The 288,358-nt window shown below is 36.4% G+C and overlaps 2 protein-coding genes across 7 annotated transcripts; both read right to left on the bottom strand.

Annotated features, from left to right (window-relative positions):
- Positions 1–11,702: 11,702 nt before the first annotated feature.
- Positions 11,703–21,527, bottom strand: LOC131053528 (disease resistance protein RUN1-like). The gene is made up of 5 exons (XM_059222001.1): positions 20,977–21,527; positions 19,333–19,805; positions 15,826–15,967; positions 12,135–12,282; positions 11,703–12,002 (listed from the first exon to the last, which is right to left on the bottom strand). The coding sequence occupies exons 1-5, from the start codon at positions 21,525–21,527 to the stop codon at positions 11,703–11,705; spliced, it is 1,614 nt and encodes a 537-aa protein (XP_059077984.1).
- A 38,924-nt stretch (positions 21,528–60,451) lies between these two features.
- LOC131053529 (endoribonuclease Dicer homolog 3a) lies at positions 60,452–243,430 on the bottom strand. 6 transcript variants are annotated; one of them, XM_057988141.2, is made up of 27 exons: positions 243,034–243,428; positions 242,563–242,876; positions 202,071–202,251; positions 201,864–201,977; positions 201,114–201,248; positions 200,895–200,964; positions 200,353–200,417; positions 200,142–200,273; positions 199,863–200,015; positions 198,495–198,633; positions 198,026–198,116; positions 197,753–197,942; positions 197,480–197,640; positions 185,792–186,016; positions 185,389–185,660; positions 184,295–184,572; positions 183,685–184,163; positions 183,496–183,596; positions 168,634–168,839; positions 168,278–168,487; positions 157,227–157,703; positions 150,782–151,063; positions 150,170–150,499; positions 149,267–149,449; positions 148,828–149,059; positions 61,187–61,313; positions 60,452–61,093 (listed from the first exon to the last, which is right to left on the bottom strand). In XM_057988141.2, exons 2-27 carry the CDS (start codon positions 242,766–242,768, stop codon positions 60,940–60,942), a joined length of 5,193 nt encoding a protein of 1,730 aa, XP_057844124.2. In that variant the 5' UTR covers positions 242,769–242,876; positions 243,034–243,428; the 3' UTR covers positions 60,452–60,939. The 6 variants fall into 6 exon arrangements, 3 of the variants coding, with proteins under 3 accessions (XP_057844124.2, XP_057844125.2, XP_057844127.2); XM_057988142.2 differs by having other exon boundaries at positions 243,187–243,428; XR_009107716.2 differs by lacking the exon at positions 60,452–61,093 and adding exons at positions 112,501–113,562; positions 113,695–113,846 and having other exon boundaries at positions 242,563–243,430.
- Between the last annotated feature and the right edge of the window lie 44,928 nt (positions 243,431–288,358).

Here is a 288,358-nt window from a genome sequence, read left to right as displayed (position 1 = left end):
CAAAACAATGCTGAAAGATTTCGATACAGAGAAACAAAGGATTGTACTCACAAATCAACCAAATATTTGATAGCTTAACATAATTTTCTTGTCAAAGAAAACGTCACTTTTGTCTTTGTTTTGGTAAGGAAGGATGCATCCTTGTTTAAAGACAGTTTTGGATTGTTGATGTTGATTGTTTTGGTCGATTGATAAGTGGTCATCATGTGAGTATTATGTCAATGTTTGTTTTGTATCTACTCGGATGAATATGTACAATGTGTTGCCATGTTTTTGTGTGATTTTCAGTGGTTTTCTGATGTTTTTGGATTTTGAATTGTTTTTGAATGTTTTTGGAGTTTTGCGAGATATTTTCCAATGTTTTTGGTATTTTGTTGAGACATTTTCCAATGTTTTTGGTATTTTTGATGATTGCTTGAATGAAGAATTTAATGAATCATAAGACAATGTAGAATCCACTTCCATCAATAGGTTAAGGGCATTGCCCCCAGTTTAGACATGACTATAAAAAAGCGGGATGCAAGACGCATGAAGTACTTTCTTGGATTACAGATCAAATAACAAGCCATGGTTAGATGGATAGATGTGCGTATGTATGAATGTGATCGCAACGATCCTGAAAGATACTGGAGCCATTGCCTTTACGAGTGGCGCCTGTTTGCCAGGTTTTCACCATCGTACTTACCCAAGGTGCCACCAAAGTGGTTGTTCACCGTTTGGATGCATGATTTTTCTTTACTTTTTTGAAATGTTTTTGTATTTTCTTCAAGACATTTTTCTGAATGTTTGTGGTATTTTCTGATATGCAGGGGAGCCTGATGCTCTGTACAGCTTATGTGTAAAACTGTTTGAGGTGCATGTTGTTGATTGGATCTGCGAGCGGTTCTCCTTCTGATGTAGCCAACTGATATGCCCCGGACCCAAATACAGCAGTGACAACATATGGGCCCAACCAGTTTGATTCAAACTTGCCTTGATGTTCTCTGTTTGGTTGGTTGCGAGGATTCTCTCGTAGAACAAGATCACCTACCTCAAATGTACGAGATCTAACCCGGTGATTGTAGCTTCTGCTCATGCGCTGCTGATAGGCTTTGAGGTGATTGTATGCAGCTTGTCGCTTCTCATCAAGTAACTCTAAGTCTTGAAGACGAGATACTCTGTATGCTTCATCATCGATGAGGTTGTGCAAGGAAACCCATAAGGATGGTATCTCGACCTCAATAGGTAAGATAGCTTCTTCTCCCTTGTTCCTCTCCTCTCCAAGTTCCAAAATAGTGTAGCTCTCAGCAGCTTTTTGCACTATGGATGCTTATGGAGGATTGAGATTGAATATTAAGCTTCAAATATGAAATGAAAAGCTAAATACTATGCTAGTGATGCTAAAATGATTGATTTTACCAAAAGACAAGATGTTAGATTGTTTTTTGCTAAAATGCTCTCTAAAAATGCCTATAGGTTAAATGCATACAAGTTTTCAGGATCTGGATTATGAAGGAATGGGCTCTATTTATAGGAAAAATGGAGCAATGGATGGCTAGGATTGAAGGGTTTAATCAAGGGTCAAGCTTGAAAGTTGGGGATCCATGTGCACAATTGGCACCAATGAAATGGTGACAAGTGTCAACATAGGGTTGGGTTGAAAGAAGAGGTTGGAGGCATTAAAGGCCTGAGAAGACCTCATGGTTATCTAAAGGCTAAGGGTCAAGTCTAAGTTAGGTTTACCCACTGGATTAGGAGTTAATTCAAGGATAAACCTTTGTGCAAATGATTAAGAGATAATCATGGTCAAAGCATTAAAGGCTTGATGAGACCTTTGGGTTGGATAGAGGTTGAGTCAAAACAAATGTTTTAACCATGTGAGAGGGTTGAATTAACCATTAATGGTTATTGGAGACTTTGGGGATTAAGTGGTTGAAGGTTGGAAGCCTTCAATGGTTTTCAAAGACTTTAAGGGTTTTGGTGGTTGAAGGTTGAAAGCCTTTAATGGTTATCAAAGACTTTTAGGCTTTGAGAAGTGACTCCATTTTGCTTAGGAATGTGACAAAGTTTAGAAGATGGTTTAGGCTAATTAGAAGTGATTAGAAGAATCTAGAAGGGGTTTAGGCATGCAAGTGGATTTGGTGGGTGAGGGAAAATAGGATTTTATTTAAAATAAAAATTCATTTATTTCAATTAATGTGTGCAAGTTGCATTTGTAGGAAAATGCAAGTGGGGGGGTTTTAAAATGATTTTAAATAAATGTTAATTTATTTAAAAGAGGAAAAGGGGATTTTAATTAAATAAATTGATTTTATTTATTTAATTAATTGGAATTTGATTTTAATAAATTAATTAAAATAAATTGAATAATTTATTTAATTAATAGAAGAATGTTTTTAGAAATGAATTAATTAAATATTAATTTAATTAATTGATGGCTAGTGGATTTTTAATCAAATAAATAGCGAATATTTATTTAATTAAGCTGGACAGACTTGTGTGACTACAATTACCTTATTCATTTGATAGGTCTTTGAATTATGTTTCCAATGCTTGTAAAAGTTTGAAATTTCGATAAGAAATGCAAAAGTCATCCCATTTTACTAAAGTATATATTTCATGTTTAGAAAAATGGATATCCATTATGAAAAACATGACATCACAATGATTATGTCACAAAATGGATATTCGTTATTAACGAATATCCATTTTGGTTTGGTATTACCAAACCAAATTCAAATTTTGACCAACCCATACAAAAAGTCAAAGTGGAATTTGGCATCTTCGGCAAAGTTTAAAATGTATTTTTTCCCCATTGCTACTTTTTGGCTTCTTATGATCTTGCACATACCCATGATATACTATACAATGACAAATATTCATTTTGAGCATATATTGTTTTACAATGATCAATGAGCATTAATTTCAATATATCTTAGTAACAATAATATCATAGTTCTAGAGTTATTATTATAGTTAGTGTTTTGATTAATAAAAGTGGGATAGGACCATACCATTACATATTCACAAAGCGACACCTAGGTTGAATGGGAGATGCACAACCATCGAAAAGACCCCCCACTAACCCATTAAAAAAAACTAGCAGGGATACTCAAAAACTAACAAAGAAACTAAAAAACCAACAGGAACAGAACTAGAAAAACAAAACAACCAAAAAGCAAAAAACCAACAACACCACCCATGAAAGGCATGAAGAGATGGCAAACTACATGAAGGAATTTTTATCCTACCAATCCTGGCATAAACTTAGGAATTTATCAAAAAAGACACCTTTTTGGAAGACCCAAACCCAGAGCCAAAGGATACAAGTGCAAAATCCAGGGTGGCTTTATCCGAGGATTCTGTGGGGCCTGAATTCATGATCATAGCCGCAATCCTCTTACACTTCTTCTCCCTTTTTCTTTTAATTTTAGCTTGTATGGTTTGGATAGCCTGTAGAGAATTATTATGCATGTTGGATGCATTCTTACAGGCTAAATTGGCCTCCTCAATTTTCATTTTAATGGCTTCCTAGGAGTGCCTAATTTCTTCCACCTGCAATTTTGTCTGAGTAATCTCAAGCTTAGCTTCCAAGTAATTGATCCTCTCATTCAACTTGTCCCAATTATTCATTAGGCTAATAAAATAATTAGCAGCCCTCCAAACTCTATCCTCATCCACACCCTCAATATAGGTATTTCCCCTAGCTTCAGACTTAGTGGTCGCTTCTAACCTGTTGATTTTCTTTATTGCCACATTCATCTACCCACAGAGCCATTTGAGAAAATTGTCCTACCTTTGCACATCATTGTGAATGTCCTTCACAATCTTGGTGAGGACCGTAATCGAGCTTGGGTCTTATTATTTGCAGAAAGGGAAAGGTTTGTGGGAGAAGGGGTAGGGTTAGCATCACCATTAACATTCTTGGTCCGGGACCAATCCAAGCCTTAAGTTTTAGAGGAGTTTGATTTGTCAAAGGAAATGAAGTCAGAGTCTGAATCCTCAATAATTTTGACCTTCTTATGCTCCTCAACCTGGGAATCCTTAATAAGGTCTTTTTTAGAGGTAGCGATGGCTTTGAATTTGGCCATGCATGCAAGGTTTTTTCTATTGGCCAATTTAGGGCCCGAGTGAGACACTTCAACATATTTGGACGAGGTGACAATGAGGTCGACATACAAGTTGGAGTCATAGGTGGACCCAATTTCAATAGTGGGGATCCCACCGGAGGGGGTTTGGTCCAAATAAAAATAATACAACCTACAGATAAAACCCTGATGAAGGGGGCTTTACCTTTGGCAACAACCATAAAAATAGATTGAGTCAAGGAAGATAAAACCCGGTAAGGAAAGTTCATTCTTACCCCATGGTGTAGGTGGTTCAACATAAGGAAGAGTTGAAGGTGAATTTTTCTCTTTCTGCCATCGAGAGTGAAGTATTTCATGAAGAGAAGGGCAGTCTCCTTCCAAATACTCAAGATATCCTCTCCATTGTAGCCGCTTTGGAGTTTAGAGACCCCTTCACCAAGATCAAAGAAATGGTTGAAATATTCCTTATAATTCCCCTTAGGTTTTTTGGGGATGGTGACGCCATCCAGGGACAACCCAGTCACTTTGGCAATGGTCTCCTTAGAGACCACAAAGTAATACTCCTTAACTTCACAATGTCATTATCCCAACCTTGATCAAATGTGTAGATAATTTGGGGTCATTGTCAATCATACCCTCGACATAACTAGAGTCCAAGTTTCCTCAAATCACCTTGTTCCATAGCTCACCATTATTTTTGAGCTCAGAGAATTCATCTAGTTCAATAAGGTTCAAATATCCTCCCATCTTCGAAAACCCAGAGGCCAAAATGAGAAAGCGACAAGTCTGAAAGCAATAGTGATGAGTACCAATAGAAATAAAATCTCGCTGCCTTATCTAGATTAGAAAAGAAAGGGAAATAGTAGAAAATACTAAAAGGTAATCTTGAGATTATACATCATTAATGGGAATGTCATTCAAGATCATGGCATGGGCCATAATTCGTACTTCATGCATTTGGAACCAAACTTTCAGATTATTAACCATTGCACTAAGCCTGGCCAACTTGTCTATCACCCTATTTCCCTTGCATAACACATGGCAAAATCTAACCTCATCAAAATTAAGGCGGAGGGTGCAATACTTGTGAATGAGAGGGGCCCAGTCTTCCAATCTGACCTAGCTACCTCATTTAGCTTCATGATTGTGTTACAAGAGTCACCTTCAACAATAAGTTTTCTAAGGCTCACCTCCCTAGCCACACCAAGCTGGTGGAAAACAATGGTCACTTCAACCATGCTGGAAGTTTGTACACCAAGGTTTGTTGCATAAGCAAGGATCAGGCGATCACGTGGTACTACTTACTAAGTTGCCATTAGTTTTATGTCCAAATTCATTCTATATATACTCTAGTCGGTTACTACTACCGAAACATTCAATCAGTAAGCAAAGAGCAGTCAGTTATAGAAGAAAGTAGTCACAGAGCCTAGTATACACCGAGCTATCTACCGAGTAACACTCTATGTCTACCGAGCAGCAAAAATGATACACCGAGTGAAACGTGTTACCAGATTCATTGAACCTAGACACACATGGGAAACGTGTTACAAGATTGAGGAGCAGGGAATCATTATCACTTAGGAAATTGCACCTTAAAGATTTTGTATGATTTTGAGGTCATCTATCTAATGAAATATTTTGTATGGTTATTTCGATAAATCATGTTTGTAAGATCAAAGCAATGAACCAGATCACCGACATAAGAGATCTATTTATACAGCATGAATTGGGATTAGATAAAAAGATAAGGGATACATGAAGCAAGACATGTGTGATAGATAAGGAAGCACTGAGTATTATGATTGTTAGAGACATAGAGGTCACCGAGAACAATTTTAGAGAACAGTCAAGGAACAGAGTAAACAAAAGGGTTTACCGAGTTACTCTATGGATTACCGAGGTATGCTATAAGCAAGGTAATCTCATTTTGAGCACATAGAATCTGCTATAACATTTCAGATGTAAAGTTGCAGATATTTGTAAATATTTTATTGTAATATTTTGAGTTGTAAGAGAAACATTTAACCGGGTAAAAGACTCTAACAAAGTCTATAAATTGTAAATCCTTTAACCAAGTGCAGCATTTAGAATAAGTGTTGTAAAATCCTTAGCAAGGTAGATCTAACGATCTTGATACTCCTAACAAGGTAATCTATAAGAAATAGCTAAACATGTAGCTCTAATCGAGCACTCTTTATTATTGCAGTAGTGGAGTTGTGGGTGCCATCCCCACCACAGTTTTTCTCTCTAACCAAGAGTTTATGCGTAACCAAAATATATGTGTTATGGAGTGAATCATGTATGATTGTTATTTATTGTATTAGCTTTATGTTATGTTACAACAATTTTTGGTTTATGTTTAATAGTAAAGTTATTGTTGAAGAAAAGATTTGAAGTACTGATTCACCCCTCCCCTCTCAGTACATTAGCTTTCCATATTGGGCCTAACAGTGGATCCCTAATCACGCCACCCCCTCCCACTTGAACCAAGTTATTATTATAGTTAGTGTTAGTGTTAGAGTTACAATTTTAAAGCTAGTTTTAGTTATAGGGTGAGAGCTAGAAGTAGGGTTAGGTTAGGTTTAGCAATAATAATTTTATTTATAACTAATTTATTTATTTTCAATTAGGATTAGGATTAGAGTTACAATTACTCTTAGTTTCAGTTATAGGGTTAAAGTAGGATTGGAAGCAGGTTTAGGGTTAGGATTAGTTTCTCGTATTTCATATGATACAATGTTATAGTTAAATTTTTCACGGACTAACTTATATATAAATAAATGGTATATTCTAACTTTTAATCCAATTAATTCAAAAACTTTTAATTCAATTAATACATAAATTTAGTTTGATGATATAACTTTAATTTTTTTTAATAAGTTAAGTTTAATAATTTAACTTTTTCTTTTTTTATAACTTTCATTTTGATAATTCTATTTTTTTAAACATAGGATTTTTTCAAATTTATTGTAAATTTTTTTTTAATGAATACCATTAAATATTAATATTGAATTTTATAGTTTGAAAACAATAAATTATGAAATAAACATGTAAATGAAATGAAATTGATTAGAAATAGAATGATACAAAACAAGTAAAGATTACTACATAATCAAATAAGGTATATAAATTTAATATTGATCACATGATATATAGAATGTTTATGGAAATATATTATATCAATGCTTTCTAGAACTTTCAATCTATTTTCTTTAACTTTTCATTTTGCAAGTTGTTTTCCCTTTCTCATGTTATCATAGAGCTCATTGGTGAAAGGTGGCATTGTTCTTAGTCTTTCAAAAGACTTTACACTAGTTATAGCAACAAATGTCATTCATATTCTTTTCGTTGGTCCTATATGAATTGTGGCTTTTCCAAGTGTCAAACCTTATGATTTGTGTATTGTCAATGCCCAAGCCAATATTAATGGTATTTAGACTATAGAACCTCTTTGTCTTACACTAATAGAAATAGTTTATGGATTTTGATCCTCAAATGGAAATAGAAAGTAACTATCAAAACTAACCATTAAATATGTTGGTGGTTTTTGTGGCATACTTACAAGTTTGTATACAATATTTTGAATATATCTAAAGCATTGAATCTACAAGAATCATTTTTACAATACTATGTACAAAAGCTTGTTTGAGAAAATTTAATTTTTTCTTGCTATGATTCTAAACATTATAATTTATGGATAACAAATGAAAACTATTGTCTAAAACTTTGTTGATTATTGTAGCGATGTTAGCGTTTGTTCTTGACATTAGTAGCTTCTAGTCATCAATTGTATGCTATGCTTATCTAAGGTTTGTCAATAGTTGATGAAATTGCTTTTGTTGTCTATGCCTTGAGCCTTCTCCATCCCGTTTAAATACTTTTCCTAAGAAACCAAAATTTTGAAGTCTTGCTGCAATATCTTCCTTCATCTATTGCCATCATATGCTAGTTTGTCTTAAACTAGAGGTAGTTGACCTAGATCTCCAACTAAAATAATATAAATTCTTGGTAATAATAGATAAAAAAATTCAATATTATATTTAATGCAAATATAGAAATCTAATACATATATATTGTATTTATTATTAATATATAAATTTCTTATTATAATTGAAATTATGCATATGCCTGCAAATTTTGTAGATTAGCGTTTTCTAGGAATGCTTGATGGAGTCGAGAATCTATGTTCTCTAGCAATTTCTCTGCAATAAAGCCCATTTCATCTATCAATAAAACAATGATAATTAATTATCAATTTGAATATTTCATTACACATGTCTAGAAAACACTCATTAATGAGTAGAAAGTTTAATGATGCTAAAAAAATTCTAATTTATGAAAATGTGGTGTATATCTATCTAGGTCACTTTCATAATTGTAAGATATATCACATTTATGTAGATCCATCATGTAAAAATATAGGTCAAACTCTTAGATACTAAGTCAATGACTTATTAAAATTTTTAAAGACAATAAAAAAACATGAAAATATGCTCCAAATAAAATTTAAATAAGAAATTAGTACTTTAAATCAATACACAATATTCATTACATTGAGAGGCATATTCGACTTAGAGACAAATGTAAGATTCTTTGTCAATAAAAACAAAATTCATTTAAGTTGACATGCATTTGGCCGTCAATCAATCTTTCAATTAAAAAAAAAAAACATTATCTATATTATTTAAATTATTTAGAATGTAGAAATATGGGCATGTTTCTATTTAGAATATTTAATATCGTATTAGATTTGATTCATTTCTAATTTCTACTACATAAAATAGAATTTGGATTTGATTTGTTTTTAATTTATAATTTAAATAATTTAGTCTTAGTATTAATTATCAAACAAAAGCAATATTTTTTTATTAGTTGTTGTATTTTTATTATTAAATTTAAATTTTTGTCTTCATTTTTTTTAGATAAAGTTTAAGTTTCCATTATCAATGAGATAAAGTTTCCATCCTCCATTGAATAAAATTTCCTTCCTCCACGAGATAAGATTATACAATAAATAGTATCAATAGTTGCATGTCTATTTGCATTTGAAATATATTGTGAAGAAAATAAATTTATATGGCATTTGTAGTTTTTTATTAATTGGTTGTCTTGTTTTGTTTGTGTTTTTTTTTGTATAATTCACATCTTATTGAAATAGTTTTGACAACATTAAAGGAATCTCAGGTTGATTTGAGGTAAGGTTATATGTTTTGTTATTTTTTGTTTATTGTATCTGATTGTTTTTCTATATAATTTTTTAATAAAATTTTGACAACATAAAATTAAAGAAAATGTCCACTCTTATAGCTTTTAGATCAATCCTAATGATTAACATTAAGACTTTTTTTTTTGTATTATTATCTGCCCAAATATGCATTTTACCAAATTTGTGATTTACTTTTCTTCTCTATTTTTGTCGTGCATGTTTCATTGTCTTCTATGCATTATTTTTATCCTCTATTTTTTCTCTTTCACTTGAAAATTTTCTTGGGAATCCTCATGATTTTAATCTTCTATGTTTTATCGATTTTTCACTATTCCCTTTCCAGTACACCTTCCCTCATTCACTTGAATCTGAAAAGCAATTTGTATTACCCACAAGATTTATTTATATTTATTTAGGGTATCTAAACATGTAGGCATTTAGCTTGAATTATATTATCGATCACATACATGTAGGAATTCATTCAAAAAATTCATTTTTTAAATAATTTTTTTTTTTTAAACAAAAAGTGGCAAGCACTTAATATATTAATATTTATAAAACCTAGTTTGAGAGCTCATCAAAGAAAGAACTAGGAAGATAACTTTGAATCCTAGCTCGAATACAAATGCAAAAATCCAAACCTATGCTATAAAGGGTCTAGTCACCCAATTTTACAAAATAAGCTTCATCAAAATATACATTTTTCTGGGAAGCCTATAGATACAATGTATAATTTGATATAATATATTAAAATATCAAAAATATCAAAAAATAAGCCAAAATTAGCATGCCATTTTGGCTGATATTGAATTCCCTTTTACATCGAATCAAGGAAATATTCTTGGTACCAAAAAACAAAAAAACAAAAATTGTCTTTTTACTCTTCCATGGCGGAATTATCTAGGGTTTGATTTTCAAGGGCATTGAGGGTTGAAGTGTCATCCTCCCATCGCATCGGCTCTGCTTCCTCTTGTGGGCGACGAATGACCTCCCATATATTTATCTTCGTGGGTTGTCGAGACCTTGCTTCCCTCCTTGAAGTCGATGCAATATTCTCCCACTCCTCTGATTTTTTAAATAAATTAATCTGTGTTTATTCAAAACAATTCTAAATTTTATTTTTTTTCATTATTTTGCAAAATAATAGAATGTCAAACTTCTTATCAATAGAAGAATATTCATATAATTTGACTCTAAACTAATTTGTAAATAAAAAAATTATTATTTTAATTTTAATTTTAATTTTAATGAGTAGGATTTTTCTCAAAAAAAAATACTGTAAAATTGAAAATAGAAAATACAATCTATAACTAAGGAATGCAACAATAAGGAATGTTTTTTGATATGTCAACAAGTTTATAATCTAAATATTAATATTATTTTAAAATTTCATTTTTTTTTTAATGACTAGAGTAATTATCCAACGTTCTCGTCTAAAACGATTGAATATGTTTCTATTTTTCATCAATAAATCTATTTAATATGAAGTTTAATAAAAATTTATTTCTCTATAAATAAATTTAATAAATATTTTTAAAATGTAATTTGGATGAAATGCCACAATCCAATTTCAAAAATATTTCAAAAATATTTAAATGATTCTTACTTTTAAAATGTTTTATATCAATTTATAAACATATTTTTAATTTAATATTAATTCAAAGTATTCTTACATGATAAAATATAAATGATTTTTAGCCAAATTTTATAATTTTTAAAAGTAATCTTATTTTTAATAGTTTTTTAATTCTTATTCAATCAAATAAATAATGATATCTATTTTAATAGGTGGTAGAAATTTGAATTGATTTTTAATAGTAAATCCATTATTTCTGAAATAGGAATTAAAAATAAAACATTATCAAATGTAAGAAACTTCAAATGTTAGATTAAATTTTAATATAATATTAATTTAAATTTATTTTACATGATAAAATATAAATGATTTTTATTTTTTACAAATTTAAATTTTTTTAAGAGTAAGATTAAATTAAATATTTTTTAACAATAAATTAGAAACATACTTTTATTTGATCAATCATGTTTTATTCAATTTATTCAATCAAATAAATAATGATATCTATTTTAATAGGTTGTAGAAATTTGAATTGATTTTATATCCATTAAATCTATTATTTCTAAAATAAAGATTAAGATTATTGTTCATGGTGATGCAAATTAATTTTTATATAAATTTAAAAATTACAATATTAAATAAGCACTATTACTTATATGTATATATTTGAATGATTATTAATTATATTTTTTTTTTATATTAGAAATCAAGAGTTCAAATAGGAGATGAAGAGTTTATACAAAATTAGAGGGCAGAGGGTCGGGTCTTGGCCGCTAAACTGGTAACCCAGGGAGAGAGCTAAATACAATTATCTACTAATCATAACAAAAATATAAAAAAAAGGGACTCTGCACTATTGGAGAACCTCATTCTGGTCCTCCAGCCAAGTGGTCCAGCCTTGAACTCCTTCCATCCAAACCACCTTCTTTCTGGCTAGGATCTGGGAGCGCATCTCTATCCTGTTGAAGGGAGGGGGCCTGCTGTCCTGGAGATCCTTTATCAACTTTTTTACTGCCTTGTCAAAGGAGGTCTGATTCTGTGCAATCCTGGCCCACTCGTGCCCATCTTGCATCTCATAGACAAACATGGTAGCTCTGCCATCTTTGAGGAATCGCAGGAGCTTGTTTCTCTCGATGTTCATCAGAAAACAGACCTGCACAGCAATTTTCTAATGTGTGAGTTTTTTTAAAAACCTAATACATTCCCTTGTAATACCTTGGAACTTCTCCTCATTCCTAAGTTTCCAAATAAACCAAAGAATGTAAGAAGATAGAATTTGCCAAACAAGGTTAGTATCCTTCCTCAATCCTTGAATAAAACCAGTAACTATATCAAGAGTGTAAACATATTCTGTAATAGATATTCCAAACAGCAGCCAAATTTCTCTAGCAAACGGGTAGTCAAAGAAGATGTGGTGCGCGGTCTCAGGCTTTCTGCAGACAGAACAAGGATCATATGCAGCCGATTTATTCCTCACAGGTAGTCTATCCAATATAAGCATCCATATGAAGCATTTGATCTTAGGGGGGATGGGGGACCACTAGAGCTTCTCAAAGGTTTTCTGCCAAGTTTGGGGGGTATGGTTAGTATACCACAAAGTGTTGATATGCTCGATCACCGAGGTGTCACTATTGAGTAGGGTATAGATAGACTTGGCTTTGATCTTGGGGAGGGCAGAGCCATTTTTCCAAAGGAATGTAAGGTACCTATGGGCATCAACTTGGGTGTTCTTAGGGAGATTAAGGGGAGTGCAAGCATTTTTTATCATGTTGTAGGTCTTCTTATGCGAAGCAGGGAGATCATATTTAGTGCTAAGAGTCTCCCAGTTGATAAGGTCATCATGTTCTAAAATGTCCATAATATACTTGATTCCTTTACTATTCCAGTGCTTAGCAGAACAACCTTGGGTCAAAGCCAGGGGTTTGGAGTTATGAAGAAGGTTCCACCATATTGACCTTTCACCGTGGAGGGTATTGTCACAGTTGAAGCTTGAGTTGATGATAAGACCACGCACATGCTCCCAGGCTTTCCAGATGGATTTAAACACCCAGGTGCCTTGGACAGACACAGGGAAACTGCTTGCAATTAGATCACTGAATGGGAGGGCTTTCCAGGTTTTGGCAGTTTTGGGAACACCATTTTGTATGTTGTTTCTTATGAGGATTTTCCAAGGTTCTTGACCTTCCAATGAGTGAAAAATCCATTTGGCTGCGAGGGAGATACCTTGCATCCTAATATCCTTGAGGCTCAGCCCACCAAGTTTTTTGTCTAAGTGGCACCAGGTCCATTTGACCGCGTGAGATTTCCTTTTACCCTTGCCATCAAACCATAGGAATCGTTTGATAGCTTTTTGGATTTCAAAGATTTGGTAGTTGCCGAACATCCACACTGAGGAATAGTAGATGTTGTAGGAAGATAGGATTTTTTGGAAGACTTGGATCTTGCCAGCAAGGGAGAGGACCCTATTGTCCCATTTGTTGAGCTTACTGTCTATTCTCCCCTTGACCCAACCCCACATGTCTTTAAGAGAGGGAGAAACAAAAAAGGGGATACCAAGGTAACAGACTAATTTATTTGGTCCTCCCCAAGCATATCCAAACTGGTGAAGCCAGTCCGGAGGTTTGTTTTTATAAAAAAAAATTAAATTTATTTATATTTAAAAAAAAATGTCTATTTCAAATAACTTTTTAAATTTTTTATTGATAAAGTTATATATATATATATATATATATATATATATATATATATATATATATATATATATATATATATATATATATATATATATATATATAAAATCAATTTTTTTGTTATTTTTGAAAATAGGTAATAAAATTGTATAAGGATTTGTTTCTCATTCAAATTATATAAAATAAAATTTAAAAAAAAAACTAAACTATTTCATTACAATCATTATATAACAAATATTTCTATTAAAAAAAATAAACCCTTTTAAATAGTGAAGGAATTTGTTTTATGAAAATTGCAATTTTTCCTTATTAATATTACTTCTAACAAGAAGTAAAAGTTTTCCTTATTAATATTACTTTTAACTAGAAGTGAAAGTATACATTGCATAATTTGTGAGTTTTTTTATATCTAATTTGAGGAATTTATTTTATGAAAATTGCAAGTTTTCCTTATTAATATTACTTTTAACTAGAAGTGAAAGTTTTTTTTATTAATATCACTTTTAACTAGAAGTGAAAGTATACATTGCATAATTTGCAAGTGTTTTTTTTTATATCTAATTTGCCAAGGTGTGGGGAACCCAAATATGAAGTCATATTTCTTTTTAAGAATACAAAAACTAAATTTTAAAATATAAATAAAGGACAGTGAAATTCAATAATTTGTGAAATATTTGATTATAGTTGTCTAGGTCATTTGAATCATATTTATATCTTTGTGACAATAGGTTTTTTTTAATCTAAAATATTTAAATAAGAATGTAGCTTATTTGGAAAGGATTATTGTTTTTTAGGAGTGTTATATTTTTCAAATTGTTGTAGGATAATTTTTTTGTGATTGTGGTGGCCTTTGTTTAATACTGCACTCTAGAAGAAAATGTCAATCAAACTTTTTATAAGCTAAGGGATAAAGGGGACAAATTTAGAAATATGTATTTGAGGGTAAAGTTCATCTCTAAGTTATTTCTTTTGAAAAATGAAATGGAGAGGATAATTGTAAATGAACAATAAAAATAAAATCAGAATCTGGTCGACATTAGTAAAGATGCCATGAACAACAGTATTGAGGGGCTTGAAAAGATTAATGCCATGGTTGCTAATTATAGATCCTATCATAGTGAATCGGTGAAAGATCTTGGAGGAGATGATATGGCTACTGGAGACAGCAAAACTACTAGACCCAGTTCCAGAACCAGGAGCAAAAGCAACAACAAGGGTACCTCCATATTCATCATGGAGGAGCTGGAGGAAATCAATAGGATTTCCTTTGTTCTCGTGACTGCTCGGGGTGCTCCCCTGTTTTGATGTTGTTTCTTGTCGGTTTGGCTGATGACCGGCTATTGTAAAACTTTTGGTTTCAGGTCCATGTAAAACCCATTTATCATTATCAAAAACAATAAAAATAAAATCTCTAACTCATATTCAATATTGCAATTGGTAATATAATTTACTAGAATTGTCAATTTTCAAATCTATGATATTACTTTAATATAGAGCCTTGACCACTTTAATCATATAGATTCATCTAGTATATTTTTTTCTTATTTCATAGATGAGAATTGAAGAAAACAAATCATGACCAACAAATTTTTAATTGTGAAAGAGTATATATGCTTACTACCTTGTTGTTTCAGTATCTAAAATTAGAGTTAGGGTTGAATTGGGATTAGGATTAAAGTTAGGCTAGGGTTTAAACAAGGTTAGCATTAGGGTTTTATTAGGGTTATATTCAATGTTAGAATAGGGTTTAAATTAGAATTAGAGATAGGATTGGGATTATGGTTAAATCGGGGTAAGGTTTCAATAAAGGTTATGGCTAAGATTAAGGTTACTGTTCAATTTGAGTTGTAGCTTAATAAGTGTTGAAGTTAGGGTTTATTTAATTTAGGAATTTAACCTTCAATGAATGTTTTTTTTTTTTTATCGATTAATGGGTCTCTCGCTTTTGACTGAAACTTTGATCCGTAAGATCACATTGGGAACCTCATCTCCGTGGGGCTACAATTTTTTGTTGAGGCATTAATGCTTCCTGGATTTGGCTCTTGCAGAGATATCCATGTATTCCTTATGCCTCCCTTGCTCGTGCAACCCTTATCTCTCCAATATCTCCTTGTCTCTCCACTGCATCGAGCATGACTCCTTATCTCTCCAAATCGCTCGTCCCCCTTATCTCTTCACATCTCCATATTCACCCACCAAAATCCACCGTACGTTGTTCAGGAGAGTAGAGGAAACCATTTGATTGGGTATTACCACCCCTGTAATGAATCTCCACGACTGAGCTACCTACCAGCCGTGTATGGGCCTGTCGAACTATCCACTAGCATTGGTATTAACACCAACGTACCTTGCAATGCCAACAAGGTCAAGAATTGGCTTGCATTCACCAACCACCATCCATCACGCATGCGCCAGAGCGGGGAAAGACCTGCAAGGATTCAAACACACAACACTCTGTATCAACGCGAATTGCAATTGTCGCTGCACTTTGGGGTTGACCTTTCAATGAATGTTATTGATAGAGTTTAATTATGGTTAGGGTTTAATTAGTGTTAGAGTTAGGCTATAATTAAATTAAATTTAAATTTAGTTAAGGTTCAAATAGTTCAATTAGGGTTAGGCTTTAGTTAGGGTTTTAAGAGAAATATTCAAGTTAGGCTTAGAGCTTAATTATGATTATGGCTTGAATATTATTAGGGTTGATATTAGACTAGTAAGATTAGGGTTAGTGTAGTGTTAGATTAGGGTTCAATGAAAGTTAGAGTTAGGGTTCAATTAGGGTTGCGATAAAATTATGGTTATAAGAAAAGTATTTGAGTTAGGCTTAAATTACGGTTAGGGTTTATATAGGGTGAAGGTTAGAGATTAATTATGGTTAGGATTAAAGTTAGATTAGGGTTTATATAGGGTGAAGGTTAGAGATTAATTATGGTTAGGATTAAAGTTAGATTAGGGTTTAAACAAGTTTAGCATCACAGGTAAATTAGGGTTAGATTCAATGTTAATTTATTAACTATTTCACATCAATCTCATTACAATCAACTCTTTACTATTATTTTTTAATATTAAGCATTTTTAAATTTGATATCTCTGGGTGTACTTTACTTAATTTTTTAAAATATAGGTATGCTAGTTTAGAAAAGGTTAAGTCAACCAATGTTTTAATTTTAATTTTAATAGATTTAAAAATCTTTCAATTAATTTTATGATTAATTTGAAACATGTATGTATGTATGTATGTATGTAAATTTTAAATAAAACTAAAAAAATATAACTAGCATACTTATATTATAAAATTTAAAAATATTTACATTTAGCATAGATTAATTAATTTCATATGATTAATACTTATTAGAATTTACTATTATTTTAGAATATGAAATGATTTGCATTCAAAAAACAATAGAAGTTTTGTAAATTTAAAAACATAATATTTTAAATTAGAAGTTTCTTTTAAATCTTTGTTTTTGCATTTAATAAATAATAATAATAATAGGAAGTTGTTTTTTAATTTAGATTTTAGTTTTTAACTTATTTTTAAATTATCCATTGTCTAATCATTAAAATGGTATGGATAAGAAAGTTGGTGGATGTCATTATGATGTAATAAGTACATTATATATTTTTTATTTTTTAAAAATAAAACATATGAACAATATAATTTATAATTATCCAAACTTTAAAATTTATATTTAAAAAATACCATAAATCATATAGTTAGGTCAAATGATATTTAATAATTTTATAAAATTTTAAAATCTTTCAAAAGATCAAATAATTAATTTTAAAACGTAACTTTTTAAATTAAATATTTATAACACAAAAATTATTATTTTTAATTTAAAATTTTATTGCACACTTTCTATATTTTATATTTCTTCCAGTTTTCTTGAAATTCCACTTGTAATTAATATAATCTCCTATCCTTCAAACTTAAAGAGATATTAAAAAAATATCGTAAATCATATTGTGTGCGTAAATTGTAATTCTTGCAATGAAGGCATTACTTTGTGTTTGTACAAATAGAGAAAAATGTAAATTGGCATGCTCTATCATCATGATAAATAATTTAAAACTAGCAAAGAGGTGGTGCAGTTTCCTCTTGGAATGCATTGCACGTCTAATACAAAAAATTGAGTCTTTCAAGAAATTATATTTAATACTACCTTCACATTTAAATAATGAAAAAGTATTTAATACCGAAATAAAAAGATTAAGAATCTTTCCATTTTCTCATTACATTCTCTTAATACTACATGTATTTGAGAGGTTGCCAATGCTATCAGGGAGTTTAGTTAAATGCCAACAGTGGCTCAAGTCTAAGTATTGCAATTGTGACAGGTTGCCAATGCTATCAGGGAGATTATTTAAACTTTCACACCATGTCAAATCCAAGTGTTGCAATTGTGACAGGTTGCCAATGCTATCCGGAAGCTTATTTAAATGTCTAAGTTGCCTCAAATCCAAGTATTGTAGCCGTGAAAGGTTTACAATGCTATCAGGGAGCTTATCAAACCCACACTGTCCCAAGTCCAAGTGTTGTAGTTGTGATAGGTTTCCAATGCTATCAGGGAGCTTATATAACCTTTCACACCCTCCCAAGTTCAAGTATTGGAGTTGTGACAAGCTGCCAATGCTATCAGGAAGCTTATTTAATCTTTCACACCCTCCCAAGTTCAATTTTTGCAGCTGTGATAGGTTGCCAATGCTATCAAGGAGGTTACTTAATTTTCTACAAAACCTCAAGTCCAAGTGGTGCAGCCGTGATAGATTGCCAATGCTATCAGGGAGATTATTTAAACTTTCGCACCATGTCAAGTCCAAGTGTTGTAGTTGGGACAAGTTGCCAATCCTATTAGGGAGCTTATTTAACATTGTTAAATCACCCAAGTACAAATGTTGTGTTGTGATAGGTTGCCAATGCTATTAGGGAGTTTATGTAAACTCCAACACTTTCTCAAGTCCAAGTACTGCAAATGTTGTACATCAGGAAGTGAAAATATTAGAGACATAAAATAGATGGTGCTATTTGTTAGTTGCATAATCTTCAATTGCTTAATGTTACCCTCAAAGATAGAGTGATCTATCTTCCTTAGTGCTTTGTATGTCTCCCTTATTGTTGTAAGGATCTTATTTATTGCAAAGGTGCAATTTTCCATCCTTAACCAAATCAAATTTGGATGAATCATGGCTTGTGTGTCTTCAATCTGCACATTTTGCAAACACGTGTTGTGGGAAGCCTTTCGTAGTCTGGTACCTTGTTTTTCTTCTTCTGCAATGGCCCGCCCCAAATCTTGCAAATGATCATGCATATCAAATGCACCTTCATCATCAATATTTATTAGCAACTTCATTGAAAGATTAGATATAGTAGTCTCTACCTTGGTGTACAAGGACTTCTAGAAGACAATGGGTAAGCTTTTGTGTTCTCCAATGAAGAAGCAAGCGATGTCAACAAATATTTCCTTTTGATCATCACTAAGAGCACTATAACTGATATAGAGTCTTTTGTGAATTTCTGGGTTGAGAGTAATATTTTTAAGAGCTTCCATCCAGCAACCTATGTCATCTTGCTTACCATACAAGAAGGATCCAATCACTTCCAATGAAAGAGGATGCCCCCTACAAACTTGCACTATATTTTTTGATATATTTTCGTAATTGGAGAATGCCAACTAAATAACTCAAGGCTTTCATTTATCGACAACCCACTCATCTCATGGATGGATTGGGATGGCATAGGGGCAACAATGAGAATTTGTTTGTTTCTTGTAGTTATGACAACTCTGCTACCAGGGGCCAACCAATCCCCAACCAAAGCATTCAACTGTTCAATAGAATCCAGATCATCTAGAATTAGCAGCACACGTTTTCCTCCCAAACGATCTCTGAACAAAGATATACCCTGATCAGCATTGTTCCAAGCTACATCATTTTTGGTTAAATCCTTGAGAATTTTTTTCTGCAATTTTCTAAGGCCTGTGGCATTTGTAGCAGTGGTACGTACATCAGGTACAAAGGAAGCAGCTTCAAATTCAGAATAAATTTGATTGTAGAGGGCCTTGGCAACTGTGGTCTTGCCAATACCACCAATACCCCATATTCCAATTTTAACCACCTCGTCCACTAAATTCAGATTTAATTTGCAAATGAGAAGATTCTTGACACTGTCCAATCCCACTGGATGCTTGGCAACTTGTAACGGTACTCTGTCCAATGTCTTCATTAGGTCATTCACCACTGTCTTTATCAATTGTGCTTCAAAGCTGCAATAGATTTAATTTTTAAAATTAAAAAAAAATATAATTTCTACATATTTAAAACTATTAGATTTGTCAATTAATTATAAATAAAATTTATTTAATTCAAATATAATTTATTTTAAATAAATTTTAAAATTATTTATGATGCAATATTCAAAATAATGTAAATCATTTAAAACGAAAAATAATTTATTATTAATGATATTTAAAAATTTAAACTATTTATAGATTTAAACTATTTTATATTTATAATATAAAATAAATTTTAGAAAATATTTAATTTAGAAGAAAATATATTTCTAAACTTTTTAGAATAGATTAACCTATACTGGTGAAAGAAAAAATCTATTAATTTGAAATAAAATTATATGATTATAATTTAAAAAATTAATCAAACAAAGAAAATAAAAATAAACATTAATAGCTATGAAAATAGTAGATTATAATTTTTAACTCCCGGCTCTACTGGCGTATGGGGCAAGAAAGATGACTCTAGTGGAGTAATCTTGTATCCCCGCCTTTTTTTGTGAATATGTACTTTAATATTATTTTCTAATAAAAAAGACTTATTCATAAAAATAAATAAAAAATTAAGTTTGCATTAGAAAGGCTTGTTGAGAGGTGAGAAGGTGAAAAGGTGAAGGGCGAAGATTGCATGGATGAGAGTTTGTGTTTGAATGGGAAAACGCATGAAAGAAATGGAGAAGTGTAAAATATAATTCATATCTAAAAATATAACTCATATTTGAAATATCTTTGTTATCCAATTGGACACTTTACAGCTGACAGATTTGTTGCAGAGAGAGAGAAATGAGTGGCATCGATCCAAGGAATAGACTAGAAGAAAGTAGAACGTGAAAAGCATTGACAAAGAGAATATGAATCGATGTAAATTAATTGCAATAGAGGCATCGGCACATAAAAAGGAGAGGGCATTTGACAGTCTAGAATGGGCCAAGGCGAAGTGTGTGGTAGCTGCTAAGAGGAGAGGTCAGGGTGGCGGCCCAGGAAGAATGAAATAAGAACCAGGCAAATAAGAACCATTCATCATCCGTTGCCTACAACTAAAACGCACAGCAAAATAGACAGAGAACAAAAATACAGTCAACGATCATAGAAACAACAGGAAATCTAATCCAAAAATAAACGCAAAGTAGGGCAGCTCTTTACTTACCCTTGAGTTATATCCGTAGACCAGCCTGAGCGAGAACAGATCTGATGAATGGCATTCTCCCACCCTTCTATCTCTTCTACTGGGTAACGATCTGAATGTCCATAATGCTTCATAAATGCTTGCCTGTAGGGACTTGTCTTGTTTAGAGGATATCTAACATGAGTTGGATCCACGTGATAAAAGAGAGGGATAATCAAGCCAGGGGTTCTCAACATTTCATAGGCCTCCTTGAGACACCAAGCAGAGTCTGCATAGCCTACAGAAAATATAGGAATGCGTATGGCACTGCTCCCTATTGCTCTTTCCAGACTCTCCCCAATGATTTCTCCCTTTTCCAGCTTCTCGCTGTCTAAGAACACATTGAGTCCTGCTGTGGAGAGAGCTTGGAAGAGATGATCAACCAGAGTATTTCTGACATCTGGTCCCCTGAAACTCAGAAACACATGATACCTCTTATTACTATGTAGGGCAAGTTTAGGTGTGGGAGGTTCGTATCTGACAAAGGCAGGCGTTGAAGTAGAAGAAGAAGAAGCAGCAGAAGTAGATGCCATGAAATCGGATTGAAGTGAAGACAGAGAGAGAAAGAATATAAGATAAAGATGAATGAAAAATACACTTGTTGAGCAAGTGAGGAGGTGAAGCGCAAAGCTTATAAAAGAGGAGAAACGTGGGTCCATTTGAAGGAGTCTGAGCAGATGTGGACGGCAGAAGGAGTGGAGAAGAGCGAAACTGACCTTCCTTCCTCGGACATCTCACCTACTCCCTCCTTCGTCAATCTTTACGCGACAGTGAGGGGTTCTACGAAAGTTTTAGGTTAAATATTTTATTTTATTTAAAATTTGTCTTCCTATTGTTAAAAATCACGGAAGGCGGGCTTATTATTATTAAAATGTAAATAGCACTTAAAAAAGGGTAAGTGTTGACAAATTCAACGAGAAGTGTAGAACTTTGTAAAAGATTCCTTTTACACTCCACGTGCTTCTCCCCTTCTTTTTATCCACATCCTTAAGGAAACGCTATATTATTATATTTTGTCATTTATTATTAGTAACTTGGAAATCACGGAAGGTGGGCTTATTATTATTATTATTATTATATTTTGTCATTTTGTCATTTTATTATTAGATTCCTATTGTTAAAAATCACGGAAGGCGGGCTTATTATTATTAAAATGTAAATAGCACTTAAAAAAGGGTAAGTGTTTACAAATTCAACGAGAAGCGTAGAACTTTGTAAAAGATTCCTTTTACACTCCACGTGCTTCTCCCCTTCTTTGTAAAAGATTCCTTTTACACTCCACGTGCTTCTCCCCTTCTTTTTATGGCACTGGCTACGCAGCGGACAAAATGGCCCGCCCCATGCCATGCCTTCTCCATGCCCCCCATGCCATGTAATGTGATGTGGTGGCTCTTTCTTTCACGCACATCACATCAGTACCTAGAGTCGGTTTGTCCCTACAGTCCGTTCAGCATCTCTTTCCCGTAAAACAAATTAAATGGTTTGTTTTTGTTTTTTGGAAAAAAAAAATTCAAATCATTTTCATTCTAACTTGTATCTTTTACAGTGAAATTATAAATAATGTAAGTAATAATATAATACAAGTAATTTAAATATATGTATAATTTTTTTTAATAATAATTTAAAAGATAAATCATAAAATTATTTAATAAAGAAAAAAAAATTCTGTTTAAGAAAAAAAAATTAGATTGAAATTAAAAATTTTACTTTAATTTGTTTTTAATAAATTAATGATGTTAACAAATTTAAATATAAATTTATTAATTTTTTGAATTAATAAAATATATTAAATATTAACTTATTATCTTAAAATATATTAAATATTAACTTATTAGAATGCTATTATTTTTTAAAAAAATTTAAAAATTATTTTAACTTGTCATAAATTTATTTTAATTTGTGGTAACTTATAATCTTAAAATATATTAAATATAAAATTATAATAATTAAATTATAAAAAATTATTATAAATTAAAATAAATGATTGTTATCATTTTTTTTTATCCTTTATTAATTATTCTTTATCATTATAATTTTATTGAAAAAATTATGAATACAATACAAATAAATGATTTTTATCCTTTTTTTATATAATTCTATATTAATTTTTTTTAATAAAGATTATATTCTTTATTAATTATTTTTTATTAATGAGGAAGATTCATTTAGGGTTTGGAATGAGTCTTATTAATCTTTGGAGATCCTAAAATAGTAGAAATATAATTGATAGCTACATAATTATCAATAACGCTAAATCCTAAGCTTAATCATAAAACTAACCCTAACCCTAATCATCTAAGCCTAACCTCAACCATAATCTAAATCCTAACCCTAACCATAACCATATTTCTAATCATAATCCCAAGTAACCCTAACCCTAACTCTAACCATGTTGTATAACCTTATGATAGTTATGATGTAAATCGTAACCTTAACCTCCTAACCCTAACCATAAGACTAGCACTAAAATTATACAAATTATTAAGTATTTTGATTATTATAGTTTTTATTTTTACTATCATCGTTTGGGTGAGATATGTTCCCTCCTTTTGAAGTTGATAATTAAAAAATTCAACATTAATTTGTGGCTTTTAATTCCAAGCATCAAATAGATGGAGAAAGCCATTCCCCTCCACCGCTACCACTCCTCTTGCCTTCATCTGCTTCATAGAGGTTTTGTGCTCCATTTATTAAAGTAGCACACAATTTACTGAGATGATGTTGGGATGGACAATTCTGGAGCTACACTGGAAATTAGGGAAAAATTACATGAAAGAGGCTGAACTTTGAATAATTCCATTAACTCTTTTGTGACTAAGAAACCTACCAATAAAATGAAATGGGGAGAGGTGATAACCATTTTAAATAGATACAAATATAAATCAATCATGGTAACATTGTAATACATGTTGTCATTATATAATATAACAAAAGGAAATACAACCACATCATTCAATTAAATTTGATTTAAATTGATTGAATTACTTTAATTAGGTTGATTAGTTTTAACTACTTTAAGAGTTTTATAAACCAAATGTATAAATACTACATGTGGATCAATAAGATCAAATTGTTTCCTAAATCTGGTTTTTCCTTTTCAAGTAATGGTTTATAAAAGAACTATTTTGGTGCCAAATCCATCTGTGGGTATTATCATCATTTTTAATTAAAAACTAGATTGAACCATATTCTTAAATAAACACTAAACCTAAAAAAGTCTATCTTAAATAAACACTAAACCACATTTAATTGAAATAACCCCTATCCTAATTAAACAATAAAAATATATTCAACCAAACCATAATATAATACTAAAACAGTAACCTTCAACAAAATGAAAACAAAACAAAATTAAAACCTAACACTCAACCCACACTAAAACAAATCAAACCCTAACCCTAACACTTATCAAATGTAAAGCCTAACCCTAAACCAAATTAAAACAAAAGCATAAACCAAACCAAACCTTCATTTTAAGACTCACAAACCTGTCTCTTAATGAAATTCAACCATAACCCTACTTTTAAACACAATTGCACCCTAAACCTAATATTACAAACAAAAAAAACTAAACCTAAAATTGAAGATTAACTATATACCAAATAGATAACACCTTAACACTTACCCTAAAAGTATTCTAAATTGATGCTTAATCTCCACCCTTACCAAATTTAACTCTAACCTAACATTGTACAAAATTGAATCTCAACCTTACACATAATAAAACATGAAACCAAATTGAACCCTAACCCTACATCAAAGTGAACATATCTAAGCTAGGTAATGTATTATTGATGCATTGCATAACATTAGTCATGATTGATGGATGATGTAGCTTGCTTGACTATCTTCATAAACTATAGTCATTATGCAAGAACCCCTCAAGAGAACATATCTTAAATTGAATCATAAATAGATACAAATATAAATCAATCATGGTAACATTGTAATACATGTTGTCATTATATAATATAACAAAAGGAAATACAACCAAATCATTCAATTTAATACTTTAGTATTTTCTTGATTAAAGAACACAAATAGAAACAAATATTTAGTTAATGTAATAAAATCATAATGCATGTTGTTGTCATTATATAATACATCACATGGTAATAAATCCACATCATTTAGCTTAATACTTTAGTATTCTCTTCATTAAAAAATACTTCAATTGATAAGTTTTTAATAAATACCCTTTTCAATTGTTAAAATATCAATACCATATATTTGATTAATATACATCATACAACATGTACCATCAACATGACCAAAGTATAAGAAATATGCTTTCAAATGTAAAACATCATCATGTAGTTAAGTTATAAAGAAAAATATGTTGGAACATAAAACATCAACATGCCCATGCAACTAAAATAATGAGGAATAATAAAATATTAAGTGAAAATAAAATGTATGATTACTATTATTATAACTAATACCACATAAAAATATCATCATAAATAATAATGGTTATGATTTAATCGGGATTAATTATTTTGACCCTAATCATAAAAATAAACAGAATTGAACTTTGACCATAAACCAAATCAAACCCTAATACTTATAAATTCTAAATTTTAAATTCTACCAAAATTTAACTAGAACACTAAAAAAAACTACACGATTTAGTGAACATAAATCCTAAACCAAATTATACCCTAACCCTACACCACAACATAAATATTTAACCAAATTGTACCCTAACACAAAATGAACTCTAACCCTAAATGAAATCGAATATCATCCATTAAACTAATTAAATATTAAACCTAACTAAATCTTAATTGCAAACCTAAACCAAATTGTACCCTAACCCATCATAATTGAATCGTAAACTAAATTGAACGATAACCCTAAACCAAACATGTTGTGCCTAAACCTAATGTTAAATCATATTAAACCCTAATTATGAATGTAATTCAACCCTAACATTAAAACTTGACATAATTGAAACCTATTTCTAGTACTAGAAACCGAATTGAATGTAACCCTAAACTTAATTAAATAATAAGACTTGGGTTGGACCCAAACATTAAATCAAATTGAAACCTGCCCCTTACAAAACCCTTATGCAAATTAAACTCTAACCCTTATTAAACAATAACCCAAATTGAACTCCAATTAAATTTAACTAAACAATAAACCATATTGAACACTAAATAACACAAAACCTTAAAAATTTAACCCTAACCCCATACTATATTGAAGTTAAATCCTAAACCAAATTTGACCCTATCCCCAACATTAAACCAAATTGATTGCTACCGATTCAACCCTAACATATAATTTAATTGAAAATAAAATAAAAATTCAACCATAACCTTAAACCTAAATAAATTATGAAGCAAATTGAACCTTGACTATAAACCAAATTGAATCTTAACCTTAATGATAAATCAAATCAAATGCTAACCGTAAACCATATTGTATTCTAACTTTTACACTAAACCTAATAAAACAAATCACAAATTGAATAAATCAAGTGTATCTTCTCTAAGGTTGCCAACACTAAACCAAACTAAACCTTGACCATAAAATTAAACAAAATTGATGGTTAACCATAAACTAATTTAAATCCTAACATTAATCTCAATTAAAAATTAAACCAATTTCAATGCGAATCCAAATTCAAATCAAACATTCACCTTAATAGTTATCCTATCCAAATCCAACACTAAACCATATTGAACCCTCAAATATAAATCTCAAAAATATCAATTAAAACATGCTACTAATATTCATATAGTTCCTTTATTTATTAATATATTTCTCTTATGTGTTTGGGGTCACATGCTACTAATATTCATATAGTTCCTTTATTTATTAATATATTTCTCTTATATGTTTGGGGTGGCATTGGTACTAGCATATATATATCTTTTGTTAGGGTCACATGCTACTAATATTCATATAGTTCCTTTATTTATTAATATATTTCTCTTATATGTTTGGGGTGGCATTGGTACTAGCATATATATATATATATATATATATATATATATATATATATATATATATATATATATATATATATATATATATATATATATATATATATATATATATATATATATATATATATATCTTTTGTTAGCATATATATCTTATTCAAGGCGTTTAATTTTTTTCATTCAACTTTGATATAAAAAAAATATTAAATTGAAAAAATTCAACACCTTGATTTATCTCAGCGTAATTCATATATCTTAAAACAAAAGATATATATGCTAGTTATATTATATTGATAATAAAAAGTACTAATCTTGTAAAAACTATAATAATAAAAATAATTAATAAAGAATAATATAAAAAAAAATAACAATCATTTATTTTAATTTATAATAATTTGTATAATTTTAATTGTTAAAATTTTATATTTAATATATTTTAAGATAATAAGTCACAATAAGTTAAAAATAAATTTATGACAAGTTAAAATAATTTTATTATTTCAAAAAAATAATAAATTTAAATTTAAATGTTTTAACATCTTTAATAAACTAAAGTAAATAAATAATTTTATTGTAAAAGATACAAGTTAGAATGAAAATGATTTGTTAAAAAAAAAATTCAAAAACAAAAAAAAAAGCATTTAATTTGTTTTACAAGAAAGAGAGGCTGAACGGAGTGCAGGAACAAACTGACTGCAGGTACTGATGTGATGTGCGCGAAAGAAAGAGCGGGGCATCGAGAAGGCAATGGCTATGCAGCGGACAAAACGGCCCGCCTCATGCCATGCCTTCCCTTCATCCCATACTATCCCATATCGGTCCTGCTGCACGGACGTACAGCCTCAGTTGGAACGCTTTCCAAGGCACCTTGCTATGAGTGAATCAGACGGGATATTTAATTTATATTAATATGTTTCTTAATTTTTTACATACATATAAATAGGTAAATAATAGTTTATTTTTAACTGAAACATTTTTAACTAAGTTATACATATTTAAGTTAAAAAATATTATCAAACAAGTTAAAAAATATCAAAAAAATTTATTAAAAGTAAAAATAAAAATAACTAAGTTACTTAGTTAAAAATATTAACTTACAAATATTTTTGATATATTAATAATTTTTTTAATATATATGTTAAATTTAGCTACACAGATTTTTACTTAATTATAACTTTTTTACTTTTATTTTTAAATTAAATTTATTATTTAAAAATAAATATATAATTAAAAAATTAAACTATTATTTACCTAATGCATTTGAAAAAGTTAAAAAATAATACTATTAAAATTTACATATATGTTAAAATCACATAATTATATATTATAATACAATTATATTAAAATAAATAAAAATAAAAAATTTAAATATATAACTTATTATTAAAATAAAACATTAAAAGAAAAAATAAATAAAACATACAAAACATAAACAATAAAAATAAAATTTTAAAAGAAGTTAAACTAGTAAAACTTAAAACAATATAAATTAAAACATTAAAGATTAATAATAAAAATTAAAAAATGCAAACATATAACTATTTATTTATAAATTAAATATATATTTAATTATTAATTTATTATTTTATTATTATAATTAAAAACATAATAAACAAAAATTATAAAGAAATATATTAATATAAATTATTTTAGTTGAAAAAAAGAACGAATAAAGAAACATATTAATATAAATTAAATATCCGGTCTGATTCACTCCAGAGCAAGGTACCTTGGAAAGCGTTCCAACTGAACCGATATGGGATGGTATGGGATGAAGGGAAGGCATGGCATGAGGCGGGTCGTTTTGTCCGCTACATAGCCATTGCCCATGGAGAAGGCATGGCATTAAATGTCAAGTCAATGTTTGATTTTTCCAAGAAACTTTAAACTAGTATATTTATATTAAAAAAATATATGTAAAATATGTTCGGAGATATCTTATAGAAGAGAATAATCTGTAATAAAAAATGTTCTTCTAAAATACTAAACATCAAGAATACAAATCCATTAAAGTCTTGCATGCAAAAAACTATGAATCTAGCTCGAGACAAGTGGCGAGGGTTCTATTTTCTTTGGAGTAATAAAATAACATCTCCACAAAAACTGAAACATGACATATTTCATTCATTTACCTGTTATTTGCATGTCAAATTGTTTCTAAAATGGATTTTTGTTTACGGACATTTTGATGCCATTGTAGATGCCTCTCGACATAATAATCTCAAATTTATTAAAAATTTAATCTATTAATTATCGATTGATTATTATTTATAATTATGTATATAATTGTTATATTCTTCTTTGATTTTAAGAGGAAACATTACTTATGACATAAAAAAATATTCTATATTGTAAAGGTTATATAATAAAGCTATATACTAATCATAAAACATATATTTTGTTAATATGGTCTTAATTATGTTCACAATTATATTCCACATGAACCTACTTCAAGAAGTTTTAGGTTCCCAACACATCTCGGCAAGGCAGAGATGGCAGTGCGGCTAAAGTCACTCTCACATGATCAAGCAAATGCTCTGGAATACTAGGATTCCGAGAGAGAAATAGTGTGCGGAGTGAACGCTGATAATGTTGAGACATTTTTGGGAGTCCATTTGTAACAAGGAATCTTTTTGTCTTCTACATATTCTTTAAGGGGAAGTATGGGGTCCTTCGAAAGAAAGAATCTTTTGGTTAGTTATTTTGTTTTATTTAAAATGTCTTCCTATTATTAATAATCATAGAAGAAGATAAGCTTCTTATTATTAAAATGTAAATAGCACCTTAAAAAATGGTGACAAATTCAACAATAATTGTAGAACTTGTAAAAGATTCTTTTTAAATTTAGACCACATACTTCTTCCCATCTTTGTCTCCACGTCTTTTTTCATTTTATAAGGAAATGCTTGTGGTTTGAATAGAGAAAAAATTTGCCATTATCATCATTATATAATTACTAATTTTATCACTTTATTATTAGTAATTGTACAAGACTTAGGTTTATTTATTTTTAAATGTAAAAAGTCAATAATTGATTTTATCAAGAAACTTTCAATAATCTTAAATTTTTTGAAATTTAATCTATTAATTGTAGATTGATTACTATTTAAAATTATGTCTATAATTGCTATATTCTTCTTTGATTTTAAAAAGGAAACATTAGTTATGGTACATAAAAAAATACTCAATATTGTAAAGGTTATATATAATAAAATTATATACTAATCACAAAACATTTATTTTGTTAACTTGGTCTCAAATTAATTTTTATATATACTATAATTATTTGTTTAGCATCTACTTGTTTTTTAATATGGGAAAACAAGTTTTGATGGGCCCCTGAAGCCCATTACAACCAGAAGATCAAAAGATTTACATTAAAGCACAAAAAAACAAAAAGACAGCAAACTAAGGAAAGATAGTTGACGAACAAAACGCCAGCAAACAAGAGACAACAGATCAAAGACCAAAAAAGACCGTCAGAATCCCAGGATTAGGTTAATTTCTAAAGCATTTCTGCCGCTTCCAACTCTAGTTGTTCCATGTTGTCAGTTGCCCGCCTTATATCCTCGATTTCCTTGTTGTGGCTTTGCATCTTTTTAGTGCTCGCTCTCATTCTTCTCCCAAGCCCTATATCCTTATCATCTAGGGTGTCATCCTTAACATCAATAATGTCCCCCGTTGCCTTATCCCCTTGGTAGTTCTCCATCTTGCTGATGAGGGATTTCATGTTGGCTAAGGCAGCCTTAAGAATCTTATGGATTTTCTCACCTATTTTTTTGAGCGTGTTCTTAACTCCATCAAGTCTCTTTTCAGTGGCACTTGCTCTGTTTTCTGGGCTAAGAAAGTTGTTGCGATTAGCGTTGATAATCTCCTCTATGTTACCAATAGCTTTGGTGAGCTCACTAAGACAATCAGGGAGGGAATTGAACTTTCCCAAGCCTAAAGCTTGTAAGGTCTCGATTTTCCCTACTTCCCGGGCCTGCTTGGTTTTAATGCTTGCAATCTCCTTATGCATCCAAAGGAGCACCTGTTTGAAGCTATCCATGCCATTATTGATGCAAAGATCAATATCCAGGTGATACTCTTCCTAGTTCTTATCACCAATGGTATCAAGATTAACTTCCAGACCAACCTCCCTGACATCAAAGCTCTGAGCTTCTTTCGTGGCTGTATCCTCCCCCATCAGGCCCTTATCCTTTGACTCAGTCATGAGAGGCGATCGGTCCTTAGTGCCCACCTCCTTATTTTTAGGAGTCTTCTTTAGTATCTACTTGTTGGTCGTTGCCTCTTCTTTATATTCTCTTTGCCTCTTCTTTCATATTTTTTATTTGAAGAAGTTACATAACTTCATTTGACCTCATGATAATAGTGGTAACATCTTGCACATTCTATTATTGTTCTAAAGTAGTACTTAGTAACACAATAGTGAAGCCTATCCAACCCTCCACAAAAACCAATAATGGAGTACGAAAGGAGTGAAGGAAGTGCAGTGTTAGGGTTTCTGTAGGAGGAGGCGTTGATGGAGGCGAAGACTACCTAGATGGCGATGAGGATGGTTGGAGGGGGCTTTTCATTGGCCCTAGTTCCTTGTCCTGGCCAGTGGGCTAGGATTTTTTTGGATCAGTGTGGTGTTTTGTGTGTAGGGGTGTGTATGGGGCGGCGACATCTTCTCGTACTGCTCTCCCTTGTGGCTTGTTATATAATTTTTTTCTGTCAATGCCCTCTTCATGTGTTGCGGATGATGATCTTACGGATGGTTTGCAAGTTTATGAGGGTTGTTATGCAGCTGCCACTATGGGTTTTGGCATGCGGTTTGAGCCTGTGGTGGTTTTGTTCTACTCAACTTTGGGTTTCATGGGTGTCGTTGTTGTTGTCAGCTTCTTCATAGCCTTCTCGTCCTTTGTGGCTTGTGTGGCTTTCTTTGGTAGTGTGGGAGGCTATGGGTTTCTGGCTTTTGTGCCTCCCATCCTTTTTCGTGGTGGCTTCGACAATTTCATTAACAATGGGCACCTTCATATTAAATCTTTGTGGGTGTTGATGAGCGGAAGGTGGAGTTGTTTTGGAGCTCTCTCGCCCTCTCAGGCTTTGCCTGTGTGCTTTCATGCCTATCTTGAGTTGTTTTTTGTGGTGTCATTTCTGTGGGATTTTTTAGTTGTTCATTTCTTTGGTTGCCTTGTTGTTGGTGTTCCCATGTTTGCCTCATTATTACTAGCCTTGTCACCTCTTTTTCAATATCCTTGATTATTTTTAGTTCTTCCTATAGAGATGGCCCTATCTTCTTTTGAGGTGGAGATGGACGATATTGGAGATAACCTTTCTCCTATTGAGGTGGAGACTGATGTTGCAGTTGATGCTAGGAGGTGTTGGTGGGAGGCCAATGCCTTATTTTGTAGTTGGCTTGGTATTGAGGTTGGCTCTATTGTCGTTTTCTCTCCTTTAGTCCCTATTGAGGTGGTGATCTTGGAGGGTCCTATGTTCTCAGTGCTAGTCTTCTTCAAAGTTAAGGTTGTGGGAGTCTTTCTAAATCCCATGTGGGTTTCTTCTGCTCCTCTTGCCCGTTCTCATGGATCTCTTTTTGAGGTGTTTTTCTCTCCTATGGAGGTGGAGTGGCTACATGGGTTTTGGGGTGAGGGTCTTTTCAAGTTGTTGTTGTTTGTGTTGATGGTTGAGGGAGCTTGTCAAAACCCTCATGGATTTATTTGCACGAGGTTTTGGGTGCCTTGTCAAAACCCTATATCCCATATGGTGCCTTTAGGACGTGATGTTATTGTCTGGGCCTTGACTAGTTGTGGGAGCCTTGTAAAACCCTTTCTTTCAAGTTGTGGGAGCCTTGTAAAACCCACTCTGAGGTTGAGGGAGCTCGAAAAAACCCTATTTCTCTTGTTCCTCTTAGGGACAAGCTGGATACTGGTAGTTTTCAAGGGCCTAACTTGGCCAGTAATTGTTTTTGGTTAGGTTTAGGCTTTGTTTATTATGACCTAGAGATGTTGTTACAGGTTATGGGAGCCTGGGAAAACCCTTCTTGTTGGTTGAGGGTTCCTGATAAACCCTCGTTCTCTTTCTTATGAGGTCTTTTGTTTATTGACTTAGAACATTTGGCTCAACCAACCTGGCTTGTAATGTTTTACACTTGATGCTTGGTTGGTGTTTGGTTGGTTGTGGCTGTTGTGTTTTTTTTGTTTATGTTTTTGGTAGCCTTTTAGTTTTGGGATTTGGACGTCCATAAGTCCAGAAGGTTTTAGGTCCTTTCTAAAACCTATGGTTCACTGCCATGTAATATTGTCTATTTTTTGATGGCAGCTCTCAGATTGTAAGGGTTTCAGGGCCCCTTCAAAACCTACTTTATCCTAATAAAAAAAATAATAGTGAAGCCTAATGTTGCAAATTAAGTTGTATAAATGTGTCATAAATGTCTCTATCTCTCTAACTCTTAAAATTTTAAATTTACATTTGGTTGATTCTTGCCTACTTTACTAGTATTTGTGGGATGACCAAACAGGTGTATTTACTTGATTTATTGTTCTTCTTGTATTTAAAGGTTTTTAAATCTATACTCAAATCACGCATCCTCACATACATAAGCATCATTAAAATAGTTGTTTCATTTAAGGAAGGTGCATCTTGAGAACACTTCAATTAGAACATCTACAAGAAATCTAACTCCACATGATCATATAAGAGCACTTATAGATATTATTTGATGTCTTTGATCCTTAGCATGACCATACGACTAGTATTTTCTTAAGGTTGGCCTAAGAGAAATTATGTCCCCTAGTAATCTATAGCTCTCTAAAGGTGTTTTCAATTTCTACCAAATTTAAATTAAAGAAAAATCAACAAATTGATGAACCAAATGGAAAAGGATTCTAGGCTTAGATCCACACATCAAAAGACATATATGTAGGAATGAAATAGTTGCATGGACTCAACCTTTCTAGAGAGAAAAAACCTACATGAAATTAAGTCATTACATGAATAAAAGGCCCTACTTATAGTCCCAAGGAAATCTGGATTCTAAAGTTACATTAGAGTAATTCAAAGCTTCCATTAAATTCATTTGTCTCCATACTTCCCATTCACAATTTTATACTCAACATAGTGGTCCTCAACCATCCCTTATTACTCTTCCATCTTTCATGCCAGATGTAATAATTAATAAAATAGATTAAGTAGAGAAAAAAATAGATGTAAGACCTAATGAAATAGATAACAAGAATTTAAAGATATCAAACATACACCATTAGATTATGATATTTTTGTGCATCTACAATCTATGGGCTTTGTGACACCTTTTTTTCTAATGTATGATAAAATCAATGGCCATAACCAAAATTTAAGTTTTCTTGGAGCTCAACTTGCATAGATGTTTTATGAACATAGACTATTGGCTAATATATTTTCAATGACTTAAAAATATTATGCTATCAACTAATCCTTTTCACTTCCTTTAGGATCCATTCACACCAAAGATTACTTTAGTGGCGAATATTCGCCAATGCCGAATTTTTCACGTCAGCGACCTAGGAAATGGCGAATATTTTGTACCAACTGGGGGTGGCCATGTCACCAGAACATTATCAATTTTCGTCAAAGTCACGGCCCGATCGCCATATGTTTTATGCAATTAAATATTTTTATGCGATGATTTCGCCAATACAATATACGGTGGACACGCGGTAAATTTAATTTTTTTCGCCTACACTCTCCAAGGTTGCCTTAATAGACGATTGTAATTCGCCTATAGGCATGTGAAGATTTGTTAGCCAGGAGGACCCAATTCACTCGACATTTTGCCGACACGTGTCTCCATTCACCCCAACTTTTGCCAGCTATATTGTATTTGCCAATTATTTGGACGACCTATAATCACCTCGAAAATTACATAAGTTGTATTTGGACGACCTATAATCACCTCGAAAATTACATAAGTCGTGTTATAATTACGCGGGATTCACCCAATATTTGTATACCATATAAAATTCCCACAGAATTCACCATATAAGGATTGGTATAAATACATGCAAAGATCAGATCTATCTCAACACAATCTGGTGGGTTCTAGGCTTTGAATTCTGATCAATAGCGAAGTTTCAGACCAAGGAAAATCATTGTTGTTGACTGCTAATGACCTAAAGGTGAGCGATCATATTTTTGAAGTGTTATAATATTATTCTAAATTTATCTATATTTGTTTGCATTATTGAGTTCATTTTTATTCAGTGGTGACCCGTCAGTGCCAAGTAGTTAGGACTCAAGGGGGACATTCAGACCTCAGACATCTAAATTGTAGGTCGTAGGGCCAATGAAACATATATTATACATTATAGTCTATTATTGCTTCTTCAACAAATTGATATTTTTTTGGCAGTCTTTATTTCGTTGGAGATGTCGAACAGGAAGAGGGGTAGGAAACCTGAATGTGGGGAAGGCCATGAGAGGCCAACAAAAAGCGGAACGTTGTCTTCCTTACATGGTGACAGACTTTTAGTGGACTTGTCATGCCTCTTCCTTGTCATCATTATGGAGGGTTTATATTCTTGGTGATAATCTTCCTTAGTTTCACTTTGGAATGAGCTAGATACACAGTATTTGTTCCTCTTAACTACCTAGATGTAGTAGTTAACACTTAACATATAGACACTCTTTTTTTCAGTACTTTAATAAGGTGACCTACTTAGCATATAGACACTCTTTTTTTCAGTTTTGTGGAGGCGACCAATCCTTAGTTGATCAGTTCTTCAAACTATTAGCACCTATATTGTCAAATACTAGTACTCTCGCATGGTTAAGTAGTGTCATTAGGTCCACTCACATGTAGATTGATGTTCCATCTGTGTCTTTGACATATAGACATTTTTTGTTTGTTTGTCATATGATCATTGTTCGAATAGTATCGTTGGGTGCACTCATATAAATTGTTGTCTTCTTAATCTCGATCATCATCCTGATTTTAAAGGATTAGGTTCTTTATTAAGTTACATTATATCACTCTTTTCTTGATAGTTGTCTACAACTACTTCATTGTTCAAAGGATTTTTTTCATGTTCCTATTATTTTTGGGACATTATTTTGGAGGCTTCTTATTCCTTCATTCTTTTTTCTCTCTATTGGAGAGGAGTTTTATCCCTTTGAGATTTTCTCCTTTACTCTTCTTATGACAAATTTTCCCTTTTTTTTACATGGGTACCTCGTTAGGCCTTTAGTTGTTGGGACCCATTCTTTGCATTTCATGCATTTAGATGATTTTAACATCTCCCTAAATTTCACTTAAGTGGGGTGTTAGTGCATTCTATATTTTATAACATATGCCTTTTTATCTTTAATTCACTTAGTTGAGCTAATCTTTAGTTCTTTGAGATAATTTTAGTTTCCTATTTTTTTAGATTATGTTTCTCTTGCACTTTCTATAAAGAAAGTCTTTTCACATTGTTTCATTCATTCTATAATATTTTCTTTTGATGAATATATAAAATATTTTCTTGTATTGCTCTTGTTTGTTGAAGGTGTTTATATTTTGTTGTTTGATCTTGTAGGGGCTTGTGTTGCACAATTCAATACTTGTTCTCTAAATTGATTAATCCTTTAATAATTTTAAATTCAAAAACATCTTTATTTATGGTTTACTTAAACCAATTATAGGCAATGTGTACCTAAATTATATATTTATATCTTTGATGGACCATTCTACAAATATGAAAATAATAGAATGATCCAAGTTGTTATTAACACACATATTTTATGATTTATTTTTAAAAAATTAGCATCATAAATTGTATCCCTATAAAATTTTGTCCTTGAATAGCCCTCACCTTGGTGTTTTGGCCTCCGGTGCTCAATCTTTTCTTTGATGTTGCTCCTACCATCTTTAAATTTGCATTTTCAACTCTTGATCCAACCTCACAGGTCCAATTTTGAGTCCTGATTGACAAGACTAGGATGCCCTAGGCACCCTAGTCCTCCCAATTAGAACCCAAATTAAGACCTTACAATGGTCATTTGATGGGGGTGAAAAATAAGAACTTATATCCATGGATTATGGTTGTGAGCAGGTTGAGGATGTGGTTACATCCATCACAGTTATAGGTGCAGTTGATACAAATGGGATGAGTGCATTGGTAAAGTGTTATAGAGAAGAACATGTTGCACTTAGTTCTCCTAAGGTTAGTCCCATGTCAGGTGATGCAGAGAAGGATGTTGATAGCTTGTGAGATGAGGTGATTGATTCTACAGAGAGTTGTGTGACTGAACACAACATTGCTCCATCTTTCTCACGAGAAATATGCAGGGAGTCATCCAGTATGGAGACCAGTTCTTGTGTGGATTTGTTTCCCTCTCCTAGAAGCAAATTAGAGGTTACATTCCATCCAGCTAATCATGATCGACAGTTTGTTGAGCCACATAATTGGAGAGATCAGTTGAAGGTTACAGGAGAAGGTTGATTCAACCTTATCTCACTTTGATTGCACTGATAAATTTATTGAGTACCAACTTTCGAGAGAAGAGTTTTAGGAGAGACGCTATGGGATCTCGGATGGTAAGTTCATATTTGTGATTTGCGCTTTATCAAGCGTTCTTTGGAGGCGTTGAAATCAGAATACCTCCACTTGCTTCATGATAGGAATTTTTCTATTAGGTTGCTAGAGTGCCTACCCAATTAGCCATTCGGGATCGAAGATATGAGCTATCTTTTGATTCTAGTGATGAGAGTAGTGACAGTGATGAGGAGTGTGTTGACTAGAACTATAACGGTCAGCCATTGATGGAGGTTGGTGCATTTTACCTTGAGTGCATAGTGAAGAGTGGTCATCACTTCTCTTTTAGTCCACATATAGAGGATTCGTTGATGCACCGGTGTGGATCGGATCAGGGCTTATACCATCCACTATGGGATGGAGATTTGCCATCTTTAGAAGATGGGACTAGAGGCTGCAAGTACCCGAATCAGTTGATTGTAGGAAATTATTTGCAAGGACAACAATCAGTTATCCATCATAATGATATGTATCCGACAGGGTTTGTTACTTCTATGTCACAGAGATTTCATATTGTTATAGGGTGATTATGGTGTCAGTGGGCATGATGGTTTGGTTAGTTATCACATACATGGGAGTTTCAAAGAGGTTGTAGAGAGATATTGTGTTGCGGATATTTCCAGATGTTCTTATTTCTGCATGACAGATGGATGTGAGTCCAAATTGTATTGTGACCTAGGTGGTGACAGGTTTGGCACTATGTATTAGATAGGTTCCATTGGATTGCTTCACCTCTCTTGGCATGATGAAGTTGAAAACAAAAGAGTGCAACGTGAGTTTGAGGATATCAAACATGGCAGACTTTCATTCTGGATTTGAAATCTAGGAATATGTTGTTGGATGCTCTACAGTGTACTGGGGAATCGGATTCCAATCAGAGTTTGTTGATGAGTATTGTTATGTGTACATGATGTGGATGTGTATAGTTTCAGTTTTGGTTCACATGTATACGAGTGGTTTCCAATGCACATCTCTTGTGCACATAAGTTGAATAGTTTGTATGCCATATATCGTTGTCCAGTGGTGGTTGCTAGTGCTACAGGAGTTAGCTAGAGTTGTGCACTAGACATTTCATAATTCATCTTTGGGGCCTTCTGAGGAGTGGAGTTTCTTTGCAATGGAGATTGCTTGGGGACAAGCAATTTTAGGGAGGGCAAATTGTAATGTCCCCATTTACGTTAAATTCAAAGGATTAGCCTATTAGTTGACCCTCATAGGCTAGTGTTGTGGATTAGAGGGTCCAATTTGGGCATTATGGAGCTCTTCAAGTGGCATTTGTAAGTGTTTATCTCTCCAGATCCTTCATATTTTCTGAAACATTGACATTCAGAGGTTTCTAGGTCCGTTTAGAGGGACTTACTAACTATAGTAAGTCAGGGGATGTTAAAGAGGGACCCTTACTCTTTTTAGTAAGGCAGTTGGATGCACAGTGGATACAATGGTTAACTCTTAGGTTCAGATGGAAACAAGAAATAATGATTATTTCTACAATTATGTTATTTTAATTATTAATAAAGTAATATTTAATTACTAATTAATTATAAAGTGCAATTATAATGTTATATTTCCACTTTATGTGAATGGGGCCACTTAATGACTAAAAAGTCTTTTACTAAAGTGCATCACAATGATATAATATAACTTTATGGTTAAAGTGGTCATTTAAATGACTTAAGTGAAATTATAAAAGCTTTTAATTATTTTTAATGAGTTTAAAGGCCTCAAGAGAAATTGACCTAATTGGAGATGAATATAAAAGGCACCAAAAGAAATGAAAGAGGTATCATTAGATCATTTTATACTTGTGTGTTTGGAGAGCTCCTCTCTTAGAGAAGGAAACCAAGGGTTTGTGCACTTCTTTGATCATTGAGAATGAAAAATCTCATTGATTTGCATACCTGAGGTTGTGAAAGATCTTCCGAGGGCTTTCCTTTTAGATTGGCTTCATCTAGGAGTCAACGTAATGCTTCATTGAAAGATTAAGAAAGGCTTTTAGAGAATACTTATTAGTAGATCAGAAGTTGAAGATTATTGTTGAAAGAATATTTGATTGTTAGTTGTGTGCCAATATTCTTCAGCATGTGGGGTTCCATTGTTGATTCCAAAGGTCGTACAGTGTCAAAGGAGTTAGTCGTATGAATTTATGGGCAGGAATGCCTAGGTTTAGAGTGTTATTAGTTCATCCCTTAGAGTGGCTAGACCTCCATTATCATCTTAATGCATTGATAGTGTGGAGAACTCAACAATAAAAGCGTAGCATCTATGAATAAGAGTTTACCATTGCTACACTAATCTCTAGAATTGTTGATGTTGATTCTTTCATATCAGATTTTCATGCATTTGACTTCAGCCATTCGACTATGAAGATTAAAGAATTTTTCAATCTTTGTTTGTAGAGCTGAAGTAGATATATTGAAATATTGCATGTTACTGTAATCTAAAACAAAGTGTATCAAACCAAATATAGTGGCAAAAAAATTCATTTAAAGGTTTGAATGTTCATTATTTGTTTATGCAAGTTATCAGATATCATTTCTATGTATTGGTATATGTTTGGAATTGAAAATCATTCAAATACAAACAAAACAAACACATATACACTCAAAAATCAAAACTTAGGCATTGCATGCCAACCATTTGACGAAATGTCAAAAGGACAAAACTAAGTCTTTGGAGCAGAACTAGTAAGAGTTCCTACAAAGACACACCATAATGCTCGCATGCCTATGCTAGACAAGTAGGAATACCTACCACACTGGGCTCACAGTGCAAGCACTAATACAATAGAGGGGCAGATAGATAGAGCTCCAAGCTTATAAAGATATTTCCCTTCGATCTCGCTCAAGGAGGTGCCCAACCAAGAGATTCCTATCTCAACCCAAATAAGTACATTATGAGTAACTTTAGGATATGATCCGCATCCCCTACACCTATGTAGTGGTGAGTGAATTCTTTTATCTAGGCTGATAAAAGCGACTAAGGGTGTCCTCTATATACTCAAGGTACACGAGGAACATCCATGAACACCACTTTGTCACAAGCGTGGGCTAAAAAGGTAAGTTAAGCCCTTGGTATCAACTCTGCATCTCTATCTTGGTATCACCCAAGCTTCAGGATTTTGCTAGACACAACATGAGATGGATTGGGCTACAACTTTCATTGTCACCCCTTTCTATACCTCATCAGTTCGCGTGATTAAGGTTGTCCTTTGTGGTGATCATATCCCCAAACAGGCCTCCTAACAAAACAATAAAAGGGAGCTAGTTTATGTTTCTTTTGCACCCAAGGTTCACGAAGGTGGGAGGAGAGGATACACACACTCAAACTCAAATGACAAAAAGTATGCAAGCGCACCAAAGACAAAAGACAATTGATCTTTCCCTTAAGAAATTAAATTGTTCATAGATTAGTGATAAAATGATTGTCTTTAACTGCGGTGCTACAAGAAGATGCGTTAGTAGTTTATGATTTTGTCTTTGGGAATCAATTACAAGCTACACAAAAAATGGATTAGATGCCAAAAAAAATCTCAAAAAGATAGTAGTTGGTTAACCCAAAGGGGGGTTGGAGCACTCAACCGAATCATTAGGGGGATGCGTGGGGGGGGACGGTTTGATCCCTTGCTGGCAGCGGTTTCGGGGTACAACTCCCAAAGAAATGTTTTATCAAATCATACGAAAAATGATTTAAAATAAAATTTATACCTGGATTTGAGCCTGCTAGATGATAGTGCAAATTTGTTGATTCTCAGCAAATCCACTAAAGCACAGAGTTTGTTCATTAATGCACATAGCTCTTTTGTTGATCTATAACGTATCCGCTCGTTCACAGTGCGAATTTTCCAGAGTGCGGAGTGGATCTACTAAACCGTCTAAAGTGATGAATTTTAGCAAATCCAATGGATCTTGAAGTTCTAGCAAGTTAGCAAATCCGTTAAGTTTTCAGCAAATCCATTGAACTTTCAGCAAATCCGCTGGATCTTAAATTTTTAGTAATTTTAGCAAATCTACCGATTTTTTAGCAAATTCATTAGTTTGTCAACAAATCCGCTAATCTAAAAACAAATCTGCTAGCTATTGGTGACTGGTTAGTTGGAAGTTGATCAGAGTGATTTCACCGATTGGAAGGGTGTGAATCCGTCGATTAACAGAGCGTTTCCACCAACCTACAGAGTGTATCCGCCAAATTAATAATCTATCATTTGTGAGTTGTGGTCAATGAATCCACAAACCTGGGAGCAAATCCGTCGATGTGAGGGAAAGTCCACTAATTTGCGACCTACAAGGTAGGAAAAAATAAAAAACAACAAAAAAAATATTAAAAGTGACCTGTGAAGTGGGTCCTACCAAGCGTTCCAAAATGTGTGCAACAAAAAGTGATCTCAATGGAATGCACATAACATGAAAAACATTCAAAATCAAAAATCAATATAGCATCATGATAGGACAAAAGAAGACAAAACAAAAACAATATGGAAACCAAATGTAGCACAAAGTAGTCTCCTTGTTGCAACAATTTGTCCTTCCATATAGGATTTGATTCAAGATTCTAAATTTTTTCTACTGTCAGATGACAATAGTCAAGTCTTGGATGTCCTCTTCAGTTCTGCAATCAATCCATACAACTTCAATTCAGTGGACATGGGTACATCTCTTCTTGATCTTATTCTTCATGCCCCTGTAGTCAAAATGCTTTCTAGCCTTGAGGAATCTCATGGTCACTCTCCTCATCTCCTCCTCTATGGTGTGAGCCTTGTAGATAGAATTGATGGAGTATCTTCCTATGGTAATGGAGAACTTGAGACCTATCTTATGAGCTCCAGATTGATGGTCATGGAATGATAACATTTGTGGAGCCATCTCCATAAGGATGATCTTATCTGACAGATACCTTGGAAGCATGAAGCGTTCTCCATCAAAGCATCCAATCCTGATATGTGTAAATGTAGAAAACTGCAAGAAAATACAACCATATTCACTTACAACTTTCCAGGCCTCATTTGCTACTCTCTTGTTTTGATGATCTTTATCAAACAAGCACATGTAATGGGCAAATAAAGTGTCATTAACCCTCTTGAAATGATATAAATTCTCCTTGAGAGTTAACTGAGTCAAGTACTTATAAATAGGAACTTGGCTCTTGTCACTTGCGGTAGATAAACCTTGAAAATGCCTCATTGAGGCAGCTGTATAGACAAGATATGAAGTCATATAGAATTTTAAGGTGGTGGGCACCTTGGTCAACTGCTCACACAAAGCATCTGCAACCTACTTGCCTCAGTAGATCTACTTCTTATTTTGTCTGATAATGTGAATGCACTGATACATCCACTTGTAGTAAGTGTTGGAAGTTGGGAGGCCTTTTACTCTATTGAGAAGAGTAATTAGATTGTTGACCTCCTCAATGAAATCACTGTGAGGAAGAGTTTGCAGCCACCTTGCAATTGTAGGCCTAGGATTCTTTAGCCAATTCTCATTGATATTCCTTGTACACTTGTTTGAGTTATTTTCAAAGTAGGTAACAACTGATTGCATGTCAATATTGGCATATTGATCTATTGGTGGACACTTGAAAATTGTGACAAAGAAGTCCTCGTCAAGTTTGATGAGCATCTTCTTTCCATCTGCATCCTTCACTGATCTGGTTGTAGGTTCATACCCGTTAGCTAATGCTAACACAAATTTTGGATTTTGAGTTGACATGGGAAAGACCACCACCAGATGAATTCCACTGTTGATGGTAGGATCCATCTTGTAGGACACTAGTGGCTCTCTGACTCTTTTCAAGAATTCCTCAAGATCTACATGGCCAATCTATATATCTCTGATATTATCAATATTGGATGATACAGATGAAGGGAGAAAGACTAGATGAATCTCTTTCTTTTTGAACTTCATTGTTCTCTTACTAGGCAAGGGCTCTGTCAATTGCAATAAGTGCACTGCAACATGAAAAAAAATATCACCATATTGAGATAATTAGCCTCCATAGGAATCTCATTTGATAGAACAAAAGCCATCGATTAATCACAAATTGGCTAAAAATCACCAATTTGCAAGTGTGTGAATTAGGTGCAAATCGGACTCACAAGTCCAATTTGTACTTAATATAAGTGAAAAAACAACAATAAGTGCATATCAAACTTGTGGGTCCGATTTGCACTTAAGAGCAAGACAAAAATCAAACTAGGTGTATATTAGGTTTATATCCCCGATATACACTGCATCTCATTAGAAACCAAAACATTAACTAAGTGTATATCAAACTTGTATGTCCGATTTGTACTACTCAAAGAGTTAATTTACATAAGGTGTGGATCAAGGTTATATCCTTGATTTACACCTTAAGGGATCGAATTGGTGTAAGTCGAGGATACAACCCCGACCTACACCTAAAGAATGGCACTTAGTAAAAAGTAGGCAATATAAAAGGTGGTGTCGAGTAGGATTATAAACATGATCGACATTGTAGTGAAGAAAGACAAAAGAAATGGTGAGTGGCGGGTTTGTAACCTCGCCACACACCATTGAGAAAGGCTTTGGCGTATGGTGGGGATACACCCCGCCACACACCAAGAAATGTGCAAAGTGTAAAGTGTTGAAAATGATGTGGGTTGGGTTTGAACTTGACACACATTGAAGCCATTTTCTTTGTTGTGTGTTGGGTTCAAAACCCGACTTCACACCATACAAAGCCACGACAAAAGAACTGGAAAGAAACAATGATGTGGGTTGGGTTTGAAGGACCGACACACATCAAAGTTGAGGCTTTAGTGAGTGTCATCTCTCAAACCCGACCTCACACCATAATTAGGGTTTCAATGCAAACGATAAAACAATAATACAAGTTTTAATATTAACAATATTCATCAAAGTAAAACTTCAATGTATATTGTTAATGTTAAAATTTTGACGGAGATAAATCTTGTAATAAATACGAGGATAAGGAAAAATTATACATACCACAAGTTGAGAAAATTTGACTTCAAAAGAAATTCCAATGCCTTATGAATCTCCTTATAAATAATTAAAACAAATAAGGGCACAAATTAGTAATATATGAAGAAGAAACTCGATATGAATTGAACTCTCGAAATATTAAATGCCAATATGTGATTAATAATGTACAACAAAAAAATACTTAAAAGTGCATTTTCGGGTTTAGAACCTGATTTTACACATAAAGGCTCAAAATGGTGTAGAGTCGGATTTAAACCCTAACTTTGCACCAAACAAGAAAAACTCACTCTTAAGTTAAAATTTGAATTTTAACTAAGAAGATGCGATTTTAAAGATTGAACACAAAGTGTTCAATGATGAGCGAAGTGACAAAAATGTTTCAAACTCACAATTTAGAGAAATAATTAGGACAAATTTAAGAAAAAACCATAGGGGTTATCTTGTTTTCACACAAAACAAAAACAAGGATAACAAGTGTAATAAATATTAATTGTCCATAATAGGATTTAATTCCATAAATCCATTATTAATATCTAATTCCATATCAATATCGTTTTGGGCTAATCAATTGTATTAGGGTTCCATTAGGAATATCTTTCAAACTACAATCTTAAGGACAATTGTCTGTGTAGTCAAGAGCATGGGCAAATATCCCATCCATCCATCTTGGGGTCAAATAATTGATAAGACTCTCAAGCCTAGGGGAACTCAACACCCTTGGCCTATAATCATAGTGGTTCCGTCCATCTCAGGGTGGTGTACTTGACAATACTCTCAGCCCTAGGGGTACTCAATGTCCCTTGGCCCATGAGTATGATAGGAGTAAGATCCCCTCCATCCCCCAATCCACCTTGGAGCTTTTCTTCCTTGTCCAAACCTAGGTGCAATTAACACCCTTGGCCTAAGAGTACGGCTCCAACACTCTTGAAGTGGCATACTTGATGGGACCTCGATCCCATGGGCACTCAGTGCCCCTAGCCAATAAGTATTTAACATTAATCTCAGGGTGGCATACTTGGATCTCATGGACTCAAAAGGCTAGCTATCCTTCCTATTTGCAAAACATTAATATAAATTCAAAATATATTGCTAAATGAAAATATGCTTTAATAAGGGATAATGAGTGCCTCTTGTATTCTTTGAATTCACTTGCTAGGCGAACTAAATAAATATATGTTAGGGCTAAAGATAATTTATAAATATGGTGGTCTAATGTATATGACCCTTTTGGATAATATTTCAATATCTAAATCAATAAATTTTGTTGCAATTATGAGTAACAATAATGTGTGTGTGTGTGTGTGTACTTTTCTTTGTTTTTATTTTGAATATATATGAATTTCTAAATTGATAAATTTTGTTGGAATTCTGAGTAATGATAATATATCTTTCAGATTTTCTTTGCTTTTATTCTGAATATATTTCATTTTTTGTTTTCTGATTTCACTTTATTTCTTCTCCCAAAGGAATGACTCTCATTCTATATCTTTATTTTGTTGGAGAGAGACACATACATTGCTTAATCATCATCTCTCTTGCAAGGGACACCTCAATTCTTAACTCAATTGTTGTCCTTTGGAATGTTAACGTCGCCTCATAAAAAGAATAACAACTCAAATATTAGTATCAGTCAACCTCTTATTTCCAATGTGTCTATTAACCTTGGGTCGGCCTTATTAATTCTATTTTTGTTAATTGAATGCATTCAATCCTAGGTCGGCCTTAAAAACATTGGTATTAATTAAATTTAAAATATTACATTTTTTAAATGAGGTCATCCTTTGTTTAATTTGTCATCATTCATTTTCAATATAAATATAAGTTATGATTTAAAAGGTTTGCTATTGGTTGGGACATCATTTGTAAAATATTGATTTCAACATATGCATGACAATCTACCCTTCCCAAGATTGCTTGTCCACAAGCAATTTTAAATTGGGATGATCAAAAATTTTGGCTCCTACCTAAGTGGCATCTTCCATAGGCAAGTTTTTCCATTTAATCAAATACTCAGGAATAAGCTTGTTCCTTAACTTCTTTTCTCATATAAAAATGATGGCCTCAAGTTCCAAAATTAATTTTCCTTTGTCATGAAGTGGGGGTATTGTCGTTCATTACCTAAAATGTCGAACTAACACCTTCTTGAGGTCAAAAACATGGAAGACAATATGAATTCTATTGCTCATTGGTAACTCCAATTCTTAAGCTACTTCACTAATTCGTTGTACAATCTTACATGGGCCATAGAATCATAGCTTGATTTTTTCAACACCACCTCCCTTGGTAAATGATTGTTTATAGGGTTGTAATCTTAAGAAGAATAAGTCTCCTATTTCAAAAGTTCATTCAAATATTCAATGATCAACATACATTTTTTGTTGATTTTGTGCATGATGCAAGTTATCTTTAAGTATGTTTAGGATATCAATACTTTGTTCCATCAAGCATATAGATCTTGAGACTTGACTTTTGGTAGGAATTAGATCTCCAAATGGTGTTGTCGCATACAAGCATATGATGCTTTGAAAGGACTCATCCCTATTGACATGTGATTAGTCGTATTGTAACAATGCTCCCAAAGACATAGTCATTTGATCCACATGGTTTTCTAACCCCTGTGACATAGTTTCTTAAATATCCCTCAAACCATCTATTGACAACCTCAATTTGTCCATCGATTTGTGGGTGGTAGCTTGTACTTGGGATTTTTAGTTCTAGCTAGCTTGAAGAGTTCTTGCCAAAATAAACTAAGGAATATGTTTTCTCTATCATTGACAATGTTCTTGGGTAAACCATGTAGTTTGAAAATTTCTTTAAAGAAGATATTTACCACCTGCCAGGGTGCTTTATATTTGGTAGATATTGCAATAAGGTGGGCATACTTAGTTAGTCAATCCACTACTACATATATACAATCTTTTCCTTGTACCTTAAGGAGTCCTGTAATGAAATTCATCAAAATACTCTCCCATTTTTATATTAGGAATGGGTAAGTGTTGAATTAATTCAATCAGTAAGGATTGATCTACATTATTCTTTTGACACACCATACATTCCTTAATGTGTTTCAATAAATCTCCTTTGAGACCTTTCCAAGAGAATATCCCCTTATTTTTTTTGTAAGTTTTATAGTATCCTTGATATAGAGGTTTATCATGTTATTCTCTCATGATTTTTTTCCTTTGTTTTTTTTTATCTCGAAGTGATATATATTCTATCCTTATAGAGGATGAGCTCCTCTTCCACTTTGTATCTTTCATCTTGTGTTTTTCCTTCTAATATGTCACTTGCCAATGTTCTTTTGACATAGTCTGTAGAGTTATTCATCATAAAGTATAGATGGGGTCTTCGAGATAGTGCATCGGCCACAACATTTAACTTTCACATTCACATATTCAATGCCAAAGTCATACGCTTGCAACCCCCCTAAACTATGTTACAAATTTGCCTAAATAGGTCAACCATAATTGAGATGTACACTCTAGGCATAAACCCTAAACCCTAATCTAGTTGGGGTTAGCTACAAGGATGCTCATAAGGAAGATCAAATTAGAGATTAGTTCTTAGCGTGTATATTTTTTGTCATCTAAAATGAATGATGGGTTGAAATAAATGCTCCTGCAGTCGAGAAGGAAGATAGCCCACGTAGGCTAGATGACTCTAGGATTTAGGATGGTTTCTTCTATCGGAGAAAGAGTCATCTACAAATCATAAAGAGGTTTGGGATGCCTGATGTTGCATGTGCATGGTTGAATGGTGAGTAATGGTATCACTTGGCACATCGGGTTTGGAGAGAAAGTTTTTGATTAAGTAAAAACAAGTTTTAAAGGGACTAGAAACCCTATACAAGATAGGTTTTAGAAGGACCTGCAACCTGAACCGAAAGATAAACTTGAAAGACCACTCAAAGAAATAGAACACAAAAGAGATTTGGCCCAGCCAATCAAAAGAAGGGGAACAACATTAACCCCCACCCAAAACCAACAGGCTGCAAAAACAACAGCCCTAACCCAACCAGGAAAGATCAAGAATTTGACCTACCCTTATGGGATCGAAGGGTCATATCAAAAGAGGACTGGGACAATTTAGATTTTTTACTTTTAATAGTAATCCATCCCTCCTCAACCCTAGCAGTAGCCTTTTGCCAAGAGGATGGGTCCAGAATAGGTTTGGAGAGAAAGTTGTTGGAGTAGTTGAGCATTGAATTTTGACCTCGTGTAGAGTCCACCATCATAGTCATTGCAATTTGGATACAAGCAGTGAATTTTAAATGTTGGTCATCGATGCCCTGAGGATAGCGAATGATTGGAAAGAGGAGATGCTTTGATCATCATCATAGTATATCTTTAAAACATAGTCGTTGATCACTTCATCAATGGTGTCTCGCTATCCTACAAGGTAGACCAAGACCCACCATAAAGGCCCAAGGGGGTGCAAGATCAAACACACAAGGAACCAACTGGTCAAGAATGTTGACCATCCCTGCAAACCCACAACCATCAACTGATCGAAGAAAAAGCCATTGCAAGGATGTGAAGAACAAGAAGATAACCATTGGCTGCCATCTTGTAACTGTTAGCCGAAAGGAATGGTAGCCCCTATGGATATGTGGAGCAATAAGGCATGAAGCAAAGAAGGTTGAGCAACAGACACATGGAGGGCTCCTTGCCCTCCTGTAGGCGTTAACACAAAAGGAGAAAGGTTCTCGGAGGGACACGGGGTAAGAAGGAAGACTTAAGGTGAAAACACGTGTTTTCAGCAAGGAGAAAACACGTGTTTTCAGCAAGGAGAAAACACGTGTTTTCAGCAAGGAGAAAACACGTGTTTTCAGCAAGGAGAAAACACGTGTTTTCAACAAAGAGAAAACTCGTGTTTTCAACAAGGTGAAAACACATGTTTTCAGCAAGGAGAAAACTCGTGTTTTTAGCAAGGAGAAAACTTGTGTTTTCAGCAAAGAGAAAACTCGTGTTTTCAACAAGGTGAAAACATGTGTTTTCAGCAAGGAGAAAACTCGTGTTTTCAACAAGGAGAAAACACGTTTGTTTTGGTAAAGAAAAAACATGATATTGTCGGTAAAAACATATACATTGCCAGTTAAAGGGGTAAAAAACACGTGTTGTTCTCAGCAAGGAGAAAACACGAGTTTTCAACAAGGAGAAAACATGTTTGTTTTGGTAAAGAAAAAACATGATATTGTCGGTAAAAACATACACATTGCCAGTTAAAGGGGTAAAAAACACATGTTGTCAACAAGAAGAGAAAACACATGTTTTTTATTAAAGTGAAAACACATAACAATAGAAAACATAGGCCCAAATACAAAGCTAAGGGTTTAGGATTTAAGTCTTTTAGCAACTAGACTTAGCCTTTGCAGAGTTTCACCTATTAGGTTTTCTTTGGTCGATTACCATTGATAGGTGGACATGTGGGCATAAAATGTTAACAGTTTGTTTTGTTGTTAAATATTGTTTTCAACACGAGAAGGTGGCATTGCTTTAGCCTTTTAGGTGTGCAAGTAAAGAATTGTCCGTTAGACCATGTAAAGGGAAATATATAGATGTTGAGCATAGTGATGATTGTATGAAGACATAACATTTCATTCTACAACAATAGAGACTGCCAGATAGTTGGAATGAACACAAATAGAGACTACTGACATGGAAATTTTTTTAATCAAGACAATATTATCACGACATTATGTAAACAATGGAACTAAAATAAAATGACAGTGGCATGAATTTTTAGTGAAAAGACAAAGCAGTTGAAGCTTGCTCTCATTGTGAGGCATCCAATTTGTAAAGGCGCATGGTTTTTTTTTTATCATTCTATTGTTTCATGATATGTGGTATGTTAGGAACAAAGGGATTTTTTTGTTTTTTATTATTTTAGTAGTAATCTAATATTGAGAAGTGGGAAAAAATAATAAAAGAGGTATATACATAAGGTGTAGTTTTATTTTGGAGTTATCGTATTGTATGCATTTGAGTGATAAGGAAATGAGGGTGTGTTTTAATTTTATTTTTGGAGGCATAAGGTTGAATAGTGGGTCCATCATTGGTTAAAATCAACATTGTCATAGTTACACATATATCAAACATTGCTTGTACATTTTGAGGTATCATTGCATTCCGTGATCATTAATCTCTAATCAAGTTTTTGGAGTAGTCTCTTGCAACTAATAAATAGTAAACACCATGGAATGGAATTTGTTATCATGTCATCTTATACTTGTGCTTTCGAGGCCATCTTTTCTACACTTAACCAGGTCTTCAAAGTCTTACATGCATAATCAAATGGATAGTTTGTAAAGGGTCCAATTGGAGGTTGGAGGCATCTAAGGATGGAGGTTTTTTGTCATCTCTAGCTATCTTCTCACTTAGGGATGATTCATTACATAAGAAGTACCACATTTGTGTCCCTGAAGAAAAGAGGGAGCTTGGCATTATGTGTCCCTTCAAGGAGCAAAGGGGGCCAAGATTTCTTGTGGATGCACTCGGTGTATTCATGTTTTGCTGATGATTTGTACAACCCTTGAGGAGGCATTAGACACACTCAAAGGAGATGTGGACTTTCAGAGGAAAGGTGTTTCATGTGTAGACATTTGGTTGGTGATTTGTATAGCAGAGAAGGGATTGTTTACACATTATTAGAGGAGTCATTAGACATACTGAGAGGAGATGTGGACTTTCAAAGGAAAGGTGTCTCATGTGAAGCACTAGTGGAGGCATTAAACACACTCAAAGGAGATGTGGAATTTCAAAAGAAATGTATCTCATTGTGCATGGAGGGTGGGAACACTTTTATGTTCTCTCATGTTGTGCAGATGGTTGCAACTTTGATAATCAAGAGATCCACTGATGCAATCAATCTAGTGTCATCTGGGCGAGCGAGGAGGAATGAGGAAGACGCTTCATCAAAGTCTCAAGAAAGGTTGTGTTCAACCCTTGTAACGTTTCAATCTTCTTCAAGTTAATGTAATAAGGGGGAGAATACATTGGAGTATTACATTAGCAGTTAGATTTAGTTTTATTTTAGATTAATAAACTTTTATAGTTACAATTTGGTTTTGTAACTGTTAATCAGTTTATAATTGTATCATCTTTTTAAGGCTATGTTTTGAATCAATTGAAAATTGAAAATATTTTCTATTTCTCTTTCAATATTTTGATAGATTAATGTGGCTTAGTAGGGCCAAACCCGCATATAAAGAGAAAAATATTACATCTTTAATTCCAAAATTTTGCATCATATTCTACTAGGTATAGTATTAGAGAGTCTTATTTACATAGACACCCAACATATAATCAACCATACTGCCGAAACTCCTAGTAGCTTCCTATACTACTCGTTAATATTATATATTGGATATTACAACATAACAAAAATAAAGATACGTGTTGATCCCCAATAAGGTTTTCATTAAGAACAAGACAGTCGGGAAGTTTCACAGGTGTGGGTTAGGACGCAACCTGGGGAACAACCTCTGATATTTTAGAAGTTGGCTCTTCGATTTTTGAAGGGGGAAAAGGGAAGGAAGAAATCAAAACCCGATTCAAAGTATTCTAAAAAAGGAAACTTCATTGAACACAGATTTCCTTAAACACTTCAAACATTCCATGAAACAATGTTAGAGAGTCTACTTATTTTATCAATCAGGTACAGTATATTATTTCTCCATCATCTTAGAAAGAGAACAAGGTACACAAAGAGACAAAGGCATAAAGGCCAAGTAAAATCATTAATAGAATTATCTTTCTTGTGAATATGACATAATCTATATCCTTTCTTTATGAAATATGAAAGAGTAAATGCTTAACCTGATCCAAATTTCATTAAGGAAAACTAGAGAAACACGAATAAGACAATAACCATATATTTGCCATAGGCACAATGCATTATATGTGATAACATAAAAACAAAAAGGGCATAGTTTGTCATTCATTAAATAGTGCAAAGGCTCCAAATGCAAATCACAATTTATTCAAAGAACTAGAAATGAACAACTATTTCAAAGACATCTTGAAGCGTCTTAAGACTCTAGATTCTTGGAAGCTTGGACTTCTAAAAGAAGAATAGACCTCATAATAGCGACTGAAGATAAGCGATCAAAAAAGGACCACCCATACAAATCATTCTCCCACTTTTATAACTATTTTCGAAAAAGATGTCGTTGCTCAGCGACAAAACTAGCAGAGGTGAGGCACAAGTATTGCTAACAATTTATGCGCTGGAAAGCTTTGAGTTGTTGATCCCCCCTTAATCTCCAGCATGGAAATCATATGTGCCTTTAATTAATAATTGAGAGAATAATTGCTTCCAATATCCTCATGATTACTTGTTTTTAAGTGCGTCAAAAGTTTCCTTAATTCATGCATGTACACTTTTCTTCCACCTTATCTTCGTCATTCAATTGGCATGGCGATTGTAACCTAACGGCCAAGGATTATCTTTGCTTGTGCAAGAGAAGTCATTGGGATACATGTCCTGCAATTGGGGCCTTGGGTGGTCTTTTCGGTTCTTTGGAGGAGCCTTTCTGTGGGGAAGAAACGTGGAGAGCTAACAGAGCTTCTTGAAAAGAATTCTGCGAGGTGACTTTAGAATCTCGTAGTGACGACGGGTGGCGGGTGGAAGATCCTTCCAGAGAGATGTACTTAGTCTTTGTCTGCGAGCAGGTGCCACCATCTCTTTCTAACTCCTTTCTTTGAAATTTTGGGAAACCGACTGTTATAGAAAAGTCTACAGTTCTTGGTGGTCCCAGACGGGATCCCACGAACTTTGGTTCTGCAAACCAAGCGTGCTCATCCATTAAACCTCCTAAGAATCCATGTTGAGTATCTTTGATCAAATTTCATCGATGGACCTAATAGGAAGACTTCTAGGAAATTTGATTCACTTGCTCTTGATCGTTGCCAATAATCAAACTTTTTGCAGCTAAGAAAGCTGAAACATAAGGAAACCATCAAAACACAAACTAAAAGAAAGACTAAACCTTTCATTAAATACTAAGTTGTTCATCTCTAAGGGCTCATAATTTGGATCATTGTCAACATTCTTCTTCTTTTGTACCTTAGGTTTTGTCTCCTTCTTCTTCTTTGTAGGGGTCTCTCCTGGAGAGACCTAAGTCTTTTTCCTTTTGGATAGAGGTACAATGTCCTCCTCTTCCTCTTCTTCTATATGTACCTTACTCATTTTAGACCTTGTTGACATACAAAATTGTTCTTTCTAGACCTCTTCATCAGAAACACTGCTCTCTACTTCTTCCACTTCAAGTTTTGGATCTCCATTTTCTCTTGCATCTTTCTACTTTTTCCTTGTCACCTTCATCTCACTTGTCACAAACTGCATAGGGGTTTTATAAGAACCTAACTTCATCGTAGGAGAGGTGGACACATACATTTTCCTTCTTTGTCCTTGTCTTGATGACCCCTCAATAGGAGACACACCAAAGGTCTTTGAAATAGAGTGCATACCAATGTCCTTGTATAGTTTGCATTCTTTTGTCATGTCTCTTATCAACCTTCTCCTATCTCAAATTTTCTTCAATTTCCTCCACAATGCCAAAATGAGGCTCATTAGGATCCTTCTCTAACTAATGATAGTAGCGATCATTGCCTCAACTTCTTCTTCATATACTTCATATGAGAGCTTCAAAATCCATGCAATTTTAGGTTCTACTACCTCAATATAACAATTATCTCTACTTACTAGAAATGTAAATGTATCTTTATATTTTCATATCACATCTAGGGGAAATCTATCTCTTTCCTGTATTGTGTCTTGTAAGTCCTTAAACCATTCAGAGTATGAAGTGTTACGTCTCTTATTATACGTTCTACTTTCTTGGACCATTTTTGATAAACTTCTTGATCAAATAGAGAAACTCTTAATTCTCCTTCAAGACCTACAATTGCATAAGTAGCCCATTCATGTTGTTCCATAGCATCCAAATCTTCAAATTCAAACATCGTGTTCAAATCCCAGATCTACCTCAATTGTTAGATTGTTTATTTAGGAACCTTTCTTTGATACCAATTGTTGAACTTTTGGATGCAAAGAGAAAGGTGAATCAACATAAATTAATACTTAATCAATTTAATAATTTAACTTTACCATTCATTCTAATTACCATATATGCAGAAGTAAATAATTGAAAAATAAGAGAGAAATCACACATGAACACCAAGATTTTATGTGGAAAACCCAATGAGGAAAAAACCATGGTGAGAACTATACCACTATATGAAAACAAGCTACAAAGTTTTAGGCTCAATACCAAGGAAGATCACTGCTCTTGATTTTAACTTGCAAGACCAAGGTGCACAACCTTAGGCCAAGATACAATGGACTTGCAAGCACTAAAGATCACTTCTTTAGGACAAAATACAATGGATCTGAATACAATGAATCAATATTGTTGAACTGTGGAGAAACACATCATTTGAAATGCTAATTATAGTTCACTGTTAGTACACATCTGAAACTAACTTCATTACTACTCAACTGCACTTGCGAACCTTCACACTTAAAAGATACACATAATAAAATTCACATCTCAATTATACAATATCTCACTTCCTTCAAATGTATTTCATCTTTATGTACCATTCACAACCAGAGAAACATCAATAAGGTTGACCTAAATAAATGTAATGTGTAGGATATAAACAATTGGCCCAAAAATAATCTTCAAGACAATGCAAAAGGAAGAATGAAATGTGTGAAGGATCACACCATGTTGGCTCACCTTTCTATCCATCCCATAACAACTCCACATGCTACTACATAGACCAAAATTGCACGAGTCAGCTCCACAGGATAGAACCATTAAAGCAAACCAACCAAACTTACCCAAAACATGATGTAGACCACAAAGATTGTGGAAGCACAAAATAGCATCACTTGACATTAACATAGCTAAATCATTGATTCACACCACCAAAACAACTAAAGGTAGAGAAATACAACACATTCTTGCAAACTATCACACTGTCACTATACAAGTCGATACTCAGACCATCATAAATTTAACTATGGATCAAATGAGAACATAAATATTGAGATATATCAAACATTTTCATCCACCAACATTATACTACAACCGCAAGAAATGATGAAGCAATGCACCCCAATGCAGACCATAAAACTATGCCCAATTTGATAGACTATTCACCAAAATAGTCACCTTTAGCCATCTTCAACTATGAACCATTGAATACACCTCCAAAGTTCCAGAAAAAGCCACAACAACAATAATATATACTATCTAAAGCAACTACAATCAATCTCCACACATTTTCATGAGCTCATACCTGATCCTTTGATATTGTATTACTATGGAATACAACCGCTCAACCTTCTAGACGAAAGTTATCATCAATGAGAACAAGTTTGACATTAATGAAAACACAAACTCATATTTATAACAACCAGTGCTAAGGGTGTACACGTTTAGCCTCAAAAGATCCAAACCAATCTAAGCTAGCCACTACCTACTACTTTGACATAATTGAGAGTTTTTTTTGTAACACTATGCAACTACTATGTATGGGGGTTGTCAAATGATTCTACCATATTGTTGCATCATTAATAAATTTGATGAAGAAATAAGTTTTTGAATGCATTTTGTTGCTAAAGGAACTTTTGAAAAACTCAAACAAGTAATAATTTTATAATCAATAATTTCTCTACTTGATTTCTCTCTAGTATTTGTGGTAGAGTTTGATGCCTTGAGAAAGGGTATACAAGTTGATCTTAAGTAGAAATAGACACCCAATAGAATTTAAGAGTAGGAAATTAAATGAATGAGAGAATATTTACTCCATCTATGATAAATAAATGTATCTATTATGCACACGTTGGAGAAATTTACGTAATACTTAGTTTGTGAAAAAAATATAATAAAGACCGACCACAATAATATAAGATTCTTATCAAACCATCATAATTTAAATTATCACAAAAAAATGGGTCAACAAGATACACACATGTGATTTTGATATATAATATGTGAAAGGAAAGAAAAACATGGTGATTGGTGCTCTTTCTAGGAAGCCTAATCTTTTCTCCCTTTCCACCATTGTTACTGATTAGAAGGGTTATATTTTATTTGAATATTATTAAAATGCTTTTGCTACTAATATCCTTAAGAGAGCGAACTAGAAGATTATAGATTCAAGGTGGTGGATGGATTCATCCTTATAAGGATTGGATCTTCTTAACACTTAAGTTGAAGGTGAAGGCAAAGTATTAAGAACAATTCATGATACACCATTAATAGGACATCCAAGGTACCTCAAAACATATACACATATTTGAGAAATATTTTCATGGAAGGGCATCAAAGAGGCCACTCTCAATTATGTTAGGAAATGCAATACATGCTAGCAAAAGAAAGGGGGACCTATTTTTCCAGTAGGTCTTCTCCAATCCTTCCCCATTCCAAATCAGAAATGGATGATGTATCCATGGATTTCATAATAGGACTCCTAAAAGTGCATCAAGTTTGATTTATATATATGTTCTTGTAGATAAATTTCCTAAATACACTTATTTCTTTTCCTTATTATTAGACTTCAAATCTCCCCAGATAGTAGTCTTTTTCAAAGAGGCATTTCAATTATAGGGAATTCCAATGAACGCAATTAGCAAAAAGGATAATGGGTTTTTGAGTGAATTTTGGTTGTAATCATTCCACTTGGCAAGAATAGAGCTCACCCCCAGCATAGGTTATCAACCTCAAACCAATGGGAAAAATAAAATAATAAATATATGAATAGAAAGATAGTTGAAAAATTACGTTTTCAACCAACAATCCACATGGACCAAGTGGCTACACTTGGGGGAGTATTAGTATAATAAATCTTATCATATGACCATTGACATGTCTCATTTTAAGGCCTTGTATGGATATGATACCCTTACTTTCATTCATCTAAAAGTCATGGATAGTAGGGTGCCAACGACTAGTGATTTGATAAATCAAACCTAAGAGATCTTAAGAGAACTCAAAGATAATCTATAGTATACTTAGCAATGATAAAAAAATTTATAGACCAACATCATATGAAAATATCTTTTGAGGTCAAGAACATGGTCAACTTAAGATTGTAGCATTATAGACACTCTTCCCTTAAGAGGAATGACATTAAAAAACTCAAGTTGAGATTCTATATAACTTACACATTGGTAGAATGATAGGAGAGGTGGCTTACACATTATAATTTTTAGAGAATAGTAAAATCTAGAATTTTTTTAATGTCTCTTGTTTGAAGGGAGATCCTAGTTAGCAAATTATGTCTTCAATAAACCTACCACCCTTAGATGATGAGGGTGACCTAATTTTTATGCCTAAATAAGTAGCAGACACTAGGCTGAAACATTTGAGAGGTGAAATAATTAGTTTATTAAAAGAACTTACCTATAGAAGACATCATGTGGAAAGGACTAGACATTTTGGAGCACCCCAATTTGTGTTGCTTGAGGACAAACAATCTTGAGGAGGGTAGACTTGTAATGTCCCCTCTTCAATAAATTCATGTGGCAAAATCTAATATTCATTCCTTTCCTTTTTAATGACCCAAATATGATTGATTTGAATCCATTGATTTCATTTTCATTATGTATAAAGGGTTTTGTCTTTAAGTCTCTATGTGTGAGTTTTTTGTTAAGGTTTCGAATTTGGCTCTCCTAGCATACCTCCCAATTGAATCATATTCCTTTCCCTCTTGTTATTGGAGGTTGGACTTCCTCTTACCATTATGCCTTCTCCCTAAACTCCGATCTCCACCTTGAGGTATGGGTCATACAATATATCCCTTTGAACCCCATGACTTTTCTAATGTTGATCATTTTAATCTCACCTACCACATTGCACAACTTGACCACCATTAATGACTCCTTTTTATTGCTACTCTTGGAAGGGTGGTTTTCTTACCTAAAAAACCTTGATAATATTTTTGAATATAGATTTTATTGTACTTATATTACCTTGGGTAATAAACCACCATGTGTCATTAGATTTAGTGGTTGGGTTCATGATCTTTGGATCCTCATGACTTATTAGTCGTTATTTGGGTGATAACCTATTTTGATTGCGAATCATCTTGCCATTTTTGGTTGGATGTGTGGTGATAGATTCATTTGACTATTTTACATCAAAAACCCAATCATACATCACTTATACAATATGTTAAGTAGAGTGTTAGACTAGGGATGGAACACTTTAGTTCTCTAACAAACCAAAGAATGTAAAACCTCTAGTTTCATTAGTCAAAGGAAGAAAACCCTTTGATTTGACAAAGACAACTTTAGGGGAGTTTGAGAGAACATTGCATGGCACTATACTAGATAGGATGCTAGAACAACTATAAGACTTTGTAAGGATTCAAAATATCTTATTTGTGTCGTAGTTGTTGTTTCAACTATTATATTCAATGCTATTGTAGCTCTATAACTACAATAGTCACAAGTGTTATCATTGTAAAGTCCATTATTAATTGCAAGCTTTGCAAATGTTTCTTTTCTTAATCTATGTAAACTAGATTATTAATATTTTATGAATATGTGAAGAAACCAAGTTTTTTCATATTGGGTGCAATACTAAAGTTGAAGATAACTAATTTGACTTAAATATTAGGATTTTAAAGGAATTTTTTGGTCTTCCAAATTAGGTTAAAAATAATCACAACCTTAAATATTATTAACCTATAAGAACCCTAAGTATATTACATCTTTGACAATTAAATTAAATCCGTATTGTCACAAATAAAAATACATAAAAAACAAATAATGTACCATCACACAATGAATTACATGACAAAAACCCTCTTGGAAGAAAAACCGTACACTGCAAAGCAACTCAATGTATCATTCAATAATCAAATGTTACAATACACTTTTAGAATCTAAGCAATTAGAATGTATCATCAAGAATAAAAATCACTATAAAAAATTTCATCTCCAACACCTAAATAGGATTTGGTATACATCAAATCATCAAATAATAATTAGGAAATCATGACCTTAAACCACCCAAATGTGGTGCTCAAATCCCTAAAAAAAATCTAATGCCCAAATCGCAAGATGAGTCCACATGTAACAAAAAAAAAAAAGAAAGAAAGAAGTAAAATAAAAAATTCCTTTCATTTGACATAAGTTCTTCACAATCCACCAACTTGGAAACTCAAATTTGACTCCATTATATCCATTTTAAGATGCCTTATGATTCATTTGACAAACTTCATAAATTAGTCAATAAGTACAACTCCTCCCTACAACTTTTTTATGTCACATGTTTGTTAACATTTCTAACATGGAAGGTCCAATTTTGGAGGCAATAATTTTTTTTTGAGAAGCAAATTGGACAACCTATAATTATGTACAACTCATAAATTGAGTTTTTTTTTTTTATAATTTATTTTTATATTCTTTACATTAGGACTAAGGTTGAGACACCTTTCCAAATAAAATGACTCAAAAAAACACTTGTAGAACATACACCAAAACAAGTGTAGAATCATAAGGTAGATATTGCAAAATTGACAATTTCTATCTTTATAAAAGACATGAATTTAGTATATCTAAAATATAATATCTACAGATAGAATTCAAGTTCAATACATACTATCATAGATATGAAATGACATATCTAAAGATACTTTTTATATAAGATTATGAGATGATAATCCAATTTCAAGGTGAGTAGTAGTATCTTGGGGCTTATCTTTCAATTTGACATACTAGTTACTAAATTTAAAAAAATGCATTTTAATTAATGTGTAATGGTCTAATTAAATTAAAAAGATCCAATTTAAATAAGTGAAGTAAATTTAGATCATGAAGATAAGATCATCAACATGTTTCTATTGTATAGAACAAAACTACATTTATATATATATGATAAATCTAGAAAATTGAATTGAATAAAAAATGATAAATTTATTTAATTTTATCAATTTAAAAAAATTAAATATTTAAATATCATAATTTTAAAACAAAATCAAAATCAAAATAGATATAAAGCTATAAGATTAAACAATATATAATTTTCTTTTTTATAATTATAAAATATAAATCTAATTACAAAACTAAGGTTAAAAGCTAAAGGTTACATATGAACTAAGTAATAAAATAAAAAACCCCTCACTTTCCTCAACCCCTTCCCCACCCTCATGAACATTGAATATTTCATGAGTAAATAAATACAAATTTTGAAGGAAAGTTGGCAACGTCCCAACCTATACTCCAAGTTAGTGAGCCTCACAGGGAGTGAACTATGAAAGTGACCTTGGGCAATACCATTTCTCTTTTTGAAGCCCAATTATAAAAGTTTGAATGTTAATGAAACATATTTCTATTGCATACTTCAGAATTTACATACATGCATGATGATGCTGTTAGGGACAACTCAAACCATTGAGCTTGGTGGTGTTACTGAAACTTGCTTTCATTTAGTTTAGTAAGGATTGACAGCTTTGACGACTTGCGCTGTTGTGAGGTTTAGCGTTTTAAAGAGCAGAAGCCTTGTTTTTTGAGCTCCGACAGCATTAGCATGGCTGCTGCATCCATCGCACTTTTCTTGTCACTTTTCATCTCACCGTCGACACTCAATTCTCCTTTTTCAGGAATGTGGACTACAACTCTGAATGAAAATCTGCAAAATTCACAAGTGGGCATTATATTATATTATGTTAGATGGTTACTTTCAAGGAGAGCAGATGATGAAAAGAAAAGAGCAAGACCAGACCTGGTTGCGTGAGGCCTGCCTGCACCTTCTAACAAGTGAAATTCAGGTCCACACCACTTCAATTTTTTGCAAGCATCGTACAAGTTGTTGCGTGGACCTCCCCTTTGCATGCACAGTTTAACACACACTGCAAGGACACAGACCATTAAAAATAGTATTAAGAATTCTTTAATATTTCATCTGAGATAAGTTTGCTATGAAAAGAAAAATTGTTTCACTTCCAGAATCTGCAATGCATTAGAATAATCGTAAAATTTCACTCACTCTCTGGTAATAAAACCAGTAGAGACTTTGAGTAAACGGAATGAGCTCAAGTGGTGAAGTGGTAAACCATGGGGGACTTCATACAGCCTAGGGTTGAATTAGGGTACATAGATCAATAAAATTTCGAAACTGGATAAAATATTGATTCTCCAATGGACAAGGCATGGGGCAAGATGAGTTTTACCAGCATTACTCTGCATAGGAAATTTACTCCAAAAGTAATCGGAAAACTGTCTAACTTGAGTTTTCCTTCAAAATATTTCACTTTTTACATCATTTTTCCTTAATCTTGAACCTTAGCATGTGTATGTTAACTGAGGGCTAAAATGGCTTTACGAGCACTAAGATATAAACTAAATACAATATTATAAAACTTGGATCTGCACACAGCATTCCAACCTTTCAGTTTCAATGAAAAGGTGAACAGGAGCATCAAAATGCCTTTGTTATGAAATAAATGCATCAATGGCAACATCTTTGTTTTTTACTTTGATAAAAGAATATATTTTATTTATAGATGGAAATAATTAGAAGGCGAGGGTTATGGTGCCTGTAGACAAAATCAGGCCAGTTTTGAGAAGTCAAGATGAGCATTCACAGGGTGATTGGCAGAAAAATATTGCTCAAAATCATAAAAGAAGTAAGAATCTATGAGAATCTATGATGACAGCCAGCCATAAGAAGCAAAAGGCTACTGAAAAGATACATGTTTAGACATGTTATAAAGAAGAAAGCGTTTAAACATAGTGATTGAACTATGAACATATCATAAAGATCCATATTTAGACATATCATACACAAGTGTTTCCAGTGTCAAGATTTAGAAAGCACTTATTTTTTTTTTGGAGAAATGAACCATAATGATGTTTTGGGCCCCACTTTCTCTCCTCTTGCAAGGTGTGGATCTGAAAAGGGTTGATAAACAATCGTGCTTGAATAGGGAACTGCTGCCGGTTGGCTCTACGTAATTATGGATTGATGGAACGTTCTCCTCTTTTAAGGAATGCTCTTCCTAATCCTTGATGATTTTCATATTTCTGTGACTTATATTCTCCAAAAGAAGCAAGGAGTTGATCACCTGCAGAGTATGTTTGTGATTTTGTCGTGATTTTCTATGATTGCATTCAGCTTGTCTATGAAACTATTTATAGTCTAAATGCACTCTTGTTGTTTTGCATTACGTGAAGATGTTCTGAAAGATGCATGCCTAGGATAATAACATTGTAATATTAGTATATCTTTCATGTTGTAATTGCTGCATGCAACATTGTAAATATAAATAAATTGGAGCTTGCCTGTAGACAATCAAACAAAACGTTTTCACAATAGGTGATAGGTCCCTTAGGTGCTTGAATTTGATAGGACAAAGTTAGAGCACATGAGGAATCTTTGGAATGTGGGAAAAGCCTCAGGGAACGTGAAGCATTACATGGAGTGTTTGGTGGACTCGTGTCTCTTGGGTTCACGGTTTAATGTAACACCACTTGATGTTTTTATGCAACACATAACCGTGCAATATATGCAATAGTAGCATGTTTGACTGCTTGGTTTATCGTGTTATATTAGAGAAAGAATAGTAGAACAATTCTCATTGTATTGTGCTTATACAATGAGTGGTTGTATTATTGACAAGAGGCGCATGTTGTCAAAGGAAGACAAACAAGAGACAATTTCTCTTTGTATCATAAAGGTTCATTTAACCCATTGAGTGGTGCTCTTCTTGCTAGGTTTTTTCTTAAAAGGGTTTTCTAGGGTATATTTGGTGTTTCTATGTGTGTATGTTTTGAATTGTCAATTTGTTGCACCAGTTTTGGAATTTGCAACTTATTCAACATAGCGTTTCTCTTAAGATTATCACTAATTTCCTAACATTTGCTTTAGAGCCATGGTTGTTATGATATACCCCTCCAAATGAAGATGCATCACCCCAGCCGTGGAAAGTATATGAAGGGGAAAATCGATTGAGAAGTTAATCGAAGGAAGACAAATAAAATCAGACATTGACAGCCGATTCAGCATACAGTAATATTAATATCCCTGCGATTGGTATGGGAATGATAAAAGTTAATAATATAATAATGTCTATCTAAATTACTCTTGACTTAATATAAGCTAGCTACCACTAAATGTTCATATGTTTTCTCACATATATTAAATGGGAATAATAATGCATAATCTCTATATGTGTTCATATAATCTCTTACATATTAGATGAAGGAAATAATGATTTCTATGTGTATGATTAATGCTATCAATTGGGATTAAGGAATAAGGGGATACTAGGAGGGGAAACAGCGATGAGGTCCTCTCCTAAGTATGCCACCTCATGGTGCTGACTGAATGGTCCCATGAGGCCAAGGGGGCAAAAGGAGTGTTGCCCTCGGGTTTAGGAGGGAAGGATTCTCAGGACACCCTACTGTAATCGTCCTGACTTCCCTATCATGATTGACCATGGGATTAAGGAATTCAGATCATATGGTGGAAGATAGAGGTAGGATGGTGAGGGGAAGGGCTATAAGATTCCTCACTAGGTACACCACCTCATATGGATGGCAAGGGCAACATGAGGCCAAGAGGGATTGAATATCTGCTCTTGGGCCTAGGGTAGAGGAACATTCAAGCACCCTAACATACCTCTTTATCCTAGCCTTCCTATGGTTGAACTCCATCAATGAGTTATATTTGTTTTATGATCAAGTTAATGTTCCTAAGCCCTAGTAACAAGATCTATGTTTTGCTTATTATTTCTAACAAAGATTTGTTTATGCTTTCAATGATTATCCAACATGTTTGCAAGGCCTCAACCAGGGCAATCTAAGTTCGTATGTAATATCACTAACACTATTCCATTCCCTACTTCCTTGGGAATTTAATTTTAGGGCAAAACTAGGGCATTTATGAAAAGGGACATTACATGGAGTCATTCTCTTGGATTTATAATTTCATGTAATACCACTTGGTGTTCTAATTCAACACATACCATTGTCATAGATGCAATAGGAGCAGGTTTGGGAGTTTAGTTTGAATTTTTTATCAAAGGAACACTAGAAAAGGAATTCTCATTGTATTGTGTGTATAGAGTGAGTGAGGTTATTCTTTGATAGGAGGTGCATGTTGGTGGAGGGCACAAAAGAATTTTTCATTGTATTGCTAATGGTTTAATTAAAGCATTGTGTGATGCTTTTCTTGCTAGGTTTTTCTCAAAAGATTTTTTAAAGATATAAAGGAACAATAGCAAAGGAATTCTCATTGTATTGTGTGTATAGAGAAAAGAAACGAGACTCGGACTCGGCAAGGCCGAATCGGACCCGGCAAGGCCGAATCGGACTCGGACTCGGGACTCGGAGTCAGACTCGGCTTCAGACTCAGCTGGACTCGGGAAAGTGAAAAACCCAAGAAATTTAGAGATTTTTAAAGATTTAAAACTTGTTTCAGGCACCCTTTATTGAATACACCTTAAAGACACAATAACATCATCAAACTCGGCTCATTTGATTACATACACAAGTATACATCAATCACATAAGCATAAACGCAAATTGTAGTTGAAGGAAATAACAAACATAGATATATAAATATTGTCAAATGTATACAATATTACAAAACTCGTGGAATAAAAAATCCATGTCATCATATGATCATCATCAAATGTTTCACACAAATACCAAAGGTAAATACAACTACAAGCCTATGGCTCAGAGGAGCTTGCATGGCAACACCCTCCGGCCTCGACCCCCTGCGAAGGCGTCTAAGGTAGGTCTTGGATGATTCGACAGCCATAGCCGCTCCCCGTGACACCATGCCATGCTCACCAACATCAAGAGCATCCGTGTCACTATCTGCCTCTGAATCTCCTGTCTGTGCTCGTGCTCTCCACTCCTCTGCCATGGCTACAGTCTCAGCCTCTATATCTACCTGGTCGATCCAATCAGTGTCAGATTTGGAGGTTAAATTTTCCCTACTTCTATCGACGCAATTTCCCCCCATATTTTTTGATGGGGGTTTGGGGGCAGCGCCCCCAAGGTGGGGTCAAGGGGCAGCCAAAAAAACTTATTATTTAATAAAGGCGTTGGGTGTTATTTTTCTATTGGTTGACATGTTGTAACCCTAATTTTTCTCATTCTTAGGCGGAGGTTGTAGTGAACAAAGACGAGACCATTCATTTTAAAAAAACTTTTTAAAATGTTTTTTTTTTGTCATTTTACTTAACCCAGGCAATAGCCGAGTTTGGGGTTCGGGACTCGCTGAGTTTGAGCCAAACTCGCCAAGCTCGCCAGACTCGGACGAGTCCGAGTCCCAGAGACTCGGCGAGCATGACTCGAACTCGGACTCGCCGAGTTTAGGCGATTCATGGCAATTCTCGTTTCTTTGGTTTTATAGAGTGAATGGGGTTATCTAGATCAGAGGTGCATGTTGTTGGAGGGCACATAAGAATTTTTCATTGTATTGCAAATGGTTTAATTAATGCATTGAGTAATGCTTTTTTGCTAGGTTTTTGTAATGTCCCCACTTTGAAATACAAGTTAATGGTAAAAATAATAATAAAATTTAAAATTAAAATATACGAGTATAATTAAATATTTTTAAATTTTAATTAAGTTAATGAATGGTCAAAAGGCATGAAATGAAAGTTGTGACTCCCTCAAACATGAGATATAAAAGGGAGAAGAGAATCTCATTTGAGGGGGATAAATTGAAAATCAGAAGTGCAGATCAGCTTTAAATAAGAAGAGCAGATCTGATTGTGAAAGGTTGTGTCCCTTTCAAAGGGCAGAAATAATAAAGAGTCGCACTCTTTCAAAGGGTGCTAAGGGTGTGTCTCTTGCCAAAGGGCATATATGATGAAGAGGTGTGACCTCTCCCCCACATTGAGTGATATAAAGGAAAGGAATCAAAAGCCTCCAGTGAGATGACCAACGATCAGACCAGATCAGCACTGTTATTAAGTTACAGGCATAAATTAGCCATGGGGAATTGGTTCATTTATAATAAATAATATTTGGTTATAGAATAAGCAGATCAACAGAATCATCAACCAGCAAGTGGGGTTAAATTCTCAGCCATAGAGCGATTAAATCATCAATGAAGATGTCTATATTGAATGATCAATGGAATGAAAAGCAAGAGATCAGATCAGACATACAGATCTGCAATCAGTAATCAGCAGACAGATAATCATAGAAGGGAAACAATTCAATTAGCATCACTGCTCATAAAGAGCAGATTAGTCATAAGATATAAAGCAGATCAGGTAATCATTCCAGATTAAGCATTGAAAGAGACAAGCAAGTCAATCAATCCAAACAGAATATATGATTTCATAATTAATCAAGGTAAAGTCAGTAGACTTTGACAGGTGCTTGGGTAAGATTTAGGGCAATCACAAAAGGGGACATGTTGTGACCATTTCACACATCGCCCCATTAGAATGGGGACCCCCTCTTTTTCGCTTTTGTTTTGCCTGTTCTTCTCTCTGCTTTTAGGGTTTTGAGTGAGTGAGTGGTCTGTCTGGGCTAAGACTAAGCCTTAGGGGTTCCTTCTGACATAATTCAAGCTGAGTCCAGTCAAATTTTGAAAGTTGTTAAGTGTCCTCCCTAGGATTGAGATTGTCGAAGTAAGGTGTGCCTGTTAGGAGAGTTAGATAGGTCTCAGGTTAGGTCTAATCAAGGTTTTTTTTGGGAAAAAATCCAAATTTTTGGCTAAGTGTTAGCATTTTGAAGGTGAAATTGTGTGTTCTTGCCTAGGTAAATTTTGATCAAATTTTGGAGGTAAGATGATGCCTGAAACAGAGAATTCGCTCCTGTCCCTCTTCAAAGGTCCAGGGCGAAATTCATTCTAAGTGCAATTTCTTGTTTTGAGAAGGCTTACTAATTGGTTCCTGGCCTTGAAGATGACCTAACTCTGCCTTGTGAAATGATTGGAGACTTAAATTTTGAATATTTTAGCCATAAAGGGTGAAATCGCTCCTGACCCTCTCTCAGGGTCCAGGGCGAAAATGTTATTTAAAGCATATTTGTCATTGACTTTTCTATTTTGCTTTATGCAGGGTCTCCAGGAGAGATGATCGGACGTGACTTGATACTTTTGAAGATTTTGAAGGCATGAAAATGGTGAATTTTGAGGGATAAGGGAAAAATCGCGCCTGTCCCTTACTCAGGGTCCAGGGCGAAATCTTGATTTCCCTCATCTGGCAGTGAAAAAGGACCAAGTGTTGGATATGATTGGAAAACAAGTGACTTTCTCCACCCGCCTAAAGGAGTTTTAGCTCGAGATGATGAAGGATTTTGTTTGAATCATCAAAATCGCTCCTGTCCCTCACCAAGGGTCCAGGGTGAAAAGACTTAGTGGAGTCATTCCTGACCTTGTTTGGTCAAATTGAGATATCAAAGGCATGGTGGAGGGTGAAATGAACGTGATAGAGCATCCAGACTTGATTAAAGACAATGAAATGATGGAGTTTTGCCTAGAAGGGTAATTTCGCTCCTGTCCCTCTCCAAGGGTCCAGGGCGAAATTCTTTATATACACATTTTTAGACCTTCTTTGGACTGGAACTCTTATTCATGGCGTGTAACAAGATGAAATCTTCCCTAGCAAAGAAATTTTGTGATGAGAGATGAAGCATTTTGGCCTAGAGGGCAAAGTTCGCTCCTGTCCCTCACTGAAGGTCGGGAGCTTGATTTTCAAATTTGCACTGTTCTTGCAGGATCAAAGTGATTTTATGATTGGAAGAGATCAAGGAAAGCATGTTTTGTCCATTGAATATAATTTGAGTAGTCAGCAAAGGAGGAAATCAACCCAAATGACAAAAGGCGCTCCTGTCCCTTGCTGAAGGTCCAGAGCGATTTTCTAAAAAGTGCAATTTTCTTAGGACAAGGCAAGTTTTGTGATTGAAATGAATGGAAGAAGGCGTGTATTGCCCATTGAAGATAGTTTGGAGGGCTAGCAAAGGACGGATAAACTTGAATTTGCAAAATCGCTCTTGTCCCTCTCTGAGGGACCAGGGCGAAAAACCTAGTATCCAGCCCTTCTCTCCAAGTTTGGACAAATCTAAGCCAAGGCGCAAGTTTGAAATGATGTTTGAAATGCCTTGAGGTGGAATTGAGAGGCAATGATTACAAGTTTTGATGACAATAAGGAAAATCGCTCCTGTCCCTCTCCAAGGGTCCAGGGCGAAATTTCCAAATGTGCCCATTTACCTTGCATTTCGAGATAACCTTTTGTTTATAACACTCAAAGGGGAGTGGAGGATGATGTTCTACGCCTTGAGGGTAATTTGAAGTTGAAGTGATCAAGAATTTGTACAAAGAACTCAAAAGCGCTCCTGTCCCTCACTGAAGGACCATGGCGATTTTTACAAAACCAATAACTTCCCTCTAAGATTACGCTAAGGCAAGGTTGTGCAAGGATGGAAAAGGTCTTCTAAAGCATGGTGAACAAAGACTTGACTTTTAAACTTGATAATCCTAGGTTAAAATACAAAAATCGCCCCTGTCCTTCACTGGAGGCCCAGGGCGAAAATCTTTGAAACACCTATTTTGCCTTGAAAAAAGCAAATTAAACATGTATGGAGCGAATGAAAGAGATCATTGCTTACCCCACAACGAGAATCAACAAATAAAAGGTTGAAGGATTGAGACCAAAAGTGAAAAGGCGCTCCTGTCCCTCTCCAAGGGTCCAGGGCGAAAAGGGGTCCTGATGCACTTCCCTCCTAGAGATCAAGTGAAATTAAACTCAAGACTCCAATTAAAAATGCCGTTTTAATGCCTAGATAAAGTTTTGAGCGAGGAAAAATGAGGAATGCAAGGCCTAAATTGAAAGTTCGCTCCTGTCCCTCTCCAAGGGTCCAGGGTGAAGTTAGTGGCATTCTTCATTTTTTTTACCACATTTGAGCGTTAACATCCTCCAAATTGCATTAAATGCCAAAATTGCTAACTTCAAAATATTTGAAAAAATTAAATTAAATTGGCATTTAATAAAAGGCGCATTGGTATTTAATAAATTAATTTTGAGCCTTAGAAAATCGAATTTTTATTATAAAGGCATTTAAAATTAATTTTTGTGAAATTAAAATTAAAAATGGAGCGCGTGAGGGCTTATTTTTATTTATTTTATCAAGTCGGCCTCTCCTTTTTGCAAACTTTTTTTTTTTTTTTAGGCCTATTTTGACAAGTCGGCCTAGGGGGAGCAAAATGGTGAGCGCCCTATATAATAGGGGTGTTTTGATCAAGTTTAATCAATCATTCACTCATTACTTCAAGTGCGAATTTGGAGAGCAAGAAGGAAGTGCGAAATCTGGTCTATTTGGAGCGAATTTATCTCAAGTGTTGGAGGCTAGAAGGTGGTGGAGTTGATTCTTGTGAAGACTAAAGGAGGCGCATTTTGCTGAAGGGAGAACTTTGATCTACATTTTGCCTAGCGAATTCTCCTATTTTTGCATCATTTCTTAGAATTAGTACTCAAGTGGAGGTATGGCGAGATCATCCTAGTCCCAATGTTGAAGATTTGAATTTTGTGCTTTGTTTTGAAAATTCTAAGTTTGATGTAGTTAATTAGGAAATGATAACTCAAGATTTATCATGAAGTTTCCTAATTAATATCTTTTATATTCCTTGCTACTCTTCAAGATATATTACTCATTATGAAATGTTGTGTAGGTGTCAAGATGGCGACTCCAAAGGCAGGAACATCTACTAGTCATCTAGCTCTCATGAAGGAAGATCAGAGGAACGAAGAATTAGAGACCAGGATCGTGTCCAAGTGGAGCAATATTGGAGATATCAACTTGGGAAACTTCAGTGTGAAGAAGTTTCGAGAGGTCCCCTACATTGGCAAGCCATCACCTGTCGCAAAGAGAATAATTGAAAGTGGCATCATCAAGGTGGCCGGTTTCCCTCCAGCAGTCTAGTGTCATGAGTTGATGATCGAGTGTGCCCGCCATTATGACTCACAATCAAGATCAATCATATCCAAGGAAGGGAACACTTTGGCTTACCTTTCAGAGGAGGCTATAAGTGAAGCTCTCCATCATCCAGAGCATAAAGATATGATTTACAAAAGCCTAGAAGGAGCCAGGTCAATGTATGAAGATGATCCCGACACTTGCTTGAGTATCATCAATAAGAATTGGTTGCTCAAAAGTCGTCCCCGCTTGAGCAAGATTCCCAACACACCACATAGGATCGACTTCCAGGAGGAGTACAGAGATTTGATAACTTTGCTCAATCGAGTTACAGGGGCTCCTCAAGCCTTCTACTTTGAAGAAGTGGATGTTCTACTTCATACAAGTGATAGTTCAAGGGAAAGGAACGATTCATTGGGCTAGAATTATTAGCCATTGCCTGGATGTACAGTTAAGAAGACTAAAGCCTACCAAGTCGTTTCACATGAGCTCATACGTCATATATGCCTTGATCAGGAGTTTCGAATATGCGGGGCTACCTCACAGAGGAGTGATCGGAAGAGGACCCGGAGAAGTGAGAGTTTGTGACTCTTATGTTCATTTGCATCATCCTCCTAGAGGTGACTACAAGTTCGTCAATGACACCTTCACGATGAACATCGCTAGGATATTGCAAGGTGGGATTCACAATCGACTATCTCTGGATGCACAAGAGCTTGTAAAGAGGTATGGTGCTTGGTTCATCCAGTTTCAAAAGTTTACATATATTAGAGTTCATGGGTGTCCTTCACCTCCCTACATGTTGCCAAGGTATCCGACAGACAGGATAGTACTACTTGAGGTAACCAGACAGTTTACAGCTTATGCAAAGGCATTCAGACACAAGCATGGAAATGGAATTCCCGTGCCCATCATATTGGGGAATTCAGTTGTGGTATGGCCTAATACTCAAGCCTTGGATGATGCAGAGAGGGAATTGGCCTTATATTCATTCACGTTCTTTGCCTCGAGGGAGAATTTTGATCCTCATGGTTATATGGAAGAGACAGCTGGTAGGAAGTACAAGCACGAATTTCAGGTAGAGGACTTTTGGATGAATCTCTCAAGTGATTTAGAAGTGAAAAGAAAGATGCATTCCAGATTACCTTTAGATTTCATTAGGAAATGCAAAGTTTACAGAGTGGCCGATCAAGCTCAGGACAGTGGCAGACATCTCCAGTCATCCTATGACAGAGAAGACAAAGCAATGAAGATAGATTGGAACGAGCCTGAGATTTCGGACTTGAGAGCTTTGATGGCTCCAGTTTTGTCATGTACTCGCAGATGGGTGGATGTACAACATCAAAAGTTAAGAGAACAGAACATACCAATGACTTTTACTTTGGAGGAAAGACCAGAAGAAGGAGGAGCAAGCGCAAGTGAAGGCAATTCTCATCCTAGAGGCACGAAGAGGAAAGAAAGACCTGAGAAAAGGGAACCCTCCAAGAAGAAGCAAGAGGCCAATCGAGATTGCTCATCAGGCACATCTTCTCGACATGAAAAAAGGACAAGTCAAGTTGAAGGACAAGAGAAGACGGTGCTTGAGGTTGATGAATCTATGGAGTCGATGGTACAGAATGATAAACCTGAAAAGGGGCAGGCAACTCAGCATTCATCAAGTCAATCTCCCCAAGTCGATGAGCTACATGAAGAGAAGAATGATGATGAAGTGACATCTCCTCTCCGAGAAGATGAACCATTGCCTAAGGAAATACAAGTTAGAGAGACGAGATCCGCCATTCCAGATTGGTTGAAGGAGAGACTGACAAGGGTGATTGTGATTGAAGATGAAGATGATGTAATTGACTTAGAGAGCCTTATAGGAAATTCTCAAGAGGGAACAGAGAAGAAGAAGGCCACCAAGATGTCCAAGATGATCACAGATGAGGCAAGATCTAGGAAGTTGCAGATAGCTACACCAGTAGTGGACAAGTATGAAGGTGAAATTCTTGCAGAAGAGTATGATGTAGAAACATTCGAGCTTGGTCCACTCACTGCTGAGCAGGCATTGGATGAGGCAACCGATTCATTTGAAGCACTTAAAGACAAGCTTAAGGAAGAAATGGAAAAGAATAGAAAGCTTGAGAGAGAGAGAGGTGCTTGGAGAGGCTACTTTAGCCATCTCAATCAGCCCTTGGGACATCAGGATCCAACAGTGTCTCCTGTGCAAGCACTTCCCCTTGAATCAGTTGGCGAGGTAGAAAGAGTCAAGAGCTTGGTTCAGCTTATGAGCTCTTGGATTGACAAATCCCACACAGTAGCTATTGAATTTACAACAAAAATGATGCAGACAATCCACCGAGCTATCCAGGTCCTTGAGATTGTCCACAACCTAATGATAACGGTAGCCGCTTTCGCTCACACTAGAGATGTCATCATTCCTGTTCTGCAAGTAATCAGGCAAACACCAAGGAAGATCCTAGCACAAGAAAAGATAATGGATGGAGGAGCTCATAATTTACTTCAGTGGTCAACTCTACTCCAGATGAAAGAGGTTCTTTTCGAGGACATCAACACCAAATGCAATCAAGTTGAGGGCGTCATCCATCAAATTCAGGATAAGGTGTTTGAAGTGTTATGTACCATTCTCGGCAGGAGGATCAAAGTTGAGACAGATGTGGACCTTCAAGAGTTGGAAGAGAGAGTCAAGGTCATCTTTTGCAAAGATGAGAATGTCATCACAGATGGGCAACGGGATCTAATGTTCACTACTATGCTCCTGATTGAGAAGATCAAAGAACTCGAACCTAGATGGGAAGCTGCTCTTCTCAAGGCCTTTGATCAGGTTATCCACTTGGAGGAGCGAATGAGGAATCTTCCCAAGATTCCTATTGTTGAGATTGAAGGAATTGTGTCTAGATTCGTTGCATATGCTAAGAAAGAACATTGGAAGGGGAATAAGGTTCTAGAAGAGAGGTTGTTATAAAATGATGTGGCATCTTATTTATCATTGGTCTATGTTCCCTCGATTTTTGTGCCAATTAAATATTTGGCTATGCATTTAATAATGTTCAACTAAAAAGGGAACTTTTTGTAACAAACCCTAATTAGGGTTTAGGGGTCGAAATCTCAGCCGTTGATCTTCTTTTGATCTGGGCCGTTCATTGTAATTGAGGATGCTATATATACCCTCACTCATTTTCATTTTGTCAATTAGAAATTAGATGATTAGAGAGTAGATATTAAGGAGATAGATAGTTAGAGCTTTTGGAGAGAAGAAAGTTATTTTGTAGCAAGATTGAGTATTGAAGAAAGAATTTCAAACAATTGTTGTCTATTTTGGCTTTGAGGTCAATAAAATATTGAAGTTATGGTGTTTTATTGCAATTCTTGTGGCTATCTTCATGGTTGTTTACTTTCTTGAATCATTCTCAGTCGAAGTAGTATTTAAGTTTGAAGGACTAAGTGTTGGGCTTGATCTTTGGTGAGATTCACGTTCCAAACCACTAGCTTCTTATTGATTGTAAGGACGCCTTGTGTGGTCAACTGGAGATATTTGGATTGCTTGAACCTTCAATCATTATTGAACTATTGATATGTATCTTTATGGTAGTATCTATAATTCTTGATGATTTGAAAAATCACTAATCACCTTAGAAGATCGCATCAATTTCAGTAGAGTTGTAATTCCTTGGCAATATTGAAATTGGTAGAATCTTACCAAGTCTAGCCTACATTGAGTCATTCTTAGGATTAGATTAGAATTCATCTCTTGCAAACCCTATCTTTTGATCTTTTTTGAGAACCTGTTAGCTTTAGGAAAATTCTGTTCTTGCAGCTCGAAAACGTAAGGCCCCTTGAAGAAACAACATTTACAACGACCACTGGTGCTTATCCACACGTAGAGATCCTACAACGAAGAACCTTGAAGTCACCCTGATTGCTCCTTTCTCGCGATATCTTCAACATTCAAAGGCTTTACTCAAGAGAGGATAAGGTACCCTTGGGTATTTTATTCTGTGTTTGATAGTGTACAAAATACACGTCAACAGGACATTACAGTTTTTCCCAAAAGATTTTTTAAAGATATATCTAGTGTTTCTATGTTTTGATTTGTCATCCTGTAACATTAGTTTTGAATTTTGTAGCCTATTCAACATGGTCCTTCTATTGAGTTTATAGGTAACTTACTAATATAATAAAGTGTGGGAGATCTGTTTCGAATTTTACAGCCCTAATTCAACACGGTGGTTCTCTTGAGATCATTGATATCTTACTAATAAAAGAAACTGGGGGAGATTTGTTTCCATGAATGGATTGTGGATTTAGGAATCTATTAGATTCTTGCATTGGGCCTCAATGGGTTTGGATGCCTCTTGAAAAATAGCAAGTGAAATTGAATCTTTGTTTTGGTAATCTCAAGATCTATGGTTTCCAAGTCCAAGAGGGTGACCATTGTTGTACAGGTAACCATATCAAACTCAACTTTTGTGCTACCTTTTGTCTAGTTTGCCATCAATGGATCATCATTTGTGTGGTAACACAATTTGATTGTGGTCTTCACAGTCAGTGTCATGTTCTTCAACTAACGACTTATACAGGGTGATGACAATTGCTACAAGCCTAATTGGAAATAAACAATGATGAAATGTCAGGGGTAGCAAAAAAGCAAGGAATGAAGCCACAAGCAAGAGCAGATCAGTTGATAAATGGTTATAAGTGATGAAAACTCTGATTGGCACATGAAAAATGGTGATGTTGCCGTCTTTCTCCACTTCAATTTCTGCCATTGAAAGAAGATGTTTAAGTCATGAATGTTTCTAATGAAGTACTCTTCCCCTTTCACTTAACCACTTGGACATTCTGCTCAAATCAGAAAAATAGTGACAGCAATGTCAATCCCTGCACAAAGTTCTGCTAGGGATAGAGAAATATGAACAAATGAGCTAAAATTTCACCTAAATATCAAGAGGAAAATTGCACACTTTTCCAATGGCCTAGCCACTTAACATTTTCACTTGTCAGTCTGAAAATTGGCCATCAATGGTTTGTTTTGCAGAAAACTCGCCTAGGTAGCAGTCATAGCCTAGGCACAATTATCAGACCACAAAACCATGTTAGATCTCCAGTTTACTCTTAAATATATGGTTGAGACAGCATATTACTGTGTCTAGGTAAAGATGGCACACTTGAATGGTCGAACCATCTAAAAGTTCTGCAAAACATAAACAAAGCGGCTCAAATGTGAGAGGTATGTGCCTGAGCTTTTATGGCCATTTTGTTAGGATTTTAAATCATCTAAAACGTGCCTTACGTGATTAGATTCTCTACCCAAGTCATAAATGGCATAAGTTGGTGAAAATTCTGCCTAGATTAACCTTGGCGCAACTATCAGTGTTTTCTGCATGCAGTGAATGAAAATTGGCTTAAGTCAAATAAAATTCTGCCTGAGTTTTCAATGATAAATGAGAGTGCACTTTGTGAGTGGCTTTGCCACATTTCATCTTCGTTGTTTATCATGGAAAGTGGTTTAAGTTATGAACTATTGCACAAAGACCATGGTTCACATATTGGATGTGAGTATCACAGAGTTTTCGGTCTTCTACAGTATCAAGAATGGGATATCAGTAGCCTAGAATTTTATTCATCAGCATTCAGAACAGCAGAAACAGTGTTGCAATCACCTGTACTAGTAATTCTTCATGACTACCTATTTTCATACATATAGCAGCAAATTGATTGTCTGAAAGTTGAGTTTGCAGGACAGTTTCAGCATAAATACCCTAATATCCGGGTTGGCTGATGTCAAACATTGTTTTCTAAAGCTTTTGTCAGTTTGTGATGCGGAGTGGATGTTTGGGACTAGGGTTTGTCCATGGAAAAAAGGCATATGCAGCTATCTAGGGGTCTCAACTGTCCTCTTCAGCCTTATCAAAACCATAAGCTTTGGTTTTTTAGTTTAGTGATTAAAACAAATAGTTAGGGTTTCAAATTCAACTGTTTAACATGTCATCATGTTGGGCTTTTGGAATTCTTCAGAAGATCTAGTGATTTTCAAATCAAAAGTTTTTTTAGAATTTTAGAGGACCTTAATGTGCAAATTATTATTTTCAGCAGCAACTAAACCTAGCAGCAGTTATTTCTGATATTAAATTTCTAGGCAAAGATGGGGGCCTATTTTTAGGCCACTTTAGTTAATTGTATTTTATTAGTTGTTTCAAGATAGATTTGCTTTAAGCTCCTTCAGTTTTTTTGTAGTGTGTGTATATGTTTGCTTTAAAATACTCTTTTAGGACATAATTATTTAATTATTATTTTCAAATCCTAAAAGCTATTCTTGGCACATACCAAATAAGGTTTGGAATTCTTTACTGCCTTGACCAAGGTATAAGCTTGTTTCTCCATAGCATCATTTTTTAGTTAAATGGCTTGGAGAGATTTACCAAAAAAAGAAATAGGTTGTCTAAACCATCCTGGTTCTTTTGCAATAGGACATATATAACAAATCCTAAAAGCTATTCATCGTAACCTATAAATAAGTGCCTTGGGCAAACGACATTTCAAATGATATTTGAAGTTTATGCTGCAAAAACTATTCTTTAGTTTATTTATTGTTTTACTATGATTATAGTTTCATGAATAGAATTGAAGATAGATTCTACTAATTCAAGCTTTATATAGATAATATTTGTCTACCTAGGTTGCAACTTTGCATATAACTTACCTTCAAACTTTTAGAATTGTATGTTATTCAAGTTGATATTTTTTCAAATATTGTTTGCAGCAGAATACTGGTCTTTGTTTCAGCTAGTAAGAAGTTGTGTTTGGCGTTGTTTAGATAGTTTCTTTCCATCTCACATGCAACATATGATTTTTAGGAGTCTAATGTATGTAATTAAGGTGAAAACATAGATAGTTATTCATTTACGCAAAAATCCCTTAGTGGATCATGTATAGTGTTCATATTTGTATTTTTTTTGTCTATAATTTTTAGTCTAGGGCCAATGCAGTTTAGTTGGCTCATAAGGCCCTTCCACTCGTAATGTGGACAGAAGTTTTACCTCACACTATTTTGTTTTGTATCGTCTTGAAAAATATAAATCAAAATGTTAACAATATTTTATGATTAGTAGGCAAAGAGATACAAAAAGCTAAGGTTATAGTGAGAAGATTACTTTCATCACCTCCAACTGAAGTCATTTCATCTTGGCCCATAAGGTCTATATTGAATTGTGGAGGAAAACATGTCTTCCTAATCTTGCCTTTCAGACTATTGATCAAGCACTTTCAAGCAAAGGAAGTTCTCCACCAGCAATTCTTTGACTCTTTAAAATATTTTCAGCATTAGACAAAATACCTGTTCAAGCAATTGGTAAAATCATCTGTAATAACAATACAATATTTTGCCTCTGCCTCCATTGCCATGGGGAGCTAATGTTGATTCCTTGGCTCTTGTAGAGCTCAATAACTTCTCACAAGGCTCAAGATTTTCTTTTCCTAAGTTTCATGGTGATGGTACTCAAAATCTTGATGAGCATGTTATGCCTTCACCATAATGTACAGTTTCTGGGAGCGGTGCATGAAGATGTTGTAGTCACACTTTAGTTGAGACCTTGGTTAGAAGTGCATCAGACTGGTTCCACCATCTTGCAGCATGATCAATCACCAGGTGGGAAATCACGTGTCAAAAGTTCTTGGCATAGTTCAAAACTTCAAACCAGTGGAGGAAACTCATACCCTCTTTTTCCAACTATCAAATGCAAAGAATAAGGGCAATGAGACAATAAGAGAATTTGTCATACAATTCAACCGTCTTGTTGGAAGAATTGACTCTACTTTGAATCCTTCACCAAAGATCCTTTTAAGTTATTTTGTCAATGCACTTCATAAAAAACCACATTCATAATTAATGAGGTGGAAGAGGCACAAAAACAAGCATTTGCAATAAACAATAATATAATTACAGTTAGTTAAATCAGAAAAAGACTCAGTTAGACCAATGTTTCCAAGTTTTGCTAATTCTCTCTTACAAAAAGCGGTGATTAATGTGACAAATCTGAAGAGGTAGTTTCAATAAAATGATCCAACTCAATAGCACCAAGGGCTTTCTTTTAAAACTGTTGGCCCTTCCAATATAAATGATTGATTTAGATTACTTCCTGTACTTGAAAGGCTTGGATTAGAGGAATCTCAAGTACGAAACTAGAAACAACACACAACTAGGTACTATATCTCAAGTACGAAACTAGAAACACTAGGGAGCTGCACTCCGAAGCTTCAAAGTTCAAACGCCGATCCGGCAACATAACGATGCAAATTTTCAAGATGCCAAAATGAGAGCCCAAGGCACATATTTATAACTCCAAGCTTCCCCAAATTCAAAAGCAAAATGGCGCCCTAATTCAACTCAATTTCCCCTTCATTTCATTTCAAGTCTTCCAACATGGCGCCCACTTCCCTCTTCCTAGGCAAGTGCGAACTTTTGCCTTATGGTGGCGTTTTTTGCAATATAAAAAACATTAAACAAGAGATGTTTAATCCTCCTAAATGGCCACCAACAATTTCACCTTTTGACTTAGGAAAATAACACATGGATATCAATTAATTATTTTTCCCTAAGTCATCCTCAACATTTAATCAGTAAATGCAAATATTTAAATATTAAACCTTTGACAAGGAAATAATATTTAATTAAATTACTTATTACTCCCATACTGATCATTAACAAAAACCAGGATGAAGCGGAGTAAAGAAGACCATAGAACTACTGCAGGATCAGGACCCTGTCCACTGCCAAAAATAGAAATACTCCATACTGCCACTTACTAAAAATAGTAAGTCATGAATTACTACTCCGAAAAGCATGATCTTCGCACCCAATAACAGAGCATGGAAAGCTCAATAAGACAACATCATCCAAACAACCAACCCCTAACTTACTAAAAATAGTAAGTTCTCACTTCACCAACGTTTGCAACCCGAATTCTTCATTCCACATAGCCTACGGGTCTCAGGAATAGGCCAATGGACCACTGAAAGCACATCATCGAGAAGGGGGCATTACATACATCACTATTTATGGTGTAAAGACTTTTCTTCTTTTGAAAGTTCCTTCTTCTAGATTTATAAAACTTTTTATCTTTATCCTTGACACTTTCCTCATCATTATCTTCCTCCTCCTCATAAGGGCACCTAGTAGCAAAATGTCCTATTTTTCTGACAAAGTTTGCTTCAGCAGTGTTAGGATCATCTTCATCAACACTTTTTGCTACTTATTTCCCTTTCTTAACAATGTTGAAGGCAACTTCTCTCTTGGATGTTTCAGCACTTACAATCCTCATCTCATAAGCTGACAAGGAACCAAATAGATCATCCATAGAGAAGGTTTTCAAGTCCTTAGCTTCCTCAATGGCAAAGACTTTTGTGTCATACTTTGCTGTTAGTGATCTCAACACCTTCTTGACTATAGCTTCATCTATAACATCCTCTCGAAGCCCTCTTACAACATTTACTATTTCATCCACCCTTTGTAGATAATCAACAATCTTTTCTTCTTCTTTCATCTTAAAAAATTCAAACTAAGCTCGAAGATTTTGCTGTTTAGCCTCCTTCACCTTCACATCTCCTTCATAGATTCTTTGCAACTTGTTCCATGTTTCTGTTGTAAACGTACAATACATAACTTTGACAAACTCTATATCAATTAGACCACTCAAGATGGCATGCTTGGCGTCAGCATTATACTCATATTCCTTTTTAGCATCACTGTTAGTATGAGGAGTTTGGGGAGCGGATAACTATTTTTAATTGACATCCAGACATCATAACCTAAGGAGGACAAATAGGTTTCCATTCTTCTGCTCTAAAAGGCATAGTTAGTGCCATAAAACATTGTTACTCTAACAGAGGAGGACTCATTCCTAGCCATTGTGTTCACAAACCAAAATCTACCCAAGTTGGAGAAAGCTTATCTGACAGGGAACCTGGGGCTTGGATACTAATTGAAGAAACACAAATAGACCATTGAGAGGGGGGAGTGAATCAATGGTAATTAAAAATATTTCTTTTTTTAATCAATCAAACAGAAATAACTGAAATGCATAGAGATCAAAACACATGCACAAGGAAAACATACACATATAACACCAGGTATACAAGGAAAACCATGGTGGGGAAAAAGCTCAGTGAGAAATGCTGCTAGAGATTATTGCTTTAATCCAACCTCACAAATAGAAACACTTTGGTTACAACTTTTATGGGAACCAACCCAAAGGAGCACCAACCCCTGATCTAAGCTCCCACTCAGATGAATTACAATGAATTTTAATTACAATTGAAGCACCTTGTTACAAATGAAATTTTGTAACTCTGATACATTCTGAACCTCTGCCTCTGCTGCTTTCTCTGTCTGCTACTCTTCCTTTTTGTCCTCTGATAATCTTCTTAACCTCTTCTTTGTTATATTCTATTCTGGCTCTCTGTTCTCTTCCCCACTCTCTTCTCGCTGCTGATTCACTCTATGTGCTTTCCTCCTTTGTTATGCACACACACTTAGTGCTCTGCACTTTCTCTCAGATATGTGTCCAAGACTCTGTGCAATCTCTACTCTCTATTCTTTTCTTTTATTCAGCACACTGCAAAAAATGGATTACCAAATCATCTTTTGATAGTCTCTTACTTTGGCAGAAGCAACTTCACGCCATACATCAATTAGTTTCTCACTTCTCGGGAATACACACAGATTTGATCTTCTACACCTTCTTTTTGATATACTTCAAATACTTTGTGCAGTCTCACACTTCTCTCTATACCCTCAATTAGTCAATATGAATGATGGTCTTCTTCTTCAAGCAATCTCCTGCCAACCATCTCGAATTACTCTCTCGATGTTGCAAAAAGATTTGATCTTCCATCTACATGCTTTATGCTTTAGGTCGCCCTTAAAGCTGATCTCATTTCTACCCTTGTCCACCACAGGCTCAGCTAAATGTAATGTTCTGGATTCGGACTCATCCCTTGTGATTTTGGAAAACTTCCAGGCAGCCTTCTTTTTCGTTGGTTTGTCCATTCTTCTCAGAAGTTCTTTCAACTCTTGTGCTGGATCCACTTCCACTTTTGGCCCTCTTCTCAATCTATCTTTCAACCAATCTGGAGCGGCTGTTGACTAATCCTGAACCTCGATGTCTACATGCTCCTATGAAACTTCCTCCATGTCCCCAAGAAGTGTTACAATGAAACTATCCTGACGCTGCTCTTCTGGATTAGGGGGGAGTTCCTGTCTTTGAATTTCTGGCTAAACTGGCCTATGAGAAGCACTCATGCTAAGTATATCTTGTGCCTAAACATGATCTACAAAATTGTCCTGAGGCTGACCTCTTGGAACTTCTTGTGCAAACATCTCTACCTCCTGCACACTAGAGGAACTGGTTGGTGAATGAGCTTCTTCTACCCTTGGCCTTTTCTGCTAAGGCTCCTTTGGTTGAACTTCCGGTTGAACATCTAGATGGACTTCCTACTGAACATCTAGATGGACATCTTGCTAAACATCCAGCTGGACTTCCTTCCTCTTCCTTGTTCGTGATTTTTTTGGAACATTCCCCTGCTTGGCACCTTTCGGCTAGATTTCTCCTTCTTCCATGAGGGCTTGTGATGATACTTCAGTGCAATCGCTATGGGAATCCATATTTTTCGTCAATTGGTAAGTTAGGCGAACATTTGCATCCTTCAATGCCCTAATGTGCTAACCCACCCAGTGCTGAGTGAATTTCATAACTGTCCTGACTAGAATTTCCAAGTCATCAATTTCTAGTTCTGACCAATCTAGAGCTTGGATAGGTGTATCTTTCAACTTTTCAAACTCCGGCTGCATCACATCTTTATCTTCCTTTACCTGATCTGGCACTTGAATAAATTCACCCATTCTGATTAAGTCAAGGGGCAATCTAGAATGCATAAGCTTCTTGACTTCAAAATCATCCTTGGCGTTGGCCCAAAAATCCTCCAGGTGAAATTTGTGTTTGAACTTTATTCCAGTGACCATTCTGATTTTGTTACATGGATCAAAGTATGATCTAGTCGTGTGGAATGCTAGCTCGTCAATGGATTTTTTTGCCGCTGCCAAGTTTGGGCACAATTCCACATAGTCGCCAAGGACAATAGGGAATTCAATAGACAACTTCTTTTTCTAAATCTAGTCATAGGCTGTCAATTCCTGATGAGTTCCAACAACACGAGTTTGTTCGATGGTTACTTGGGTAGCTTATGCAGCTGGAAGGAAAATCCCAGAGTCCAGATATATGTGAACTTCAGAAACTGAATGTACACTGCTCCGAATTTTTGTATCAATGCTCTAGCCTTTGGTGTCACTCTCGTGTGGAGTTCTCCTTACAATAACCTAGTTTAAATACATCGTGAAAGTGTCATTCACAAATTTGAAAGAATCAATACTATGTAGGTGCAACTAGGGATAACGCTTGTGGACCTTCGGTTGTGCTGGCCCACATCCCATGGGCCCTTTTCCTGGTAAGCCGTCAAATATGCCCATCCTTGCCAGTGAGTAAATCACATATGCGCTCATGTAGAAAGATTGGGAACACATCTCCTTCAGATTTTTTAACTGCACATAATGGCTGATCAATCTCGCCCAATCCATTATCCCATTGGTGTTCATGACTTCACCAATGAAGAACATCCAGGTTTAAAAAGTAAAAGCATGCTGGCACCCCATAATCCTGTTCAGCATCATCACCAGATCTGTGTACTCTTGCTTGAAGTCAAGACTAGTCACTTGTTTAGGCATTTTGGAATATATGAGGTCTTGGCTTTTGCATCTAGGTTTTGTTGATCTTCTCAATGCATCTATCAGGACCCGCATCATATACTGTTGTCGCTCTATCCTTAGTCTTGTAAGTCATGGAATGATAGGATGGAATTCCAAAGGTCTCCCTGATAGCTTCTACAGTCAAGTTGGCAAGAAGCTTTCTATCAGATGTCAGAATGATGTCAGAATTGCCCTTCCTTTTGGATTATAATGTTTTGCACATTCTAAAATCAATTTTGGACATTGAACGGCTGGAGGGAAACTGGTTGCCGAGATAATTCCACTTTTAACAATTTTGGCAACGGTGGGAGATGGATCACGTCCAGCTGTTCCAAACATTCTGAGTCAGAAAGCACCCAGCTGGAAAGTTCCCAGATTGGTATCACTGATTTCTCTCCACTTAGAAAAAATCTTGGATTCTAGAAGGAATCCCTTTGCCTCGTTCTTAAACTGTGCTTGCTGGGAAGTAGCTGCAGCCTTGTTGGATTCTGCCATTTCTCTGTGATCAAGAATTTCTTGAAAAGAAATAAAATTCTTTGCCTTTGAGTCTTTGCCACTTCTCTCCAACTTCAACTTTCTCCAAAATCGCACGAGAGAAATGAATTGTGTTCCATCATTTATATATAATTCCTTACCAAGCTGCCAATTTGGCGAGAGACTAATCTTCTCAAGTTGCATTAAGAATGTATCATAGTTTCCTTAATAGCTCGCCATGCAAATGGGTCATGCAATTAATGTTGATTTCCAAAATGGAATTTTCCATGATTTCCTTACGTTATGTGTCATAATTTGGAATATTCCTTTGCATGTTGTCAACTCGCCGATTGCAAGAAGCTTTCCATTTTGAATTTTCAAAGGAGATTTTGAAAGATTTTTCTTTCCTTAATGAATTCTGCCGATTTATCCACTTGGAAAGATTTCGTGATCAATTGGATTTTTGGAGAGGAAATTTTAGCTCAGAAGAATTTTTTCTTGTGCCTTTTCAGTCCATCTTGTCTCGAGGAAGCTTTTTCGTCAATTTGTCACATTTCCTATTTTTTAGGAATTTTCCCGAATTTGCGTTTCGGAGCGCAGGAGAGAGAAAACTCTCTAACTTGACCAATTTTGTCATTGCCTCGAAATTTCTTCAATTTTGAGCGAATTTCCATGCCTGAGAAGGATTTTTGATTCTCTTTCTTGAGGGGATTTTCCTTTCTCATTCTTATCCTTGACTTCTTCCTTGTCCGAAATTCCTTATCTAAACATGGGCGTGGATTTCAAGTCATGGATGAATTCATGTTCGGAAGGAAATCCTTCCTTACCTTCCCCTAGTGCTCATCTTCCAACTTGGGTGCCAAAATGCTAGTGTGGAGGAAGTTTGGTCCAGAAGGAAAAATTCTCTAGACCCCTATTCTAGCACTCACTTGCATGTTTGGGTGCTATTTCCATGTGTTGAAGGAATGTTGACCTTGTTGACTTTTTTTGCATACCCCCTATGTAGCGCTCATCTTCCAACTTGGCTGCCAAAATGCTAGTGTGGAGGAATTTTGGTCATGGAGGAGACCCCAATCCAGTGCCCATCACCCTCCTTGAGTGCTAAAAACACATGGAGAAGGAATTTTGGGTGTGGAGGGAAATTTCTCCACAACCCAATTCTGGCACTCTATCTCTACCTTGGGTGCCATTTCCACTGTATGGGGGAATTTTGGAAAATACTCGCTTTTCCTTCCTAACCTTCATTCAGCCCCCTCTTCCAGATATGCATTATTTCATTTCCTTAGGAATTTCTTCTATAACTTAACCATTTTTCGATCATTTTCCAGATTTGGGATGTCACATTTGGATTTGTTAAATTTAGTGATCAGATTAGATAAACAATAATTCACACAATTGAGGCAAAAAACCTAGCAACGAAGTTCCTTATTATATTTAATATTTATTAATATGCAAGATGTATTTACAATAGATTAGCTTCACTCCTTGAAGCAGAATACAATCCAATTTGCAAACCATGAACTGTGTAGAATGTATACGATCTGCTGTATATATGTAATACAATATGCTCACTGTATATGATGCAATCTGCTGTAGACTCCTAAGACACAGATACAATCTGCTGTAGATGGATATGTCACTGCTGATGGATGATTGACTTGCTGATGAATACTATTTGCTTGTGATCCGAACTGCTAGAGGATAGTAATAATTCAATAGCCAAAGGAGATGGAGTTCTTCGATCTATATACTCCACGATGAGATCAAGAAACACGACTTATGCCAAAAGTCGGCTTCTAACCTATCAACACGACTCATTTAATAGTCATCGGTTACATTATATTTGACCCGACTTTTCACTAAACATGGCGGGATTACATTTAATTATAATAACAAATACAAAGTCGGCAAGAGTGAATCAATACACATATAAATCGATCTCCTGAAATGTCTAAGGCCGAAAGGCCAATTAGACATTTAGATTTGCACTGTCGGTTTAGGGAAGAATGCTGATCGACGCTATAAACATCAACAGGATTGAGGTGATTTTGTCTCCCTTGTAAGATTTTTCAATGCCTTTCCACTTCTGGAATGAATGCCATACTTAGCCATTTCTTGACCTGCTTTTCCAACCTTTCCGGATATAGACAAATCTGCAGGGATACTCAGTCTTCAGTGTCAGGACCCCTGCCTGTGAAGAACTTGCCAAAAATGAACTTACTAAAAATATTAAGTATTTCAAAATGTCAAAATTAGGGCAAAACAAGACAAGAAGACACTTACTAAATATAGAAACTGCTCTAAATTATAAGTTTGATTTTTAGCAAAATAAAGACAATCCGAGAGGCAATGAAATCCCTAAAAAATAGGAACTTTCTAAAAATAGAAAGTTAATCAAAATTTGCTCAAATTTCACTGGCGGTTTCCTTGAAGGGCTGTTATCCCAACGCAATGTTCAATTTTTCCAAAGCCCTAAGGAAAAGTCCCCAAATCTAAGTCTGAAGGACAAAACCCTAAAATGGACCAAAAGAGTTCCAGACTTAGCCAAATTTGCTCAAAGGACTTGTAGACTTGATCAAATTCACCCCAAAACACCTGCGAATTGAGGAGACCAAAGGGACTGCCGCACAAAGACCCAACAAACCAAATCCAAAAGACCAAAAGGACCTAAAAGGTAGGGGGTCCCCATTTGGAATGGGGTGATGTGTGATTAGGTCACAATACCACCCCCTTATGTCAGGACTCAAAGCCCACTAAAAGTCTAATATTAGAATAGTGTCTATGTTTTGGAAGAGGGCCTACGTAATATGTTTTGAAAGAGTGGCTTACTTAATAACAAACACAAACAATTGCTATGTGGTGTCATTATTAAGACAAACGAAAGTCTAAGATCAGAACTTAGTGTTATGTTCCCAAAAGGTGCTAATGGTAAAAGGGTGTGCCCCATGCCAAAGGGCATACATGATGAAGAGGTGTTCCTCTTCCTCACATTGAGAGATACAAAGAAGGCAGATCAAAGCATCCAGGAGGATCATCATCGATCAGATCAGATCAGATCAGAACTATTATTAAGTTACAGGCAGTAGCATCTTGTCCTTGGTGGCATGCAAGGGGAACATTAATTCCCATTGTCAAATGAGAGAAAGATAAGTTCTACCCTCCGAACTATTCTCGAATTTTATAATGAAATATATTTAATTATAATAAAATTGTATTTATTAATATATTATAACTCTAATTTAAAGTTAGAATTGTTGTCTCAGGATTATATAATGGTCTTAATTTAATTATTTCCTCAAGTCCAGAAATTAGCTTACGGGAATTAAATAGGCTAATCAGTCACCTCCAATTACTACTCAGAAGGGGGCATTACAATACTCAAGTAATGGTATGAGTGTTCTCGAATGCCATGTTTTTACTACATTCTATTTTGGTTTTTATTGGCACTGGTTTTACGTAACATTTATGATGAATAGTTGCCACATGCACCCCATTTTATTCACTGATATGCACTTAGTATTTCGGAACTACACTGCTTTAGGGTGACTCTGGTTCACAGCAACCACTAACAGTGAGTTCTTTTCCATGTAGGCATATAACTTACAACTCTCTCATATGTCAGAAGGACTTGCAAAACTGTCCACTCATTGGGGTCAAATTTGGTATTTTAAGGTCTGGCCAAGGTTCATAACAAGGTTCTCACTTCTCATTGCATAAGTTTTTGCTTCTAAAAGGATGGTGCGAGAACCAGCTGTTTATTCATTTGCTGTTCAACATAGGAAACAACACAAAATATCTTTGTTGAATATTCATATGCCAAGTCTTTTTGAGAATATTTATCTAAATGGTTTCACGTTGTTGATCATTGTTTTCAGGCTTTTAGTAATCAATTTTAAATTATTTTCTCCACTCAGGACCTTATTTTCTGCCCATCCATTTATGATGATGCTATTCGGCATCTGAAGCAACACATGTTTATTAGTGTTATGAAGCTTCTATGGTCCATGTGATCAGAATGCTGCTTCTTAAAAGACCTGTGTATGATAAACTTTAGGATCAGTGATTCGAATCAGTCATATGATTCATCATCAAGATCAATAGTGGATTGTATTACAGACCTAAGTCCTTTTATAAATGTATTGTGCTTCTCTAAAGCATTGACCAGCTGTTGAGAAATGCTAGCCATTGAGGAAAGCTAGCCAGTCTAAGTTGAAAATAAATTAATTCTGAACTAGGCAGATCAAAACGAGAAGCGCTTTACATTTCAATATTATTAAATGAAATAAAGTTCACATCAATTTTATTGGTTAAATTAAATTATTTTATTATTTAATTTTGACAGTAAGCATGTTATTCAATTTAACTTAAGCAATTAATTAATTGACTAGGTATTTAAACTATGATTAGTAATTTATCCTAAGTTTATTAATTATTGGCCTCCAAGAATAATTTTGTTTATACTCTCATCCTGTTTCAAATTGTTGAAATGCTTGTCTATTTCGATTGCTTCTCTTTGACTTATTTTAAAATACCGATCCTTTCCAGCAAAGATTTGTCCCTTTGGAATGCAAATATGATGCTTGGTTCTATATGAATGCTACATACAAACTAATTTTTACAGTATTGTTGTGGATGTCTATTTTGTTCTTTATTCCTAGTAGGTCTATGCATTTCCTCTACATAGGCCCTCCCACAGGTGCATTGAATCCAATAAACACTGTTGTTTTGTTTTGGATCATGATAGTTGCCCTTAGTGGTTTAGAAATTGGCATCTTATTAAGTGGAATGAAAGAGATTTTGATGTTACCATATCCTAGGATTCTAGCAATCTTGTTAGAAACACCCTCGATATAAGAAAGGAAAGCCAAAGGTAGTTCATTCTTATTCTCATTCCTTTAATGGGGTGGAAGCGATTTTTTGATGAAAGGTTGCATTTATTTATTTATTATTATAGATATTTTTCTTGGAAACAGTAGTTGAGTAACATAATTCCTCTCCTAAGTGATCTAGATTGGGTATATTAAAATCTTTACTGGCTAAAGGAACTTATCAAACAACTGATGAAACTTACATTGGGAAATCAAACACTGTTGAAATACACAAATTTCTGTGATGAGAAATTGTAAATCTGTCCAAACTCTATTGGCCGCAAAGTGTTTGATGAAATGCCTGATTAGCATAGAATGTTAAAAAAAAAGCGAAAAAACAAAAATTGGTTTCAACTTGGGGTGGAATCTTACACAAATAATTGTGCCATGTTGAACCATGCAGATCTGGTTCCTACATTTTTGATAAAAGTTATGTTCTTGTTGAATTGAGCATCCACCAAAGTGCTTGAAAACGTGATGTGTAAAGAAGCATGGACTAGAAGGAAGCCATCCATTTCAAATTTAAGTGTATTAGGATGTACAGCCTTCATGCAAATCCCTAAATCTCAAAGGGAAAATGTTGGAAGAGAAGTCTTTGAAATGCATTTTTTTCTGAGACATTAGATTTCAACAGTCCATTATGATAGTAGTTGTGATTCTGGATTCAACTGTGTGAGCTATTTTTGGCATCAACATTTTGGATCACACTCCATGATCCATCATCAAGATGAGAGAGCTGTAAAAAAGATAGAAGATAGATTGCAGACTAAGGCAAGGCAATATAAAGGAAGGGGGGTGTGGAAAGGGGGGCATGAAGTACAAGGAATGAGAGGAATGAAAGAAGGAAATAAAGGGGAGAAAATATAAATGATAATAATACAAAAATAAGAATAAAATAATAATAATAAAAAGGAAAGACATAAAAGAGACCAAAAAAGAGATAAAGAATAGTAAATTCATCACCAAAAACTAAACTCAAAAAATACAAAGAAGGAGAAACAAAGACAGAGGAAAGCAAAAATAAGAAGAATAAGATACGAGAAAACATGAACACACACAATGAGAAAACAACATAAATTGATTGTGTATCAACTTTGGGATCCTACGATGAAGAGATTGTGTATCAATAGGGATGTACTTTTTGACGAGAAGGAAGGATGCAACACATCTTCCTTGCCATTGCTTGTAGCCACCAAACATGCAAAATTATTAGGATTGAAAGTGAATACCTTAAAGATACTCACCATGTAGCAAAATTACATAAAAAAGCACCAGAAAAGGATTTGTTTCCAACGGATAAATTTCAATATATATCTCTACCTCAGTCCTCATCTCCTATTCACAAATACTGAAGTGTTAGTATACCACAATGAAGGATGCAAAGCTAGATGCACTTGCAAATATGTTTAACGTTGGGCAAGAAACACATGTCTTATGAGAAAACAAATTTGACTCTTCTATGCATAGTCATTTAGAATTCCAAACCAAAAACTGCAGCAAACTCTTGCATCACCACCTTGGAAAAATGCCATAGATGCAAAATATCAAGCATTGCTAAGGAACACCAATTGGGAACTTGGTCATCCTCCAAGAAAGAAGGCTATTGGATGCAAATGGATCATCATGATCAAGTACAAGGTAGATGGTAAGGTTGACAAGTACAAAGCCGGATTGTTGCTAAGAGCTATACACATAAGAAAGGCATCGATTATGAAGAAATCCTTGTCCCTTTTATAAAGATCAAGACTTTAAAAAATGGTTTTGGCAATGACAATGTAGATCAATTGGCTAGTTTAGCAAACAGATGTTAGAAGTGTCTTCCTCAATGAAGATCTCAAAGAATAAGTCTATATGACTCAACTTGAGGGGTATACTACAGCCAAAAAACAACAAAAACTGCGAAAACTTGTAATTTTTTTTATGGTTTGAAGCAACCTCCTAAACCCTGGTACACCAAGACGGATGAGCATCTCCTAAAAAAAAGGACTCATTGGGAATCCCTACGATCCAATCTCTACATCAAATAGCAAGGGGGGGAGATCGTGATTTTGATAGTTTATGTCAATGATCTAGTCATCATTGAAAATTCTTAGTGGATGACTGAAGCAACAAAGAATGATTTCAAATGATTATTTGGCATGAAAGACCTCAGGCCCTTGCATTATTGTCCTGGACTATTCAATTATATCTGAAATCCATCCCTTTACTTCTCTGAAAGTGATTCTCATTTCTTCATAGTCTTTAATAGACTCCCGCAGAAGAGCAAAGGGTGGAGCAACTGCTACCTCTTCCCGAGCAATGGGATTCATCAAGTGCTGAACATATCATTTCCACTACTCATTTTAAGCCTTCAACTTTTTCTTTTTCTAAATTTCTTTATTCAGCCTTTCCTTGAGAGTTTTGTAGAAATCATCAAACTCATGCACCTCCTGAACTTTAGTAGTCCGACACAAACTTATGGTGGTCACTTCATATTCCTCAGAAGTAATATCCTTGTGAGCTTTGACAACTTTTGGGACTGCTACCTGGACGAACCTGAATCCTGCACTATTCCTTTGAATCAAGGAAAATTTCTTGGCTGGCTTCTTTTCTGGTGCAGGAGCACCCTTCAAAGGGCTCCCACCATTTGTTTTTGATTGTGTTTTTGCTTCTCAATGAAGCCATTGTATATAGAATAAGAGCCATGTGCTCATTGGTCCTAGTTAGGGTCCTAGTTGAGGTCCTAGGGTCATGAGTCAAAAGTTGAGTTTTTTTGGAAATAGAGGGTATGTGTGCCTTTGAGGTGTTTAGGGGTCCTTCTTAGCATGTTGGTGTCCTTAGGTTAGCTCAATATGGGTCTAGGAGTCAAGAAAAGCAACATTGAGAAAGTTGCTCAAAAGTTGCAAAAGTTGCATGACAACTTTTAAAAGTTGTCAAGCAACTTTTCCAAACTTTTCCACCATGAGGTCAAAATCTTTAATGTGACGTGGACAACCCTAATATGGGCACGCAGACCGAGGCAAAGGTGCTATAAGTAATTGCAAACCCTAAGTTAATGGGTTGGATGTCAGATATTGTACGGCCAAAGCAAGGTGACTTGACTGTGACTGCAATTTTGTTGCCAGTCGGCACAGATGGAGTAAAGAAAGACCATTAATGGATTGATTTGCGAACAAAACTGTGTGGAGTGTCTTCTATGGTGTAAATACTTTCATTTTGAGCATATAGATTAGGTTTTTGTTTGGCAAGTGTGGTGTGTTTGTAAATCTTTTGTAAATTGCTTCTCACTGTCTAGTTTTGGACTGGTTTGAATAAATGGGTTCATAATTCCATTTCCCATTGTGGAATCACCATGAAACCATGGGGAATGAGAGTACTGACTCTATACTATAGTTCAATGCAAGTAGGGCCCTTGAAAATGCAAGGAGGCCATTTGAAGACCCACTCCTAGGCGAGACTGGACAATGCTCGGCTAGGAAGGGTTAAGTTGCAGAGGTCTTGGAGAGCAAGGAAGGTCAGAGGAGGAGGCACCCTTTGGAGGAGTTGTAGAGGGGTGAGTGGAGTACCATTGGTGTGAAGGAGGAGCTTCCACCAATCCAGACAAGGTGGTAGGAGCACCAAACCTACACTGTGACCCTGGCAAGCCTAAAAACCCTCCTAAAAACCCTTAAAAACCTTAAAATCCACCTAGGGCAATGTACGGACACTTGGAGGCCTAAAACCTGAAAAATCCTTGAGTCCTTGCCAAATGAATAGCAGGTCTTTTGGGAAGTTTCACAAGCAAGTGCATCGTTTGTGAGAGGGAGCCCTAAAGGACCGGGTAGGAGGCCTAATTGGTCATTATCCTTGTAGCACTATTTTGTAGGCAAAACACAAAATAGTGAAATCGGTAAGGGGTTGGAAGCTTGAAACCTCTTGGGGGCACATGAATGGGTGGAAAAACCATGAATTAGACCTGACGTAACCTTGCTAAGACCTAGGAAGGTGTGGAACAAGCCTAACCCTTATTGGCCTAAGTAAGGGTTTCTTGAATCTCATGAGTAGGTGAGGCCTTAGGAGTAGTTTTTCAACTTGTTGGTGGGTGGATTGGGCAAGGTCAGGGGATTCCACAAGCAGGGGAAGTCCTAGAGACCCTAGGGTGTGGTTAGAACACTTGGAGATCCAAGGAAAGGATCCAAGAGCATAGACTAGGCTAGTCTATCCCAAACCCCATCCCATCAGATTGGTATCAGAGCAAGTAAAAGGTTTGGTGGACCGTGTATGTCTTTGTATTCTGGTAAATCAGTAGGGGAAAGCACAATGGTCACTAATGCAGAGCTGGCTAGGGAGGTAGAAGAGCAGAAGGAGAAGAATAGACTCCTTGAAGAAGCTATGAGCAAGATAAGGGATAAGCTGCAGGAAGTGGTGGATTAGAGGACACAAGGACCTTGGGGTGAAGACACCAAAGATAAAGGCAAGAAAACCATTGACATAGATGACATTATACCTGAACCAGATCCCTTGTTTAATGAAGAACCATTTGTAAAGGCTATTAAGGCTTTGAACACCAAAGCTTTTGAAGGATTGCCACATTTCAGTGGAAGGATGGACATTGACACTGTCATGGAATGGATTGAGGGCATGGAAAACCACTTTGAGTGTGAGGGAGTGACAGAGGCTCAAAAGGTTAAGGTTGCCAAATCAAGATTAAGGGGAGCAACTTTAACTTGGTGGAAGTACCTGCAAGAAGAGAGAGTTAGCATGGGGAAGGTACCTATTGCCAATTGGAAGGCCATGGTGAGTAAGATCAAGGAGAACTACTTACCAGAGGATTATGAAGTTCAACTTCATAAGAAGAGATAGGGATTGAAACAAAAAGACCTTGATGTGACCTCCTACACCGAAGAATTTCAAAAACTGTCTTAGATCCAAAGTCCAAGAAGATGAATCTATCAAGGTGGCTAGGTATCTAAGCGGCCTAAAGTGGAACATTCAAGAGGAGATAAGCCTATGGACTCCTACTACTGTTCAAAAATGTCATCAGCTTGCTGTCAAGGTGGAAGAGAGGAACAAAAGGAAAGGAGACTCTAATACCAGGGGTAGAGGCAGAGGTAGAGAACAAATGAATCACCAAGGTGGTTACCAAAGCAAGGCAAATGAGCAGAGGAACCAAGGAGAAGCCAAGTTGACTAAACATGGCAGTGAAACCAATCTTAGAGGGGGCCATTCTAGAGGAAGAGGTGCACAAGGTGGTCCAAGTAGGGGTAGAGGTACCGGTAGGGGTAACTCCTACTTTGCAACTATGAAGTGTTACAACTGTGGACAATTGGGACACCCGGCATATAGATGCCCTGACAAGCCTACATCATCAAACAGTGGAAAGAGGGTTGCTTATGCACATGAAGACTCTTCAAGCAGCAAGACCCCTGAGGTGGACCATATTGAATCAGAGATTGGAGAAAATTTGATGTTCAATAGGGTCTTGATAAGACAACCAGTCAAGAATGAACCTAAGCATAGGAGAGCATTGTTTAGGGTGAGATGCAAGATCCTTGGTAAAGTTTTCAAGGTGATAGTTGATTCAGGGTCAACTGATAACATAATATCAGAGGAGGCAACCAAGAAGTTGAAACTCACAAGGATACCCCACACTAACCCATACAAGGTGACATGGTTGAATCATGAGCAGAGTGTGCTAGTCAATGAACAGACTTGGGTAGAGTTTTCTATTGGAGGATACAAGGATAAGATCCTTTGTGATGTGTTACCCATGGATGCCTGTCACCTATTTCTAGGTAGACCCTAGCAATTTGATAGGAAGGTGATCTATGATGGAGAGGAGAACTCCATTTCCTTCAAGAAGGACAGCAAGACCTTTAAGATTCAGTCTTTGACAGAGAATGAAGAGGGAACTTCAAGAACACCTAGTGTCTTATTGGCTACTGGTAAAGAGTTCTTACACTTGCTACTTGAGGAGGAGATAGTGAAGTGTGCCATCTTTGTGAAGCCAAAGGAGGTGGAAGACAAGTTGCAGGTAGAGGTACCCAAGGAGGTGAAGCAAATGTTGCAAGAGTATAAGGACATAGTGAGTGATGGAGCACCTGCAACACTCCCACCAAGAAGGTCTATAAGCCATTGAATAGACTTTGTTCCCGGAGCATCCCTACCAAACAAAGCTGCATATAAGCTCACACCTGACCAAAACAAGGAGGTAGCAAGGCAAGTACAGGAGTTATTGGAACAAGGATTGATTAAGAAGAGCATTAGCCCATGTGCAGTCTCGGTAGTGCTTGCATCAAAGAAGGGAGGCAAGTGGAGACTTTGCACTGACTCAAGGGCAATCAATAGGATCACCATAAGGTATAGGTTTCCTATTCCTAGAATAGAGGATTTGATGGGCTGTTTAGGAGGTGCTATGTATTTTACCAAATTGGGCCTTAAAAGTGGCTATCACCAGATTAGAATCAAGGAGGGAGATGAGTGGAAGACTGCTTTCAAGACCACAGAAGGATTGTATGAATGGCTTGTGATGCCATTTGGACTCACCAATGCCCCAAGCACCTTCATGAGGTTGATGAATGAGGTGTTAAAGGATTTCACAGGGAGGTTTGTGGTGGTGTACCTAGATGACATACTCATCTATAGCAGAACCAAAGAGGAGCACCTTGAGCATTTGAGGTTAGTTTTAGAGAGGTTGCATGAGGAGAAGTTGTGCATCAACCTAGAGAAGTGTGACTTCTTGAAGCAAGAGCTGGTCTACTTAGGATTTGTGGTGTCTAAGGGAACCTTGAAGATGGATCCAAGCAAAGTGGAGGCAATCTTGAATTGGCTTGCACCTAGAACAGGGACTGAAGTTAGGAGTTTCCATGGTTTAGCCCAATTCTATAGAAAGTTTGTGAGGAACTTCAGTGGCATATGTGCACCAGTCCTTGACACCATAAAAGGAGGTCTTAAAACTAAGTTTAAATGGACTGAGCAGGCTGACAAAGCATTTCAATTGTTGAAGCAAGAAGTAGCCACAAAACCTATCCTTCTCCTACCTACTTTTGATAAGTTATTCACATTGGAGTGTGATGCAAGTGGAATTGTAGTAGGGGGTGTATTGAGTCAAGAGGGAAGACCTGTGGCATTTTTCAGTGAGAAGCTTAATGAAGCAAAGAAGAAGTACTCAGCCTATGACCTAGAGTTGTATGCATTAGTGCAGTCTCTAAAGAAATGGAGGAATTACCTACTTCCAAGGGAATTTGTGGTGTTCACAGACAACCAGGCATTGATTTATATTAACACTCAAGAGAAGCTTAGCAATAGGCATTTGAAATGGATGGAATACCTCCAATCCTTCACCTTCACCATCAAGCATAAAAAGGGGCAACTCAACAAGGTGGCAGATGCCTTAAGTAGGAAGTTGTTGACAGTTCAAGAACTATAGTTGCAGAGCATAGGAATAGAAGGTTTCAAGGACCTCTATGAAGGAGATGAAGACTTCTCATCAGCTTACAAGGTTTGCAAGGAATTTGAGAACCATTTCCATGGTGAGTATGCAGATTACACTCTCCAAAATGGTCTCTTGTTCAAAGGTAATCAGTTGTGTGTGCCAAGAGGATCCATGAGGGAAAACCTCATCCAAGAGAAACACAATGGTAGTTTAAGTGGATACTTTGGAGTCAACAAAACCTTGGATTTAGTACAGAGGTACTACTATTGGCCAAAGTTGCCAAGAGATGTGAAGAGGTATGTGGAGCAATGTGGTGTGTGTCAAAGAGCAAAATGAGGATCAAGCAAAGCTGGTCTCTATCAACCATTACCGGTCCCTAATAGGCCTTGGGAATGTATAAGCATGGACTTTGTAGTAGGACTTCCCAAGACAAAGACAGGTATGGACAGCATCTATGTGGTAGTAGATAGATTTTCCAAGATTAGCCATTTCATTCCATGTAAGACTACACATGATGCTAGCTATGTTGCACATCTCTTCTTTAAGGAGATTGTTAGGATTCATGGACTCCCTTTAAGCATTGTTTCAGACAGGGACAACAAGTTCATGGGCCATTTTTGGCAAACATTATGGAGGAGACTTGGAACTAATCTCTCATTTAGCTCAGCTTACCATCCACAAACCGATGGTCAAACTGAAGTCATCAATAGGGTGTGCAATTTGTTGAGGTGTTTAACTAAGGAGTATGGACAGACATGGGATCTAATCATTCCTCAAGCAGAGTATGCATATAATGACAATGTGAATAGGACCACTGGAAGAAGTCCTTTTGAGGTTGTCTATGGTAGACATCCAAGAGGAGTGTGTGAACTCAGGGAACTTAGTTCCATGGAGATGAAGAGTGGGCAAGCAGAGGACTTCACTCAAACCATCAAGGAAGTTCAAGAGCAAGTCAAGAAAGCCATCCTTGAATCCACTCAAAAACTGAAGGTCAAAATGGATGAGAAAAGGAGAGAGGTTTAGTTCAAGGTGGGTGACTATGTGATGGTCCATTTGAGCAAAGCTAGGATGCAAAGTGGTAAGCCTACCAAACTGCAAATGAAGAGGGTAGGACCTTGTAGAATTCTGGCAAAATATGGTGAGAACGCTTATAAGGTTGAACTTCCTTCAGACTTAACCATTTCACCAGTCTTCAATGTTGCTGATTTGATCATGTATAAGGGTGAGATAGCAGGGCAGATTGAGAAACAAGCCAAGGTTCTACAAGACTTGGATGTGAATGCCTTACCTCAAGTGAAGCAGCCTATAGCAGAGGAGATCTTGGAGTCAAGGGTGAAGAAGTCTACTAGACACCAGGTCTACATGGAGCACTTAGTGAAGTGGGCAGATCAACCTGTGTCTGAAGCTACTTGGGTGGAGGAGAGCAAGTTCAAGAAGCTTGGCATTGATCCGACTCTTCTCACTCCCTTAATTCCTTAGCTTGTTGCAGAGGGGGAGTATGGTGTAGGAGCACCCTTCAAAGGGCCCCCACCATTTGTTTTTGATTGTGTTTTTGCTTCTCAATGAAGCCATTGTATATAGAATAAGAGCCATGTGCTCATTGGTCCTAGTTGAGGTCCTAGGGTCATGAGTCAAAAGTTGAGTTTTTTTGGAAATAGAGGGTATGTGTGCCTTTGAGGTGTTTAGGGGTCCTTCTTAGCATGTTGGTGTCCTTAGGTTAGCCCAATATGGGTCTAGGAGTCAAGAAAAGCAACATTGAGAAAGTTGCTCAAAAGTTGCATGACAACTTTTAAAAGTTGTCAAGCAACTTTTCCAAACTTTTCCACCATGAGGTCAAAATCTTTAATGTGGCGTGGACAACCCTAATATGGGCACATAGACCGAGGCAAAGGTGCTATAAGTAATTGCAAACCCTAAGTTAATGGGTTGGATGTCAGATATTGTACGGCCAAAGCAAGGTGACTTGACTGTGACTGCAATTTTGTTGCCAGTCAGCACAGATGGAGTAAAGAAAGACCATTAATGGATTGATTTGCAAACAAAACTGTGTGGAGTGTCTTCTATGGTGTAAATACTTTCATTTTGAGCATATAGATTAGGTTTTTGTTTGGCAAGTGTCGTGTGTTTGTAAATCTTTTGTAAATTGCTTCTCACTATCCAGTTTTGGACTGGTTTGAATAAATGGGTTCATAACTCCATTCCCCATTGTGGAATCACCATGAAACCATGGGGAATGAGAGTACTGACCCTGTATTATAGTTCAATGCAAGCAGGGCCCTTGCAAATGCAAGGAGGCCATTTGAAGACCCACTCCTAGGCGAGACTGGACAGTGCCCGACTAGGAAGGGTTAAGTTGCAGAGGTCTTGGAGAGCAAGGAAGGTCAGAGGAGGAGGCACCCTTTGGAGGAGTTGTAGAGGGGTGAGTGGAGTACCATTGGTGTGAAGGAGGAGCTTCCACCAATCCAGACAAGGTGGCAGGAGCACCAAACCTACACTATGACCCTGGCAGGCCTAAAAACCCTTAAAAACCTTAAAATCCACCTAGGGCAATGTACGGACACTTGGAGGCCTAAAACCTGAAAAATCCTTGATTCCTTGCCAAATGAATAGCAGGTCTTTTGGGAAGTTTCACAAGCAAGTGCATCGTTTGTGAAAGGGAGCCCTAAAGGACCGAGTAGGAGGCCTAATTGGTCATTATCCTTGTAGCCCTATTTTGTAGGCAAAACACAAAATAGTGAAATCGGTAAGGGGTTGGAAGCTTGAAACCTCTTGGGGGCACATGAATGGGTGGAAAAACCATGAATTAGACCTGACGTAACCTTGCTAAGACCTAGGAAGGTGTGGAACAAGCCTAACCCTTATTGGCCTAAGTAAGGGTTTCTTGAATCTCATGAGTAGGTGAGGCCTTACGAGTAGTTTTTCAACTTGTTGGTGGGTGGATTGGGCAAGGTTAGGGGATTCCACAAGCAGGGGAAGTCCGAGAGACCCTAGGGTGTGGTTAGAACACTTGGTGATCCAAGGAAAGGATCCAAGAGCATAGACTAGGCTAGTCTATCCCAAACCCCATCCCATCATTTTCCTTTGTCTTTTTTAATTCAACCAAGAGTGCTTATGTATTATCTTCTTGATGCACCTCTACAGGTACTTTGGCCTTCATTCTATCTCTCAACCAATCAAGAATGGTTGATTGTTCCATGCCATTGTCATCAAAAACATCTTCTATCCCCTTAAGTGCTAAGATTATGCCATCCAAGAATCCCCCTTCAGGTTCAGTGTTCCCTGATTCTACAACTTTAGGGTGAATGGATTCTAACTTTAGGCTCATTTGTTGAAAGTCCAACTGGAGCCGTTGATGAAGCACTGATAGTCGAGTGAGCTTGATTAGACTTTTGCCGCTTGCTTACATCTTCTTCACCAACAACTTTCTTTCCTCTCGCTTTTGCTGAATTCCCAGTTGGTTCCTTTCTTTTCCTTGAACCTACACTTTCAGGGCCCCTTGGATTACTAGACATTTCACTGTGATTCAAAGACAAGGATTCATTAGTACCCATAAGATCATAAGTGAAGGAGACATTCTTTTCCTTGAGCTCTTTTGTCTTTTGAGCTGCCCACCACTTTGAATATTCAATCATAGGCCTCATCAAATCACCTAAGTTAGCCCTCTCAGAATCGGTCCAATCAACTAAGGCAAGAGGCTCATCCTTCAAGTTAGCATAGTGCGGCTTCTCATACTCATCATCTTCTTCAACCTAATCAGCTACTCGGAAAACTTCGGATGATCTAATCAAGCTAAACGGAATTTTGGACCATGGTCTCTTCCTCACTTCAAAATTATCTGCAGCATTAGCGCAATAGTCTTCAAGATCTGGCCGATGCTCAAATTTTATTCCATTCACCATTCCCATTCGGTGGAAGGGATCGAAATAAGTCCTTGACTCATATTGTAGGAATGGATACCACTGATTCTCTTTGTTCGCATGTGTCGTATCTTGAGCAAATGGACAAGACTCCAACACTTTCCCAATAGTGAGGGGAAAAGATGCTCCCGTTTTATGTTTAGCCCTTTGAACACTCATGAAAGTCTCAAGTTGCCTTACCACTTCCAGCAGAATCATCCTATTCGTAGGATACATAGGGAGTTTGTATGGAGCACCTGCGAATCCCTGGATTGGTAAGTATGTAAATCTAGGATATTGGATATTGGATATACCAATATCCGAATCTATTGATCAAGTCCTTTGAATTCCTGAGAAAGTCTCTAATGTATGCCTCCCTAGAGGGTCCTAGTGATGTGCATGAGGAAGGCATCATTGACCCTTTTGAAGTGGTATTTCTCCTCTAGGTGCAATTGTAGGTAGCAGTCGTAAACACTGAACTGATTTTCCTTGTTTCCCACCATTCCTCTGCAAACCAGGTCTCTATACCTGTAAGTTTTGGCTAATAAATAGGTCCTTGTCTTTTCCAAGTTTTTAAGTTGATCATCAAGGTTATCGCTGATGATCTTGGCCCAATTAATCATTTTAACACCTGCTGTGATTTCATTGATGAAATAATACATCCATGATTCAAATGGTGCACCCTGCTGGCTGCCCATAATTCGATTCAGCAATACAATAAGATTACCATAATCCTCCTTGAAGTATGGTCTGAGGAGCCTCTTAGGCATCTTTCCTACACTTTGCCTCAGTTTTTCTAACCACAAATGGTTGATATTGGCTTCATATTCCTCAGTGTTATCCTCGTACATCTTGGTTGCTTCATCTCTGGTTTTGTAGACGGAGTTGTGGTATTTAAGAATACCAAAGGCTTCTCTTATTGCAACTTCTCCTAAGTTGCTCAACACTCTCCCATATGGAGCTATAATTTCTCTCTTCGAGGAATTGTAGTGTTTGAAGCATTTAACAACTAGCTCGTTGCATTGAATTATTGGAAGAAATCCAACTGCCTGCACTATCTTGTTTCTCATCATTCTTCAAGCAATTGGAGTTGGTAGCTTCCCGTCTAGATCGTGCATCCTCTTTTTGAAATCCTTGAGGTTGATATGCCCAAGGTTGGTGTCTCCAACCTTCTTCCATTTCGAGCTCATCTTGGATTCTGGTGGAGAATCTTTGTCCACCTGAAATTTCATCTAGGCTCTCTTTGAGTCTCCGGCTTTTGTGGTCATCCAAAACCTGCAAAATTAAAGGGATTAAGATAGAATTTTCATTTTGGGTGTGAATTTTGAGGTTTTGATGGTTAAGTGAACTTTGATTTCAAAATTCTCCAACACATAGAGTTTTAGATAGGTTGCCAACACTTGGGAATTTAGAAAATTTTAGGAAAATTTCGAAACTTAGATTGATTTGAAGACTTTTGGGACTGAATTTGATCAAAATCAGACTTGAAAATAAATAACCAAGTCCCAAATTCTGCTAAATAGACACCAAAATCAGACTTAAATGACAGAACACGATGGAAAAAAGGAAGAAGTTGTGATAATTAAATTCATTCTCCTTGACAATTCCACCAAAACTTGAAAAACCAGGTTGAAAACCTCAAGAATCTGCCTTGGAAAACCTTGTCACCTTCAATAGTTAGCCAATAGAGAGGGAGAACAAGTGTTTAGTCTGAAAATCTTCACTTATTCCTGCAAGTGCCTTAGAAAATTCTCGAATCTTCTCTAAAAGACTAGAAATATTCTTCTCCTTAATTGCTTTGCTCTCCAAGTTCGAACTTTTGAAATGAATGAACAATTCATCAAGTATAAACTCCCAAAGCAAGTTTGAATTCTGCATTTAGAAACACAGTTCATCCATCCTAAATCGAACTTGATTTGTTTCCAATTTGATCCCATTCATCGAACTTGGACACATAGTGAATGATGTTGATTTGATTCTCTTGAGAAAGTTTCCAATTTCAATTTCAGTCGAACTCAGTCCTCCAAAACAACTTCTAACCTCATTTTGAGTTCAATTTGGTCTTTGAGAAAGTTTCTATTTTGATTTTGAGTTGAGTTTAATCACTTGAGAAAGTTCTGATTTTGGTTTCGAGTTCAATTTCAGTCCTTCGAGAAAGTTTCTATTTTCGTTTTGAGTACATGAATTGAACTCATTCCTTATTTCTCTTCCAGATTTTTGAAACTTACTAAAATCAATTTCCTTTGTCTTCCAAATCTGAAAACTTTCTATCTTGATAGCTGGGCGGACTTCATCATTTATCTTCCTCACTGCTGGTGGACTTCATAAAAAGCATTCTCAATGCTAAATCGGATTTCCTCATTTCTTATCGGATTTCCTCTTTTGTTTTCCTTAGCTGTTGATCAGGTTTGTAAGGCAAGGCGGACTTTAGGAGATCTTTTCTCAAGGCAAGATGGACTTTGACCCAATCATGATGGCGGACTTGAGGAAATATTTCCCTTTTTAACTTAAACTCCACCAATTCTTGTCTTTGCCAAGACGGACTTGGAGAGTTTTCTTCCTTTGTCAAGTCAGACTTCAAGACTTATTTTCTTAGTTGAAGGGTGGACTTCATCAAAACTTTTCCCTTCATCACTTCTTTTCACCCATCCAAGGCGGACTTGGAAGACTATTTTCCTTGTCATGGAGTGGACTTCAAGAAAACTATTCTCCTCATCACATGTCGGACTTCACAACTTTCTTTCCTAGCCAAGGTGGGGTTTAGGAAAGATATTCCTCACTTGCTAATCACATTCTCAAGGCAGGGCGGACTTCAACAAACTCTTTCCTCCTCCAGGCAAACTTGATCACTTTCTTTCCTAACATGCTGAAATTAGGATTTTCAAAAACCACTATGATCAAACTTTATGAAATTTTGCCCTCCATTCTTATCTCCACAATTTTAGGAAGTTGATGCCCTTTCGAATCAAACAAGGTTTTTTTTTCTTCTTGAATTTTGAACAAGTTTTCAATCATTTCACCAAAATTTCGAACTAAAAGTGCAAACCCTAGATCCCCTTTCGAAAAATAGAAAAAGCAAGATTCCCTAAAAAATAGGAAAAACTCTCTAAAAATAGCCATTTCGGGGATTGTGCTCAAAGTGCCAAAAACGAAACTTCCTAAAAAATTGGAAAAAGCAAAACTTTCCAAAAATAGAAAGTTGTCCAAAATGATCCAAATCAATTGCATTCTTCGTTCTTCAGCCCCTTTAGACACATTGATGGCATCAAGACGCTGTTTTGACCATGATTTCCTTAATTGACTTGAAAACAATAAACTTGGGTGCCATGAAGTTGCAATGCTCCAACAAAACCCTAGAAAGCAAAAACAAGGAGGGTCCCCATTTGTAATGGGGAGATGTGTGAAATAGGTCACAATAGGACCCAACCTCATATCTTGGGGGAATTAAAAAGCAAACCATTGTCTCTCACTTTTCCATAAAATAAAATATCACTCGATAGATGGAGTCATCTATGAATCAATATGATTATATCACATCTTGATAGGAATGTGTATACCTGAGACAACCTACCATTATGTTTTTCAACAATGCAAGAGTGTTGAAGCTTGCTTGTAATCTGGTTTTCATGAGTGCACTAAACATGTTAAGGTTCAATGCCACTACATGTATGAGCATGTTCAATCGCAAAATATTTAGCTCCAATATATTTTTACTCAAAAGCAACATACCAATATCTTTGCTAAATCTTTTACAGCAATGAATTTCAAAGCTTTATGAATTTCCTTGACTTGCCCTTTTGAGAAAATATGTAATATTTAGAGGATTGTTAGAATATTATAATGTATTTAATAATTTGTTACATCATTGTATACATGTTAACATAATGTAGTTTGGTAGTTGGTAAAGTATGCCTAGCCTAGTTAGTGTAGCATCATAAATTGTAACTAGTACAATTCACACCTCATATTTGTGATCCTACATTAGTGTGTCCTATCTCCATTCCCCCTAGGTTTGTTTTGGCCCCTTTTACTCCAAACCTGATGTCACTTGCATACATGGTTGAGTGGACTCCATCCCATGGCAGTGTCCCCCTTATTTATTGGCCAATTGTCCTATTTCTAGAGAAGGGTGTTGTGGCGCCCTTTTCTAGACTAGGGTACCATGGCGCCCTAGTCCCCCTTAATCAGGACCCATTTTAAATATGGGTTGACACTACCCCTCCTTGATGGATTTTGGTCCCCATGCCTCAATGTGACCATTGGAGGTCAGCCCGATCAGTAATTTACCTAGGGAACCCTATATAGGGACATCCTATCAATCCATTTTAAATCTATGACTCCATCCACTATCATACCCTATCATTCGTGCATCCATCAAACATTCATCATCAAGCATTTTTAGGCATTCAAGACAACATCATCCTTCAAGCATTATGGAGGTTACATCAATCTTCATGCAAGCATGTGTGTTTGATTAGGTCTTTCATGTTCATGTGGGTGTCATGCTATTACATTCAACATTTGTCATCATATCTAAAGAGCATTGCACAATCAATCTTCTCATCAACCATTGTAGATCTGAGGTATATCTCCTAGCATTTACTTCAATATTTACATTATTCAATTCAATGTTAATTCCTAAACCGGGGTTTGACCTAAGGCAAATCCTATCCACAACCTTTTTCCTCTCTTTCTACATGCAAGGAATTGACTCAAGATCTATAATCAAAGATTCTGACAAAGTTGATGATGAACTGGTTTAGTTTTTGATGGAGCGAAAAGCGAAGGGCTAGGGCGCCCTACCTACCTAGTCTCGGAAATTTTGCCCAAGCTTTTGATAGTAAATCCAGTGCATCTGCCTGATCCGAAACATATCCTACTTGTCTGCACTAGAATTAAAGGACTAGGGTGACCAATCTACCCGGTCCCAAAATATCAACTCGAACGTTCAGGAATAGGTTATGATTCTCTTCTTTTCCTTAGATCCCTGTCTATGGTTCTACTTGATACCTATAGCAGTTTGTTATTGCTGTTTCATTTCAACTATCCATTGCTTCATCCTATACCCTACAATTCAAAATCCAATTTCAACTAAAAGGGGGTGGCAAACAAAAGAAGTGAATCTAATAAGAATTTCAGCCCTTTTCCTAATGGAATTGTGGCTAGATCTATTTGATTCACCTCTCTTTTAATGTATTGGTTCCTTAGGTAAGATTAGTGGTTTTATTATCTTAATTGATGAAACTCTAATGTTCCTCACCAGTATAGTTAGTTATTCCTTTAACTAACTTTCCTTTGTATATATTGCATTCTAACTTCAATTATTAAGTTGCTCATTGTTTTCTAATAGCATTTCATAGACCACATCAAGTGCTATCAAAGTGAGGTGTTGCTTGTTGGGTTGATTCTTTGTGAGGTTCTACAAGTTTTGTTGTAGGTGTGAGAAGTCCTATAACTAGAGATATATACAAGAAGAATACAATGCAAAGAGGGAGACCATTATCATAGCTAGATTGCATGAAATGGAGACAACACAAACAACACGTGTTGAGGATGTCAATGATGATGGAGTAGAAAATCAAGAACTCAAGGTAGCAAAAATAATGGATAAATTAGAGAGGGATGAACTAGTTATTCATAAATTGTTAATGGGTAGAACAAGCAAAGAGGAGGATTCAAAAAAGACTCCAAAACGAGAGTGATTGGAAGTCACAAAGCATAGTGATGGAAGAAATGATGAAGAAGATGGTGTCTTGAATGGATGCCATAGAAGGAATATTAGTTAGAAAAAGAGATCCTTGAAAAGGGGAAAGTCACACAAAGATTGGAGAGAGGAAAAGGTGAGTCTACTAATATGTCCTAGTACTTCCATTTAGAGAAATTCCTAAAGGATTCTTGTAATGGATATTGGATTTAGAGTTTTTTTTTGAAGAGAATATTGCAAACCTTGGAAGGGTAGAGGTTGCACACACTAAAATGTGTGGTAGTTTAACACTATATTGGAGGGTTCTTCGAGGGAGGAAACTAGAATTGTAATATCCCCAAATTAGAACCTAAAAAGATATACGGTTTGACAAGTTTTAATTAAAGATTGAAACTTATCAATCTGAGCCTCCACCGTTTATTAGCAAAGAGAGGAAAGCACGTCCATGACAGAGTCACTAATTTGCATTGCGTACCATTATGAGGAATGGACCAAGAAGTAATAGGGTCGTTACATGGAAAAAATGATGTGAGGTTAGACATCAATAATTAGTTATCGCTAATAACTTGTCAAGACCAATATAAGTCAGCGACTACGATTAGATGGAAGCATTTGGCTAATCACCCAACTATCGACAAGGAAGGATTGGTATTATCATGACATTGATTAGACTAAATCGATAATTAGTGACGACACAAGGGTAATAACTAATAATTCCTTTAAGAGGAGCAAGCGAAAACAAATGATTAATATATGCAGTTAGTTTCATAAGTAAAAGGCACCATCGTAGGAAGAAAGAATCAAATGATTCAAAGATACAAGGGCATCCCCATCATATAAGAAGACAATCCAGATCATTCAAGGGGGGATTATTATGACAACTATGTGAAAGCAAGTAACTCCGAATAAAGCAATCACTAAGGGTAGAAATTAGGGGAAGTATTGCAGCCACAGACCTTATCTCAGGATGCAATCAAGGTCTCTGAGTTGTAAGCCAACAGACCTATAATCCAGTGATGGGTTCTTGGCCATCAAACTATTAAGGGTAGTGATTATCATAAGGCAATCTCCCTATCTAGGAGGGATTGTTTATTTATATTACTATTCATCATTATGGGAACAGAATACATAGATTGGGAATAGACAGCAATAAAGAAGTGATTGGATACTAATGCAACGATGGAGCCTATGCAAGTGATCGTTAAGGAAGGACATTATGACAAGCAATGATAATGAAGACTCAACGAAAATAATACAATTGAATGATGCTAGCTGATTCATTGAAGAAAGTAATTGACTTAAGAGCAGTGATCAAGAAGGATTAGATAAAACAATACAAATCTGGAATTAGTAAACAACACTATCAGGGAAAAAGGAACAATCAGGTTTGAGTATGAATATACCACAGTAGAAATTAGTTTATTATATTTATCAAGCAGATCAATCAATCAAGGAAAAACAATTCGATATAGCAATCAGTACTTAGAAACAGCACATAAGTGCAGAAGATATCAGCAATCAGAGAATGAAGGAGATCAAGTAATCAAACCATCAAGCAGTCTCAAGAAACAACGATCCTTATAAAAAGAGCAGCAATTCGGATCATATATAAGGATCTGTCAAGACAAGTAAATGTTAAGGAAGAATTTTGAAATCAGTAACGACACAGCAGAACACCAAGAAAAGTTTTCTTTTCAGAATTATTCATAGAATTATCAAGTTGAATATTATTTCATTTTTGGGAAATTTATATTTATGATATATTGCAGTTATCACTCTGAGTGGAATTACTGTTTAGGGCAAAAATGTGAAATGATCTAAAATGGGGACATTACAAGAACAATGGAAAGAGAAAGTGAAGAAATGGTAACATATGGTTTCCAAATTGTTGAAAATTATGCATCTAAGAATGCACACAAAGTGGTGGAAGAAATTTCAATTTAAGAAAAAAGAGAAGATTGCCTTCAAATGTAATAAAAGGTTATAGATTCAATCTAGCAACCCTTAGAAAGAGAGATAGGCCATTTGCAGCTCATAGAAGGTAAATTCTCCTTGAAAGAGAATAAAAGGGAATAAAATCCATTGTTTGAATTCCGGCAACCAAAGTGGAGGAAAATCAAACAGGTGAAGTTGTGACCCATATTTCATTTGACATTGTTTATGTTTAGGGATTGAAGAAAATTAAAGCAAGAGAAGTCTGCATTAAGAGGATGATGATAAAGAGAAGGGAAAACATCCAAAATAGGTGATCAAAGAACTTGAGGAAGCGTAGAGAAGATGACCTCCATGCAGCTGGCTATGGCTAGAGAAGGAAGTGGTACGATGCTTCTCTATTATCAGAGATAGGTAGAGAATGAAGAGAATAGGAAAGAGAAACTGTCGATGCTTAGTTTTGTCTAAGAGGGCATGTGATGAGTAGTCTTGTAGTAGCAAAAAAAAAGAATGTGGATCTAAAAAGTCACATAGGTGAAGGTTAGAAAGAAGAGACAAGTGTGCAATATTTTTGTGCACAAGATTATAGATGTAGAAGCAACCCATAATAGATTATTGTAAAGGCTTATAAGAGTCTCTAGAAGGAAGAGAGAGGAAACAATAAGTTTGGAGCTGCAAAGTAGTGTTGTAGTATATGCAACAAAATAGAAAGTAGATTTGAGAAGCCACACATGTGAGGGTTAGAAAGAAGGGATGAGTGTGCAAGTTTTTTGTGGACAAAAATGTAGATGTAGAAGTAGAAGCAATCCACAATAGCTTATTGTTAAGACTTACAAGAGTCTTTAGAATGGAGAGAGAAAAAGGTTTAGAGGAAATCCTTCCAAGTTGCCAAATGGTAAATCCATTACTCATTAAGTAGCACCCTCATTAATAAGACTAAATGGCATTTGTTTGAATGCAAAAGTACCCCATGGAGTAGAGAATGTTGTTTTATATTGATCTTTAGCTACAAATGCAATCTGATCATATCATAAAGATCCACCGATAATCATAAAATTTATGATCCTGTAACTACTAAAGAGTATGGTCTATAATGTGTGGGGGATAATGCTACTTCAGGGAAGATTAATTTGGATTTTCAAAATCCATATATCTCTTGACTTCATTCTTTTTATGAATAAGAACTATGTTAGACACCCATTCAGAATGGTGTATTCGGAATATCTTGCTGCTAACATCTTTGGAATTTCTAAAAAGATAGCTCTATGTATCCATGGATTGTAATGACATTGCTTCTATTTGAAAGGCTTGACTTTATTTTGGAGAGGAATTGTATGATTCAACTCCTTTGGCGTGAAGATTTTTCAAATCTTCATTGGATGATACACATCTTTGCATTGTTGAAAAAGTGTTATGATTTTTTTGTTTTTTAAGAACAAAAATTTCCCAAATTAACAATCTTAGTTTTTTCAACAATACCAATAATGACTTGCTCATATTCAATTGATGTCTTTGATTGACAACTAAATTTGATCTTGAACATATCAATCAGGTTTTTCAAAAATATTCTTCATCAATCATGTTTTTCAAAAATATTCTTCAAGGACACTAAGCCTTTTGGAATTTCGTTTCCTTTCAATTGAATCATTTGAAACTCACCATTTACTTTAGCTTCACCTTCTATCTAAACTTTTGTCATTTACTCATGATAAGAACTTCCTTCAACAAGAAAATTGCTAAAGTAATCATTAAATTCTAGAAATTTAATAATCTGTAATCACACCACACCCATTTTTTTATTTTTCAATATAGAAAATGCAAATACAAGTCCGTGCACTTTCCGATCACCAAGTTCCTAGTGCAGGCAAGGTGAGAGTGTACAATGTTTTTTGGACAACACACACTATCTAGATGAATCCATTGCTGATATGTATAGATAGCAAGATAAAGCATGCAAGTGGTAAAGCCAACCCCAATCAGCACCTCTTTAGTGGGCAACTATTCATACAAAGCATAGATCCATTGGCAGATTACAACAAAATCTAATCAAGCTGAAATGATCGATTACTTGTAGATCTAATCAATGCCAAAATGGGCTTAAAATGCAGAGGGGTATATTGGTAAGCCGACTAAGACATTTTAATGATAAGTACATTAACCGATAGTATACCATCCGGTTTTACAATATCTTAAGCATGAAATGCACAACTCTCTGGTGATGCTACCATCTAGAGTTACAATAATATGAGCATGTAATGCACTAAGTACAATTGAGAATGATATTGATAAGAATTACAATATCTTGAGCATGATATTAAGATGTGATCACTGAAAGGGGGGGTGTCCTTAGCTTGTAACTTGTGTGACTCTTCATCCTATTTTGTTCCTTAACCATTTTAATGTTTTTCCTAACTAATCATCTTATTATAGATGAAACTGTCACTGCTAAATGGGGTGAAGGGTCAATAAAATGATGAGCCTTATTGCCTTCAGTCTGCAGAAATCTGACTGCCGTTGTCAAGCAATCGCCCGTGAAATTGTGAGCTCTTACTTTGTAAGGAAATTTCATCCTTGTGATCTAAGGTTTCTTTCACTACTTGGATCAAGCCATGACATGCACTATCAAATAGGGCTGAACGATAACATGGAATGCTGATTGTAGACCTCCAAATTCATTGAACATTACTCAGAACTATCATGTCAGATTGTTTGGGTCTGAAAAATGCCTTCCATCCACCATACTTAATACCCCAAACAACTCCATAACCAGCATTTAACTGTACAATAACAACACTGCTGTATGGCCCAATATGCAAAGAAAAATCACTCTGAAATGACTTTGATCATTGCCACGACAAACAATATCGCATGAAATAAAGAAATGCAATTCTCTCAAAGCTCCTAAAATCACTCATAAATTTAAGCAAGAATTGGGACAACAAACACCAAATAAACTTGCATACCAAAATCTCTCAAAGCACATAAAAAATCTCCATTATCAACAATAAATTGGAAAAGACAGCGTTCAACACTAGGTGATTTCTACATGAAATCACTCAACCAACTAGCAGGGTTTTCACCTTTGAAATTGGATTCACCAAAGAGTTTTCGTCCTTAGGAAAACAGGGAGAACTCATGTTCTTTCACCAAAGCAAATGAAATAAATAAGCAATAACCTTTCTTTTGAATACCCAATCTCCTTTTATAACCTTTTCAGAGCTATTTTGGAAAAAGCATTTCTAAAATGTGCTCTTTATTGCTTTTTCAAAAAATATTTTTTTGCTCTCTTCAAAACTTTTTTACTTTTTGGAGAAAATAATATAAAGTGTCCTTATCCCACTTTTCAACCTTAAGCCTAGCAACACTTTATCTTCACACTTAAAACACCTTTTTAAATAATTAAATACAAGTTGTTATTTCATTTTACTTTTCTGACAACTTTAGTATTTAATCCTTTAATAATTTTATTATTTCCTGCACAATGACCAAAGTTACAAAAAATAATAAAATAGTCCAAAATATGAATTCTAACCACACCACCAGTACCTTAAATGCATAGGATATCAATCTATATGAAAGTTGGCACTCTCCCAAAATGACAGACTTCTCAAAGAAGTGTAAAGTGCTTGTTGAATATTGGATTTGCACACGGAAAGTATCATTGTACTCATCTTGGCTCTAGGAAAGCTTTGCCATTGTTAGAATAACTTTCCAATAAAGATGATAGTCTCTAAGAAAGTTGGGAGTTTCCAAGGATGTTAGAATGGATCACAAAAAGGGACATTACATAATATGAAGATCATCATTAAAAACTTGCCAATTTATAAATTGCTTAGCATTGTTGAACAAAGATTGAGTTAGTTGTGAATGCACTTTGTCAAAGTTTAAAATCTGACACAAACAAAAAGGCAAACACAGCAAGAGCATCAATTCTACTACTATTTTTACATTGAAATATTCAATAGTAAAGGAATCAGACCATTCTATCCCATTCCAAAATTGATTTCGGTAATATTGAAGATGATCTCTCTTGACTTGGAATTGCTCCTTTATTTGTTTTGACTTTTAACAATTTGATCTTCATGTCATGAGAATTTTAAGGGCCTAACAAAAGCACCTCATACTCTGCAATGTTATTAAAATCAAGTTGCGAAGGGTAAGAAAAAGCGTACAACTTACCTCTAGGTGAAATTAACACTATTGCTTGAGAATCTATTGTGGAGAAACTTCCACCAAACTACATAGTCCATAAACTTGATTTTCTTGATTTGATTCGGAACAAACTATAGCTTTCTCATCGATTTCTTTATCAACAATCATCATATAGGCACTAGGACACATTTCTTGGTATAACGTTTTGGCTTTAGGATCCTATGATTTCACAGCTATGAAGTGAGATATTTGTGTTGGATCTAGCTTGATTTTCCATCATTGATAGGAATGGTCACCAAAGACCAACCTAGTTGAATTTCTCCACCTAGATCCTTGCAAAAACTATGGCTGAGCAACATTCAATAACTAATTAGAACATCTACTACCAATATAGTCATCATGATGCACTTATCTGGGTATGCAACATGAGTCACTAAAGCATATTTCAATTGAACGACCAACAATGCTGATTTTTATTCAAGAGGATAACACTTTTAAAAACTTTTTGTACAATATAATTGTGAGATGCTACCCCTGTTTTTTCCACTGATTTTTTGCACCTTCACTCAATTTTGGTTTCCAGTCATTTTAACAAATAGTTTGCTGGTATGTAGGAATGATGAGATTTATGAGTTTTGGATCTATATAGTTGCAAGAGCTTCAACGACCTCATTCAACATTCACCATTAGAGTAGAAATTCATACATACAATGATAAAAGCGAATTGCATTTTCAGGCAATATTTTTACTGTTGTACAGAAATAATTATTTCAGATTGCATTGGTTCATACAACCTTTGGCATTCATCAACAACTTATAGATTGTTGCATCCATAAATAACATTCTCAGAGGTTTTCTTTCTAACACATGGCATCATATGCTTCGTTGCTGCTAAAGACAATTTCAATAGAGGAAATAACTAGCAATCTGACCTGATACAGAGGTACAACAGACTGAATCTTGATACACCTCAGCACTTCACTAGCAACCTCCACATCTTCAAATAAGAGATTATTTCTTTCTCTGGGCTGGACGATGCCTTCAACAGGCTAGATAGTTTCGCAGGGTGTATAGCTAAAACCAGCTGTAGGTTGAAGAAACAAGTTGGTTCCCTTGAATTCAGACCTCATCACATGGATTCATTCGCCAAAATTGGTAGTCATGGATAGTTGATTCATAGACGCCTTTTCAAACAGTTACACCACTCTCACCTCAATCTGCAAACTGGTCTCTCTTTCAATAGCAATGATTGTCAACACCTGTATTTATCATTACCAAGGATGTTGCCCTTATGCAAAGCCCAAAATGCCAGTACTTCAGCTGCTAATATCCACACCTCTCTGCAGAAGGTTATTGGCCATTGAATGCTTTATCTAGTACTTCCTTTCGACTGAATTAGCCTGGTATCTTATTCGTCAATCCTTTCAAGCCCGCAAGGTCTTCAGTTTTAATGCCCAATTACTATGCCCAGCTCCATGTTCAGCAATAGGAAAAGATCACGACAAAGAACCAAAGAAGCTGCTACGTCAGTCTAAGGGTGTAAAACTGCCTTCATTCAGTGAAGTGAGGCGATGTATTCCTTGAAATTCAGATACCAACTAAGCCACGATTCCCTCCCTTCCCTTTCATTGGTTTGTCTACTGAAAGCAACAATTTTTAATCAATTTTCAAGGCCATTTCCGACCTTTGTGATGCTTTCATGGATTTTTTTTGTCTTTTATGCTGTAATGGATTCAAGGCCCCACTAAGGCAGTGATTTTCAAGAGTAATTTTAACATACCAACACCCTCATCGAACTACAAGGAAATTACTGACCAGAAATACGCAGTTAACATCCATAAAGCCATGCCTTAGCATTCAAACTATCACCAATCATTACAAAACTATAATCTCAATGAAATACAGGGACCCTGAGCAAGTTATTCAATTGGCCATAAATCTGGAAACTCTCCATCCAATCCAATACTCTGATTTTCTGAATATCTCTGTAAAAACTTCAAACAACTGAACTTCATTAAAACATAGATACAAACGCATGCTTGCAAATCAATCGTATTTGCAAATTCTTATGCCCAATCTAAGATCCTAAACTAGTCCCACTGCATCAGCAAGGGTGGATCTCTCACCACCATATTCAGTCTTCTTCGAGAAGGTTTCCGTCCTTAAAAAGGTTAAAAAAAATCTCAAAATCCCAAGGGTTTCTCTAGAGACATAACATAATCCGCATAACACCAAATGAGCCACTCAACTCCCTTTTATACCTTTTTCCTGCCAACTTCTGGAAAACACCATTTGAAAAACATTTTATTAATTTAAACTCCATTTTAGCTCCAAAAATGAACTTTTCATTAAAATAATAAAAAAATGACATGAAAGGTCCTTGTTATATGCATCCAAGATGTAAAAAATTTTGCCTTGTTTTTCATGAGCTATAACACTAAGGTGCTTGTAAAATATTCTAATATAATTAAAGCATCCTTAGTAAAATAAAATAAAATAAGAAATTAATACATCCATTTTGTGAAAATTACTGGAATGCATTAGAATCGAAATCTAATTGCACTGGAGTGATCTTGATGACGAATAATGATAAACAAAGCCAATCGGGCAACTAACTATAAATAGACAACTTGTCCAAGATTCTTGGAGAACACATTAGAAGTTGAAATTCACTTCTGAAAGATGCATGAGTCCTCCAAGCCACTTGATCTCACTAGAATTGTCAAATCTCTTAGGGCAAGACAAACACCACCGAGAAAGTCAGGACCAACTACATTGCAAGAGAACCCTAAAATGGGGACATTACAATAATCCCAATGTGTTCGTTACTTGAAGATGCATGCCATTATCTAAAGCTCCTAATCAATGATACAACTACTCAATTTATAGTCCACTTTACAATGATTTATAGAATGGCTTTGTTTTTATTCTTTTTGTCGATACCAAAGATTCAAGAAGAATGTGTTGTACGGAAGTGGTATCTTTTCTTACGTACTTAACAATCCTACCAGTTTGATTAAAATGCTTCTAGAATACTCAAGTTGGAAATTTTGGACTTTCGTTTTTATCATGTAAGCCATAATGTTGAAATTAGCCAAAGGCGGACCTTGAGTGATTGATACTAACTTGATGATTTCATGATGAACAACTTTAAAAGTGGAAGTTGAAGAACCATTTGCAACTTTTTGTTTACTTTTCATTCTCTTGTTTTTTTTCTTTTTTCCCCTAATGTGTTGTGCACGAGTGAAGAACATCCATAGAATAACTATCAAGATTGATAGCAAGTGAATGTCCATCAAAGTCGTTCATTACTTCATATATGGGTTCATATTTAGTGAATCTCATTGTAGAGTAGTAGCCATCAAGGGTTTCGGTTTGAATTTGAACAACACTTGAATTTGTAGATCTAGAATTTGCAAATCACGTGATTTGATTTAATCTTTTCCTTTACGGACACATGTTACCATTATGTACATTTGCATGGTTGGAAGTTGTTCCTTGTTGGAGGAAGTGGATATTGTTGTATGAGCTGATCTTTTTGTGGCATTTGCCTCCTCATAATTGTAACATCATTTACCATCTTCAGCAATAATGGATCAACTAAACTCTTCACAAGCCTAGTTGAATATTTCTACATTTTCTCAATGGTAACCATTTTATCCTTTAACTCAATTGTGTGTTATTGAGCATCTTCTAATTTAGTCTCGTGTCCTTTTTTGAGGAAAGCAAATTTGGATGGCAGACATTTCTCTCATATGCTCATTATCTTCCATTTAGAATTTGAGAGTTAGGGAAACAAGATATGGCTATCTTTAATTGACTTAAGTCTTGCAAGAAACTTCTCACTCATAGCCTCCCAACTAGTAATACAATAAGGTTCAAGGTGGCAAACCACCACATTTCCCACCATCTCCACAAATGCATCGCAACATCTTCATGTGCTATTCTTACAATCATGCACATTGTTGTGAAAGTTTCTATAAGCTCATCTGGGTGTTGATTTTTTACCATGAAACTTCAAAAAATGTTTCCTTGATATTAGAGGAAGATCATGTGTAATGTTCCCATTTTAGGGTTCTCTAGCATTATAGTTGGCTTTGACGTTCTTAGTGGGGGTTTGTCTTGTCCGAGGGTTTATTTGTTGTTACCAGCGAGCTCAATTAGTTTTGAAGAAACTTATGCCACTTCCCAAAGTAATTTTCAGCTTTCAGTGTGTCTTCCAAGAATTTTGGAGGGAGTGTCTATTTATAGTAAGTTACCCGGTTGGCATCGTTTCTCATTTTTCATCATCGAGATCACTCTAGTATAGACAGATTTCAATGTTAATGCTTTCTAGTAGATTTCACAAAATGGGTGCATTAATGGCTTTTTTTTAATTATTTTACTAATGATGCTTAAATTTTATTTAAATATTTTAAAAGCACGTTAATGTTTTAGCTTGTTGGAATCAAGATGAAAAGTTTTAAATTGCGGATGTTTAAAACAGGAAACCTTGGGTATTTAAATTATCATTATTTTATTAAAAACATTTTTCAAAGCTAAAATGGAGGTTTAATTAAAAAGGTAAATTTTAAATTGTGCTTTTCGGAAGGTTTGGTGGGAAATGTATAAAATGCATTTTAGGGGCCCATTTGACATTATCCGGATTATGCTATTTGTCTCTGGTGAAACCTTTGCGGATAGACAACATTGAACCAAGTTTGCCTTAGCCTTTTTAAAGACGAAAACCTCCTTGAAATAGATTGGTGACGGTGGTGAAAGGTCCATCTTGGTCAATGTGGTGAGATTCAATCAGAATCTTAGCTTGAGTGGTAAGAGATTTGCATGTGCTGTTAGTGCTGAAATTTACGAGTTTCCATAGGGGTCTGCATTTGTGCATAAAGGAGGTTTCAAGTTTGCATTTGTTTTTTAAGGTTGAAGTTATTGAATTTAGTTAAGTCTTTTTTAAAGACAAATTTCAGAGTTTGGTGTGAAGGATTTCATGTAGTTTGAGGTGTGAGGTTTTTCCTGGTATTATTGAAGCAATAGAATGGATATATTCCAAACTGCAAAAAAGAGAGGTCAATTCAACTATGGATTAAACACCTTCTGTCCAATTTTTTCTTATACGTTAAATATCATGGCCATATGCATGCGAGAACAATAAAGTAAATTAGCCATCATGGACTTTGTGACATAGGTGGCACAGGTAATACAAGCCAGGTTGTGTGCTTAATATTAAACAGGTCATGGAAATTATTTAATTCCCAACCCAGGCATAAATAATGTTAAGTTAGTTTTGGGAAAAAGGAAATACAAGTGTGATTAATACCAAGGATGACTGAACGTTGAGCTTTTTTTGGAGTGATTAAGTTGCTTTCTGAACACATTGATATTGTTGGACAGATTTTATATCATGTTGGGCGATTTTGTTCTATATGGAGGTTCTTGGATAGTTATTTGCCAGTCGACCTTTAGGAAAGTGGTTGCTTGATGTGCAGGGTCATTTGGACTGTTTTCTGAGTATTTGGGAAGCCTGGGATTGCCTCTTGGAGTTGGTCTGTCATTATTTACCACGATCCTTTATATGCATTGACGTGAATGGTGAGAAAGCTGAAACATCTCTATCACAGACCACAGTTGAATTGCTGGGCACTTCAAGTGATTTATTGTATCAAATAGAGTATAATCTTTCAACAAAGACAATGAATTGCTGTTCTGAAAGCTCCAGTTAATGAAGCCTATCATTGTTGTGCATTCCTGAGCTCTGATATGTGAATTTCCATACTGTAATTTGTATTTAAAGTCATTAAATCTGCATATTCAAACTTGCCTATGTATGTGAGAGTTCTATTACACTATAAAATGTCAGACCCTTCTATATATTAAGTCCTGTATATTTCTGCTACTGTAATTGCAATCTTTTAATTAAATTTCATATTATGTTATGTTCCAAATAGCTCAGTCTTTATTTATTTAAAAATGGATGTCCAACTGTGATAGTGAATGTGAATACAGATTTTGCAATGAACACACTATAGACTGGCAAATCAGAAAACATAAACCTATCACGCAAACTGTTTAACAAAATTAACAGCACCAGGGTAGTTGTAGAGGTGAAAATTTTTGTTCAGAACAGGGGTGGCCTCTTATATCATGATTTCTTACAAGAGCAAGAGGATCAATAGTATTTCCCCATGTTATTGGTGTTAAGATTTGGTGATCGGATTATAATTGCAAAATTATTAGCCAATAAATTGGATTCTTCCTTACAGGATAGTATAAATACGTTCAGACTATAAATTCAATCTGCCCTATCAATGATGATCTGATGATAGACGGAGGAATCACGGCACAAAAGAGAAATTCAAACTGATTGGACATAGTGTAATGCAGAATAGAAGATGAAGGAAACTCTACAGAACAAAGAACCCGATTTACTATAGATGCTGATCGAATCTGATATGTAGAATGTAGGACTGTGTTTTATGATGCTATCTTATCCTTCTTATCAATCTGCAGAAAGAGGGAGAGGTCGATCTTAAAATACTTAACGTGATCCCCGTTCCAAACAACACATCTCTATTCAACTAGCATGTATCCCCCCCTTGAATTGGTTATGCATAAATACGTCTAAATACTGCAGTTAGTTAATATGTTTTTACATAGAATCGATTCATATATTAATTATTATGTAGCATCGATTCATATATGAATCGGTTCATGTACATTAAGCATTTCATAGAATTGAATTTAAATATATATATATTAGTTGACAACGAATATTAATATCATTTCATCATAGCAATATATTAATTAATTTGTGAACTAAGTTGTCTAATTCTGATTAGACAACTTAGTTGACTCAGTCAGATTAGAAGATTACTTACCGACGGTAATCTTCAACACTCCCTCTTAGCTAGGGAGGAAACTTACTCAAGATCTAAGTCACATAGGTATCACCTCACTGTGATAGCAAATAGCATGGCAAATCCATAGACATCACCTCATGTGATGTCCACCATTATGGCTTATCCACGGATATCACCTCACGTGATATCCACCATAAGTATCTCCTCAAGTAATATCCACCATTATGGCTTATCCATAGATATCACCTCACATGATATCTGCCATTATGGCATATCCATAGATATCACCTCATGAGATATCAATCATTATGGCATATACAACCATTAATGTGAGATAATCACCTTACAATAATGCTGAGATGTGCAAGTGTTCATCATTGTGAGATCGTCACCTCACAATGATATTCACCATGGCTCATCCAAACGGTAAACACACAAGTACAAGAAAATCATCACGGACTCTCTCATGTGATGTTGTCGTGGCGTCACACACATGACATCCACCATGAACCATATCAGAGGGTGGAGATAAGGGTTTTCACCTCAAGTCTCTCTCAAGGAGAAATGCATTAACAAGAGTTTATACATTAAACATCTATTCTCAATTAGAAGAATACATTAGTATAATATATAACTAAATCAATGATGCTGAGACTCAATTTCAGCTATGGCTTCATTCTCCATCGTACCAAGCTTACCTTGAAAGTACACAAACTTTATTCTGAAGAGAGGCTTGGTGAGAATGTTTGTCGTCTGCTCATTAGTACTAATGTGTCTTAACTGAATAGCATACCTTTTCACCATGTCTCTAACTTGATCTCCACATGCTTTGACCTTTCATGAAATACAAGGTTGGAGTCTGCATCACTCTTGGTGTATTCCAAGCTCGCCAAGTATTTATCTATCCAGGAGTATCATGACCTAGGAGTCAACATAAAGGCCTTCCACCCTACATACATAGGTCTCCATCCTATGAATCATAGGCATTTAACTGATCACTAGAGAAACCATCTTGACATGGTCCACTCCCTCTGAACCAATATGACCAAGATCCTTAGATATCAATCGAAGCACATCCTCTTAGCTGCTCCCTCTCTCACGGAAGCATCCCCTACTCACATGGTCCCAATCATGGAAGATATCTTGCTTCAGGAGACTCTCATCATCTGGTATGATCCTCATATGGCTAGATCCAAAGCCACCATGGATCTACTGTCATAAGATCAAGCCCTAGACAGGAATATGACCATCTTGAGATTTAGAACAAAATCTCCTTGCAGTGCGCTCATCGCACTGGAAGAACCTTCTTGTCTCAACTTGCTTCATAACCCTAGATGCTATAATCACCTGCACAAATGTCTCTATGGCTTTTACAAGTGAATTACACTTTTGCAAGTAAATATTAGTTTGGGAAATGCAAAATATCAGAATCTCCACTAAAGTCCTTTGCATATTCTTCTTGAATTTCAATCTCTTCATCACAAATAGAACTTCAAAACTCTATAACCTGAAAAGCAACAGGCTGTGATTCTAAAGATGTCCTGTATGTAAGAGACAAGTTTCTCATACTAGATTGAAGAAATTTCAAAAACAAGATATCCAAATGTAGCTTGTCATAAGCGGACATCTGCTGACAATGTTGTTTCACAAATAACACGTATAATGTAATTGCATGAATTAATAACTACATATGAAATTCATGAACATTATTCAACCATAAAACTTATCTCTTTCAAATCAGAATATGAATCCATCTGCATCCTTTTGTGGAATAGTCTCACCAACATCCACAATGGAAGCTTGAGGCATAGTCCTGGTTGGACATTTCATTGCATAGTGACCATATTTGTCACATCTAAAGCATTGGATTTCTGAAATATCCTTCTTTCTTTTGAAGTGTCCTTTCTTACCTTTCTTATTTAAGGAGTGAGAGGCAAGGACATGAATATCTTCATTTGTAGAACTTTGATCAATGCCTCTTGTGACCAATCTTGACTCTTCTTGAATGCACTCTATCTTCAATCGATCAAACTTAGGAAGTTTTGATCTTGTGCTTATCCCTTGAATAAATGACTCCCAAGATGAAGGGAGACCATTGAGTGCTAACATGGTTAACTCTTTGCCCTCTATAGTGTGTCCAATAGTAGAGAGTTGATCTCTCAATTCAGTAATCCTCATGAAGTATGAGGTAATGGATTCTTCTTTCGTCATTTTGATGTGGTGAAGTTGTTGCTTTAATGCAAGGGCTCGGCTAGTGTTGTTTATCTCATACATCTCCTCTAATGCTTTGAACATGCCATATGCTATCTCCAACTTGGAGATAATTGGCATGATGTGATCTTTCACCGAGTCAACCAACATCTTCATTGCTTTATGGTTCTTTCTCTTCCATTGAGGCTTCGTATCCTCTTCGGTTGGTTCTAGTATGGATTTCTTCACAAATTCATCTAATTCATTTTCCCCCAAGGCAAGCATAATTCTAAACTTCTAGGATACGAAGTTTGATGCTCCTTCAAGTCTGTCTTAAACTCTAATTCCATTCACTATCTTGATGTTGATAGAAGTAGATGAACTTGAAGACAATAATAGAAGATAATCTTGCTTTATATGAATCTGATCTAATCTTTGCTCAATCCTGCTTTGATACCATGTTAAGATTTGGTGATAAGATTATAATTGCAAAATTATTAGCCAATAAATTGGAGTCTTCCTTACAGGATAGTATCAATACGTTCAGACTATAAATTCAATCTGCCCTATCAATGATGATCTGATGATAGACAGAGGAATCACAGCACAAAAGAGAAATTCAAACTGATTGTAGATAGTGTAATGCAGAATGGAAGATGAAGAAAACTCTGCAGAACGAAGAACCCGATTTACTATAGATGCTGATCAAATCTGATAGGTAGAATGTAGGACTGTGTTTTATGATGCTATCTTATCCTTCTTATCAATTTGCAGAAAGAGGGTGAGATCGATCTTAAAATACTTAACGTGATGCCTGTTCCAAACAACACATCTCTATTCAACCAGCACGTCTCCCCCCCTTGAATCTGTTATGCATAAATACATCTAAATACTGCAGTTAGTTAATATGTTTTTACATAGAATTGATTCATGTATTTAATCGATTCATATATTAATTATTATGTACCATCAATTCATATATGAATCGGTTCATGTACATTAAGCATTTCATAGAATCAATTGACAACGAATATTAATATCATTTCATCATAACAATATATTAATTAATTGGTGAACTAAGTTGTCTGATTCTGATTAGACAACTTAGTTGACTCAGTCAGATTAGAAGATTACTTACCGACGCTAATCTTCAACAATTGGTGGAACACATCTTTTATTGTTATCATCCATCATTTAAAGTGGCTCTGTTTCTAAAACTGAGAAATTTTTTACAAGCATGGGAACTCTTCTTGACAAAGAAGCCTCACTAGCATATAGAGGATAAAGTACCTGTAAAATAGGATCCATGATACCTCTCATAGATCCAGTATACACTTTAAAAGCCATAATGGGAGATAAGATTGGTCTTCCTGCTATGAGATCTACTTTCTATTCTTCTTTGTCAAATATTGTAGCCACCGCTCTCCAAAGAGTAGGATATTCCTTTTTTATCAAAAATGAAACATCTTAGACTGTCCAATATATCTTCTTAGTCTTATTGAATCCAATTCAAATTAGGCTACAAAACAAATGCACTAGGATGTAAAATTGTCATTTGTCATAAAATAAAGCTTTGCTGAAACGCTTTGCCTTAAACCCCACAACAAGCACCAAAAATCATTAGCATTTTAATTCACACCTTTTGATGTGATGTAAAATAGAACAATGTGTACACTAAATTGTCGTTCAAGGATGAAAAAGTGAACATCAAGGCCCGGAGAGGGGGAGCGGCTTTGCAACTTTTAAAACAAAGGCCAGCTTGCGCGTGCAAGCAATTGCTTCGTGTGAGCAAAGGACGGACGACCTCTTTGGAGGGTGTTGTGACCTTTTTCACACATCGCCCCATTGCAAATGGGGACCCTCTCTTTTCTTGCTTTCTAGGGTTTTGTTAGTGTCCTGTGACTTTTTGTTGCAGTTTCACCAAGCCTTGTCCAGTTCAGAGCATTTCAGGGCCTGACGATTGAAAGTTAGTTTTTGCAAGTTATTTGATTCCAAAGTGTGAACACCACCAAAGTGCTTAGAGAGGCCAAAGGACGAAGATCGCAATTGATTTGGACGAATTTGGACAACTTTCTATTTTTAGAAAGTTTGCTTTTTTGCTTTTTCCTATTTTTACGGAAGTTTCGTTTTTGGCATTTTTAGCCTGATGCCCGGTATGGCTATTTTTAGAAAGTTTTTCCTATTTTTTAGGGATGTTTGCTTTTTGCTTTTTCGGGATGCAAACCTAGGGTTTACACTTGTGCCACTGACTAGCTTCGACCGGAACTTGAAAATTCCAAGTTTTGACCTAAAAAAGCTGAATCCCTAGATTTTAGGCTTTTTGCTTTTTCAGGATGCAAACCTAGGGTTTGCACTGATACCACTGACCAGCTTCAACTGGAACTTGAAAATTCCAAGTTTTGATCTAAAAAAGCTAAATCCCTAGATTTTAGGCTTTTTGCTTTTTCGGGATGCAAACCTAGGGTTTACACTTGCACCACTGACCAGCTTCGACCGGAACTCGAAAATTCCAAGTTTTGACCTAAAAAAGCTAAATCCCTAGATTTTAGACTTTTTGCTTTTTCGGGATGCAAACCTAGGGTTTACACTTGTACCACTGACCTGCTTCGACCGCGATCCAAAATTTTCAAGTTTTGACCCAAAAAGCTAAGTTCCTATATTTTAGGGGGTCATGGCACCTTCAAAGGATAATCAGCTCGAAAAATCATCCTGATCTTCAAATGATAGAAATTTGGCTAAGTCTGGAATGTCATCCTGATCCTGAAATTTGACTAAGTCTGGAAAATTGGAGAATCCTCCAAAACTAGATTTTGCATTATAAGTCCTAGAGACCTGAAACCACTCTCAAACATCCTGACAATATATATGAAATATATACTTTTCTTATACTTAAATGTTATATTTCATATATAGTCCGCCCTCTTGAGAGCCTCCAAAAGAGCAAAGGTCTGGAAGTCCGCCCATGTTGGAGATGTCTAAAAGTCCGCCATGTTGGGAGGTAGACCAAAAGTCCGCCATGTTGAGAGGTGTCCAAAGTCCGCCATGCATGTTGGAGAGGCTATGAAGAGGGAGCATAGAACTCCGCCCTCAAGGAGACCTTCCTAATGTCCGCCTTGAGAGGCTTCAAAACTCCTCCATGTCTTGTGGACTCTACAAAGTCCGCCCAAACTTGTTGGTGAAGATGGTAAGGACATCAAAACTCCGCCCAAGCATGTCAATTGGTGGTCATGCCTCTTAAACTCCGCCCTATGCCTTGTGGAGTGAGAAAAGAAGATGTGGGAGCACTCTCCAAAGTCCGCCCAACCTAAAGAGGCCAAGGTGGCCAACATTCTAAAGTCCGCCATAGGCTAGGAGGGTTATGTAGGAGCTATGCTTAAAGTCCGCCCAAGGTGGAGAGCCTTCTAAAGTCCGCCCAAGGCTAGAGAGGTCATGTGGGAGCACTCACCAAAGTCTGCCAAGGCTAGAGAGGTCATGGGGGAGCTAACACCAAAGTCCACCCAAGGGGAGGTTGCTTGAAGTCCGCTTAGGGGATGGGTTTGAAGTCTGCCAAGGTGGGAGCCTAGCCTAAAGTCCGCCAAGGTGGAGAGCCCTCCAAAGTCCGCCAAGGTTGGGAGGCTAAGGAGGAGGAGTGATAGAAGTCCGCCCAAGTTGGGGACACCACCAAAGTCTGCCCAAGATGGGAGCCGCCACCAAAGTCCGCCCAAGATGGAGGTCATGTAGGAGCTCTCTCCCAAGTCCGCCAAAGTAAGAGAGCAAGGTAGGAGGTGCCAAATTTAAAGTCCGCCAAGGGTAAAGAGAGCTATGAGGAGGGACCTTTAAAGTCCGCCCCATGCCTTAGCCAAAATTCCGCCTTGATGGAGAGCCATGAGGAGAGACCTTCAAAGTCCGCCCCATGCCTTAGCCAAAATTTCACCATGTAGGAGCAAAGGCTAAAGTCCGCCCCATGCCTTAGCCAAAAATTTCGCCTTGAAGAGAGCCATGAGGAAAGGTCTCCAAAGTCCGCCATACCTTGGAGAAGATGGAGATGAACTTCCAAAAAGTCCACCTACACATAAAAGTCAAACAGAATCAACGAAAATACAAAATGATGTCATGAAAATCCTTCAAGATTTCGAACTTAAATCCAAAATAGAAAGTTTTCAAAAGGAGTATTAGAAGATTAATAAATATTTCAAACTTATAGCCAAATTGGAAACTTTTGGAATATATTTTCTTCGAATTTGGAAACATGACAACACTTTCCTAAAGAATGAAGTTAAAATTGGAAACATGAGTTGGAAGATTTTAAAGGTTTTCTGATTGAGGATTTAACTTTATTTACAAATACTTAGTTGTAAACTTCATTTCTACACCAAGAAGTTTGAGTTACTAACGAGAGCTTAGTAAAGTATTTTCGGTTTGAAGATCATTTGGAGAAAGTTTTGAACAGTGTTGGAGGTTGGATAAACTTTTTTGACAAAAGTCTCATAGATTTCTTTGAGAAAGACAACTAGCATAAGGAAGAGTTATTGAATCGTTCTTGAATTTCCTGAGTGTTCTTGAGAAAATCCAGCCTTACTTCCATCCATTCGAAGGTGAAATGGAATTCATGACGCAGATTTATGAATTTTCTAAGTATTTTTCAGAGTTTAAGAAATGATTTTTAGTAAACTTATTCGAATTTCTAGAGAATGAAAATCATTTTTTTGAGGGGGCTAAGTATAAGAAATTTTCGGAGTTATAACACTTGGTGTTGATTCACGATCACAACCACCCTTGAAGACTGAAGGGTTTTGAGGATGAAATTTCAGTTTTATGGCTAAGTATGAAAATGAAGTGAAATTTTCCAAACACTTAGCCGTTCGTAGCCTCGATTTTCTTTAATCCAAGATAGATTTCTAACTTATTTTCCTTTGGTTTTACAGGTCGCAAGAGGAAATAGAAGCAGGATCATCATAGAGATCGCAGTTGGAGTTCACAAGCAAGGTTCATCCGGGCGTGAAGATAGCCAAAATTTGGCTAAGTATGGGAAATGTTGAAGGCATGTCAGCTTGATCGCAGTTGGAGTTCACAGGCAAGGTTCATCCGAGCGTGAAGATAGCCAAAATTTGGCTAAGTATGGGAAATGTTGAAGGCATGTCAGGGTATCGAGAAGAAAGACATGATCACAGCGAATGCTTGGACAACTTGATCGCATCATTTCATATTTGCAAGGGGTTACCCAGAGCTTTTTAACCCTCCTCCCACGCAACATAAATTGGCAGTTGAAGGCAAGATCGTCACAGAAAACACAAATGGAGTTTCGAGCCAAATTCGGAATTGAAGACAGGACCACGAGCAAGGTTCGTCCGAATATAGAGAGGGCCAAAATTTGGCTAAGTATGAGAAAAACTTCACGAGGGGATTTGTTCTCCAAATTCAAGGCACTTGAAAGAATCTCAAGGCATCAAGAAAGAAAAGTTCTCAGACTTGGTGAAAATATGGAAAAGTTAGATAAACTTCCAACTTCTTGAAGAATTTCATCTCCTGAAGGAATTAAAAAAAAAAAAAGAGAGACAAGCTCCCAAGCAAAATCAAATGGCGACAAGAAGGAATCAAATTTCCATACTTAGACGATTTCTTGACACAAATTGGAGAATTCAAGAAAGACATCCAACACGTTGAGGTGGCACCTCGTCATTTTCCAACCAATCAGATCGCTCCAAGTCAACATGTCCAGGTTCGATGAACCTGACTTATCTAGAAGCTTCTAGAAGGGCACACTTCACAATGCAACAACCTTCTATTTTCATTGATGGTTCATATTTAGCAAGAAGGACAAGTGTCCCAAATGTAATTGGTCGAGGGTAGTTAGTTTTGGGAAACCCTAATTAGGGTTTATAGCTTTCAATCTGGGCCCTTGATCACTGTTTGATCTCAGTCGTTCATTTATTCTTGAAAACTATATAAGGCTACCTCCTCTCATTTGGAGAGTGTGAGGTTTTTGATGTATTGTTGCTTAAGGTCATTTCCAGATAATATATTGCATGTGCGCTGCTTTGTAATCTCTATTATTTGAATGATTTGCATGGTTTCAATTGCCTCAACACTTAGTTAAAATTAACTTAGATTTGCTTTCATTGTTGTTAATTCGAATGAAGGATTTGATAAGTGTCAATTGATGGTGTATCTCTCCTCATACTTTTGGTGTATGGATGATTTCCATCTCACCGTGCAAAGTTAGTCTGAGTCCATCCCCTGTGCATTCCAACATCTCGATCATAAGCACAACCCATTGAAGATTGCACTGGCCTTGTGTAGTTGTCCCTAGTGTGGCGAAGCAAGGTTTGGTTTCTCGAGAGCACCCAGTTGATACCGTCTCCAGAATTCGTAGAATTGGATTAGCCTTCCTGAACTCTATCCCTTTTTCCCTTTCTTTTGAAAGTCTAAATCCTCGAAAATTTCCAAAAAAAAGAAGAGCCTAAATTGCTAAATCCATCTAAGTCCAGCAGTTCAAAAATACTTGTCAAACGTAAGTCCCCCCTTGAAAATTTCAGCATACACTACCCAAGAAGCTATTCCACTAAAGTCGCTTGTTCGCACATATAGACCTTGGAATCAGTAGTGATTTTTCAGGAGAGGATAGAATACCTTCGGGTATCCCATCCTAATGTTTGGTAGATGATAAAACAGACACCAACAGAGGGCAGGTCACTTCATCCCTACATTTAATGCAGGCAGTGAAGGTGGTTGCTGTATGGGTTTAAAAATTTCAAACAATGGACTCGGGGATGCAAGAGGGGAGAGCGGTAGCAGTGCTGAATCTTTTAAACAGGCAGTGGAAGCGACAACTATCCCCAAAGGTGCTGATTTCCTCGCTGTCCAAGCGCCGCTCGAGGGCATTGAAGATGACGGAGGTGGAAGAGGTAACTCTGCCCTTATTATCATGCCTAATGATCGAATGGTCAATCTTATCGACTGTGAGAAGTCTAGATTGAGGAATACTGCTATTTTTCTTGCAGCTTTAAACACAGATAAGTTACCATCTAGGAATTATATGAACAATTGGCTCCAAAAAAAAATGGGGAAAGAAGTTAGGGTTTAGTTTTTCATTTTGTAAAATGATACAAAAAAGGTTTTTCATTATTTTTTTCAAAAAATCTAACAATCAGAAAGAAGTCGTCAAGAGGCAATTTTGGTCTATAGGAACCGTCTGCTTTAGGGCCATTAGTTGGGATCTTGAAGCAAGTGCAGAAGAAATTTTAGCTTTATCATGCCCTAGATGGATTTCTATTAAGAGCATTCCGCCATACCTTTGAATTGTTATTCCCAAAGAGGTGGAATCACTCGGGAATGTAATTCATGTGGATGAAACTGCTTCACTTCTTCCTCATATGGATGCTAGGATGCTGGTGTCATTTAACCTCGGTAAGAATTTATCGAATGAAATCAGAATTGAGTTGTCTGATGAAACTATTTGCTGCCCTACTGAGTTTTTTGGGGGAATCAATGCTTGTTTCTTGTGTAGAAAAGAGGAGCATGTTAGGAGAAAATGCCCTCTGATTAGGAGAAATGGGAATGGAAATAATTATTGTTGATTTTAGTAATCAGATTAAAAGTAAATAACAGAAACTGAAAATGCAACACATTATGGCACAAAAACAGCACAAGAACAACACAACAGTACCTTGGGAAAACCTCCCTCCTGGAGGAAAAACCTAGCAACAAGATTCAACTCTGGTTATATTAATATCAAAAGATGTTCAAGTACAAATTCCCACCTAGGGTATAAACAAACTGACTTATCTGAATCTTGGATTCGGATCAGAACATGACTGAACCTCAATCACATATAGGGCAGATCTTTAACAAACTTGAAGCACAATAGTCCAAAAATACTTCGCTCTATATATTTGCCCTCCTTAAATGAATTCACTCAGCAAGTTGACTCAATATAGCTCAGACTGTGATTGCAGACCTTCAATCATGATCACTGACCTTCAGACTGTGTTCGCTGATCTCCAGAATGTGTTCATTGACTTCTTGAAGAATCGCTGATAATTTAGTAGGAAATTTTTTGTTTTGCAGACATACATTGCTTGTATTGGATCATAGTTTGTCTTCAAATCACCTTGTAGATATAGGTGACACATGCCTTCAATAACCCTAAGTCGGCTTGCATATATTATGCCAAGAGTTTTTACACATAACAATTATATAGGTCAAGGTCTAATTACAAGCTACATATTTGATAGGTCTTGCCCCATAATAATTACATAATACATAAGTTGAACGCCCAAATCGGGCCTGCCCTATTATTATAAGTTACAATGGGGCCCAACCCAATTACATGAATAACTTAAACTAGAATCTGATTCTAGCTACATATTTCAACAATTATAAACCTAACCCTATTAATGTTGCCAAATTGGCTATGCCGCCTAATCTTGACTCTAACCCTAATTCTTTACCTATGAATATTGTTTATTCTAAGACTTTGTTGAAAGACAATATTCCTGCACCCTGTTCTGATAAGATTATTGATTCCTTTGCTGCTATGATTAACCCTAATTTACCTTCTTCTGACTCTGAGATTCTGCCTGTAAAATCAAAGATTGATCAATCTGCTTTACGTGGATTGAGTGATGGCCTTCAGATTTCAGTTGTGACTCCTCCAATCTCTCATTTTGATGATTGTATGGATGCTGGCAGTACCTTGAGTAACAAACTTGATGCTTTGTGTGAAGAGATAAGGAAGGTCAACCATTCGGTTGCTTCTCAGCCCCCTCCCATCTCTATGGAATGCTATGAGCGTTCTTCTGAGAAAGACATGGGTACTAAGCACAGAACCCTAAACACACTTCAGATCATTTTAGAGAAATTTAAGAAGTTGATACTAGGCTTAGGGTTCAAAATGCCCTTAATTCTAATAAGGAGACTAGAAACATATGTGATTCTGGTAATCAAGAGGATCTGGCCAATACTCTCTCAGACTCCCATAACAATGCTAGGGTCACTACCCTTGAGAGGGCTTCTCCAGTCTCTAGTAGAAAGTTGATAGAGTCTGATAGGGTGGAAATTGGATTGGTCGCCAGTGTAGACAGTGATAAATTTTTTTGTAATCCTGCTGATGATCGAGGCAAGATTTGTGAGAATTTTAGTTTTTGTTGCTAGGATTGCTTGGCTAGCAATAGGCCAACTTGTACCCCCCCTTTCGAACTTGGGCAGAGGTTCACTAGAGTTTTGGAGACACCCTTAGAGAGCAAAGATCCCTCCTCTAGTACTAAAGTATGTGAGAGTATGGATATGGAAGGTGGTGCTAGGTTTGAGGATGGGGAGGATAAGGACATCACTTAGGCCATTATCCCTTTCAAAGGAGCTCCCAATAAGGATATTGTAGATGAAACCATGAAGGAATACGAGAAAAAGAAGGCTCTTAGAGAGAAATCTTTAGAACTCCTAAAAAGAAAAAAGTCAAGAAGGGCACTTCTATGCTTGGATCGAAACAGACCTTTGACTTTAAGAGAAAAAGAGGGAGGCTTGGTGGAATCCTTGCCTCAACTCACGAGGGGGAAGCTCATAAAGGTTTCTTGCCTAAATGCTTTGATAGCTTTAGGACACCTATGGAAATTGCCCCATAATTTTTGATGGAAGTAAATCTCACATTGTGGAATGTAAGGGGACTTGAATCCCCAGATAGAAAATATGTCGTGAAAAGATTCTTAAATATGAACAAGAATATTGACATATTGCTTCTTCAAGAATTAAAAGTTGTGGACTACTGGCTGGATGTTAGTTTGAAGTGCATATGGAAGGATGCAAATTACTATACCATTAAACATGAAAGAGGCAAAGGGGGGGCAGCTATTCTTTAGAGTAATGTATGGAGTAAATATGTTTCTAGATGGGGTTACTCACCTTGCAATAGGTTGGTGTGGGTAGTACTGAATTAGAAAGATATGGAATTTGGTATTTGCTCCATATATGCCTCAAATGTTTATAAGGAAAGGATCAAGCTATGGAAATGGATGTATCAACTTGATGAGATTCCATGGATTCTGGGAGATTTCAACATGGTGGAATACCCTTTTGATAAAATGGAGATAATAAGTTTGAATGGAAAGGGGATGAAAGATTTTTCTGGTCTAGAATGATAAATAAATTCAGCCTTATGGATCCTTTGGCAGGCAGAAAGGCAGATTCACGAGCTATCTGGTTCACATGGTGCATTTTTCAACAAGGTCAGAAAAGGATTTATAGCAGATCGAACAAATTTTATTTTAATAAAAACTTTTTCACGAACAAAATTGATTCCGATGGAAATAGTGTAAGGGTGACCCCTTACACGCTATCTAATCATCACCCTAGCAATATTGTGATTTCACATGGCGGACTACAACATATGTCTCATAATAGAAAAGATGCTTTTGCCCTTAACATAAGCCTGTTAAAGGAGAGTGAGATGAAGCAGGCTATCACTATTATTAGATAGTTTAATCTTCAAATCACAAAGCATGATAGTGCAATTGATAGGTGGACCCAAAATGTTGGTAGTTGGAAAAACCTTTTCTAGACAGTAGGGAAAAAAAGAGCCAAGGATTATAGAAAGGAGGAAACGGATGCTCATCTCACACTCTTGAAAGCTGAAGAAGATTCTCAAAATAACCCCTTTGGATAAACTGAGTTGAGCACTCTACATTTGGCAAAGGATAATCTCAGAAGGATTCAAAATGTTAGCATACAGGGTGCCAATATTAGAGCCAGAGTGAATTGGATGGATCACGAGGACAAGAGTTCCAAATACTTCTTCCATCGTTTGAAACATAAGGGTTCCCAGACTCGGACTCGTCTCTGACTCGGCAAGGATGACTAGGCTCGGACTCGGCAATGACTCAGCAACGACTCGGCAAAATAAGAAAACCCTTGAAATTTAGAGATTTTTAACAATTTAAAACTTGTTTCATACACCCATTATTGAATTAAGCTTAAAGACACTATAACATCATCAAATTGGAGCTAATTTGATCACATACATAAACATACATCCATCACATGCGTAGAAATGTAAATTGTAGCTGAAGGAATTAGAAAACATAGATATATAGAGTTATAAATGTTGTCCAATGTATATAAAATCCATGACTTCAAATGTTCCCAAACATATATGTAACTGTAAAGTGTAAACAAAAACAAGTCTATGGCTCAGGCTTTGGCTCGGCCTCGTCTATCTGCCTCCTAGAAAGGCGTCTAAGGTAGGTCCTAGATGACTGAGTAGCCATAGTCTCTGCCTGTGATGTGCCAGTCTAAGTAGCCATAGGTGTTGTGCCTGATCGTGCTCTATTCTCCTCCTCTGCCATAGCCACAGCGTCAGCCTCTCTGTTTGCCTGGTCAACCCACTCAAGGTCCACATCAATGAAGACTGGATCGGTGGACTCAGTGAACCAATTGGACTCGAGGTCCATGACACTGTCCTTATCAGGATAATCATTTCCAGGTGTAATAAGTTAATAACTATTCATAACATCCTTATATGCTTGCAGCAGAATGAGTAGTGACACTACTATTCATAACTGCAATTTATTAACTTTGCATAGGTGCACATATTTATCTTCACATTAAATTTGTATCTTAAAGAAACTGCTAAAAAGCATAAGAAAAGCAGGCAAAGATATGTCCATGACACTGTCCTTATCAGCATAATCATTTTCAGGTGTAATAAGTTAATAACTATTCATAACATCCTTATATGCTTGCAGCAGAATGAGTAGTGACACTACATTCCTCAAAGGAAGCAAAGCCTAGGAGTACACCCAGTAGATGCTAAGTCCTTATTCTTTTGACTGAAAATTTGCATACATTACTTCAGCACTCTCAGCAATAAGAGTTGATTCATTACTTTGACCAGCTGTCCACACACCTATTTTCTTATTCAGGGGGCGAGTCACGACCCTTGGACTCGGCGAGTCAGGGAGTGACTCGTTGACTCGGCGAGTCAAGCGAGTCACGCCCCCTGACCCATCCGAGCCCGGGTCAGGGTCACCATGACCCGGCAGGGGTCACCCGACCCGCTGACTTGCATGACTCGCGTGACTCCAGAGATAGCATTGTCAATATCTAAGAGGATGGAGTTACTATCTCAGATCAAGAGGAAATCCTGAAGACATTTGCACATTACTATTCAGAATTTGTTCACATCAGAAGATGATGGGCTTAGTAAAGAAAGAGCTAGGGCCATTAGAGGTATTGTTCCAAGAAAAATCAGTGAGGAGGATGCAAAAATGCTTAATAGGAGATAGATCCCTAAGGAAGGGCATAGATCTATTATTAATTCCTAAGGAAGGGGATAGATCTCTTATTAAAAACTAGCGCCCTGTTGCTTTACTCAATGTGTCTTATAATTTTTTTTCCAAAGCATTGGCAAGAAGGCTGGTAAATATACTCCCTAAGGTGATTAATCCTACTCAAACAGGCTTTGTTAAGGGCAGATACATCTTAGAAAATCATCTCACATGTTGGGAAGCGATGAATTGGGTGCAAAAATCAAATCAAAAGGCCATTATGCTGCTGTTAGATTTTGAGAAGCCTGTGACAAAATAGAGTGGAGTTTGTCAACATGATGTTAGAGAGCTTGGGTTTCCCTGAGCATTTCTGCAAAATGGTTAATACCCTTATGACAGATGCTAAAGCATGTGTTGAAATTAATGGGGTGCAATCAAAAAGCTTTGGTCTTTCAAGTTCCAGCAGACAAGGTTGTCCGTTGGCACCAGCTATCTTTGTAATTGCTACTGATGCCCTTTACTACCTTTTAAGGGATTCCTGTATTACCCCTTCTATCAAAGGCATTTCTCTCCCCAATGGGGAGGACCTCTCCAATATTCAATTTGTTGATGATACAGCCATCCTAGTAGATCTGAACGAGAAGAATATTGATGTTCTTATGTCTAAATTGGAGTTATTTTGTATGGCCTCAGGTATTAAAGTTTCTCTCCCTAAATCTATTATGCTGGGATGAGATTCACAACCCCCTACATGGCGTCAGAAACATTCTTTGATGTGGGGTGGACCAAGTCATTTGGATAGATATCTAGGAGTGCCTTTTTCTATTAGCCCAAACCTAAAGGCAATGTGGGAATGGATTAAAGGAAAGATTGATAAGAAACTCAAAATGTTGAATAGACATTATTTATCTCTTGCTGAGAGATTACAAGTTTGTAGAAGATACTTTCCTCATATAATATATATTTTACCTCGTCTTGGCTCTTAAACAATTATCAATTTTGACATATTCAGAAACAGATCAGAGAGTTTCTTTGGTCAGATGGGAAAGGGGGTAAAAAGAGGCATGCAGTTAAATGGAAATGGTGCAGTATGAGAAAGAGTAATGGAGGTCTAGGACTTAATGATTTAAGATGGCAGGGCATCTCTTTGGCAACTAAGTGGATAGTTAAGGCCTTGCAAGGGGATGAACCTTGGAAAGTTCTTGTTAGATATAATCTTTCCCAATCTGTCCCCAAAAAAACCCCTTCTTGGAAAGGGCTATCACTCAGTGATGTTATTACTGGGTCATTTGATATCAAACTGACCGGTTCTATTGTATTTAAATCAATATGGAAAGCCTAGGAGATTGTGAGAAAATTCATCTCCCATAATGGCATTATATGGGAAAATAATGAGATATGTGGGGAACGAGCTATTTGATGGAATTTGAAATATAATGGGAAGCCTTTGGCCTTGCTCCAAGGATGCTCAGCCAAGCTATGGGCCCTAAAGGGGCTGGGGAAATTCTCAAATATAATCAAATAAGGATCTTTATTGAGCTAGAATGATATTGTGCAGAATTTAGATATTCCTATCACCCAAAGTATAACCTATTTTGTGCTTAGAATGGCATGTGCCCGCCTTGCTCTGTCCAAAACCTGTGTGGATAACAACTGCAGATATGTTTCCTTCAAATGGAATGATGGATCTTTGTTACTGAACACCAAAGCGCCAAATCTATCTATAAACTACTTGCTGATAATGAAGATGTATTCTCCCATGTTAACACTTGTTGGAGCTTGAGTCTTATAGCACCCCAATGGCATAGAGTATTTGATTCCCTTTGGGGAAGACCTGTTGAACCAAAGAAGCTTTTCTTATGGCACCTTATCCTTCAGAAGCTTTCAACTAAAAGACCCAATGGTGAACTCAACATTTGTTCATTCCGCCGCCTTCCTAAAATTGTTCCCCATATCTTCTTTGATTTCCTTTTTGCCAGGGAGGTTTGGAGTTTATTTGGCATTTGTATGGGCAGAAATATTGCTGTTATTCATGTTATTACTGGTCATATTCAAAGCCTCCAGAAAAATTGTAATATTTTTTGGTCTGTCTTTTCTGCTGAAATACTATGGCTTATATGGAAATTTAGGAATGATAATGTGTTCAGTGGTAGGGATAGATCTCTTACTGAGTCTTTGAGGAGACTCATTTTTCACACCGTTGATTTGCAGGTCACAATAACTATGAAGCTTGCGAGAAGAGATTTGAGAAGCTATTACAAGATGGTACTGTAAATGATAATGTGTTTAGTGGTAGGGATAGATCTCTTACTGAGTCTTTGAGGAGACTCATTTTTCACACCGTTGATTTGCAGGTCACAATAACTATGAAGCTTGCAAGAAGGAAATTTGAGAAGCTATTACAAGATGGTACTGCAAGGGTTTTCACAAGGGAGATATCTCATGGCTTCTCATGGACCAGACAGACCGAAGATAGATCCATGTTTGAAGTAGTATTGACTAATTTCATGAGAGAGTTAAACGTGCAGAGGAGGAAAGCTACTCAGGAGCAGACCTTACCTATTGCTGAACCTATCATGCACCCATACGTTGACCCCATAATGTGGGATAAAATTCTACTATGAAGTGATGGACCATATGGATGGACGACATGGGTAGAGAAAATAGGAGATTCCAGTGCTCCAGATGGAGAAATCTTGTTTGGTTAATCCGTTATCTTGCTCTTAATGTTTTGTATAGTTTATTCCCTGTTCATGTTCTTCAGTGAACATATATTGTAAATAACTTTTTATCCTCTGTCGAGTGTGTGCTCTTTGGGATAGTATACTGTTATGTTTTGTACTGTGGGATAGTAGACTGATCATAATGACTTTTTGATTATATGCTCATTTTGTACTGTGGTTGTATTATATTTAATAGAAAAAATAGTCCTTCAAATTATTTGGGGAAGCTCCTTTAACCTAGAATCTAAGGATTTTACAATGTAGTACAAACTACAAACAAACTTACCTATTTTTTTATTTTTCAATCTAGAGCACAAAGCAATTTCATCACATTTGTATTAAATAAGTTTCCACGTATAAATGCTATCTACTTCAGAAACTAATCTAACACAACTAAAAGACATTTATGATTTTCAATTAAATGTAAAGATCGAAAATCACAAAAGGATTAATATAGGATTCATTAAACAAACACATTGATCATGATTTGAATACGAAGGCTTATGTACAAAGCTACAACACTTCTTCCAATAATTTTGACAATGGAAAGTTCGTTAAATTATTGAAAACACATAACTCACAACACAAACAACTACAAAGACAATAACTTTGTGAATGACAATTTCAACAATAATAGCAAACTCAGGATATAGTCTCTTCTTCAAAAGGTGACAAGCTCTTAATAATAGCATGGGCTAAAAATAGACTTTTTTGGAAGGTGATTTTGTAGATGACTCTTGAAATTTTCATGGTGGATTCTCTATTTTGAGAAAGTGTAGCAAACTCTCAGAGGTTTTGAAACTTTAGTGATTTGAATTGATCCTTGACTGAAAATTACCATTTGAAATATCCTCTTTCATACTCAAACCTTCTGTTTACAGATATGCTTCCTTGAAGATTTGTAAATCCTCTTTGTACTACTTCTACCTCAACAGATCTAATTTTGTGAAGATTTCAAAGGAGCTGTTATTTATGATTTTCCTCAAAATGTACATTGTCTTTCCTTGTTTATCTTTTTCTTTAACTAACTGCCATTTTCCTTGTATGATTCCTTTTGGTAACTAAATTGCCATCTCAGTGTTGCCTCCTTCGATCTTTAACTAGGAATTCAAGTTTCCTTAGGTGAGACTTATATGAGTTGGATGCACATTATAAAAGAAACAAAGCTGCATAAAATATGCCCTTCATTCAGATCTTTGGCATAGGTACAATCTTTAGACTTTGATCTCATTTCTTATAAAGTACATCATATGCTAAAAAGTGTGCTGCTTCTCTATGTTTTTTAAAATTACTTTTTACTTTTTTTGACGAATGATCTACAATGATTTGATAATTTGAGAATCTGGACTTTGACATGACACTCTATGACATAACTGGAAATGCCCATTTCTAAATTTAACTTTGACACAAACAATTGATTTTTGACAGAAAATAAGTTTCAAGTAACACAATCAAATTTCAAATTGGGCACAACACACTTCAATGAAACTTGTTCTAACAAAGTTTGGTGAACCCTTTGAGGTTGTAAAACTTTAACAGTTATACGCTATGAACCAAAAAAATCTTCTATTAACCTATAATGATCCTTGATTGACAATTATGATTTTTTAAATATCTTGCTTTAGTGATCTATCTTCACTTAAAACATTTTGTTTACAAATATGCTTCCTTGAAGATTTGTAAATCCTTTTTGAACTTCTTCTACTTTGAAGAATCTATTTTTGTGAAGATTTCAAATAAGCTATTAAATATGATTTTCTTCAAAAATCTACATTGTTTCTCCTGATTTATCTCTTTCTAGAGTTGATCAACAATAACCATGGATGATTCGTTTCGGTAACAAAATTGCCATCTCACAAACTGATCTGTGCACTGCCTCCCTTAAACTTTGACAAGGTATTCAAGTTTCCTTAGCTACAACTTACATGAGTTGGCTGCAAATTTTTAATTGTATATGATATGCATTTGGTCAAGAGTTTGGACTTGTGTTAAATTTTGTAATGTCGATCGTACTATTTCGTGCTTCCGATATATATAAATTTGATTATATATACTATTATGTTAACGTTAGCTAATGATAAATAAAACCAAAGTTAACTTATCGCGTTTGACCTACGGTTACACCGTTTATGGTATCGGGTGGTAAAGCGATTCTCAAACAAGTCGCACTCCTTCCGATCGGGTAAGTAAACGGTGACTAGTTTATATACTGTGGTGAGAGGTATGTAGGGAAGAGATGTGTCTTCGCATGTGGGAAGACATATCTCTTCACTACGTAACCCCTCATCCACTTATATAGCATGCTTACATTGAGGAGGATGTAAACACTGAAATTAATAAGTGTGGTGCATCTTTAAAACACGCTATAGTAGATAAAATACAACTTTCAAATCATATCTCCATCTCTTTTATTTTGATCACAAAATTTTGAAAGAACTTAACATGGTATCAGAGCAAAGTTAAGGAAGATCATATTAAAATTCTGTAATGATCTCATAAACTTTCACCAGGCTCTTACTAAGATCACATTCCCATAATCCTAATGGCAACTGGAGTTAGGTTTGAAGATAGATTAGATGGAGCATCAAATTTTGTATCTTGGAAATTCAGGATCATGCTTGTTTTGAAAGAAAATAAAATTGATTCCCATGTCAAAAGTGAAATCCCTGAACCCTCTGATGATACAGAGAAAATTCAGTGGAGCAAGGATAGTGAGAATGCCCTTAAGATAATTGTGGATTCAGTAAGAGACCACATTGTACCAGTTATTTCTAAATATGAGACGGCCTTTCAGATGTTCAAAGCACTAGCTGACATTTATGAAATCAACAACACTAGCAGGGCTCTCACCCTAAAGAATCAACTACACCATATAAAGATGAATAAAGGAGAAACAATTACATCCTATTTCTTGAGGATCACTGAGCTTAGGGATCAACTATCCACTATTGGACATCTAGTAGACAACAAAGAACTTGCTATGATGGCCCTAAATGGATGTCCTACCTCATGGGAATCGTTCATTCAAGGAATCAATGCTTGTTCTAAATTTCCTAAGTTTGATAGATTGAAAACTGATTGCATTCAAGGGGAATCTCGGCTTGTCACAAGAGGAATAAAACAAAACAATGGTAATGAAGACATTCAAGTTCTAAACTCTAATTCCCACAAGAAAGGAAAGAAGAACTTTAAGAGAAAGAGGGACAACAGCTCAAATGGGAAGAGGTCTTCAAAGAAGAAGAGAGACATTTCTGAAGTACAATGTTTCGGATGTGACCAATATGGGCACTATGCAATGAAGTGTCCAGACAGGATCAAACAACAAGCTTCAATGGCAGAAATTAAGAAAGGGAGTATTTCCGAGAAGCTAGTCTTCTACTCAGCCCTCTCTAGTCAAGTCACCTCCAGTTTCAACACATGGGTGATTGATAGCGGAGCATCTCAACACATCACTGGATTTCGTGAGCACCTAGATACACTAGTGGAAAGTTCAAATGAAGAAGTGACAATTGGTGATGACTCAAATTATCCAATTATGGGAATAGGAACCTGCAATATCAACCTAAAGTCAGGCATATCCCTACAGCTGACTGGAGTTCTATTTGTACTTGGTATAAAGAGAAACCTTGTCCCAATTTCTGCACTTGAAGATAAGGGTTATAGATTAACCTTTATGGAAGGAAAGGTACTTGCTTGGCCAAAGAACTCCACAATCAAGAAAGCCCACACCATTGGAGTAAGACAAGGGAGCCTCTACAGACTTTGCACCACTCCACCTCTAGCCTTGATTCATGAAACTCCAGATTTGAATGAACTTTGGCATAGAAGATTAGGGCACCTTCATTTCCATGCCCTACCTAAGATAGAGAAGATGGTGATGGGCTTACCCAAGCTAAGCCAAAAATCTGAAGGAGCCTGCAAAGGGTGTGCCTTGGGAAAGAATACTAAAGGGTCTTTTAATTCTAGCAACAGTAAATCCAAAAATGTATTAGAATTAGTTCATTCTAATTTATGAGGACCCATGTCTGTACCCTCATTAGGGGGATTTTTATATTATGTAATATTTGTAGATGATTATTCCAGGAAGACCTGGATATATTTTTTGAAGTACAAAGAGTCTGAAGAAATCCTTTCTAAATTTAAGGAATTCAAAGCTCTTGCAGAAAATATGACAGGTAAGAAAATCATAACCTTAAGAACAGACAATGGGGGGGAATACACTTCTGATATGTTTAAAGATTATTGTATAAATGTTGGGATTAAGAGGGAGTTAACTGTACCTTATAACCCACAACAAAATGGGGTAGCTGAAAGAAAGAATAGGACTATAGTAGAAGCTGCTAGGGCTATGTTGTTTGACCAAAATATAGAAACCTCATTTTGGGCTGAAGCATCTAGGACAGCCGTGTACATTCAAATAGATGTCCTCATTCTCTTCTTGACAATAAAACCCCTGAAGAAGCCTTTACTGGCAACAAACCTGACATAAGTCATTTCCGGATCTTTGGGTGTCTAGTCTATATTCATGTCCCCAAAGAAAAGAGGTCAAATTTAGAACCTTCTGGAAAGAAAGGAGTATTTGTTGGGTAAAGTGAAACCTCTAAAGCCTACAAAATATACATACTTGGTCAAAGACAAATTGAACTAAGCAGAGATGTCATCTTTGAGGAAGACATAGCATTCAGGAGGTCCAAAAGCTCTAATGAATTAGAACACCAAGATCCTCCTACAAGCTTGGATGAGGATTCCACCCCTGAGATTCAGAGGGAGACCCCTGAAGATGCTGAGCATGAAGTTCAAGGCTTACCTTTAGAAGAAAATTATACCAAAACTAGGAAGAGACCACTTTGGCCTAAAAAGATGCTTCAAGAAGCTGAAAATTATGCTGCTCCAAAGGGGACCTTCAGAGAAAGTAAGAGACCTAACCTATTTTCCAGTTATACTGCCTTGATGAGTGAGATCATTGATGTAGAACCTTCCTGTGTTGGAGATGCGCCCAAGCATCAAGTTTGGAGAGATGCTATGTCAGAAGAGTATCAGTCAATTCTGAAAAATGATGTCTGGGATATTGTGCCTAGGCCTAAAGGCAAATCTATGGTATTGTTGTGACGTTTTCACACATCGCCCCATTGCAAATGGGGACCCCTGCTTTTTTTGCTTTTTAGGGTTTGATTTTTTAGGTCTTTTAGGGTTTTGTCCGTTAGCCTTTGCATTTTGAGTGTCGCCAAGGGGATTACCTGGATAGCAGGTTCTGCTTGAGTTAGGTCAAGTTGGTGAGTGATGAAGTCTGAGAGTCCTGATCCTGAAAATTGACTAAGTCTGAAGTCCTGATCCTGAAATTTGGCTAAGTCTGGAATGTCCTGATCCTGAAATTTGACTAAGTCTGGAAACTGAAAAACCTCCAAAAATTAGATTTTGCAATATAACTCTTGGAGGTCTGAAACCACTCTCAAACATCCTGAAAGTATATATGGAATATAACTTAAAGTATACTTATACTTAAATGTTATATTCCATAAAAATTATCCTGATAGAGAGTTCAAAAAGTCAAATTTCGCTCCTATCCTTCACTGAGGATCCAGAGCGAAAAGCGCTCCTGTCCCTCTCCAAGGGACCAAGGCGAAGCGCTCTTGTCCCTCACCCAGGGTCCAGGGCGAAAAAACCTATTTGAGTCATTCCTGACCTTGTTTGGTCAAATTGGGACATCAAAGGCATGGCAGAGGACGAAATGAACGTGATAGAACATTCAGACTTGATTAAAAACAATGAAATGATGGAGTTTTTGCCTAGAAGGGAAAAAGTGCTCCTGTTCCTCACTGAAGGACCAGAGCGATTTTCTTTATGTGCACAATTTTAGACCTTTTTTGGACATTAACTCTTATTCGTAGCATGAAGTAAGATGAAATCTTCCCTAGCAAAGGAGTTTCGAGATGAAAAGTGAGACAATTTGGCTTAGAGGGCAAAAAGTGCTCCTATCCCTCACAGAAGGACCAAAGCTTGAATTTCAAATTCGCACTGCCTTTGAAAGATTAAAGTGATTTTATAATTTGAAGAGGTTAAGGGAAGCATGTTTTGTCCATTGAATATAATTTAAGCGGTTCACAAAGGAGTAAATCAACCCAATTGACAAAAAGTGCTCTTGTCCCTCACTGAAGGACCATGGCGCTTTTTCAAGTTTCTCCTCTTTGTTTGATATTTTATGGCAAAACTTGACTTGGATGGGAAGGACGAATGATGTTTTATGCCTTAGACGCAATTGAGAGGTTTAAAGAACAAAGAAGTATGCCAAGATGCAAAAAGTGCTCCCGTCCCTCTCCAAGGGTCCAGAGCGATTTTCCAAAAAGTATGAATTTCTTGCAAAGCCAAGGCAAGTTTGTGATTGAAATGAATGGAAGAGGACATGATTAGCCCATTGAAGATAATTTGGGAAGCTAGCAAAGGACGGATAAGCTTGAAGTTGAAAAAGTGCTCCCGTCCCTCACCCAGGGACCAGGGCGAAAAACATGTTATCTAGCCTTTCTCGCCAATTTTGGACAAATTGAGGCCAAGGCGCAAGTTTGAAAAAGTATTTAAAAGGCTTCGAGGTGGAATTGAGATGCAAGACTTGCAAATTTTGACGACGATTTGCAAAAAGTGCTCCCGTCCCTCACCAAGGGACCAGGGCGCAATTTCCAAATATGACCATTTACCTTGCATTTTGAAATGATATTTTTATTACCAAGGCTCAAGATGGAGTGAAATGTGATATTCTACGCCTTGAGGGTAATTTGAAGTTGATGTGATCAAGAATTCATGCAATGGACTCAAAAGTGCTCCTTTCCCTCACTGAAGGACCAAGGCGCTTTTTATGAAACAACAAATTCCCTCCGAGATTATGCTAAGGCAAAGTTGTGTGAGATGGGAAGGATCTTCTAAAGCATGGTGAACAAAGATTTGACTTCAAAACTTGAGAATCCTAGCCTAAAATACAAAAAGTGCTCCTGTCCCTCACCAAGGGACTAGGGCGAAAATCCTTGGAACACTCCTTTTGCCTTGCAAAAACGAGTTAAGCATGCATGGAACAAGTGAAAGAGATCATTGCTTACTACACAACGATAATCGACAAATGAAAGATGAAGGATTGAGGACAAAAGTGAAAAAGTGCTCCTGTCCCTCTCCAAGGGACCAGAGCGAAGTTAATGGCATTCATTATTTTTTACCATATTTGGGCGTTAATATCCTCCAAATCGCATTAGATGCCAAATTGCTAACTTTGGAATATTTGAAAAAATTAATTAAATTGGCATTTAATAAATTAATTTTGGGCCTCAAAAAATCGAATTTCTATTATAAAGGCATTTAAAATTAATTTTTGTGAAATAAAAAATTAAAAGTTGAGCGCACAAGGCATTATTTTGCCTTTATTTGACAAGTCGGCCTACTCCTTTTGAGTTTTTATTTATTATTTCACCTTTTATTTGCTAGGTCGGCCTCATGGGTAAGTGGAAGGTGAGCGCTCTATATATTGGAGGTGTTTTTTCACAATTCAAATCATTCAATCATCCTTTCAAGATCGAATTTGGAGAGCTAATTGAAGGTGCGAAATCTAGCTGGAGTGGAGTAAATTTCTACTAAGTGTGGAGATTAAGGAGGGCGAAATTGATTTTGAAGGCTATTGGAGAGGCGAATTTCTTGCTAGATGGGAGGATAATTTCCAAATGTTTTGAAGGTATTTGAAGGCGAATTTCCAGATTTTTTGAAGGCTAAAGGAGGCATAATTCATCCAAGGGAGGACTATAATCTAAACTTGTCCATCAAAATCCGGTCTTCTCTCATCATTTTTTTCAAGTTTTGTACTTAAGCACTCAAAGGAAGAGGTATGAAGAATCATTTTTGAAGTTCTTATTCAAGACTTATTGTGATCCCATTGCAATTTTGTAAAATCTAAGTCTTGAAAATCCAATTTCCATTCATTATTAATTTGAAAATGTGTAATTGTTGATTTAGCATGACTTTTTTCAAATTAATATCTTAAGTTTTACCTTTGAAAGGTCTTAAATTTCATGCTTTGAGGTTTGATGCTCAAAAGACTAACTTTAATATTTTGTGTAGGCATCAAATGGAGATCCTGGAGTTGTAAAATCAAGCCAGATCAAGGACGGTCTCCTCCAAGAAGATCAAGCAAGGACAAGGGCGACCTCCTCCAGTCTAGCATCGACAGGGACGACCTTCTTTGATCAAACATCAACAAGGGCGACCTCTTCCAATCCAACATTCCAAGGCGAGGTACATCAATCATCCTGCACATCAAGGACACAAGAAGTCAGAGCAAAGGGTTCGTTGAAGAAGCAGATAGTTCCAGAAGAATTAATTAAGGCTAACTTCTCAACGTTACCAAATTGAATATCAACCAAGTGTCAAATGAGGTGGCATCCCAGTCATCACTCCTCCAGTCAGTGTGGTCCACCTCAGCATGTCCAGATTCAATGTACCTAACTCATGGAAGGTGGCACAAACTCCGATGTACCTACCCCGACTATCCATTGGTCGATTTTTCCAGAGAGGACATGTGTCCAAGCAATACAATTATTTCATTGGTCGAGAATTAAATGTTATGTAATGGTTGTAACAAACCCTAATTAGGGTTTTCATTGTAAAATCTTGGCCATTGATCTCGAATTGATCTCAGCCATCGAATTGTATTATGGGCACTATATAAACCCCGACTCTTCATTTTGTAAAGGCAATAAATTAGAGTAAGTTGGAAGCAATACTTAGAGAGTTAGAAAGGAGTTAGTGAATAGAGAGTAGTTAGAAGGTGATTAGCAGTTGATAGAATAGCAATTAGAGTAGAGTAGAAAGAGAAGGCAAAGATTGTTGCCAAGAGGTTGTTGTAAAAGACTTGTAACTTCATTGAAGAAATGGTGAAATTTATGGGTCGATTCGACAATTTGCATGGTCTTTATACTTCTCATATTTGATTTCGTGTTATTAGATGAGTGGAAGAAATGTGCTTGATTGATGGTGGAATTCGTATATCCATACTACTAGCAGTTTGTTGATTGCAGACTTGCCTTGTGTAGTCAACTGGAATCATTCAGCTTAAGCTTAACTTCAATTGTCGCTTCTTCATTGATATGCATCAACCTGATGGTGTCTATGCCTGCAGTGCTGATTTGAACATCATAAAGCTTTCCTTCGAAGATCGCACTAACCTTGTGGAGATGGTCCTGGGATGTCAAAACAAGACTTAGTTAGAATTTCATCAAAGATCATTCATTGCTCTTACATTCTTAGTGTTAAGATTAGATCCTTTCCTCGCCCTTGTCTTTTTTCCTTTTTTTTCCCAAATCTAAGGTAGTAAAATCCCGTGTTCCAGCAATAATCAAAGCAAATCAGAAGTTCGGTCATTGAGTGTAAGTCCCCTTGTGATTCTAGCAAATCACATCATACCACAGAGAGCTTATCCACACGTAGAGATCCTACAACGAAGAACCTTGGAGTCATCCTGATTGATCCTTTTCCACGATATCTTCAGCAATCAGAGGCTTTACTCAAGAGAGGATAAGGTACCTTTGGGTATTTTATTCTGTGTTTGATAATGTACAAAATACACCTCAACAGGTATCTTCTAAATGGCTCTTCAAAATCAAACATGCAGCAGATGGCAGCATTGAGAAGCACAAAGCAAGGTTTGTTGCCAGAGGTTTCTCATAGAAAGAAGGTATTGACTATGAAGAGACATTGCTCCTGTTGCCAGATACACTTCTGTCCGAGTAGTTTTGTCTATCGCAACATCTAAAGGATGGAAAGTCCATCAAATGGATGTTAAGACTGCTTTTCTAAATGGTAAGATTGGAGAAGAAGTTTATTTGGAGCAACTTGAAGGTTTTGTGATTCATAAGGCTGAATCACATGTCTGCAGATTAAAGAAAGCTCTATATGGACTGAAACAGGCCCCCAGAGCATGGTATGAAAGAATTGATCACTATCTCTTGGAATTAGGGTTTTCCAAGAATGAAGCAGATCCAAATCTCTACTACAAGGTAATCAATGGTGAATTATTAATTCTTATTCTTTATGTTGATGATCTACTAATCATAGGAGAGGATAATTGTATTTCTTGATATAAGAAAGAATTAGCCTCTGAGTTTGATATGAAAGATTTAGGAATTCTTCACTACTTCCTTGGATTGGAAGTTTGGCAGCAGGCAAATGGTATAATCCTTAATCAAAGAAAATACACCTTTGATATACTCAAGAGATTTGGAATGATGGATTGTAGATCCATGACCACACCTATGGAGACAAATCTACACAAACTAAAGGAAGTAGCTGCAGAATCAGAATTTGCAGATCCTACCCTCTACAGATAGATTATTGGATCTCTGATGTATTTGGTAAACACAAGACCTGATATATGTTATGTTGTTAATGCACTAAGTCAGTTTATGTGTGAACCTAGGGAAATACATCTTGTTGCTGCAAAACATATTCTGAGATATCTTCGAGGAACTATTGGTTTTGGTCTGAAGTATAAACATGTAGACCTTGACCTACATGGATTCACTGATTCTGATTGGGTTGGAAGCGTAGTTGACAGGAAAAGCACATCAAGATGTTGTTTCAGTTTAGGATCAGGAATGATCTCATGGATATGTAGAAAACAGTCTTTAGTTGCTCAGAGTTCTACAGAAGTTGAATACATTGCAGCCTCCATGGGAGCAAGAGAAGCCGTATGGCTCCAGAAACTGCTTGTAGGACTGTTTGGTCAGCCCTTAAATCCTGCTGTCATCTACTGTGACAATCAGAGTTGCATCAAGCTTTCAATGGATCCAGTATTTCATGACGGTTCTAAACACATTGAGATTCCTTATCACTATGTTCGAGATATGGTGGAAAGGAATGTGATCCGACTGAATTATATCGGTATAGGTGATCAGATTGCAGATATTCTTACCAAGCCTCTCTCCAGGATTAAGATTGAACATTTTAGAGATAAACTTGGTATGGTTGAAAATGTTATTTAATTTTGAGATAGAGTCTCATTTATTCTGATATACTAAAATATTTAAAGATGTTTAGTGTGTAAACTCTTTTATTTGTCATGTGTGTGACTCCATGACTGCATGGGCCTTCTGTGAACATTATTGAAGGGTGACAGACTTTTCAATAATGAACACTTGTTTCAAATTGATATTGTAAGGTGACGATTTTACAATTATCAATTTAACTATCTTGATGGATATCATGTGACTTGATATCTGTGGACATGTCATGATAGTATATATATCTCTGAGACATTATGGTAGATATCTGTTGGTTGATATCATTAAATAAACCATAATTACGATAGAGATCTTCATGGTGAATATTATGAACATAATATTCGTGGACATGCTATGAAATCATTATCAGTATGGTAGGCATCATGTGACTTGATGCCAGTGCACATACCTTACTTGATAACTATGAGTTATGGTGGGTATCATGAGACTTGATATTCATTGTAGAACCATATCTCTGAATATCACTATGGTGTGATATCTCCTCTCTTCACAATCAATGGATGAATTGTGATGTTTTCTCTAACATGAAATGTGTCCTCCCTAGTTAAGAGGGAGTGTTAAATTTTGTAACGTCGGTCGTACTATTTCGTGCTTCCGACATATATATATATATATATATATATATATTAATTTGATTACATATACTAATATGTTAACGTTAACTAATGATAAATAAAACCAAAGTTAACTTATCGCGTTTGACCTACGGTTACACCGTTCATGGTATCGGGTGGTAAAGCGATTCTCAAACAAGTCGCACTCCTTCCAATCGGGTAAGTAAACGGTGACTAGTTTATATACTGTGGTGAGAGGTACGTAGGGAAGAGATGTGTCTTTGCACGTGGGAAGACATATCTCTTTACTACATAACCCCTCATCCACTTATATAGCATGCTTACATTGAGAAGGACGTAAACACCGAAATTAATAAGTGTGGTGCATCTTTAAAACACGCTATAGCAGATAGAATACAACTTTCAGATCATATCTCTATCTCTTCTATTTTGATCACAAAATTTTGAAAGAACTTAACAACTTGGGTGCAATCTTTAGACTTTGATCACAATTCTTAGAAGTATGATGTACTTCTAAAAATATGCCACTTATCTTTGTTTTCTTTTGATTTTTATTTATATTTAATATTTTTACATGGACAATCTACAATAGTTGGATATTTCAAAATTATGGGCTTTGACACAACCTATAACTCAACTATTAACTACTATTTCTGACTTCAACTTTGACATAAGTAAGATTTTTGATGGTAAATGAGTTTCATATAGCATAGTTAAGTTTCAGATTGGGTACAACACGTTTTGGTAGAAAACTAGTGAACATCAAAGTGACTTCGGCAACATTTAACAGATCTTTGGCATCAAGTTGGAAATCAAAGTTGGCAGTGATGACTCATGAAGGCATTGACTCAAAGGGCTACCTAGCATTGACATTTGTATAAATCATCTCATTATATGTCTTTAACTTGACATTATAGATCATGAGATTTTTGTTGTATGTCTTTTTGTTGGCATTCACAACACTTGGTATCAAAAAAAGTAGGGCATTTAGGGCAAAAGAGCATAATGTTGGCAGTTTTATTCATTTGACAGTCAATTTCCTTCACCTATGGATCATGCATTTTGTTTCCTATTTTGGGCAGCACCAGGGCATCAACATGTTATCGTTTGACACTTATTTATTATTTTCCATGATTTTTCACCTTCTACCCCTCTATAATCATGTAGACAATGTTTTGCTCATTATTTTTTCCTAGTGGCCATGCAAGTCAATCTTTGCTCAAGGAAAATCAAAAGCATTTTCCAACAAGAAAGTAAAAGAAAATGGTTGGACAATTATTAGGCAAGTCCAAGGGGAAAAAAAAATGCCAATCTTCTTATGCAAAATAGCAAATGAAAGAGACAAGGGAAAATAGAGTAGGCTCCAAAAGAGGCACTCAAGTCATTCTTCCAATAGAGGGAAGTCAAGCTTGTCAAAACTTCAGAGCCAAAAATGCATAAAAGAAGAACATTTCAGGGGTTTTATCACATTACACATTCTCTTACCTCCCTTAACATTAAAAATCTCTCTGTTATATTGATTGGAAATATAGATTCTGCCTAGGTCATCAGTGTCATTTCATACACCTCTGATGAAAACAAATATATAAAAATACAAGAGTCCAAAATAATAGGATTTTACTTTCAGGACACCAACCTCTTGCATAGAAATCAACTGCATCATTGCACACTATATCCTCCTTTTTATCATGAAAAGGGTCTTGAGATGTTTTAGATTTCACTGAAGCCATACTAGTCCTTGCTTTCTTCTCTGGAATTTCATGATTTTGACTTGATTCTGATTTTCTTTTACATGCATCAGCAATCTTTGATTGACTAACAGCTTTTTTAGTAATTTTCTCTCTTGTCCACCCAGCCTCTTCTACAGCCTGTAAATTTTTTGAAAGTGAAAATTGTGATTATAAATGTCTGTTTGTTTAACACATTAAACAGATATAGCTAAGAAAAGCCATCATGGAATATGAAAGCTAACATAATATAAACCGCTGATAATAAATGAAAATGATACATGAGAACAATGTCAAGATATCCCCCTTTTCACTGCCATTAGGATATTAAGGTGTCAAGAAATTTACTGGATTTATAATAATTTTTGATTTCTTCCTTGCCAACTCTATACTTTCACTCGCATCTGATTCTTTGTTGCAGGTTGTAGCAATATCTTTGAGACTACTGATTTCTTCCACACTTTGTTTAGTTCCTCTAATGTTAGTATCAGAAGCCACATTACTACACCGAGGATGGTGAATTCCATGTTTCTGTGCATAGATTCAACATGATTGTGTCAGAAAAAATTTGAATTCCATAGATATGTGAGATGCATAAAACAATTTGATTTGAAATGCATATGTTTATTAAGTAAAGAAAGGTTGAGACGAGTCTTCCCAAAAACATCTAATGTCAAACTGAGTTAAGATGAGAGTGCAGAAGAATACGCATTATATGGCAAGATCCAAATATTGCATTGTTAAGTTTTTTAATTATTGTGGGATTTGATATATGCATGTTTTAAGTCAACTCATGAGGAACTTCATAAGTAGTCATTACTCTTACTTTTTCCTCATACTTTTGTAATAATTACAACGTAAAGGACTCTTCCTAGCATCCAAGTACTTCTTGTTCACATTCACAAGCATTTGTAATTAGAATGTTTAATTGTCATGGGGTTTGACTTGTGTGTGTTTTATCTCTAGATGACCTCTAAGAATAGTCATTAATTTATTAATTTAATGACATGTTTCATTATATATATTGGCAATAACTACATGGCAGAAGAACCCACTTAGCATAAAAGCACCTCTAAGCATTTATTAGTAGATGGGGGATGAAAAGAGATTATAGTCCATTGCTTTGGGCCTTTTTCCTTCTAGACCCTTTTCCCATTGGCAAGCTTTTTGGGGAGCAAAGTTATGCACATTGTATTGTTTTCATATAGAAAGACGAAGAAACAAAGTTATGCATAGAAAATGTGCACCAACCTTAAGTTGCATTAATATCTGTTGGGCTGCTTCTTCCTTTGCAGACTTTTTACTTATATTACATCCTTTTCCAACAAGAGCATTATCCTCAAGAACAACTTCAAGAATCGCAAGATATAGTTCACCCTCCTGTGCACTTTTTTTCCAGACAATGCGGTAGCCCTCTAGATGGCACAGTTCAGAAACCTCTCTTATAGGATGCAAATGCAGTGTCTCTGGTGTTACTATAGGAGATAACAAAGGTTTCATTATTTTCCATACATGTTCCACATCAAATCTGCTATCCACCAGTATTGCTCCTGCAATGCTTTCTACTATATCTCCTAGCACCTGTATTTGTTGCAAATTGCATTTGAAACAAAAAATATTTACCTATTCTTTCTCATACAGAAGAGAGAGTTGGATAGAAAATAATTTCAGGTTTTAAATGTTTACTGATTATACAATAAAGATAACATAGTAATTAATTGCGATGACCAACTGCAAAGCAGTTGGACATCAACCTTTGTCGTCCATAAATGAGAAATAAAAAACAAGCAGCATCCCCTTCTATAAGGCAATAAAAAATCTACCAAACTCTACATGGCATAAATATTCCAATTTATTACTTACCTTTGGAGCTTTCACTCCACAAGGTGAAGTGGGACAACCTTTTGCCCCCATACAATTTTGCGCAGCCCTTACAAATCTGGTGATTTGCCCCAGAAGCACGGCTGAACCATGGCGAAGATACTGATGTAAATTATATTTGACAGCTACATATGCAAAACTTTCATTATTGACAGCTGCAGAACGCAAATCCGTCAAAACACCTGGTGTAAGATCAGGGTGTTCTCTAAATAGATGCCTTGTGATAAGAAAATCTAATACAGAGTCTCCAAGAAATTCCAGTCTCTGTCAAGATATACATAGTACCAATAGAAACAAGTTTGTTAGAAAACCTTCATTAAAGAGTAAGGAGCATTCTCTCATACCACAATGCTATCAATTTCTTAAGAGAAGTTAATACGGATATCAGTTCACCTAGAACTACTTGGATGTCAAATTATTTTCCAGATGAACGAATCTTTATTAAAAAATGTATGGATATGCTTAAAAAAGGATGTGTACTGAAATAAGAAAGAGTTCAACCTCCACTGTGATTGGGGACCCAAAACACCCAAACCAAAAAGACAATCAGAACTATGCTGAACAGTTAGCTGTATAAAATTATAAGATTTGCTTATGCCAGTTGAGTAGCTCTTACTAGAGCCATGTCAGTATCGAAGCATATACCTTAATTAAAAAAGTAATTCATGCATCTTTTAAAGATCCCTTAATTGTATTTGCTGAATGCCAATCTAAACTGACAGTAATGGATTTTGAATATTTCTATTGTTTTGTCATTTTAAAGCACAATCATGTTTTTTGGGAGCAGCAGAAAAAATATTAATATACCTCATTTCAGGCTGAGAAACACAAGTGAAGGATTGGGAACTATACAATACAAGTCTACAACTATAATCATCTATTTTCCATTTGAAACATTATCCACTAGGCCACTTTAAACTCCCCCAATGAACAAAGATTGATAGATGTAGCACATAACAATATTTAGCTGTTCCAAATCAATGAGACCTTTAATGCCGCTTGACATTTGGGTAATCTCAACATCCATTTATGTTCTGCATACTTGCTTAATATACTTTATCATAAAAATATGCAATTTACCATGTTACCACATTGCATAATCGACTTGTACATCTTTTAAATGATTATAGAAAATTCCATAATTTCATTTTGTAAATTCATTGCAATGTGGATTTCCATGATTAAAGAAACCGCATTATTTGACTGTTCACATCTTGCTCTTGTGCTCAAAAATTTGACAATACATTTCTAGTACAAAATTTAAAGACGGGAAATTTTTTCTTAGTAACCTATCTCAAGATTGTTGTAAGAACTACTATATGTTTCAACATGAACAAAATTCAATGCCGTATGTAAACCTTCTAACATGCACTGCAATTAGAATAAAGAAAGGATCCTGTTCATTTTCTTCAACTGGTTGATAATTATTTACATTTTAAAAACTCGTCATGATATAGCTTGTCATAAGTTGGAGGACCTCATTAAAATTTAAATAGAGAATGAATTAGAAAACCTACTCCTAGAGCTTAGGCATAAAAAAATTAAAGGTTCTTTCACAAAAAAATCAAATGATTTGTATGGAATTGTTCAGTAAAACCAAGGTTCTCTCTCAAATTATCTATTCACTTTTTTAAAAAAAGGTTTCTATTATGAGAGCGCTACAACATGTCATTGCCTATTCAGCATTGTATAGTTAGGTGGGAGGTGAAAAGTAAATATACTATTTTATTTAGAACAAAGCATAGACTAATAAATTTTCATTTGCAAATAAATTATTCATTTTTTGTGGCCATAAAAGTATATTACAAATCCACCAAATTTTCAATATATTATATATCTATCGTCTCTCAGCCCCACTTAAACCATTCATCTAACTTCTTGTAACCCTAAACTAGCTTTTTATATGGAACATTTGTTGATGAGTTCATTAATCAGCCCACCTGTCTTTAGAATCATTGGACTCATAGTTTGAGGATTCCCCCTAGCCAGTTATGGGTGTATTTTGATGAACTTCATGTTGAGAATATCATCATATTTACAAAGTGAAAGACTATGCTGCTTTTGTTTTCTTCCAGAGGTGGAATTCAAGGAGCATTTTATTTTTCAGTGCCCAATCTACTATGAATCTCTTGGGAGGTACTATTGTATATACAAAGATTTTAGTGGCTTCTTTACCACTTTCTTCAACTACTTTGATTAGAGATGCTTGGCCCTTTTCTTCACAAGATCTCCAAGTTCAAGCATGAGTCTCTCTGTGGTGACCATAGACATATGAGATTGATTACTTCTTTCTTTCAATCCATCACCACTCTTGGAGGTGTTGAGCACTATCTATGCAATTTTGATTCAGTTATGAAATCTCTTCATATAATTGAATAGAGAAATATGAATGGAAAAAATAATCACCCAATTGGCTGCTCTAGAGGGCAACCTTGAAAAAGAGACACAAAATCAAAATTGCACCAACCAACAAGAAGAGCATATGAACTTTTAGCAAGAATAACTGAACAAAGAGAAGTTGAATCTAGAAGTGCACCCCGAAAACAATGCCAGCGTGGATTCCAAGAAGTCCATGGTGACTATGTAAGAAGTAAAGGTGGAGGACAACCTGGCTATAGATATAAGTTTGGGGTGCATACCCACCAAGGCAATAGACACAACAAAGGCATTTGACAAAATCAGCAAACTCTTCCCATTCAAATTACAAGTCAAAAGGACAACAGTCAATACACTTGTAGACCCCAGTTCTCAATATAGTTCAATTTGATCAGATACCATCAAGAAGCTTGAGTTACAAACATATTATCTATTAGAATATTAGTTTAACATTATAAGAAAGCTTAGGTGTAAACTTGGCTATAATAAGTACTTGTTGTTAGTTTGATGTAACTTCTATCAACTTTTAGCATATGATCAATAATATAATCTGATGCTCTCAACCAAAGAAAGCATGCCTTTTGTTTCAATCCCATTCTTCAGGTTTTACCAACATTGATATCAAAGCTAAGTTTAATTTTAAAGGAAGAAATCGAGCACAAAAAATCATTGAAAACACAAGTTGTGGCATTTGTAGTATTTGATCATGCAAAGTCGGTTGCAAAGCTCACAAGTGAAATGGCCTATTTATATTGTGATGATTCTTTCAGTTCATGAGAAGTTTTAGAAAAAGTAAGATCATGGGTTGTAGGAATTCTAAACATGAGTTTTCAATCGTCTGATTTTAGATGTTATTACCCCTAGTTTTGAACTTTCAATCATCTTTGTCAAAAACCGACTCTTGGCTTAACCGCTTTACCAATATTCACAATTTGTCGGCTAAGTCGCGGAGTTCAGAGTCTAATTTTCATGGTCTTGAAGTGGTGAAAATCGTCGATTTCCCAAATTTCCATTTTGGAAATAGCATCGTTGGTCATAAATGGTGTCGAGGTCTTTAAAGTCGAACGGTCGAAGCATTCCCGAACCCTGGCATTGGTTCTAAATTTCTAAAAAGCCCTGGCTAGCCAACTATCCTCAAAAGCTCGCTTCTTTGTGCTAGTTGCCTTGAGACAGTTCTAAAATTTGCCAATCACCCGACCACATTAAACATGTCTTGTCACCCAAGTTGACATCGCCTTGGTTGGTAATTCTTTGATCTTCGTGCAAAAGATTAAGAACCCTTGTAGCCACCTGACCACATGGAGTTTTCTGTTTTTTGAGATGTAATTTGCTTAAAGATAATGGGAAGTACATCTCCTTAATGACGGATTAGGTGGCTAAAGCATGTAAAGTTGTTGACGCGATTTTTGAAAAACAATGATATTATTTCTCGTTGCTGAAATTTAATGAGATGATGGCCCTGTACATAAGTGAAAGGAGGCAATTTCAGAATTCATCCTTTCTTTAGGGATTAGCCAAGAAAACGGTAAGTTGGCAGATTGGCATGTTTGTTGGGGAAGTAGGAATTCTAAAATTTCAATTACTTCCGTTTCAAGATCTCTTGAGCCAACATTCGATATGGATTATTACCCGCCTTAAAATAGTATGGTGCTTCCCCATGAAGATCAACTTCCCATAGCCCAACCTAATTTGAATTGGATTCAACGAGAGTAGGAAGACATCGTTGCTCAATTGAACTGAGTTACATGGAGGGAAAATGCCAATTATGCTGAATACAAAAGGATAACTTGCTTTTTAGAAAGAGAGGAGAGGCAAGAAGAAGTTCACACCGAGCTTTTGCAAAGAGAATTTGTTGCACCCAAAAATCCTGCACCTAAGGCGAATTAACCTAGTGCATATCCAAGTCGATGCGGTACAAGATGGTTCTCTAGGAGGTGGTGTTGCTCCCGTACTCCAACCCGACCCAATATTGATTGAAGACCCATAGGAGGATATCCTTTTTGGATTGGCTACTCTGGCTTGGAAATATAACAAGAACTATGCAGAATATTTGAGGGTTATCTTTTTGTTGGAGGAAGAAAAAGAAAAGGCTGAAATGCATGATGCCCAACTACAATTAGCAATCTTGGCGGAAAGGAACCCAATGCCTCCCGTTAATTGATAATTTTTGCTCTCTAGACTCATGGCTAGTTTAAGGTGATAAAGTCAAGCTCTTGTAGGCCTTTTCTGTTTTTATTGAGTAATTGTTTGATTCTTTTCTTGAAGCGGTAGCTTTCAAAGACCATTATTTATTAAAAAGCGGTTATGAATTGTGGTCTATTTATGTCAGACAGAAACTGGAGACAAATATAGTTTTTCTTTTGTTCACCTTCAAGCCTTTCTTTTGATAGATATTTGTAAAAGAGAAATCTGAATGCAATTTCATGGATCATGAAATTCGAGTTATGGTTGACTAGTTGTGTTATTCTTCTTATGTTGAAATACTGTGCACTTGGGTTATCTTTATTTTATCTATTGGATGGAAATAGAAATTTGCATGTATTCATTTCTATGAAAATTTAGCTTTGAATGAATGAAGCAGTGATGTCTTATCTTTACAAATCTTAATATTTTAGGGTAGAATCTTTGTATTCTATTTGATTATGTTTCTATCAAATCCCCTTTTTCATCCTTAGAGCTTTCTGGTAAAAAGCACATCTCAGAAAAAGAATTAAATTACATTACAAGGAGCTGTACCTCTAAAATTTAGAGGAAAATTTCTAGTTCAATAGTGATTTCTCCAACTGTTAGTTCTTGTTTGTCTCTCATTTTGGGGAATTGAGTCATCCTTGAGTTATCTTAGAGAGACAAATCTGTCAACCAACAAAAGTAAAATGTTAAGTATTGCACATTGCAACATTGAGGTTAGATGATGATACTATGGCCCACAATTATTGGGTGATCCATATTAATGTATAAATTGTCACCTTTCCTAAAAATAAATCCATGTTATTTGGATAGATATTGTGTTCCATAACATATCTGTAAGTCAATAGTTACAGTCCATAGTAGTGTGTGATTTCTAGATATGGAACCAACCAAATTTCCATTTGGTTGGTTAGAGAGCTAACCATTATTGATTATTCCCTAATAGATTGTAGTTAAACTAAATGAATCGGTTCATACTAGTGGTAAAATATTAAAAAGGAGTAAATTGTATTCGTGAAATTTATTTGTACTAATTTCTATGCTATATTATTTGTGGCTGGCTGATGGATACAAAGTTGGTTTGAATCCTAAAACAATTGATGCCTCATGGCAATCAACATCAAAAACGGCCACCTGCAAGACATGGTTTGGTGATGATTTCCACTCAACCTAGGGTATTATTTTTAATTCACACGAGATTTTGTGCAAGTATTGTAGATGTTGGGTGTTTTGTCAATGGGAGCACATAATGGTGTGATGATGCATAATATGGCATTACTCCATACGCCTTCCATCACCTTCAACCAATCTGCCAAGGTAGTTACTGTTTAATTCATTTTACCAAAGGAAATTGTCATGCCCATCTAGAGTAGGGATAGAAGAGAGGAAGGTTTCCTTCCATATGTAAGTTAATGATTTAAACATGTTTAAACCCTGGGCAATAAAAACCACAAGGAAATGGAACGGATCCCCATTGAAGCAGTATGTTATAACAACTCTGACGTTTACTTTAGTATAAAATATTTCAAACATTATTATCAATAGTATCATAATTGAAAGGATAATTTTATCCTACTTGAATGAATAAATCTTTAATCACATGCTTATTGAGAATGAAATGGCATAATGGTTTACAATATTTAATAGGAGAATGAAATGTTTTTGATGTATATTCCACTCTAGGTAGCTTTTCCACATAGTCAAAAGGATATTTTAAAGCTTGTATAAAGAAAGAGCTACATTGATAGCCAAAGTCACCCATGGAAATCTCATTGAGATGATTGATGCTTTGCTCTAAAAACCAGCATTATGTTCAAATAATTACAGAATTCTTAAATACCGTATTTTGCATAACTTGAATTACCTGGTAACAGCATCCTCCTTCAGAATCTTCTTGTGAAGCATGGGTTATAGCCTCTACTAATAAAGCTTTGTTATGGAAAACATATCCCAATTGGGATTCAAGCATGTGTATATTTATGCTACTTAGAATACTGGGATGGACAGATGAATGCTCAAATGCCATAGTGACTAACCCAGATTCATATGCTACAGGTATGTTCAACCAGCTCATGAACTCAAGAGCAGCAGAAAGACCACCTCCAACTAAATATGATCCAATCAGTGCCTCAACAGAGTCTGCAATTGTCTTTGAGCACATCCACCTATGGCCTTTGTCACAAGTTTTTCCCACTTTGACAACTTTGTCCTCCATGTCAACAATACCCTTTACAGATTCTTCAATCATTTTTCCATCACAGAAACAGGAAACAATCCTTTTGCAGTGTGTACCAGGAGCCACCCACCGGCTAGGACTGAATGGTTCATCTCTAATATATCCCTGTACATACAGTGAAAATAAACGACTAACATTATGCGACCTGAAAGAAGGAAAGGGCTTCCAAAGCATACTTAGTATTACTTGCTAATAGCTTCAGCAATAATAAACAAATGAAACCGATCTGCAATGGTGATTTGAATTATAACAAACATTGTCAATTGTAATAGACCAAAGTACAATTAAAACAGGCCAACAATAAATAGTAAGAATAATGGTTTAAGTAAATACAACAAAGCCAGTCCGATATATAGATTCCAGACATAACAGCAGGCATAAATCATTTGTTGCTTATATAAAGGGCATAATCTAAGTAGTGAATTTATAACAAAATGGACGAAAGCAAAATTATCCATAGAGGAAACTGCCACAGTAGATAACTGATGCAAATGAAAGTGAATCCTTACAACCACAATTTTGGTAACAAATATAATATTTTTAAAGAATATGGTGTTAAATAGATAATCCTTCATCCTGTCATCCAAGATAATTTTATATGGGAATGGCTCACATGAAATCCAGGAAATTTTAAATAGAATTGGATATTTATCTTATCGGCATTTCTTATTTACTAGATCTCTCAGATGAATGGTCGTACCCAAGTGAAATTTAATGTTGATATAATACATTAGATAGCAATGCTATCGATTGTTCAACTAATATGCAGGATGGGAAAACTCTGTTGAGGATGTTCTGATGGCAGGAACAGCAGCTTTTGAATGAAGCTACTTTGCAAGCGATATTGTATGTAAACCAATAGTGGCCCATTGAAGAATATGTGAATGCAAATAAATCCTAATTTCTCATAGCAAAGATTGTATTTACTGTTCTATCCTTGCATATAATACTTTTAACTCAAAATATCTTCCTGCACCATTTGTTAGATGTATGCTGCGTTGAAATCTTTGAGGAAGGCTATCACTTACAGCTTGAATAAATCTGTGATAGCCAGAAAAAAAGGAGCATACCTTAAATTCTGAACAACTGCAAGCATGCATCCAGAAAAAAATTGTTGTTATTCATGATATAAAAACTAGAAGAGGAAAAGATAAACCTCTAAAATCGATTTTAAGTTCTTAATAAACATGATATAAACTGATTCATTTCATTTTGATTTAAATGTAAATTGTGATAGGCAAGGAATGATGCATGTCAATACTTGCGAATCTTGACATATTTTGAGCATGAAGGGTAGGATCGCAAACAGCCAAAGATTTATTTGCACTCAATTTCCCTTTATGGTTCTTATCACATTAGAAGAATGTTGTACCCATACCAAAATGAAACTATTTACCCTTGTCACTAGTACTGTGTTATACCACTTTGGTCATTTAAAATCCCATCAATGTTGTTCTTGTGATCCAGATGTGCTTAAAGTCCAATAAATGCTGTGAAATTCTTTCATTATCATTCAAACATAGGTACAAATCAAGAATGAAGGAATGCAAAGGATTTTTTGGCCTGAAAAGAAAGACAATAATACAGCGCCAAAATCTCCCGTAGGAGAGTCAAAATTCTCAAAAATCAAGTTTGCCTGATTTTGATTAAAATTTATGAATGAAATGGGTGTTTTGGTTGTGGGTTTTGGAAAAAAACAGCTGGATTCAAAATGCTAAAAAATGCCTAACTAGTGGATCAAGTCAAGTGGAAGAACAAAGTAAAGAAGAAAAATAAAAAAGGTAATATTATTGAAAAACCACATAAAGTGCCAGTTTTGATGAAGTGTCAAAAATGCCAAAATGGTCCTCCAGACACATCAAAATCGCTTCAGTGACTTTTTAAAGTGAAAGTAGCAAAAGTGTTAAAAGTAGTCATCCAAACCTGACAAGATGACTTAAGTAATGTTTTATAAGTGGAACTGATAAAAATCATCATTTAAAAAATTAAAACCTGAAGATTAAAAAAGGTCAAATGAAAGAACATTTAAAATTTTAAAAGGATTTTAAAAATGTGAAAATTTTAATAATTGAAAAGAATATAAGTAGTTTCTTTTGGCCCTAGGCAAGGCCTAGGGTGCACCAAGCACACCAAAAGGCCCACTTGGCATAAATGCCAAATGATGCATTTGGTGGAGGCCTAAATTTTTATTTTTTCAAAGTAAAATATAAAACATAATAAATCCCTTTGTTCCTCAAAATTGCCATGCAGTGTGCACCAAAAAGGAGGAAGATTTTTACAAAGAGCTGGATTTGTTGACCATTTCTATCATTCATAGCTGGAGATTTCAGAAGCTTTTATTTGTAATAATCCAACAATCAGAGAACTATTAATGCTATCAAATTTCCACAATCCATGCAAATACTCTGCTGTTTCTCGATTTGATTGTGTGACCTTTTTAATCAGAGAACTTCATTGAAAGGAGATTAATGGTGAATTTTACTGTTGTTTTCAAACTTGGTACAAAAGAAAAGCTGGATAATGTGCTAAGGTATTTGTATTCGGCATATTTTAAAATTCTTTATTTCCTTTTCAGTGCACTTATCTTTAGATTGATATTCTTGTTTCTTCATGGTATGGGAAGCTTTGAAAGAAAGACTTTTGGGCAAATTCTATCATATGGATAGGGTTTCTAAAGGTTGCAATCACCTCCAAACTAGGGTACTGTTGATGTGTCTGAAATCGCATCACTATGTTTCCATCTGGCCAATGTAGAATAGAATACTAAGCATCCTATCCTCTCTTGAGATAAGGAAATCCCTAATGCTGTTTTTTATTTGATCAAAGGGGATTACCTCAATGTTTCTTTTGTCAGGTCTTGACTGCAGGATAACTTAGTGGTTTGATGTGTTTTGCTAGAACACAAAGGGGACTTACGGTTAGGTGAACATCTTTCGGGTGAGTTCCCTAAAATTCTAACAGTCTTGTTATTGGTTGATTTCAGCTGGATTGATACTAACTCAGCTGGACTGTGGTTTCTTCTTGGTAAAAAAAAAGAGGAAAAAGAGGGATAGGGAAAAGAGATACAAAAAATCTGATTACTTAACTAAGATAACATGTTCAAGAAAAACAGACAGACACCTCCAAATAACCAGATTTTAACATTATCAACTATTTAAGCACAATGTTTGTAAGAACCTAGCGCGATCTTCAAGGAAAACTAGATTTTCATGCTATTAAACATAAATTCAGAATTTTAACATTCATTCACTAACTGTTTAATAACCGAACTGAGCATATGAGAGGGTTCAGATTAACCATGCAAAGGGAATGACAATCAGCCAGTCCTTAATGATATGAACAACAAGGATTCTATCAGATGTTTATCCTAAAAATGCTATTGAAAAATAAAAGACATAACAGAATAATTTAAATGATGAAGAAGGGGACCATGCACTCACAAAGAAATGAAAACAATCTTAATTTTCCATTAATCCTGTGTAAATTTCGCCAAAGCTTTAGCAACAATCCTTGAACTTCTTACAAAAATAAGGGAAAACCAGTCCCTTTAAATAGATTTCCAGAAATAGATAAATGCCCAAGATCTAAACTAAACAAGTGGCCCAAATTCATCTGTACAAAAAGGTACCCATACCCATAAATAGAAGGTAAATATCAGCAACCACCCAAAGGGGAGCAATAACTACCTCAAAAAAAGGTAATTAAAAACTATCCATAACAATTCAAAAAGTGCATATGCACAGAGTTTAAAGTTTACAGTTGACTTGGCAGTCAAACATGAACTTTTGGCCAAAAAGTGCTTTTTCAAATTTAAAAAAAAAATGCATTTTAAGAAAGCACTTTTTCTTTTCCTGCTGCAGACTCCTTTGTGATAAACTCAGCCTCGCCGCGCAGGTACTCTCCCCAGATATCCCTATCGGTTGCACGCTCTACCCGAACGTTTAGACATAAATTGAATAGTTCGTTTGTCAGTGGCATAGGAGGATTAAACATTTTGTAATGAATACCCTGTAGGAGGCTATCTAAATTCTCCAGTTCCTCCCTCCAGTATGACTTGTGATTTTCAAAGCATGATATGTCTCCTTGCAGCCCACCAGCAAAATCTAGATCCTCCATGGAGTAAGTGACCCTGGGCTTAAGCCTGTCCTCCCACTGTGGTTGTACCTCATTATCTTCCATACTATTTTTCCAACCGGGAACCATTGATTTGAGGATCCTTTCACCAAGATCCTTCACATTTGATAAAGTGTCAATGCACTTATCCTACATTTTATTGATATTATCCTTCATGTCGTTCTTCATGTTGAGGGTCCAATACCATTCCTTGAAGGTATTGACATCATAAGGATTTAGGATAGTACCAATAGTGGGGATTTGAGAGCAAGTCCAAAATAGAGCCCTAATGAGGGGCAATGCCCTGGCAATCGCCTCATGAGTGTTATAGCACTCCTTCCTTAACTTACACATTTTGATAATAGTGGATTCCCTATGGAGGGCCATTTCGCACAAATCCTTGAAGATTTGCTCTCCTCTTTCCTTAATGCTTTGAATCCATTCCCTGACAGCCATGGCGGTATCTCGTACTCCTTCAAACTCTGTGGTGGTCCTTTGCGCCAATGTTGTTGGGGGAACATGGGATTCGGGGGCATTATGTAATGGTCTCAGTAGGTGATCAATGTACCCCGCGGCCTGCTCAGCACGAACTCGATACATGTCTTTCTCAGCAGTTATCTCTTCTTCGAGTTGCCTGAGCATGTTTTGCACGAAGTCCTTGAACTCCTCCCTTTCTTGTTCCTTGGTGGCTCGTCCGATTGGGATGGTTGTGATGCTATAATCAGCCAGTGTAACTTGATCTGCTGGCTTATCGACAGGTGGGGTGGCGATATGGAGGGTACGGTTTCTTTGGTCATCTTTGGTTATTTAGGAATAGGCCTTAGGCTTCTTCTTCCCCTTGGACTTGGCTTCGCCTATGCGAGAGAAAATGTCCTCCAAGTCGATGGGTGGCTTGGTGGCTGCCTTTCGCTGAGCTCGAGCAACTAACCAATCTTGAGGTATGGCTGCCCTGATGCTATGGTTAAATTCCCACTCTTTTCTTTAATGTTTTCAGCTGGCTCATTGCATATTTGTAGCTGCTCTGTTACAGGAGGAGTCGAGGAAGTGTCAAGTCCTTTGCTTGCAACTGAATTCTCTCCTACTTCGTTGAACAATTGTCTGGTATCTTCATGTGATGGTTGTTCTTCAATTCTATCAGGCTCGCGGGTCTCATCTATCCTTTGCTCTCCTTCAACAGTGGAATCATCCTTGGTGGTACTGTGCAACTGCAATTCATGGCGGATCCCTTGGGTAGGTTCATGCACCTCAAGCCCCTATGTGGATGGAATTTCTCCTTCCTCAACTAGATTCTCAGGTTCGACAGACTCAATGACCCTCACCTCTGTATTTAGCCTGTCTTGTGCAGGAGGATCATCAGCTCCGAATGCATCAACATCGCTTTGGGAAGGCGGAGCAGGTATATAGTCAAGTTCAATTACATCATCAGATGAACTAGGGTCTTTTGATGATGAAGTGACCTCTGGTCTTCTAATAGGGATCTTCTCCCTTCTTGTCCTTTTAGATGTCCGAGTCCCTCTGCTGGCTTTAGCTTTCTTCCTTTTTTCGGGCTTTTCAACCTCTTCCTTAGGTACACTAGAGGTTCCCTCATCTTTAGAGGACTGAGAATCAAGGCTACCCATCATGTGGTAGGTGAACTGGACTCCCTCATGAATCAGCCGTTCAATCTGTTGGTGTAACCACTGATCAGTGTACCTCCCTGGGGCTGCCATGACTGCCTCAAAATCAGTGATTGGATCCTGTGACCAATCGATGCCTGGCAAGAGATGCCTCACTGCCTCAAATTCTCGGACTTGTAAGCAATTTCCAGAATCCGTTAATTGATCCGGGACTCGACGGTATTCATAGAGTCACATTTGCTGCACACTTAGCCTTGAATATTCGCGTCGTTGGACTTCATAGTCATCAGAGCAATTCTTCCAATAATCTTCAACTGACTCCTTTGCTCTGTAGCACCTGTCGTAGGCTCTCTTCGCCAGATTGTCATGATCGAAACATTTCCTTGGGAAATGTTCCCGTAAGCCAAAGGAGGCTAACTCAGCAAGGAATTCCTCTGCATGGGCTGGATTCTTCAAATGGACATCGAGGTTACCTATAATCATAGGGAAGGTGAATCCGGACTGCTTCTTGTCTTTGAGTAAACTGTTCACAGGACGTGCCTGCCTTGCAACTTGTAGAAGAACTATTTTCTCGGTTGGATATCGTGGAAGTCGGAAAGGAGCGCCTTCAAAGCCAGCTATTCAGATGTAGGAGAAACTTGGGAACTGAATGAACCGGGCGCCATACCTCTGTACCAAAATGGTAGCTTGCTTTGAGAGCCTTATGTGTAGTCCCCTTGCATCAGCCTGACCAGGCGCATTGTGAAGGTGTCGTTGACACGCTCATACTGACCAATTGCATAAGCGGGGCTGTTCTTTTCCCTTTGAGCTATGTCCTGATAATGTAATTGTGGATAGCAATCATACACCTCCACCGGATTGGGCCCGTTCCCAATTTCACCCTTCATGATTAAACCTAGTAGTGGCTGGTTTCGGGCGAACATATAGACTAGATAGGATGTCATGGTAAAGTACTTTTTCTCCTCAAGTTCGACCAACTGGGTATGGATGTTGTCACTTATGATTTGGGCCTAGTCGAACTTGGATTTCCCAGCGAAGACCTGCTCTGTAAAGTAAAACATCCACTCTTCAAAGTAGTTAGATTGGGGGAGTCCCATAACCCTGCTGAGCAATGTGACCATATCTCCATGCTCATTGTGAAAGTCGCTTCTGGGGGTGTTTTTCCCAATTCTGATGCTGGGAGGTCTTCTCTCCTTATACCACTCCTCATTTACTAATGTCCTGCATTTGGCAGGGTTCATATCATATGCCACTTGCGCTTCATCTATAGTTGTTGCTATGGGGTTGTTCGGGAAGGGGATGTCAAATGTGTCGCCAATGGCCTCAGGAGTGAAGTCAGCTAGGACCATATTCTCAAGGAGCGCCAATGACTAAAGTCCTGCAGTTGGCAGGGTTCATATCATATGCCACTTGCGCTTCATCTATAGTTGTTGCTATGGGGTTGTTCGGGAAGGGGATGTCAAATGTGTCGCCAATGGCCTTAGGAGTGAAGTCAGCTAGGACCATTTTCTCAAGGAGCACCAATCTGGTGTTTGGTTGGTAATGGCGGGCAGCCTCTACTACCAACTCATAATTTTGCACTGACGGGGGAAATCCTGCTGCCTGGGCGATGCCACTTTCCATCATCCGCCTAGGCCTGCCATAGGCGTTAGGGGAGAATACTCTATCTCTGAAATCTTGAATATCAATGTGGCCTAGGTCAGTATCACCTATATTTTCCCATATGCTTTGAACCTTTAATTCCTTCAGTCCTCCTCTCTGATATTGATATTTCATCTTTTCGACTCTGCAAGGGATGTCTGATTTGGATGCTCGGGACGTTTCAACTGCACCAGGTGTCTTTGAGGACTCTACCGTAGATTTAGGCATCTATCGTGCACAGCCGGATGCGGATTACGAGACGAGATAAAGGAAACAAAAAGGTTTAGATAAAAGGGATACGTTAGCACACAAGGATTAATTGAAAACAGAATTTTGAAGAAAGCACGATACTTCAGCTAAAGAGCTTGATTGATTTAGACATGAACATTACTAAGCTCTTTGATTACAAATTTACTTATTCGGCTGCGGTTCAAGGACTTAGGCGATTTCGACTGCTGAATTTGCACTTAGACATTTTAAGATCAATTTTCAAAAACGGATGAGGTTAAATATTCTGTAAGTCCAAAAATGCATTTCTAGTTAACTCTTAGGAACAGACTCTGATTTTAACTGCATTGCCTGATGCCTTTCAAACGGGAAAAGATGCGGTTTAATGACAATCATTTAATCAATTTTGCACAAACACATCTATCCAATTTTGCATATATTTTAAACAATTCTAAGAGAGACAAAGCAAACTTACCTGGCGAAATAAATGGTGTCTATCTGCACAATCTGGCCTGCAGAAATGGTTTCCTTTGAAATTTGAAAATGCCCCTCTTATGCCCTATGCTTTTGAAAAGACAAATGCACAACTTGCAAACTTGGAATGGGAGGGTTTCTGCAATTTCAAATTTTAACGGTTAACTCCCTATGTTTCTTATTTCGCGCCTAAGTTTGGAAAAGAATGTAGTTTTGAGGACTTGGATTTAGCGACCTTTACCTTGGACAGGACTTTAGTGTTTCACTTCTGCTGCAAGCTCTTACTTTGCAATTTTAGTGGTAAACTTCGGGGTTACTGCAATGTTTTTCAAACTTTAACCTCTGCGTTTTCTCTTCTATGGTGTCAAAGATGGGTTTATAGCTCTCTCCTTAAACTTCGAACTTCTGTGTGATTTTACCTTTGGCGTCTTGGGCGTTTTGTTCTTCAACAAACTATTTAACCTCCATTTTATCTATAGCGTTGAAAATGGGTTTAAGATCTTTGAAAACCTTCAAACTCAGCGATTTTGCCAAACTTCGAGATTTTGGAGGGATTGCAATGTTTTAAAATCGCGATTTTCTTCTCACGCGAACTTCGGTGATTTAGACTAGTTTGCAAACTTTTTAACCTTGGCATTTTAACCTCCATAGTGCGATTTTTGGCGTTTGGGTTGCTTTTTTTAACTTTGTCAAAAATCGCGATTTCCTCTTTATTGTTGAAACTTCGGCATTTTAGAACATTCTGCAAGTTTTTTTTTAAAACATTATGACTTTTGCCTTATATAGCGAACTTCAGAGTTTTGACATGGTTTGAAAACTTTTTTTTTTAAAAACTCTTGCAATTACCCTCTATAATGTGATTTTCGGCGATTGGAGGCTCCTTTTTTAACTTTGGCGAAATAGACCATTTGAAAACTCTTTAAAATATTTCGCACTTTTACGCTTTATGCAGCGAACTTCGGATTTTTTGTGGTTTTCACAAACTTTCAACATTTTAGCACTTTACTAGCCTTTTGAAAACTTCAAATTTCAATGCTCACGCCCTTTATGGCGAATTTTGGGATTTTGGGAGGTTTTGAAAAGTAAAAGGAACTTTGACATTTTTCCTCCTTATGGCATTTCGGGATTTTGGGAGATTTTGCCAACTTTTGAAAATTCCTTGCAATTTTCTCTTGGCTGGCGAAAATCGGGGATTTCACCCATTTTGCAAACTTTTTAAAACTCTTGTAATTTTCCCCCTTAGTGCGAATTTTGGGATCTTGGGAGGTTTTGTCAACTTTTGACACTTTAACAATTTTTTCTCCCTTCTATATCCCTTTTGCGAAAATCGGCATTTTGGTTCCTTTGCGACCTTTAGACGCCTTATCATTTTGGGAATTTTGCAAGCTTTTGCCATTTCTTACCTAACTCAAGTGATTTTACAAGTTTAAATGATCTCTTGGAATTTTAACGCTGGAACGTTAAACTCACCTTGCGGATTCCCAGGCTTCTGCTCATGACATCATCATCTCCTGGACTGATTACGGGCCTGCTCAAAAGGACGTGAGACACCCTACGCAGAACTCAACAGGGCAAAGGCAAAAAGACCAAAAAAAAAGGGGGGGACCCTGTTGGCGACAGGGAGCGTGTGCAATGCACAATAGGTACCTAGGGTTTAGAACTTTAGAGCATAAATCATCACTCCAAGTCCAAAGAGAAATACCTAGGTTTTTGCAACATTTTCATACAAACTATTACCTTCATTTTGTCATGACTTTCACATCTGATCTCGATTTTTCATCCTATTTGAAGCACCAAAAAGATATCTTTGCATGCTACATGATGAAATAGTATTGGTTTTTGTTCCATTGTACAAAGAAGGGAAGGGATTAAGAGAGTCAGAAGTCAAAAATATAATTCATCATTTCAGAGAGTATGGATTGTAGAAAGGAAGTGATCAGAAAAAATCCACTTCACCATCAGAGCAACCAGTGCAGTCCTCTTGGGGATTGCCATTCTTGGAAACTATGGAGACTACTAATTTTAGATCATCTGCATTTCTTATTTACAAGATCTCTAAGATGAACTTATGATTCAAAAATTTTACACAACCTGATGGTTATATAATGTCATAATGTCGTAATTAGCACTGCTGTTGTTTGTTCAACTATTAAACTGACAGTGAAATAGTGGCGAAGATGTTCTGGCAGAGGTGTGATTGAGGCTATATGCAGGTGAGATTAGATGTAACCAATAACATACAAACATGAGAAAATCCTAATTCTTATAGCAATGATTGAATATGCTATCCTTGCACATGGTACTTTTAATTCATAAAAGACCTTTTTATGTCTTTCTTAGATGTAATTTGCTCAGAAATCTTCAAGGATGGGTAACACTTACAGCTTGAAAAAGTCTGACAGTGAAAGGTAGCATTGTTCAAATTCTAAGAAATTGCATTTATACATCCAAAAAAACAGTTCTAAATCATGATATTAAAATGTAGAAGAGAATGAGATAAGCCTTCTAAATCCATTTTGAGTTCATAAGAAACACAATTTATCTTAGTTCAGTTAATTTAAATTTATATGAAAGCTGTGATAGGCAAGGAATGATAAATATCAATACCGGCAAATTGCGTCTTAAAGCTAGATCATGAAGAGTGGCATTGCAAACTGCCAAAGATCTGTGTGCACTTAATTGTCCTTCATGCTTTTTATCATATTTCAAGAAAAGATGACAGCTAACAGCATATTTTAGAACTGAATCTCCCAGTAGCTCCAAACGCTCAAATGAGAAGCTTTCCATGCACCTCATAGTTGTTAATGCTTGCATAATCTATCATATCCCACACAGGTACAAAAGTAAAATTAGAATCAAGTTTTTTTGGCAGGTTATCTTAAGCTCTTATGGTAAAAGCATAAAAGGAAATGTCCATGCCTAAACAAAAGCTATGAGCCATCAATTAAAAAATTTAAACTTACAAGTGTTGCAGAAATAAAAGGGCAATTTGAGAACTTCTGGATTTCTTCTCGTAGTTGACTTGCCAACATCAAATTACTCATGCGATGCATTACAGAAGGAATTAAGTATAGTGATCTAATAACAGAGCTTGGCACACCTAGATTTAGGCATAATTCTGCCGGAAGCTCTATATAATTAGGTTTCAATTTCAAATCAAGTTCTTTACCTGGCACATCACAAGAAGATATTTTACTCATTTAAAAATATATGGATGCTAATTGACAGTGCAATGATATTATAAAATATTTTCATTTTTCGATTACATCAGCATATAACCTTTGATCCATTTCCATCTTAGATGTTTTATTATGCAAAAGAAGTATAATGAAACTATTAAGGGTACAAAAGAAAGAAACAATCATGAATTTGGATTGTGAGTTTTATACCATGTATATGAAAATTTGGTAGCTACAACTTCCTATATGTATTTTATTTCAATTCAGACATATCCAACAAGTTTCATGACAATCCCTGTTCAACTAATAGCTCATAAGCTGAGGTTTACTAAACAAGATAGACTATTGTGAGAAAACAGATGAGAAATTCTAAACTAGATTTGGCAAACCTTTTACATTTGAGAAATGGTAGAAAAAATCAATAACCGTATTATTCATGATGAAAATGCACTAAGCTTGTAGCAGTTGAGCCTAAACAACCCTACCGACATAACTTTTGCTATTTATTATTTGGAAAGAAAAAAACTTACCTAGTTTGCTCAAAATTATTTATGATGAAAATGCACTAAGCTTGTAGCATTTGAGCCTAGACCACCCTAATAACATAATTTTTTCTATTTATCATTTGGAAAGATAGAGACTTAGCTATTTCGCTCAAAAATATGTCTATGAACTTTTCTTCTCATACCAAGTCTTTGATGATTTGAATGTGTTCATGTATATCTAAGTTTAGACCAATAAGGAGACTTTGGAGTTATTGCATCTACAAACTTTAATGGATCACTGGGGCAACTGCATTTGCACTACATCCTTCGCCACCACACAACCAGTCCCCTTGCTAGGACCAACAACATGGTCACTATGGTTCCTCCTAATGCACTCCCAAAGCTACATTAGGTTGTCCTTAATAGGTGGTCACCTCCTCGTGTAAGGTAGCTCTCAAATTTCCTTACTTGAATCTCACTATTTCTCCTCAATGAGGAGATAATCAACCAATAGATATACCTAATGCTTAGTTGCAGGAGAGTGGATTAAATGCTCTCATTCGATGGGAGTCAATTGACAATGGAGAAAACTTGCCTGATGGAGGTTGTGGTGACCCTAATGATCATGATGCTCCTACTCCAGATTTTATAACTTTGCATTTAAATCTTTAATTTCATGCTGTTTTGGCATTGTAACTTTGTGATCAATTGTTTCCTTCTAAAGGCCAATGTTCTGTCATGCTGTTGTTTCCTTTTTAGGACCGCTTGTATATTTGACTCTTGTTGCACGGCTTTAGGACATGATCCCATTCCATCTACCATTTTTTGCAAATAGGCTGTATTTATTTTTATTAAGTAATATATAGACCTATTTTGTATTTAAAAAAAAAAGATTTGCAACCCTCCCATCGTCCATTCAAGGTTGGGCATATCTAAGTAGGTATCCAGGCATTGACATACATAAGAAGTAATGGTGGGAAGGAGAAGATCATATATATTAGATATGAGGCTAGAATCAAAATTGTGTAAATGTGGAAATTAGTGAAGGAAAGAAAACACAATATACAAGTTTTGAAAGATCTCACTTTATAGCAGATTTATTGATAGCTTCTAAAGCAGTTAGATGATTATATCTGAAATTATTATCTAAGGTAGATTATAAAGCAGGCTATTTTCTTGTTCCAAATGTTAGGACTAATGTTTATTTCAATATCACGTAAAAATATAATGTACTCTAATTGTGTTCTGAAAACTATCAATTTCATTTTTCAGGCTTATTAATGACTTGTGATGTATACTGATTAACATGAGGTTGAAAGAGGTACAAATAAAAGGGAATCAATCAGTTATCCTCCCATATTGTGCTGTCATTCCTTCAACCAGAAGAAGCACACAACACCCAAATTTTAAATATATTCCTCTGAGAAAATGTAAGTTGCCCAAATCTTAGCACTTCCAAATTAGTATAAAAAAATGTTTTGGCAAGTCATGGATAAGTTGCAACAATATTCTGCTACCTCAGTCAGGAGAGAGAGTTGAGCAGCCTAGCTACCTCAGTCAGGAGAGAGAGTGGAGCAGCCTAGGTACCTTGGATCCAAAGGCATTGATAGCGTGTCTGGGTTTGACAAATCTCATCATTGCCAAGTCCACAATCAGGGTAAGCAGAAGTCCCACCAGCTTTCTGCTGCAGGTAACGATCATACCTCACTACAGTTTCTAGCTACTATTCTGTTTGATTTAGTTCCAGGACTAAATACCAAACAAATCAGAACTCTCAATATTTGCCACAAAACCTTGACACCTTGTCTTGCTTTGCAGAATTTCTTTCCACTTCCACGAGGCAAATTTCAAGCTTGTTATGCTTCTGAAAAAAAACTTGCATTGCCTCTCCACTGGCCCTATCTGATATGTCCAATCCACACATCAACATATCTTTGTAATTTGAAGTCTCAAGAAATGTCCTCCACACCCTCTCTAAGATTGTTTAGTGTCAACAACTGGCCTATAACTCGGTATAGAAAACACTTCTCTTAGAAAAGACCTTACTCCAGCCTACCTGCTCAGACAAATTGAGAAATAGTATCATACCATAGAGATCTGAGGTTCTGTTTTACAACCTACAAAAGATCAAGCTATTCCTCATAACCTTTGAGGGTAAACTGTCAAAGCTTACAACACAAACCCTCATAAGGTGAACCGTGAGTTTGGAAGGTTTGAATTAAACAATAACCACTGATGCTCACTTTTTCGCTTAAACATAACATCATCATGGTCTCCAAGTCCACATCATTTAAAAATTTGCCTGACTTCTTGGGTGGTCTTTCACAAAGTGGTCCATTTTTTATTCTATCCTATCACTTTCTCCTGCTATAGTGGCAATTGCATCTCTAAGTTTTGAAATGCTCTGTAGTAAATCTAACATCTTCACTAGTGTAGTAGATTGTAATAACTATGGTGCAAAAATTGTCTTGCTCTAGCCTATAGATTGAAAGACTTGCATGTTCATTAAAGCAATAATATCTTGATGTCATGGCATGCTCCACTTCTACTTGTGCATCAACAAATCTCTCTTTTGGTGCAAAGGTCTAGGTACGTAGGCCTTCTTTGCTTGGGCTTGAGTAATAGATAATACTTCATTATTGATGCTCACTTTTTGCTTCAAACATCAAACATCATCATGGTCTCCAAATCCACACCAGTTAAATATTAGTTCTATTCTACCTTGATTTCTTGGGTGACCCTTCACAAAGTGGCACTGTGATTTATATGAAGAAGACATCCACATGAAACCATTGAAGGATCAGAATTGAAGACATCTCCATGATCAGGTTAATGATCAGAATTGAAGGCATCTCCATGATCAGGTTAATGATCAGAATTGAAGGCATCTCCATGATCAGATTAATGATCAGAATTGAAGATGAACTTCATATAAAAGATGTGGGTATGCAGTGATCATATGCAGCGATGCCATATAATAGAGACATTATGGACTAATAAAGAGTTACCTCTCTTAGTGAAGAAATATACTGAAGAAGTATAAGAGGTAATAAGTGAAAGGTGTATGTGAATGTAAGCAGTATATAAAGGCATATCATATATCAGCAGACGTGTGTAAGGTAAATATAATCAGTATAAGAATGGAAATTAGTAACTGTGTATATGTTCCCTGAAGATAATCAGTCTCTATACCGTGAAGATAATCAGTCCCTATACCAGATTAAAAGAAAGTTTTATATATGAGAAATTTATTAGAAGGAAGAGTATGAAGAATTGCTGCAGATTTAAGAAGACACAGTAATCAGCTTTGACAGATTTCTTAGTATATGGCAGCAGATATATATATATATATATGTGTGTGTGTGTGTGTGTGTGTATATCTGTGTGAGTGTGTGTGATGTCCCCTTCTAGTTGACATCCGTCAACTGAGGAGTAGATTAGCCTATCACTGACCCTCGTAGGCTGATGAGGTTGGTTAGAGGATGCTCCAGAGTAATTCATCATCTTCAGAGAGAGCACTCCAGGGCTGGTTTTCGTTTGAGGTCTTCAGGACTCCGTTTGAAATACTTTCTATTTTTAGTAGTCCTGCTATTTATAGCCAGTGGGTTGGGCAGGGGCAGAGTATGGTTTGGCAATCTCCAGTTCAGACGACAGGCAATTCTGATGAATACTTAGAGAGCTATTAATATTTAATTATTTTAATTAAATATTAAATGGCGAACTTTAAAGTTTTAATGTTTTAAAAGTCACTTTAAGTTATAACTTAAGCGAGGGTCTATTTCTCATCAGATGAGGCCAGTTTTTTATATTAAATGGAAAGTGATTTATTTTTGACACTTCAAGAGTCAAAAAATAAATAATAAAAGTTAAAACTTCATTAAAGGCCAAATCGCACCTTTCTTGGGAATCGCTCCAAACCCTAAGTAAAGAAGATTTTAGGTCTTTTCATTATGCTAAGTTTTGATATTTTGGATTGGAGCTTTGAGAGGAATTTTTGGCCAAGGGTTTCAACAGAGAATTCTTCTACAGTGATTGGAGGTATCGGTGCAAGAAAACGTGGGATTCTTGTACAACAGCATCAGAGGCTGTCAAAAATTAGTTGATCTTGCTTATTCAGTTGGTTTCATTCAGGGACCAAGTTTGTGCTAATTAATCAGAGAGGCACCGTCAATCTTCAGTGTTTTGTTGCAGCAGCAAGAGGGAAAACAAAGATACACAAAGGGGATATTATTTGGTGGTTGTACGACTGCTTGGGACTTGCGCCAATGACCTGAAGGAGGCTGCGATCTGCATGCTAGAGGGTTGCAAAAATATATAAAAATAAGCAGAAGGTGCGCCTAGCCTGGAATCTTCCATTAAGCTATTATGCAAGCTGTTTGGGCCAGTCTGGAATAAATTACAACATGCTATCATAATGGACTATGTATGACCAGCAAGAAGGAAATAAGGGTTTCCAGAATTTCTTGGTATTTATCAGTTTCCTCTCTAGTATTGTTTGTTTATATATTAAGGATAAATAAAGGTTGAATAAATGTAATAAGGGTTTGATCAGTTTACTATCGAATTATAATTGATTTCTAGCAATACCCCATAGTTGCTTTTTGAGCTTGTAATAGTCAAAGTTATAATTGTTGTTCAAAAATTTGCAAAGAATAAACTTAAAATGCAACAGGTTCAACTAAACTTCAGTTGTTAGAGTTGAGGGCCTTTTGAGATTCTTACAGTGGTATCAGAGCTAAATCCTACCATCCTAAGGGTTTAGCAGTTACATGCAGTCACAGGAAACGGGTTCACAAAGGTATTACACACACAGAAGAGCCCTCCTTGAATGAGAACAAGGCATTAACAGGCAATCAGATACTATGAGTGACAGGCATGCAGGTAGTCCACCCAGAGGCCACAGAGCTGAGGATGAGGAGACAAGAGAATTTTTTAGGACTATGGCTACGGGGCAGCAGTAGGTTTCTTGGGCTTTACAAGCACTCACCACCGTGATGGAGCGTATGAATCCTCCAAACCGACCCAATCAGGACCCAGAGGATAACAGGAGTGTAGCCAATACTCCTAGACCTCACAGGGCAGCTACATGCATAGTTGACAAGTCTTCAAGGCCTAATTTCTTGGTAGAAGAACCTGAGGATGTTACTAGAGCTGAGGCAGAGCCTGTCTTTGTTGATAATGTTATGATGGTACATGATGAGTGGAGTCTTCTTTCACCTGATGTTAGGCAGAATCTGAATTTTGATCAATTCATGAGGCAAAAACGGGAGGTAGAGAGAAACAAGCAAGAGAGGAGGCCTTGTTTCCAACATAGAGATCTTGAGTTTGCCACAAGCAAGCTCACTCTACCTTGTTATGATGGCAGCGGTGCAGTTACAGCTAGGTCCTGGATCTATAAACTGGATACATACTTCACACTGAGACCCATGATTGAAAGGGATGCAATTAAGTTTGCAACCTTACACTTGGACGGTACTGCACATGAGTGGTGGCATAATGGACTCATCACTCTCCAACATGATGAGATTACCACCTACCAGGAGTTTGCTGATTTGTTAGTAGAGAGGTTTGATAAGAAAGATCCTGAGTCTTACTTCTGGGAGTTAGCACAACTGAAACAACAGGGAACTTGGAGGCATATGTTTCAAAGTTTTTGAAACTGTCATGCATGGTAAATAACATGTCAAATCAGCGGTTAGTAGTTTTGTTTATAGAGGGACTCATGGAGCCTTTGAGAGGTTGGGTAAAGGCATTTGATCCCCCAACACTTCTACTTGCCATTAAAAAGGCACGGAGTATGGATGTGACAACCACTCAGAATAAATTTGGGTCAAAAGGATCCCGATCAACATCTTTCAAAGATAATAGGAATTTCAGGAAAGGGATAGAAAAATCAGACTTTAGAAATGATTGCAAACCAAAACCAGCAGCCCCTCCCTTAGATCGTGAGACACTTAACGATTTAAGGCAGAAGAAACTCTGTTTTTATTGCAAAGGTTCATATGATGCCAACCATGACTGTCCTTTGAGGCCTAAGGGCAGGGCAAACAGAGTAATGTGGGCATATTATGAAGATTCAGAATCTGATCATGAAGGTCAGCTTGCGAGGCTGAAAATGACACACAGGCTCCTCCAAGACTTGACAAGATGGATGCAGAAGGTGATGAACACCCTAAGGAGGCACTTCTCACGAGTATTCAGCAGGAAGGGTCATTCAAAATGAGAGGAGTACTTGCTGGTCAGAAAGTTATTACTCTGCTGGATACCAGAGCCACACATAACTTTATTGATGCTAGGTTAGTGGAGAAGAGAGGAATCCAAACAAAGGAGTTTAAAGGCATCCGTGTGAGGGTGGCAGATGTTTACACTTTAAAGTGTAATAGGATGATTACACAACTCCCATTACGTGTAAACAATTATGAGTTCAAGATTGATTTCTATGTGGTTCAGATGGGAGATACAAATTTGGTCCTTGGTATGAAGTGGTTGCATGAACTAGGGAAGTTTACACTTGGCTTGCAGAAGATGGAGATGTCTTTCACCGTTGATGAAAAGACACATGTGCTGAAAGCAATTAAGGACAGCAATTTCAGAATGATTACACTCAGGCGGATGGAGAGGCTTGTACGCCATGATCAGAGTGAGTGGGCAGCAAAGTGTATGATCATGGCCATACAACAGGATGCTCAGAAAGTTGAATATCATCCTAACATTCAGATACTAAGAACCAAACATAACAAGGTTTTCAGTGACATACCATCAGGGAGGCCACCAGATAGGGGTTTTGAGAACATCATTGAGCTAGAGGAGGGTGTGAAGCCAGTAATGATTACTCCATATAGACATCCGAAGCGCTTGAAAGATGAAATAGAGAAAACCATACAGGAGCTTCTGGCCATGGGACATATTCGGCCTAGTAAGTCCCCCTTTGCTTCTTCAGTTGTTTTGGTGAAGAAGAAGGATGGCACATTGTGGATGTGTATTGATTACAGAGTCCTTAATAAGCGGACGATCAAAAATAGATATCCCATTCCGCGTATTGATGAGCTCATAGATAAATTACATGGGGCCTGTTATTTTTCAATGATTGATTTGAGATTAGGCTATCACCAGATTAGTGTCCGTGAGCAGGATATTGAGAAGACTGCTTTTTGTTGTCATTATGGACATTTTGAGTTTGTGGTTATGCCATTTGGGCTAACCAATGCTCCTGCTACTTTCCAGCCCACAATGAACAAAGTCTTCAGACATCAGTTGAGGAAATCAGTATTGGTGTTCTTTGATGATATACTGGTTTATAGTTGTACTTGGGAGGATCACCTCAGTCACTTAGATACAGTTTTGAGCATTCTGAGTAGGGAGTCCTTGTATGCCAAGGAATCCAAATGTGACCTTGGAATGACTGAGTTATTGTACTTGGGCCAAATTATCAGTGCAGAGGGAGTGCGGATGGATCTCGAGAAGATCTGTGCTATTGTAGATTGGCCTACTCCAGTGAACCTTACTCAGTTGCGTGGTTTCTTGGGTCTATGTGGTTTCTACTGCCGTTTTGTTAACGGTTATTCACGCCATGCGGCACCTTTGCCAGACTTGATGAAAAAGGGTACCTTCTTATGGACTCCTGAGGCCCAGGAATGTTTTGAGAGGTTCAAGGAGCTCATGACTTCATGTCCAGTACTTGCTGCACCTGACTTCTCAAAGTCATTTGAGTTACAATGTGATGCCTCTGGTAAGGGCATTGGGGCGGTGCTTATGCAAGATAAGCACCCTATTGCTTATGAGAGTAGGAAACTCCGTGGGCTTGAGAGAATTTACAGCATTTATGATAAGGAAATGTTGGTCATAATGCATGCACTAGCCAAGTTTAGACAGTACTTAGTGGGCAGCAAGTTTTGTATTAAGACTGACCACAATAGTTTGAGACATTTCCTTGGGCAGCGTGACTTAAATGACAGGTAACAAAAGTGGGTCAGCAAACTTCAGGCTTACAACTTTGATATTTCCTATATCAAAGGCACACAAAATGTAGTTGCAGATGCCTTGTCACATCGTCCCCACCTAAATTCAATGGTCCAGATAGCAGAGGATTGGCAACATATTATAGTGGCCGAGTATGCCAAAGATAGCTGGGCTGCAGGTGTGATGGAGGGGTCAATAGTGGACAGCAGGTATACAGTTGTAAATGAATTGATCATTTACAAGGGGAGAGTGTACTTGATCCCAGGGTCGGAGTTGAAGAGTAGGGTACTGCGGTTTTGTCATGATGAACCGATAGCAGGACATCCCGGTTTTTTTAAAACCTACAGATAGGTTCGTGAGCGCTTCACGTGGAAAGGGCTCAAGGCGGATGTTCTACAGTATGTTAGAGAGTGCCCTATTTGTCAGCAGAATAAACAGAGCATACATACCCTTCTGGTTTACTTCAGCCACTTCCAATTCCTAACAGGAAGTGGGAATGGTTGTCTATGGATTTCATCACAGGGTTACCAAGAGCACAGGGACGTGATTGCATATTTGTGGTTGTGGATCGTTTGCAAGTATGCTCACTTCTATCCGATCACCACCACTTATTCAGCTATTCAGGTAGCAGAGTTGTTCTTCAGAGAGGTATTCAGATTACATGGCTTGCCTCGGACTATTGTCAGTGATAGGGACACTCGGTTTTTGAGCCACTTTTGGCAGGAGCTTTTCAGACTCTATGGAACTGAGCTTACACCAAGCACCAGTTACCACCCTTAGACTGATGGCCAGACTGAGATAGTTAACAAATGGGTGGAGGGACACCTCAGGAACTATATTTCAGGGCAGCAAAAGGCGTGGGTGAAGTGGATTTACCTCTGTGAGTACTGTTACAATACCACTCACCACATGTCCATTCAGATGACACCATTTACAACACTGAACGGGTATGAGCCTCCTAGTTTCATTGACTTATTGCTGAGTGACAGTAGGGTGCCTAGTATGGGAGACATGATACAGGAGAGTCGGGACATTGTGAAGACTCTTAAGGAAAATATAGCCAAGGCACAAAATCAGCAAAAACAATATGCTGATCAGAAGAGGACAAAGAGGTTATTTGAGGTAGGGGGCATGGTGTATTTGATGTTCCAGCCTTATCGACAGTTTACTCTCAGGAGGAGTGGAGCAGAGAAGCTCAAGCCACAATATTATGGCCCTTTTAGAGTAACGAGGCGTATAGGTGAGGTGGCTTATGAGTTGGATTTACCGGCAGATAGCAGAGTACACAATGTGTTTCATGTGTCACATCTCAAAAAGGCGTTGGGACACCGTATTGTTCCTTCCACGGTCTTACCACCCCTGGATGATGAGGGGAAGTTAATACTTGTACCTGAGGCTATCATTGAGTTCAGGGAGAGGAATTTCAGGAGACGTACTATCACAGAGTACCTGGTGAAATGGACGGATTTGCCAGTAGAGGATGCTACTTGGGAGAGCTAGGAGATTTTACAGCATCCGGAGTTGAGATTTCTTGAGGACAAGCAATTTCAGGAGGGGCGGACTGTGATGTCCCCTTCTAGTTGACATCCGTCAGCTGAGTAGATTAGCCTACCACTGACCCTCGTAAGCTGATGAGGTTGGTTAGAGGGTCCTCCAGAGTGATTCGTCATCTTCAGAGCGAGCACTCCAGGACTGGTTTTCGTTTGAGGTCTCTAGGACTCCGTTTGAGATACTTTCTATTTTTAGCAGTCCTGCTATTTATAGCCAGTGGGTTGGGCAGGGGCAGAGTATGGTTTGGCAGTCTCCAGTTCAGACGGCAGGCAATTCTGATGAATACTTAGAGAGATATTAATATTTAATTATTTTAATTAAATATTAAATGGCGAACTTTAAAGTTTTAATGTTTTAAAAGTCACTTTAAGTTATAACTTAAGCGAGGGTCTATTTCTCATCAGATGGGGCCAGTTTTTTATATTAAATGGAAAGTGATTTATTTTTGACACTTCAATAGTCAAAAAATAAATAATAAAAGTTAAAACTTCATTAAAGGCCAAATCGCACCTTTCTTGGGAATCACGCCAAACCCTAAGTGGAGAAGATTAAAGAAGATTTTAGGTCTTCTTTTCATTATGCTAAGTTTTGATATTTTGGATTGGAGCTCTGAGAGGAGTTTTTGGCCAAGGGTCCCTCGAGAGATGTGCAGACGTCTCCACGTCCTAGCGACGCTGGTCTTCTTTTCATTATGCTAAGTTTTGATATTTTGGATTTATGTGAAGTGGGTTGGTGCTCATAGATTCTGATTTGGGAGTTGGTGCTTCCAGTGGGTTGGTGCTCACAAATTTCAGAAGTGGGAGTTGGTGCTTCCAGTGGGTAGGTGCTCACAAAATCAGATTTGGGAGTTGGTGCTTCCAGTGGGTTGGGGCTCACAAATAGTGTTAGGGGTTGGTGCCTCTAGTAGGTTAATGCCTACAATTATTGTAAAAGAAGAAATATATAAAAGCATTGATTTACCGTGGTTTTCTCCCATAAGGGTTTCCACCTATATATCTTGTGTTCTACTTGTTATCAATGTTGGCATGCAATGAATATGTTTATGAGATAAGTTATATACTTATTATTGAAGTTGAAGAAGTTTAATTTGGTAAAATATTGTTGTTATACTGATTCACCCCTCCCTCTCAGTATAACCATGTGCTCTACAGTGGCCTCATTCATTGCATTTCGATATTGTATAGTAGGGCTAACTCTCTAGAGTCACATCAGATTTGACTCCTACCTCTCTCTCTACTATTATTAATTCTATTGTTATTATATCTTTGATTTTGATATCCGTCTAGAGATGTGTTCTTATTATCTTGCGGCTTCTATGGAGTACTTGGTGGAGTGGACTACTCTCCTTATGTAAAGAGTAATTGTGTGTTCTTATTTTTCAAATTGTAGAGATAATCTTTAGCTAAGTGACCCACTACTTGGCATGCATCTCAAAATAGCTTTTTCAAACAATTAGTTTTGATGTGGCCTAATTTACAATTAGCTTTTTAATCTTCCTTCATGTTCTTAGGCTCTTTCAGCATTCTTAACATGTCTCTCTAAAGAGCCTATATTTGCTTTGATTCATTAATCAGAATCATCTTCACTTTTCTTTTAACAACTAGGTATCTTCTTCTCACTCACTATGTCCATGGCCCCATTGTATGCATCTTTGCATAATAAGGGAGGCATCATCTTAATCTTCTTCTAAAGTGAGGATATCAACCGTTAAATAAACCATCACCCCTATAGTCCATCTACCGATTCTTTATCTAATCTAATCAATAACTTCTTGAGACTCAATGGTAGGCTCAAACATTCTTGTGCTTACTTTGGTCTATGCTACATTACCTTCTCGATATCAAGAATGTCTATGTAATGGTCTATTACTACACACAATGTGGTTCAAAAACATCCAACCATTATCTTTGTCCATTAGCCCATCTCCCATCCATATGGCAATAATAGGTCTACAATGCCCTATGGAATCTTCAAATCCATCTCAACTAAATTATGGTAGTTTCTACCTCTCAACATATAGATTTGCTATGAGGCTCACCATTCCTTGATGTGGTTATAGCATTTAAAAGCTTCTCCTCAAGAAGTTTGGTCAAGACAATCCTTTTCTCCTTGGGAATTTCTAGGCATGTCCATACCCTCACCTCTTTTGTAGACCTCAATAATCCAAACACCACTAGTTTCGTCTTCAAGCTCTATTTTTATGTCTCCAACTCTCAATCTCAATGTCCTACGCTTACATTCATCTTCGATGCCTTTGAGATTTGTCTTGTATGATATGTTTAACTCTCATGAAATTCAATCGATTCCTCCAACCAAACTTGATCTACTAGATTGATGCATACTCCTTCAAGTAACAGAACTTAATCTACTAGATCAATGTGCGCCTCTTTAAGGGAAGATGTATAGCTATCTCAACCCACTCCTATGTATGGTTGTTAATAGTGGGATGAATGTTTTGACATCCTCATTCTAACTCATCTTCTACTTGGAGTCAAACTTTTGCTTTGAATTTGCACTAATGAAGTCTCTTTGGCTACTTCTCATAATCATATCTTTCATTCTCTTTACTCCGCAAACCATAGTTTGCAAACACTGTGAGTACTCACTAAGTTGCCCAGTACTCTTTGTTTTTGCCCCGCGAGTTTTTACAATTTTAACTTGTGAGTTTTTATAGACACAGGAAAAACAAGGATAAAAATTCCAATGCAGGTAAGACACATTTTTCACATGTTTTTTTGGCTGTAAAACCATGCATTTTTCTCTTTTGAGATGTCAATTTTTATTTTAATAGATTTTGTAATTGAATTTTGCAAAAAAAATATATGTTTCTTTAAGAAATTTTAATTTTCAGTAGTCTCGAAGTTGCTGAGTTTTTGTTGAGTTAAATTTTTTGGGTTTGTCGAGTACTCTCCAAGTTTGAGTCTGCAAACTATGCCACAAACCTTAGAGATTGTTTGATCTCTTGGTTCTAACTACATTGTATTCACTTTCCATCTTTGTTGGAGTCTAAGGGTATTAAATCTTAAATCTGACTCAACTTGTTTAAGATGATGGTGCCCATTTAACTCTATTTGATAAGGTTAGTAGTTGCATAACTAATAAAAATAACCACGCATACTAGATGGAATAACAATAGTATATCTTTATTCATGTTAAGTTCTTACATAGTAGGCCATGGATGATTAGCCAACGATCAAAATACTTTCCCTAGATACAAGGAACCTATTGAAAAATACTTGAGAATTGCCTAGAAAAACACAACTATCTACAAGTTGACAAGCATATAATATATAGTCAAAAACAAAAAAATTAACAAAACATACAAAATCATCTTATGCTAACTAAATGAGCCAAATGTACAAACTTTGCGTTTTGAGAACAATTAGAGTATGTTTTAGTGCACACACTTCAAAAATGATGGTAGGTTGTCAAAGCTACATTTGAATGAGCTTATGGTTGTACATTAAAAAATGCTCTTTCACCATAAGAGTATTTTAGCTATATAGATGAAGACGTAACCCCCATGGTGTTGGAGTATGATCCCACATCTAAGTGAATCATTGAGGGTACCCCCATTTTTATGGACCACGCATGGATCAATCACATTGATCATGAGATATAGCTTGTCATGATGGGGGAGGAGGAGGTATAAGTCTATGTAACTGCAAAAAATTAGTTGTCCAAGATACTTCCACTACCTCTTCTATAGATGGAATGGATGTAGCTCCTTTGATGTGTACAAAGAGGGGCAGGGTCTAATGGCTTAGATCCAATGTTGGGAGTGGTTCTTCCCAACCTTAATTGATTTTTCTATGTATATTTTTTGGCAGTCAGGCAAAGACTTAGATTAGTCATCGCATTTTGTGTGTTAGTTTGTACTTTGAAGTTTGTATATTGAGCTAATAAATAAAATAAATATTATACTCCAAATGCTTGTTGTATATCATTGGATCAATTGATTGTCAAAATTTGTATAGATTTCAGTATCTTTTACTTATTGTTCACATAAATGATAAATTACAGCATCTTTTCACTGTTTTTTCTAGTAATTTTTTTAATAGCTGTCTTCCTGGCATCACCAAAATCTGGAATTTTTTTGCTTTCCTTGAAACCTTATCCTCCTTATGCCTAAAACTCCAAGAAACACCACTTTGATCAAATAATATTACTGCGTAAGCAATTCAATGCATTTGGATGAGGTAGTTAAATGGAATGATGAATGAAACGCAAATCAATGATGTGCGAAACAATTAGTGAGTCAACAAAAATGTGATTAAGAAACAAGATGCTCAACAGTTTAGAGGAAGATAAAGATGAATGCAGGCAACTGAAGCCTATAGATAGGGTGGATGAAATTATGATGAGTTCCTAAAAATCTTTATATAAAGCTCTCACATTTGTTCTTACAACAACATCTATGAAAAAAATAACTTTTCATTCTAATATTTAGTTCAAAAGCCACAAACTTAGTGCTAATTGTGGATAGAAAATATTAAACTAAATGCCATACCAAATGGCCAATTCTCATGCTCAAAGTTGAAGAACAATTCACAGAGTTCCTTGAGTTAGATGTCTGTTTTATCATTGCCTACGTTTTCCAGTAATCATTTCAAAAGAGAATTTGATAATATGAAAAAATAGACTAACAAACCTTTAAATTTTTCACCATATCGAGTGAGAAGATTATGAGGTCGATGAGTTTGTTTAACCTGCAGAAGTGGCTGTTTCAAGAAATTGAGCTTCTTGCCATACCTGCAAAATTCCCAGTGTTATATCGACTCATCTTAAGCTTGAAAGTAACTAAAGTGGAAAGCAATAAAAAACAAGTTAAGAGTTTTACTTTTTTTCAAAGTAGTCACTATAGCTGCCATATTTTGTTGCATCAGGAAATGGGCTCTCAGCAGTCTTATCATGAAGGATATCAGTAATGCAGTAAATCTTCCCAGTATGAAGAGTGACTATTGCTTTCTCTAACAAATCTGAAGATACTAAAGGACCACTTGCTAGATGAATATTTTTCATGTTAGTTTCACCTACATGCAATCTTCTTGTATTAGCTCTGACAGATCTAGCAACATCAGCACATTGACGGATGCAATTCCAATCAATGTTGACTCCACTTTGAGAAACATAACTTTTCTCAAGTTCCAATGGCAAAATAAAATACATGTTTGAAGATACCCATATCCCTTCCAGTATCTTATTTTCTAATATATTCCTCTTTGCAATAACCAGTTCATTTGTTTCCCTAGTTCGTAGGACCAGTTTGTTGAATACTCCATTGAAAAGTATTTCATGATAAGCCTTAGCATCCATGATCTGTTGTTGGAAAGAAAAAGATTACATGTCAACTATTTACTGCAACAATGACATACAATTAAAATACAAAACCATTAGCATATAATCATGCACAATTAATGGGATTGTCTTCCTCATATAGTTCTGCTTACCTGAACTGAGTCCAAATACAATGTTCCACAAGGTATGAATCTCGATCTGACAACTCTCCCTGCAGTCAAATGAAGATCAATCTCTGCATTTGCAACATCGTTATCTAATACTGCTTCAAGCAATAGAGCAAAGTTTGAATATGCTCCCTTGTCATCGCCTTGTGAAGTGAAAACTATCTTGTAGACTTGCAATTTTACTCCATTGTGATTTTCACCCCAATATCCAGATAAAGCTTCTGGTTTTGATGTTATATGTAATTCCTTCCTCTTTGTTGTTCCTTGAGTGGAAATACCACATACAGCCAGTTAAAACAATAAGTATTGGAGTAATTGTGGCATAATCATACTATTCTCGATAATTTTACTTTCATAGAACCATTCCAAGTTATAATGCTAAAATTAGGTTATGGCAAAAATAAAACTGAACTTGGAACAGTTCAAAACTAAATCTCTCCATGCCTCTTATGTATTTTAGTATATTTATTTATTATTATTAAAGAACAATTGCAATCAGGTTTTCAAAACTAGCTTCAAACAACACCTCTCTTAAATTCACCCCGAGCAAGGATATTTCCAACAAGTATAACATTATAGACCACAAAGGCCCTTATTATACAAGAGAGGTGACAAAGGTCATTTATGGACTCGGCACAAAGGATGAAGAGCTTGAAGGAGAGGAACTTGATCAATGAAGGGCTCAACCATAAACTTAATACAACTAGAGAAATTGAGATCAAAACTCTTGATTGGAGTATAAAAGAACCTCATAAAACTAATTTTGACTAGATGCTTATTGGATAAAATAATAAAGAAAATGCCAATTATATTATAAACCTAATTATAGAGATCACAAATATACCATTTTTTCCAAAATTTTTACATAGCGGCATAGAGGATAGCATAAACACAATATGATAAATATACTTTGAGAATAATAAATAAAAAACTTGACAAACTGTCCTTAATATCAATCCTCCTATTTGATGAGCACAAATAATTGCAAATAGAACCATGAGCCTCTCAAAGAATATAAAAAACTTCAATGGGCAGAAATAACAGTATTAGGTGGAACAAAATCTGTGTACATTTCCTACCTGCACCTCTAGAACATTTGATCTTTAAGTTTACAATTTCCTCCTCAGGTCCAGTTTCAATGACAGGAATAAGATGCTCATCAAGGGCACCAACTTCGTGCAACCTTTTGCATGCCTCTAAGCATGCAAATTGCTTTGCTTTCTGTTTGACACTTGGATGACTCACAACCTCATGGAATGGAGCACTTGGTGGCAATCTCAAAATACAAATATGCAAATTATCCTTCCCCTCAAGAGCCCTAAAGATAAATTCTGGTCGAGGTGAATAATACCTGTCTTCTGACAGAATATTAGCACACATCCAAATACTTTTAAGGATGAAACATAATAAGCAATCAATACATTCCAGAAACAATGCTTACCCAACTCAGAGTCAAGAAAAACAAAACAATAAAGCACTTACTTGTCACTAGGCAACTTTGCACAGTATTTGTAGATTAAATCAATACTAGAGTCACAGTTAACCGTAGCTCCAGTTGATGAAACATTATAAGGAATCATCTTTTCATCATCAGCAATACCAAACTTTGGGGTATAGCAAATATTGTTTCTATTCAAAGATGTATCTCTCATTGATTCTTCACTCCTTATAATATCAAACAACAAATTTAATTGTGTTTCATTGTTCCTGCAAAATTGTAAGTTTACCAATCAGCATCATTATAGTAATTAGATTATCATTTATATGTCGACCAGCTAGCAGAGGATATAGATGCTATCATTGCCATATGAAAAAAAACCTATATGAGATAATGTTTCCTATTTTCCTGGATCATAGGTTGATATAAAAAATATTCACAAATAACAAAGAAACTGAAATATTAACCAATTCTTGAATCTTGTAAAATCACTTGCACTGAAGCAAGATTAAAAGTTATTATTAAAATATAATCAAAGAACAAAAATATCAGCCCTTAAATACAAATGCATCCATTAAAAAGGAATTCTTACAATTAGCAGACATTATTTATCATGGATCAAATCACAGTATTGAGAATCATTGGGTCCTTGCATTGACTCATGAGTCCAAGTCTAAGGTGACCACAGCAAGGCCCAGGGTCTCAACTTGTGGACCCACTAGATACAGGACCTAGACTCATGGTTCTCTACAGACCAGCAAAGACTTGGAAAGAAGGAATTTTTTTCTAAATCACTATAAAAACACATCAATGAAGACCTAAAAGGGCACCAAAGACTTAATCACTCTTCTGTTTTGACCTTACTTTTATTTGATCATTTGCTTTCAAACTATTTTCACTCTACTTAGTTTTCCTTTTTTCTTTATTATTTTGCAAGGAGCTCATAGGATTGGATTAAGAATTAATTTGTGCATAAAAGTAGCTAATATAAGGCCTTGGATCTGAGTTACACATTCCCAACTTCTATATTCAAGCATCAAGTCAAGCTAACTTGAAAATCTTCATTTTTTCTCATTCTTCTTTATGTTTGTAAGTTGTAACAGTTTTATAGTACAAATTTCAGGCATTTAGTTTGATACATTTTAACTTTAGAATTTTTTTAAAAAAAAGAAAAAGAAAAAAGAAATTAAAGGTAAAAAGTACAAGTTTAAACCATAGCATTTTTCTTTCCCTTGTATTTTTGTTTTTATCTTTTTTATTCATTTTAAAAAAAAATCTTGCATTTTAGTTAGCTTGGTTGCTTGCATCTTTTAACCAACTATTACATTTTTTATCTCCATGATGTTTTACAATTTTCAGTATGTTTCAACAACAAAGGAAAGACCTTGGTTGGAGTTTCTAAGAGGAAGCATTAATTGCCTCAAATACCATCTTGCCTACATATTTTGATATGATATTTCAATATGCTCAAATGAGAAAGAAAGAACAGATTAAGGCAAAACAAACAAGTAGTTGTATTTTCCATTCCGCTGTCTAGAAGTGGAAATGGATCGAGTTCTACCACAATTTACATACAGTTTATAATTTCAGGAGTTGGGTTGTACCATGCAATACTCCAAATTCCAACTATCATTGGAAACAAAACAGCCACAAAAGGGCAAGGAATGCAATTGTTGAATTTTGGTATTTTTGTGACATTCCCCTCAATGCAACAAGCTAGCCTTTTAAGCTTTGTAATTTTTTCTCTCTTTTTTATTATTATTTTCGTAGTTTTGTTGAGAGTTCATGTTTTTCAATTTGTTTTTTTATTTTAATTTTTTTAGAATGTTTAATGTCCCCTTATTGGCAAGGAATGGTGATGGAAAAATGGTTGATGTACAGGCAATTATTGAGGAGAATCAGGTTATCTAGATGAAGGGTTGAACTAACATCTCCAATAAATGGATTGGTTGAAAAATAAGAACACTACTGTTTTTAGTTTCTTTTTCATGTTGCACAATCTTCTTGAAGACAAATTATAATAATTTAGTATTAGTCACCAATAATTCAGCAAATTATGTTGTTGCGGGTAGATAACTAATGGATAAATGCCCGAACATTCTTTTCTTAGGGCATTGCGTTGATCTAATATTGTAGGACATTGGAAAACAAGAATGTAACAAGTTAATTGTGCACCATGAAAGAAACATTGGCATGCACATTTAAAACCATCAGTGAGTACTTTCTTTAGATAACATGGAGCTGGGCCAACTTGGTGTCACTTCATTTGCAACCTCATTCATCAACTTGCAATATTTGATACAACCAAAAGCTTCTTTGAAATGAATGTTTGTTAGTGACAAGTGGAGGGAATCTTCCTATGTAGAGACAATTGTTTGTATCAATATGGTGGATTACATATTTGATGAGGCCTATTTTTGGAATACTACTAAGGGAGATTGTAGATATAAATATTTAAATATTTTCTTTTGTCTTCTTTTAGTGTCTACAAATTGTGCTTTTACTTGTTTACAAATTAAGACAAATAAAAACGCTGACATTTTTTTGTGACTCAACTAAGGAATGACAACTGAAGACAAATATAATGTAGTTTATACTTGATTGCAAAGGTAAGTAGGGTTTGATCATTCTCCTTGAAAAGAAAATTCCTCTTCTACCATTACACCAAAACTTGAAGAAATATTTTTAGCTTCAAAAGCTGTGTTACCAATTCGTGTTAGGAATATTATTAGCTTCAAAAGCTATGTTACCCCTGACCACGCCATTCTCTGAACCCATTGAGATTACTTTAGATGAGTGGCGATCGAATTGAACCCTAGCATTGGTGTCGTTTTTTTCTACTTAAAGCTTCACATGTTGTAATAACACTAACATCAAAGGTTGGAGTATCTCGTAGGATCCTTGCAAGCCCACTAAATCTGTATTTCCCATGAGCAAAGTGGATTCGGTGGTGTCTACAGTGAACGATGGAAAGAGAAAGTTGAAGTTTATTGTGTATGGGCAAATGGGAGTTGGGTTAATATAATTGAATTATGTTATTAGTAATTTCAAATTTTTGTTGTCTAGTTATCATTATTTTTCAAAGTATATTATTAGTTCTTGTATAGATAATGTGTGTCATAGTTTAATAGTCAAGTTTTAGTTGTATTAATTTAAACTGAGGTCAAAATGTCAAAAAGATATAAAAATAAAATTACTTCAAACTGGAGTGCACAATCGATGGTACCTGACACTCCTTGTAAGAAATTTGCATCAAGGGGGGGAGGATATATTCTTTCCTCACAACTAATGAAATGAGTCTAAAAGAAAAATTTGCTAATTAGCAATTTTACTAGAGGATGGAGTCACAAGAGGTTGGAGGACATTCAACGACCTCTCATCAACCACTAGCAATGGGGCCGTGAAATTGCATTAGTGACAAAACTATTTGTGCCAAAATGACTAAAGCCAAGATCAGTTTCTTGGTGGCAATGGCAACCATCTCATATCATTTGTGATTAGAGTGGCAATGATCTATAATGGTGGTTGCATACGTGACAACAAGGGCTTGTTGTTCAAGCTTTTTATGTTGTGGTTGGATGTGCATGTCCCCAATGACACTTCTTGGTTTTTTGTGAATGGACGTGTTTGTCCCCATTCACGATATGGTGTAAGTGTTTGTCCCCAGTCACAAGAGTTGATAATTATGATTGGATGTGTTTGTCCCCAATAATAATTGTTGTGAGCAAATGTGTGTGTCCTTGTTCATAACCTTGATGTTGGATAGATGTGTACTTGATGTAAAACCTTAGATAGATGTGTTACTCCCTATCCTTGGTTCTTGTTGTCACAAAAGTTTGCACCCTTGCTAAGCTATCAACCTAAGAATCTTGTGAAACATGGAAACAACCCTGAAGTGTGGGACCTTGTGCAAGGGGTTGAACCTCCAGAGTAGGGCAACTTCCTTCTCAATTCAGCTGCAAGTGTTGAACCAGCTCAACACTCCAAATTCTACTTCTAAACCTATTCTAACAGTTCATAGGAGAAAAGGGAAGAAGAAAATGCAGAAAATGGAAGGAGGTGATGCACCAAGAAAAGAGATGCCTCTCTCCCCGCCCCAAGATGACACCAAGAATCAATTGAAATACCCTTGGAGATGCACAAACTTCAATTGCATGAATGACTCCAAATGCATGTATGGAGGTTAGGTTTTTCTAAATGTCAAAAGGAAAGAAAGTTCCCACAAGTCGCACTCAAAAACAAGTTCACATAGCATATATGTGAGAGAAAAGCAACAAAACATACACTTATAATAAAGGTAAGAAAGCATACACAACATGCATAAGAAACGATCAGAGAAGTGAAAGAGAAAAAAGTAGCTCAAGCTAGTAGGGAGAGAACCCTCTACAATGAAGCTTAACAATCTATTTATTGCAAACTGGTTGTAGAGAAGAAACCAACAATCAAATAGGGGAGACCCTGACTATGGTGTGTATAGGAGAATGTTAGTTTGGGGAGACCAACAATACAAGCAGTCATCCCTGATGATGAAGCCTCCACCCGAGGGACTTGGGTTCCCTCTAGAGGCGCCATCGAAATTGAGTTTGAGTTGTCCTCTTTGGGGTAATATCCACCTCATCTCTGATCTTCTTTCTCTATTATGATCCAGTACAATTTTTGAAACTTGGAGATACAGCCCACTCATTTGGACATTTGATCATCCCATGTTGTGAAAATTATGTTCATTTTGGATGCCACATAGGTGTTTAGCTATTTGCTGACTAAGAATTCCACCTTCTAGATTATACTATCCGTTCTATGTTCCTTATTGTTAAAGATGCGATTACTTCTTTCTTTCCACAACGTCCAAACAATTGTCCCCAATAACAATATTAATAGTATTTCTTATCTCAATTAAACTTCAAATTAAATGTGCACAACAGATTTTAAATGATGAATTTATGTGTTGCCAACTTGCCACAACCAATCGAAAAAAATACAAAAAGATTGCATAGTCATTGGATTTCGTAGAAATAATATTAAATTAATTTTCTTGATCTCAAGATAATTTTTTGGAGACCAAATAGAAATCAAAATAATATTCAACATAGATATTGACCAACCTTGAGGTTGTACAGCCCCTTGAGATGGTATGGATGACCATGAAAGGGTATAGCAGTTTGGTATTGTGGTATGACAGCCTTTTTGAATTGTTGCACTATAGATTTTCCTATTGTGCTAGCTCAAAATATCCTTTTGCGATTGCGCTATTACAAGAAAAGGTCTTGTTGATGCGGTGAAAGTCATACTTCAACTATTTCCAGTCAACACAGAATAGAATGTTGAGTATCCTATACTCTCTTGAATAAGGATATCCCTAATGTTGTTATGAATGATCAAAGGGGGCAACCTAAAGGTTCCAAATGTCAGGTCTTGACTACAGGATAACTCAACGGTTGATGTGTTTTGCTGGTAACACAAGGGGCTTACGTTTACAACAAGCTGGCCTACATCCAACGATGTTGCGATTCTCAAAACTGGTAAAATAAATGCAAAAGGAATAGGGTTTAGAGGACCTAAGGACAATGGTAGTAATGGCTAGTGCTGCAGGTATACAGATTTCCATAAACTAATCCTTGTTTTGCTAGAGACACCCTCACAAATCAACAAGAACAGTGCAAGCCCCAAAGGATAAATGGATTTTCAAACTATGGGGATTCATCCAGGCACCCAATTCTGGAGCAGCTTGAGGCAAACACCTATACTTGAACCAAGCACAGTAGTAAGGTTCAAACTAACCATACACGGTGACCTACAATCAACAGGCCCCCAACGGTATGAACCAGAAACCTCATCAAATACCCCCCACACTTCACTAGTAAAACCATTGAACTTTAACTAGTTAATCAGATGAGAAGAAACCATGCAAATAGAAGAAAACAAAAATAAACAAACACCATATTTCAATGTTCATATATTTGCTTCAACTACCATTACAACAATTCCTGCTCAGCAGTCCTATTCTACCTATAGCTATTTCTAATCCGCAAATTGCATCTAACTATTCTAACCTCTAACTCCTAAAAATTCTATCTAGAAACTCTAGAATCTAACTCTTACAATGAGAGAGGCCTGCCTTTTATAGATTTTACAATTCAGATCAAGGACCAAGATTGACTACATCCAATGGCTACAATCTGCCTTCTAGAAGCTTGGCAGCTTTAACCCATGCCTAGTAACTTCCAATAGCTTCCTAACTACCTTCTCAACCATTTTCTCAGCTACTTACAATTGTTCTACATCAATTTGGTCAATCAGGTAGCTGAGAATAACTGACTTGTGTACCCCCTTGTTTTCACTCACCAAACCTTGGCGCTTGGTATTTTATTGGCCCTTTAGGGAAATTTCCAGCCTTTTGAGGGTGAATTGACTTCTTTTTTAGTAAAGCCTAAACTTTATTATTTCACTCTTAGACTTCTATCGGCAAATAGAGGGGGGGGGGGGGGGGGGAATTCAGTGATTTTAAGATCATTTGCCAAAAAAGAAAATGCTCGATACTTTGCATTAATTCACTAATGACGCCTCAATCTTCATTTGCTTCATGGTGCCTCGGTTTAATATGTTATTGGCCCCCATTAAGCGACATATAAAAAAAAAGAAAGCTCGATTTTGTTTTGAATTTTAATATGCGTGGGGCTTTTACTGGCATTTTAAGGACAAAATACACGATGTTCTTTTTGTTTTCGACCTTTCATAGCCTAATACTTTCGTTAGGTATTTTTCTGGCTCGAAAGGTGTTTGGGAGAAAACGAATTCATATCACAACCCTCAACATTGGCCAATATCGCACTTTTCAAATTCGGGTTTCGGCTCTATTATCTCTGTGCAAATTTTAGGGCTTTTGTCAGCTTTAACAGGCATGATTCAAGGCGATTTCAAAGTCGGGGAAAATAAAATATTATCGATGCCTTAAGGAAAAATGTGTGAACTCCTCGTTTTTCACCATGAAGGGGTTTATTTCAACCTTTGAAGGCATTTGGAAGACACTTTTCTATTCTACAAAGCTCTTGTATTTTATTTTGAAACCCCGAATTTTGTATTTGCTTGGCCTAGTGAATTCGATTTGGCCTCTCTCAAGATTTTTTCAGGCTTGGGAGGCTTTATGTGAAGATCACGACCTTGCACATAGAGGATGTAACATAAAAAGTTCGAACTCCTCTCCTTATTCACGCAAGCATTTTTCGGCGATCACACAGGCGTGGGGGAAAAACTATTCGACCCCTAAGTGATTTAAAATGTGAGACACTATCATGGTTGCCTTCAGCATTTTGCTTGGGTGGTTTTCGACACTTTTGACGGGATTTGAATGCAACGAAAACGTTTTGAAGGATTGACCTTAGGGATTTCATTGGCATTCTACAGAGGCGAAAGCACTTGCACAGGTCCTTTTAGCCAAACTTTGAACTGTTATCTTTGTTTTCAATTTTCTCGACTATGTATGTAGCTCGTGGTTTATTTTGAAAATGGCAAGTTGTGGCCTTGGACACGACCCTAGACTTTGTCATTGAATGGGCACTCCACATTTTGGGAACTTGTAATATCCCCGCAATTTTTTCCAATTTATTTCCAGCTACAATCACAACAAGAACTCATTAAGGTTAGGAAATCAAGATACAATAATGCTGAAATTGTAACCCTTCCACTTTCTAATCACCAAGTGCCCAATATGGGAAGGTGAGAGCATACGGTGCTGAGGGGATCGTTAGCTTCAAATAACTAGAAATATTACAATACTTGGGCGGCAAGCTAGCCCCTTCCACTTATACAACAGGTGGCAGAAAACTAAAGAAATCACCTGGCGATAAACCAGCCAAGGACAAGCCAAGAAACTGAAATAACAATCACTCAATCGCTTATCCAGCAGGAGGACTGGGAATGAATTAACAATCAACTCTACCGCTTATGCAGCGGGAGGAGAGTAATACAAAATAAGATATAGGCAGCAAGCCAGCCTCTTCCACTTGTTCAGTGGGAAATGAAGAGCAATTCCAAATATAACTTGCTGATAGTACTACTATTCAGCATTACAATAATTATCATGTCTGCAACAAAGATAAATCACTGAACACGGCTACACATATTACTCATTCGGCTCCACAAGATACAAGGGACTCTCCACACAAGAAAAACACTCCAAACTCAAAAAACTCTAAATTTGATAAACTCGCAGCACGCTAAAAACACACAAATCAACAACACCATATCCCACTAAAACACTCACAACTCTCTCAAATCTTAACCGAATGACATGAGACTGAAAGCAGATGACTCCTAGGAGGTAGGCGATCAATCCTAGAACAACAAACTACAGAAAAATGCCCCAAATACATTATGCACGCATCCCAAAGCACTCAGCCACATGGTACGGCTAGCTAAGGGGGCGATTTGCTAAATTAAAATTCAAGACGCCAATTTAAGCTCTATAAACTCTCAAAATGTATCGCCTAAACCAAACAAAGAGATAGAGGAAATACCTAGAACGAGGAGAATAACACACTGAGACTTACGAACAAAAAAGCACTTCAGCGCACCACATGAATAGCAACCTGGACACTCTAAACACTTCCAAAATTTTGAAAACAATACAGAAATCTGCAACATTATCTTCAATCCACTCCTCTAAGATGAAGAGCAGGCTCTGGCTCAGCTAGTTGTTGTATCGCAAGCAAGAAATCAAGCATTGGCTAGGAGTTAAGCGTTCCCCGAAGCTTCACTATGCATTTTGACAGTTCAAGATCCCAAATGAGAAGGCCAACACTCTATTTATAGATTTTGGAGGCTCAAATTCAAATTCAAATTCCACTCACATGGCGCCCAAATTCAATAGCACTTCATTTCACCTCCTTAGCATAATTCACCCAACTCACATCCACCCTTAATCGCCATTTTTGATAAATATAATGCTTATAAAATAACATTGATGAAATTGCACTTTGGCATCTCAATATGAAGGTGGAATATTTTGCCAAATTGACTTAGGATAAAAATAACATTTCCCTTCTCTAAGTTGTCCAAGATCATAGCAGGGTCATCTTATTAGAATTGCCTATAATGTGAATAGTGAGTGCTCAACAATGACTTTTAAATAATAGTATAACTTAGGCAATCTTACTTAGAAAATCATCCACTTGCCTTAAGTTATATTTTAATTAAAAAACACCATGTTGACCCCTTGAAGTCATAATACAAATTACGCCTAGGCCACGGGGAATAATAAAGTATTAAAAAATGCTTCTTCCAAATACTGAATAATGCCAAAATGAGCTAAGGCCAAGGTACTAAACTGCATTGCAAAAATTAGTCATCTGAGTTCGAACACAGGATCTCGCCAAAAATAATATTGCCAGAAATAGCCACTAAGCTGAGTTGCAAAACCCTTGCCATAAATAGCATTGCTAAAAATAGTACTTACTATAAATAGCATACTGCTAAAAACTGCTAAAAATAGTAAGTGTTTTCAAAGTGATTTTAACCCCAATCTGAGTAGTTGTCGTACTTACTAAATATAGTAAGTCCAAAAAAGGTCTTCAAATTGATTTGCATGTTATACCATTGCGAAGCTCTTAGAAAACCCCAAAAAACCTAGAGAAATTAGCTACTTCCGCCACCAATTACTAAAAATAGTAAGTCGGTCAAACTCAATTGCTTGCTATGCATGTAACCTCATTGCGAATCTTTCTGAAAACCCAGAAGGAATCCAGAATCAGAACTATAAAATTCCAACATGCAAGCCACCAAAATTGCCAAAGCATCCTCCTAGAAAATAGGAAACCCTAATTTCTACCTCTGATTGACCAATGGGTCTTGGAATTGGCCAACAGTCCCCAAAACCAACTAGAGCGGAAAAGGGGACATTACAAAGCTCTTCGGTAAAAAAAAGGCTTGCGATCTAACCTATAGAGCTTTCTCTCTCTATTTTCAGGCAGAATGAAGGCACGAGGGTCCCCTATGAAGCAGGGGTGTATGTGCGAAATGCACAGCAGGTCCTAAAAGTCTTTAAACATTTAAATCAGGTAGCATCAAGTTTGAACAAACTTAAATTCTTCCAAATTGCCATATCAACTTGATTGCCTCCACAACATCGTGTGGAACACCTTAAAGGTGTTGTAGTTCATATAGATAGAGTCTAGGAAAGGCCTTTGACCCTCTTCAACAAGTATGGTACCCTAGGTGCCTCTAGATGGTACGCTAGGTTATTAATAGATAAATATATTTGATTAATTCACCATTGCACACTGCACTTTTTTTCTCATTTGCACCATTCACACACACACCGCTAATTCACAAAATTATTATTGGTCTGCAATTTTAAATAATTTGTACTTGGAAATTTGGCAGACCTATAAATTTGTCTTCTAGAAAGAAAAGAATTATTCAAACAAATTTCAGCATAATCTCATTCAATCTTCAATATTTTTGCACACCTGCGAACCCTTGTATGAATTCACCAAGGATTGATTGAGTTTTCATCCACATAACCAATATTCACCTTAGGGTTTTTGTCCTAGGTTGAATGGTTGAACAAGAGCTCAAACTCCTAAAGAGGGTTTTACCAAATAAATAACCAAGAATTATCAAATGAGTTTCACAATCCTCATTTTAAAACCCTTCTGGAACTTTCTGTAATTTTGATTATAAAATCACTTTTTAAATATTAAATTTTTTTTAGTGTTTTATTTTAATTTATTTTTGTCCTCGGGTAAAGTCACTTTATTAAAATTAAAATACTCAACTTATAACATAATTAAATATAAGTTGCCAGAAAACATTAATTTGGACAACTTAATATAATTAATTAAATTATTTCTTCTCCACAAATCTAGGCCAAAAATGGGGACATCACACAACATTATTCTAATGGTGCCATGTTATATTGTAGCTGTTATAATGTTCTCTCTCTCTCTCTCTCTCTCTCTCTCTCTCTCTCTCTCTCTCTCTCTCTCTTACAGACATACATATCATATATATGAGTCCCCTTACTGTTCCCAAAAAATGGCCCTTGGACTGCTGTCCTGCTCTCCCTCTCCTGGAAGCATTGTGGAACATAGTGTATCTATTATGAACTTTGGTCTGATATAAGATGCATTCTTTAAAAAAAGAACATGCAATACTGGCTTATATGTAATATGAATGTACAATATTGGCTTGGATATAGTATGAATGTACAATACTGGCTTGCATAGTCAGTCATGACAGAGTGCATTGCAACAGTAAGTTGTAATCTTGGAGACCCTATCAAGACATTTAGCAAAGGCTTGAATATGGTCATACATAACATAGTGCATTGTAAAGGTAATGTTTAATCTTAGAGAGTCGACCCTCCAAAAACTTACAAGTTTTAATTGTAATTTTTAACAACAAAATTTAATATCTTGGACCCATTGAAATAAAACATAAAATTATAAGACAATAAACTTAATTGAAACATGCAAGAGAAGGATCATTAGACAAAGACATAACACAAAATACCACAAAATTGCCATGTGAGTAAATCTGTGATTGCAATACAAGCACTAATCAAAATCAGTGAACTGCAGCTGTGAATAATTAATTTAAATGAAGCAAGGCAATGAGAACACAAAAATGGAAAAATTGAACAAACCCTATACCTATAAAAATTTATGAATGACAAAAGCAGAAAAAAATAAGGATCTGACAATTCCCAATAGAGGCATCAAGGCATATGGTTATACCTCTCAATAAGTACAACATATTCTGACTCAGGTTTGCGAGCTCGACCACGAGACTGTATGTAGCTGCGGACTGTATTTGGCAAATCAAATCGGATTATGCAGCTACAACCTTGGACGTCAATGCCCTCTTCTGTAACATTAGTGGTGACCAACACATTCACCTGCATAAACATAATCATTAGACAGTACAATACAAACCACCAGTTATAAAATAACTGAGCTTGTCCATGAGTATGCCATGTTGATTATTCATTTGAAAATCTATAAGCCAACCTTGCCCAAACAAAATTGATCAAGAGTGCTTTGCTGTTTGTTTCGACTCGTTTCTAGCAAACCATTTCCACTGGCCAGATATTCACTACTAATATTTGATAGACAATCAAGTTCATTGATCAAACTCGAGATAACAACTGCTGCTATCACTCTTTCAACAAATACAATACAATGCATTTCCTTTAATTTCCTGCACAACTCAGAACAGTCATTTTTTGCTTGAACCAAAAAGAAACATGGAAATACTGTTTGGTTATGCCAGATGAATCCCACCTATTTAATAGAAGGGACCGGATAAACATATATACTTTATGAGTCAGAAGACCCTCTCTAACTCCTTGCATGCTGTAAAAATTCTCCATTCCTAGCAGCAGTATATCCCAACATATAAATTCCTGACGTTGGCTCTCTTTAAATTATAACTATCAAAATGAAGCTTGTATGAAATCAGAAAAAAGGTAATTTCAACAGGTCCCTAACACCACCATTATTTAAAAGTTATCTTTGAAATATATATAGGACAATATCAAATATAGTAGGGGAATATTATACTACACTTGTGTAGGGAAAATAAGTGAAAACAGTGTAAGCATCAATCAACTGTACTTGGATAATTTTTTAATACCCAACTATGTTATAATTGCAGAATTTCAACATTCTTGCTTTTATCTTAATATTTTTTTTTACAGCACATTGTTTTTGAATCACAAGTTACGTGTATATATGTTATAAGCATACATACCATTTGGAAGAAACTGCTTTAAGGTCTGCAATGTCTCCTGTAAAAAAATATTTTTTGTTCTTTTGATGCCATGCAACTCTTCAACCTCGATTTCAAAATTGATCTCAGACTTGCATCTTTCCATAAACACTTGAACAGCCTTCAAAGACAAACAGTAAAACAAAAAACTGTAATATAATATACAAAAAGTGAATGATCATTTCCTCATAATCCTAGGAAATGTAGAGTGTACACCATTGTTTTAGTATTGAAAAGCTCAGCCATTGAAGCAAATGTAAAGAGTAAAAAGAAAGACTTGGTTCATTTTCTTCATGAACCCTGTCTCATAGCATGAGAATTCAGTAACTCGCATGACAATTGTTAACATGCAAACCTTAAGTTTTCCAGCAAAGAGAAAACAGATTTGTACATTACAATATAAATATCCATAAGACATATAATAAAAAAAAAATTAGAGGCATCAGAATATTCAAATAAGATGTATTACTCTCATTTAATAATGTTCTAACTTCTACTAACAATTCCATGTCATCAAAGATTCAAAACCCACTGGACACAACCATTCACATCCTACATCATTGTCATAATAAGATATAATTACTTGTTAAAAACATAAAGAGCTTTTTTCTCTAGTATACCCTCTTTCTTCTCCAGCTACCTTCTTGCCTCAACTGCCACCTCCAATTTTACCAGTGCTTCTTCTTTTTGGGTACAGTGTTTTCACATACCTAAAAAACTTGAATCAATGTTCTTCAAATGATGCTTCTAGTGGCATAGGATGTAAAGGTAGAAAATCCTTTGGTTTATATCTCCCAGCTTTTGGAAAGCATCAGTGTCTGAACCATAGTCAAAAGGCTCAGCCAAACCTCAAGGATCTTCTGTAAAACTTGAACTTTATTAGAGGGACCAATCCAATAGATGGAACCAATCAATCTTTAGTCATGGTAAACACGTTCAATGCCACTATATATCAAGGGTTATTTTTCAAAGTTGCCAAAGAACAGAAAGCTAATGCACAGTTAATGTGGGCAATTTTGAGATGTAAACAAAAGTTAACAATTTGTATTTTCAAAAATGCAAACAAAAGTTAACAATTTGTATTTTCAAAATCTTGAGTTGTAACCCTGAATTTTATTTTATTTTTGCTAATAGTATGTATTTGTCTTAACTCTTACCTTGTTGGCAATGTCAATATATAACTCTTTTCTGGCCAAACAGGTATACACAAACATATACGTAGATGAATACATATGTATACACATAACAACAATTGTATTGAGAAAAATAATCCATAACTCTGATATTTATTACAATTAGCCATTCATGAAGGTTTAAATATTTTCTTAAAGGTGCAAGACTAGTCCATACCTTATAAGCACAATACAAGCCGAGATTCTCTAGACAGTATTCAATGTTTCTGTGTATGCTCTGAATTTCCTTCCTCGAGTTAACTATAAATTCTTCGTAGTCCTTGAACTTAGACAGCAAAGTGTTGTCTTTACTTTCTTGGAAAATTTCATACTGTTGGCATTACAACACCTCATTAATGATTCACTGATATATTTTATATACTAGTTAACTAATGAAACTTGAAAAAAAGAAACGAGACTTTAAAATCAATCTCGTAAAAGTAAAAGAAAATTCTACCTTCTCACAAAGCTTCGTTAGCTTCACTTTCACAGTTTCATAGTTAAAACAAGATGGACTATAGTATATTGTCTTGTGACTTGGAGTAGGAACAAATCTTTCTAGCTCCCTCCTATCCTCCAGGGCATACACCTGCTTTGACACGTGAATGATGTTAAAAGGAAGCAACAACTATTACTTACCTTGAACAACAAAATTGATCCCAAAATACCTGTGAATCCAAAATGCCTTCTAGTTGAGCTATTTGATCCATGCAATCATGGCTTGAAGAGACACCTGATATGATTTTTCATAATGATGCAAACTACACTTCAGTCTCATATAATTGTAGTGAAGCTACAAATTTATGATGTGAATTTGCAGTAAGTTAAAAAAACAAAAAGCACAGAAACATGGACAAAAACACTGTCAGATCAGTTTCTCCTTCAAATTTTGGAGCCAAGCTTGAGTGACAAGAAACATACAAACACAAAACTGATACATAAAATAGATTTTAAATTGTTCAATAAAAAAAATTCCAGGATTAGAAATGGACGAGACAATTCATGTAGCTCTCCAAGGTAACCATACAAACTTGATAAAGTATTTGCATGCTAATAACTCTTGTACTAATTTCAAAGACAAACAATCAAATAAGCAATTAATTTTTCATACAATGGATATCTCAACTTGAAGTTCTTTATTAAATGCCTAAGGTATGGGGGAATATTCAAAAGAATATAATGTTATAGCACATCTGCAGACCATTCTAACCTTTTTTTATAACTGGTGATGCCGTCATTCCAAATATTTTTGGTCTAAGTTGCGATGTTTGATAAAACTCCTACATCACAACAATAACATGTAATTAGTACTTTGATAAGTAAAGTAAAAATGAATCCTACGCTCAAATCATATTATAAATCTTTATAAGGTTCAATAACTAAACAATTCATATCTCTGCATAAACAAAAATAGAAGGATTGCACTTACTTTCATAATTTTTGCATAGGGATGATTTCCCTGAGTATGATGACACTCATCAAAAATAATTAGCTTAACCATTTTTAATTGCAAAAAACCATGTCTCAAAACATCAAGAAGAATCTGAGGTGTCATTACAAGAACCTGCAACACAGTTTGTAAAATTACAGGAGATATTTAGATCCCAATTAATTTGTTTTCAAAAGAAGAGAACCAAAAGAACGCCAACAGTTCATAAAGATTGACAAATCAAATCAAAAACTATTGAGATGAAAACAACAGGAGAAGATAAGATAGCCTACTAAGGACAAAAAATCATGTAAACCTTACTCGTCCAAATAACAATATAAGCAACAACAAATATAGAAAATTAGTAGCAAAGCTATAGGCAGTGACTGAAAGATTTAAAATCAATATTAAATGTTGAATCTAAGGCTGACTAAGTCCATCATCTAGCCTTATGAAATTTCTCATGTGTGCAAGGCTCTTAAACAAAGCCTGCATCCAAGTCTCATAGCCTGCTAGAACTAAGAGTAATGACTATTTTTGTCCAGAAGTATGAACTGGAGGTAAAAATGATAATAAGAAAGAAATCAAAGCCCATTCCCATACAATTAACAAAAATCTTAATGAAGCTAAAGTAAGAAAAATGTCAGTCATGATGAATACAACAGCATTTGCCTTAACCATCTTATGCCTGTGAAGGTAAAGAGCTTTAATATGGTGTCAACAAAGTGTCCCATTAATCAAATAAATTACCTCATGTTTGTTTATTTCATCATTCCAGGTTTGAGCACTCCAGCCATCAACACCTTTGGCCCCATAGTACTTTGCTACTTTCATATCAATATTTATTTCAATAACTTCGTATTGCTGCAATGTGCATTGAAAACAATATAAGGCTTGACTTCTTTCTTTTCAAACAATTAAGCCCTATATAAGGAAAGAATCATGATGGATGAGTACCTGGACAACCAACTGAACAGTGGGTGCAAGAAAAATTATAATTCCTTTTTCTTTTTGTGCTCTCATCTGATTACCAATTTCCTTAATAAGAAGCACAGCAATTAATGTCTTACCACATCCTGTTTCCAAATAAACAAGCGTATTCTTTTCCAAGGCTTTTTGAAGTACTTCCAACTGATATCTGCAAACAATCATCTTACTTAGGCAACTTATCTGCATTAATCAACCTAAGTTCCTAACCTTCTTTTTTTCAATCTGCTTATAGATAATTATATATTATTTTAATGCATACAAAATTGAGCTCTGAAATTCTAAAAAGTAAAAACCACAACACACAAAACAAAACCCTTGACAAAAGGACTCTCCATGGTCTCCACAAAAGATGAAGTTGAACCAGGCTGGGAGATATTTTCAAAAACCTAAAGAAATTGGTCATACTAGGCTACAATGAGGATTTTGACTAGCCTACTAATAATCTAGCTTAAAGTAGGCCATGGATGATGAAAAACAAAACAATTCAAGCCAATAAATGGAAAGATTTGGAGATAGGAGATTCTAAACTAATATTTGAAGCCATTTACAAAGAGAATGCTCTATAATTGGAAACATGGGAGTAAATGCATGGAGGCATTTGGAGGCATTTGGCTTCAACAAGAGGAGGATAAACTGGATCTTCTTTTGCATCTCCACACCTAGGTTCTCAGTGTTAGTAAATGGATCTCCAGAAGGTTTCTTTGAACCCTCTAGAGGTCTAAGACAAGGGGATCCCCTCTCCCCATTCTTATTCATAATCATGGCAGAGGCTTTGGGCAGAGGCATCATAAATCTAAAAGATTGAGCAAGATAGTAGGCATCTAGGTGGCAAATGGGGTGGAGGCCTGCACTCATCAACATTTTGCTGATGACACCCTACTGATGGGCTTGGGATACAAAAAAGAGGCTAAGGAATTCAAAAGGATCCTCAATCAGTATCAAAAAGCATGAGGCCAAGAGGTGAGTAATGAAAAATCTGAAATCTTCTTTTTTAACATAGACCCAAGAAAGGAAGTAGAGATCACTGATCTTCTAAGGTTTAAAATTGGTAAACTTCCATGCACATACTTAGGAATTCCCATTGATAAAGGCATCCGAAATTCCAAATTATGGGATCCTATAAATGAAAAAATGGAGAGATGATTATCCTCATGGAAAGGAAAATGGCTTTCTTGGGCTAGGAGGATGGTTGTGCTCAAATCGGTTCTATCGTCCTTCCCAATATTCATGCTTTCTTGTATGTCCCTGTCAATTGGTACTAACAGAAAGATCACTCAAATCATGAGGAAATGCTATTGGCAAGGGGTCTCTGAGAATAAGAAAATTGCCCTCATCTCATGGGAGAAGATCTGCAGATCCAAACAGGACAGAGGGGTAGGCATTAGAAATCTGATTTGGCAAAATATGGCTTTGGGAGAAAAACTAACATGGAAGGTATACTCACAACCGAATCTAAAATGGGTTAAGATCATACAAGCCAAGTACTTAAATGTTGATGATAGAGTAGGCATCTTCGGAATATCCAATCTTTCTAAAGGCTCCAGAATATGGAACTTCATGTTGGAAAGCAGAAAGTTCTTCTCAAACACATTTCATGGGAAATTTTTGAAGGAAGACTCGTGGGGTGGCTTCCCCCCATTAGATAATTTAATGGATACTAGCTCATTCAAGGACTTTTTCATTAAGAACTGGGGCGAAACTATTAGATGCTATGTAACATTGGATGACTCTCAATTGTCTTTGGGATGGAGCTGGAAAGACTTAATTCTTATGATGCTTCTAGATTCGATTGTGTGCTGAAAAGACTTTTCAAATCATATGAATAAGCCGGATTGGGAGAGGTTGAAGAATATTTTGGATGTCAGATCTCTGATCTTTAGGGAAGGCGGTGATAAGATCATTTGGGCCAAATCCAAGAATGGCCAGTATAATTCCAAGGAGGGTTTCCAGATGATATACAAAGAAGCTTTGCAAAACAAAGTTGACATCCCTCACACTCTACGTTGGGATAAGCCTTCCTTGCCAAAAGCAAGTGCTTTTGCATGGGCAGCTATTCAAGGTAGAATTCTCACAGCAGAGCATTTTAGGAAAATTGGCTTCTCGGGCCCTTCTAGGTGTGTTCTATGCAAACTTGATGAAGAAGGGTATGACCACCTCCTCCTCGCATGCCCTTATGCTCAACTGTGTTGGAGATGGCTCCTAAATAAGCGAGAATGGTCAACTGCATTACCTTCAAAGATCATGACTTAGTTCAAAGGGTGGTCAATCATCAAAAAATATAGTTTGTTTGGCATCCTATGGATAAGCAATCCTTCTATCGTGATCTGGGAACTATGGAAAGAGAGAAACAGAAGAATCTTCAAAGACAAGGAACTAGACTCAAACAGACTCCTCATCAAAATTGAGGTGGCCATTATAGAAGTTGTAAACAATAGAAATATGAAATTTGTCAGAAAAGACTGCAAGTTCTCAGAATGGGACAATCAAATGAGGAAAAATTGGCAGGGCCTCAAGATTCCTCCTTTTTATGGGAATTCCTCCAAGGGTAAGCTGGATAAAAGAAGAAATTGTGTTTGGGAGGCCCCGATGCCAGGATGGTATAAACTCAACTTTGATGGCGCCTCCTGGGGTAACCCAAGAGTGTCTGAAGCAAGTTGTATTATCCATGACTGGGAATGCAAGGTTGTTGCCTCCAAAGTTGTTTGTCTTGGACAAGCTACTAATAATGTCACAGAGTTTCATGGATTAATAGAAAGACTATTGATATGCAAATCCTTGGGCATTGAAAATGTCAATATTCAAGGTGACTCGGCAATAGTCATCACTGCATTAAGACCAAAAGATACTCCTAATTGGAAGTTAAAAAGCCTATTAGATTGTGCACTGGCAATCATTCCATCCATTCCAAATTTCACTATCAATCACACTTATAGAGAGGCAAATGGTCTCGCAAACAGGCTGGCTAATCAAGGTACCGATGGAGTGAATGTCCTTGAAGTGGTGCCACCTCAGCACACGTCTCAGTGATTGGAGGTAGTCCCATAAGTCCTTATGATGTCACACCTCCGAAATAGAATTATAAACCACTAAAGTCAGGGTACTTGAATTTCTCTTTCCAATATAACCATGGACATAGGATCTATGGCTAATATCCCCTCGTGATGGCGGCATGAGCCTCATTAATTCTTGGACAAGATTAAAATAAATCTACATGTGTGAACATGCTGAAATATCGGGCTCATCACTGTGAAGTGATTCATTGTAAGTTGTGAAGCCTTTTATCTAGCGTGCTTGGGAAGCTTCAGGATAATTCGACTTGAGCTTTGCAATCAGAAATTTCAATGCTATGGAGTCCACTCTGTGATTGCTCTCTGAGAAATGCCAAATGTCCTTCCTTGGCCCCATTAAGGGCAAAAGGTGATCGGAAATTCTCGAATCAGAAGATGATTTGGTTTATAAAGCAATTCGGTAGGTCCTATGAGATGATTTCATCGAGTATGAGCATCATTAGCAGGTAAACACCGACATCCCTGCGGTCTTTGTGTCCATCCTTCTGGTGATGGGTTCACCCAAATTTTCAGCTACCCTGCTTTGTCGTGCTCTGTTTCACAAAGAAATTTTGGGTGACTTGAATCTTGCAGTTGACAATGTGGATGGTGATCTCATGGTTCCTTATCCGGAGGATTATGTGGTTAGGGCTGGTCCAAGAGATTCCAAGGATAGCAGGAACCAAGTCCCTAAAAGGCCTATTCTTATTCTAAAGGACCAAGCAGCTTTTGAGGAAAGAAAGCCTTGCACTACAAGAAATATAGAATTCTTGCAAATGTGGCTTGGACAAAAGCCAACTCCCAAGGGATACTAGTGGAAGGACTGCATGCTCGTTGAAGGCTATGTTCCTTGGTTGCCAAAAATGGCTAAGGATAGAGAGGTCGAGGTGGTGGCGGAGTGTCTGCAATGTCATAGGAAGAAGAGGCAAGACCAAGAAGGCCCCAGTGAGCTTCAAAAGGAGGCAATCCATGCAGCTAGTCAACCCCTCCCTCCTCATGGGGACTATGTTTTCGTGGATCGAAGCATGCTGAGGGGCAAGGGCAAGGGCAAAAAACGAGGTTCTACTTCAGGTGTTCAAGCCCCAAATAAGGATTATTAATGTTCTTTGTTTTTAGATATGTATAGCATGAAATTTGTATAGTTATTCATGCTTAGTAGTATGTAATGTCCCCTTTTCTAGGTGACATGAGATGAGCAGGGGTTGACCTACCATTCGAGTTCCCGTAGGTCAATGACATGGTTAGGGGACTCATTCTGAGGGTCATGGAGCTTTGTAGGGGCTCTGTGAGCCGTTTTGGACCTTCAGACGACAGTTCCTACATTTTAGGGAGGTCTCCTATTTTTTAGGGAGAACTGGCAGTTGACTGAATGACCACCTGGGGGACCAAGGAGTAGAGCAGGATCCTTTTGAGCAGTTACAGGTGTTTGGAGAGAGGTTCCTACTTTTTAGGGCGATTCCCTACTTTTTAGGAAGTTGTGGCAGTTTCCATATTTGAGGTTCCATAGGACCATACCATGGTTTCAGTTTCAGGAAGATTGGGTGTGTTTCCTAGTTTCTAGGAGCATCCCTAGATTTTAGGGATGGGACTGCCAGTTGGCCCATCTTGTCCGGCATCAATCACAGACATGTGACAAAGTTAGATTCATATTTGGTTGGTTATTTTGGGCTATTATTGGATTTATGGAAATATTTTAATATATTTAAATATTTCCTAAGTTAGCGATTAAATAAATTAAAATAAGGCTATGTATATAGCCATTTCGGAGTAATAAAGGGTTTTTGGCTTCATCTGGTTTGATGTGCCTATGTGTTATAGCTCATTGGAAAGGTCTTGAACTTTGCTACATGATTCTCACCTCCCGGAGTCTTTTTGGATGCTTGAAGCTATTTATTCACAAAAAAGTGATATTTTTCTATAGTTTGACGCCATAATTGAGAAAGTGTCACTTTAATTATAAAGCACAAGCTTTATTATTCTTTAGGGTTCGACTTGCAAAGGAAAAGGAGTTATAAGGAGATAAAAACCTAATTGATAGTATCTTTGATCATTTTGAAACTTGCGAATTTGGGAATTGCTCTGGAAGAGTGATTTTGGTCTGGGACGTAAACCCCAGGTCTAAACTTGCTGTGATGTAGCCCTCAGCAGGAGTTGACAGTGGATTTATCCAGGATTGCACAGAGATTGTCAGAGGTAGAAGACACATCTTCTTGGCCTGAAGATTCAGCGTGCATATTGGGGGTTTCGACAGAGCCACTGGTCTATTTCAGCTGGCACGTGATTTGCAGCAGCTTCCACCCTCCTTTGCAACCACGCCTTGTTTGTATGTTGGCTTGAAGGGTTGTATTCACCTTATTTGGTCTTCCTTGTTCGTTGCCAGTAATATTCCTCCATCTGGCATCAATCCAGATTGAGAACAGCTCCAAATAAATGCATGGATTCTTGTTGAATACAAAACTAGGTTATTTGCCTGGTATGATTTGCAGTATTTTCAGATTGCTCGAGTGTTCTTACATATGAACATTGTTTACTGTTTTATTTCACAGTTGTTGCTATTTATCAATTACTTTACTTATAACATCAAAACCCAAAAAGAAACAATCCCTTTCTGCAACTTCTGTCTATTCTATAAGATCACCGGAAAATTACAAAAATATAGTATGTTTAATTAAGAATTTACAGTAGCAACAACAAAAGGGTCCATTTGGGATCTTTCATAGTATTGGATGGCTAATGAGCCTGGTTGTTAATAGATAGATGATATACTTTGAATGCCATATAGGGCATAGACAAAAAGCTTGATTTGCTCTGCAGAAATTTTGTAATATTTTCTATTATTACTAATACAAAATCGCTTCAGCCGTGGATTATCAAAAAATATATATAAATATAATTTCATTAATTCTGAAGACATTTTTCTATAATATTTAATTCATAATGCTAAGAATAGTTTTGGAAGATAGACTTATCTTGATAACTTCCTCTTATTTGTCCATTGGAGATATACTATGACTGAAACAATGATGTCTACAGATCTCAAAATGTTGCTCTTGAATTTGGTTATGGTTCCTCACACAAGATGATAGACTTTGATGACTTCATTCTTTGATTAATATCTCACACAATTTCATTTATTTGCTTCATTGATTCATATTTATTCTCCTTGAATGATCTGCCCTTCTATATTTATATCTGCTCCAATGTGCTTAATAAATATGCTGAACTATGCTTCATAAATCTGCTAGAATTCTCATCTTATATTTCCTTCACAAATTCTTCTTTTGACAAACCTTCTATTATATTTTCTTCATATTATCTGCTGATGTATATCCCATCTATTTTCTTTTCTTACCCCATGCCGCTCTCTTTTATATCCTCATATCAGTTGAAGAGGCAGAGCCTTTGGAATTAGATATTTCCTTTTATAAGAAATATGTCTTTGTAAGAGTTAATCACTGTCTAAATTCATAATTGTTAATTAAATGATCTTAATGAATCGCTGCCTTATGTTATGATTAATAGCTGTCTTTGATATATTAATGCTTGTATATCAGCGCTGCCTCTGATATGTTAATGCTGCTATATAGGCGCTGCCCTCACTAATCTTATTTAGAGAATTAACTGCTGCCTCTTGATCATGCTGCCTTAATACTATTCTCCTTAATAGAATCGTTGCATTCAACTTGTGTAATCGCTGGTAGTTTATCATTCAATTTCTATTGCTTTTGAATGCCATGTTTGGCTAGGGAAAATTACAATTCATCTGATAATATCATGGTTCCTTGTCGAATGGTTGCATCAAGGGACTTGTCCATTCTTTAAGAGATCATATCTCTTCAACTATAATCATCACACCCCTTCTCTAAATGCTTTGTCTACCGTTAATAATATCTTTTTAGATTATGACTATTAGTTTAGATTATACATCGCACTCCTGCAATATATCTCTTGATAGATTGGTCAAAATAATGACTAACCACAAACGTTATCTTGTATCTTAGCTGATAACCTCCTTTGATAGCACTGCTACAAAACATCTGTAGGTCCTATTGTAGCAATATTTTAATTGATAATTGTAATCAGTTAGCCGTCTCCCTTGTTCCATCAAAATTTGATGTTACTTATCAATTTCCTGGTTTTGCTGTCATGGAGACTTTGATTGCTTTTCTGACCGCCACCTTTTGTGTGTAATATATAATTGCCAATGAATTTGCCCGACTCTTTCCTTGAATCGATTTCCCTTCACTCTTTCCTATTTTGTAATGTCTATAACAATATTGATGTATTCTTATTTGAATATTTTCCGAATATTATCATTAATGAATATTAATTAAATAAACAAGTATTTAATAATTTCAATTGATCTTTCATTAATAAATATCATATTAAATAATAATAACTATTTCATTTAGGTTTTATAATGATCAAGGAGGGAAATGACAGCCGCTTTTCAAATGAGGTTTTATAAATACACCTCAAGGGGATGTTGTAGGGTATTCTTGATCAATTCAATTCATTGCTTTCTTTGATGTGGGATTAAGAGGTTCTTAATTGAGGGTGTGGTACGAAACTTGTGCCAGCAAAGAGTGTTTTTGTAATAATATGAAGAGTGAAATTGCAAGTGTAGGATATTGTAATAGTATTGAAGACATCCTTGAAGGCCTTGTGAAGGTGGCAAACTCATAAGATTATGAAGAGATAATGACAAGAGAAGAAAATAAACTTACTCTTCTAAATGCCTTCAACAATTCCTAAAACATTCCTTTCATTTCTTTCTTTCATTTACACAAGATTGTGAAGTTCTTAGTGGAGTGTTTGGTAAGGAGTTGTGTACTAAAATGTCCCTTTTTAGGGTATTGCTGATATTTTTACCTTAAACAATAATTCTTACTTCAAAATGATAATAACTTTATCAAACATCATAAATTCAAGACAATTATCAGATCAACAAATCAGCATGATCCTCAAATCAATTAAATAATGAATTCTTTGGGAGTTGACTTGCCTAGAGCATGAAAAGGTCTTGTTGTGACCTAATCACACATCACCCCATCCCAGATAGGGACCCCCTAACTTTTAGGCCCTTTTGGTCATTTGGTCTTGGTTTTTTGTGGGTTCTGGTGGCAGTCTCGTCAGTCTCTCCGCTTTGCAAGTGTTCAAGGGTCATTTGGATTTAGTCAGCTTTTTGTTTGAGTGAGTTTGGTGAAGTCTAGGCCTGTTTTGTCAATTCTAGGATTTCTGCCTTTAGTCCTAGATTTTAGGGGTTTCTGTTAGGGTTTTGAAGAAACCAAATATACGACTGGAATCAAGACCCTTCAAGGAGCCTCCCAATAAAATTTGAGCCAAAACGGAGCAACTTTCTATTTTTAGAAAGTTCCTACTTTTTAGGGATTTTACTGGGTCCCGGAATGTCGTCAATTTGCCAAAAATAAAACTTACTATTTTTAGTAAGTTTCTATCTAGAATAAGTCATTCATGTGTCCTGTCTAGGGATCTAACGTTGACATTTTAAAGGTTTCTATTTTTGGAAAGTTTGTTCTGACAGGACCATTCGAGCAAGGTGACAAAGATTGGGCATTTGCGACTACTAATTCCGGAATGTCAGAAAGCAGACAGGGAGAGTCAGAAAATGGTTAAGTGCTGGAAGCCCATTCCTAAAATGGAAAGCTCGAGAAATTTGTCTGTCTGGGAAATCGCCTCAAGCTCTTATATGGTGGCCTGATCTGGAAGAGGCTCAAAATCCATCCAAGTCCGGAAGAAGCATGAAAAGATGAAATTCCTCCTCCACAGTGAAATTCCGCCCAAACACTCAACAGGGCGCCAAAATGGAGGGGTCATGGACGATTCACAATTTGATGAAATTCCTCCTCCACAGTGAAATTCCACCCAAACACTCAGCAGGGTGCCAAAATGGAGGGGTCATGGAGGATTCAACATTCAATGAAATTCCTCCTTCAGTGCAAGTTAGCGCCAAGGAGGAGGTCATGGCGCCAAACCCAGGGAGTCAAGGAAGAACTCCAAAATGAGAAATTCCTCCTGCAGTGCAAAATAGCACCCAAGAAGGTTATAGAGCGCTAAAGTTGAGGGTCCTTGGAATTCATGGAAGTATGATGAATCCTTGGCAATAGTGAAATCCCACCCTACTCCTCAAGAGAGCGCTAAAACACACAAGGCATGGAATGCATAGAGAAGTCAATGAATCCATGACCAAGGCAAAATTCTACCCTACTCCTTAGGAGGGCGCTGAAGTAAAGAGGTTAGGGAGGGAAGGAAAAGTTGTGAATTCCTTCCTCAGGTGAAATAGCGCCCAAGATGAAAGGAAGGCGCCAAAACAAGGAGGTGATGGAAGATTCAAAAATTGTGTGAATTCCTCCTTCATCAAGTTTAGCGCCCAAGCCATGATCAAAGTGCCAAAAGAGAGGGGTCATGGAGAAATCAAAAGTTGATGAATTCCTCTGCACATGGAAATAGCACCCTAGACTAATGGAAAGCGCCAAATTGAGGGGTGCTTGGAGTCAGGGAAAATGATCAAATTCCAAGACATGGTGAATTCTATGCTTAAGCTTGAAAATTGAAAATTTGTCTAAGGCATGAAAGTCAAAGGGTCAAAGAGGAATCAAAAGCAAAATCCCCTTGGGAAAAATTTTGAATTTTCTATTTTTAGACACTGAATCTTATCAGAATGTGGAAAATTTTATAGATTCGGAATCGTGGGGAATTTTTCTATCCAATGAACCTGGCTCCTAAATTTTAGGAGGATCCCTAAAAATGGGGGATGTTGAAAAGGGGAGTGAAAATTCCTTCAGAAGCAGAAGGCGACAAGTTAGAATGAAATCAAGCGAATCTTAAAGAATCTTTCAATTTCCCTCCGAAATTTGAAAGAGTGGGAGTTAATGGGTTAGCGAAGGGAATCTTCCAAGTATGACACATAAACTTCTAAATTTGAACTCACTCACAAGGAAAGTTCCTTTGCATGGCGTAGTGATTGGGAAAGTATGACGCATCATAAATTCAATTGCTAAATTGATGCCTCCTAACTTAGCAGTACGATTTGAAGGTTTCTATATAAGCATGGGGAGGCATTTCATTTCTCACGTGCAGGATTCAAGAAAGAAGAATTGGAGTAGTGAAGAGTGGTCATACTTAGTCTGTGTTTTCATCATTAGCAAGATGCTTTTCAGGATGGCGGAATCAAGCAAGGCAACTACCCTCTCCAAGCAGGCATTGATCAAGGTAGAGATGAAAGGTTTCCTTCCTCGTTCCCAAATGAATTCCAGATGGGAGGAAATCAGCGGTACAAATTTGGGCACATTCAATCTAGCTGCATTCAAGATCAGAATGTTTGGGATAGCAGGGTATAGTCCATCACCAACAGTTGTCAAAATTGTCAAGAGCGGAATTGTTGCGGTAGTTGGTTTTCCCCCTGCTATTCAATGTCCAGACTTGATTATGGAGTGTGCAGAACATTATAATTTGGAGCGGAAGATAATTTCAACGTCAAATGGCAAGTTGCTTGCAACATTGACTCCAGAGTCAATTGGTGAGGCTTTCGAAATTCCTTCGCACTATTCCATGACATACAGGACCAGCAACTGAGCTAAGGCAGTATATGAAGCAGGTCCTATCAGGTGTGCTGATTTGATTAATAAATAATGGTTGCTGAAGCCTAGGATGCATGCCTCCAAGATGCCAAAGACTCACTATCTTTGAGTTCAAGCTGGAGTATGTGGACCTGATAAAGATGCTGAGCAAAGTAATGGGGTGTTCACATTCTATGAAGTTTGAAACCTGGATGTTCTTCTACATAGGCGAGATCATGAATGCAAATGGGCTAGTTGACCGAGCCAGATTGATTAGTTATTACTTGCATGAATAGCTAAAAAACTTAAAAGAAAAAAGGTCCCAGTCCTTCATGAGCTCCTACCTAATCTATATGCTTGCACGAAGGGGAGGATTTGATGGTCTGCCAGCAAGTGGAATCATGGGTTGCGGACCAACACAGCTGAAAGTACATGAATGTTATCCCCAACTACATCTTCACAATGTTAGTTCTTACAGGTTGGCGAATGACACCTTCACTATAAACTTGACACGGCTTATGCTGAAGAAGTTGCAAATAAGGGTGTCGCCGCAAGCAAGTGCCCTAGTCCAAAAGTATGGAGCTACATTCTTATAATTTCCTAAATACAAGTTGCCAAGGTATCCATCAGACAAGCTCATATTGCTGGAGCTCATGAGACAGTTAACAGCCTATGATCAATTACAGAAGAAGCAATCAATTCCAATCATACAAGTTGCCAAGGTATCCATCAAACAAGCTCATATTGCTGGAGCTCATGAGACAGTTAACAGCCTATGATCAATTACAGAAGAAGCAATCAATTGAATTCCCAGTTGTCCTAGGTGACTTCATGGAAATATGCCCAGACTTGGAGGCCGCTGAGAGTGCAGCAGGGGAATTGGCATTCTATTGCCTGCCATTTTATACATCCAAGGCCCAGTATGATCCTTACCGCCAAATCAGGAAGGTTGCTGGCGTCAAATTCATACGCAAGTTTCACTTAGAAGATTATTGGGCAGGTGCCGAGGATGACCTTGAGGTGTGGAAGAAAATGCATTCTGGATTGCCCCTTGACACCATCAGGTTAAGTGAAATTCACCAGGTGCTAGATCACGTAAAGGAGGATTCAAATTTGGTGCAACCTGAATTTGAGAAAGTAAAAGATCAGCCCATTCAGTTGCCAGATTGGTCAGAGCCCGAAATTGATGATTTGAATGTCTTGGCTAGACCAGTGTTGAAATTCACTAGGCACTGGATTGACCGGCAGATAAGGAAGTTGGCGGAAGGAAATGTTCATTTGACATATCAACTAATGGGAAGTCTAGATTCACACTATGAGGTGACCGAAGACTCTTCACAGGCCTAGGCAGGAGGGGAAGTTAGGATTGATAAAGGGAAAAATGCCCCAAAGAGACCAAGGACATCAAGGAAGAAGGATATTCAGCAAGAAGTTCCACAGGAGGTTCAACAAGAAGTCCAACAGAAAGAACCTCCACAAAAGAGAGCAAGGATAGAGAGGGAGCATTCACCAGCGAGTTCCTCGAGTGTTCAGGAAGTAGAGATGTTTTCACATCCAGCAGGTCCACTTCCAGAGAACATTCCGGCACTAGATATACTCAACATTAATGCTTCACAAGGACACAATCAGCCAAGAAGTCAAAAGACTAGAAAGTCCCTCACACTAGGAAGAGGCTCATCAGGAGAGCTTCATGGAAGTTATCCTTGGTGAAATGGAAGAAGAGTCACAGGAGCAGGAGCACGTAGAGGTTCATAGTCACTCCATCCCCGCTCTAGATTGGTTGATAGGAAGGTTGAGAAAGGAACCAAAAAAAGAAATTGATCCAACTCGGGAGTTAGAAGAATTGTTGAAAAAGATGGATCAGCCAGCAGAAAAGAAGGCTCCCTGGAAATTCTCTAAGGTTGTAAGGGATGAGTCTAGATCCTCGACCCTGCACATTGTTGAACCTGCAGTAGATAAAGACAGGAACGAAATCAGGCAGGAAGATTATGTTATCAGACAGATTGATCTTGGCCATGTTTCCACAGGTCAAGTAATGGGAGACTATGAAGAATCTTCCTTAGCCGTAAAGGAAAAGATGCTGAAATCAAAGGCGAAATGTAAGAGGTTGAGGGAAGAAAATAGAGCCCTCAAGGAGGCAGGTCCTTCATTCACTCCTCTTTCCTCCCTTCCTAAGGAAGTTGTTGATGATGCGGAAGTTATTAGAGCAATGGCACAAAATTTGAGGGAATGGATAGAAGATGATTACACAAAAGCGGGAAAATTCATCGAGGACCTGGCTCAGCTTCATTCAAAGTTTGTGGCCCTCCTGAGCAGGTTGGAGACAGCGGAAGGATTGTGGGAGGATGTGCACATATACCAGGACTTAACCATTCCACGACTCAGGGCTCTGACAAAGATTCCAAGGCAAATTCTGATTGATGGGAAAGTAATTCAGGAGAATGAAGCTTATGACTTTCCCCGATGGTTCTACGTCGTTTGCTCAGGAAAGAACACCTTCGATAAATTCAATGTAGAGTCCTTAACTTTGAAAGATTCCATCAGAGGGGTGCAAGAGGAAATCATCAGTGCAATTGAGGCATTGTTCGTAAGGAAACTCAATGACGATGGAATAACAGTGAACTCCTTGAAATCTCGGTTGCACGAGTTCTTCTTCGTAGGTTCATTCCCTAAGGAACATTTTGCAAATGTTTCTTCATTTTCCAGTATAATGAAGAAGACACAGGAAATCATGATGGAGTGGGAAAGCCTCTTTTCTAAGAGCGAGGAAGAAATTGCCTTGATGGAATTCGACATTGAAAATGTGCCAAGTGTCTCCATCGGAGAGCTGGAAGCGATCGTCAACAAATTCATTGCATATGCCATAAATGAACGGGATAATGGTCATCCATTCTTGGACGAGAATCTTTTAATTGAATAGTGGTGGCGTACTTACTGTTGGGGGTATTTTGACTAAGTGGTGGTCCGATCAATGCATGTCGCTGCCGCATGAAGAATCTTCTTACATGCAGCCACCTTATTTATGATTCTATGACAGATTCTCCGTGCATGTCGCCGTCGCATGAAGAATGATGGGCATTTATTCCTTGCATGGAGATGTTTATTGTATTTTGAGCATGATCGGTATAGTGGGGGTGCATTTAATGCACTAGTGGACGCCATTTTGGGTTCATGAAATAATTGTATATGGGCTTTATGGGGTATTTATTGCTGATTCCCACCTTGTTTCATCTTGAGTGGGGAATCTTCTTGGGTGAAACCCTAATTAGGGCTTGCATGGCTTGAGGCCTATATAAAGGGGTGACCCCTCTCATTTGGAAGGGAGGAGAGATTATTATCTAAGATTGTTGCATCGGGATTGTTGAAGTAGCCAACATAATACATTGTTCGATTTTGATGGTGTATTCATGTTCTATTTTAGCAATCTGCATGGTCTTGCTCTCTTCAGTTAGATTAGATTTGCTTACATGCTGTTAGGAGAACCGGATTTGATAGGAGTACTTGTTGCAGAATTCGAGCTCATACTTTTGGTGTGCTGTTGATTGTTGTATACTGTGCAAAGTTATCCTGAGCCTTTTGTTATGTGTGTACGCTTAACTTCGATCATCAGTGAAGATTGTTCGATCTAATGGTCCATATTGGTGATCTGAAAAACCTCTACACACCCTTTGAATATTGCACCACCTTCGCGTAGTTGTGCTCTACTGGCGAAGCAAAGCGTGGTTTGATTTTGCATAAGTGATCCCATCTCCTGTTCTTAGGATTAGATTAGCTTTAGCATAGTTCTCTCTACCCTACTCTCATTTACTTTCTGCATAATTCGAAAATCAAAAATCTAAAACTAGGGCTTTCATTGCATATCATCCATATAGAAATCCTTGAGCTTGCATGAGTTTATCATCTTCTTCAATTGAACACACGTAAGGCCCCTTGGGTTAACAGCAAACCCATCAAACAACTGAGTCACGACCACGCACTGGAAGAACCTTGGAATTAGCCATTTGAACTTTTGTGCAATCTTAGCATACGGACTAATCTTGATCAAGAGAGGGTAAGGTGACCGTTAGTAACTTTATTCTATGTTCGACACTGTCAAAAAAAACACATCAACAGGTCCCAATACCTTCCAACTTCTAGCCCCAGAGCATGAAAGGGGCCTCATGATTTCCAACTCCTACAAGATGCTTCCTTGAGTTCAAACTGATTGTTTGATGAATTTGCTTGATTAATCCCTGATTGATATTTCTTGATGGATTGACAAGTTAATGTTTGAATGGGGTCCAATAGTTTATGCTTGAATAGTTGATGTTGGCATGTTGCAATGATGGATGTTTGTAAGTTTGATTAATTGAAATGAATTGATAATTTATAAGGACAATTTGCTGATTAATTGTTCGCTTGATTTGATAATTCACAATTGCTTTCGATAAATTCATGAGTGATGATTGGATGAGTACTGATTTGATGTATTGGTGAGTGAAGATTGATAATTTATCCTTGAATGCTTGGAATTATTTCTCCTTTATACTTTATTGGTGAAAGAGTGATCACCTTTAATAAGAATTTTGTCACCGCCCTTCATTGCTGCATTTAGAGAATATTATGTTATTTTCCAAATTGATCTCTCTTGCATGTCCTCCTCAAATGAAACCTTTTTCCTCTTATATCTTCCAATGTGAGGGAGAAGTCACACCTCTTCATCATGTGTGCCCTTTGCAAGAGTCACAGCCTTTCACAATTACCACCCTTTTGAAAGAGTATAACCTTTCATAATTTCTGCCCTTCAAAATAGTCACTTGTTTAATTTATTACCATTCCTTTCTATTAATCCTTCCTTTATTCCCATTCCTTTCTATTAATCCTTCCTTGATTTTTATATCCTTCCATGGAAATGATTGCCCTTTTATATCTTACTCTTGAGGGAGTTGTAAACTTTCATGATTTCTACCCTTTATGAGAGTGTCACAAATATTCATTCTTAGTTGCTGTCTTTTGAAAATAATTATTTATTTCCAACTTGTTTGATTGCTTCCTTTTTTGACTGATTAATAATTGAAGGATGAATGTTTTTCTCAAATGAAATCATGCCCCTTTTATATCTCATGTTTGAGGGAGTCACAACTCTTCATTTCATGCCTTTTGACCATTCATTAAACTTAATAAATTTTAATTATATTATATTTATTTTTATTATCATTTATTATTAAATCCCATTCCAAAAAGGAGACATTACATGTACAGCTAAGAGTGTGCATTTGCATTAAGATGTACAACAATTGCAACGGTACAATGCCAACGTAAGTGTTGGAAATGTCCTCAAAGGCAACTGCACCTTGGAGTTTGTCTGATTTATAACAGAAATAGGATAATAAGATAATCAGTTATATCAAGCAGAATGTCTAAATTCTTTATAGATTATTATGTTCATAGTACAACATGATATCAATGTACTCATAGCCTAAGTACTTAAGAAACTCTAATTCTTCCCCAAGGAGAGGTGCAGTGTTGTTAGGGAGAGGCGAAGTAAATCCATCCCAAAAATAGATGAGCCCCAAGGGTGAATGGACTGATGTTCTTGAAATCTGGACTGCACTATGGAGGTGGCGTCATTACGCCCTAGACAAGTAAATCCTCATCCAAGGTTGATAATTAGAAGGGATTATTATTAAAGCTTAAATAAGGACAATATCAGTTGTACTATGAGCAACCATAGTTATTTAATATGTAATTAACGTAGCATAATAAGTAGTAATATATGTTGCTCTTTAGGAATTGGCAGCCTCTTAATATAGGATATTACAGTACCATTTAGAACACAACAGCAGGGCATTCTTTGATCATATTTCAGCTAATCATCACATTGCAAGTAAGACGTGGTCTTTCTTGGAACGCTTCAGTTCTGAGTTCTTCAATGTAGCAGGCCATACTTAATATCAGCAAAAAGGTTTAATTGGAGGGTGTTTTGGTTTGGGTGTTGCTCACCAAACCCTAGGTGTGCAATCAAAGGGTTTGATTTGCTGGATTCTTTCCAAATTACCATTGTAATGCTTCTGTTCGAAGATAGTTGAAATCAGAAATAAAAATCAGAATTCTGAAATTATTGATCAGATGTTGGATGCCTGAAAATGGTATGTTGTCGCTCTTGATTAATGCTAGAAGTTGCAGTTTATTGAGCAATTTGAATTCATTCTTGTTAGCAAATAATTCACTTTCATTCAAGGATATATTTCAATCAAAGAATTCCAAAAAAAGAAACAAAAAATCAAAACATTGTGAAAACTCAAAAAAACTTGAAAAAACTCAGTCAAATAATCCACAACGAATTTAAAAATTACAAAAGGGGGTGGGATATTTCACAATTATCATATATGTTAAGAAAATATTGATGAAATCAAAGAGGAAAAAGCATCACTTCTAATCTGAATAGACTAAAATGAAGGAAGATGTGCTAAATCATGCACTATCTATTGAACTTCCAAACTGTGAGTTGTTGATTGATTTGTGGAGTAGCATTGTGGATGGATATGCATTTGAGGAGAGTATTTTGGTTAGCCTGAAGGTGGGAGTTTTGAGTTATAGAAATGGAGGTGTTGAGGATATCACAACAAATCCTTTTTTGGCAGAAGAGGTTGAGCATTTTATTCACAACCTAGGGTATGAAAATATTTTCAATTTGTTGCTACCAATGTCACTACAAAATTTTCATCATGATGGAAAGCATGCTAAAAAGAGTAATAGAGTAAGTGATACAACTTGTAGCATAGGTCATGTGGACTCTTTGGCTCAAGATTGCTTTTGCATATGAGATTTGGGTGATCTTTCGAGGATCAAAGTGGACACAGGCATCTCTATCACTAATCAGTTGTCCACCTCTTGCATTGAAACAAATTCAATGAGGAATCATATAGGGTCTGTTGTGTGTGCATTATAAATGTTTACAATTCATAGATCACTCATGGGAGCTAAGTACCACAATTGAAGACAAGATCATAAGGGATGGCCAAATATTGACAATTACCAGAGGATGCTTGATGCTGAATGATTGTAAGCAAATGGATGTCATTTTGATGTTCAAGGTTTCGTGGCTATGTGGATGGAAGAATATTGAGCAACAATCACAAATTCTTCCAAAGGTGAGATGTTTGATAAAATGGTATTTAGTCTAATTTGAATAAGTTCAATATTACACTGCTAAGGTGGCTACCAAATAGAACAATTGTAAGACGGGACATTTTTGTTGAGAATCATAGAATTGACATAACAAAGGTTATTATTGGTTGCAATAGGCATGAGCCAAGGGTTATTTTGTGTATGGTTCCCAATTTTAAATTTGCTGCCCTCAATTTGCTGCAGGTTTATCATGAGGGAGGAGATAGCAAGCATACTCCAGATCAAGCAGTGGTTAAATCTGTAAGCATTGACTTCGGGTGGAAACTACTAGTGTCTGAGTTGTAAATACTCTGCACAGTGAATTTGGGAACAGCAGTTGGGAGCTTGGAAGGATTGCGGCCAAGGAGTCAAGTCCACCTTGCTGTGTGTCTTTGACACCAGCAAGCTGCTAGGCGATAAAGATCACACTGATTGTCCAGAACACATACACAGCTATTACCTGAACACCATTCACCTCCTACAGGCTAGTCTAGGCTACTTGGCAAACTCTTATGACTGAGAAAGATTTTTAAAATCAGGCTGCTATATTATTTTCATTCTAACTACTCATTAATACATTATAGACTATTCTATTTGAGTGGATTAAATTTATCATTGGTTACTAGTGCACTATTCTGCTTCTTTTCTGCAATATCTAGGATTAGTCTACTATTTATTCTATGAACTTTGCATTCCAAAATTATAAATCTTAATGTGAAATTTGGCATATTGATAATTATTTGCTCTCATATCTATATTTTGTGCATTCAGTTTGGAAGAATATTACAGTGGTATCAGAGCTTGGCATCCTACCAGCCTGTGTATTTGATTCATGAGTGAAAGAGATCTAAGGCATAACCAAAGAGAGGAGGCTGCCATGTGTGACAGAGAGGAAGAAAATCCTCAAGAATTCATTACAGAAACTAAAGAGTTCCAAACTAGCATGAGAGATACCATGGTGGAAATGGTCCAACTTCATGAAGATTCAACCAACAGTTAAATGCTGGTAAACCTACATAGAACTGAGTAGAAGTGAGCTATTAAAAATATGGATAGAGATAAATGGAAGCCACAATAATTAAACACACATAATACCATGCTTCATATTATTTTAGTTCAAAACCTTTACATCTATATAGGAGTTCCATATCCTATTTTGTAGGAAACCTCCTGAACTACTTTCCTTATTAACAACTCAACATACGAACCACTAATAAAATAACTTATTGAATGAACCTTGTGACTATTAATAATATTAAGTTGTTTATTAACAACTTCATATTATGACACCAAATTATTTTATGCATTCTAATAATCCTAATACCTAGATGTGAACACTAATTCCCAACACCCCCCCTTAGTGTGAAAATGGGGTGAAAGTACAGCACAATACTTGATGACCACACACAGTAGCTTACAAAACACAATAAGATAAGAGTAGGGACATACACATCTACTCATGTCAAGCAATAGTGGAACTAGCCTCACTGTGCTTAGTATACTTTCATCCAAGGATAGGGACAAACACTTCTACCCATGGAACCACAGATAGGGACTAACACATCTATCCAAGGTTTTACATCAAATTTGGATAGGGACAAACACATCTATCCAAAATCAGTCATGAACAGGGACACACACATCTGCTCACAACAATTACAATTGGGGACACACACATCCAATCATAATTACCCAACAAATGTGACTAGGGACAAACACTTCTAATCACATACACCATAGATTGTGAATGGGGACCAACCCATCCATTCACAAACAACCAACAATAGTGATTGGGGACATACACATCCAATCAGAAATACAATCTTTGAGAACCAAGTCCTCGTCGCATATGCAGCCACCATTGTAGATCATTGCCACTCTGATCACAAATGCTAGGAGACGGTTGCCGCTGCCACTTGGAAACTGATCTTGGCTTTAGTCGTTTTGGCACAAGTTGTTTTGTCACTAATGCAGTTTCACGACACCGTCGCTAGTGACTAAAGAGAGGTTGTTGAATGTCCTCCAGCCTCCGGTGCCTCCATCCTCCAATTAGTTTGCTTCTTACTTAGCAATTTTTTTTCTCTTGAGGCACATTTCACAGTTGTGAGGAAAGAATATATCCTCCCTCCCTTGGTATGAACTTCTCAGGAGTGTCAGGTACCACCAATCATGCACTCCAATTGAGATAATTTTCATTTTTTTTGCCAGTTTGAATTTTTGACATACATTCTTTTGATGACATGATAATTCACAACTCTATTCTAAAAATGGACCCTATTCTAAAAATGACACAACTTGACTTGATACACAATATCTCTATAAACACTAATAAGACATCTTGCAAAATAATAAAAAATCACTAATTTAAATGACCCAACTCAATACTAATTGACTTAATTACAAAAACACAACTTGACACCTAAGCCTAATACAAAATATTCTTAACATTTGGATCAATACAAGTATTTGATCAATTGCCCTGTTATCATTTAATCATTGAACACTCTATTCATCCAAATTTTATAATACTAACTATATTGTCATCAATCAATAGGCATAACAGTTAAAGAAGCCAAAGGTAGATTGATAACCTGAGACTTTGAAATACTCATAACAATGAGAGTTGTGGAACTAGCACTTCAAATCAAGGGCCACTCTTCACTGCACAATTGCCTAAGTTTAGAGCATTGTATAGGCTGATATATGCTCTCAATTCTGATGGAGACAAGTGTATATCGAACGGAAACTAAGCATGGGAAAATGGAGGCTGTGGCTCTCTCTACATCGAATGAACATTTTCAACCAAAATTGGGCTTTGGTCCTGTGTTGTAGACGTTATGCTAAATTGCTACAGTACCTATTAAGCAAATCAATTCAATATTTTGTCACCTCCGTGGTTGATGAGCTTCTCCATGTTTTAGTGCTTTAAATGAGTTTGTTGGCTACGGTGAAGGCTCCAATGCCACCGCTCCTCCAGGCTCCCGTTCTCAATCAGCTTGAAGATGAATATCTACTAGTTGCCACATAGGTTAAAACTCGTTCTGCCAGCAAAACAAATAAGTAGATCCACTCTAGGGCATTGATATCAATACGTTTGGAGAGGATTAAACTAGGATTCCTCCTTTGCCACAAGAAAATTCTCTTTACAATAACCTAACACACACACGATGGTATTGATCCTTGGCACAATATTATCGGTATGATGAGATTATTCAACATTGTAGGGCTATAAGACTTGTCTTATCAACAATGACTCAACCTTTAGCACACTGATCTCCTGTAACTTGTGCTTTCTCTTTGCGATAATCCCAATGATAGGCACAAAGAATATGAAATTTACTTCTCCATGACAGACGCCTGCTATGATACCATATTAAAAATATGGATAGAGATAAATGGAGGCAACAATAATTAAACACAAATAATACCATGCCTCATATTATTTTAGTTCAATACCTTTACATCTATATAGGAGATCCATATCCTATTTTGTAGGAAATCCTATTTTGTAGGAAACCTCCTCAACTACTTTCCTTATTATGTTACGAGCCACTAATAAAATAACTTATTGAACAAACCTTGTGACTATTAATAATATTAAGTTGTTTATTAACAACTTGATATTATGACACCAAATTATTTTATGCATTATAATATTCCTAATACCTAGATGTGAACACTAATTCCCAACATGAGCAACTCTTGTGTTGAGAAGACTTCAGCCAGTACAGAAATTTTTAGGGACAACTTTTTTTGAAAAAGGAGTAGCAAGTAGGGAGGAAGAGCCACCTGATCGGGAAGATAAAATAACAAGACTTCATGATAAATACAATTCCTTAAGCATTTCCATACACAAAGACATAGAATTTCACAGAATTTTATGAGATGAAGACAAGGAATGGGCATAGGAGGAAAAGGTATGAACATTGAAGAGCAAAAGGACATTCAACACCATTTGGGAAAGATAACCATTTCTACTATAGATGGATCTGGTAGCTCTTCAACAAGACCTTGATTGCAAAAATTAGACACATACTTCTCCTTGAATCCAATGTTTGAAGAAGAGGCCATCAAGTTTGTCACCTCGCATCTTGAAGGAGTGGCTCACAAATGATGGTATCATGACATGGTAACCCGAACGGCATGTCTCGATCACCACCTTAGAAGACTTCAGCCATAGATTGACAAAAAAGTTTAATAGAAGGGATCCAAAAATCCATTTTAGAGAGCTAGCTCAACTTTAGCAAGATGGTAAAGCTTATAGTGATGATTCCTAATGTGATCGAAAGAAGACTCATAGTCTTTCTTGTAGAAGGCTTAGTTGAACCCCTCAAAGGTTTAGTAAGACTGTAAGAGCATTAGATCTAAGCTCATTGCAAGAAACCATCAAGAGAACTAAATTTGGAGGATTTTGTGACTAAGGGTAGATTTTATTCCATGAAATCACCTATTGTTTTGCCAAAGAGACCTTTTCAAAAGAACACGCCACCTCCCAAGCTATTATCCCCTAAGCCAAACCAAGTAGAAGTATCTAAGAATGAACATTGAAGGAAAATGTTAGTTTTCACATGCAGAGATCCATGGCAACCAAGACATAGGTGTTTGGGGAAGGGACAAACACACTACATAGAGGTAATATCCAATGAGGATACAGAAGATGATGAACCTGAGTCGATGGTGGTTGTAGATGAATTTGAGCATGAATATCAAGGAGGGAAGCATCTAGGAGGTACACTTGCAACACTATCAAGAGCATCTAGATATAATGCTTTCTGTGTGAGAGGGGTCTTGTGAGGACAAAAGGTGATAGTTCTTATTGATAGTGGTGCTCCTCACAATTACATAGATAAGGGGCTAGTGTCTAAAATAAGATTGGAGACAGAAAACTTTGAAGGTTTAATGTCACAGTTGCAAGCAAGAAAATTCTTCCTTGTAATAGAAGGATTCAGCAAATGGAGTTGACTTTGGAAAAGTACAAAATGTGGTATGATTTCTATGTTATCAGCATGGGTGATATAGAGTTGGTCCTAGGAGTGCAATGGTTGTACTCACTCAACAAATATGAACAGTTTACCAAACTATGGAGTTAGCATTCAACTCTAATGGCAAGTGTTTAACACTACCGGGTGCTAAGAGCGGGAGTTTGAATCAGCATATACAAAAACTCAAGCTGAATTAACCTTTTTACTTATCATTCATTCTGTATGCTTTATGAATGAAAGTAAACAATTGAAATAAAAAAAATAACCAAATAATAACACCAAGATTTTTATGTGGAAAACCCAAACAGGGAAAAACCATGGTGAGAGCTATCTCACTATATGAATAATTGATTTACAATGTTTGCCAAAGGCCAAGGAGCTCACTGCCCCTGAGATGACTTGCAAGGCTAAGGCTCATAGCTTTAGGGCAAGATACAAAAATAGACTTGCAAACATTGAAGGTCACTTCTTCAAGGTAAGATACAATACTCAAGATACAAAGATGTCAATAAGGTTGAACTGTAGAGAGCTGCTTCCACTAAAATGTTGATCATAGTTCACAATTCAAAACATATATGACACTGTCTTCATCATTGCTCTGTAACACTTCCGAACCACTGTACTACTTCACATATATTTCACATAACACATGCAACTTATCTATATCTCTCCACAATGATTCCACCCTCTATATGCCAATCACAACCTCAAAGATACCAATTAGGTTGGCCTAATTAAGTGCAAAATGTAAATACCAAACAATTGGCCACAAACAAACTCCAATGCAAATTCGGAAGGCAAAATGAGACGTGTGAGGCTTCACACCAAGTCGACAAACCTTCCAATCCATCCCCATAGGTCCTATAGAACTGCATGGACCAAAACATTATAGGTTAGGTGCAAAAGATGAAACTATCACAACACACTACCACAACTTTACACAATCTTCAATGCGGAACACTAATAGTATTTTCAAATGCCCAGATAGCATCAACAAATACCAATAACATTGAATCACCGAACCGCATCACCAAAGTACTAGTAGGCATGGGAATGCAACGCATTTTTGTACACTAACACCAAAATAGTCATACATATCTAAACACCAACTACAAATCCTATAAACCAGCACCAAAGCTCCAAAAACTTCAAGATACACCAGTAAAAAACCCTTCTAGAACAAACAAAAATAGTCTCCACACATCTACATGATCACACTTTGATCTCGCTATCATTGGGCTATACCAGATCACATCCGGACCACAGATTGTAACCAAGTTTCTCATCCGGACCAACAAGTTTGACATCAATGACAACAAAAGCTCATATTTGCAACAGGAAGGAGCTTCTACATGACCTTTCTAATGGGGGAACCATGATGGTTTCAGCTAAGAGGATGAGAGAGCTCTTCATAAAGACCAAGTGGCGTGGGGAGCTAAATGTTTGATTACCAAAATACGTCCCTCGGAGGATGGGAGTTCCTACAATGTTGATATTCAGTCCATCTTGAACAAACATAGTAAGGTCTTCGATGACATTCCTCCTGGTCTACCACTGAATAGAGGATTCCAACATGTGATTGAGGTTGGGGGAGCAAAACCCGTCATCACAACTCCATGTCGCCATCCATCAATAGTAGAGGTGGAAACAAGAACACAGAGATTGTAGCCCATACTCTATTAAGGGCTCATAGATCCTCCAATAGGAGAGGCAAAGATGCCATTTCCTCAATCCCCAATCATGGATCAAGTGACAAAGGCAGTCTTGTTTTGTCTGCATCCTTCCAATTACAAAGTCCCAAGCTTCTAACACCCCTAGAACATATAGAGGAGAACCCCTACTACAATTTTGTTGACTTTGTAGCGAGGGAAGGTGCTTCCTCAACACCATAGACATAGACATAGATGGTGGTTGTTATGGAAGAGATTAAAAAAGCAATTAAGGACCTATTATATATGGGGCACATAAGGCATAGTTCCAATCCGTTTGCTTCATCTGTGGTTTTGGTTAGGAAGAAAGATGGGACTATGAGAATGTGTATCAATTATAGATCCCTCAACAAAAGGGCAATAAAAAATAGTTACCCCAAACCTAGGATTGATGAATTGATTAATAAGCTTCATGGTGTGGTATGTTTCTCCAAGATCGATTTGCGATCAAAATACCACCAAATTAAGGTAACAGATTAAGATGTGCACAAAATAGCTTTCAAGTGTCACTATAGGCATTATGAGTTTTGGGTCATGCCATTTGGATTAACAAATGCACCCACCACCTTCCAGCCATGCATGAATAATGTATTCATTCTTCAATTAAGGAAATTTGTATTGGTTTTCTTGGATGACATTTTGATTCACAATAAGACATGGGAGGACCATTTAAAGCATTTAGATTAAGTGCTTGGTATACTTAAGCAACATTCTTTTTATGCCAAGGCCTCCAAATGTGAGTTTTGGTTGATTGAAATTTTATATTCGAGGTTGAAGATTAGTGCCCAAGGAGTTAGTGTGGATGAAGAGAAGATCAAGGCAATCCAGGGTTAGCCTAGACCAAGGAATTTGACACAATTGAGAGGATTTGAAGGACTATGCAGCTATTATAGGAGATTTGTAGAAGGGTTCTCACAACTTGCAGCTACTTTGACAAATTTGACAAAGAAGGGGACATTCTCCAACAAACTTTTGATAAACTTAAAGTCATTATGAGATAGTGTCTTGTTGTGGCCATTCCAAAATTCTCACTTCCTTTTATTTTAGAATATGATACTTCAAGAAAGAACATTGGGGGTCTTCATGCAAAATAAACATCCCATAGTATTTGAGAGTAGGAAGCACAAAGAGACAGGACAAAATTTCTCTATTTCGTTCTAGGAGATGTTTGCTATCATGCATACCCTAGCCCATTTCAACAATACTTGGTTTGTGGGTAGTTTGTGGTCAAACAGATCATAATAGTTTGAAATTATTCCTCAACCAAAGAGATTTGAATGATAGGCAGTAGAAATGGATAAGAAAACTTCAAGCCTACGATTTTGACATCGAGTATGTAAAATGGAAAAATAATGTGGTGGTTGATGCACTCTCAAGGAAACCTTAATTCTATAACTAATATATCTGCCAATTGGAAGGCTTCTATAATGGCTGAGTATGTTAAAAATCCAATTCCTAGTGATATTTTAGAAGGGAATTCACAAGATGGGTTTAAGGTGGTTGATGAGCTCATCCTCTACAAGGACTAGGTGTATCTTATACCTGTACCTGAATCCAAGATTAAGGAATGGATTTTGAGGGCATGTCATGACACACCACTTGTTGGTCATCCAAGCTTCTACAAGACATACAAATGTAACAAGTTGGTCTGCATCTAGCAATGCTTCGATTCTCAAACTGGGAAATAAATAAAAAAAGGGATAGGGTTTAGGAATCCTAAGGAAAATGATAGCAACGATTGATGATGTGGTTAGACAGATTTCAAATAAACTAATTCCTACTTAGCTAGAGATATACTCACAACTCCATAGGAATAGGGCAAGCTCCAAGGGAATAAAGGATTTTCAGAGTATGGATATTCATTCAGGCACCCAATTCTGGCACAGCCTAAGACAAACACCCAAAATTGAACTAAGAACAATATTAGGTTCAGACTAACCATGCACGGAGACCTACAATCAGCAAGCCTCCAATGGTATGAACCTGAAATCACATCAAATAGCCTCACACTTCACCATTAAAATCATTGAACATTAACTAACCAAATGAAACCATGCAAACAAATTAGGACATATGACAAAACACCATTCTTCAATGCTTCATTCATCTATTCTAACTGCCATTACAACAATTTTTGTCCAATAGCTTCTACTCTATTCTACTTCTACTCCTAATCTATAAACATCCTATCCAACAACTCTAACTCTTTACAAAGAAAGAGGCACTGGCCTTTTATAGATTTTACATTCTAGATCATTGGTCAGGATTGAATCCATCTAATGGCTCTGATCTGCCTTCTACAAGCTCTGACAGCTTTCTGGTTAATGATTTCAACAACCTCCAACTACCTCTTCAGCTACCTGCAACTGTTTTCCATTAATCTTGCTAGAAGACAAAGTTTCATTGGGCTCGAGGCACAAATAGGTGAATCCTAGTAGCTGGGAAATAACTAACTTGTGTCCTCCTTTTGAGTTACATTAAACGGGGCCCACCAGTAGTCATCTTACAATGAAGCAATTGCTTTTACGAAAAAAAATTATTTTTTGTTATTTCCAACTGTGTATTTTATGTTTTTGGATACTCTTGTAACGTTTTGTGCAAGCACTTGCCTTCAATCTTGTGCTCTGGTGATGGTAGGGGTCCTTGCCCATCAAATTTTGTCACTTTGTTCTTGGGCTCCATTCACAGGTGTCTTCAAGATGCTAGCTGTGGAATTCCTTCTCAGGCTTTGTCTTGGGGATCCTCTAGCTTAGTCGATGTTTTGGATGGTGGCGCTTCCCAAGCACCTCTACATGGTCTCCTTTGTTGTATCCTCCATCCTGCATGAACACATAGGTCAGGGATTAATCATTGACTCACACTTCATTTATTTTTCAAAGGATGCAAACACTACTATGCTCGAGAAGATCTTAGGGCCTGAATAAGTTGATGAGTTGCCTTGGTTTGGTATGAACACCTTGGAGGGCGAAGACCTCTCTAAATTTCAAGTCTTCAATAGGCACTAGAAAGGCCCTCTGATGCCTTCAACTTCACCCTCTGTGGCTATAAATCCACCCTGAGAAACCCTAGGAATCAACTTTGGGAGTAGGGCCTTGGCATTAGAAGGGGAAATAACATCATCATTGGATGTCTACACAAGATGAGGGAACTTGGACTCCACCCTAGCATTGGCCTAAACCTTGGCTTAGGAGGGACCAAAAGACCATTAAAAGTCATGCTTACTTTCAATCCCTTAAACAAACACCTAAACTTGAAAGGCATGCACAAAACTCACCACAAAGCCCACCTTCTCCACGGGCCTTTTAGGCCAAAAGTCCAAAAATAGTGAAATCTTATGCCATGCAAAAAACTTCGGTGTTATTTTCGGTAAAAGCAAGGGTACTTGCAGGTTGAAGACTCTGAAAATGTTGAGTTTTGCTCAATTTTGATTGACAGTATTTTCCATGAGATTTTCCACGGGATTTTTCATTTGATTTTTCACAATATTTTCCACAAGATTTTCAAACCAAAAGTTCTGAAAATGACTAACCTTTTTTATCAACTTTGGTGCTTTTAGGGATTTTCCAGCCAAAAGTTCTGAAAACGCCTAACCTTTTCTGAGGTTTTGATCAACTTTGGTGCTTCACGAGATTTTCCAAGGGATTTTTCACAGGATTTTCCATGGGATTTTTCTAGGCATTGGAAGATCTTTTTAAACAAGGCTTATTCATTCTTCCCTTTGCCAAAGCCAAAATTTAGGTGTTTTCTTAGGCATTTGGAGGCGTCCTTGAAATAGCAATAAGTCTGATTTTGGTGCATATACTGGCTAGCAGGGCAAAAAGAGGAAGGGGGTCCCTAACGAAGACAGGGAGGGTGTATACAGCACAACAGTAAGGATTGTATGTATGTTGTTGATAGTTTCACTAAATATTCTCACTTTCATGTGATTTCTTCATAATGTAAAGCCCCACAACTGGCAAATCTACTTTTTTAAAGAGGTTTTTAAACTCCATGGTTTGCCAAAGAACATTGTAAGTGGCAAGGACAGCAGGTTTCTCAGTTTGTTTTTACAAGAACTCTTTCAATTAACAGGCACAAAGTTAACATCAAGCACCACCTATCATCCACAAACTAATGAGCAAACTGAGATCATAAACAAATGAATAGAAAGCTACTTAAGGAATTATGTTACTGGGCAGAAAACAACATGGATCAAGTGGTTGCACTTGGGGGAATATTCCTACAATACAACACATCATATGTCAACTGGTATGGCTCCCTTTAACACACTTTATGGTTATGATGCTACTTGATTCGTAAATTTGATCCTTACAAATAAATTCCGAAGGCAAAGGATGCAGTATACAAAGTATGGATTTCTTGAAAACTCTCAACAAAACTTATAGCTATGTTGACAAGCATAGAACGGAGAGAGTTTTTGAGGTTGGTGACATGGTGTTCTTGAGCTTGCAAAGACAATCCTCCCTCAAAGGAAGTGGAGTTGAAAAGTTGAAGCCACAATTTTATGGACCCTACAAGGTGTTGAGGAGGGTTAATGAGGTAGCCTATTGGAAGTATACGCAATGTTTTTCATGTCTTAGCAATATAAATAATAATATTAAATATTTCAATAATGATATTTGATATAATATTAAATATTTTGTTACTCCTTATCGCCGACCTATACAAGGTCATTTTATTACTTTTGGACCAACCTTGGGCTGAGTTGTGGTTTGGTTTCTTGGCTAGTGCGACCAACCTTGGGCTGAGTTGTGGTTTGGTTTCTTGGCTAGTGCCTATATATGGGCAATAGCAACTTGAGGTATCTTTTGAACATTGCGAATCCGCTTATGAAGCATGCAGGCCAGCTGGGGCAAAAATCTCAGAAGACAGATTTTGGTAGGACAAAACCCCTACCACTCCTGACAAATCTTTTAGCACAACACATGAATATTGAAAGCATCGAATTACTTGCAGGTTTATAATGTGGGAAGAGATAGCAAGCTCTAGATCAGACTGGGGTTAAATCTATAAGCATTGACTTCAAGTCGAAACTCCTGGCGTCTGAGCTATAAAAAGTCTGCACAGCAAATATGGGAGCAGCGGTTAGGAGCTTGGAAAGATTGCAGCCAAGGAGTCAAGTCCACCTTGCTGTGTGTCTTCAACACCAGCATGCTTGTAGGTGATAAAGATCACACTGATTGTCCAGAAAACATACAAAGTCATTTCCTGGACGTCGTTCACATCCTACAGGTTAGTCTGGGCTATTTGGCAGGTACTCTATATTGGCAAACTCTTATGACTGACAGATTATGAAAATCAGACTGCTATATTATTCATTTCATTCTGAGTACTCATTAATACATTATGGACTGTTCTTTTTGAGTGGATTAAGGTTATCATTGGTTGTTGGTGCAATTCTCTATTCTGCTCTTATTTTCTGCAGTATCTGGGATTAGTCTATTGTTATTCTGTGAACTGTGCATTCCAGAATTATATATCTTAATGTGAAATTTGGTATATCGATATTCATCTGATCTCAGATCTGTATTTTGTGCATTCAGTTTGTGAGGAATATTACGTAAAATATTTATTTCTGCTAAGAAACTAGACTCCGTCATACCATTCCAAAGATTATTTTAAAAGCTTGGCATGGCTATCTTAAGTTAAATTTCCACAAGACCTGGGGTCTTCAAGGGTGACGTGGCCTTTGAAAAGCCCTATCTAGTCAACCACCACCTCTTTTATTTTTATTTATTCGTGCAAAAAGGAAACACGGGCAGCTCCACTACCTCAACCGCCACACCCACCTGGTTGCCAGTCATTGTTAATTGTTTTTAAAGAAAATAAGGGAAAATACTTCAATAAAGTAATCGTAGATTTGGAGGGAGATGGGAAGACTCCAACAGTTATTTCTTATATTTTTTGCAGCAGCTCCAATAATATAAGTGGAACCCACCACCACCAATATAGCAGCTGAAAAACCAAATCAGGTTTTCCTTTATAATTTATGAATATTATTGGATGGTATTTAAGCATTGCTTTCAATTAGTTCTAAGAATTATTTTTTTTCTCTAAAATTCAATCTGAAAATTTGAAAATAAAAAAATATTTGTGGAATTATCAGAAATTAGATAAAGGCATGTTACAATGGTATCTGAGTTGGTGGTCTTAATCAGCCTGTGGGAGTAATTCTTTTGTTGCAGATTCAGCACTCAAATTCCAATGCTTTGCAAATTAATTTGAGATTTCGCATGTCATTGTGGGAAGCATTTTACTTCAGACTAAGATAGCAATCAGAGCAAATGGGAATAAGTGTCCTTTTTCAAGAAAAATCAATATTTCATTTACGTGTTTCAAGTGTTGAAATTTATAGAAACAAAAGGAAATGGGAAATTCACCATTTGCAATGGGAAAAGAGTTGGAGCTGCAACCATTTCCAAATGATGTTCTTCTTAGTAGATTGAAAGAAGTAGAAAGTTGTTTATCCAAAGTTGACCAATTAGATTGGGAGATTTTGAAATGGGCTCTGAAGCCATTTGTTATTGTTTTGGTACAACAAAAGATTACGAAACATCATGAAGATGTGAGACTTGTAGTCACCTCTTGCCAGTGTGAAATCATAAGAATTACAGCTCCTGAAGTTCCATACATAATAGTCATAATAAAGGAGGTATTTCAATTTTCAACTGACTGTTGAAATCTTCAGTGAGTTGGCTATTATTGAAAGTCCCTCCTTTGTTAAGAGGGTTGCAATACTTGAAACATTTGCAAAAATCAGATTTGGTAACATTATGTTAGACAGGGTGGAATGATCTAATTCTCAAAATATATGACCATTTCTTTGCTATCATCAGCAAATATCATACAGAAAATGTTATAACTTCAATACAAACTATCATCTCATTAATTTTGGATGAAGATGATGATATCTCTAGATGATTGTTATCTAACGTGTTAGCTATTTGGAGGAAGAAGCATGATGTTTCACCAGCAACACATGAGTTGTCAACAAGATTCATTAAGCAAAATATTGAAAACAATAAAAACCACTTGACAATTATAGGTTGTAGGACCCCCTAAAATGAGCAAGAACAAATTGACAAGAGAGTGGCGTTGTCTCATAGGCTAGGAGACCTGGATGCCTAGTCAGACATGAAAACAACAAAGAAAGTGATGTATGTTTTGGAATTGAAGGAGGGACACATGAGATTTGTTGCAGCCATGGTGGCACTATTGAAAGGTAAGAAGAAAATTTTGATTTTTGTATACCTAATCACAACAACTCATTGTCTTTGCATGAGTCTACCATTCATGAGGAAGGAAAAGAATTAATAAGATAATAGATAAGCACAATGGATATAGTGAGGAACCAAGAAATGTGTGATCAATGGCTAAGGAGGGGCAAGGAAACTAAACTAATAGCTACTCAAGCAGAACAGCACCTACAAAAAATTAAGGAAAAGGCTGCTCACATGGACCATGAACAATGGAAAGGTATATCAGTAAAGATATTGACAAAGAAGTTCCAATGTCAAAAGTATATCAATTTGCCTTCCAAACAGAACCTATGGAGAAGAGTATTCCTGATAGCTTTAGTATACTCAATTTAGAAAGTGATTTGTTTAGTGAAACAACCATTCTTGGGGAATACAATGAGTGTATATTTTTAGATCAAAGCCATCAATCCATAAGTCCATGGGTGTTATGTTTCATGAAGACTTTGCCATCTTAAAGATACCACCTTGGGTCGACTTATGGCATGAAATTGAGATCAGTCATTACATATTTATGATTGCATGCATTCAAGTAAGTTGGCAAGTGTCTTTTTTAATGGAATGGGGAAATTTTCAGTTAATAATAGCAAGGAAAAACATTTCAGAATTCTCTTATGTCATTTCAGCGTACTCACTCCCTATTCTTGTTAGTAGATTTCAGTTTTCTGGCTGCTATCCTACATTTAGATCATTGATATTAAAAAAATCAGATTGTGAGTTGAGGTGTTTAGTCTTGGACAGCTGTAACTATTCTCAAATTGACATCAAGGAATCAAGAGGAAGTGTCGGTAAGTTGTTTTCATTGAAAGGGATGGTTATGGCTGCCAACGCGAAACATATTTGGGAGGCAGAGCAAGAGAAACAATTCAAATGCTTGCCAATAATTTGATGTTGAGGTGGAAAACTTGTGATGGTGACTTGATGATTTACATTTATCATTTCACCTTTTGGATATATGATGATACAAAAGTTTGGGATCTGAGGACTTGTATGATTATTGGATTGCCTTACAAGATAAATGCAGAGTGATAGATCTGTCAGTTTGTTGTGACGTATTCACACATCGCCCCATTGCAAATGGGGACCCCTACTTTTTGCTTTGTAGGGTTAGTTTTCTTTGCTTGGTTGTTTGGTCTTGGCTATTAATCTTTGCATTGGAGAGTTGCCAGAGAGATCGTTAAGATAGCAGGGTCTGCTTGAATTGAGGTGGGTCAGTAGGTGGTCTAGGTCAGGGTCTCTTTGAAAGCCTTCTCTGGGTCAGGCCTTGCTCTAGTCTTGGGGTTAAGCCTTGATTGAGTTTTGAAGAGTCTTTACATTAGAGCCTTATTTGATACCAATTTTACCCTTCAAGGAGCAAGGAACATGAAGATTGAGCTTGAAAGATTGAGAGTTGAAGGAGGAATTTGAGCTAGATTGTCAAATTCGCTCCTGACCCTTCCAAAGGGACAGGAGCGAAATCTTCCTTAGCTCCCTTTTGACTCCTATTCTAGACAAAAATTTCACTTTAAGGCATAAATTGGGGGGAAATAAGATTGAGTTCACCTTTGGAGACGCCTTGGACAGACTTAGACATGGAAATTTGGGGAAAAGGTCAAGATTTGAGCCTAAAAGACAAATTTCACTCTTGACCCTTCCAAAGGGTCCAAAGCGAATTTCCTTTGATCTCCTTGTTTAGGTCAAAATCTTTGGCGTGATTGAGGCAAGGTTGATTCATGCAAGCCTTGTGAGTGAGTTGCAACCATGTGAGGTGAAGTTCTTTGAGGAATTTGTGCAAAAAGAGAAATTTCGCTCTTGACCCTTCCAAAGGGTCCAGTGCGAAATTCCTAGATAGGTCTTGTCCTTCCAAAGGTACCTAAGCAAAATTGTTAAGATGCACTTTTCATTCAACATTTTGACTAGGCACTTCCTTAAGGTGATTTGTTGGCGTGTCCTAAGGTGAGAACAATGTGATAGAGGGTGAATTTTGAGTGTTTGAATGGTGTCTAAGACTAATTCCTCAAAATCGCTCCTGACCCTTCCAAAGGGTCCAGAGCGAATTTCCTTATATCTCCCTTCTTGGTCCTATTTTGCCTCATAAACCTTATCCCTATGGCGTGATTGAGAGAGTATTGATGTGTGCAACAAAGTGAAGTGATGGAAAGTGAAGGATTTGAGCATAATTGCAAATTTCATTCCTAACCCTCCCAAAGGGTCCAGAGCGAAATCCTCCAGAAGACTTATTTCTTCACTAGGGACATCAAATGGTGGACATACATGGCAAGGAAAGGATTCAAAAAGACAAGTCTAAAATCCAGATGAGTGAAAAGAAGGAAGAATTGGGTGTAGAGGAACGAATTCGCTCTTGACCCTTCCAAAGGGTCCAGAGCGAATTTCTCAAAAACATGTATTTTCCTCACAATTTTAAAGCAAATTGCCCTCAAGGTATTTTCCTAAGATGGTTTGAAGCTAATCAAGCAAGCTAAGAGAAAACTTTATCAAGGACAAGCCCTATTTTCCAAATTTCAATCCTGACCCTTCCAAAGGGTCCAGAGCGAAATTTGTCTAAGCTCCTAACCCTTCCAAAGGGTCCAGAGCGAATTTCTTCATAAAGCATTATACCTTGCTCAAACCTTTGAACTAACTCGTTCCCAAGCATTTTTGAAGGCAAAACACTTGTTTTTTATGAGGAAAGGTTGAAACTGAAGTCAATAATGGAAAATTTGAGCCTAAAACATCAATTTCGCTCCTGACCCTTCCAAAGGGTCCAGAGCGAAATTCTTAGAAAGACTTATTTCCTCACCAAAAGCATTGAGTAGACACCACTTTGAGAGCAAGTTGGCTTGAGTATGATAAGATAAGGGGGAATGGACAAGTGCTAGGCATATTAAATGAGAATTGAGCCTAGAAATGCAAATTTCGTTCTTGACCCTTTCAAAGGGTCCAGAGCGAAATTTCCTAAACCTCTATTTATTCGTTCTTTGAAGACCAAGATCTTTGTTCCTATGACGTGGTTGAGAGAGGGTTGATATATACTTGCCTTGAGAAGTGATTTGAGGCGAAGACATAGTGAATTTGAGGCAAAATGTCAAATTTCGCTCCTGACCCTTCCAAAGGGTCCAGAGCGAAATTCACTTAAGCTCCTGACCCTTCCAAAGGGTCCAAAGCGAAATTTTCTTAAAGGTGTTGTACCTTGCTCAAATCTTGGAGCTAACCTTTTCCTAAGCATTTTTTGAGGGCAAAAGACTTGTTTTGATAAGAAAAGAATGAGAAATGAAGTTCTATGAAGGAAAATTGAGCAAAATGCCAAATTTCGCTCCTGACCCTTCCAAAGGGTCTAGAGCGAATTTTATTATTGGGCCTGTCCCTGGAGAGGGTCCAGAGCGAATTTTATTATTGGGCATGTCCCTGGAGAGGATCCAAAGCGAATTTCATTATAGGTCATGTCCCTGGAGAGGGTCCAAAACGAATTTCATTATAGGTCCTGGAGAGGGTCCAGAGTGAATTTCATTATAGGGCCTGTCCTTCCAGAGGGTCTAAAGCGAAATTGATCTTATTGCCTTCTTGTTGAAGGTTTGAAATGATAAATACCATGTTAGGATGAATATATCATAAGTGCTTGACACCATTTTGTTTGTTTGTTTTGCAGATCAATAAAATCAAGGTGGAGGAAGAAAAGGCCAAGACAAGGGCGACCTCTTCAAGTTTCATCATCATCAAGGACACTTCAAATGCGTGAGAGAAGACTCGAGGTGCTTCCAAGTTGGAGGACTTCAAGTGTTCAAGGAGTTGCAAACAATAAAGCTAACCATCCTCAAAGACCTCATTCTACCACATGGAGAAATCACAGGATGTCAAAAAGAAGGATCTTGCAAAGAGAGATATGCTACCAGAGAAGGAGTGACTTGATCGTGAAGAGGCCTCATCAAACATAAGAGAGTCAAGGAGAGGTACGTCATCCATCAAGTATATCAAGGACAAAGGAGGATCAACCAAGGTTAGTGCAAGGGTACGTTGAAGAAGCAAATAGTTTCAGAAGAGTTAATCAAAGTTAGCTTCTCTGCATCACCACATTGAGTGTCAAAAGAGATACGACATTCCTTGACTAAGCAAGTGTTGGACGAGGTGGCATCCCAGTCACTGTTCCTCGAGTCGGATAGGTCCACATCAGCATGTCCAGATTCAATGTACCTAACTCACCAGTGATGGCACAAAATTTGAGGCACCTACCCCAGTTTCCTATTGGTTGTCATGCATTAAATGTAATTTTCTTATTGGCTAAGAGAGTTTGTTGTAACAAACCCTAATTAGGGTTTTCATCTTGTAATCCTAGCCATTGATTGTAAATCAATCTGAGCCATTGAATTGTAAAGAGCTCCCTATATAAAGCTCTAGCTCTTCATTTGTAAAGGTTAATAGTTGGTAAATAGTTAGTTAATAGTGAATTGAATAGCAATTAGAGTAGATTAGAAAGATAAGGCAATAAATTGTTGCCTTGATTGTAAATGAACTCCATTTTCATTGAAGTTATGGTGAAGTGTGTTGTTTCTTTGCAATATGCATGGTTTCTTGTTGAATCTTCATTTTAGATGGTAAATAATTAGATTGAATGAAGGAAGTTACTGAATGCACTCGCGTGGAATCCGCCTAGTCCAAACCACTAGCCTCTTGTTGGTTGTAAGGGCGCCCTACGTGGTCAAATGGCATAGAATGAGCTTAATCTCGAGTCGTTACGCATCTATTGTTCATGCATTAACTTGAATGGTGATCATTGTCAGATGGTGTAACGATTTGAACATATTCGAAGCATCCCTTAGAAGATTGCACTGAGTTGGTGTCGGATTGTTCAACCTGATGGTGAGGCCCTACCCAGTAGGACTACACCTAGTCGTTCATCTATCTTCTCACATTCTAGGTCTTAGAGTAGACTTTCTGAGCCTTTCACCTTTTGCTATTTCTTCATTCTCCCAGTGAGTAGTTAGGACTTGAGTTCCAGCGAATCAAACGCTCGGGCATTCGAATGTAAATTTAAGCTTCTCGGGATTATTTATATTTAATTAATTAAAAGTTGAACCTTGGTTATTTTAGTAAAGTGACTTATTTTATGTCGATGGAAAATTATAAGTGGGTCACTTTATGAGCAGGAAAATGAAATTAATTAATTCTCTCAAAGGTGGATATAAAAAGGGTCGAGAGCCAATAGCAATTCATTCTTGACTTGTTACTTTCTTGGAGAGCTTTGAGAGCTTGTTTTTCTGGTTCAGCAAATCCTAGGACGAAAACCCTCTGGTTCTTCTTGGTTGATTGGATGAAAACCCATTTCAGCCAGCTTGGGTGAATTTGTACAAGATTCAAAGGTGCTATTTATAAGAGAAATAAAGAATTGTTTGCAGTTGTTGATGTCAATTGTTCCAAATACAAATTAATCAAGATTGAGGCAAATGATTAATGTGTGTAGGGTGTGCAATAGTGCAAATATAGATATTATTAGTGTGTGGGTGCAAGTGAAAATCACAAAATTTATTAGTGCTAGTGTGTGCATGTGAAAGATGAAATTAAAAAAAAAAAAATTGCTTTGGAGTAGTACCTAAACCTAAAATTCTACTTCTCTAATACCTTTAAGCTCAATGAGGTCATGGTAGGTGTTATTACATGCAATGATAAGATGGTACAATATGTTTGGATAAGAGACAAAGTTCTTAATGAGTTGGAGGTGAGATTTACTAAGTCCAATTTACTATATCTTATTATGAATTTGACAATGAATTCAATGTGGACTGTCTAGAAACATCTATTTTACATACATAGTAATTAACTTGCTATATTTAATCTATCTATTCAACCTCTACAAGGGTGCAAAGGGGACGCTCTTTTCTTCAGCTTAAGCAATTCAAAGGAGAGAAAAACAACCAGGTAAAAAAATTAGTTCAATGATACAAGTAGAAATTAGAAACTCGATTCTTGTATTTTTTTATTTTTTTGTAAACTTATGGTGGGAGAATCATAGTGTTGCCACACCAAATCTTTAAAGGCTAGCCATCCATATTTTTTTCGAGCCTTGTAGTGCTTCTAGGTGTGAAAATAATTGGAGCCTATTTGAGAGCATTCATACAAAGAAGAGAAACAAGTTGATCTAGGAGCACCTCAACAATCGTGTCTTCATTCTATACAATCTTAGCCTTCGAACTAGAAAGGTGGAGGGCACTTCACATGATTCCATCAACTTGGATGACATTGATCCTTATGGTGAATGGATCGTCGATGAACAAGATGATATCCTCCTTACTGATGGAGATCTTGCAAAATTGGAGATAGGAGCAGTAGAATTTGATACAATGCAGAAAAATGAAGACACTTTTGAAGAAACAATATATCATCATTTTGATACTGACATAACTTCTAGTTCAAGGACTAATATATTAAGTTACACTAGGAAGGGAAAGAAGAAGATGTAGATTGTATTTGTTTCTTTCTTTCATTTGGACATATTATCATATGTAAACAATTATAAATTTATATTGCTATTATACATTTGAAACTATGAAATTTCAAATTTTGAGAGGGATCATATGATGTGTAATGTTTGACTTATGACTAATAGTCAAATTAGACCTTTGTGTTCCCTAAATGCATTAATTTCTTTTTTTATGTGTAATAGGTATTTTTCATTTTTTTGCTGAATACAGAGTCCAAGTCAAAATTTTGAGCTGCCAAATTCACTCCGAGTCTGAGTTTTCGAGCTATCCTTTGGAGCTTCCAAAAATACCCAAACACACACCATCTTTAGGGTTATTTAGTCTATCTGCCGGTCACAACTATATATTTGCCAATAACAGTACCGTACAGCAAGCTCTTCTGAGATTGTATTTTTCAGATACAAATTTTGTTATCAACATTATCAATTGATTTCTCCAGCAGCTCTGATATCAGCAAATAGAAGTTAGCAATACATTATTTCACTTAGGTATTACAGCAGTGGCATCCAGCATTGCATATTGTGATTTGTGTATGAATGATCTAAAATATATTATCATGCTGAAATAATATCAAACTTGTTCTTTCAAGTACATTATATCATCCATTTATTTCTAGTAGATTTTGTCAAACAGCAAAATAATAATAGTTAGCTGGTGAGCCTGCCAACCTGTTCAGAAGTTAACATTTTGATACAAGACTACATCTCATATGTATCCCAATAACAGAGAAAATAGCTACTATGGGAGAGAACTCAAAAGAGCATAGTTTAATTTCCATGAAAATACAGAAAGTAGATTTTCATGTGCAGATTGGATGGTTGAAGAAATCATGGGAGACAGAGAAAGGAGGACTAGTAATGAAGGGAATAACACAGATTTGCAGCTCCATGCTCTAATACAAGGTAAACAGAAGTTGACAAATTTGAAACCCAATTGTTGCAAAATATGAAGATTTCCAGAGTCAATCAAAATCAGAATAGTGAGGCTCGAAACTCAAACAATAATAATACCAGCAGCAGAACAGTGATTGAATCGGCATATAGACCTCTCATGCCAAAGTTTCTAGATAGAGAAGGTGGTCCTAAAGGTGAAGGGGAACAAAAAAATACTGGAAAAAGCTATTTAGATTATTTACACGAGTATTAATCCTTAGGGGATGAATTTCATGCAGCGATGTCTCTTGCGGATTTCTATCAATTGAAATTTGAAACTTAATGTACTGTGGAAACTTAAACATTTTAATGTGTACCCTCTTACAGAATTTATTTTAATACTCACTCAAACAGAAGAAGATGGACCAAAGACATCAACATTTTAAATTGCACTTGGTTTTGACTGATCCATCAGTGTGTTGTGAAAGACGATTCCCTAAAAAAGCAATTGATTTCTTTTTTTCAGTTACTGTAAACAACTGAAACTTCAAAACTCTAGTACTTAAAAACAGACACTTGAAACAAAGTGTCAGGCCTAACATGACATCATTTAGAAATGAGAGATTTTATGTTTCCACTTTCCAAGTCGATGAGAAGAGATTTCCAGTAGAAATCATGTGCAGAATTATTCGTCATCAATTATAGTTCATCATCAGAATAGATAGGCATTAACTCTAATAAATTATCAAAAATGCTCCTATGGCCTTAAAAATTAAGCTTTTAAACTATTAATTAGTCGTCAACCTTTATTATATAGATTAGTTGTTACAAACATAATGGCTAATTGCAATTGATATATTTTTTGGTTTCGTCCTAATGACAGTTTCTTGTAGCTAACAATAGTTCTTCCTCTCATATCCATTCATCTCAATAATGGGCCGCATGAGTTGTCCAAAATGTTGACTATTTAAAAATTCGCAGTTAAAGCGGAATTTTTTTCTCATTCTTCAAAACATAAATATACCGGACCTGCTTTGAAAACAGATTCCAGGATAAACTGAAGATTTTAAAACAAAATAAAAGTTTTAGATAGGACTTGGTGATCCAATTCCGAGACACTGATCACTCGCGTGTATTTTTACAAGACAGGTTTTCTCAAAGTCTTTCTTTCTTTGTTTTCCACAAACAAGTTTTCACTGTTTATGAAATTTACAAAAATCGGTTGCTTACAGAACTTTTGAAATCAACATATAAACACAAACTGAAAGAACAATATGAAATAAGATAAAAAAAAACATGCAGAAGACAGCAATGAGGAACGCAAATTCGCATCCTTAAGAATTTAATAGTCACGAAATAAAGCTGTTGGAATTAGGTAAACAAGCAAATGAAAAGCAAAAAGAAGAGTTCACCGTCGAGCAATTGCATTTGGATTATTAGTCTGCGTTGCTTCTTTATCACTGCAAATCTGTTCAATCTCATCCTCATCCTCCTCCTCCTCCTCCGCCTCCTCCTCGTCCTCATCCTCACTCTGACTGATTTCTTCCTCGAAACTTGTTATTTCAAACATTTTTCTTTTACCATAAGTCATCAGGGGATCCTGTTTTTCTTCCTCCATTTTCTTCTACAAATTCCTTTCACCTTCACCAAACCACAAGATCGTATGTTTACAATTCCCTTGCCTTCACCGATTACATGACAGTTGCTTTAGCCTTGTCGCAGTTTCCTAATGAAGACCGCCAAAAATATAAAGAAAACTTACTATAAATCAGCCTTGCCTTCACCATTTACATGACAGTTGCTTTAGTCTTTGGCACAATTATGTTATGAAGAAAGACAGCTAAAAATATAAAGAAAATTTACTATAAATCAGCTGTGATTACAGGAAGCAGGGGTCACCGCCTTGCTTTTCACAAACTAATAATAGCATACAAGACGCTTATGTGGACATGCAACTCGCCAATCAATTTACACATTGCTGAATAACATAAATAACAATTATTCCTTTAGCAGATATAGAAAGACAGCTCTCATACTTCCCTTCACATGTCAAACTTCGCCTGTGGAATTTCTCATACTTAGAAAGACGCTTTCTTTCTTACAGGAAGCACACTCTGTTCACTCCAACTGGCGCCTTGTAAAGATTAAAACTACATTATTTTTGGGAGCGGGACCTCCGTATATAGGGTCGTGTAGACCTGAAAAACTAGAGGGAATGCAGGTATTGTGAAGAGCTGTTCTGGTAATGAAATGACAGGGCATTATTGGGGATTTTTGTTTATTATTTATGATTGAAAAGGAAGGTGCCTTTAACACTGGGCAGAAGCCTGGAATGTGGTGGGCCCATATCCAAGGCACGTGAGGTCCCACTGCCCGCTCAGTCGGTCGGTGGTCAATAGGATCTCCCACTAAGCTCTTTTTTCAATGATTATTGGGGATTTTTGTTTATTATTTATGATTGAAAAGGAAGGTGCCTTTAACACTGGGCAGAAGCCTGGAATGTGGTGGGCCCATATCCAAGGCACGTGAGGTCCCACTGCCCGCTCAGTCGGTCGGTGGTCAATAGGATCTCCCACTAAGCTCTTTTTTCAATGATTTCATGCTTCGTGCTTCATGCTTCCCATACCTCGTCTTGAAATTAATATTTTTTGGATAGGTTACGGATGTATGAACAGTTATATTTTAATGATGGGACGAATACGGATAGGGGGAAAATTGCATTCTCGTGGTTTAATTTCTTAATTTATTTTTGAGATGCGAAAATTAGTTGTTAAAAAATGTAAAAAAATAATCTATTTGTAAGGTATGATTACAAAAAGAAGTTATTAAATTTATAAAAAAATTATTTGTAAGGTATGATTTCAGTCTTATCATTTCAAAATATGAAAAGTTTTGTATTCATGAAGATCATGAAAAGTTTTGTATTCATGAAGATTTGGATTTTAGCAAGTTGTTTGAGATTCATTCAACTTCATCATTATATCAAATGTCACTTGACCTTTTAACCAATTTTTATTAGAGTATTATTTATGTAAAAAAAGATCTATAAATAGCATATTTTTATGTGAACTCAATTTATATTGCTTGATCCTATTCTCATAACCTCGTCCCCCTTCTCATTAGTTGTTCTCGACCAAATATTGGGCATTTGTATTGATTTGTGTTCTATACTCTTGTTTTTAAGGGCATTCATTCACTCACTTGAAATTGTGGGAGGAACTTGGAGCAAATGGAGATGTGATAAAAAAAATGTTTGTATGAGTGTATTATGACAACATTTATCAAAGCATATTATTGAATTGGTGAAAGTAAAAATACAAGTTACATTTTTATTAACAAGTGTCACATACTTGGAAAGAATCACTAGGATTTGAGGGTAGGTAGAGATGAAGGGGGGGATTAAGAGGTGAAAGAGTGGTAGGTAAAAATGAATAGGATTAAGAGATTGTTTCAAAATGGAGGGATATGATTAAGTGGTGGGATGACTTTTAGATTCAATGAATATGGGCATTGGAGAAAGGACAAAATGAATGGAGAGGAATATGACACTTGTCACATGCCTATGATTTTAGATTATGATGCATGTCAACAAGGTAGAGGGCTAAGATTAAAAAGAAGAGGATCCTTTGCAATTCCATTTTTTGGACTAGTATTCTTTTTTGTATTATAGGATAATTAAGTGAATAAAAATATTTAGAAAGAAAGGGCTTAAGAATTAATTAAATAAATTAAAATTATTATTTAATTAACAGAAGAAAATTAATGAGAAATAATTAAATAATAAATATTCATTTAATTAAGGACAATTTTAGGTACCAACAAAAAAAAGTAAGGACAATTTTAGGTGTCTACATTTTGTAATAGAAGAAAACTAATGGGAAATAATTAAATAAATAATAAATATTCATTTAATTAAATAGGGACAGGTGTTTACATTTTGCCCCTCTTTGAGACAATGCAGTTTATCTTGTTGTTTCAAAGAAGATTAAAACATAGTGGGTAGGAAAGGGATAAGGACTAGAGTCATGATGCCCTAGCCATGTGAAGGACGAGGAAGGGTGATAAGGTAGTAGGATGATGCCCCCTCAAGAGGATGGGTGGGTTAGGAGAACACATGTGTGCTCTTAAAAGGAAAGATAGGGATAACATTAGAAGAAAATGAATAAGGAGATGGTAAATTAATGGCCATGGAAGTAGTTATGGATAGGAATGGATGAATAGAAAGGATGGTGGTGATTAAGACTTGTGTATATGTTAGCGTTATATCATCATTGAACTTATTATTTTGCAAATGGATATATTTGCATCAAGGTATGGAAAGATCAAGGTGATGATGCTATCCCTTTGCATAGGCATATACAATCCAAACAAATGATAAAAATCATGATCCATCCTCGCTTCTCTAATCACTTGTTGTATCCTCGAGTAGCATAGGAACATGATACAAGATAAATCAAATAAAAGATAAGAATCACTGGACCAAACAAGTCAAAAACAATTTGGATCTTTTTGCCAAACTTAAGTGTTCTCGGTAGCATGATAATGATGGTGTCTAATTTTAGGAACGAATCATCTTGTATAAGACAATAGGTCTAGTTTCAATAATGTAACATGTATAAGACAAAAGATAGTTGACAAAGAATTATAATGTTCATTAGGCAATTGATCGATCAGGTTGTAGGCTAGCTTAGTAGTTTGTCTATTGATTCGTGATTTGTTAAGCTCTGTATTTTATGTAATGTTTTTCATTGTGCTTGTTTGAAGTGTCAGTGTCTTAGCAAAAGATAAACTATTATGAATTTTGGATTTTTTTAAATTATTTAGATTTTTTTTGTTTGTATTTTCTTTTTTTTTAACTTCTTTATTTTTTGGGGGATTTTTGAAATTCTTTGATTTTTGGATTTGAAAAGTTTTTTTATTTTTTATTTTGAACGTTTTTTTTGGATTTTGAAAAGATTTTTAATTTTTTTTGGATTTTAATTTTTTTTTTATTCTTTTGGATTTTTGAAAAACAAATCCAAATCAGTGATTGAGGTATAAAACATATATCAATATTTATTCTTAAGCATGATGTATTTAATTGCCCCTACTGTTTAGCAAGACATAAAGCATTATGGGTTGATGAACAAACTATTGGGATGGAAATGGATACATGAAGGATGGAGGCAACTAATTTGATTTTCAAGGACTATCTCACGATGGGATAACATGCTTCTCCAAGTTGAGGGATTCGATATGAAAATGCAAGGTGATGGAAAGGTACATACACTCCAAGCTAAAGACGCCTCAAATCTTTAAGCAAGGAAGAGATAGTTGTAAAAGAGATATCTTACAACAAGTGTAAGGGGATCCTTTTGAGGGATGTGTGATTGAAGGATGAAGAGATATTTGCCTAAAAAATATATATGCCTAAAAAGATAGGAGATATTTAATAAAGATAACATCTTTGAACATAAAAGTGGGGAAGGAGAACATGTAACACCCTACCGGGGAACCCTAGAGTATTAACAACTATCAACCCAAATATAAAGCAAATATATTTTTTCAAAAGGAAACATACATATCATTCATCTTTTAACTCAATACAACATTAAGTAAATGCATTCCATAACATAGATGAATTACAACAATATTAAGTTAAAAAATTAATCACATCTCATAACAAAACTCTAAGGGTTCCCTGACGTCACTACTAAGAAAAACTAACTATCACTCATTAACCACATAAAGCATCATATAAATATCTATGCTAAGTTCATTTTAAAGCACCAATTGAAATATTCCTTTTCATCCCCTCTAAAATTTGAAGAGTTTGCTTCTAAAATTCCAGTGAGTATTTTTTGGCATGCCTGATGGGACCTAATTTTGTGAGTTTTACATCGCTCGTAGGAGATTTGGTGTATTTTTCAGCATTTTCAGCCTTGAGGAGGCATTCTACAAGCACCTAGTGACTCTGCAAGTTCGAATCGTTTGGGTGATTCTAATTGGTATGTACTTGATTCTCTGTTTTGAGCAAACATTTTGCTCTTGTTTAGAACATTATCTACAAATCTTTCGTTTTCCTTCTGCTTTAGTGTGGAAGGATATTACAAATAGTGCATGTTTCCACCTCCTTTCCATGAAAATGCAATCATTTCACCTCCCTATCAACAATATCAAGCTAGCTATGCTTCTAGTTTTTCTTCATATTCCCCTACTACAACAAGTTATGAGCAACTTCCTAATGCTTGCCTCTCACCCACCCCTATACAACCTTTTTGGTAACCTGCATATGATTACCAACAACCAAAATAGGCTTATTATGTCTCCCATCAACATGTCAACCCCTTCCCCCAGCATCAAAATGTAAGAAACTTGGAAAAATGTTAGCATCAAAGAAATAATGATGAGTTTCCAAGAGCCGTTGAAGGCTATTGAGGAGGAGAAAGAATACTATCTACAACAAGACCAAATTTCTTACCAGGCCCAGCTTCAGCAACAATGGGTAGAGGCTCGAAGAAAATAGCAAGAGAATTTTCTTGCAATGCAAGTTTATGTTGGGGAAGAAGAGATCAGACAGCTAGCAGCCATTGAAAAGTAGCTCATGCTAGAGGAGAAATCAACCAATGGGGCTCCTGAATTTGAAATCCCAAGCATCAAATAAGGAATGCCTTTTCATGAGCCCCCTCAAGCATTTTTGCAAAAAATATTCCCCCCTCAGCTCTCTGGCCCTACTACCATTTCACTTTTTAAGGGTGGACCTGTTGTTTGGAAGGTTGATTAGTCTTATGAATAGAAAAAAGAAGAGGAGCAATTTGATGGTTGTGAGCTTCCATGTGCTTGCAAGGTTGAAGAACCATCCTTAGCACAATATAAAAATGTAGACAAACAATTGTCTCAACAAGGTATGAACTAGACAAAGGAGAAAAATGAAGAAGAGGATTTATTCCTCTCATTTGATGAACTTCCTTTCTTTATTGACCATGAGGAAAATGATTTTTCCATTTCTACTGTGGCAGAAATCTTAAAGAAGCAAGCAAGTGCTAAAGAGCATAGTAGATCACGTGAATATGAGGAAGCTCCCGAGGTTGAACAAGAGGAGAAGCTTCATGCATCTTTGGATCATCATGAGAACTGTTGTGAAGTAAGGGTGATCTCTATCATGGAAGGAAGCAAGGAAGATGTTGATTAAGATAAATTCTAGGACAAGTTATAAGTTTTCTACTCATCTATTAACATCAAACCATCATCTCCTAAGTTGGAGGATCATTATAAGTGTGCACAGTAGGAGGAGGTTCTCATACCATTAGATGAGCCATCAGGACCAAACCCTGTTAATCAACAAGACCCAAAGGAAGCAGAGCATGACTGCAAGTCCAATTTTGATTGCCTAGACTTGATACTTTCGCAAGGATGCCCTATCTGGCGTCTAGCTTAGCTGGAGAGCTACAAGTTGCTCCTGGTCATGCTTACCTTCAAGTATGAGATGAGTATCAAGGAGAGAAAGTTCAGCCCGCCCACTCACTACAAGAAGATACTAGTCAAGAATGGGTGAGATTCTTTGTTCCTGAACTATGGGAGGCATTCCAATAGTCTGTTAGATGCTTATTATTTTTTCCATTCTTCCTAATTTCCCAAGAACATGTGAAGCATCAAAAGTTGGTCAAAAAGGGAAGTTACTTTGATAAGCCAGTTAATGGTTTTGTTTAATTTCCTTACAGAATTTGAAGATCATGTAAATAATAGTTAGATGTTTTTTCCTTTCTAAGAAGTGTAGTTGCACATGTTGCATTCTCCTTAAGAGAATGCATATTTTGGTTTCTAGTTTTCCTCCAAGTGTAGTAGTGCACATGTTTTGTGGATCCTCTTCATGACTCTATGCCCAATGGATAGCTAAGGCTATTGGTTTTCTAATGTTGACATTTGTGTGCCCTTTTGATTTGTCATTGAAAATTGATATGACATATTTGGAACAAATCAGCAAGGTGAAAGCTCCCTTTATGCATGAATAAGGCATTCTGGTTTGTGAAACCAGAGGATTTTGGGTTCAACCTCTACAAGCAAAGGTCCCCCATAGAGTCGCCAAGAACAAAAAACTATAGATAATATTTATACTTTCAGGGGTTTATGATCTAGGCATTGATGGAAACATGTCAAAATTAGCTCGAAGGAGATTCAGACCGATCAAAGATGAGAAAAATCAAAAAATCCAATTTATGGTATTTCTCTTATGTTTTAGTATTTTGCATTTTGGGAGGCCTTCGGAGTGAAATTTGGAGTCAAAACTGTCCCCTGTCATTTAAATTGATAGTTGAAGGCATGGTGTTAAGGGATTGAAATTAGATCTTTTGAAGACCTTTCCAATAGTGTAAGCAGTTTTCAGATTTCGACCACCAAGCGGAAAGTTACAATCTCGCCAAGTTGAGACTGACTAGTTGCCTCTAGCAGAGAGGAGGAATGAGTGCACCACGTGTCAGCACAATGCAATTTTCAACAAGATTGTGGCTTTTTATTCTCCCAAAGGGGTGTGGTAGTGGCATGTGTCAACACCGCAAGGTTTCCAAAAGAAAAAGGAAAAGAATGCTCTAAAGGTTCCGCTAGCATGTCACGTGTCGACAAAGTGGAAACCTAAGAATATTATGAGCCCAGAGATAGAATGAAAGTGTGTCATTGTTTCTTTCAAGGGAGGAGGGATGCAAGAAGAGGCTTGTGTGATCAAGTGGTTGCAACAAGAAAAGGGAATTTACAGGTGGCGCTCATGTTGCGCACTTGGGAGGAAAATAATGATGCAAAGATCAAGATCACGACAGCAGCAAAAACCTCCATGATGATGGTGGACAGGCGAAAGATATGCAAGAGCCTTTCTAGTTTCAATCGCCCTTTTGGATTAGAGAGGTTTTCTCTATATAAGCCTGTGTGCGTATTGTAAAAATGGGGTTCCAATTATTTACCAATTTTGAAGAAGAACACTTAAAAAATAGCTACGATTTTAGTTTAGACCTTAGCATTATAATTAGTCAATTGATAGGAAGAAAAACATATCAGATTGTGCCTAGTTTGCCTCTGTTGTATGTTTCTTTTTGTTTTATGGATGAATTTACAGCTCTATATCGTCTCAAATGAATGTAGCTATTAATTGTTATGGTTTCTAGCTTTAATAATTTCATCACAGATGCACAGGTCGTTGAATCATGTTTTTACTCTTTCAATTATCTACAGCAATTTGGGATTTGGAGTTATACTATGACAATTGGTAAGAAAATTTTGTAGGGAATAATTATTTTAGAGAGATAATAGGAATGCCCCTTGCGAGCCTTTGTGGGTGCTTCTTGCAGAAAGATCTAAATATTTTGCCCTATGTCTTTGTCACTTTGTGCATTTTGTTATCTTTCCAACAATGAAGAGTCTATGACATTCTGTGCTCAATCTTCTGGCCTCATTTGTTCTTGTTATTTCTAAAAGGGATTTAAAGTGTTGTAAAAGCTTTGGCGCTTTGTCTTGGGGTAAGTGCACCAAGATGGTGAACAAAAAGAGGGGTATAAGTGGCCACATTTTTTTTCTTTTTTTTTTTCTTCTGAAAACAGGTAAACCTAAACTTCAAAGAGCTATTTGAAGGTCATGCACTCAAAACTAGGAGTTGAGAAAAGAATAAGAATTGTAGTATTTTGAATCTAGTTTCTAAACTATTTTTTTGAAAAAAATTGGATAAGATAGAGGGTCAAACCTTTCATGCACTCAAAACTATTCCTGATTTTTCCAGAAAATATAACATAGCTGTTTTCATGCGTTGCACAAAATATATAGTTAGATTTGGTATTTTGCAAAACCCTTTGGTAGGATGATAGGTAAGAGTGAGATCTAGAATTTGTGTATTTTTTTATAATTTTTCGTTGAGTATTTTTTTTTATGATTTTTGGAAGTGACCGCGTCCTGAAAAATTGGTACTTGTTCGTGTGCTGGGCATAACTTGCATCAAAATAATCAAAAAAAATTAAAAGTGTATAGAGTCTAGTGAAGAACAATAATATGTAATTTATTTTGAATTTGGTCAAGTATATCAAAAGTTATTAAAAAAATGGTAGACATATGTCTATGAGGACTGTCAAGGCACTGATAAAGAAAATTAAAGTTTACTATGCTAATGTTGTCCAAAAATAGAAAAAATTATATGGTCAGAAAACTAAGAAGATGTGTGAGATTATGGTGGTAATTTTAGAGATACCCACTTGATCATTTGTAAACCTGATGATGATGAAGTCAAGAAATCATGTTGGAGGATGAAAAAATGCGTAAAGGGACAAAAAAGGGGGGAAAATGGGCTTGCAAGCCTTAGGGTCGTTTTCCAACCCTCTTACCAAGCCAAAACCTACATGGGCTTTGAAAAACAAAAAGTACTATTTGCAATTTTAAGTAACCCATATGGGTTACGTTATGTAAAACTAAAAACATTTTTTTTGTTTCACAAAACCCGTATGGGTTATGAAGACATAATAATGTATGCTTGAAAACTTAGCATTTACTACACATGTTTTAGACATACCTAGATAATATGTGTTTATGTATGTATATATGCATATCTATAGTTATATATACATATATTTATATAGATATATGTTTGTATACATGCATGCATCTCTTCTATTCCTCTCTCTCGTCTTCCTTCCCCCATCATTGTCTTTGTCTATTCTGAGCCCTAATTATCTTCCTTGAGTTCTATCTCATCTCTCTCCCCCTCACACTTCTCCCTTTTTCGATTCTCTCACCCTTTTCTCCTTCTTGTTCTCTCTCTACCTCATGTCTCTCACCCTCTGCTCCTCCTACTCTCTCTCTCTCATTATCCTATCTTATTCTCACCCTCTCCCCCTTCTCTCTGTTTCTCTCCCCCTCCCCCTCCCCCTCCCCCCCTCTCCCTCCCCCTCTCGTTATCTTATCTCTCTTTCTCTTTCTCTCCCTCTCTCTGCCTCTCCCTCTCTTTATCTTATTCTCCCCATCTCTGCCCTCTCTCTCCCTCTCCCTCTCTCCCAATTTGTCCTTTATCTCTCCCCCTCTCTCTCCCTCCCCCTCTCCTTATCCTTCTCTCTCTCTCTCTCTCTCTCTCTCTCTCTCTCTCTCTCTCTCTCTCTCTCTCTCTCTCTCTCTCTCTCTCTCTCTCTCTCTCTCTCTCTCCCTTCTCTCTATTTCTCTCCCCCTCCCCCTCCCCCCCTCTCCCTCCTCCTCTCATTATCTTATCTCTCTTTCTCTCCCTCTCTCTCCCTCTCCCTCTCTCCCAATTTGTCCCCTCTCTCTCTCTCTCTCTCTCTCTCTCTCTCTCTCTCTCTCTCTCTCTCTCTCTCTCTCTCTCTCTCTCTCTCTCTCTCTCTCTCTCTCTCTCCCTATCCTTTTCCCAATCTCCCTCTCTACATATCCCCTTTTCCCAATCCCCCTCTCTGCATATCCCCTATTCTCTCTCTTACCCCCCTCTCTCTCTCTCCCTCTCATTTTCCCAATCTCCCTCTCTGCATATCCCCTATTCTCTCTCTTACCCCCCTCTCTCTCTCTCCCTCTCATTTTCCCAATCTCCCTCTCTCTCCCTCTCTCCCTCTCCCCCTCTCCCCCTCTCCTTTTCCCAATCTCCCTCTTTCTCCCTCTCCCTCTCTCCCACTCCTTTTCCCAATCTCTCTCTCTCTCTCTCTCTCTCTCTCTCTCTCTCTCTCTCTCTCTCTCTCTCTCTCTCTCTCTCTCTCCTTTTCCCAATCTCCCCCTCTCCTTTTCCTAGTTCTACATAACATGTACGAGTTATGTAGAACTAAGGCCAAAACTTCTAGTTCTACATAACCCATATGGGTTATGAGAAATTGTGAATGTTGACATAAAAGGTACAGGGTTATGGGAAAATCTTAATATATTTTAGTCCCAACGGCCTAAAAACCAGCATTGCAATTTGTTTGAAGGCCTCACTACTTGTGCACATGATTTTCTAGGACAGTAACAGTCAAGTTTTCATATTCTTTTGTCACTTTTGCTTTGGAATGATTGATTTATCTCGTATATTGGATTGTTTTTTAAGTTATTTTATCATTGTTACTTTAGATTATAACAAAATCATGATCATTTGTTGTTTTTTTGCTTTGATCATGATTGATTTGTCTTGTATTTTCATTTTTTTTAAAGTTATTTTATTATTGTTACTTTAGATTATAACAAAATTATGATCATTTGTTGTTTTTTTGCTATTTGATTGTGGATTGTCATCATGATGTTATGTGTAGGACAATGGGAAAGAACAAGAGAGGCAGCAAAGGAAAGACAAAGGGAGCGTATGAAGAGATTACGTGAAGGTACGCCATCTAATGCACCTAATGAAAGTGATGAACATTCAACAATTGAAATTGATATGATGAATGCACCAAATAAAAATGATCAACATACACCAATTCAAATACATATGATGAATGCAATGAACATACACCATTTGAAAATGATTCGGTGAATGCACATGTTAATGAAATTGAAGAAGATATACCATTTAAATTTGATGTGATCAATGCACCTAATGAAAATGAAGAGCATGCACCAATCTTAACACCTCTTAGAATAATTCGTAGAAAACCAAAGTTCCTAATAGATATTGATGAATATATTGTGAAGCCAATGCATGATAAAATATCTGAAAGAACTTGTAGAAGAACGGTTAGAAGAATTTGGAATAATCATTTTGAAAACTTAAATCAAAGTGGAATATGCCAATTAGTTGTTGAAATGATTAAAAATCTGAAATTTAGAGAGACAATGAAAATTTTGGGGTTAAGAACATCCGAAAATAATAGGGAAAGAACCATTGTGAGAAATCTTTTTGATGCATACCAAGCCATTGGTTCGAAATCACGCACTAAAGATGCTAATGTTACTCGTCGCTATGAGGTGGCTCGTAATGATTAGATGCCTTGGGGAGTGAGACAAAGGCACACCTAGCGTAAAACCGGCCACCCAAATGCACTCGCGCTGACGGTCCGTTTCCACGACAAGAAGAACGAAAGATGCAGTATTTTGCCACCTCTCACTGACAGTTTTTGAAAAATCTCACCACAAGAAAATGGAATCGAGATGCCCAAAAATGAGAGAGGATTTTTTAGGCAATGACAACACGACCACATAGGTTCAAACCTAGGTTGTAGGGAAATGCCTCCCTAACCACCTGGTACGGGTATTTAGTACTGGTTCGTGTATCCAGTACTGAAGGCGCCTAAGGATTCTCTAGTGCGTTTAGGAAACTTGGGTGGGAGATAGGAGCAAGTATCCCGACGAATCTTGGTTTGGAAAAGGGCAAAATAGTGACGTGCGACTTTTTCACAACTTTTTCGCCCATCAAAACACTATTGCAACCCTAAAAAGTTTCTTTTTTTCGTGTCAAAACACTACCGAACATGTCTGAGCTGCACGAATTATTTTATTCAAGTATTTTTTACCACGCGGAGGTATTTTTGGGTTTTACGGGCGAGGAAGGGTAATCCAAATCGAATTTGTTTTGTGCGAACTGTGAAACAAAAGATAATCCGTAATCGCAATAATATTTTCTAATTTTTGTTTACCATCGTTTTTTCATGGGTTCTATGATTTTTTGGGGTTATACGATTTTTAGCAGTATATGAACTGTGAATATACTATGAAATAAATGAAAAAGAAAAATTTCACACTTCATATACTTAAAATAAAAAATATTATCATTGCATTAAAAAAAATTAAAATTATATTTTAATAATTCATTTATTAATAATTTGTAATATTAAATAGAGTAATATTAAACAGACTAATTTATTTCAAAATTTTAAATTTTCAATGTTTCATAATACTTCTAATTTAATTTTTTAATATACTAATACTCAGTATTATAAATTTTTTTACCAGAAATTACTATATTATATAATAATTCTGGTAAATTGGTAAAAAAATTTTAAAAATTATATACTCACCTGCCAATACATGTTTCACATTTCACATTCTATACTCATTTCACATTTATGTACCTAAACTTCCTAGTTAATGTTAATTATTGTTTCGAAAGTTCAAATTTATTATATTAAATATTTTCAGATTTTCTATAAATTATTAAATTATATTAAAAAAAAATTGGCATCTCCAAGTACCCCTGTCTCCTATTTTGAAAAAATAACCATACCAGTACCCAACGTCTCCAAGTACCCCTGTACCCATGTAACCTTGGTTCAAACAGATCATCCATAAAGTGCCACGGTCTCTGAGTTATGCGACGCCAAAGTTTAACCATTTTTTTCCACTTTGAGCGCTCAAGGGAAAACGTCACTACGAGGTGGCTCATAATGATTGGACGTCTTGGGGAGTGAGACAAGGGTACACCTAGCATAAACTTGGCCACCCGGATGTGCTTGCGCTGATGGTTTGTTCCCACGAAAAGCAGAACGAAAGATGCAATATTTTGCCACCTCTCACTGATGGTTTTTGAAGGTTTTTTATGGGATAGAAAAAATATCACCACGAGAAAAGGGAGTTGAGTTGCCCAAAACTGTGAGAGTATTTTTTAGGAAGTGACAACACGATCCCATAGGTTCAAACGGATCGTCCATAAGTGCCATGGTCTTCGAGTTACGCGACGTCAAAGTTTGACCATTTTTTCCACTTTGAGCGCTCAAGGGAAAACGTCACTAGGAGGTGGCTCGTAATGATCATACATCTTGGGGAGAAAGACAAGGGCACACCTAGCATAAACCCGACCACCTAGATGAGCTCGCATTGACAGTTCATTCCCACGACAAGCAGAACGAAAGATACACTATTTTGCCACCTCTCACTGATGGTTTTTTATGCGACAGAAAAATGTCACCACAAGAAAATGGAATCGAGTTGCCCGAAATCGAGAGAGGATTTTTTAGGCAGTGACAACATGACGCCATAGGTTCAAATAGATCATCCATAAGTGCCATGGTCTACGAGTTACGTGATGTCAAAGTTTGACTATTTTTTCCACTTTGAGCGCTCAAGGGAAAACATCGCTATGAGGTGGCTCGTAATGATCAGATGTCTTGGGGAGAAAGACAAGGGCACACCTAGCGTAAACTTAGCCACCTAGATGTGCTCGCACTAACGGTTCATTCCCATGACAAGCAGAACAAAAGATGTACTATTTTGCCACCTCTCACTGACAGTTTTTGATGCAACAGAAAAAATCTCACCACAAGAAAATGGAATTGATTTGCCCAAAACTGAGAGAGAACTTTTTAGGTAGTGACAACATGGCACCATAGGTTCAAACGGATCATTCATAAGTGCCATGGTCTCCGAGTTACGTGACATCAAAGTTTCACCATTTTTTCCACTTTGAGTGCTCAAGGGAAAACGTCGCTACGAGGTGGCTCGTAACAATCAGACGTCTTGGGGAGAGAGACAAGGGCACACCTAGCATAAACCTAGCCACTTAGATGCGCTCGCGCTGACGGTTCATTCCTATGACAAGCAAAACGAAAGATGCAGTATTTTGCCACCTCTCACTGACGGTTTTTGATTCGATAGAAAAAATCTTACCACAAGAAAATGGAATCGAGTTGGCCAAAATTGAGAGAGGATGTTTTAGGTAGCAACAACACAAGCCCATAGGTTCAAACAGATCTTCCATAAGTGCCACGTTCTTTGAGTTACGCGATGTCAAAATTTGACTATTTTTTCCACTTTGAGCGCTCAAGGGAAAACGTCGCTACGAGGTGGCTCATAATGATCGGACGTCTTGGGGAGAGAGACAAGGGCACACCTAGCGTAAACCCAACCACCCAAATGTGCTCGCACTGACAGTTCATTCCCACGACAAGAAGAACGAAAGATGCACTATTTTGCCACCTCTCACTTACAGTTTTATATGCGACAGAAAAAATCTCACCACAAGAAAACGGAATCAAGTTGCCCAAAACTGAGAGAGGATTTTTTAGGTAGCGACAACATGACTCCATTGATTCACATGGATCATACATAAGTGCCACGGTCTCTGAGTTATGTGACATCAAAGTTTGACCATTTTTTCCACTTTGAGCGCTCAAGGGAAAACGTCGCTACGAGGTGGCTTGTAACGGCCAAACGTCTTGGGGAGAAAGACAAGGGCACACCTAGTGTAAACCTGGCCACTCAGACGCGCTCGTGCTAATGGTTCATTCCCATGACAAGTAGAACAAAAGATGCAGTATTTTGCCACCTCTCACTGATGGTTTTTGACGGTTTTTTATGCGACAGAAAAAATTTCACCACAAGAAATGGAATCGAGTTGCCCAAAACCGAGAGAGGCTTTTTTAGGCAGCAACAACACAACCCCATTGGTTCACACAGATCATCCATAAGTTCTTCAACCCTTCTTTTATAGGCAATTTGGATGAATAGGTGTGTCTCTTACCCTAAGGCCGACTTGTTATGGAATAAAATTTAAATGAAAACCTTACCTAAGCCAACTCATCCTTAGATAAATTCACTCCAATCTCTTCATGCATGAAGGAATCAAATAAAATTTACTCAATCAAAATACACAATATCAGCATTACCGATATCAGTACTTGGTTATACACAATATGAGTAATAGATAGTTTAAAAGTATATGCCATGTGAGTTACAAGTAATGAACAAATTGGATCACATTTCAAGACATATACACAATGAACAAATTTGATGACATTTCAATAGAAAATAACTATGTTTCAAGAATATCATGTTTCATATATATCAATGAATATCAATTAACAAATTGGATCGGATATCAAGTTTCATATATATCAAAATGAACAATAATTGTGTACATATCAAAAAATGGCATAGATGCCAAATCAATAATAGTTACAAAAATGTGGCATGTGCCATGTTTGTCAAAGTCGATATATACATATGCAAATGTCAAAAATATAAAAAAGTTGGTCCTTCAATGACCACAACTATAACTATATGTCTTTATCAGTATCTATGACTGTGGCGGATCATCAAAATCAAGCCTCTTCGAAGCAGTACGTGTCTTTGCAGGTGGCTGCACAAGGACAATTCAAATGTCAAATCAGATATATTTTCTCAATATAACATCAAAATAACTAAATACTGAACTCTAAAATATTTGAAGTTGAAATGTTGATTACCTCATCTTTGTCTTCTGCAATTGGGTGAGGCTAAGGATCTGTGGGATGTCCTAAAGGAGGCTATAACTGGTAAAACAACATTAATACATGTTAATAACATATATGTCAAATAAAACATAATAACTAAAAATGAATAGACTAAAAAACTAAAGCATACCAGAGCCTCAGATGGATGTGTTGTGGTCGTAGGAGGAAAAGTCACAGTTGAATCAGTTACGACCATTTCCTATATCCATGGTAAGTGATCCAAAAGGAGTTAACTAGACGGTTTCAACTCCATTGTGCACTTAGTGAAAAGGAGTTGATCTAAGACATACATACCTTTTCCCTTCATCATGTTGGATCCCATAATATATGTGTAGGACTTCTACTGAAATGGAATGGTATAATAATAGTAGGAAGTTTGGAAGGGGCTTGTAATAGTTTAAAGACAATCGTACAAGTTAATAACCCAAAGTTGTTGACAAACTAGATAAAACAAATATTTTTAACATATGTAGAAAAAATGCACACTGAAGCCTCATATAGATCTCTTGTAGCCTCAGGAGGCCTAGTCAAATCTGATGTAGCTATTACCATTTCATGTATGAAAAATGATAACATATGATATAAACATAAAAGGATGTAGTTATTTCGAACAAGCAAGAATGCAATCCAAAGTGAATATGAAGATATCACCTCTTCCCTCTGCTGAACCTCATCGACATCGGGTGCATTCATTAATTCCATAAACCCCATATGTTTTTGTATATAGAACAAATAAATTAAGTCCATTTATCAATATCTACATATACATGTTTAATTATAATACATTTCAACAATTGAATTTAAATTGTAGTGAATTACCTTATGTCATTTGGGTATCCAAGAGGATTTCTTTTTCTGCCTTGGAGTGCTAGAGGATGGCTTTCTCACACAAGATGTCCTCAAGGCAGGTGGGGTAAACTAATGAAAAAAAATTAACATAAGGGAAAAGAGCATGTATTTAATATATCACTTAAGTCAAAAATATGTAAATCTAAATGGTACCGCATAGCTATCTTGGCCAAATTCAATGGCCAAAAGCGTGATATCATCAAGTTGGGATATCTCAGCCACTGATAAGCCCTACAAAATATCAAGTAATGATATATATAATTAACAAAAGATATTTTGAAACCAATGTACTATTATATTTTTAACAAATTTAAAAATCTTTACCTCTAGTGGTGAAACTACTTGTGACCATGGAGTCGACTGAACAGTATGTGGTGTACTCCACCACCTGCTACACCCTACAATGCATTTTATTTATATATCACTTTAAATTTTTCTAAAAATAAAAATTCATTTCTTTTTATAGGATTTAGTCACTTAATTGCTAACATGTCATAAATAGAATTAAGCGCACTTGTGTCTGATAGAGAGGGTACAACATATTGAGTAGTTTGTCGGTGAGGGACACATCCTCTACAGTGGAAGCATGGCATCTACTCCCGCAACATGTACACAAATGACATGTCCAACCATCCTCATCTGTGTTAGTGTCTACACCAGAACATACACCCTGGCAGGTGGGGCACATAGGTTGAATGGGTTGGCTCGTGCCAAATGATACATGAGATGTTGTTGATGAAGGAGTTGCTGTCGAGGAAGGAGGTGTTGCTAATGAAGGAGGTGCTATAGGTGCTAGTACATCCTCTGCTCTGACCAGCTTTGTGTCATGTTGAACAATGACATCAGTCAATGATGTAGCTACCTAAAGAGTCTATAATTCCATAGACTCCTTCAAGGATATAGGGACAATGACATGAACCATGGGTTTAGGAGCTATATGCCTCCTATGTTGTGGGTCTACCACCCTATGGGCCCCAGGTCTATCCTGCGCAGAGCCTCTCTCTACCCTTAAATTGTCGGATGTCAAATTAATTCGTCTTCTCACCGAGGATAAACTCACAATACAACTTTCTCAAAAAATATAGAGGCACCTCCCAATTATTACAAGGTGGTTGGTCAAAGACCATATACCACCTATCCCAAAAAGCTTCTTTCAACCTAGAATGAACACACCAATGTATAGGAAACTAAGTCGCATTTAGTTCTAGGTTGTTATTGGTAATAGGATCGATGAAAAGAGCACATATGTCAGCTTTACCTATGCCCTTTTTCTTCACTTGATCATATGACAACCCATCCGTATAAAATGTTTGACATCTATCCCTCAATGAACCCCATTTCACAACCTCCCTAGATACCTCATTTGCACTATTATCCATTGTTTCTAGTGTTCTGGCGAGGGTTGAGTGGTGCTCAAGCCTAGAGCTCCTCATCCTATTCACCAATATAGAAATTTGGGCACTATTTTGTGTAAGGCGGTTGATGAGACCCTCTTGTGTGGCATCTACATGATCTAATGGAGGATGTGGAGGGTTTCAGGGTGGTGGTGGTTGTTGAGGAGCAACATTTTTAGGATTTTAAGGGTTTTCTTGTTGCTCTTGTGCAATGTTAACAAGGTTTTCTTGTGTTGCTTGTGCAGGAGGAGGTCTTTGTTGTCTATTTTGTTTTTGGGGATTGCTTGAAGAATCTGACATCAAATTAATAAAAACAAAACTTAAATCAATTAAAAAACCCTATTTTAATTAAAATGCAAACAAAAACAATCAAACAAATCAAATCTTACCTGTTCGACGGGGTGCCATTGTTGAAAATTGCTCTCGATGTTGTGAAAACCCAAAATAGTCGCAAACCCGTTCGGGTTCTATGTTTTTTTTTGCTTCTCCTTGCTGTTGTTCCATGGGTTTTGGCATTGAAAATGGCCAAAACCCATGGTATACACAAAAGAAATATGTTTCTCAAAACCCGTACAGGTTTTGAGAAACTTTTAATTTTTTATTAAAAAAAATGTTCCTCAAAACCCGTACGGGTTTTGAGGAACTTTTGGTTTTTTAAATTGTTTTTTCTTTAGGCTTGGTGTTACCAAGCCTAGTACATTTTTGAATTTTTAGAACCCGCATAGGTTATGAAAAATTTGGTTTTTTTTTGGCATGTGGCCACTTTTTTATTCACAATCTTGGTGCACTTACCCTTGGATTAGGTTTTCTTATGTTTATGTTCCTCTTTCCCTTTCCATCCCCTATTAAATTCGAAGAGTTGTCTTCTAAAATCCCGGAGGTCATTTCACAAGTCACACTAGGTTCCCACACCTATGAAACTTCCCAACTACCCTTATTTAAGATGAGAGCCTTTTTAGGGATCGACAATTCCTATGATAACCTTCATAAAGATTCATAAAGAATGAGAACATACATATAATCCATATGAGTACTTTCACTTACAAGATCGCCATTGAAAGTAAATGCATCTATCATAACAATACTATTACAATCCTTTCCAATTGGAAAATTCATTTACAAATATCATTTCAATTACAAGAATAAATATATAATTATGCAATTACATATTTTCTTACATTATTTTTAGAAGATACATAAGATTACAAAGGTGGAATAATTTACATATGAATATAGAATCGCTGGTACACAAGATAAGATCCATCCAACTGCTCACAAACATGAAACTCTAAAGACAAACCCCAATGGATAGTAAAACACTACCACTCGACCATGTGGAACTTACAGGGCCATCCCCTATGCTAGAGAACACAAGGCCCTAAACAACAAACAAGAAGGCTAGGGATAAAAGAAGTTTTGAATATAACCATAATCAAGATACACAAGATACCATCGTAAAAGACAAAGAAGTAAGGATAACAACCAAAGAAACATCCAAAAATATTTCCAAAGAAAGAATAATAACCAAAGCCTTCAAAAACTAACAAAAGACACCAAAGAAACTTCCAAAACAATCAAAAGGATCCCAGAGGCTTCCACATAAAATGAACAATACAATAGGATACTAGGGTATGTAAGGAAGGAAAGAGTATCATTGCATAGCCTCTCATGAGTTAACTTGGCATTCTGAGCTTCTCCTAACTCCAAACCTCAAACCCCATGGAGAATTCATGCAGTACTATACAATCCTTTCATGAAGTCAAGGCATTGCATAACATACCAGCTCTAATGTCTCTTCAAATGAATAGGCCTTCCCAATCCCCTCATCTGTCTGTACGAGCACATGAGGCCATGAGTGGGGCTTCAAAACATTATCTAATTATTGTGTGAAACCCAACTCAGAGTTTTATTATTAATTTTATCACTTATTAATCTACTCTCCTATGAGCTACCTTGGCAGCCACTTACGGCTCCGACCCCCATAGAGAGCCATTCCCCCTTAATACACCTAGCTATCCTAATACATAAGCTTCAAATAGAATTCATTCCAACATAAAATGACCAACATGAATCCAATATCAAGCCCAGTTTACATAACTAAAATAGGACTTTCTATGCAAATCCCAGTCAACAAGAGTTAAGTCCTGAAATTGAAACTAGAGCATAAATCACTGAATCTTTCCACAACCAAGCATGGGAATGGGAAAATAAACACCAATAAAATCTAATAAGTTCTTAAAAACTCAAAATCATATGAATAATAGAGTATTGGATCTACACAAGCCTCTGGAACTAATTGGAAATAAAACAGATTCAAACAACTTAGTCAAAACCGAAAAATAGTCATTTTGTGCATCCATTCGATCATGTTGTGCATTTTTTACATTTTATATGCATATGATTCATTTTTTTTTACATATGTACTTTGTTCTTGCACATACACAACAAGAACTGCTCATCGAAATATGAAGACTTGACACTCAAAAATGGGTAATGCAAAGAATCCAAAGCAAAAATCTAATCAAAACCCATTTGAGAAGGGTCTAATAAAATTATAAAATAGCTAATAAATTAAGTACAAGGATTCATACACAAATTTCAATCAAGAATTAAGCAAAATCGAACAACTAAAACGCTAAATCCCTACACCTATTTTAAGAAAAATGCAATCTTTCAAAACATAAATTAAATAACTGATTTCAAACAGTAAATACAATCAATAACACATTCCCAAATCCCCCTAATATTCCATTGTGACAAATATTGTAAATTAAAGTGAAAGTAAAACTAGGAAATAAGGAACCTACTTGGAAACTTGTGAAGAAAGATAGAGAAGAGAGAGAAATTTGCAGATGAATTCCAAAAAGCAATGACAAACCAAGAAAGCTCAAAGAATCCAATCCACGTTTTAAGAAACTAAGAAAAAAATCTTCAATCAATACGAAAAAGTTGCAAATCCTTCTTCAATTCCATGACAAAAAATCTCCTTCAAAAATTCTTCACAAAATTTCAATGTGCAATTCTTCCCAAAAACTTCATAAAGTAATGTCAACATAATTCTCATAGAGAATAAATAAAAAATTAGTTATCTACTAAATAAATCTCACAAAAATCATGTGCAAAAAATCCCTAATTCGGAAATTATAAAAATAACATAAAATAAATAATATTAAATTAATTCCAAAATTAAAATTCTCACAGAAAAATCAAACCATAATAATTAAAAATTAAATCACCAATTTAAGATCCCCTAAAAATATTTAACTCCCACTTGAGAACCAAGCAAAGAATAAATAATTAATTCCAACTAAAAATATAATTATTCATAAAAATAGGACTAGTTTCACCAAGAAAGAAAAATCAGTTCCACCAAAAATAAAATAAAACATAATTTCCACTCCAAGATAATTTCCACACTAAAAATATCACATGCACAATACTTAATCAATTAATAAATATTATCCAATAATAGGAATATATTTATTATTTCAAAAATACAATTAAATTAATAATAAGCAATATTTTTTTTATTAATTAATTTATAATAATAAAATTCTAATTAATTTCAATAATTAAATTAACATAAAAATCCGACACACTCAAATAACCCATAAAATAATGTCGATATCAAAACAAGACTTGCCACTAACAACAAGGTGATCAAAAATTGTCTAGATGACAAATTTGACAAGATAAAATAAAGACCGAGTAATTGTCCCTAGGTTAGGACAATGGCTAGGGTTAGATGTATTTTGGCCCTTACACTATCTCTTGTACCACCGTTGGGATTTAAAGACACGCTCAAACCTATAGGACCAAGTGGAGGCAATGTATGGTACCTACAACCTGCACAAAACGTGTTGTGTATGTGTGTGTAATTTAATCTAGTGAAAGGAAATCATGATGTCATATGGAGCTCACAAATGTATAGTACAAAATCATTCCTTTCACCCCAACCCCAAGCAAACAATGCAACAAAGATATATTCTGAACACAAAATCCATAAGCATCATTATCATCAATAATCAAAGAATAACATCAGAACATAGATTAAAATCTCATAAAGCATCCCAATGAATCACCAATATAGAATCCATATCATAAGCATACCATCACTAACATCAATATGTCCATCTCAAATAAAGCATAATAGGGATCACGTCCCGAAACATATAAGCATCGTAAAATAGTTCAATAACATAGATCACATGAATCCACACACATAAACTAATGAAATGAATCACAAATAATGAGTCAAACATAGTCTACCAAGTCAAAGTAATAAGTATTTGGAGCAAAGCATAGAGGGGTACTACATCCTCCCCCCTTAGAACTTGGCTTACTCCTGGAACCCTGAAAACAAGAAGGGGTACAACTCTCTCATCCACTATGTATCCTCCCAAGTAGTTGAAGTATCATAATTCGGATCCCATTGGATTCTTACTTGCTCTATGTCCCGACCCCTAAGGGTTAGCTTGTGATGCTAAAGTATGCCTACTGGCTCCAAAGAAAGATGCTCATCCTCTACTTGCAAAGCATTCCAATTAGGAACATGATTCAAATATGGAATTATTGTCCAAGCACTAAAACATGAAGCACATCATGGATGTGGGATAGGCTCGACGGAAAATCTAGGCGATAGGGAACATGACCAATCCTCTCGAGTATCTCAAGTATCTCAAAAGGACAAAAAAAACAAGGCACCAAATTAGAACCCCCTTTCCATAATGGATTGGACTCTTACACAAACACACTCTCAAAAACACTCGATCTCCTATTGAAAATTGATTATCCTTTATATGAGCATCTGTATACTTCTTCTGATGATCTTTCCTTGCAATCAAATGTTGTTGAATGTAGATAACCTATTGCTCCATGTCCTAAAGCATCTCAAGACCCATAACAACTCAATCCTCTAAATGATCCCAACTCAATAGAGTACAACACAGACGACCATACAAAGCTTGGAAAGCTAACATACCAATCAAATTATGATACCCATTATTGTATACAAACTGAACAAGATACAAACAGTCCTCCCAATGATATTGTTGATCCATCAGATACATTCAAATCATATCTCTAACACTTGATTCACTCGCTTTGTCTATCCATTAGTCTTGGGGTGGTATGCCAAACTAAAATTCAACTGAGCTCCCAAAGCATGTTGAAGAGATGTCCATAATGCAAAAGTAAATACTAGATCTCAATCAAATATGATCTTGCAAGGAATTCCATGCAATCGCACAATGTCCCTTATAAATACTTTTTCCACAGAAGTCATCATCCAGGATGATATCATAGGAGAAAAGTGGGTCACTTTAGCCAACCTATCCACAATGACCATAATGACATGATATTTGCATGAAGAGATTGGTAATCCAACAATGAAATCCATAGTAATGTCCCATTTCCATTTTGGAACAATATTGTACTACAAAAGTCTTGCGAGATGGTGATGCTTCACTTTCACCCTCGGACACTCCAAACATCTAGCTACAAATTCTGCAATATCACACTTCATGTTGATCCAATGATACAACTGTCTTAGATTCACGTGCATCTTCTTCACGTTGGGGTGTGCAAAATAAAGTGCACAATAAGCCTCCATCATAATCAAAGTACAAAGACCCTCTATGAGTGAAAGATATTTACGTCCAAGATGTCACAAAAGACCATCTACCTACAATAAATAGCCTACATATCTACCCTCTAAAGTTCATTCTGACTCTACCTCTTCTTTCACTTCTTGATACCAATGATCCAAAAGAAGTGCCTCAAGAATATTGCTCCACAAATCAACACCAAGAGTCAAACTAGATATCTCATGTTTCCTCCTACTCAAGGCATCAACTACCACATTCTCCTTTCCCTAAATATAATGATCATCTAGGTCACACTCGCACGAGAACTCCATCCAACATTGTTGCCTAGCATTCAAGTCAGTTGAGTGAAGATGTACTACAAACTGCGATGATTGGTGTACAACTCAAGCCAATGACCCAAAACAAAATATCTCCAACACATAAGAGCATGGACAATCACTACTAACTCTAGATCATGAGTAGGGTAGTTCAACACATGATCCTTGAGTTTGCAAGCTGAAATAGGCTATCAAACATCCATGTTGCATAAAAATTGCCCCTATACCCTCCAAAGAAGCATAATTACAAACCACAAAATCAACTGTTGGATCAGGAACTACCAAAATAGGAGCACTAGTCAAACATTCCTTAAGATTTTGTAATGATTTTTCACATTGCTCCATCCACTCTAACTTATTTCCTTTCCTTTGAATAAAAGTGATAGGATGAGCTATCCTCAAAAAATTGTTCATAAAATGTCTATAATATCTAGCCAAACCCATGAAACTGTCAACCTTCAACACATTAGTTAGTGTTGACCACTCCAAAACAACCATAATCTTAGAGGGATCCACAACAATACCCTCACCAGAGATAACATGACCAAGGTATTTCACTTCTAACTATAAAAACTCACACTTCGCCAAATTTGCATACAACTGATTATCACAAAGACACTGCAACACCTGACATAAGTTCTCCTCGTGTTCCTCAATGGTTTTTGATTAAATCAAAATATCTTCGAGAAACACTATAACAAACCGATCAAGGTACTTGTGGAACACCCCAATCATCAAACTCATGAAAACCAATGGAGCATTAGTTAAACCAAATGGAACAACTGTGAACTCATAGTGTCCATAATGGGTACAAAAAGTTGTTCGATGAATATCATCATCATGAATTTGAAGCTGATGATACCCTGACTTAAGGTCAATCTTTGAAAACACCTTAGCTCCCTTGATCTAATCAAAATATCATCTATCCTCGACAAAGGACATTGGTTCTTTACTGTCACCTTATTCAATTATCGTTAATAAATGCACAAACGAAGGGATATGTCCTTCTTCTTCACAAAGATAACACGTTCTCCCCATGGGGATACACTAGGACGAATAAACCCCTTAGCCAACAACTCCTCCAAATACAAACGAAACTCACTCAATTTCTAAGTGGTCATCCAAATAGGTGTCTTAGAAATAAGTGAATCTCTAGGTACAAGATCAATCTAGAAATCAATGTCACACTTAGGTGGCATGCCTAGAATCTCCTTCTAAAACACATCCAAAAACTCTCAAAGAATAGGATGACTATCAAGAGATACCTCCTAACTCTCATCCTCATCCATGTCATTCACTGTTACAACAGATAATTGACATCCATGACACATACACTTGTTCAACTGCATAACTGAGATTATTAGCAGGGAAATGGGTCTTTGAATCCCTACTATCTCCACACTCCTACCAATACCATCTAAACATTGCACTATCTTATGTTGACAATTAATGAGAGCTCGGTGTGCATCCAACCAATCCATTCCCAAAACCACTCTATAGGATCCCAAAGGAAGAATTCAAAGATCTACAATGGAGGTTAAGACTCCTACTTCTTGCATGCAACCACAAATAACATAATCTATAGCCACCTTAGAGCCAACTGCCAATCCTACTTAGCACCTATATTCTTGTCTTGCTACCACTAACCCACATATCTCAACTAGGGAAGGGTAAATAAAAGAATTAGAAGCACCAAAATAAAAAAAATAAAAAAATGGGAATACCGCATAACACACTTGATGTCTCGATTACTATTCCCTAATACTTGGTTTGGTGGTTATCAACCACTGCAAATAATCGATGAGATCTACTAGCCTCTCCTGATGTGTGTTGAGCCCAAGGCAAAACTGAGAGGTCAATCTAAATCAAAATTAATGCAGTAACACAACAACAATACAAACTCAACACATCAACACTAGAATTTTGTTCATGGAAAACCCACAGTGAGCACCTGCTCACAAAATATATCTTTTTCAAGACCAAGACTGAGGTGGCACGAATTAACGATCAGGATTAGATCTAGAGATATTGACGGTTGAAAGTAAAGAAGTTAGGGAAGATGTTGAAGGAGAGGACACATGTCATTGTTGGAGAGACAAGTGTCAAGGAATCTTCACCAAGTGCCAACAAATAAGCAAGTAGAAAATATGTCAAGTTCCCTAAAGGGAGAATAGACAACCTAGAAGAGATTAGGATAAGGAGGTTTTAGAGGATAGGGTTGGTTAACCCATGGTTATGCTAGGGGGTTGGTTAGAAGAAGGTTAGGTTAGGAGGTGGTTAAGGGTTAGGACACATGTGTCCAAATTTGAATTAAAAATTCAAATTTAATGGTGGGGAATAATTAAATTCACTTATTTAATTAGGAAATTAGAAGAAATGAATTAAGGTGGGATGAGTTAGGAAAAATGAACTATATAAACAAATTATTAAATTTATTTATATAGTAGAAGAATAAAGACTTTAATTAATTAAAAAACTTCATATTTAATTAATTTATATCTAGACTAAATTTTAGTATATACAATATCCACTATGTATATCAGATTATAATGAAAGAGCTTGTTGCTTTGGACTTGCTGACCAAGGCTAACTGCTCTTGGGGCAGGATACAAAAAATGACTTGCAAACCTAATGCTAACTACAACAAGGAAAGATACAACCAGTTGATTTGAAAAGAATGATCTTCTGATCATGAAGTTGTCCTTGAACTCCGCATCAAGCGAACAACATCAACACACACAATTCAAACTGTCTTATATTTCTGCCATAGTCTCAAACAACTTGCATATCATTCAAACACAACTCTTCTTCTCTATTCTTCACTTAATTTCTCTATCTATATCCACATCACACACTCTGTCTCACCACACAACTTAATTAAATACATTCTTTATATACAAGACAGATCATTAAGGCTTGAACCAATTTGGCCAAAAGAAAAAAATAAACCTTTTGGACCAAAAAGACACATGTTGATCCACTCCAGGAGAAAGAGGGGACCAAAACACATCTTCCTAAGTCCAATTCACAAACACTGGAACATTACCCACAACGTAACATGTCTATATAGACAATCAATGGGCCAAAACATATTCTCCAATTCAAATTACTCTTATCTAGATCTTCACACACTATGATGAGACCCATAACACATCAAATTACCTTCCACAAATCATGTTTGGACCAAAAAGGTAGGATCAACAAAGAATATCACATCCAACTATGAATCATACTACAACATCCGAAGAACACAAAGTTATTTTCATACCATAAAACTAACATATCCATAATGCCAAAACATAGCCAATGAAGATAGAAACACCAAACAACATCAATAACAATTTTCAAACCTGAACACTTCTGGAACAACAAATAGAATAACTGCAACACTAATACAACAAGATATCTCTACACCTAGACTTTTGGATCAACATCTACTTAGAACATGTTTGAAATCAATTACAACCACAACAACACATACTTCTAACAATCTCCCCCTTTGTCATTGATGGCAACACTTGACCAAACTGCAAAACATATTGCTCTATCAGAAATTGTGTTCACTTTCACTTCGTAGTAATGTTATCTTTCTCCCCCCTTTTCCATCAAAGAGAAAGGCCACAACACCTTCACACACTCCACTGCTCCCCTTGAGAGCAACCACAACATAAATCCAGGAATTGAAATAGTCATGAAAGCCCCCCTTGAAAGATGCACCTTCATAATGCACCTAGTTAGGAGTGGCAATAACCCCAAGCTTCTCCCGAAGAAACTCAAATGTATCATTTGCCAATGCCTTAGTGAAAACATCTACAACCTATTCTTTTGCAGAAATATATTCCAACAAACTTCCTTCTCAACAACCTTCTCCATTGAGAAGTGATATCTGATTGAAATGTGTTTTGTTCTTGAATGCATAACCATATTTTTTGAAATGTTTATTGCACATGTATTGTCACACATAAGAGGAATTGCTTCATCATATGTTACCTTGATATCTCTAAGTGTCCATCTCACCCATACTACCTGAGTATAGCAAGATATCTCTACTACATATGCTTCTGGACCAAAATCTATTTGGAACAACAAGTTTGACATCAATGATAACCATAACAACACATGCTTTCAACCCTTTGGGCTCAGAAATAGCTAGTCTTTAACTAGCTACATGAGTGGTTTTCTATGGACAATTAACTACAATGTGAACTTGTTGACCGCATGAAAAACATCCTCGTTTGCAAAAACCTTTACCTCTAGAAGGTACACTAGACTGTTGAACACTACCTCTACTAGAGAACTGTGGTACACTCTGAACAGACTAACTTCGCTAATTGTACTTATTGCAATGCTAATTGTGATCCTTCAATGACTAAAAGCCTTCACCACAAGCATGTTGAAATTTTTGAGGGTTCTTTTATTTCTTTTGAAAATTTCCTCCCTTCGAAGGTGTCGAAAAAATCTTGTTAGGTCCTGATGCCTGAAATTGATTACCTCTCACACTCGAACTCGGTGGAGGGGCACTACCCACCTGGACACCTAACTGACCGCCAAGAGCCAAGGCTAGATTCTCCTCTATCAACCATGCCTTCTCGACTATAAACTCCATAGCCTTAGGTTCAAAAACCCAAACTCCACCATGAATGCAAGAATTGAGACCTCGAACAAAGTGTTGTACTAACATAGCCTCATCATCTAGAATATTAGCATACTTTTTAAGCTCATAGAACAAACGTTCATATCCACGGAAATAAATATCTAACGTAGATCATGAAACTCATCTATTCTCATTTGTCTCCAATGGTAAAATAGAAATTGGACACGAAAACTCTCCAATAATATTTCCCAAGACACTGAAACAAGTTTGAGATGAAGTTGTAATGGTGGATTAATGGTGAATACTAGATCAAGAAGGAAACTACCCTTTCCCTCAAAGAGAGATGATAGTTTCGCTATTGATTACCATTCAAACACTTTTCACCATGTTACATTAGAAATAGGATAGGATAATTTAGTAGATTCAATCTCTCCACATGAAGATGGTTGATTGAATTATAAATGAATTGGGAATGTTAAGTTGATCTCCTCTTCCTTGTTTGAAATGGAAAGGAATTGATTGAATTATGTAGTGCAAAAGTGGCAAAGAACTAATTATAACTTGAGATCAGAATATGGGATGAAGCTATGCACCTGGATCTGGTAGTAAAATGTCGAGAAGAAGTCACCCTATGAATTTGAGGAAAAGTTGCTCAAACCATGGTGGGAACGTACACAATCCTCTAAAAAAATCCATGAAATGAAGGGCTTTTTTGCCTCTACAAATGAAGTCTGAATCTGAAAGTACTACTGCACACCTACAACCTACACATATAAAAGAGAGGGAAATGGGTTGGGATTGGGGGTTTGCCTTTAGGTCAAACCCTAGTTTTGGAATTAACCAAGTAATGAAAGAAAGTACTTGCAAGTAGATGTAAATGAAAGACTAAATTGTAAATCACCTCAAGGGAGGTTGTAGTAGCATAGCTGATAGAAAGGCTTGTGTAGAATTGTATGTTGAAATCAATCTCCTCTTCAATGGTTGAATCCTTGACTTGAATCCAACAACTAGCCTTGAAGGGAGACTTGAGAATACTCAATGCTGGAAAAAAATGCTTGAATTCTTGGATGCATGATCGCTTATGCAACTTCAATCTGTCCAACTTTGACCTATCTAGATTATGCAAATGAGAGGATGAATGCCCCCTTAAATACATGTTAGTGGATTTGAATTTCATTATGGGCCGACATCGGGGGAGTTTCCCTCCTGAGGCACAACCCACAATGCATGCTCTAGGAAGGGTCTTGCCCCAAAATAGGTCAGGGACAGGGGCACCATGCCCCTATCCTGGGAGGAAAAGGGTACCACACCCCTGTCCAAGGGGGGACAGTGGCACCACACCCCTATCTAAGGGGGGACAGTGGCACCACACCCCTATCTAAGGGGGGACAGTGGCACCATGCTCCTATCCTACCCCTTTCTCTAGGGTAGAGTGCGAACAGGGTGATGCAGAGGCCAAGAAAGAAGTTGTTTCTGCAAGTTGAGCAATCTCCAATCTCCGTCAGTCTAGAGGATTCGAAGTCGCGTGCGTGAGGACCATAATTTAGTCTAAAATTGCTAGGGTTGGAATTTTATGACACTACAAAAGCTTTTGTTCCTCTATGCACCACCATGTAGATGTGAACCCTTTGAGGTGCATGATATCACATCTAGCCTTAGTGTTACTACTATAAGTATGCATTACAAAACATCTATCTAAATCAACAAGCCAAGTCTAGACCTCAAATACAGTGCTAGTGCCATGAAAAGTTGATGATTGATATTTGAGAAGGTCCCTCATAAGTCTAGCCCGGATAGCATCATTATCAGCTACTATATTATTACAAGGAGCGGTATGAGAAAATTCCCTTTCCTAACATTGGGACTAATGGGATTCCACTCGCTAAGGAATCTCTTGACGAGGTTCCAATTGAGAAAGAAGATCTTGTTATAAATTGACCAACCCGGGACCCTCTAAACCACCCTGCTACTCAACTCTATGGTCATTTTGATGATGAAGTTGTTGTTTCTCTTGATGAACCTCAAATGAATCTTCTCAATGAGGGTTTAGTCGAGTTCCACGATGATTTCCTCACCTTGGACCTCTACCATGAGGAGGCATCTTTCCTAACAACCAACATGACACACATATATGTTGGAATTTTGATGATGTTGTGATTGTCATTGATGGATACATACATATTTTTGTGATCACTTTCTTTATGTATGAGTTATGCTCAACCAGTGATTGTTCCAACCGGTATTATGTATTATAGTCTTCAGACTATCGGTATTTTGCAGAAGGTGTTTACCGGTCACAAACTAACTAAAGATCTCAAGTGGTATGAAGACATCAAGCAGTTCAAGGATCTCAAGCGGTAGTTAACATTTTTCTAGTCTTCATTTTTGACAACCAGTAATCGGTAAATTGTATGAACCAATATTACTCTATGCTGAGTTACCAACCGGTATTTGTGTGATGAGTTATCTTCCACTGACACTTTGGCGGTGATTTTGTGTCATGTTACCAAATGTGTCTAGATGCACTGAACCTAGGAACTTGTAATTCAATCCTATTGGACCGACATGAAATCAGACTCCTTTATAAGGACATCATGTCTAGGGTTTTAGTTGTTGTTGATAAGGGTTTGTATGTGCGATCATAGAAGAGGAGATTAGGTATGTGTGAAGAAACAAAGTGTGGAGATATTGAAGACTGAAGTAATGCTAAATGTGCATTAACAATGAGCTATCAAGGATCTAACCAAGCATACTATGCTAGTATCTAGATCACTTACTTGTTGATTACTCATATCTTCGACAAGTCTGAAACCCTTAACTGGGTAGGCATAGCAAAGCCTTTGTAAATCCTCTAACAAGGTGGTTCACAATTGTGAATCTGAAATCTTCTCACAAGGTCGTCTTTAACAGGACTTATCTCCTAACAGCGATCTAGATTCCTAACAGGATCTGTTCTGGTGAAGAACATTGTATGACCTTAACCGGTCTGGTTTCTATTCTACAGATAGTTACTTGTGAGTTTCTGCTCACGGTGGTTTTTTTGCCATTTGGGTTTCCACGTCAAAACATCTCATGTTATGGTGATTGTGCTCTTGTGGGTGAATGCTTTTTTTTCTATTTGGTTTGCATTTATCTTAACCGGTTTGTTTGTAAATATGTTATACCGGTTAACTGCTAGACTATTTAAGAGTTTGAGTTCAGTATTTTTTGGTATACTAGTTCACCCCCCTCTTAGTATTCATCAATTGGTATCAGAGCCAACCTTTCTATAAGTCTAACCACTTGGAAGGAGATATGGGGGAATACACTGTGAGGGAACTTACTTATCGTCTCACTCAGACTGAGAGAGAATATGATGAACTCAAAGTCAAATATAAAGCCTCTTTGGCAAAAAGAAGAGAGCATGCTGAGAAACGGATGGAGCTTACTGAAAATAGTTCTTCTGATGAAGCAGACATGGATGCCTAGTTGAAGAAGTTGAAAAACTGAATGAATCCAATGCCAACCTGAGAAGGGAACTGGGAGGACTGACTATCAGAATGTGTCAAGAGCTTGAGAACCAAAGGAAAGATGAAGATATGGTAATAGACAAAGATCATGAGATCTCCAAGCGGAAGCAAGAAATCAGTGCCCTTACCGCTGATCTCCAAGAGAGTAAAGTGGAAAAAAAAGGAATGCAAGGTGAACTAAACATGGCTATTTTTGAGAATGCAACCTTGAAGGAATCCAATACTACTATTTCCAAGGAACTCACTGAGTCAAAGGGAATACTTGCCAAATTCAATCAGAGTACTGTTAAGCTAGACTAAAAGCTTGAATCAACAAAACCAATAAAGAATACCACTGGACTTGGTTTCTCCGGTTATGAGGAAGGTGAGACCTTTGGAACAAAAGATGTAGCATCAAAGAAGCAACCAACATCAAAGGATAAAGGTAAGCAAAAGTTTAAACCTATTTTCTTTAATTGTCTCAAAGAAGGACATATTGCTAATGTGTGTAGAAATAAGGCCTACAATAATTTTCCTTATTTTCTAAACAATAAGCCTAGATCCAATAGATTCAATGGAAACTGTTATGCATGCAACAAGTTTGGGCATAGAGCATTTTGAATGCAGGTCTAATTTGCACAACACTGGGAGATATCATGCAAGGACTCAAGGAGCTGTTTCGGAACCCTCCGTGAACTAGAATCCCAACTAGTATAATACTTATGACCATCGGTAGGGTAGCTATCAAGTGGAAAATGGTTGGAGAGCAACTTGTTTAGTCTACCATGGTAGCGGTCATACTGCTACAATATGCAGAAGGAAGAATGGAAGTATGAATTATGGACCATGGAGAACACCTAGAATGGTATGCTATCATTGCAACAAACTAGGACACACTGCCAAAACTTGCAAAATGAGAAAGAACCTATCAGATGATATACCGATCACTCCAGAAGGGAAGATTGATGTTGAAACCATTCAAGTGGGAATGAATAAAACTTGGAAAAAGAAATCTGAAGAAGTGTCACAGGATAAACTGGTTTTTGCACCTAGTGTGGAAGTCTCTAAACCTACAAACTAAGCTTCAGAAAAGCTTAGGGGGAACAAATCGGTCAAATGTTTCGAACCCCCGGTTTATATCGGTAAAAACCCAAACTGGTATATGTTACCTGTCAGTCGGCAGAAGACTGGAAGTGGTAAAAGGAAAAATTAGGGTTTATACCCTAACAGTGATGCATTTATTATGGTAGGTGAAGAATTTATTCAAAATGAATTTTAACGTCATTTTTACTTATCAGTTTATGAGCGAAGAAATTTTCAAGAGTAGAGCGACAAAAGGCGATTCGACTTGCGATTTAGAGGGATTTTCAAATCTTGCAAAAGAATCCAGAGATATTTACAATCAAACAAGTGAAGAACACCAAGCGGTAATCAAGCAACCAAAGCGGTGTGGTGTGAGTTGCATTGGCAAACCCTAAATTTCAAAATTATGAAGGTGTTTCTCAAAATTCTTATTAATCATGGCTTCTACATCGTACTCCAGTTCTTGTGTACCTATGGACCCAGCTGAATTTATTCAAAGGAAGATGAAATACAATGAACTGTCCCAAATACCTGCCAGAGTCATTGTTGAAGAAGATATTTTAGGGTACATTGACTATAAATTGGAAGACCTAGGATCCCTAGCGATTCATTCCCAGCTAGGTCTATTATGTGGGGATGATAGGAAAATCAAACTGGAATACAACATCCTAGAGAGGAAGAAACTACACAATGTTGTTTATTTCCTTGAAGAATTCATTGAAGAGCACATATGCATCATCCTAAGTAGAGTGCATGGCAACAAGATGTATCTTGAGAGGACGCATGACATTACTTCTGAAGTAATTCATGTCGTAACTGGTTTTAGCAATAGTGGTGAGGTGTTAGCCCTAAGGAATGTCATCAAGGCTTAAATGACCAAACTCACTGGTTCTCTGAGCGATCAACGGGGAATGACTATCAATCTCGTCAAAGATGATTTTGTCAAGTACACTTGCATGGTGATTGGCTACAAAGTATTTTATGCAAATAGAATAAACTATGTCCCTGTTGTTGCGGTGAATGCCGCCCACAAAATGATCAAGAAGAATGCCTCATTTGATCTATGCACCTGTTTGCAGAAGCAACTTCTATTGAACTTGAAGTCCATCAAATAGGACAGTGCCTTAAGATTCAGATTTGGACAACTTTTGGTAGGTCTACTTTTCTACTTTCAAGGCTATTTCCCGGGAGTCAGTGATATTCAATGGTCTATTGACCAACCGTTCACCAAACAAATTAGGGAAAGTCTCCAAGCAGTGGGAACCGGATATCCTAAGGTCTTGAATAAATATTTTGATGAATTCAAGCAAAAGATGAGCCAAAGGATAAGGATATCTAGGGATATTGTTAAGAAATATGAAGAGGACATCTGCTTTATCATTAAAGTAGATGAGTACATAATGGAAGCAGTAGAGCCAAGACAGGAAGAAGTAGAACCTATGGGGTATGAGGTGATGTATGACATGTTAGATGGGTATGCCTCCACCCTTCTTGCCTTGCCTCTTGATGCAAAGAAAAAGAGAACCGACACCTACTTAGATAGGATAACACCGATTGAAAATCCTATGGTGAAAAAGGGCAAGGCAGTGCCATCGGTATTGGCACCGGTTACCACAACAAGTCCTAAAGTGACCAAGTGGTCACCTGCCAAGAAGAAACCGGAAGTTGCACCTGCTAAAGTGTTTGAGAGGAAGCGGAAGACCAAAAGCAACTCACCTAAGTCAGAAGATACCAACCTGTAAGTGCAACCTAAGAAAACCCGACAATCAAGCAAGAAGGCTAAGTCTGTCAGTACTGCGTCTGCATCATCAACACCAGTAAACATAGACATCTCTTCTTACAAGCCTCTGACACATTGTCAAAGGACTTTAAATATTATTAAGAGAAAGGTGCTTGATGATTTAAAAGAATATTTTGATGATTTTTCTGATAATGAGAAGGAAGAAATAGAACAGGAAATGATAAAATATTTATGTGGTAATGACCGGTCGCCATATGAAATTAGATTGGTGACACCTGATTCTTTGTATAATTCTTTGGAAAACAAATGGTGCATTTCCATTGAATAAGAAATAAGGGAGAAAGTATTTGCTTAGTACTTTCCTAAAGCCTCCAATTCTGAATTATTTGAGATAATGGACACACATAAAGGTCTCTTCTTCATGAGAAGAAGAAGACTTAGGCTACTAGAGGGCAAAACCTCTGAAGTGGAGAAAGACACTCATTTACATGTCAAAGCTGCTATCTGGTTACATCAAGTGTCTGAGGCCAACAAGAAGGCCGAACAAGACCTTAACCTATCCTCAGCAAACCGGATGAGGTATTTGATGGTGAAGGTGAAAGAGTAACAGAACAGGTTGACACTATTGATGTTGATGCATTGGATGTTGAAGATGTCACTCTGGACACCGAGAAGGAGAAGCAAGATAAAGAACAAGCAGAAAAGGAGAAACTAGACAAGGAAAAGGCTGATAAGGAGAAAGCGGAGAAAGAGGAAGAGAAAAAGAAAGAGGAAGAGAAAAAGAAAGAGGAGGAGAAAAAGAAAGTAGAAGATAAGAGGAAACAAGAAGAGGGGAAGAGGGAAGAAAAGGAGAAGAGGAAAGAAGAGGAGAAGAAGAAAAAGGAGGAAGAAAAGAAGAAGCAGGAAGCAACTAAGAAGAAGGAAGAACTGAGGAAAGAAGAAGAAGAAAAGAAAAGAGCCGCACAAAAGGAGGAAACAGAGAAAGCCAAACAAGCAGAGAATCCAAAGGCAACTGGTGGTCAAGCCAAACTGGTTGACATCTCCAACCCTATCAACCTCCAATCTGCAGAATGCCTAGAAGAAGTTGCCGAAGCGAATGCAAAGAAGAAGCATGAGAAGGCACTCAACACTGCCTTAGTCAAGAAACTGAATGAGCTTTGGTCTCAACTTCAGAAATAGTATAAGGATATAAGAGATGCCATGGATGAGGGCAAACTACTGTTGAGCAAAATCAGCCAACCCCATCTATTTTGCGATGATGTGCTCACCCAAACGGATAAACTCCAATCAGATTTGTAGACGTACATAAGCAACTTCAAGATGCCATATGATTTTTTCACTACATATGGGCAAATAGTTCACCGGTATCAGCTTCAGTCTGCAAGGATAGAATTGGAGATTAGCAACCAGACAAGAGATTTGAAGGAGCTTCAACTGGTCCTATTACCTAGACTGCAAATTCTTCAGAAGAGCTTTCTCAATCTGGATGCCTTAACGGTCACTCAAGAGATGAGTACCATTGATGCCATGGAAGAATAGGTATCTCAGATGCAGATGAAAAATGAGGTTGCTACCTCATTACTTGAGTCATGGTCATTAGCCATGAAAACATTTATGAAGGATTTTAAATCTGTTTTTGATAAGTTTCATTCCTTATTGTCATAAACATTTACTCACTTTTTAATGATAATGAGAAACAAGGATTATTTTGCATTACTTTGTCATTGTTGGCAAAGGGGGAGGAGTAGTAGTAGTTAAAATTTTGATGAATGTTATGTATACTTTAATGTTATCTCTTTATGGGAATAGTATACATTGTAATTTCTACAAAAAGGGATGGTGTATATGCTTAGGGGGAGTAATTTTGATTATGGCATATTTTTGTTGTAAAACACTTAGATGTCAAAATTTTCCTAAGTGTTGCCATCAATGCCAAAGGGGGAGATTATTGGCATTTTGATGATGTTGTGATTGTCATTGATTGACACACACTTGTTTTTGTGATCACTTTCTTTATGTATGAGTTATGCTCAACCGGTGATTGTTCCAACCAGTATTATGTATTATAGTCTTCAGACTATCGGTGTTTTGCAGAAGGTGTTTACCAATCACAAACTGATTGAAGATATCAAGCGGTATGAAGACTTCAAGTGATTTGAGGATCTCAAGTGGTAGTTAACATTTTTCCAGTCTTCATTTTTGACAACCGGTAATCGGTAAATTGTATGAACCGGTATTACTCTGTGATGAGTTACCAACTGGTATTTGTGTGATGAGTTATCTTCCATCGACACTTTGGTGGTGATTTTGTGTCATGTTACCAAATGTGTATAGATGCACTGAACCTAGTAACTTGTAATTCAATCCTATTGGACTGACATGAAATCAAACTCCTTTATAAGGACATCATGTCTAGGGTTTTAGTTGCTGTTGATAAGGGTTTGTATGTGTGATCATAGAAGAGGAGATTAGGTCTGTGTGAAGAAATAGAGTGTGGAGATATGAAGAATAAAGTAATGCTAAATGTGCATTAATAATGAGCTATCAAGGATCTAACCAAGCATGTTGTGCTAGTATCTAGATCACTTACTTGTTGATTACTCATATCTTCGACAAGTCTGAAACCCTTAACTGGGTAGGCCTAGCAAAGCCTTTGTAAATCCTCTAACAAGGCGGTTCACAAATGTGAATCTAAAATCCTCTCACAAGGTAGTCTTTAACATGACTTATCTCCTAACAGAGATCTAGATTCCTAACAGGATCTGTTCTGGTGAAGAACATTGTATGACCTTAACCGGTCTAGTTTCCATTCTACAGATAATCACTTGTGAGTTTCTGCTCACCGTGTTGTTTTTGCCATTTGGGTTTCCACGTCAAAACATCTTGTGTTATGGTGATTGTGCTCTTGTGGGTGAATTCTTTGTTTGCTATTTGGTTTGCTTTATCTTAACCGGTTTGTTTGTAAATCTGTTATACTAGTTAACTGCTAGACTATTTAAGAGTTTGAGTTCAATATTTTTTGGTATACTAATTCACCCCACCCTCTTAGTATTCATCAATATATGGCAAGGTTCAAGAGTCTAACTAAGAAAGAGAACAAAGAGGGGTTGAATCCAAGAAATACAATCAAAGCCATGTTTCTACAAGGATAACATAATGGGTCCATATGAAACTAAAGCACCCAGTGTATGAACATAGGCTATGATACCAAGTTGTAAAGCCCCGCCAAGGAACCCTAGAGTATTAACAATTGTCAACCCAAATACAAAGAAAATATTTTTTAAAAAAAGGAAACATAACATATCAATCATCTTTTAACTCAATACAACACTAAGTAAATGAATTACATAACATAGATGAATTATAACAATGTTAAGCAGAAAACTTAATCACATCTCATAGCAAAAATATAAGGGTTCCCTAACATCGCTACTAAGAAACACTAGCCATCACTCATTAACCTCATAAACCATCATATAAATATCTACACTAAGTTCATTTTAAAGAACCAAATGAAAGATTACTATGATAACATTCATAAAGAATGAGAACACACAAATAATCCATATGAGTACTTTCACTTACAAGATATCCATAAAACACAAACACATCTATCATAATAGTCCTATTACAATCCTTTCCACTTGGAAAACTTATTTATAAATATCCTTTGAATTACAAGAACAAGTATACAACTATGCAATTACATATTCTTGTATATTGCTTCTGGAAGATGCATAATATACATATGAATATAGAATCACTGGTACAGAAGATAAGATCCATCCAGCTACTCACAGACATGAAACTCTGAAGACAAAGCCCGATGGTTGGTAAAACACAATTACTTGACCATGTGGAACTTAGAGGTCCACCCCCCATGTTGGATATATACACAAAGCCCCAAACAACAAACAAGAAGGCTAGGGATAAAAGAACTGAACATAACCACTATCAAGATACACAAGATACCACCACACAAGACAAAGAAGTAATGTTAACAACCAAAGAATCATCCAAAAAGACTTCCAAAAAAAGGATAATAACCAAAACCTTGAAGAACTAGCAAAAGATACCAAAGAAACTTACAAAACAATCAAAAGGCTCCCAGAGGCTTCTGCATAAAATGAACACAATAGGATACAAGGGTACATAAGGAAAGAGTATCATCACATAGCCTTTCATGAGTTACCTTGGTAGTCTGACCTTCTCCTAACTCTAGAAACCGACCCCCATAGATAACTCATGTGGTACTATACATTCCTTTCATGAAGACAAGGCATTGCACAACATGACAACTCCAACGTCTCTTTAGGCAAACATGCCTTCCCAATCTCATCCTTTGCCTATACAAGAACATGAGGCCATGAGTGGGGCTCCAAAACATTATCTTATTAGTCTGTGAAAACCAAAACAAATTTTTATTATTAATTATATCACTTATTAATCTACTCTCCTATGGGTTACCCTGACAATCACTTAGGGCCTCAACCCCCATAGAGAGCAACTCCCCCTTAACACACCTTGTTGGAACCTTAAATTTTTCAAAATTCAAGGTTTTCTTTAAGGTGAAGAAGGTAGTAAAAAACCTAAAATTGCATCCATTGTGAGGTCATGAGGTCATGGAGATGTATACTATTATAGTTTTAAGATTGAATGGAGCTTGGTATTTCAAAATTTTCATATTGTATGTGGGGTTAAAATGTGGCTCCCACAAGGGTAGATCCCAACATATAGTTCCCATAAGGATATTTATACATAAGTGGAGTTACATTATTATAATAATTCAATGTGTTTTCTACCTTAAAAATCCAAAAACATAATACTAAAATCCTTGTCCATAAGTCAAATTTTGAGCTGCAAATAGACCCTATACCAAAATCATATCCTTAATGTAAACTTTGTCCATCTACTAATACATTCATATATTGCTCCATTTCCGTGAAAATACCTATATGACCCATTTATCATCTTATGTGAACCACTTGACACTATGCCTCGAATAAATATGGTCTCACTGAAATCACAAACGAGGATGATAGATGCTCAATAAAATAACAAAAAGAAACGCAGTCACATGAAGTGTAATGACTATACACAAAGGGTGAATTTTCAAATAGGTAGAATTGGGGAATATGAAGCCAAACTTTGCAAATTTTGTGAACATTTTTCTTACTATGTGTACCATGGAAAGTTTGGAACATAGAGTGAGCATCCATAAAGATAAAATTGGTTTCATTGATACAAGCTATTACATTGAAAAAGTGAGTGTTGAAGAGACATATGGAGGTTTCTTCAAAATATGAACAAGTATATTAGTGCCAACATGATAGGAAACATCTAACAAGGGTAGAGGATGCTTCGACAAAAAGCAATGTCACAATGAAAACCTGTTTATCGGAGAGACACAACATATATCCCAGCGAAATACAAACTTCAGTGCGACACTGAAAGTCTACTAAGGAGAAAATGGTCTCACCGAAAGCCAAAGTCACAACAAAAAGGAAATATCAAAGAGACACCTTCTTTGTCTAACCAAAATGCAAATGTCGATAAGACACTGAAAGTCTGCCAGAGCAAAAGGGATCTTGCCGACAAGAAAAGTCTTACCAAAAATGATTTATTGAAGATATAGGTTTTATGTCTTATCGAAATGTTAATTTTGGTATGACAATGAAAGTATAACAAAGGAAAAAGGTATTTCATCAAAGACTTAAGTTACATTAAAAGGAATGGTATTGGAGAGATATTTCAAGGTCACACCGAAATGGTGGAGTTTGGTATAACTATGAATGTCGAACAAAGGAGAAAATGATCTCACCGAAAGGGCATATTACATAGAAAATGGGATGTCGATGGAACAATATGAAGGTTTCATTGAAATATGTTTGTAGACATCTATCAAAGCACAACAAATGTAGAGTGATGCATGGAAAAGGGGACTGTAGACACCCAAAATTGTCCATTCTAATTAAATAAATATTTATTTATTTAATTATCTAAGCCTAATTCTTCTATTAATTAAATAAATCTTTATTTATTTAATTAATTCATTTATCCTCTTCTAGCCTTATTTCTCATTTAAATAAATACATTTATTTATTTAAATTATCCTTTTTCCTGAATTAAATAAATATTTTTATTTATTTAATTATCCCACTTCTTCTATTAATTAAATAAATCTTTATTTATTTAATTAATTCATTAGATTTTTCTACCCATGACACATGTCATTCATCTCTTAATTCATACACTACCTACCCCTTTCATTATTTTATTATTTCTTTTACCTACCCTCTAATCATAGCCGACCTCCTTTTACACCTCTCAATCTTATCCCTCCATTTCATATAGTGTCTTCTATATAAGGAGATGCTTCCCTCATTATCAAACCCTAATCATTCTATGCATCCTAATCATTTTTATGCAATTTGACTACACTACGATCCTACTTACAACCACATTCCGTTCTTTGTTGAGCTCTTGTGCACACATAAAATCTGAGAGCAAATATATCAAGCAAGATCAATGTAGATAGGAAGAATGGAGATCAAAACCCTATTGGACATGTGATGGTATAATCTTTGTGATTTCATTTGATTTGCATTGTCTTAGGTAATCTTCATATGTTATGGTGGATCTTTGTTGTTGTTAGGCTAGGGTTTTTGTGGTTGAATTCATTTAGCCTTTCAATATCGTTATTGTTGTTATCCATTTTCACCATATACATTTTGGCACGCCTAGTGGGACTCTTGTCCCTTTTGCATTTAACATCCTTGTTGCAGATTTTGTATTGTAAAGTTACAGATCTGACATTTTCGGCAGCATTTTGATATTCCCGCGTCTGTGCACTTTCGGATCGCGTTTCTGTTTTTCTGGCGCGTCTGCGATATCTGGAATCGCGTCTGTGTTACTGGCAGTATTTTATTTTGCAGGTTCCAGGAAAGCGCGTTTGTGTTATTAAGCCGCGTCTGCAGTGTTTTTAGCCGCGTCTGTGTTCAGAAGTCGCGTCTGCGTTATGTGATCACGTCTGTGTCTCACAGAACCACATCTGTGTCACGAAGGCGCGTCTGTGTTGAGGGTAATCGCATCTGTATTCACCAATTTCAAATTTTGGGTTTATTGATTCAGTTTTGGATTTTGCATTTAGTGTTTCAGATCTGGTTTATTTTGAAGCTAACATTTTCAGATCTAGCTAACGAAATTGGTGCAGCTTGTCTTGAAAGCAAAATCATTTGGTTGAAGGCCCCTATATTCACAATGTCTTTTGGGTTTAAAATCTACCTAACTTGTGTGCTTGCAGGAAGGGGTGAACATTTGAAACAATCCAAACTACTAACAACTTTTTGTTGCAGGTCCTTGGCAAGGGTTTTTGGATTTTTATTGTGTGCCTTGTTTTCATAGACTAGCAAACACTTCAATTGGTGCACTAAAATTGAATCATTGTCTTTTGTGTCTTGAGCAATAGGCTCTTTTTGTTTAATCTTTAGAGGGCCTGTCTTCCCGTGTGGTCATTAGGACTACTAGTGAGAAGAGAACGACCCAAGTGGTAGCAAGGAAAACCCACCTCTTTCGAACCACTATAAACAACTGTATTCATGGTGAAAACTATGAATAATGTGTGATGATTAGTTCATACCGACACTATGTCTCCCCATAAACCCGTTTGATGAAATTTATTTGATCAGTTATAGGGCGTAACCCCTACCAGCTGGGAGCCTTCTGTATTTACAGAGCTGAAAGTGCCACATGTATGGCCACACGAGTGGATGCCCTTACTAGCACCTTTTTGTTTTAGAAGCCCAAATCCTTCTAGTTGTTGGGGCAGGAGGTTGGACCTCTGGTAGCAGCCCACACACATACGATTCTTAGTAGAGATACAAAGTTTGCCACGGGGAGTTTTTGTGGGGACTGATGCTTGGCTGACTCGAGAAGTGAGTGTCAAGGGTGGAGCCAGTGAGGTCAAGCATCTAAGTATTCGCTCTGAATAGCGTAGCCTCAGGGGTAAAACCTCATGTGGGATCAACAACTATTGTCTTGGCCAGCCATAAGAATTGTGCTTGACTTATTTTAAACATTCAAAACATTCAAGACCAAACAACAAAACATTGTGTCTTTTGTGTCTTCAAGTGTATGCAAAAGATTTTTTACATCAAACAACACACTTTTCTTGGACTCATTTTGAGTCTAAACACTTGCAAACATTGAGTCCTCATCAACATTGTGTCCTCTTGTCACGAAAAATAGTCAAACATTCAGATTTGGTCACAACCAACAACTTCACAAATTGGAAAAATTTTACAGTCCAACAAACAAGAGCAATTAGTTTTGAAATTCTTGAGCTTCCTAGGTTGTTTCTCCGGGTTTTTATCTAGCATTGAACTTGTCTTTGGGTCTCACAAAATCCATCATTGCTTTACACCTTACATTACATTCACATTTGTCTAAACTTGAGTCAAAAGGTCACTTGCTTGTCCTCACTATACTTTGTCAACACACTACATACAACAACATTTTGCTAAGTGGTCCCTCATCAAGGTCTATCACCTTTGGGTCTCATTTGGTCTTACTTAGAGTCAAGGTCAACTTACCTCATCAAGAGAAACTATCCTCTCTTTGGAAGTCACACCTACTCTACTACATACATACTTGGTCTTACACTTTGGACATTGCAAGTACACTTCAGATTCATTTACATTCCCCCTCTTGGCCTTCCATACTTTTTCCATTTTTCATCTAGTCTCACACATCTTGGTCAATACCTAGTTCATGGTTGAAACCCGTCTTCAAAAATATAGGAGAGAAACTAAAGAGGCTCAAGAGTCCGCAAACATGAGTTCTTATGAGTATGACAATGATATCTTTTTCAATTCTGATCATAACACATTACCTAACATGGATGCCTATAGAAACATTCCAAATGTTGAGCACATGGACACTACAAAGAACAATGATACACACAATGACAATATGGACAACTTTTCCATACATTCAGTAGATGTGGAAGAATCCATTATGGATCCCCATTTCAATCGATTGGTTGAGGAAATAATGAGGAGGGATAGACAATACTTCTTACAAATGATGGCACAAAGTGGAGCCAAGATACCTCATGATTTTTACATGTCTCAAATAATGGAAAATCGACCTTTGCAACAACCTCACTCCAACAAGCATCAAAGGAGGCCTAATAGTGGAGGCAATAGAGGACCACATATGGTGCCTAAATCACCATCATCTTTGTTTCAAAAACTAGAGGTCCCACATACACATGGTCAAGCATATGATACTCACCTTCGTAGACCATTATGGAAGTCTTATGCAAAAAGATATGCTCAATCACATACCAATGCTAAGGATCAACCACCAAAGAAATTGGATATTCAAAGACATGCTCAAAATTTGGACACAAGGAAACCTTGTGTCAAATTTGGGGGTAACACATTAGAACATGACATGCCTGTAGAGTATGGTATACATGGACAAAATAGATATGGCGTTCCTCAACATGAATCTATACCAAGTGGTCCATATACGTAGCATCACTATAGACCTCCTCCATATGAACATGTGTATGATCAATATCATCCATATATGCAACATGCTCCTCCTCCAATTGGTGCCTCAAGCATAGGGTATGGTCCAAGAAGTCGATCTCCACCTAAGAGCAATTTGGAGCAACAAATCAGGGACTTACAAAAGAAAATGGAGGACATAAATACACCGAAGCCAACATACACAGTGAGAGACATATGTCCTTATCCATTTGACAAGAGCATTCCAATGCTTCCTTTTCCTACACACTTTGTGATGCCTAAATTTGATAAGTATAGAGGAAAAGGGGATCCTAAGGCACACATAAGACAGTTTTTCACAACTTGCATTGAAGTAGCTTCAGAAGAGACATATTTGATGAGATTATTCCCACAAAGCTTAGGAGATCAAGCTATGGAATGGTTCTCCCAACTTCCACCTGGAATTAAGTCGTGGGGTGACTTAGCAGAGGCATTTATTCAACATTTCTCCTACAATATAGAGACAGACATATCAATCACTACTTTGTGCAACACCAAGCAAAAAGAGGGAGAGTCTTTTGCATCATTTTTACAAAGATGGAGGAATCTAGCCAGCAGATGCTCTTGTGAAATTCCACAAAAACAAATGGTAGAAATGTTCACCCAAAATGTTAACAAAGACATTGGCTATGATCTAAGGAAAGCTTGTTTGTCCACCTTCAAGGACGTCATTGAAAAAGGCTTAGCAACAGAGAAGGTCCTAATTGAACAAGGAGTCATTAAGATATTCAAGGAAAACAAAGATGACTTTAAAGGAAAAGACAAGCCGAGATTTTGGAATAAAAACAAGAACACAGTCAATGATGGTGTTGTTGATGCCAACACAGTGCAACCCAAATTCATCTTTTCGGGATCAAGTTCTACAAACAATCAAGTGAATACTCAAACAACTTCCAGATCATGAAGAAAGTATACTCCATTGGGAGAACCACTTGAGTCAGTTTTCAAGAAGCTAGTGGCAAACAAGGTAATCACAGTTCCAGATTTTCCTCCATATGAACCAAAGGTTAAACCAAATTGGTGGAATAATGATGAATATTGTGAATTTCATAAGAGCAAGGGTCATAAGATAGGAAATTGTCATCGACTGAAGAACATCATACAAGATCTCATTGATAGAGGTGACATTGAGATTGAGGGACACTCATCCAATCAAGAACATGAGATGTTTAAGGAACCATTCCCAAAACATGAAAAGGGAAAGTCTAAAGCCATAGATGACCAAACCAACTATACCAGAGCAACCTATAACTATGATTCAACTATCAATCACATTTCAATGGACAATTACGTCTCTACCATTATCATCAAGGACAAAAACCCTGAGAATTATACCCGGAGACTCAAGATTGTCTTAAGAGGTGTTGGATCTTCTTTCGAACCTACCTCTGAATGTCATGTCACATCCCATCGAGGTAAAATCACTTTGCAAGGTACTCTAGCC

The sequence above is a fragment of the Cryptomeria japonica genome, chromosome 6, assembly GCF_030272615.1.
Source record: "Cryptomeria japonica chromosome 6, Sugi_1.0, whole genome shotgun sequence".
Lineage (NCBI taxonomy): Eukaryota > Viridiplantae > Streptophyta > Pinopsida > Cupressales > Cupressaceae > Cryptomeria > Cryptomeria japonica.
The sequence above is the reverse complement of the archived record's forward strand: the minus strand, read 5'-3'. Positions and strand labels throughout refer to the sequence as shown.

Bases quoted from the DNA above. Each gene is read 5' to 3' on its own strand.
- LOC131053528 (XM_059222001.1), bottom strand. From the start codon at position 21,527: ATGGCATCTACTTCTGCTGCTTCTTCTTCTTCTACTTCAACGCCTGCC. The intron at 19,806-20,976 runs GTAAGTAAAGAG...AATCTATTGCAG, and splicing joins TCTACGGATATAACTCAAGG to CTTTGAAGCACAATTGATAA. The intron at 15,968-19,332 runs GTAGCAGAGTTG...GAATCCTTGCAG, and splicing joins TGGGGATTGGTTGGCCCCTG to GTCTTTCCCCGCTCTGGCGC.
- LOC131053529 (XM_057988141.2), bottom strand. From the start codon at position 242,768: ATGGAGGAAGAAAAACAGGATCCCCTGATGACTTATGGTAAAAGAAAA. The intron at 201,978-202,070 runs GTACTCATCCAT...TGCACATTGCAG, and splicing joins CTGTTCAGTTGGTTGTCCAG to CAATACGAAGTTATTGAAAT. The intron at 149,450-150,169 runs GTTGGTGCACAT...ATCTATGCACAG, and splicing joins AGATATTAATGCAACTTAAG to AAACATGGAATTCACCATCC.